General features: G+C 41.0%; 2 protein-coding genes across 2 annotated transcripts; one reads left to right on the top strand and one right to left on the bottom strand.

Annotated features, from left to right (window-relative positions):
* Window positions 1-17,623: 17,623 nt before the first annotated feature.
* On the bottom strand, window positions 17,624-101,157 carry ZPBP (zona pellucida binding protein; the record flags this gene model as incomplete). The annotated part of the gene is made up of 8 exons (XM_082632814.1): window positions 17,624-17,810; window positions 41,983-42,160; window positions 54,288-54,364; window positions 66,845-67,063; window positions 81,267-81,416; window positions 89,017-89,142; window positions 97,148-97,228; window positions 101,031-101,157. 8 exons carry the CDS (start codon window positions 101,155-101,157, stop codon window positions 17,716-17,718), a joined length of 1,053 nt encoding a protein of 350 aa, XP_082488940.1. The 3' UTR covers window positions 17,624-17,715.
* Window positions 101,158-103,985: 2,828 nt separating this feature from the next.
* On the top strand, window positions 103,986-160,107 carry SPMIP7 (sperm microtubule inner protein 7; the record flags this gene model as incomplete). The annotated part of the gene is given in 10 exon segments (XM_082632504.1): window positions 103,986-104,538; window positions 112,698-112,795; window positions 128,074-128,150; window positions 130,466-130,562; window positions 130,564-130,605; window positions 131,445-131,512; window positions 143,843-143,884; window positions 145,484-145,591; window positions 155,116-155,223; window positions 159,984-160,107. Coding segments are annotated over 10 exon segments (1,317 nt in total).
* Between the last annotated feature and the right edge of the window lie 67,388 nt (window positions 160,108-227,495).

Genomic DNA, 227,495 nt, shown 5'->3' with positions numbered 1-227,495 from the left:
GTGGTTGAGAGTCCGCCTGCCGATGCAGGGGACACGGGTTCGTGCCCCGGTCCGGGAAGATCCCACATGCCACGGAGCGGCTGGGCCCGTGAGCCATGGCCACTGAGCCTGTGCGTCCGGAGCCTGTGCTCCACAACAGGAGAGGCCACAACAGTGAGAGGCCCATGTACCACAAAAACAAACAAACAAACAAACAAAAAACCATACCTACTCTTGAAAGGACAGATAATGTTATAGACTAATAAGGGGGGAATGTAAAGGGGATGATTAATTTGGATCTGGAACCAAAATGGAAAGGTTGAAATTTAGACTAATATAGATTTTAAAGTGTGTTAGAAACCTTTAAAATATTGAGGAATATGATTTAAAAGCTAAAAAATTACAGTATATAATGAATCCCTTTCTTAAAAAAATAAAGAAAATACATTTTAAAAAGTAGTCTTTGGGCAAGATAATTTCCCTCAATATATTCCTCAGAACTATCTGTATTTTCCAGCTGGAAGCTTCTTCCCATACATGCGTGCATCTAAACACATGGTTAAACATTTACCCTCTGAATTCACCGAGATCTGAAGTATAAATGTAAATATAAGTAGATCAGATGGAAACAAAACAAGCAAAAGACAAAAGAAGCAATGCATCACTGGGTAGGCATTTCTTTTGGATTATGCTGAATCAATACCATAAAAAATACAGATCTTACAAATAGTGACACTGAAGTAAGAATCAAAGTTTGATGTCCGACATCAAAGAAAGACAGATGGAAGTAGTAAAAGGTGTGTGGAGCAGACTGAGAGAGACGCTACTCAGGACTCTGTCATTCTAATTTGTCTCTGTAAATTCATAAAGTCTACTACCGTTTGCTCATAGCTATAAGTATAAGCATGCATATATACACATATGCATTTAATTGTTATTTATGACTTATTTGAATTAATTTTTAAAAATAATTTTAGATACTGATTCCACAGACCCAGTATTTGAAAATGAAAAAAACAAAAACAAAAACAAATTATTTTAAATGGCGTCATTTACAAATATGTGTGATGTTTTACAAGGTACCAGATGAATATAAAACCATAGGTTTCTGTTCTCATTTTTAACAGACTGTTGCAGGGATTGTATTTACTACATTTATGAATTACACACAGTTTTCCTATAGACTGAGAGTGATGATGTATTTTTAAAGTCCTTTAGTGAAAGCGAGTCTGCCTGTAAGTGTTCATGTCCTGTGCAAGTTTATCAGACAACACTGATTTTATCTACCAAGTGTAACAATGAAGAATTCTCCAACCACCATTTTTCCTACTTATCTGACAGATAGACAATATCATGCTCAGTGTTGAAGATACTTGGGGAATTCCTGTTGGGGAAAAAGAGATGAAACTGACCTAAAGGGAATGCCCATGATGCTTTTACGAACAAGGGCTAGAACATGCTAGTTGGAGGGATGGATCTGGGACCAGCAGAGGATGGTAGGAGTGAAAAGTCATAGGCAAGTGGGTCCCATCCCTGGCCTAGGCCTTATTCCACATCCACAGAATCAAAATCACCAGAAACAAAGGCCAGAGCAGGCTTTGAACATTTATCCTTAATAGATGTTTGCAATCTCTTTGCTTTACGTAACTTAGCAGTTAAGACTCTGGCCATTGGAGGCTGGTTCTAATCCCAGTCCCACCACTTACTGAATGTTGATCAAGTCCATGCTACCTACCTCCAACTCTCACCCTGCTCATCAGTAAAATAGAGACTGTAGTACCAACCCTTAAGATAATTAAATGAGTTAATATTTGTAAAAAACACACAGACTAGATCATATTTATATATTTATATAGCACAAGGTCCGTTAAAAAGTGTTCACTGCTTAATACATTGGAAATATGAGACTATTGAAATTAAGACATTTTGGATAAAATACTTGGAAACAATATGTCCAGTAAGGGGTTAATATCCAAAATATATAAAGAACTTATACAACTCCATATCAAACAAAGAAACAAACAAACAAACAAAAATGGGCAGAAGATTTGAATAGACATTTTTCCAAAGAAGACATACAGATGACCAACAGTCACAGGAAAAGATGCTCAACATCACTAACTGTCAGGGAAATGCAAATCAAAAGCACGGTGAGATATCACCTTACACCTGTCAGAATGGCTACTATGAAAAAGACAACGATTAAGTGTTGGTGATGATGTGGAAAAAAGGGAACCCTCATGTGCTGTTGGTAGGAATGTCAATTGGTTCAGCCACCAGGGAAAACAGTATGGCGTTTCCTCAAAAAACTAAAAATAGAACTACTATATGATTCATCAATCCCACTCCTGGGTATTGATCCAAAGAAATGAAAACACTATATTTAAAAAATATATGCACCCTCATGTTCATTGCATTATTTACAATAGCCAAGATATGCACAGATGAATAAAGAAGATGAGAAATATATGTATGTATGTATATATATATATATATATATATATATATATATATATATATATATTACTCAGACATAAAAAAGAATGAAATTTTGACATTTGCAATAGCATGGATGGACCTAGAGGGTATTATGCTCAGTGAAATAAGTCAGAGAAAGACAAATAATAAGTGAGAGAAAGACAAATACAGTATGCTTTCAATTATATTTGGAATTTAAATGCCAAAATAAATGAACAAACAAAACAGAAACAGACTCACAGAGAGCAACCTTGTGGGTACCAGAGGGGAGAGGGCTGGGGAGGGGTCAGGATAGGTGAAGGGGATTCAGAGACACAAACTACCAGTTAGGAATCTAATCAGTCACAGGGATGTAATTAATGTACAGCACAGGGAATATAGTCAATATTTTATAATAAAACTTTTTTTTGAAGATTCTAATTAAGTAAAAGTGAATGTCTTAATTTAGGACTCATTTTTTCCCTATTCTATGCCTCTCAAATGTTTAAATTTAAAACATATAATATCTTAGTTTTTATCCTATTTATACATGATATCTGCTAGGAAAATGTTTTATAATACTTTAATTATATGTGATGTTGAATTTATATGATTAGGTCCAATGTGTATGTATTGTTTCATGGGTATGTGTGTTGAGCTGATTTATAAAGTAAACTATTTTTTAAGCTGGGTTTTGCACTTCCACACAGAGTTACATTTAAAAGAATACTTTTGAAATAGTTCAGTCTTTTAAAGTAAATTAAACAAGAATAATAACGTGTGCCATTAAAAAAATATTCAAAATGCTATAAATATTTTGAATTATTTAAATATAATCCTTGAGGCTTATTTCAATATATACTATGACTTTCACTTCTTATTTAAATAAAGGACGGACATTACACTGAAGTAGTATCTATAATATAAACTTGCCTCACGGTACAGACTGTGATGACAATACATTTTCATTGTGTTGTTTCTAAAATTAAATGTGGAACTTCCCTGGTGGCACAGTGGTTAAGAACCCGCCTGCCGATGTAGGGGACATGGGTTTGAGCCTTGGACCAGGAAGATCCCATATGCCGCGGAGCAACTAAGCCCGTGTGCCACAACTACTGAGCCTGCACTCTAGGGCCCTCGAGCCACAGCTACTGAGACTGCGTGTCACAACTACTGAAACCCGCGCGCCCAGAGCCCGTGTCCCACAACAAGAGAAGCCACCGCAATGAGAAGCCCACACTGCAATGGAGAGTAGCTTCCACTCACTGCAACTAGAGAAAGCCCATGCACAGCAACAAAGACCCAGTGCAGCCAGAATATATATATATATATATATATATATATGTATATATATATATATATATATATATATATATATATATATAAAATTAAATACAATGCTCATTAAACTATGTAACTAGAAATATGGTCTAACAGTAAGTAAATACCTTAAGTGCAAACTGTCACTAGCGTTTCCTCTGCTGTAGCATGGAGGAAGACTTCTTTAAAAATAAATAAAAACCAAAAATCTTTTTAAAGCTAAGAACTTCACATTCCTGAATTGGCAGATTAGATAATTTATGAAAATCTTCCTGCCAAAAGCAACAAAAGAAGCTAGACAGAATGTATAATTCTTCTTTTGGTATCAAAAGAAACCATGGAATTTTGAAGACAGCTGAATATCATCAATGTGCTGAAGGAAAATAAATGCCAACTTAGAATTTCATATACAGAAACAGTACCCTACAGACTGAAGTATACATAAGTAGTTGCCTTATTAAGATGTAATATTTATTGATGCTTTTATCACTTTACAGGCAAAGCCATAGTACAATTTAACTCCATTTACCTCTTCCTTATGTATATCCATTATTTTAAAGTATTTTAATTCTATGTGTTTTATATCTGACAAGTCTTGACTATTATTTTTCTGATAGTCATTATTCATTTAGCTATATCCCTGTATCTGCTATTTTATTGGTTTTTATTCCTTCTTTCATTTTCATTGCAAATCATATTTCTTCTGCCTGAAGAGTACTTTTTGGTATCTCTTTTAGTGAATTTCTACTGGTGGTGATTATTTTCAGTTTTCGTTTGATTGAAAATATCTTTATGTCAACTGCATTCTTAAAACTATAAGGATATAAAATAGTAAAAAATAAACATTAGATCTTGATAAGAATATATACTATAATTTATAGGGTAGTATTTTTTATATATAACTGGTAAAATGAATAGGAGATAAAATACTCAGAGACATTTTACCAACCTGAATAACTTAATTAACAAAGTTGACCTAGTGGACATGTACATAATTCTTCCTAAAAAAAATTACAGAATACATATTTTTTTACAAGCACATGTGGAAAATTTATAAACAATGACTTTATGCTGAGCCATAAAGAAAGTCTCAACACATTATAAAGAACTGACATCATCCAGATTGTAATTCCTGACAACAGTTCAATTAAACTATAAATCAGTAAGAAGAGCTAAGTAAAAAGCCTCCATATGCAAATTATAATATGCAAATTAATAGAATTCCAAATATCCCAGTGGACAAGTGAGATGTCACAGTGAAAAGTATAAATCTGATGGACTGATCAAGAACAAAAAGAAAGAAAAGGTACAAATAACAAATGTCAGGAATGGAAGAGGCAAAGTCACTTGAGACTTGGAAAATATTAAGGTAATCAAATTATACTTCAGGAGATGTCTGGTTCTGCCAAAATACAGTAGTTCCCTTCCTCGAAGATTCTCCCTCTTTCTACTAAAAGCCCTGGACATCACTCAAAAGAAACAAAAGAAGGCTCTGGAAGTTGCAAAGAAGCAGGGGGTTGCCTAAGTTCCATGGGATTTGGGGAAGACCACTGCAGAGAGTTCTCTGTTTCCTTACTATCTCCCCTAGAAAACACACCCGCCAATAGCACAGACAAAAGTGCTCCAAGCAAGGCCAAAGGATGGGAAAAGGATGACCAAACAACAGAAGACTTTTCTGCCCATTCCTACCCTACCCTGGGCACACACCAGCAGAAAAGTGTACCCCACCCCTGGTTTCAGCAGACTGACGGGGAGCTGGCCTCCCACTCACCCTCCTCCTGCAGAAGCAGGTGGCACTGCTGCCCCCCTGCTGGGTGGTGGGGGTCCACTCCTGCACTTTCTATGCTATGGAGTGGTCCCACCCTTGGTTGGCTACTCTTCTGTGCAGGATTCCATGGCTGGGGCCAGACTGGGAGTGGCACCCTGGGCAGTGGTGCTGACTATGCAGTGGGTGGGTGTACATTCCTGAAAGGATGGACCGTTGGAAGATGAATGTCATCAAGTTGCTACCCAGTTGCTGGTGTCCTTGAGGGGAGCCATACCAGGGACTCAGAGGTGGCATGAGCTGGAAGAGTCTGGGAATGTGGGGGTCCGTGCCATCGGGAGCTCACGTAGCTCCACCTCATTACCCTGGCCATTCTGTCCATGTGTCCATGTGATGAAAGCTGGCAAGTGTCACCTGGCCGGGGCATTTTACCCACTTGCTTGTTCAGGGCCTCTTCCAGGGTACAAGCTTCCTGCTGGATGTTAACATGAGATTCGACGTCCTCATACTTGTGCCTATGCCCCTGTGTCCGTCCACAGGTCCCTGCTCCAGACAGTTTTGTATCCAATCTTCCAAGCTTTTTCCTTCTAGGCCCCTGGCTGCAGCCAGCCTGTGGACCACTGACCAGGAGCAGATAGAGACTGTCCCCTCTCCAGTCTTTCTGCAACCTCTGAAATGGGCAGCCGCTCATAAATTCTGGCTTGCGATCACTGACGGAGCCAGTGCACCCATACATCAAGCTTGGGATTTTCCTCATCCTTGAGTTGGTTGAACTGATGTGAACGTGGGGAAGGGCCCTGGTGCAATGGTTGTGGATAAGATGGGGGTCGGGACGCCAGCTCTTGCAGTGTGCTTGGGCTCGCTGGTCCTGTCTGGACTCAGTACTCAATGGACCACTTCCAGGCAACAATGGACTGCTGCCGGGTCAGCCCAGGTTCAGTGCCCAGTGGGCGGTTCTGGGCCCATGATCACTTGTGCCTAGAGCTAGGCATTCCCTCAGGCTTTATTACTGCATTACTCTCTCTCTCCTCCCTTTAGTCCTGGCCTGCAGAGGAGACCCACCAATGAAGTGCTTCGTGAGGCTGGTACTGCTCAGAGCCTCACGACCCTGATGGCCCTGTGAATGGTGTGCCCTTGAGCCCCCTTGTGGAACACAGTGCTCTGTTGGGATTCTCAGCCTCATGTCAGCTATCAGTTCCTGCCTCCCTACGCCTGCATTCCTTGCTCCATCACTTTCCCGGGGCTGCTCCAGCACTTCCACTCTGCTCAGTGTGGCCCATCACTTTCCCCAGGCCTCTAAGAGCACGCCCGCCCCACCCCCCAGCAGTAAGTTTGCACATAACCTAGGGTCTTTGCCAGGGGAACCCCCCAAAAGTGTCCTGCTCAGTGAACCCTTGCACGGTCCATTTCATATTCCAGTTCCTCTGGCCAAACACCCTCACACTCCAACCTCCTGGTTGCTGCCAGTGCAATGAATGGGGTCTTTCTGTAGCTACAAAGGGGCCCTCTGGCCCGACCCATAGTCTTCAATCATCTGTTTCTCATTATTCCTTTTCAAAGCATCCATTTGACTTAACAGTATTCTGCCAACACAGTTGACCTTGCGGGCATCACTGTCTCATCTTTCAAATCTTCACACCTGCAAGCACATGGCACACAGGTGAGCACCCTCTCTGTCCACTGGCAGCTCAGGGAATAAGTCCCTGAGCCCCACCTTACTGCCTCTGTTCTCCGACTACTCCTGGCTCCTGGCATTCCTTGGGTTAGTTAGGATCTCCTGAGAAACAGCCACAAAAATAAGATTAGATGTGTAACAGATTTATATGGGAAAAATATGTGTGAGAGAAAAAGGGGAGAAAGAGAGAAGAGGCTGAGAGAGCCTGGGGTGAGATGTAGGTTGGACCCCTAGAAGTCAAGGAGGAAGGAGGGGAGGCCTTGGGTGGAGCTGGAGGCTGCAGCGTGGGTCCAAGACAGAGCAGGCTGGGTGATGGGCCGCCCTCAGGCCACAGTCGCCCATCAGGAAACCCTATGTATGCAGATAATGGGCCCGAGCTCTGCGCTCCATGGAGCTCAGTCACTGGGGGACACAGCCTGCAGGAAGCACGGGGCCAGGGCAAACAGCAGGGGATTCAGAGCGCGGCCGTGGGTCCGTAGGTCAGCATCCCTTATGGCAGCAGGTGGGGAAGGCGCGTTGCCACAGCTGTTACACCCGCATCCTGTGCCATCACGAGCCCGTCTATCCTGGGCATTGTGGTCTTCGATTCACTCTGCCACGGGACACCGGGGTGCTCAGACTCGCCACGGAGGACCCCAGCCTTCCTGCCTGTCTCCACAGTGCTGGGGAAACCCAGTCTCCTCTGGAACACTAGAGTCAATCACTCTGACCTTACAGTCAGCTCCCTCTTACGCACTGATTCAAGAGCGTGAGATGCAAGTTCCAGCTCACAGTTTAATAGATGCATTCCTCCCTTGGTAAATACTGCCTCTAAACTAGCAGAGTCCACAACTGCAGAGACCAAAAGCTAATGTTTGCTAGTTGGTCTGTGGCATAATCGTGAGAAGCCATTCCTGTCACCTACCCCCCAACACACACACGATTCGGAGACCCACAGGGTCTTAACTACAGAAGTGACACTACCAGATACTACTTTCATACAGGTAGGGACAGTTCTCCCACCATGCCCTTCTCCAGATAATCACTGTAATTCTATAGGAGTAAAATCAATGAGGAGAGTGTGGCTGTTGCTATTAGCTGGTGATTCAAAGCATAAGTCACACCCAGGAGGACATTACCTGAGCCTCCAGGTGATCCCTTCAGGTGGCACCAGAAGAGTCTTCACCAGACCAACCCACCATCTTGTCACTACAGATGTTTCAAGGTAATGGGGAGCAGGGTGAAACTAGTAAACTGTAAGAGCACAAGTCTACTGTCATGCTTCACCTCTTGTAAAGTAAGTTCCCTGTTCAGTAGCAATGTTGTGAGGACTTATAATCACAGCAATAATGGCATTTGCTATATCTGCAGGTGGTGGTTTTGGCAGAAATACTGGAAAGCAAATCTTCACTCAGTTCCAGTATGAACAAATCACGGCCCCTTTCAGGATGGCCTTGGTCCCATGCTGCTGGACCTGCCATCCAGGTGGTTGGCTGTCTCCCTGGTAAATGCTGCCGTAATGGGGGCTCCTTGTTGGACTCTCCTGTTGGAAGATCGGGCACTCAGAAGAGGCTGCAGGCACGTTGTGTCTTGATATCAGGCAGAGCCTCCATCTTTGTCACCATGGCCACTTGGTTCATGGCAAGGAGAGGCGGACCACTGTCCACACAATGGTCATCTCGTGTATTGGATGGTCAAGGCTCTCTCAGCTGAGTTTCCCTTTAGTGTGCATTCCTCCATGCTCTGTGCTTATTCTGAGAGATGTAGTCACAAACATTTCCTCCTTGTCACCAAATATCCAATCTTGTCCCACTTAACTTTTGTTTACTGCTTCAAAATCCATGCAGCTCCATACTTCTGGTCAACTCTCATTTCTGACCAAGTGGAAAAACAAGGGCACTGCTCCAAGTTCCATCTCTTGAGAAGATTTCCCTTCACTGCTCTTACGGGCCTACCTGTGAGCGTGGCTGTAACTGTCCACTTTGGGATGCTTCCAACATATCTTGAACAGTCAACTTCCCAGGCCTTCAGGACCCGCCCGAGCCCTTCTCATGCACACCCGTCCAGCACTCCCATGGCTGGTGGCGGGAGCAGCTCGTGCAGTGGCCTGCAACAGCTGCAGAGCCATCTCTTGCTCTGAGTCTCATTCAAAACTGGCAGCTTGCCAGGGTACTTAGTAAATTAGCAGGAGAAACACATCAGTAGAAATAAATACTGACTCCAAAATCAAGAGAATTCCCCTCTTCGGCTTTGCAACTCTTTCTTGCTGGAAGAAGCCAGATGAAGAAATTCTTCTACAGTCATGGAAGGAAATCAACATGGGCCAGATCACAAGACCCCTAGAAATGTCACCAAGGTGGCAGGATCCTGAAACCTTGTGGGGCTTGCATCCAACCTTCTGACACGTCTGTGTCTCATAAAGTTGTGTGAAGGATTTGGTAATTCCTGTTTAGCACTGCAGTGAGCACGGTGCCTTTAACACAGTGGGTCAGCCTGGTGCACTGTGGAATGGAAAGGTCAAGTTATCTGCAGACAAGATGATGACAGAGTTGGAATTTGACACAGCCTTGCAGTAGGACAGTAAAAGTGTTATTATTGGCTGGCCAGCTGAAAACAAACTGCTTCTGGTGGACTTTACCTAAAAGTACAAAGATGAGAGCATTCACCAGATCAGCAGCTGTGGACCACGTATCAGGGACTGTTTTAATTTATTCTAGTAAATAAACAACAACTGTAAAGGAAGTTGCAACTGGAATCCCACCTGATGGAGTTGGATGGTCATTCTCCAAGGTCCACCATCTTCTGCCCAGGCCAGAGAGATGCGTGCATGATGATGGGAGAGGAATCACTATCCTTCATCCTCCTAGTCTTTGAAAATGGCATTGATCTCCTAAATCCCTCCAGAAATGCAATGTTGCTTTTGGTTTGTTATTTTCATAGGTGGGGACTCCAATAGCCCCTAGTGGAGTTCTAGGGGCTCCACTAGGTCTTTCCAGTTCCAATAACTCCATAGTTCATGGAACCAACAAGAGGAATTCATCCAGCTGCTATTCCGACTACGCGTGCTGGAACTCGGAATAGTCAGGCAGTGGACCAGGGAGCCCATCTGGCCCATCGTGAGACAGGCCTGACCCCACACTCCTTTACTAGTCCCCACCCTGAGCACGGTGGTATCGTGAGTTCCTGGGAGTAACATCAGTTGAGAGCCAGAGTCGAGTAATCTCCACAATAGCTGGTATGTTTCATTCTCTATTATGCAGCCACCCTTGCAAACGGCTGTGGGTTCCTTCTGGGAAGGCTGGAAAGATGTGCAGCATAAACCCTGGGCCGTGTGGTGGGTCCTTCCTCAAGAGAGCCCCCGTGGGCTGCCTCTGCCCCAAGGTACACATACCTCTGAGTCTGTGAATTGATTCAGTTCTGGAAATTAGCTAAGTCACAATTCTCAACTGCCATGGCTTAGTCAGGCTTCTTTGAGACAGGCCTGGAGCTCTGATAAACCAACCTGAATTTGAATCTCACAGACGGAACTGCCCCCTACCTCCTTCAGTCTGGGCACACCATGAGCAATGTGCCAAGACCCCCGTGGATCTGGTGGTTCTGATCGCTGCTTCAGCCCTGACGCCCACCACCTCTGGCCTCTGCATGGCACTTCTCCTGGATGCCATCAGCCCATGTGATTCACTAGGTCCATCTCAACTCCCATCACTGGACCACAAAGCGCTGCAGGTACAGAGACCTCAAGATGCCAGCATGCTATTCACTAAGAACTCCTCTGAGCCCTGGAAGGGAGAGGCCTCTAGACCCATCAGGGGCCAGAAATAGGGGAGTCTGCATGGAAATCTCGCATAAAACATCCACTCCAGCATTCCAGCCTCCCTAAGCCTTCAGATGCCTTACTCGGCACACCAAGTAATGCCAGGTTGTCAAGTTTATTCAGTGTAAGCTACCCACCGCTGGGTTCAGAGTCCAGTCAATCAGATGAGCAAACTGTTAGTGCGATTCCCAGCTGCTCCAACTCATACACTGAATCCAGGCTCTCTGGCAATGACACCCGTCTCAATACGTTCAGCCCCACCCAGCACGGCATTCCTTCCACTCTGGCTGAGTACACTGAGGACCTATTCCCTGTGCATCGGTTATACACTTCCTATTGCTGAGTAACACATCACCATACGTTTCATGGATGAGGACAACACCCGTTTTCATCCTAGTTTCTGGGGTATGGCTTAGCTAGGCCCTCTGCCTGGGACAGAGCTGTAGGCAGGTGCTGGCTGGGCTGGGCTCCTTTCTGGAGGAGGGTGTCCTCATCCCAGCTCACATGGTTGTTGGCAGAATCCAATTCCTTGCAGTCTTAGAACTAAGGCACTGCTTTCCTGCCAGCTGACAGCCAGGGATTGCCCTCAGCTCTCTGAGCCCACTGCAGGTCCTTGCCACTTGGTCCTCTTACAGGTCCTCTCACGACAATGGCAGCTGTTTCTGTGCCAGTGGAAGGATCTCTTGCTCCAGATCCAGCAAAAAGAAATTCAGTGACTCTCCCATCTTTGACGTCTTCTGTTGTCTAAAATCAAGTCACAGGTTCTAACATGCATTCGAGGGAAGAGGATTATACCAGACATAACTCAACGGGGGGCCCTGATCAGGTGTCTCCAACGTCACCTATGCATGTCCCCAGTAAGCTTCTGCTGTAAACTGGCTACTACAATTCTTCTGATACGTGTAGTAGGTAACACTTGCTAACCAAACACCCTGGGGACTGCCAGGATTCCAGTTAAGGTCTAGGTTCAGAAGCAATGAAAAGTGATAGTTTTGGGGAGGAAACAAGACAACTGTTTTAGGACGACCATTATAGGCTCTTCAGGCAAGGGGAAGTTTAGGCTCCTCAGGGGAGGAAGGGCTGCTCTTACTGACAAACAAATCCCAGTAGAATGTTGGGCTTAATGTGTTTGGCTTCTCTGGGACTTTCACAGGTCCTCACGTCAATTCTTTCCCAACCAGTGCCTGGCCTCTATCATGAGAAACATATTAGGTGGTGAGTTCAAGTAGATTTATCATTCAATCCACCATTGGATTCGAATTTAAGTTTGTTTATCAAAAATCTGTGTGGCCACAGGAAAAGAGAGTTACTTCCATGGCAGTCATAGGAACTTTCTGGGTTTTTTTGAAGGCTTGAACTCATCATTTTCTTTCATCAAATGCAGTTAGAAGCAACCAACTCATCTCAGTCCTTATACTTCACTGCCTTCATTAAAATGTACTATTTCATCTGAGGCCTTGTCTTCCATAGGCACTTGGCCCTGAGTGATGACGTGATAATTTAAATGATGTATCCCCACTGAATGCCAGGAGTTACCACCATCAGTGGAGTCCATCTTGTCTTTACATCAATAAAAGGACAGATCTGTGGAAACTGAGACCCCAGGGGAAGCTCAGCCTCTGGACATCAGGCAGTGGGTGGCATAACTGAGGTCACTGCTGGTCAATGCTGGCAGCAAGTCAGATGCACAGCAGAGGAGAAGTGAGGGCCAGCTGGGGCCTTTGAGGGCACCTGTGCATCTTTTGTCACCAAGCTTAACCATGAGGACACAACAGAACCTAACATAAGAAAACTGTCCTGCCCTTGGATACCCAAATCTGGGCAGCGATAGCTTATGAGTATTCTGGGCCCCTGACTTCCAGAAAGTAGAATAGAATAGAGAAGGAAGATAACCACTGAGGTCAGAACCAGGGACCAATCAAAGAACTCACCCATATTTGACAGCAGGAAGATCTCAGTATATCTTGCCCACCTGGATGGTGACTGGGATGTGTTTCTCTTTACTCCCTTTTCTGAATGGACATTTTAAACTAGTCACTCTCTTCCTTCTCACCCATTTTATATTGGTAGTTTAGAGGCACATCAACTCTAGACCATAGGGACCCTGGACCTGATGCAACCTTCCACACATCACCCATGATTTTGAACTTCAACCTGAATGCACTCACTGGGTGAGAGTTTGAACCTGTATTGTGGGGGAGGGAGAGACAATGAGCATGCGACAATGCAGAGCTTGTTAATATGAAGGGTGTGTATTGATGCAGACTCGTTAAAGGGATTCTCTGTGTCAGATAAAGGCACCGGCCCACTCAACACCATTCCAAGTCCATGTCCACTTTTAACCCCTCTTCTCTATTAATGAGAATCCAAAGTGAATATATCAGTTTTCCACTTACGTGTCCTTGGGACATTGTCCCCTTCAATGTGATGTAAAAGTCTTGTAGAGGGCTTTCCTCTTCATCTTTTTTTCTGAATAGAAGGTCAATCCAATGCCTAGATGCACAACAGCCACCTACAACCATGAAGACAAAAGCTACGTTAAGGAAGGTGGAGCAAACAAGGACAGGTGGCCCAAGGTAAGGACAGCTCTATGGAGACATGGCACCAGCTCTAACCCGACCTTTGCTGGACTCAAGCGAGAGAACGGAAACCACTGCATCAGAGTTCTCTGTAACTGACACACATCTTCACCAGTAATCAGCTCGTAAACTTGGGGAAGTTATACAATTATTGTGACTCGATTTTCTCATATACGAAATGAGAGTAATATACTAGTAAACCACAGAACTGGGTAAATGAAACACGACAATGTACGCAAAGGATTTCACACCGATCTTCTCACATGATAAGCACTTGGTACATACTGCTCGTTAGCACCGGCAGCGGCGTAATTATGAGAGGGAAGCTCAACCTCACCAGTACGCAGAAAACGGAAAGCGTACCGTGGGGACCTACTTCCGTCTGCCAAGAAAGAGTCAAAAAAATGAACTCAGGGAGTTCCGTGGTGGCGCAGTGGGTAGGCCTCCGTGCTTTCACTGCTGGGCCTGGGTTCAAGCCGTGGTAGGGGAACTAAGATCCCACAGGCTGTGTGGTGTGCCCACACCCCCCCCCCCAAAAAAAAAAAAGAATTCAGAGAGGGTGCAGTGAAATGTATACTCTGATACATCACCGGTGGGACTATAAATGGATACAATTCTTAGAAAATAAATTTGGCAAACGGTCCTAAGGATTAGAAATATCCAAACCCAGTAATTCTACTTCTGGGCAGAGAGAAGACTTAAAAATACCACAGAGTATTAAGAAAGAAGATGTTAACTGCAATGCGACATAAAACAGCAAAAGTCTGGAAGCAGTAGAAATGTCCACCAATTAGAAATGATTAACCATACTACAGTAATTTTGCTGAAATGTATCATATGTAATAATCATTCCAATTATGTTAGTGAGGTGTATAAGATGGTATGGAAAATATATATTAAGGGAAATACTGACTGCATATACATGAATAAAACATATAACATGAATTAAAAAATCACACAAAAGTAGGAAATTTACCAAAATGTTAACATTGCTGATATCTGGGTTATGAAACTGTAAGTGGTATTTTCCCCCTACTTCTAATTTCCTCTATTTTACCTATTTCCTGTAATGAACTCTCTACCAATTAGGATGCTTTTAGCTGCAGAAAACCTAACTTGCTTTAATGAAAGGAACTTTCCTATCTCACAGAACTGGGGAGTCCAGGGCAGGTGGGATTCAGACACAATAAGGGTAGTGTTCAGCGTCATCAAGTGCCAGCTCTTTCCATGTCTCCACTCGGGGTCCTCAGCGTGGGCTTCATCCTCAGGGTGTTCACCTCATGGTTTCAACAAAGCGGCAGCCAAAAAAAGTCACGTGCTGACTGGCTAAGAAGGATAGTTCTCTAGAGTAAACAAACTTGGTGCTCTGTTGGGAAGAAGGGGGGCGAATTGATACTGGAGAGTGAGCAACAATGTCTTCCCCAAATGGCTACTCTTGTCATTTGTCAAAGTATGTTTACTGCTTCCAAGATTTTCCAAAGTAATTCATTTCACTGTAGACGACTTGGAAAAGAGAGGGTATCAAAAAAACCTCACATAGGACCCTATCACATAGCATGACCACTACTAACATTTTGGTTCATTTGTTTTAAAACTCTAAACAATACTACATAACATTCTACCATATGGAAACAGCATAATTTATTTAACCATTTCATTCTTGCAGATAATTTCTGTTAATTCCATTTTCATTATTAGTACCACTGGATGGAATATTTCACCTGATCTCTAATTTGCTTCCTTTGGATAGTGTCCTTTAAGTGATATTACTGGACCAAACTTGTTAAGACTCTTTTTACATATTGCCAAATGAATACATATTACACACCTATAATGAGAAAAAAATCTAATTGATAAAATACAAAATGGGAACCATATTTCCCATAAGTTCACAGGTCAATGTAAATGCCAGATTGTGCAATTAAGAAAAAAATGTTTTGTTAAAATTAAGGCATTATATAAATGTAAGATATTATTTTGATATAAACAAAAATAATGAACACCTGTAACTGTCTTATGACAACAATCTCTCTTAGGGATTAGTTTATAGTTTTTATCATACATATTGTCAATTGCTTAAAACTACAGTTATTATTTATACTCACAGGACTTTAATAATCTATTAATTAGTTTAAAAGTTATTAAGCACGTAACTGTGCTTTGAAGATGACTAGGAAACTAGGAATACACTAGTATAATTGAATGTGGAAGACAGACACACAACCAACTAAAATAAATGTGATATGTGGTAAAACAGAGCCAAGAACATTTCATTTTGAGAACCAAGAAAAAGAAGTAATTAACACTTCTCTTTCTTCTCCTAGCTCATCCTCTGCTTAAATTTCTACCAGCTGTTCTTTTTGCCTGGACTTTTAAATCTGACCTGTTCTGCCCCCTGGAATCTGTGTGGCCTCATTTCTGGTCTGCCTTCATAAGCTGAAAGTCCGTGACTGGCTCCACTCATTCTCCTGTCACTTGTCTCTTCTCATTCCAGATCACCCATCTCTTCTGACCTCCAGTGGTGCCTGTCATCACCATGTCACCCCTGTCACTGTCTTCCCAGCTGACCAGCTAGGGGGCTAGTACTGGTCACGCCTCAGAAGGATGTATCAGAAATTAAATTCCTCTGGGCTTTTAAATAATAGGAAGAAAGTAATCCAAACTTAGGGAGTACAAAGGAAAGAATATGTACTCCAATTCATCTTATTATTAAATTAAGAAATTTGGAAAACTTTAGAAGCTTGCACTATTACAGATGGAGACTTAATAGGTCTTTTACTAGTTACAGAAAGCATGTGCAAGAGGAACAATAACTCACCCAAACAGTAAAACGGCAAAAATATGTGACTTAATAGTGAAAAGACGGCTCTTGATAAACCTCTCAAAAATATATGAAAACAATTACGTCATGATTAGGCAAGTCTAAAGGGATTGTTAAAGAAAGAGCAACAGGGCTAACAAAGAAATGTCATTTCCCTTCCCTCTCTTATTTGTGTGAGAATTCCAGAGTAATGTTTATCCACAGGACGACGGAGAAGCTAATGTATTTACTGGACACTCAAAAAGCCATGCAGAGCCTCGGTTTAAGGATATGCCTCTCCTGTCCAGTGTGCTGCACAGCTGTGCCCACATCCAATCTGTGTGCATTTTCCATTTACATATGTTCACGTCTCCAGAAAGGAAATATGAAGAGAAAAACAGGGAACGTTCCAAGAGAGTGTAAAGTGGATACGAATTTAATTAAAATAGTAATTAGAAAACTGAGAAGCTACTAATTTTGTGATTTACTCATGTATTTTCCTGGTAATTAATATTTAAATTTTTGGTAGTTTTTCATATTCAAACACAACATCCCAGGGTGAGAGAGTAAGTATTAGGCAGTCGCAGCAGTGTTATCTATCACAGAACACTGTAATAGTGAAGGAAGTGAAATGACTGCTTGATTTTCACCCCTAGAGGTGCTGCTGGGGAAAGAAACTGCTTAGTTTCTCTTTCTCTCCACATTGTGAAAGCTCAAATGTTAATTTAGGCACATACAATGATTACTCCATTCTAAAATGTCAAAAAGGTAATTTGAGGGACTTTCAACTGAAAAGTTTAAGATCACCACATTGAAGTATATTAAAAACTCAGTGTGTGTTTGGGACTAGGGCTTAAACTAAAGTGGCTAAAAATTGCAATAATAAGACTTGCAGTGACTTTGAGCTATGAAAGGTCAAACTGGAAGGAACAGAATCCCATAAAATTAAAACAAAGGAATGAAACAAGCTGAAATTAAAATGATTGTGGAAGAATATGGTGGCCTGAGATTAGTCAACATATAATAATGATAGAATGGGCTGGTTTTGAAAAATCATAAAAAAATATTTTGGGCTAAACCAATATAGTATATTTGAAACTATTTTAAAAACAGTGATCCAAGAAATATTTTGGAGTCATATGTAGGTCTGGCACTAATGAATAAAGATTACTGGACGTTCTGTATATAAGGCATATGGACATACCGTGTTTCAATTAAAATGATGACACCATATTTTGGTAATATCTAATATATTTAATTTTGGCATAATAGTGATTTACTATATAGTAATATTTCAAAAATATACTTTTGTGTTTAACAAACCACCGAAGAGCTCAAAATAATGGCCTATAAACATGCTTTTGCTCCAAACACCAAGCTGCTATTGCACTGAAGGCAGTGAATTCCATCACGGGAGTTATAAGATCCAGGGCTGCAGATCACTGTGAATAAAAAATAAGTTAATAAGTAACGGTTTCCTAATGCCACGTAAATTAACTTTACATGGAGGATAAATTTTCAAAGAAGAAAGAATTTTTCAAAACAAAAATAATTTGTTTTTAATTGTGGTAAAATGCATATAGCATAAAATTTGCCATTTTAACCATTTTTAAGTGTACAGTTCAGTAGTGTTAAATGTATGCAAATCATTGTACAACTAATCTTTAGGACTTCTGCATCTGGGAAAAACTGCAACTATACCCATTAAACATCTCCTCATTCCCCCTCTCCCAGCTCCTGGCAGCCACCATTCCACAATTTGTTTCTATGAGTTTGACTCCTCTAAATGCCTCATGTAAGTGAAAAGTTTTAAGTTTTCACTCTAATCCAGCTTAAACCAAGACTGTGACCTAAAATAGTTGTACTGACCACACGATGTTGACATCAGAAGGCTGACTGGGCCATCCTGTAAGTTACAGAAGAAGCCACAAGGGGTCAAGAACCAAATGTGACTACCAGATGGTCCATAGTAACCACGATTTAGATGTATAAAGATAGCCCCAAATATGGGAAGGACTTGCAGATCATTTCTAACAATCCTCTGATTTCAAATCCTATTTCTATCATGGGCTAAAGGTGTAATTCTGGAAAAAGTACTTAGCCTAAAACATAACTCAGTTTGGTCATTCCTAACAAAAGGACAATGTATACCATGAATACGTCACCACTACTCCCTCTGTGTGATGGAAAGTAAAGAAAGGCAGGAAGAAACCAAGGTCAAATACATTCTCTGCCATTGATTAACTTTGGGATCCTGGGCAAAGCAGTCAATTCTCTTAGTTCTAGTTTCCTTATTTGTAAAACAGGTACAGTAACAATCAAGTCATAGCATTATTGTGAGGACTGAAACCAGATGACTTAGATGAAAAGGCACCCAGCATGTGATGGGCACTCAATAAATGCTTAACCCTGTGCATTGTGGGGTTGCTGCCTCTACTCACCTCTTCCACTGGGGGCGGGGCGGCATCAACGTCATGGGATGCCATCAGCCCCTAATTAGGTTGGGGTCTCTGACCAACCTATTGCAGATGTGGTCAGCCAAGGGATCACAAAGATGTTAGTAATAGCACATCTAAGGCATGGGTATTATGGGCCATCAAAAAAGATTCTTTATCTAGCACCATGATTTAATAATACATGTCACTAAATGGATCTGGGTCATATTATATTATTTAATTTCTTATTCTTTTTAAAATATATTTTTTCAAATTGGGAAATATCTTAACCGTCACTCAGAAAAAGTATTTTCCATTCTAGGTTCCACAGAGTTCCTCAAGTTTTAACAGACATTTTATTTGGGAATTAATGTTCCAGATGGAAAAAAAATTGGTAAACAAAGTTAAATAGATTGATTTGCTGCAGTAATAAGAAGAGGGTTTAAAGTGAAAATGTATGTGGTAAAATTCTAATGACATAATATTTCTCAAAGGTGTGTGATCATGGTACACTTTCTCTCAAAACACATATTAAGGGGCTCCCCTGGTGGCGCAGTGGTTGAGAATCCACCTGCTAATGCAGGGGACGCGGGTTCGAGCCCTGGTCTGGGAGGATCCCACATGCTGCAGAGCAACTGGGCCCGTGAGCCACAACTACTAAGCCTGCGCGTCTGGAGCCTATGCTCCGCTACAAGAGAGGCCGCGATAGTGAGAGGCCTGCGCACCGCGATGAAGAGTGGCCCCCACTTGCCACAACTAGAGAAAGCCCTCGCACAGAAACGAAGACCCAACACAGCAAAAATAAATTAATTAATAAACTCCTACCCCCAACATCTAAAAAAAAAAAAAAAAAAACACATATTAATATTTCTTGATGCACAAATATGGAAAGATTTAGTGAACGTATTAAAAGTGTCAAATCATTACATATGGAGAAGAGAAACCTTCATTTAGTCTTTACACACAGACTTTATACATGACTGTTACAAACAGAACTGATACTGGCATAAAATCATCTAAATCAAAGTTTAAATAAGTAATGATATTCTAATAAATATTCTTAAAATTTAAAAAACCTTCATAATATAGTACATGTTACACCACAGAGCCCTTATCTGTAGCACTCTCTCCTAGGATATATCCTGAAATATTTTGTTCTCTTTTAAGTGGAATTGTGGGAAAATGCTAAAATGTTATTTAAATTTACAGTATAAAATTAGTGAACTTTTCTTCCAGGTCTGAGTCTCAGTGAGTAGAACATCTCCCAGCTACAGTTATGAGAGCAGCCTGATTAAAACTATTATTTCAATAAGAAGAGAAGGAAGCATTGGTGACTGATCGGTATCGAAATATGAAGAAATAAGTAAATACAGGAAAATATCTTCATGAATTTTGGGTAGGGAATAATTCCTTAAAAAGGGAAGTGACTAGCCATAACAGAAAATAATTGATACATGTGGTATTAAAATTAAGAACTTAAAGTAACAATAGTCAAGCAAGAAAACTAGGAAATAGTTGCAGCTATATAACCAACAGAGGACTACCGTTCAGAAAACACACACAATTCATATAAATCAATGAGAAAAGGACAGAAAATAATAGGAAAAACTTAACCAAGGAGGCAAATTCTTGTGTACTGAAAACTACCAAAAATTGCTGAAAGAAATCAAAGACACAAATGGAAAGACATCCCATGTTCATTTAATATTTAATACTGTTAAGATGTCAGTACTACTAACTATTCATGAAATCTCCATCTATGAAATCTCTAGATTCTATGAAAGTTCTATCAAAATCCCAGTGGTGGCATTTTCAGAGATTAAAAAATCCATCATAAAACTCATTTGAAATCTCAAGGGACTCAGAATAGCCAAAGCAATTTTGTAAAAGAATAACAAAGTTGGACATCTCACACTTGCTGATTTAAGTACTACAAAGCTACAGTAATTTCAGTGGCCTGGTACTGACATAAAGACAAAATTACAGACAAAAAAAAAAAAAATAGAAATAAACTTCCAAATAATTTTTAACAAGGATACCAAGACCATTCAATGAGGAAAGGACAGTCTTTTCAACAAATGGTTGAGCAAACTGGATATCCACTTGAAAATGAATGAGGCTGGACTCACCTTACACCATATATACAAAAATTAACTCAAAATGGATCAAAGACCTAAACATAAGAGCTAAAACCATGAAATTCTTGGAAGAAAACATAGGAAAAAGCTTTATGACATTAGATTTTACAATGATTTTTTTATATGACACTGAAAGCATGAGGACAAAAGACAAATAATTAAATTGGACTACATCAAAATCGAAACTTTTTCTGTACACTTGAACCAAGGAAAGGCCATATGAAGACAAAATGAGAAGGTGGCCCATTATGCCATCTGTAAGCCAAGAGAGAACTCACCAGAAACGAATCACCAGCACCCTGAACTTGGGCTTCCAGCCTCCAGAATTGTGAAAAAAAATTTTGTTTAAGCCATCCAGTATATGGAATTTTGTTATGGCGGCCCACCCTAATACAGTATTTATCCAAAAGAACTAAAAGTAGGATCTCGAAGAGATATCTGCACACCCATGTTCAGTGCAGCATTATCCACAATAGCCAAGAGGTGGAAGCAACCCTATGTCCATTGACAGACGAATGGATAAAGAAAACGTGGCATACACATGTAGACAACGGAAATGTGGTACATTAGTGCTGGGCCGCCTCATGTGATGTTAATGTGGGAATGTGAAATTATAAAAAGTACTGTGGAATGGTATGAAAATGTGTGATGGTCACGTACTACACATGTTGGAGGTGGGAATGTGATACATATACACACATATACACAACAGAATAGTATTTAGCCTGCAAAAGGAAGGAAATTCTGACACATATTACAACATAGATGCCAAGTGAAATAAGCCAATCACAAAACGACAAATGCCACATGATCTCATTTACATGAGGTACCTAGAGTACTCGTCAAATTTACAGGGACAGAAAGAAGAAGAGTGGTTGTCAGGGACTGAAAGGAGGGCAGAATGGGGAGCTAGCGTTTAATAGGTACAGAATTTCAGTTTGGGAAGATGAGAAAGTCCTGGAGATGGATGGTATTGACGCTTACACAACAATATGAATGTGCTTAATGCCACTAATTTGTACCTTGCAATATGCTTAAAAGGTTAAATCTTATGTATATTTTACCATAATAAAAAATGTGATGCATTACATAATCATCAGATTGCAAATATTTAAAGTTTGGTTATGCCAAGAATTGGCATAGATGTAGACAGGATCTGTCCTACATTGCATTGTAAAAGTGTTTTCTAATTTTTTTGTATTAACCCCATCTGACATATTTTAATGAATTGCTCATCTTATGATCCAATATTAGCTAAAGACCTAGGATATACAAACAAAAATATTCACAACACCATTGTTTGTCATAGTCGAAAAACTGAGAAGTAGGAAGCAATTTCAACCAACAATAAAACAGATATATACTCCTTGATATATTCATAAAATAGAATATTATATAGAAAAAAAATTTTTTTTTAAATTGTGTTACAACCACAAAAATGTGCATGAATCTCACAGATACAATTTGCAATACTGTGAATCTGTTAAAATAGCCTATCATTGGACAGATTCTCAGACTGGATTTTTAAAAATCCAACTTTATGCTGCTAATGTAAAAATGTAAATTTTAATCAAATTAATCTATACCTGCACTGCACTCATAAATAAAACCTCAACTACAATTTTATTTTACATAACTTGACAAATCAATCTAAAATGGACAACTTCTAAAGAGAAAAAAGAAGGTGATTTACCCTCTCTATACATCAAGATATTAATTACCACAAACAGTAAAACAAAAAAGAGGACCCTTTAAAAGACATATATATTCGTGTGTATGTACATATATGTGTATATACATACGAATGTAGGTGTGTATATATATGCACCATATATTATAAGTATATATATGTGTACATATACACACACACACACACACAGTATGTACCCTTATTTTATGGACCTGAGAGTAAAGAAACAAAATTTGAAATTAATAAAATAAATTATTAGAGAATTTTTTCCTGGTTGTGAGGCAGGTAAGACTTTTATAAGAGAAAACAAATAGAGAAAATAAGCAATAAGACTTATACAATATTAAACAAAAAATAATGCACCAAAGACAATGTCCACAATGCTAAAAATCAAGTAGCCAAGAATTCTAATTCTAGCTTATATTGAATTAATCAATCTGCAGAAAACACTTATAACATCTGGAAAGAGGAAACATACACTATTTGACAGTCTTGAAGAGGTAGCAAAGACAGCAGGCAAATGGGTAAAAGTATTATCATATATTTCAGCAGTGGGCACCCACCACGCTATGTAGTGCACGGGTGGCTAAAACTGAAGCAAAAATTATGTCTACTTGGTTACAAAAAATGAGAGGACAGACTTCTAGGCCACCAGAAGATATAGAAAGTAATGGGAGAAATTCAAGGAAATAGGTAGAAACAGAAGCAGCAACTCTAAAATCTCACATAAACTCCATGCAGATAACTGGCTGATGTGAGACCTTCACATTAGTCAGTGATATTGCAAGAAGTTCAAAACCAGTAAGAGTTGGAAAGCTGAACAAACTGAGAAGATGGTGCCTACAATGGGAGAGACAGTTTAGATTTTGAATCTAGCATGTTATTAGGCTAAATAATAAACACTCTTCAGAGCAAAAATAAGCCAGAAGACTCTACATAGCACTACCAATAAAGTTTAGGATATAATAAAAATTATTAGATTTTCAAAGACACAGAAAACTAACTCATAGTCAAGAGAAATAAGAGTTTAAAAAAAAAAGAATAGAGTAACATCAGCAAAGATACTGGCAGCTCCAAATGACAGTCCCAACTAAAGAAACATGAAAATAATCAAGCAAAAACTCTCAGAATTAACTTTGAAAGAACTCTAAAAAACAATCAACATATAGGAAATAGTAAAATGGCAGAAATAAGTCCTTTCTTATCAGTAATTACTTTTAATGTAAATGGGTTAAATTCTACAATCAGAAGACAGAAACTGGCAGAATGAATATTTATGATCCAACTATATGCAATCTGGAAGAGACTCACTTTAGACCAAATGAAACAATTAGATTCAAAGTGAAAAAGTGGAAAAAGATATTCCATGGAAACTGTAATGAAAAAAGAGCTGGCACTAATTAAAATTAAATAGACTTTAAGTCAAAAACTGTTATAATAAAAAAAGGAAATTACATATTCCTAAAAGGATCAAATCACTAAGAAGATATAACAATTATAAAAATATACACACCAAACAACAGGTACAGAAAATATATAAAGCAAACACTGGCAGAACAGAGGGAGACATAGCTCTACAGCATTACTTGGAGATTTCATTACCTCTCTTCCAATAATGGATAGAGTTTCTAGACAGAGGATCAATAAGGAAATAGAGGACTTGACAACACTATAAACCAAATAAATTAACAGATGTATATAGAACACTTCACTCATAGCAACAGAATACCCATTTTTATCAAGTACACATGCAATATTTTCTAGGATAGACAATATTTTAGGACACAAGACAATTCTTCATAAATTTAAAAAGAATGATATCATACAAATCACAATAGAATGAAGCTACTGAAGAAATCAGTAACATAAGGAAAAGTGGAATGTTCACAAATATGTGGAAATTAAACAACACATTCTTAAAAGGCCAAGAAGATATCAGAAGGGAAATTGAAAAACATATTGAGATGTATTAGAATGAAAGAATAACACACCGAACCATATGAGATTAAGTGAAAGCAGAGGAACATTTATTAGTAGTAAATGCCTATACTGAAAAAAAAGAAAGATTTTAAATCAATAACATAAATTTACACCTGAAGGGATGAGAAAACAACAAACTAAATCTACAGATAGCAGAAGGAAGAAAAATTTTTTAAAGAGTAAAGTGAATATTAATGACAGAGAGAATTTAAAAAATAGAGAAAAGCAAGGAAAACAGAATTTGATTTTTATAAAGACTAAAAGGATTGACAAACCTTTAGGTAGATTGAGAAAAAGAGAGAAGAGAGAAATTTCCAGAGTCAGAAAGAAAGATGGAACATCACTACCAAACTTACAGAAATAAAAAGGATAAGCCAATTTTAAGAAAAATTATATGCCACCAAATTAGGTAAACCAGAAAAAAAAAGAAAAATACCTGGAAACACACGTGTTACAAAAACTGACTGAAAAGAAATAGAAAACCTGAAGAAATCTATAACAAGTAAAGATATTGAACTAGTAACTGAAAACCTCCAATAATGAAAATCTCAGGGTGAGATGGCTTCACTGGTGAATACTACCAAACAGTTAAAGAATTAAACAAATTCTTCTCAAACTTTCAAAAACAGAAGAGGAGGAAACACTTACTAATCAATCTGTGATATCAGCATTGCCCTGACCTCAAAGCCAGATAGAGTTATTACTAAGACAAGGAAGTAAATATCAATATCTCTAGAATGCAGATGCAAACATCCTCAACAAAATACTAACAAGCAACTTCCAACACTATATTAAAGTATTATTCACCATAATCAAGTGGGATATATCCCAGGAACTGCAAAGGTGGCTAAACATATAAAAACCAATCAAAGTAATATACTATACAAATAGAAGGGGGAAAAAAACCTACATGATCATCTCAATTGATGCAGAAAATGAATTTGACAAAATCCAAAATTTTCATCATAAAAACACTCAACAAACTAGGAACAAAATGAAAAAAAATTCAATCTGATAAAGGGCTTTTATGAAAACCCCAAAGCTAACATCATCTTCAATAGTGAAATACTGAAAGTTTTCCCCCTAAGATCAAGAACAAGGCAAGGATGTCCTAAAGAAAGTTCTAGAGAGAGCAATTAGGCAAGAAAAAGAATAAAAGGCATCTGAATTGTAAAAGAAAAAGTAAACTAATTGTAGATGACATGATTGTGTGTATGTATACCCCCCCACACACACACACACACGGAGAGAGAGAGAGAAACCTGTGAATACTCATATACACACGGTACTAGAGCTAATAAAGGAATTCAGCAAAGTTGCAGGATACAAGACCAACACACAAAGAGCGGTTATGTCTATACACTAGCAGGGAAAAATCCCAAAAGAAAATTAGAGAAGCAATTATATTTACATGATAATCCACAAAAAATCTAGATGTAAATTGAAGCAAGAAGACTGAAGACTTGTAAAATTAAAATTATAAGACATCGCTGTAAGGAATAAAAGAAGACCTACATAAATGGAAACACATCCTGTGTTGGAGAAGTGGAAGACACTATTGTGAAGATGACAATACAAGCCAAAGGAGACTACAGACCAATGTATCCTGTATCAAAACCCCTCAGGCTCGGTTTTGTTTTGTTTTTTTATAACATCTTTATTGGAGTATAATCGCTTTACAGTGGTGTGTTAGTTTCTGCTTTACAACAAAGTGAATCACTTATACATAAAGATATGTTCCCATATCTCTTCCCTCTTGCATTTCGCTCCCTCTCACCCTCCCTATCCCACCCCTCTAGGTGGTCACAAACCACAGAGCTGATCTCCCTGTGCTATGTGGCTGCTTCCCACTAGCTATCTATTTTAGGTTTGGTTTTGAAAAGAGGGAATGATGATCCTCAAATTCACATGGAATTGCAAGGGGCCTAAAATATACAACATAGTTTTGAAAAATACAAACCTAGAGTACTCACACTTCGAAATTTCAAAACTCCCTACAAAGCTACCATAATCAAAACAGTGTAGCACTAGAAAAGGAGAGAAGGTACACTAATGGAATAGAACTGAGAGTCCAGAAACAGCCACAGACATCAGTGGTGAACTGATTTTCAACAAGGATGACAAGATCACGCAAGGGGGAAAGAACAGTCTCTTCAGTGAAAAGTCCTGTGACAACCAGATAGCCACATGACAAGAATATATTTGGACCCCTAACTCATACTGTTTTCTAGAACTTACCTCAAATCATCAATGACCTCTTTGAAAAAAAGGAAAGGGGTAAATTTTTCACAATTTTAGATTCCATAATGGTTTTTTAGAAATGACACCAAAAGTATCAGCAATAAAAAAGAAAATAAACTGAACTTTGTAAAAATATAAAACTTCTGTGCACAAATGGACATTATTAAGAAAGTGAAAAAACTCTCTGAGAATAGATAAATATTTGCCAATCATACATGTGCTAAGGTCTGAGTATAAAGAATATGTAAATAGCCCTTAGAACTCAACAACAAAAAGAAAGAAAACCCAATTTAAAAAATGAAGAGAGGACTTGCCCAGACATTTTTCTGAAGATATACAAGTGGCCACCAAGTACAGGAAAAAATGCTCAACGTCATTAGTCATTTGGGAAATGCAAGTCAATACTGAGACCCTACTTCACACACAAGGATAGCAATAATTTTTTAAAGGAAAATAACAAGTGTTGTTGAGAATAGTTACCCTTGTATATTATTAGTAGCACTGTAAAATTGTGCAGGCACTGTGCTAAATAGTTTGAAAACAGCTCAAGAAAGGTAAACACAGGATTGCCTGTGTATAAAGTATAAACAAACAATGTAATATTATTCAACCATAAAAAGGAATGACATACTGATGCATACTACAATGTGGTTAAATCTTGAAACATCAGGTTAAGTGAAAGAAGCCAGAGAAAAAATGACAAATATTGTATCTTTTCATTTGTATGAAATATCCAGAATAGAGAGAGAAAGCAGACTGGTAGCTGTCAGGGGCTGAAGGTAGAGAAAAATAGGAAGTAACCACTTAATAAGCAAAGAGTTTCTTTTTGAGGTGATTAAAATGTTTGGGAACTAGGTAGAGGTGGTGGTTGCACAGCACCATGTACTAAATGTCACTGAATTATCCACTTTAAAATGTCTTTATGTTATATAAACTTCAACTTGATTAAAAAATGAGTAGAGCTTCATGTGACCCCTGGGCCAATATACATTGGTGTAACATATGTGTAATTGATAACCAAAAAGGGAGGACAGAGAGAGTAATGCTGAAAACAGTAAATGACATATATGACCCCAAAGCCTTGAATTTAGCAAAAGATATAAATGAATAATCCAAAAAACTCTTCAAACACCAACATGAAATGTACAAAACCTCCACCCCTACACACAACATAGTCAAACTGCTATAAATCCCGAGTAAAGATAATCTAAATGCTATGGAGTACAAATGATGACACATTAAATGCAGGGTGCGAGAGGGAAGAAGTATGAGTAGCAGTTCACTTCTCACTAGAGGCAATAACTGCTAGAAGGCAGTGGAACATTATTCAGTGCTAAAAAGAAATACTACTAAGTGAAGGAAGTCAATCTGAAAAGGCTACACACTGTAGGATTCCAACAATGTAACACTCAGGAAAAGGCAAAACTATGGAGACAGTAAAAAGATCAGTGGCTTGGGGATAAAGAAGAATGAATAGGTGGAAAGCAGAGAAAGGTTAGGGTAGTGCAGCCACACTGTATGATACTATAATTGTAAACATATGTCTTTACACATTTGTCCAAAAAACAGAATGTACAACACCATGAGTGAATCCTAATGTAAACCATGGACTTCGGGTGATGATATTTCATTCACTGTAGATTCATCAATGACAACAAATGTATCACTCTGCTGAGGGATGTTGAGCGGTGGAGGTTAAGCATGAGGGGGGCCAGGGGACATATGGAAAATCTCTGTACCTTACATTCAAATTTGCTTTGAACCCAAAACTGCCTAAAAAATAAAGTTTATTTAAAAAACATGAAAGGTAAAAAAAGACATTTGGTAATACAATTTAGAGACACTGTAGACAATAACCCTGCACTACAAGTAAGGCTAATTAAGAAGTTCTTTAGCCTGAAGAGAACAGTGGCCAGATAGAATAAAGGAAATGATTTACCATTTTGCCTGAAACAACCGAAACATAATAACCATAGAAAGACATGGAAAATGGTTTTCAAGAAACTGGACATCAAACCACAAGGGACAGTGATCCCAAGGGACATACAGGAAACAAAATATTGATATATGAGCTCTACAACTGTTGTAGATTATTGCTTTCAGTGAGTTTCTAAATTATGGCAACGGGAACTAAGGTGGAGCTGAGTTCTTCCCTGAACTGAAGAGACAAAGCTGAAGTCCAAGACATTGAATGCAGCTAGTGTTCTTCCTGGGAACCAGAAAGGAGATACTGTGGAGACAGAGAACTCTGGAGATGACTAGAACATCTCACTTGATTGTATAACAGAAATCAGCATATGTGTCTGAAGAAGCTACCTGAATCTGGGGAAAGGACCATCAATTTTGATAACTTTAGAGGAAAGGGTGCTTGGCAATCACTCAGGCTAAAGAACAGTGTCTGTTCCCAATAACCAGAATAGAAAATTCATATTCAAAAGGCATTGGGTGGAGCACTTAGGAAAGTAGTGGAAAATGATTAGCTTTCGACTGAATGCTGAACCAGAAACACCAATCAGATTAGAAAAGCAAGACATGAAATGATCAAATTGTTTTCAATAATGTATTAATTGCATGTGAAAAAAAGAAGACAAAATTCACAGGAATACAAAAATATGCAGTACCAAATAAGGTAAAATCACAATGTTTGGAATCTACACAAAGATTACTAGGCATGAGAAAGAGGCAAGAAAACACATAATAAAAGGAATAATCAAACAATAAAACCAAACTAGAAAACAGGAGGTGAAATACTTGTATACTAAAAACTACAAAACATTGCTGAAAGAAACTACAGGAGACCTAAATAAATAGAAAGTCATTCACTCTGTGGTCATGGTAGGAAGACTTAATATTAAGATGTCAACATTACCCAAAGCAATCTAGATATTCAATGCAATCCCTATGAAAATTCCAACAGCTTTTTTTTTAAAGAAATTGAAAAGCCATTCCTCAATTCATAGTAAATTGCAAGTGGTCCTGAACAGCCAAAATAAAATCTTGAAAAAGAAGAACAAAGCCAGAGGACTCGTATTTCCCAATTTCAAAACATACTACAAAGCTCCAGGAATCAAAACAGACAGACCTACAGACCAATGGAACAGAAATAAACCTATTCATTTATTACCAACTGATTCTTGATAAGGGTGCCAAGTCCATTCAATGTGAAAACAGTAAACTCTTCAACAAATGGTGCTGGGAAAACTGTATTTCCACAAGCAGAAAAATGAAGTTGGATCTCTACCTCACGCTATATACAAATATTAACTATGACTTAAATAAAGAGCTAAAAATTCCTAGAAGAAAACATAGGGCTAAATCTTCATGTCTTCTGGTATGGCAACAAAGTTAAAAAATGGATAGATAAATTGGACTTCATCAAAATTTTAAATTTTGTGCATCAAAAGACATTATCAACAACTTTGTTAAATGGCTAAGCAGAAATGTTAACAGGGTCTATCTCTTTCTGGCACAAGATATAAGCACTAATCATAAGAAAGCTGGAGTGATTATATTAATATCTAACAAAGTAGACTTCAACGCAAGGAATATTATCAGGAATAAAAAGGTGTATCATTACATAATGATGGAGAGTCAAGTCATCAAGAAAAGGAGCAATCCTAAATGTCTATTTACATAATTACTGAGTTTCAAAATACTTGGAAGAAAATAAAGGAGAAACAGTCCAATCCACAATATCAGCTGGGAGCTTCAACATTTCACTCTTACAAATTGATTTAACAAGTGGAAACTAGGACAATAGAAATACAGAAGACAACTTCTACTTAAATGCCAGAATAAACTTATTATTCAAGAAGACATGGAACGGGCTTCCCTGGTGGCGCAGTGGTTCATAGTCCGCCTGCCGATGCAGGGGACACAGGTTCGTGCCCCGGTCTGGGAAGATCCCATATGCCACGGAGCGGCTAGGCCCGTGAGCCATGGCCGCTGGGCCTGAGCGTCCGGAGCCTGTGCTCCTCAATGGGAGAGGCCACAACAGTGAGAGGCCCGCGTACCACAAAAATAAATAAATAAATAAGCACAGTAGAAAATCTTTGTGACCTTAGGGTAGGAAAATGTTTATTAGAACACAAAAACATGTGAACCACAGAATAAAAAAATAATAATAAATTGGATTTCTTCAATGTTTTGCTTTGAAAACAAAAATGTAAGCCACAGTCTGGGAAAATAGTCACAGCACATATATCAGAAAAAAAACTTTTTGTCCATACTAAATTAAGAACTCTTACAACTCAGTGAGACAAACAACGCACTTAAAAAATGGGAAAGATATTTGAACAGATACTGTGCAAAGGAATACCAATATCCAATAGAAACTTGAAAATATTTTTTAAAAAGGAAAATTAAAATTAAAACCACAATGAGATACCACTACACATACACACACTGGAATGGCTAAAATTAAAAAAGAGTGAGCATACTATATGCTTTGGAAAGTATTTAGAACAACTGGAACTCCACAACCTTTCTGGTAGAACATGAAAATTGTACAGCTGCTTTAAAAATAATTTGGCTTTTTTTTTAATAAAGTTAAACATACACTTACCATATGACCCAGCAATCGCAATCATAGGTATTTTCCCAGAAGAACTGAAAACACATGTCCACCCAAAGACTTGTACAGGAATGTTCATAGCAGCTTTATTTGTAATGGCCTAAAACTGGAAACAACCCAGATGTCCATCATCAGGTGAATGGATAAATAAAATGTGGTATATCCATACAATGGACTACTACTCAGCAATAAAGAGGAGCAAACTATTAACACATGAGATAATACTGACGAATCTCAAAATTACGCCAAGTGAAAGAATTCAGACAAAGATTATATATTGCATGATTCCATTTATTAAAAATTATTAAAATGCATGCAAATATATAGTGATGCAGAGCATATCTGCATTTGCTTGGGAATGGATATTGAGGGAGGACTGATTACAAAAAGGCATAAGCAAAATGCAGGGTTACGGCAGAGATCCTCTTCTTGACTGTGGTGATAGTTTCATGGATGTATATGTGTCCAGGTCATTAAACTGTATAATTTCAACATGAGTACTTAATTGTATGTCATTGTTGAGCCCAAACAAAGCAAGTTGTAGAGGTTATTTAAGGCAAGACGCCATTTATTGATTATCATGCAAACCAATACTATTTGTCATTGTTGATTGCCTCAATAAGAATTAAAAGTATAAAATTCGGGATTGGGTTAAAAAATATCCAATTCTGATAATGAATATATCTGAGCAGAAGAGGAAGACAATGGATTGTTGAGGCCTTCACAGGAAGCTTCAGCTGTGTCCTATTTAAATCACTTTAAATCTTAGGATACAAAGCAAGTGACAGAATATGAAATTTGTTTGGAATGGGAGATATGAAAATACTTGTTTATAACATCATTTTCTATATTTCTAGATGTTTGAAATATAACATTATAAAGAAAAATTTTATTTCCAAAGAGCGATAATAAATCAAAGACACACACACATACACACACACATGCATCGTTCCCTGTAAACCAAAACTAAACAAGCTTCAAGGTACAGATAGCTTCAATGAGGTATTGAGGGAAAAATTATATAAATTTTACATAAACCATTCAGAAAAAGCAAGAAGAGGAAATGACTGCAATTCATTTTTAAAACAGCAAGTGCCCTAATAACAAAATTGTATAAATATTTACAAGAAAACTATAGACCAAAGTTCCTTATGGATATAGACACAAGAATCCTTAACTAAATGTTAGCATATAAACCTCAGTGATATGTAGAAATTACAAATGATGATCACATATAGTTTATATTACAGGTCAGTTTATACAAAGTTGGTTTAACTTCTATGTATCGATCAATGCATCATAAAACATGATAAAAGATACAAAACATATGATCATCTCAATGGTGTATACAAGACATGACAAAATTCCATCTCCTTCATGATGAAAAATCAAAATAAATAGAGAATGGAAGGGAATTTCCTTCATCAACCCGATTAATGGCATCTCTTAAAAGCCGCCAGCTAGCATCACAGATAAAGGAGAAAGCCCGTGGGCCCTGACAGTTGAAACAGGAAAAGAATGCCAACTCTCACCACTTTTGGTGAGCACTTTTCTGAACATTCTAGCCAGACTAATGGGGGCGATAAAAAGAAATAAAGAGCATGGAAATGAGAAATAAAGCAGTGAAACTGTCTTTATTCCTATGTGAAATGATTAGGTATGAAGAAAATCCCAAAAATAAAAAATAAATTCTTAGAACTGTAAGTTTTAGCAAGGCCACACAATACAAGGTCAATGTTTCTAGAAGAAAATAGGAAAAATTCTTCATGAATTTGGGGTAAGCAGAAATTTCTTGGATGGACACAATATCTTTGGTTCCTTAAGAAAAAAAATTAAGAAACTTAGTTTTGTCAAAATTAAAACTTCTGTATTTGAAAGACACCATTAAGAAAGTAAAATGAATATATATGGACCTGTTTCCAGAATACATAAATAAACCTTGTAAGTCAATATTTAGAAGAATAATAACCAGAAAAAGGGTAGAGGAAATGATGTGAACAGTTCACAAAAGAACATATGTGAATGCTCACAGAGAACGTGAGAAGATATTTGATATCATTAGCTATAAAGTAAATACAAATTATATCACAAATAAAATAGCACTACACTGATTAAAATTTAAAAGATGGACAATATCAAGACTGCAAGAATGTGAAACAACCAGAAATCTCATACACTGCTTGGTGGACATGCAAAATCATACAACTACTTTGTAAAAGTTTGGGAGTTTCTTAACAGTTAAAAATACTCTACTATATTATCCTAAAACTTAACTCTTATGCATTTACCCAAGAGAAATGAAAACACAGGTCCACAAAAACTTACACAGAAATGTTCATACAAGCTCTATTCACAATAGACAAAAACTAGAAACAACCCAAATGCCTGTCAAAAACTGAATGTATAAATAAACAGTGGTAAATTTAATAAGTAGTTGTGATTGTGAAGTAGCATAAGGGGACAATTCGGGGAATGGAAATTTCTATATCTTCATAGTGGTACTGGTTAAATGGATGAATACACTTGTCAAAACTCACTGAACTGTACAATTAAAATGTGCACATTTAAAAATGAGTGTGTTTATGACACCTTAATAAAGTTGATTTAAAAATTTTCCCCACAAATACTGCATGATCTAAAAGAGTCAAATTCACAGAGGCAGGAAGTAGAATGGTGGTCCTCAGGGGCTGGTGGGAGGGAGAAATGAGGAGATATTACAAAGTTTTAGTTATGCAGGATGAATAAATTCTGGAGAACCAAGTAGAGCAATATGACTCTAATTAACAATATTACATTTCATACTTGAAATCTCGTAAAAGGGTAGATCTTAAATGATCTCACCACACACACACACACACACACACACACTATATATATATATATATATATATATATATTTATGTAACTATGTGAGGTATGGAGCATGATGGATATGTGAATTAGCTTAATTGTGGTGATTATTTCACAATGTATACATATATCAGAACATCAAGTTGTATATCTTAGATACATACAACTTTGTCAATTATACCACAATGAAGATGAAAAACAGACACAGAGATATAACACACTTATGAATATGAAGCCATCTTCTCCCCAAAACATAATCCTATCAGGCTTACTGAAAATGAAAACTGACCAGCTGATTCTAAAATAAATAGGGGAATATAAGGACCTTGTGACAGACTGTATTTCCCAGAGATGGCTAACAATATATCCATCCCATTCTACACATTCTTACAATTGTGACCTTGTTGAGCAGTAGAATCCATCCGGGTCACCTCCTCTGTTCCTAAGTGGAACTTTGTATGACAGAAGTGACACCAGCTGACTTCTGAGGCTAGATCATGGCTTTCTATTGTTGTCTTAGGACATGAGCTTTTAGATTCATTCCACTGCCATACTGTAATGTAACATTGCCCAGTGCTCACACAGGGCCAGTTAATGTGTATAATCCCATGAGTTAGTATGGAAACACTCAAGAATAACAGGCTTACAGCCAGAGTAAACAGAAAATTCTTGCCTCAATAGCAGAGAATGACTAGCCTAGACGGAACATTGGTTCAGCCAAATAAATTAAAAGTAAGACCAGAAATAACCAAACTGTTTCCAAACAATTTTTCTGTGTGTAAGAACAAAACGCAATAATGCAAAAATATAAAAATACAAAAAATATTCAATGCCAAACAACAGAATATTCACAAATATCTGGCATTGAAAAATTACTTGGCATGAGGGAGACAAGACAATATGACTCACGATAAGAAAAAAAGTTAATTACAATCTACCCTGAATATGTGGAGAAGGACATTAAAACAATTAATGTAACCATATTCCCTATGTTCAATTATCTAGTTAGCAATCACAATTACATAAGCCAATTTCTTGCAATAAATCTCTCAGTATACATATATCCTACTGATTCTTTCCTCTGTTGGAACCCTGAATGATAAACCACGACAATGCTAATAAAAAGAAATCTGTAGTTAGCAGTATTAATATTAGACAAAACAGAAGTCAGAGGAAAGATTATTACAAGGAACAAAAAATATCTCATAATGATAGGGGCATGAATATAACCAGAAGGATATAGCATAAAACATGTTTCAGTAAATTAAAAAGTATTCAAATCACACATATTCTCTCTGACAACTGAATTAAATTAAGTTTCAATAAAAGAAAGATCTCAGGGCTTCCCTGGTGGTGCAGTGGTTGAGAGTCCGCCTGCCGATGCAGGGGACACGGGTTCATGCCCTGGACCGGGAAGATCCTACATGCCGTGGAGCGGCTGGGCCTGTGAGCCATGGCCGCTGAGCCTGCGCGTCCGGAGCAACGGGAGAGGCCACAACATTGAGAGGCCCACGTACCAAAAAAAAAAAAAAAAGAGAGAGAAAGAAAGATCTCTGAAAATTCCCATAACATCTGGAAATTAAACACCACAATTCTAAAGAACCAATTGCTTGAAGAAGAAATCCAAAGAGAAATGAACATTATGAAGTGAATGGAAATGAAAATACAACATGTCGAAATTTGAGGGGTGCCACTAAGGCTAGGGAGAAGTTTATATCTTGATGGCCACAAATTATCAAAACATTACACCCCCCCCAAAAAAAACCTGAACAGCCGTATGTATTACAGAAATCGAATTTTTAGCAAAAAAAAAAAAAAAACCTAAAAGACAAAAAACATTTCCCAACAAAGAAAACAAAATAAAAGGTGTACTCTGTCTTTGCCTTGCTGCTTACAGTAAAATGCAGGAGGAAAGAGATAAATTGATGATAGCACTGCTAAGCAAAAAGGAACCATCATCTGGTAATTAGAAACCTATCCAGTTTTCAAAGAATGCTAAAATCAAGAAGTCCACTGTTAAAAAGCAAGATCTAGAGAGTAATGCTATGGCTGGACAAACTTTTGATACCAAGACTACGTATGTGATTCATAGGTCCACTCAACCATCTTGGAAGAAACCTGGAATTGAGATATGGAATTGCAGGAAAGTTCTGTGCCTCCACAAGAGGTGTCCCTCTTGACTAATGATGTGAATACCCATGACATACACAGGAGAACTGCAAGGTTTTTTTTTTTTTTTTTGAGGTATGCGGGCCTCTCACAGCTGTGGCCTCTCCCATTGTGGAGCACAGGCTTCAGATGCGCAGGCTCAGCGGCCATGGCTCACGGGCCTAGCTGCTCCACGGCATGTGGGATCTTCCCGGACCGGGGCACGAACCCATGTCCCCTGCATTGGCAGGCGGACTGTCAACCACTGCGCCACCAGGGAAGCCCACTGCAAGGTTTTTAAGAATGTTTTACAGCAGAAACACTGCTAACTTGGACTAAACGGAACAGAGACAGGATCAAATTAAAGGCATTTTTTAGATTTCCAAAATTCTACAAGCAGGAAATGGGCTGGTAGAATTATCATCTGCAAACATGCACTACCCTTGAATAAAAAAGGAATGACTCCCATGGAAAGGTAATAGGTCCAGAGGCAGACCAAGTCAGACCCACAGGCCTGAAACAGGGGATAATGGTACTTCCATGGACTAGAATGAAGTGCCTGAGAAAATATTTGAAGAGATTATAGTTGAAAACTTCCCTAATATGGGAAAGGAAATAGTTAATCAAGTTCAGGAAGCACAGAGAGTCCCATACAAGATAAATGCAAGGAGAAACATGCCAAGACAACATATTAATTAAACTGTCAAAAATTAAATACAAAGAAAACATATGAAAAGCAGCAAGGGAAAAACAACAAATAACACACAAGGGAATCCCCAAAAGGTTAACAGCTGATCTTTCAGCAGAAACTCTGCAAGCCAGAAGGGACTGGCAGGATATATTTAAAGTGTTGAAGGAGAAAAACGTACAACCAAGATTACTCTACCCAGCAAGGATCTCATTCAGATTTGATGGAGAAATTAAAACCTTTACAGACAAGCAAAAGCTGAGAGAGTTCAGCACCACCAAACCAGCTTTACTACAAATGCTGAAGGATCTTCTCTAGGCAGGAAACACAAGAGAAGGAAAAGACCTACAATGACAAATCCAAAACAATTAAGAAAATGGGAATAGGAACATACATATCGATAATTACCTTAAATGTAAATGGAATAAATGCTCCCACCAAAAGACACAGACTGGCTGAATGGATACAAAAACAAGACCCATATATATGCTGCCTACAAGAGACCCACTACAGACCTACAGACACATACAGACTGAAAGTGAGGGGATGGAAAAAGATATTCCATGCAAATGGAAACCAAAAGAAAGCTGGAGTAGCAATTCTCATATCAGACAAAATAGACTTTAAAATAAAGACTATTAGAAGAGACAAAGAAGGACACTACATAATGATCAAGGGATCGAACCAAGAAGAAGATATAACAATTGTAAATATTTATGCACCCAACATAGGAGAACCTCAATACATAAGGCAAATACTAAAAGCCATAAAAGGGGAAATCGACAGTAAGACATGCATAGTAGGGGACTTTAACACCCCACTTTCACCAATGGACAGATCATCCAAAATGAAAATAAGGAAACACAAGCTTTAAATGATACATTAAACAAGATGGAGTTAATTGATATTTATAGGACATTCCATCCAAAAACAACAGAATACACATTTTTCTCAAATGCTCATGGAACATTCTCCAGGATAGATCATATCTTGGGTCACAAATCAAGCCTTGGTAAATTTAAGAAAATTGAAATTGTATCAAGTATCTTTTCCAACCACAATGCTATGAGACTAGATATCAATTACAGGAAAAGATCTGTAAAAAATACAAACACATGGAGGCTAAACAATACACTAATAACGAAGTGATCACTGAAGAAATCAAAAAGGAAATCAAAAAATACCTAGAAACAAATGACAATGGAGACACGATGACCCAAAACATATGGGATGCAACAAAAGCAGTTCTAAGAGGGAAGTTTAGAGCAATACAATTCCACCTTAAGAAACAGGAAACATCTCGAATAAACAACCTAACCTTGCACCTAAAGCAATTAGAGAAAGAAGAAAAAAAAAAAACTGCAAAGTTAGCAGAAGGAAAGAAATCATAAAGATCAGATCAGAAATAAATGAAAAAGAAATAAAGGAAGCAATAGTAAAGATCAATAAAACTAAAAGCTGGTTCTTTGAGAAGATAAACAAAATTGATAAACCATTAGCCAGACTCATCAAGAAAAAAAGGGAGAAGACTCAAATCAATAGAATTAGAAATGAAAAAGGAGAAGTAACAACTGACACTGCAGAAATACAAAAGATCATGAGAAATTACTACAAGCAACTCTATGCCAATAAAATGGACAACCTGGAAGAAATGGACAAATTCTTAGAAATGCACAACCTGCCGAGACTGAATCAGGAAGAAATAGAAAATATGAACAGGCCAATCACAAGCACTGAAATTGAAATTGTGTTTAAAAATCTTCCAACAAACAAAAGCCCAACACCAGATGGCTTCACAGGCGAATTCTATCAAACATTTAGAGAAGAGCTAACACCTATCTTTCTCAAACTCTTCCAAAATATAGCAGAGGGAGGAACACTCCCAAACTCATTCTACAAGGCCACCATCACCCTGATACCAAAACCAGACAAGGATGTCACAAAGAAAGAAAACTACAGGCCAATATCACTGATGAACATAGATGTAAAAATCCTCAACAAAATACTAGCAAACAGAATCCAACAGCACATTAAAAGGATCATACACCAGGATCAAGTGGGGTTTATTCCAGGAATGCAAGGATTCTTCAATATACGCAAATCAATCAACGTGATACACCATATTAACAAATTGAAGGAGAAAAACCATATGATCATCTCAATAGATGCAGAGAAAGCTTTTGACAAAATTCAACACCCATTTATGATAAAAACCCTGCAGAAAGTAGGTATAGAGGGAACCTTCCTCAACATAATAAAGGGCATATATGACAAACCCACAGCCAACATCGTCCTCAATGGTGAAAAACTGAAAGCATTTCCACTAAGATCAGGAACAACACAAGGTTGCCCACTCTCACCACTCTTATTCAACTTAGTTTTGGAAGTTTTAGCCACAGCCATCAGAGAAGAAAAGGAAATAAAAGGAATCCAAATCGGAACAGAAGAAGTAAAGCTGTCACCGTTTGCAGATGACATGATACTATACATAGAGAATCCTAAAGATGCTACCAGAAAACTACTAGAGCTAATCAATGAATTTGGTAAAGTAGCAGGATACAAAATTAATGCACAGAAATCTCTGGCATTCCTCTATACTAATGATGAAAAATCTGAAAGTGAAATCAAGAAAACACTCCCATTTACCATTGCAACAAAAAGTATAAAATATCTAGGAATAAACCTACCTAAGGAGACAAAAGACCTGTATGCAGAAAATTATAAGACACTGATGAAAGAAGTTAAAGATGATACAAATAGATGGAGAGATATACCATGTTCTTGGATCGGAAGAATCAACATTGTGAAAATTATTCTACTACCCAAAGCAATCTACAGATTCAATGCAATCCTTATCAAACCACCACTGGCATTTTTCACAGAACTAGAACAAAAAATTTCACAATTTGTATGGAAACACAAAAGATCCCGAATAGCCAAAGCAATCTTGAGAACAAAAAATGGAGCTGAAGCAATCAGGCTCCCTCACTTCAGACTATACTACAAAGCTGAGTAACCAAGACAGTATGGTACTGACACAAAAACAGAAATATAGATCAATGGAACAGGATAGAAAGCCCAGAGATAAACCCACGGACATATGGTCACCTTACCTTTGATAAAGGAGGCAGGAATGTACAGTGGAGAAAGGACAGCCTCTTCAATAAGCGGTGCTGGGAAAACTGGACAGGTACATGTAAAAGTATGAGATTAGATCACTCCCTAACACCATACACAAAAATAAGCTCAAAATGGATTAAAGACCTAAATGTAAGGCCAGAAACTATCAAACTCTTAGAGGAAAATATAGGCAGAACACTCCATGACATAAATCACATCAAGATCCTTTTTGACCCACCTCCTAGAGAAATGGAAATTAAAAAAAATTAAAAAATGGGACCTACTGAAACTTCAAAGCTTTTGCACAGCCAAGGAAACCATAAACAAGACCAAAAGACAACCCTCAGAATGGGAGAAAATATTTGCAAATGAAGCAACTGACAAAGGATTAATCTCCAAAATTTACAAGCAGCTCATGCAGCTCAATAACAAAAAAACAACCCAATCCAAAAATGGGCAGAAGACCTAAATAGACATTTCTCCAAAGAAGATATACAGAATGCCAACAAACACATGAAAGAATGCTCAACATCATTAATCATTAGAGGAATCCAAATCAAAACTACAATGAGATATCATCTCACACCAATCAGAATGGTCATCATCAAAAAATCTAGAAACAATAAATGTTCGAGAGGGTGTGGAGAAAAGGGAACACTCTTGCACTGTTGGTGGGAATGTGACTTGATACAGCCACTATGGAGAACAGTACGGAGGTTCCTTAAAAAACTAAAAATAGAGCTACCACATGGCCCAGCAATCCCACTACTGGGCATATACCCTGAGAAAACCATAATTCAAAAGGAGTCATGTACCAAAATGTTCATTGCAGCTCTATTTACAATAGCCAGGAAATGGAAACAACCTAAGTGTCCATCATCAGATGAATGGATAAAGAAGATGTGGCACATATACACAATGGAATATTACTCAGGCATAAAAAGAAACAAAATTGAGCTATTTGTAATGAGGTGGATGGACCTAGCATCTGTCATACAGAGTGAAGTAAGTCAGAAAGAGAAAGACAAATACCGTATGCTGACACATATATATTGAATTTAAGAAAAAAAAATGTCACGAAGAACCTAGGGGTAAGGCAGGAATAAAGACATAGACCTACTAGGGAATGGACTTGAGGATATGGGGAGGGGGAAGGGTAAGCTGTGACAGAGTGAGAGAGAGGCATGGACATATATACACTACCAAACGCAAAATAGATAGCTAGTGGGAAGCAGCCGCATAGCACAGGGAGATCAGCTCGGTGCTTTGTGACCACCTAGAGGGGTGGGATAGGGAGGGTGCGAGGGAGGGAGACGCAAGAGGGAAGAGATATGGGAACATATGTATATTTATAACTGATTCACTTTGTTATAGAGTGGAAACTAGCACACCATTGTAAAGCAGTTATATTCCAATAAAGATGTAAAAAAATTAATAATAAAACACTTCTCAAGTCATATTATCAAAAAAAGAAAAAAAAAGATAAATCACTCTAGTTGTCTCATAACTAGTATTTGTGCTTCCTCCCAGACAACTGCCTAACACCTAAACCCCTCTTCACTCTAGTATTAAAACAAGGCCAGAATTAATTTGGCCTTTTTCTTTTAAATCTTCAGATTGACATAGTGTTTTCAAACACACTACTTCAAACCTAAATGATAGTAAAAATAAGTGAAAGACATTCACTTAGGCATGATGAAGACAGTGAGTTTTCATATGTATAAACCATAAAATCATAGTTCATTACATACCACAGCACTCAGGACATTTTGGGTGTTTCAGGATATTCATTCCATACCCTGGGAAGCAGCGATTAATCCAAACCATTTGGAGAGTACCATCAATGTAGTATATCTCAGGCAACGGCTCTGCACGTCTGCCCTGAACTTCCACTTGTTGATCAAAAAATCTCTCTATGAGATTTTTAGCCTGAAATAGAAATACAGTATGAAAAAATTATCACATAAATGTAATTTTAGAACAAATAAGGACGCTTATGTATTTAGAAGCAGGGGAAACAAATTCTCCAGGTCCTTATTTTTTCTTGAATTCATAGGATATAAATAACACCTGTAAAACTGAAAAGATATCACCTATAAACCTCAAATATTTCTAAATGCACTTCCATATACAACACAAAGAAAATATTTCAATATATAACCAAACTTCTTGGTCCCTTTGGTTTTGAATAATATATGGATGGGCATAAGAGCAAAAACAAGAGAGCTCTTTGAAATTAAATGTACTTTCAGAAGGGTACTCTAACAATTAAATGTTCTTAAAGAAATATACTTTAAGAATCTTTAAGAAGCATATCCTGAGACATCTGCTCCACTCTTTAAATAAAGAAAAATTAGGTTTAAAGATGGCATACAGCACATGTTAAAACTTCTAGCTCTGTTTCAAAAATCAAATTTACAAAATAATTAAGGCCTAATTCTGATCTATAATTAATTACCTTTTTACTTGTAGTAATTATTCTGGCTTGACTCCGAAAAGTAACAAGAGGCTTATACTTTTCAGTGGCTGGCAAGCCTTACCTGGTAAAGCATGAGGTATGGTCATGAGTTCACACCCTCTGCAAGCTAGTTAGCTCTGCTCAGTTCTCCTATGCTCACCTGCACCTCTCAGGTAGTCAGAAGCAGGGGTAAGTGAAATCATGCTCATCTATAACCACTAATGGTGCATCTCAATCTACTCACTTCTCCAGACACCTTACAATTTACATCCCTCTGATGAAAATTTCTATAAATAAATGTAAAAATGTTTTTCAATATACTGCATTCAACTCATTCTATTACTGAATTACTATATTTTTACAGTCTAAATGGTTTTCTTGTACATCTAATAAATTCTGTCAAATTTGCTGCTATTTACAATTTTGGTTAAGGAAGTGCTTATGAATTAATTAGCTACAAATATGGTATCCAATTAACTACATTTAAATGCAAGACTAAAGTAAAAGTATCAGGAGACATGATCAGAATCACTTGGCTTCCTGACACCCTATGCAGGAAAAAAAATGAAAAAAAAAAAAAAAAACAATTAAACTATACCTCTCAAAACCTGACAAGAACAAAAATTATCATGTAAATCAGATTCTTGTTTCCTGTTTTCTTTCTAGGAAGGAGCATGAGGATAAATCTCTTATTTGATAAAAATGGAAAGAAGGTAAGAAATTATTTGAATCATTGACTAATTTTTTTAAAAATAATGAGTATGTTGATGGTTGACATGGGGTTAATTATTTGTACCAAAGAAAGTGTGAAACTGAAGAATTCTCTGCGTTGGGTAAAGATTAAAGATTTTAAAGTAAAAATTTTTGGACAAATTTGGATGACATAAGAAAAAATCATAATTATAGAAATTCTTCATAGATTAATCACCTGGTTTAAGATACAAAGAATTAATTCAACTGAATAAACATCAGATTGCCTGGCCCAAGCTACTCCTCCCTTCACCCACCCCCCGCAAATTTTATAGAATTATTAAGCATATATGGAAGGAATATGTTCTATAATTATTGGTTATTGATTATAAAACTAGAACAAGAAATCATTACCACTTCAACAATAAGCAGTTTGTAAACTATATAAACTTCTGCATGGAGAAGCTGAACGGCTTACTTTAAATACCATAATCTGCTCAACTGATCATGCCACATTAGGTACTGAAAAAGGCGACTAGAAAGGCTTAATATGTGCTCTACATTAGTCCAGCAAGCGATAGGAGTCCTAGGATAGGCAAAAAGTATCATACATTATACACGACCAGAGTTGAATTGGAGCTCCAGTATCCATGAGGCGAGAATTCATTATGTACCAGGTGTTATGGACAATACAGTTTTAAGATAGAGTCCGTTGGAAACCTCTGGTTAACACGTATATTTGGGGAATCTCTTTGGAAAATGACTATAGTCATCAAATGGGGCTGGAATTAAAAAGCCAAAAAAAAAAAACAAACGAAAAAGGAGAGGCTTACAGTATCTTGGATGAAATGGAAAGAATTGTGAATTTGCATAGAAAAGACTGGTGATCTCAGTGCTCAGTGAGCAAATGAGAGGTAGGGTGTCCAGATCTTACAGGACAATGTCCCAATGAAGAACTGTCGAAAAAGTTTAAAACAAAAACACAAAGTTGTCCCTCTGATGGTAGGAACACCAACATGGATGATGTACACTCACTCATATCAGTAAAACAGTCAGAGAACTATGAGATAAAGCTCAGTTTCAAAGCAGAGCCAAAGGGAAGAGGAAGAAAGTAAAGGGTTATATAATAGTTTGAATTCTATGAAAGTTGGAATCTACTCCTAAGAAGCATAATGAATCCAAGAACTTTAGAATAAAGAAAAATTTAACTTTGTAAGGTAGTCTACTTCAGTCCTGAAGCAAAAGACAAAAGAATCGACTCTTCACTCAGCATTGTCACTGAAATGGTAGTTGCTCCACAAGAAATGAAACCTGTATTAAAAAACCAGATTTTTTAGAAGAAAGATTAAAGATAAATTGTAATTTAGGTTTTGAAATTATTACAGATTTAAACTGTCATATTAAAGTTTTTTAAAATAGTATATTTCTAATTGAAAAAAAGAAAGCAGAAAAGATAGGAATGAGAGGAGAGAAATGACATTTAAAAATACAGAAAAAGATTTCACATTTCCAACCATATGGTGCACTAGATAGTCTGAAAAATCACCCTGCTAAAAATCACCTAACTGAACATAACACAGCAAAGATATTGTGTACCTATATTTCAACAATAAGAGAGGAAGAAAAAAGTAGAAAGGAAAAAAGGAAGACAGGGAGAGACAGAAAGAAAGAAAGTTGCTAAAAATGAAAATTACAAAGCTAATATTAGCTGAGCCCCTATTTCATTTCATGTCAATCTGAGTATTCCAGAGTGTTATAATTTAACAAACAAAAGAGCTAAGGAAAAAAGGCTTAAAGCTGTTAAAAACAAACAAAATAAACAACCAAGAAAGACTCTAAGTAAAACAGTGGAGCAGGAAAAGAAATTCAATTACAAAAGGGAAATAACAAGAAAGCCTCTCAATAGGGTAGGGAGGGGCAGCAGGAGGGGGTGATGGAGTGGAGGGATGGGGGAAAGCAAAACTCCTCTGTGAATTCCTACACGATGGTTTGCTTTCAAAGTGGGTGTGGGGTTTTGTTGTACTTTCTGTGTGGTACAAGATCCCCAAGTCAGAAATTGACATAAAAATTTGGCTTTGATTGAGAACAACCATGGAACATTAGGCAAAAGCAAACGTAGTAACTTTACAGAAAAACACACACAACCTAAGCCAAAGGGGCTACATCTACTGATAAAGGACTGACAAACATGTCTTATCAGCCAGAGTTATGAAGCAGAGGATGAACTAAGAAACAACAGTGGGGTCAACAAACTGCCAAATTAGACCATCAAGAAATTCAGATAATGGAGCTCCAGTGACCTAAAATAGCAAAAAATGATATGAAGTATCCTTAGAACACATGAAGACATAAAAGTGGAAATTTATATCACAATAAAAGAGAAAGTATATTTGAAAAATTACCTACTTAAATTACAATAAATGAAGGGAGTAAAAAATGGAGTGAAATTAAAAACTCAGTGGACAGACTGAACATCAGATTAGGCCCTGCTGGAGCTAGAACAATTAAATGCAATAAAGAATTGAAGAAATTATTCAGAATGAAGAACATATTTAAAAAAAGAAAAAAAAGTAAGAGAGAGGTGGAGAAATAAATGAGATAACCTGAAACATACTAAATGGGAGCTCAAGGAAAGCAAATGGGGCAACAGGTAATTTTCAAAGGTGTTCTGGCAGAAAAAATTTCCAGAACTGATCAAAGTAATGAATCCTCAGATTTCAGTGGAACAATAAATATAGGAAGAAGGAAAAATACATTATAAGGAAAGACTGAGAGGCAAGAAGAAATCATAAGCAAAGAAATGGATAAAACTGTGGGTAAATCTAAACAGACACTGACATTCCGAAACAATCTTAATAATAAGTGAAAAATCAAAAAAAAACTAGAATACTAGAAAACAAAACCTTGAAAGATGAAAACAGGTCGTAAGAGTTAAAGGTCTTTAAGGCTTTTGTACTTTTTTGGAAGGTACTATAAACTAAGTAAGTTTTGGTTCTGCTATGAAGAATACGTTAAAATTTGAAACAAATCCAGAAAACGAGTGAAAAAAATATAACAAGAAAAAAGTCAGTTAAAAAAAAGTTTAATCAATCCAAAGATAGGGAAGGAGCAAAACCAGAAGAATAGAAAACCAGGTTAAATGATATATAATAGAATGATAAAATCCCATCCACATAAAGAAGCAGTATGATTTGAAAACAATAAAGCAATGAACAAGACTATAAAACAGTATCATTCTTTAAAAGGCACAATCATCCAAAAGAAAGAATAAAAGGAAAAAGTTACAAGAGATGGGACAAATAGAAAAAAATGGAAAAATGGTGGATTTAAATCCAAATCTTTGATAATTAAATTAAATGTAATTGGTCTAAATATTCTAATTAAGAAGCAGGGATTATTAACTTGATTTGTTAGCTGGATTGTTAACTATATCCAAAAGGACTGCTGTCAGCCACACGGCAGAATAGGAGATGCCAGTCTTCACTGCACAAAAACACTGATTTGACAACGATTCGGGGATCAAAATACTTTTTAAGAACTCCTGAATATAGTAGAAACGTTCCAGCACCACCATGGACCACAAAACCCAAGATCAGACACACTGAAAATGGTAGGAGAAACTGTTTCACTTTGACTGCATCCCACTTTCCCAGGTCACCAAAACTCAGCACCCAGAGAGATCCCTCTAGACCACAACTTCTCCCTCAGGGGAAGGAAAATGCAACGTGAAGGTTTGGCTTTCCCAAGCTTGGGGTCACTTCCCATGCAGACTCCTTCTGGAGGTCTACTTCTCTCTTACTGCACCTAGAACTCTGAGGAAATTAGCGTGGCCGAATCATTTAGAGAAAGCTGAGAACAAAGAAAAGGTGTGGAAACTCATGGCACCTGGCATGTGTGCCCTGACAGCTGGCACACAGATCTAAGCAGGCAGTATGGAAGCCTGCAGCAAGTTAAACTCTGCAAAATTTGGTGAAGGCGCACAACCCTGAGACTGTTACTTCAGGAGAAAGGAAGAGAGATGGAGCTTGCAACCCATGGCTCAGAATCAAGGGCACTGCCCTGGGGAAAAGAGAAAGGTGACTCTTGGGGCACTTGGCATGACTCTGCAGACTACAGTGAAGGAGCAAACTCCAAGATATCCCCTTTAGGAGGGAGGGAGAGAAATGGAAGATGCATAAAAAGCCTTGGCATCTCAGGCACTGCCCTCAGGAAAAAGGAGTGGTTTGCTCTTAGCACCTGATGTGACTCTCATAACCTGACATGGCTCTGCAGGATTGAGAGAAGAAATAATTCTAAGACATCCACCCCAGGAAAAAGCAAGACTTGAGGAGGTGTAGCCATTAGAAAGGTATGAGAGACTCCTAGAAACTCTAGTCTGGTAAAGGTCATTCTCTCCTGAAGCCAGACCATAAAGATTGGAAGAGGAGACTTTTCTTTAAAAGCACAGGCACCAATTCAAGCACACCAGGATCACAAAGAATCAATAAAACATGACACCATAAAAGAACAACAAAAAAAGCTCCAATAACCAGCTACAAAGGCCCAAGTTATGAAGATCTATGAATCGCCTAAAAATAATTCAATATAACCTTAAAGAAACTCAGTAAACTACAAGAAAACACAGACAAAATCAAGAAAACAATGTGCACACGTGCGTGCATGTGCACACACACACACATACATACACACAAAACCCAAGAAGTACAACAAAGAGATACAAACCATAAAAAAGAACCGAACAGAAATTCTAGTTTGAAAAATACAGTGATTGGACTTAAAAATTCAATAGAGCTTCAAAGGTTGACTCAATCAAGCCTAGAAAAGAATCAATGAATTAAAAGACAGATCATTTGTAATTATCCAGTCAGAGAAACAAAAAGAAAAAAAAGAGTGAAGAAATCCTATGATACTTATTTGATATCATTACCTAAATCAATACATGCACTATGGAGTTCCCTTAAGAAGAGAAAGAGAAAGGACTAGAAAGCTTATTTAAAGAAATAATACCAAAGAACGTTCTAAATCTGCAGAGGGAATGGGCATACAGATTCATAAACCTTAAAGAATACCAAATATGTTGTACTAAAGGGAACTACACCAAGAAACATTGTTATTAATTTGACAATATTCACAAAGACAGAACTATGAAAGTGGCTAGAGAAAAGCAATTCATCAAGTAATGGGTACCCCCACACACAAATAATACTATCAGTGATTAGAAGTCAGTGGATGTCTTGGCACAAACCTTTCAGGCTAGGAGAGTACATAATGATACATCCAAAGTGCAGAAACAAAGAAACGAAACTATGAACCAGGAATACTATACCTGTCAAACTGTCCTTTGAAAATGAAGGAAAGATGAAGAGTTTCCCAGAAAAACAAACACTGAAAGAGTTCAACAGCATTAGAAGTCCCAGCATCTCAGTGCTCTGCCCAGGTGAGTGAACTGCCTTACGAGAATTGCTAAAGAGAGTTCATCAAGTGAAATGAAATGAAAGAACACTTAACAGCAACATTAAAAAGTATAAATCTCACAGCAAATACAGACTAAGGTAATACTGTAAGGGGGATACATAAATGACATTTTAAACCAGTATAAAAGTTACAGACAGAAGTATAAAAAATATAAGCATAAAAATCTGTAATTAGATGTACAATACGAAAGATGTAACTTGTGACATCAATAACATACTGTGCAGAGGAGAGTATAAGTACAGACTTTCATATGCAATTCATATGCAATATAGACTTGCATATGATCTAAGTTATCAGCTTAAAGTAGACTGTTATAAGATTTATATGTAAGCTTCATGATAACCAAAAAGAAAATATCTTTAAAAAAGAGAAATGAATCAAAGTGTATCAATGCACAAAAAAGTCAAGTAACAAAGGACGACAGCAACATTGGAGGAAAGGAACAAAAGAACTACAAACATACAGAAAATAATTAACAAAGTGACAATAGTAGGCCCTTACCTATCAATAAAAACTTTAAATGTAAATAGATTAAACTCCCCTGTAAAAAACATGACATGGCTTAATGGACAAAACAAGATCATCCAACTATATGCTGTCTACAAGAGATTAACTGTAGATTTAAGGACACTTATAAGCTGAAAGTGAAACATGGAAAAAGATCCCATGCAGATGCCAACCAAACAGAGCAAGGATGGATGTACATATATCCAAAAAAAATCACCTTGAAATAATAAAAAACTGTAATAAGAAACAAAAAAGGTCATTATTTAATGATTAAGGAATCAATTCAACAGGAAGATAGAGCATATATATACACCCAACATCAGAGTATATAAATATATAAAGCAAACACTGACAGAGCTGAAAGGAAGAATAGACATCAATACAATAATAGTAGGAGATTTCAATACTCCAATTTAAATAGTGGATAGAACATTCAGACAGCAAATCAATAAGGAACTACCAGACTTGAACAACACAACAGACCAAATGAACTTAACAGATCCACAGAATGTTCCATGCAACAGCAAAAGAAAATGGATTCTTCTCAAGTGTATACAAACATTCTCTAGGATGGGTCACAAAACATGTCTTTACGAATAAAAAAATATTAAGCTCACCCCAAGTATATCCTCCAACCACAATGAAGTGGACCTAGAAATCAATAACAGAAGGAAAATGAAACAACTCACAAATATGTGGAATTTAAACAACACATCCTGGGACCACTGAGTCAAAGAAGACAAGAAAATATCATGAGACAAACGTAAACAAAGACACAAAATACTAAATTTATGAGATGCAGAAAAAGCAGTACTATGAGGTAAATTTATAGCAATAAAAGCCTACGTTAGAAAAAAAGAAAAATATCAAATAAACATCCAACATTACACCTCAAGAAACTAGAAAAAGAAAAACAAATTAAACCCAAAGTTAGGTGAAGTAAAGAAGGAATAAACACTACAGCAGAAATAAATGAAGTAGAAAACACAAAAATAGAACAATGATGAAACTAAGAGCTGTTTTTTTAAAGATAAACTAAGAAGACAAACAATGAGCAAGACTAACAAAGAAAAAAAGAAAGAAGACTTAAATAAAATCAGAAAAAATAAAATCAGAAATGAAAGAGGAGAAATTACAACTGATGCCACAGAAAGAGAAAAGATGATTTTCTTTCATAAATATTTTCTTTCATAAATCATAAAAGAGGACTATTATGAAAAACTATATGCCAACAAATTGAATAAGTTAGAATATATGGCAAATTCCTATAAACATACAAAATATAGAGGCTGAATTCAGAAATAAGAAAAAGACAGAAAATATGAACAGACCAATAATAAACAAGAAGACTGAATCAGTTATCAAAAACTTTCTAGCAAGGAAAGCTCCAGGACCAGTTGTCAACATAGATGAATTCTACCATATATTTAAAGAAGAATTAATAACAGAACTTCTTAAACTTCAGTCAAAAAAATAGAAGAGGGAACACTTCCAAACTCATTTTGTGAGGCCAGTACCACTCTGATACCAAAACCAGACAAAGACACCAAAAGAAAATAAAATTTATAAGATCATATACCTGATTAACATACATACAAGAATCCTCAACTAAACACTAGCAAACCAAATTCAACAACATATTAAGAGAATTATACACCATGACCAAGTGGGATGCATCTTTGGGATGCAAGGATGTTTCAACATACACAAATCAATCATTAACAGAAAGAAAAATAAAAATCATATGATTATCACAATAGATGTAGAAAAGTATGATTTCACATCCATTCATAATGAAACTTCTCAATAAAGTCAGAATGTTAGGAACTTGCCAAATATATAATTAAGTCCATATAGAAAAATTCCACAGCTAGCAGCACATTCAAAAGTGAAAAACTGAAAACCTTTTCTCTAAGACCTGTGCAAAGAAAAGATGCCCAGTCTTGCTACTTCTATTCAATATAGTATGAAAGTCCTAAAGAGAGTGATTAGAAAAGAAAAATAAATAAAAATCACCCAAATCTGAAACGAAGAAGTAAAATCATATGTTTTCAGATGAAATGTTCATATATGCAGAAAACCCTAAAGACTCCAAAAAAACTCTTAGAATAAGCAAATTCAGTAAAGCTGCATGATACAAAATCAACATTAAAAAATCGTTGTATTTCTACACACTAGCAAGAAACTATCTAAAAAGGATATCAAGAAAATAATTCCATTTACATGAGCACAAGAAGAATAAAATACTTAGAAGTAAAATTAAGTAGGAAGATGAGAGATGTGTACACTAAAAACTAAAAAACACTGATGAGAGAATTTTTTAAAAATAAATAAATGTAAAGACCCTACATTCAGATGGAAGACTACTGTGAAAGTGTCCAGAATACCTAGAGGGATTTAGACATTGATGGCAATTTGCTTCCAAATCCCAATGGCATTTTTTCCAGAAACAGAAAAAAAAAAAAAAAAAACCCTAAAATTCATCTGGAACTACAAAATATCCCAGACAAAGCAATTTTGAGCAAGATGAACAAAGCTGGAGTCATCACATGTCCTGATTTCAAATTACATTACAAAGCTATATTGATCAAAACCATATGGTATTGGCATAAAAACAGATATATTGTCCAGTGAAACAGAATGGAATATCCAGAAATAAACCCACACATATACTGTCAACTGGTCTTACACAAGAGAGCCAAGAATACACAATGGGGAAAGGATAGTCTCTTCAATAAATGGTGTTGGGCAAACAAATTTTTCAGATGAAAAGAATGCAATCGGACCCTTCTACCTTACACAAAAATCAATTCAAAATATATTAAAGGTTTAAATGTAAGGCATGAAACTGTAAAATATCTGGAAGAAAATATCGAGAAAAAAAGTCTGACACTGGCCTTAGCAATGAAAACTTGGATATGACACCAAAAAACACAGGCAACAAAGGCAAAAACAGACAAATGGGATTACCTCAAACTAAAAAGTTTCTGAACAGAAAGGGAAATGAGCAAGAAAACAACAAGGCAACCTGTGAAATGGGAGTGTATTTGTAAACTTTGTATCAGATAAAGGGTTAATTTCCAAAATATATAAGGAAGACATAAAACTCAATAGCAAAATAATAATAATAATAAATGATCTGAATTTTAAAATAGGCAAAGGAACTGAAGAGACATTTCTCCAGAGAAGACATACAAACAATCAGCAGGTATATGAGAAGATTCTTAACAGAACTAACCATCAGGAAGATGCAATAAAGACCGCAATGCACTATCACATCACACAGGTCAGAATGACAATTATCAGAAAAACAAAAGACAGAAAGTGTTGGCAAGGATATACAGAAAAGGGAATCCTTATACTTTATTGGAATAAATGTAAATTGATGTAGCCACTATGGAAAACAGTATGGAAGGTCCACAAAAAATTAAAAATAGAATTACCATATGAGCTAGCAATTCCATTTCTAGGTATATATCCAAAGTAACTGAAATCAGGATCTCAAAGAGATATCTACACTCCCATGTCCACTATTCACAGTAGCCAAGACAAAAAAGCAACCTAAAAGTCCATCTGTGGTTGAAAGGATATATAAAAAACCGTGGCCTATACATATAATGGAATTTTACACAGCCACAAAAAAGAAGGAATTCTAAGGACATAGTTGAACTCAACACCACCATGAATCACCTGTTGTAACTGATGTCTATAGACTGAGTCATACAACATCAGAACACACATTCTCCTCAAGCTCAAATGGAACATTCACCATGACAGACAATATTCTCCACCACAGCACACACTTTAACAAATTAACAAGAACAGAAATCATACAATGTCTGCTCTCAGATCATAATGTAATTAAATAGAAATCAATGGAGATTAAACAACACACTTCTAACACATGGGTCAAAGAAGATATCTCAAGACATATTAAAAAAAGTATTTTGAAAATTTTAAATTTCAACAAAATATTAACAAAATTTGTGGGGTATACTAATTAATAATTAAAATAGTACTCATGGATTAAGAAACAGAATTAGAAAAATAAGATTGCCTTCTGTACTCAATGCCCTAAAATTTAACTCCTATTTCAAAAGTAAAGGAAAAAATATATCCCTGGGATGAGAGGTAACCCCTACAGAAGTTTTTTAAATGGAAATATCTGGTTATGTATAAATAGATGATTTAAGCTACATTTCAGGAGGCTTTGTGAGTACAAATTAAGAAATCATCCCCCTGTCAATTTCACTAGGCAAAAGTAATGGATACTGACCTATAAATATGCATTACTTATGATTTTAACAGAAACTTTTCACAATCATCAAATGTAAATTACATTGTATTCCAAATATTTTAAAATATTATTTTTAATAAAATGTTCAGGGTCATTGAAGAGTAATCTGAAGTAGGGAAATCTGCCATAAATTTACTGAGCAAGAATAATATGTTAAGTATAATGTAAAAGAGAAAACTAAATTAAATTGCTGCTGGAAGTTACAGCATAATTTTCACCCTAAGCATAGATACAAGATGCTGAGAATAGAGCAACGTGCAAACAGTTAATAAACAGTATAGATCAAATTTATTATTTAGGATTAATAACAGTAACATGGAAAGAATTCTTCTGGATTATTAGTTACAAATTAATTTACAATAGCAAACAAGGCCATATAAATGGGAAAATCCTATTTCCTAATACAATCAGTTACAAAATGCTAAATTTCAAAGCATTTCATAAAAGTATTAACTCCACTAAATCCTTGTCATTTATTATTTGATGTTATTTGATGAAGTTTTATTTTTATTGTTGAATTCCCTAAGTGTGTGTGTTGGGGGGGTTGTGTTCTATAAATAGCTAAGATGCTTACTCACACCCTGGGCATGTTCACCATTTCCTCTTTTTTCTCACCTCGCATAACATACCTTAGATAGTCTTTTGGAAGATTCACAACTATGGTCTGCACATGGTTTGGGTCCTTTTTCAGTGTCTAGAGATGAAACTGAGAAAATATTTTATTTTTTATCATGGGTCTAAACTACTATATCACAATATTTAAATTGGCTTTTGAAATATAAAATAGACCATGTGTCTAATGTTTCTATTCCACTAAAAAATTAAGCGATTTTCCAAATGTTAAATCACTCTTTTCAGCCAAAAACCTAACATAAAAATTTATCTTATATAAATCACAGGAAAACCTATTGCAGTGAACTTAAGAGTATGTGGCAATTGACATGATACAATTTTTAACAATGGAATTATTTTGCCTTTTGTACCATATATATATATATGTATGTATAAATGTGTTTACTCATTCAATATTCTACTTAACTCTACCCATATAATACCCATATAATATAGTGTTAGTCATTTGACTAACTCAATTCTTAATCTCTACAAAGAGATAAATGATTATAACAATACTGATAAGAGAATGAGGTTGGACTACAGTAGTGGCCATGGTAACTAAAATGATGAACATAGTCATATATGCATGCATTCATGTACCTATTTATACAGTAAGTAATTATTGAGAGTCTATTACATACTAAGAGTTATTCTAAGAGTCTGAGACACATAAGTGACCAAAACCTACAAACTCCCTGACTCTTTGGAAATTATATTCTAAAGCAGAAAATGAGAATAAACAACAATACATAAAAACAATAAACAGTCATCATTACAGAAACATATTTTGTGATAAAGTGATAAGTACTAGAAAAGAAAGAGCAAGGAAAGAATCCTATAACCTGCAAAACTGCCCTTCAAGAGTGAGAGAGAAATGAAGACTTTCCTAACTAAACAAGAGCTGAGGGAGTTTGTGACCACCTGACCTGCCCAGCAAGAACTGCTCAGGGAGTCCTGCAGGTGAAGTGAAAGGATACTAGAAGGTAACGTGAAGCTGCATGAAGAGAAATAAAGACCTCAACAAAGGTAAGCACACGGACGACAGAAGCTGCTGTTACTGTCAGATTGGACTGTAACAGCAATTTTTCTATACATGACTTAAGAGTCTAATATACTTAAGAAAAAACAATTGGTCTAAAGGCTAGTATTCCTGTAACTTTGGTTTGTAACTCCACACTTTGTTTTCTATATAAATTAAGAGACTAATTCATTTAAAATAATTATTAGTTTATATTTTGGGGCACACAATTTATAAAGTAGCAAGTTTATGTCATCAACAACTGAAAGAGGTGGGGATACAGCTGTTTAAGGAGAGTTTTCATATGGTGTAGAAGTTAGGTTGGAATAAATTCAGATTAGAGTGTTATAAACTTAGGAATGTGAAATGTAATTCCCGTGGTAACAACAAAGAAAATAACTATAGAATATACACAAAAGGAAATGAAAAAGATTTCAACATTTAACTACAAAAAAGTCAACTACAGAAAAAAGACTATAATGAAAGAAATGAGGAACAAAACTGCTATAAAGCATAAAGAAAACAAATAGCAAAATGACACAGGTAAATTCTGCATTATCAATAATCATTTTAAAAGTAAATGGACTGGGGACTTCCCTGGTAGCGCAGTGGTTAAGAATCTGCCTGCCAATGTAGGGGACATGGGTTCAAGCCCTGGACTGGGAAGATCCTACATTCCGCGGAGCAACTAAGCCTGTGTGCCACAACTACTGAGCCTGTGCTCTAGAGCCCGCGAGCCACAACTACTGAAGCCCGTGCTCCCTAGAGCCCACACGCCACAATTACTGAGCCTGTGTGCTCCAACTACTGAAGCCCGCAAGCCTAGAGCCCATGCTCCACAGCAAGAGAGGCCACCACAGTGAGAAGCCCACACACCCAATGAGTAGTAGCCCCCGCTCGCCACAACTAGAGAAAGCCCGCACGCAGCAATGAAGACCCAACACAGCCAAAAATAAACAAATAAATAAATAAGTGGATTAAATTCTCAAGTCAAAAGAGAGAGATTTGAGAATGAATAAAAAAACATAATCCTACTATGTACTGTCTATAGGAGACTCACTTTAGATACAAAAACAAAAATAGATTGCAAATGAAAGGATGGAAAAAGATATTCCATGCAAATAGTAACCAAAACAGAACAAGAGTTGTTATACTCATAAGAGATAAAATAGACTTAAAATCAAGAATGGGTATAAGAGACAAATAAGGACAATACATACTAATAATAGGTTTAACACAGCAAGAATATGTAATGTAAATATAAACATTTACATACCTAATATCAGACCATGAAAAGTTTTGAAGTAAAAACTAACAGCATTCAAAAGAGAAATATACATTTCTACAATAACATTTGGAGACTTCAATATCTCACAATAGTGGATAGAAGAGTCAGATAGAAGGTAAGTAAGGAAATAGAGGTCTTAAACAACACAGTCATAACCCAGGACTGGATGACTTCAGTGGTGAGTTCTAGCAACAGTTAGAAGAATTAATACCAATCCTCTCAAACACTCCCAAAAAGGTGAAGAGGAGGTAACACTTCTAAACTCATCCTCTGAGGCCAGCGTTACCCAGATACAAAAGCCAGACAAAGACACCATAAGACACTACAGTCCCATATCCTTAATCAACACTGATGAATAACTCAACAAAATACTAACAAACCAAACTCAGGGTCTTACTAACAGGACCATACACCATGCACAAGTGGGGTTGATTGCCAGAATTCAGGGATGGGCCAACATACAACTATGCCATTTCGTCTCAGTAACAGAAGTTGTAGCCAGTGTGTTGTGGCAGGAAAGCGAAATAAGAGGTGTCCAAATTGGAAAAGAAACAGGAAAACTACTTCTGTTCAGAGATGCTACGATCTCATATGCAGACAGTAAGATTCCACAAATAAAACTGTTAACAACTAATAAATAAATTCAGCAAAGTTGCACAATACAAAGTCAACGCAAAAATCAGCTGCGTTTCTATACACTACAATGAAAAGCCTGAAAAGAAAATTATGGGAACAATTCCATTTACAAAGGCATCAAAAAGAATAAAATACTGAGGAATTAACCAATCAATTAACCATTAACTTAGACAATACTCAGGAATGAACTTACAATTAACTTAACCATTGTTAAAAGAAATTAAAGAAGACATAAATAAATAGAAATGCATCCAATGTTCATAGACTGGAAAACAGAACATCGTTAAAATGTCAATACTACACAAAACAATCTATAGACTCAATGCAATCAACAGTAAAATCCCAACTACATTTTCTGCAAAACAGAAAAATCCATGCTAAAATCTCTGTGGAATCACAAGGGACTTTATATAAAATCTTAAAAAAGAATAAAGCTAAAAATCAAAATTCTTGATTTCAAATTTTACTACAAAGCTGCAGTAACCAAAACAGTGTGTTACTGGCATAAAGACAGAAATATTGACTAATTTAACAGACAGCCCAGAAATAAGCCCTCACATATATGGCCAAATGATTTTTGACAACAGTGTCAACACTATTCGATGGGGAAAGGACAGCCTTTTCAATAAATGGTGCTGGGAAAACTGGATATCCACAGGCAAAGGGATGAATTTGGATTCTTACCTAACACCATACATGCAAATTAGCTCAAGATGGATCAAAAACCTAAATGTAAGAAATAAAACTACAAAATTCTTAGAGGAAAACTTATGGCAAAAGCTTCATCGGATTTGGCAATGATTTCTTGCATATGTCACCAAAGGTACAAGAAACAAAAGAAAAAACAGACAAGTGGACTTCATCAAAAAAAATTTTTAAAGTGTGCATCAAAACACAATAGCAATAGAGTTAAAAGGCAACTTACAGAATGTGCGAAAATATCTGCAAGTCACATATCTGATAAGGGATAAATATACAGAATATGTAGAGAACTCCTAAAACTCAAAACCAAAAAAACAAACCACCAGATTAAAAAATGGGCAATGAACAAAAACAACAACAAAGGGGGCAGTGAGGGACTTCCCCGGTGGTCCAGTGGTGAATACTCCGCGCTCCCAGTGCAGGGGGCCTGGGTTCAATCCCTGGTCAGGGAACTAGATCCCACATGCTGTAACCAAGAACCTGCAGGCTGCAACTAAGACCCAGCACAGCCAAATAAATAAATAAATAAATAAATATATGTTTTTTAAAAAATGGGCAATGAATTTGACTAGGAATTTCTCCAAAGAAGAAGTACAAATGGACAATAAGCTCAGGAAAAGATGTTCAACATAACTAATTTTAAGGGAAATGCAAATCAAAACTATAATGAGACACTACCAAACACCCATTAGGATGGTTACTATGAAAACAAAAGAAAATAACTAGTGTTGGTGAGAATGTGGTGAATTGGAACTCTTGTACACTGTTGGTGGAAATGTAAAATGTTGTAGCCACTGTGGAAAAATAGTAGCAGTTCCTCAAAAAATAAAAATAAAAACAGAATTACTATTATGATCTAGCAAATCCACCTTTGAGTATATACCCAAAAGAACTGAACGCAGGGTCTCAAAGAGACATGTGTACACCTATAAGCAGCATTATTCACAATAGTGAACTGAAAACAACACAAGTGGCCATCAATGCATTCACGGAGAAGCAAAATGTTGTATATACACAGAATGAAATATTATTAGTTCTTAAAAAGGAAGAAAATCCTGCCATATGTTACAACATGGATGAACCTTGAGGACATTTTGCTAAGTGAAAACTACTGTATGATTCCCCTTATATGAGATATTTAGTTAAAATCACAGAGATAGAAAGTAGAAGGGTAGATGCTAGGAGCTGCAGGGAAAAGAACAACTTATTCTTTAGTAGAAACAGAATATCAGCTTCCCACAATGAAAGTGTTTTGGAGGTAAATGATGATAACAGTTATATATGAATGTATTTAATATGATGTAACTGTATACTTGAAATGGTTAAGATTAATTTTATGTATGTATATTTTACCACAATAAGAAAATGGAAAAAAATTAAAAATAAAAGAATTAAATCAGACTTCTCCTCAGAAGCCATGCAAGCAAGAGAATAGTGTGAATGATTTTAAACACAGTATTGAAAGAAAAAAACGTCACCAAACTAAAATACTGAATTCCGTGAAATTATTCTTCAAAACTGAAATAAAAACAAAGACTTTCTCAGAAAAACAAAAATTGAGAGAATCTGTCACCAGAAACCCAGACTTATAAGAAACATTAAAAGAAGTTCTTCATAAAGAAGGAAAACAATACGTGTCCACAACTTGGATCTAAATAAAGGAAGGGCACTAGAGAAGGAATAAAAGAAGGTAATAGTAAATCTATTTTTCTTATTCTTAACTGATCTGACAATAGCTTGTTCAAAAGCTTATGGATGGGGGCTTCCCTGGTGGTGCAGTGGTTGAGAGTCCTCCTGCTGATGCAGGGGACACGAGTTTGTGCCCTGGTCTGGGAGGATCCCACAGCCGCAGAGCGGCTGGGCCTGTGAGCCATGGCGGCTGAGCCTGCATGTCCAGAGCCTGTGCTCTGCAACGGGAGAGGCCCACGTACCACAAAAAAAAAAAAAAAAAAAGCTTAAGAATGAGTAAAATAAATTACTGCATTTTTATAAGGGAAGAGAGGACAAATTTGGGAATTCTACTGTAAAGTACTTGTACTACCCATGAAATGGTACAGCATTATTTGAAAGTAGACTTGGATTAGTCATAAAGGTGTACTGCAAACTACAGGGCAAACACTTAAAGTAAAAAACAAATTATAATTGATATTTTAAGAGAAACAAATTGAGTCATGTAAATCCTTGATTAAAACCAGAGAAGGCAAAAAAGTGGAAGAGGAAAAAGAAACAAAGAAAAGGGGCAACAAATACAGAACAGTAACAAATATGGTAAATGTTAATCCAACTCCACCAATAATCATTTTTAAAGTCAATGGTTTAAATTCACCAATTAAAAGACAGAGACTGTCTGAATGAATTTTTAAAGATCTAATTATATCTCATCTACAAGAGACCCACTTTAAACATAAAGATACTGATAGACTAAAAGTAAAGGGGTGGAGAAAAACATACCATACTAACATGAATCAAAAGAAAGCTGGAAAAGCAATATTAACTTTAGACAAAAGACAAACATCTAGACAAAAAATAAAAGAGAAATTAAAGTAGAGGACATTACTATCTATCTTTCATAAATAAAAAGGATTATAAGAACATTATGTACAATAGTATGCTAAAAATTAGATAACCTACATGAAATAGTGGAAAATATAAATTATCTAAACTGACCCAAGAAGAAACACAAAATATGAACAGTAATGTAACAAAGAGATCAAATCAGTAATCAATGATCTTCCAATAAAGAAAACCCTGGACCCAATGGCTTCAGTGGTGAACTCTACCAAACATTAACTATTAAAAGAAATCTTTCTCCATCACTTTCAAAAGAATAGAAGAGGAAGGGACACTTCTTAAAACTCATTTCATGAAGCCAGTAGTATGCTTATACCACGGGCAGACAATAACATCACAAGAAAAGAAAACTCTGGGCTAATATCAATTTGAATGCAAATACTCTCAATAATAGAAGTACAAAATTATTCCAGCAGCATACTAAAAATATATATATACCCTGACCAAGTGGGATATATTGCAGGAGCGCAAGTGTGGTTCACCATGTGGAAATCAAAAATTACAACGCACAACATTCATAGAAGGGAAAAGAAACACATGATCATCTCATTTGATACACAAGAAACATTTGACAAAAGCTAACACCCTTTCATGATTAAAAAAAACACACTCAATAAACTAGAAATTGAAAGTAACTGCTTCACCCTGATAAAGAGCTTTTATGAAAAACCCACACAGCCAATATCAAATAGTGAAACACTTAAACTTTTCCCCTAGGATCAAGAATAATTCAAGGATGTCCACTTTTTCCATTTCTACTAAACAATATATTGACATTCTAGCAAGAGCAATTTGGCACAAACTAGATAGAGAAGAGATAAAAGTTATCCAAATTGGAAAGAAATAAGTCAAACTATTGTTATCCTTAGGTGACATAATCTTCCATGTAGAAAATACTAAAAGTTCCAAGCACCATAAAATAACTCTTAATTAATTAAACCAAGATGTAAGATACACAAAACATCAATGAATTTCTACACACTAGTGATGAACAATGTGAAAAAGAAAATTATTGCACTTACAATAAGACATGTAGTAATTACTTTACCAAGAGGTGTAAGACTTATGCACTGAAAAGAACAAAGCACTGCTGATAGATAAAGAAGTCTGCCGTGTTCTAAATATTTTATGTCCCCCCCCCCCCGAGTTCTTATGTTGAAATGCTAATGCCCAATGTGACGGTATTAGGAGGTGGGGTCTTTAAGAAGTGCTTAGATCATGAGAATAGAGCCTTTATGAATGAGATTGGTGCTCTTACAAAAGAGGCTCCAGAGAAACCCTTAGCTGCTTCTGCTATGTGAGGACATAATGAAAAGTCTGTAACCCTTAAGAGGGCCTCACCAAACATGGTGGCACTGTGACCTCAGAATTACAGCTTCCAGAAATGTGAGAAATAAATTTCCATTGTTTATTAGCTACCTAGTCTATGGTATTAGTTACAGCAGCCCAACAGACTAAGACAAAGTCCTAAATAAAGGGACAGTGATCCTGTGTTCATGGGTTAGGAGACAGTATTGTTCAGGAGGTAACATTAGAGACATTACAGACTCAATGCAAACCCCAATGGCCTTGTTCAACAGGAATGGAAAAGCAGGTGCAAAAAAACATAAGGGATTGCAACTGACTTCAAATAGCCAAAACAATGTTGAAAAGGGGAGAACAAAATTTAAGGACTCCCACTTCCCAATTTCAAATATTACTACAAACAAAGCTACTATCAAAACCTTATGATCAAAACGTTGTGGACTAGCATAAGAACAGGCATACACAGCAATGAAATAGAATTAACAGCCCAGAAATAAATTCACATATCTGTGGCTAAGTAAATTTCAACAAGAGTACCATGACAATTCAAAGAGAAAAGAACAGTCTCTTCAAAATTGGTGTTGGGATAATCATACATCCACACTCAAAAGTATGAGGTTGGATCCATATTTCACAGCATATACAAAAATTAACTCAAAATGAATCTGAGACCTAAATGTAGGTGGTAAACTTAAAAATTCTTAGAAAAAAGCAAAATGAGTACACATCAAGCAAAGAGATCTCAAATAAAAAATATAATATTATACCTCAAGGAATAAGAAAAAGAAAATCACACTAATCCCTACATTAGCAGAAGAAAGGAAATAATACATTAGAGCAGAAACAAATGAAATAGGAAAAAATAGAAATGGTTAACAAAACCAAAACTTGGTTTTTTGAAAAGATAAAACTGACAACTTTAGCTATAATAAGAAAAAAAGAGGACCCAAATACATGAAATTATAAATTAAAGAAGAGACATTACTCTGATAACCAGAAATGCAAAGGAGCCAAACAGACTACTATGAATAACTATACAACAAAAATTGGACAACTGAGAAGAAATTGATAAATTCCTAGAAACATGCAACCTACCAAGACTGGAATCATAAAGAAGTAGAAAATTTGAACAGATCAATAGTGACTAAGGAGATAGAATCATTAACCAAAAATCTCCCCCCAGCCCCACAAAAAATCCCAGAACCAGATGGCTTCACTGATGAATTCTACCAAATATTTAAAGAACTAATGTCAATCTTTCTCAAACTTCCAAAAAACTGAAGAGGAGGTAACATGCTCAAACCATTTTACAAGGCCTGATACCAAAGCCAGATGAGGACACTAATCGAAAAGAAAACTATAGGCCAATATTCCTGATGAATATAGATGGAAAAATCCTCAAAAATCCTCAAAAAATGTTGTTTGAGGAAAAATCCTCAAACAACATGAGCAAGTGGGATTCATCTCTGAGATGCAAGGACAGCTCAACATAGGCAAATCAACAAATGTGATTCATCACATTAACAGAATGAAAAATAAAAACCACATGGTCATCTCAATGTACGCAAAAATGTACCTGACAAAATTCAACTTCCATTCAAAATAAAACTCTCAACAAATTAGGTACAGAATGAATCTACCTTAATATAATAATGGCCATGTATGACAAGTCCACAGCTAACATCATACTCCATATGAAAGGTTGAAAGATTTTCCTCTAAGATCAGGGACAAGGAAAGGATGCCCACTCTCACCACCCCTATGTAACATAGTACTGCAAGTCCTAGCCAGAGCAGTCTGGCAAGACAAAGAAATAAAAGACACCTGAATCAAACAAGGAGAAGTGAAACTAGCTCTGTCTGCATATGATGTAATTTTACATAGAGAAAATACTAAAGACTTCAGGAAAAAACTGTTAGACTTAATAAATGAATTTAGTTAAGTTTCAGGATACAAAACAACATGCAAAACTTGGTATAATTTCTATATAATAACAAATTATCTGAAAAGAAATAAAGAAACAATCTTACTTACAATACTATCAAAAACAAAAAAATACATAGGAGTAAATTTAAACAAGGAGGTAAAAGGTCTGTACACTGAAAATTACAAGACAGTGATGAAAGAAACTGAAGAAGACACAAATAAATGGAGATGCCTCATGTTCATGAATAGAATGAAATTAATATTGTTAAAATATCCATACAACCCAAAGTAACCTCCGGATTCAATGTAATCTTTACTAAGATTCCAATGTATTTTTTACAGAAATAGAAAAAAAAATCCTAAAATTTGTATGGAATCACAAAAGACCCTGAATAAGTTATCAGTGCAGTTCTAAGAAAGAACAAAGCTGGAAGTATCACACTTCTAATTTCAAATTATATTACAAAGGTATAGTAGTCAAAACAATATGGTACTGGCATAAAAACAAACACATAGTCCTATGGAATAGAACTGAAAATCCAGGAAATAAACCTATGCATGTAAGGTCAACTAATATTTGACAAGAAAGCCAAGAATACTCAGTTGAGAACAGACAGTCTCCCCAATAAATGGTACTGGGAAAACTGGACATTCACATGCAAAAGAATGAAACTAGACTCCTATCTCATGCCACTCACAAAAATTAACTCAAAATGGAGTAAAGACTTAAATGTAAAACTTAAACCATAAAACTCCTAGGAGAAAACACAGGGAAAAGCTGGTGCTGGCAATGACTTTATGAATATGACACCAAAGCACAAGCAATGAAAACAAAAGTAAACAAATGGGACTACATACAACTAAAAAAGCTTCTTCACAGCAAAGAAACAATCAACAAACTGAAAAGACAACCTAGAGAATGGTATAAAATATTTGATAACCACATAAATTTGATAAGACAATAATATCCTAAATATATAAGGAACTCATACAATTCAAAAACAAAAAACAAATAATCCAATTAAAAATTGAAAAGGACCTGAATAGACAATTTTTTCTTAGAAAGTTATTCAAATGGCCAACAGGTAAATGAAAAGGTGCTCAACATCACAAATCATCACGGAAATGAAAATTAAAACCATGAGATATCACCCACATCTGTTAGAATGATGATTATCCAAAAGACAAGAGATGAGTGTTAGCAAGGATGTGGAAAAAAGGTAACCCTTATGCTCCTTTAGTGGGAATATGAATTGCTACTATGGAAAATAGTAGGGAGGTTCCTCAAAAGGTAAAAAAAAAAAAAATAGAACTACCATATGATCCAGCAATTCCACTTCTGGATATACATCTGAAGGAAATGAAATCACTATCTCTTAGAGATATCTGTACCCACATGTTCAATGCAGCACCATTTACCATAGCTAAGACATAGAAACAACCTAAGTATCCATCAACAGATGAACGGATAAAGAAAATATGGCACACACACACACACACACACACACACACACAGAGGAATATTCTTCAGCCATAGAAATGAAGGAGATTCTGTCATGTGTAACAACACAGATAAAACTTGAGGGCATTTTGTTAAGTGAAACAAGTCAGAGAAAGACAAATACTGTATGACCTTACTTATATGTGGAATCTACAAAAACTGAACTCAGAAAAAGAGAACAGATTGGTGATTGCCAGGGTCATGGATCGGGGGTGAGGGAAATGAATGAAGGAAGACAAAGGGTACAAATAAATTCAGGATGTAACACAGAGCTTGGTGAATATAGTTAATAATACTGAATTGTATATATTTGAAAGTTGCTAGAAGAGTAGATTTTAAAAGTTCTTACTGCAGAAATAAATAAATTGTAACTATGTGAGAAGACCTATGTGTTTAACCTTATTATGGTAAACATTTTGCAATATACAGATACATCAAAGTGTTGTACACTTTGAACTAACATATTGTTATATGTCAATTATATATCAATAAAACTAGGGAAAAAATCAAAATTGGGCAAAGGACTTGAATGGACTTTTCTCCAAAAAAAATACATGAATGGTCAACAAGAAAAGATGCTCAACATCATGAGTCATTAGAGAAATGCAAATTAAGCCCACAGTGAACTAATTTCTATTGAAAATCATCTCTTTTCTCTTATGGGTTCAAGTACACTTCCAGGTTTTCTCAAGACTATTAAATGCCTATTAATAGCACCTATTCAATACACCAGGTACAAAGACCCCATAACTCTTATGAATGCTAACAGTGGGTCTTTGATGAGCTAAAGAAAGACTCAGCCTATCTTTCATAATTTGCCTCAGGGGCTGGAGAACAACTCTCAAAAGTTTTTCTGGAGAAGAGAAAAGAAGTAAGGAAGGTAAAAGATAGTGAAAATGGGGTTGAACACCTCTTATTCTCTTCTCTGAAAGCTTCGCACCACTCACTTGTATCTAAACATTCAATCCTAGATGGCCAAGAGAGAGGGAATATCAGAGAAATGGGTAAGTGTAATCAAACACTGACAGTAGAGAAATCAAGGACAGAGGGTAAAGAAGAAAGAAAGGAAACAGCAACATACCATTTGAGATGAAAAGTGGAGGGGGTCCTCTTGCCACTGGGACCCATTAAGAACACATGCATGGGTATTCCTAAATGCTCATTCATGAACGGGCCCTTTATAAATCTAAAGTCTTCAGATATTAAGTCCAATTCTTGGTTTTCCAGAATATACTGGGCTTTTGCTCTGCATTGTTAGGAAAAGCAACTAAGCTGTTAGAACAGTCCCTCTGGTCTAAACTGTTAACCTAGCTTATTATATAATTACATGCTTTTACAAATTAAATCTTTGTAGCTAAATATCATGATAGATATTCCTCATACTAAATTCCATTCTATAGTTAAGTATCATAGCAATGTTTATTTGCGAACCCAAACTTTTCATTAAGTACATGAATCAGCAGAAATATATTTGGGGGCTATTAGATCTAAGAAGTGAAAGTAAAGAATATGAAACATTCAGATCTATAGCATTTACATTCTAAAAATGCCACTAGTAACTCACGTCTCTAAGATTAGTTTTGCAGTCTAACTTTGTTTTCTTTAAAGAATTGCATATACTTACCTGAAAATGTAAAAAACAATTCATTTTGCAAACCAGCTCTTTGCATTTTAACACGATGGCATTCAGACTTCAGTAAGAAAACTTGACATGAAAGGTCAAGAACCAATTTGCTTAAAATCTGAAGAAGTTTCTTCTCAAAAGAAACATTATAGATACTATTGCAGGGAGCTGCATGATATCGAGCTGTGAACTGGTAATAATAATGTGGCTCACGATAAGCTGCAAAAAATTAAACAGAGAACAATACAGCAATGGTTATTTAAGCAATTCAAATATATTTCAGCTATTCAAGAGAAATCATTATTTGGAATACATCTGACCCTTGAACAACACAGGGTTAGGGTTAGGAACACCAACCACACCCCCAGTTGAAAATCCACGTATAATTTATAGTCAGCCCTCCTCACCCATGTTCCTCTGAATCCAGGATTCTCCATGTGTGGATGTGGATCCTGTGGTACTGCAGTATTTGCTACTGAAAACATCCATGTATAATGAACCCACACAGTTCAAACCCATGTTGTTCAAAGGTGAACTGTATATGTTTTTATATACAGCCATATATACATATATTTTAATTTAACAAGCACTTATCTAGCAGCTACTAAGTGACAAATGCTGTTATAGGCACTTTAAAAATAGAAACTCATTTAAATCTCCTAAGATTATTAAAGATTGGTATAATCTTCACATCCAGCATGTACTGAGGGATACTATGTCACATGCCTAATGCCTGTGCTATCAAAACTGAGCCTCTAGCTGAGGAGCCAAGCCCAAAGTCTGTGCCCTTAACCACCATGTCATGCTGCCTCAAACTCAGGTATGAGACTTCCCTAAGTTTAAATATACATCTTAGAAGAAAAGAGAGTCATAGAATTGCCAACAATAGGCAAAAAAAAAAAGTATGTTTCTAACTTATCTATAAGCTTTATTGAGTTCAATTACAACACCTGAAACTGAGAATAGTTTTTTTTTCTATCCATTTCAAAATCTCACTGAAATGACACAAGAAATATAAAAATGATAAATCTATGGTACTAGAAATCAGAAAAGTTTACCTTCTGAGACAGGGAGCTCTGTTGCTACTTTTGTTAATCAAGGGGCCTGCTGAGGAGACACTCTCCACTCACACTAAAGTGACAGCCACCACTGTTCACTTTCCTACCTGCTCAGTTAAGCCAAACTTGAGTGCAGAGACCAAGCTACTATAAGCCTTTGTATTCAAGGTTGAGACCAGACAGCTTCTAATTCATTTACAAACATGAATGAAAACCACAGATTCTCCTAACCAAATCTGGGGAATTCCAAAAGCACTAAAGAAAAGCATGAAGGTGGCACAGTGGTTGAGAATCTGCCTGCCAGTGCAGGGGACATGGGTTCGAGCCCTGTTCTGGGAAGATCCCACATGCCATGGAGCAACTAGGCCCGTGAGCCACAACTACTGAGCCTGCGTGTCTGGAGCCTGTGCCCCACAACAAGAGAGGCCATGACAGTGAAAGGCCCGTGCACTGCAATGAAGAGTGGCCCCCGCTTGCCACAACTAGAGAAAGCCCTCCCACGGAAACAAAGACCCAACACAGCCAAAAAATAAATAAATAATTAAAAAAAGAAAAGCATGAAAATGAAAAAGCAAGGGAAAAATAACATAAAAGAAAATTAATGTAGGAAGCATTTAGAAATAAGTTTTTAAAATTCTAACTAGTAAAGATAGAAAATATATCCATAAAACTATTATAAAGCTATTGTAGAAGAGAAGTGATGGTAAATACAAAAAGCATCCTGGAAAAAAATTTTAAATACAAATACTGAAATTTTAAAAATTAATTGAAGTAATAAATGAAAACAAGGTTAAAAATATATGTTTGGAGATGAAGTAATGAAAGTCTCACATAGCATAGATCAAAATTAGAAACAAAATGACAAGAGCAAAGGAAGAGAAAAGGAAGAGAGATCCAGATATCCTATGTCAAAGTGAAGGAGTTCCAGGAGAGAACAGAGCAGACAAACAAGAAGTTAATCAGGGGACAAACAGGGAAAACACTCTGTAACCTGAAGAAAGATTTGTGTCACCACACCAAAAAGGTCCATGGAACTGTGAATAAGCAAACAGAAAAACAATGTCACACTGAGACATAAATCTTAAAAACCTATCAATATCATGCATTTACTGATACATATATTCCCATATGATAAATGACTGATTTATATTGATTACATCATGATTGATCACATCAAAGCTGTGTGACGTGATACATACAAGCACCACGTAGAAGAGTGAACCTTATCAGATGGACCTGGAAGCTGCAGTAAGGCTCACAGCAAGGACTGCAGACAGAGCAAGCACTCCTCTGGTTCATGGGCTAAAAAAGAACTCCTTTTTCCTTCCAGAAATCCGGCATGTATCATGCTATTACCTTTGATACAAAGAAATCTAAACATAAGCCACAATATCTTCAAAATGCCCTCAAAAACTCTATCAAAAGTGTCCTTTTCTGAAGACAGCTTCTTATCTCTGGGAGAAGTACACATTTACACACACAGCAACTCAGGATCCGCTTGTAAATGAGTTATTAACAAGTCGTATAAAAGAGAACACAGCAGGCTGGGGGCTGCCTACAGGATTGGCCCTTGGCTGGTAAGTATGTCCCTAAATGGACAGGCATTGCTCCCCATATGATAAAACTGTTTCCCCACCTGAGGAACTGAACCCTGCACCTCTGGGAGTTTGGGACTTCTGGCGTTGTCAGGCAGAGGGAGCCTTCATGAGGAGCTCCCAATCAGTGCCCGGGTGCTGAGTCGGCACAGGGGTTACTGGATTTTCACCACTAAGGAAAGGAGGCGGCTCCATGCGACCTCACACAGGAAGGATAGTACAGCAGTCCTGTACGTGGATTTCACCTGGCTCTGCCCATGACTTTCCCCCTGCCATTCCTACTGTGTGTCCCTCACCTTAGCCTTGAGTACAACTCTGCTGAGTCCTGCAAGTCCTTGCAGGGAATCCCTGCAACAGTTTAAAAAATAAAATCCTCGTATGAAAATCAGAAGCTTTAAAAGAAAAAAGACATATACGGCTCTAGAAAAATGAGAATGATAAAAAAAATGACATAAACATCTACAGCAGCTGTTCTCAAAAGTTTTGGTCTCCAGATCTCTTTACATTCTTAAAAATCACTAAGGACCACCAAAGAACTTTTATGTAGGTTATATCTACCAGTATTTATGATACAAAAAATTCAAACTGAAAAACTTTTTAAATGTTTATTAATTCATTTTAAAATGATAGAAACTCATCAGGCAGTAACATAAAAAAAACCACTTTTAGGTACAATAACACTTTTCAAAAAGAATCAGTGAGAACAGTAGTATGGTTTTATATTTTGAAAAGCTCTTTAAGGTCTGCTTAATCGGGCTTCCCTGGTGGCGCAGCGGTTGAGAATCCACCTGCCAATGCAGGGGACACGGGTTCGAGCCCTGGTCTGGGAGGATCCCACATGCCGTGGAGTAACTAGGCCCGTGAGCCACAACTACTGAGCCTGCACGTCTGGAGCCTATGCTCCGCAACAATAGAGGCCGTGATAGTGAGAGGCCCGCGCACCGCGATGAAGAGTGGACCCTGCTTGCCACAACTAGAGAAAGCCCTCGCACAAAAACGAAGACCCAACACAGCAAAAATAAATTAATTAATTAATAAACTCCAAAACTCCTACCCCCAACATCTTCTTAAAAAAAAAAAGGTCTGCTTAATAGAAGTCAGCTGGATTGTTATACTTACTTGTGCATTCAATGACATATGATGTGTTGGTTTATTGCCTCATAGAGATATGTAGTTGGTTAGAAAGAAACATTTTAACAGCTTTTTTGCATAATTGTGGAGGACTGTTTAACAGTAGCTTACCCACTGCAACTGTAAATCTCAACACAGTTAAAACAGTAAATAATATCATTGTATAATTACAAAAACAGTTTTCACCTTACTGACCCCTTGAAAGGGACTCAGGGACTCCAAGGAGTCCACAGATTACTATTTGAAAACTACTGATCTATACTCAGAGTTAGAGTATTTGAACTTACTAGAAATTGGCAAGAACACAATAACTTAGTAAAACAGGTAAAAAATATGAATAGAAAATCTCAAAAGGAATAATAAGCACAGAAAAAGATGCTCAGAGATGCTAGTACTAAGGAAAATGCAATCACAACAGGGGCATAACATTTTATATCCCTATACAAATAAAAGAGCAATAACACCTATTTTTGTGAGGGATATAGGTACGAACAAGTTTTCATACATATTATGAAAATTTAAAAATAAAAGATATATATATCTCAAAATATTAAAGAAAGTAATAAATTAAGAATAGGAAATTATAAAACAAAACCCGGTACATATGACTAAAGAACAAGTGGAGATTTTAAAGAAAAAGATCCAACTGGAAATACTGCGGATGGAAAGTATAGTCACTGAAATAGAAAAACAGCACCAAAGTTAAAACAGAAAGTGAATAGACTAGCTAAACTTGCAGACTTCACACCACTGAAGAGAGGTTTGATAAATTGGACAATGGTACCTAAAACACATTTAAAGATGTGTATATGTGAAAGACAAGTGAAAAAATATGGATGATAAATTAAGGAGCCCTAACAGATATGTTTAATTGGTATTCAAGAAATAAATAGTTAAGAGGAAAGGTTTTTAGAGATCATGAAGGAGTCAACACAATCCAAGCTAGAGGGAAACTCCACTCCAGACTGGGGCAGACAAGGGCACAAGGCTCCCTCTCCCCAAGAAGGGACAGGAGATCAGCCTTTCTCATGCAGACCAGAGCTACCTGGTGCTAAAGGGAAGTTGTGGGTGAGTACGGCTGAGAGGTGATGGCTCCCTCCTTCCACCATCCCCACTTTGTGAGGCGAGGCTCTAACCTGGCTACAGCAATTCTGAAAACAATGGGAGCCCATCAGCCTTGTCCAGCTCGTCGTGTGAAGTGTCCACACCCGGAGAAACATGCTGTGGAGACCCGGGGCTGCTGTGGCTACCCCCACCAACAGACGCTAAGTTCCTAAAGCAGTGTGTCACTCACAGAGAAGCACACCACGGTCCCCAGACCCAGCTCCAGAGCGCTGGCTCAGAGAATCTGCCGGGGATGAGCAGCAGGCTGTAGAACAGAGAGCTCAGAATCTCTTCTCAAAGGAACGGACGTCCTTGTGATAAACTGTGGGGAAGCTCAAACCTCAGGGCACTTTCAAAAACACTGGCAATATGGGGAAAGACAACTGGGAGAAGGCAAAACTGTAGGCAGCCTAGTTTGTCAGAGAGCAACACAGGAGGAGTCAGCTGGAAGGAGCAATCCTGAGGTCAGAACAAATCTCAAACAGACCTGGGGAACCCAAACTGAACTGGATTGGTTTTAGAGGAATTTATGACTCAGGGCATTGTTAAAAACAACAGATACATGAAATCTCTATGGGTACACCCAAGGTTCACCTTCCTAGGACAGACTTTGGAGGCCTCACACTATGGTGGTAGGGGGAGTGAACCTCACTGAAATAATCTAGCCAGTTGCTAAACAAATAAACAGGATAAAATTATGACAAATCTGGAGGGTGGGGGAAGGAAATGGACCAGTACCCAGAGTTGCTACAATACATTATCTAAAAAGTCCAGTTTCCAAACAAATTTATGAGACATGCAACGAAACAGGAAGGTATGACCCATACACTGGAAAAAACTAGGAAGCAGAAACTGCCTGTTTAAGACTGACCAGATGTGGTCACTTTGATAGATAAATATTAAAAACTAAAGACTTCAAAGCATTCATATAAATGTGTTAAAATAACAAAAGAAAATCATGATTAATGAAGGGAGGTACTTTAATAATATCAAATAAAAACTATCTATAAAAAATTATAAGAAAAAGAATGAAGGGCTTCCCTGGTGGCGCAGTGGTTGAGAGTCCGCCTGCCGATGCAGGGGACATGGGTTCACGTCCCAGTCTGGGAGGATCCCACATGCCGCGGAGTGGCTGGGCCCGTGAGCCATGGCCGCTGAGCCTGCACGTCCAGAGCCTGTGCTCCGTAACGGGAGAGGCCACAACAGTGAGAGGCCCACGTACCGCAAAAAAAAAAAAAAAAGAATCAAGTGGAAATTCTGCAGGTAAAAAGGAAAAACACTGAAAGGAAAAACACAATAAGAAGCTCAACAGTAGATCTGACCTGACAGAATAAAGAATCAGCTAAAAGTTTTTCAGACTGTTAAAAAGAAAACCACAGGCCCAAAATTATACCACATGTGCTAAACCTCAAGACACCAAAACTACACTTAGTATCTAATTGAATGGCAGTTTGAACCTCTCCCAGAAATGTAATCCTAATCAACCAGCCTGGAATTTTCTAGTCTAACAGTAAAGTAATCTATCACACAGGACTCCTCCAGTCCCCAGAGGAAGAAGAAGCAACCTGCATGATAAAACCAAAACCTCTGCCACTCCCTTCCCCACGCCCTCAAGAAAAGAGGGCCTAGTCTAAAAATAATCCTTTCTTTTCTTTTGCTAATAGCTCCCTTGCTCCATCCTTCTGCCTACAAAAACTCCCATTTCATACAACCCCTCAGAGCCACCTTCTAGTTGCTAGATGGGATGCTCCCCGATTCATGAATTGCCTAATAAAGCTAATTAGATCTTCAAATTTTCTTGAATTTTGTTTTTTAACAAGACTGAAAGAACATGACCTCAGTCAATAATCTGAATCCACACAAAAAAAGAAAGCACTCCAGTAAAGTATGTAATTATATAGACAGAATAAGTGCATATTTCTTCTTTCTTTCCTCTTTACTGATTTAAAAAGCAGTTGTATAAAAGAATTTGTATATGATGTATCACTGGGACCAAACATAAATATATATTTTCCAATAGGAGTACAATGGAGGTGGGTGGGAGCAAAGCTGTACTAGACTAAGGAAATGACTATAGATGGAAACTTGAAAAAAAGGCAAACAATTAAAGAAAATAAAAAATGATAAACAAGAAGGCTAATGTAACAAAATCTATAAATATACACTTGCTTTCCTAATTTCAGCTTCTCTAAAATACATAAAGTTACACAAAATAATAATTATAAAAATGTATTGTTAGTTTTGTAACATTTACAGGTGTAATATGTATACTATTAATACCACAAAAAGCATGGAAAAGGAATAGATCTACATAAGACTAAGGTTTCTATATCTCACCAGAATTAAGTTTGTAAAGATGTCAAGCTGATTCTGATAGGTTAAGATATATGTGGTAACATCTAGAGCAACCAATAAGGAAATGACTCAAAAATATATAGTAAAAAATCATTAAAGTAATTAAAATGCTACATTAGAAAATATTCACTTAATTCACAAGACAATGAGAAATAGAAGAACACACGAGACAGGGAAATATAAAATAAAATGATAGAGTATATCCACTTATATAAATAATAACATTAAATGTGAATGGATTAAATTATCTAATCAAAAGCAGAGACTATGAAATTGGATTTAAAAAGCAATGAACTGGGCCTCCCTGGTGGCGCAGTGGTTGAGAGTCCGCCTGCCGATGCAGGGGATGCGGGTTCGTGCCCCGGTCTGGGAGGATCCCATGTGCCGCGGAGCGGCTGGGCCCGTGAGCCATGGCCGCTGGGCCTGCGCGTCCGGAGCCTGTGCTCCGCGGCGGGGGAGGCCACAGCAGTGAGAGGCCCGCATACCGCAAAAAGAAAAAAAAAAAAAAAGAAAAAAAAAAAAAAAAAAAAAAGCAATGAACTATTTAGTGTCTACATGAGACACATTTTACATGCAAAGATACAAATAGACTGAAAGCGATGGGGTGCAAAATAATACATCCTGTATACAGCAATCACAAGAAAATAGGAATGGCTATTCAATTATCAGGCAAAGTAAACTTTAAAAAAACCAAAAAATGCTACTATAGCTAAAGGGTAACATTTTTATAATAAAAAAAAGACAACCTATCAGGAAGAGAGAACAATTATAAACATACACACACCTAAGAACAAAGCACCAAAATGAAGTAAAAACTGACAGAAATGATAAAAGAAATAACACTGACAGTAGAGATTTGATTATATGATGGTTATATCATTAAATAATGATAAAAACAATTCAAAATATTGCTTGGAGACTTCCAATAATGAATGAAACAACTAGGCAGAAGATCAACAAGGAAACAGAAGACTTGAATAATGCCGAAACCAAATATACCTGAAAGACATCTACATACCTCTCCACCTGGCAGCAGCAGAATATACATTCTTCTCAAGTGCTCTGGCACATTCTCAAGGATGGAGACTATTTTAAGCCACAAATCACAATAAATTTTAAAGGACTGAAATAATACAAAGTATTTTCTCTGACCACAATGTAATAAAATTAGAGTAACAGAAAAATTTGAAAAACTCACAAATGTGTGGAAATTAAACAACATAATTCTAAGTAACCAATGTGTCAAAGAAGAAATCAAAAGAGAAGTTAGAAGAAAGACTTGATATAAATTGAAAAAAAAAACATAACCTATGGAATGCAGCTAAAGCAGTATATTGTGAGAAATTATATATACAAAATTATATATATAAAATATAATGTGATCTCTAATCAATAATTGAAACTTTTACCTTATGACACTAGGGAAGAAAGAGAAAACTAATCTTAAATCAAGCAGAGGGAAAGAAATAATAAAAATTAGAGCAGGAGCTTCCCTGGTGGTGCAGTGGATGAGAGTCCGCCTGCTGATGCAGGGGACATGGGTTCATGACCCAGTCCAGGAAGATCCCACATGCCACGGAGCGGCTGGGCCCGTGAGCCATGGCCGCTGAGCCTGCACTGTGCGTCCGGAGCCTGTGCTCCACAATGGGGGAGGCCACAGCAGTGAGAGGCCCGCGTACCACAAAAAAAAAAAAAAAAAAAAATTAGAGCAGAGATAAATGACATAGAAAATAGAAAAACAATAGAATCAATGAAACAAAAACACAGTTATTTGAAGATATCAACAAAATTTATAAATCTTTAGCTAGAGTGACCAAGAAAAAAGGAGAGGACCCAAATTAACAAAATCATCAATAAAAATGGAGGCAGTATTACCGACCTTACAGAAATAAAAAGAATTACAAAGGGATACTATAAAAACCTGTATGCCAATAAATTAGATAACTTAGATGAAATAGAAAAATCTCTAAAAGACATACACTACTGAAACGGACTCAAGAAAAAATAGACTATATGAATAGAGCTATACCAAGCAAAGAGATTACATTAGTAATCAGAAAAAATAACTATCCAAGAAGAAAAACCCAAGCTCAGATGTTGTCACTCATGAATTCTACCAAACATTTAAAGAAATATTAACAATTCTTAATGAACTCTTCCAAAGTCAGAAGAGAAAGAAAAAATTCCCAAGTCATACTCAGTATTATCATGAAAGCAAAACCAGATAAAAATGATATCACAAGAAAACAGAACTACAGACCAATACCTCATATAAATATAGATGCAAAAATTCTCAACAACGTTCCAGCAAAATGAATCTATCAGTATACAGAAAGCATTATACATCATGACCTAGTGGGATCTTATCCCAGGAACCAAGCTTGGTTCAACACTTGAAAATCAATGAATGCAATATACCATATCAATAAAACACAAAATAAAAAATACATGATTATCTCAATTAATGCAGAAGAAACACTTGACAAAATCCAACATCCTTTAACATTAAAAAATTAAAAATCAACAAACTTGGAATGGAAGGAAACTTCCTCAACCTAATAAAAGGCATCTATGTAAAAACCAATCTAACACCACATTTAATAGTAAAAGACTGGATGAGTCCCCCTAATATTACAAAGAAGGCAAGGATATCTGCTCTCACCATTCTTATTCAACACAGTACCAGAAGCCCTAGTGTCCCCAATAAAAAAAGAAAAACAAGAGGCACATAATTGAAAAGAAAGAAATAAAACTGTCCCTATGTGCATATGACATGACAGTCTCACAAAGAATCTACAAACATTTTTTAAAAATTCTAGATCAAGACATAAATAATAAACCACTTTTTTTTTACAGTATGTATCGTTTTGTTGTGCTCCACATTATTGTGCTTAGCAGATATTGAATTTCTTACAAATTGAAGGTTTGTGGCAACACTGCGCTAAGCAAGTCTGTCAGTGCCATTTTTTTCTTCAGCATTTGCTCACTTTGTGTCTTTGTATCACATTTCTGTATTTTCACAGAATTATAAGTCGAACTTGAATATGTGACTGAATTGCTGCAATCTCATGATAAAACTTGAATAAATGAGGAGTTGCTTCTTATGGATGAGCAAAGAAAGTGTTTTTTTCTTATTTTTTATAAATCGTTTTTCTATATATTAGCAATAAACCTGTGGAATCCAAAATTTGAAATCTAACATCATTTACAGTTGTGCAAAAAAAGCCCAAAATAACATACTTAGGTATACACTTAAGAAAGCATGTATATAGAGATGAAAGAGGGAATTCCCTGGCAGTCCAGTGGTTAGTGCTTCCACTGCAGGGGGCACAGGTTCGATCCCTGGTCAGGGAACTAAGATCTCACATGCCTCACGGCACGGCCAAAAAAAAGACAGAGAGAGATCGCAAACATCCCCCAAATTTATCTATAGATTGAATGCAATTCCCATCAAAATTCCAGCAGCATACACTGTAGATACGTATAGGATTATTCTAAAATGTATAAGGAAAGGGGTGTGCCCTAAAAAAGAAAAACATTTTGATAAAGAATAGTGGAGGGCCTCCCTGGTGGCGCAGTGGTTGAGAGTCCGCCTGCCGATGCAGGGGATACGGGTTCGTGCCCCGGTCTGGGAGGATCCCATATGCCGCGGAGCGGCTGGGCCCGTGAGCCATGGCCGCTGGGCCTGCGCATCCGGAGCCTGTGCTCCGCAACGGGAGAGGCCACAACAGTGAGAGGCCCGCATACCGCAAAAAGAAAAAAAAAAAAAAAAAAAAAAAAAAGAATAGTGGAAGGAATCACTCTACCTGGTACTGAGGGTTTCTACATAGTTACAGTGATCCACACAGTGGCACTGGCAGGGGAACAAACCCCATAGATCAATGGAAGAAATTAGAAAACCCAGAAATAGACCCACACAAATATTCTCAACTTACTGTTGACAAAGGTACAAAAACACTTCAAGAAATCATGCTGGAGCAATTGGAAATCCTAATGAAAATTATTAAACCTCACACCTTACACAAAAATTAACTGATATTGCATCATGTTAAGCAAAACTATCACAAAAAAAAGGAGAAAATCTTTGCCTATGGCTAGGCAAAGAATTCTTCTTCTTCTTTTTTTTTTTTTTTTTTGCAGTACGTGGGCCTGTCACTGCTGTGGCCTCTCCCGTTGCAGAGCACAGGCTCCGGACGTGCAGGCTCAGCGGCCATGGCTCACGGGCCCAGCCACTCCACGTCATGCGGAGGCAAAGAATTCTTTGACTTGACAACAAAAGCATGACTAATAAGCAAATTTGATAAATCAGACTTCATTGAATTAAAAACTCTGGCTCTGTAAAAGTACTGGAAACTATAAGACATTAAGAAAAGAAATTGAAGAAGAAACAAATAAATGGAAAGATATTCTGTGCTCATGGATTGGAAGAATTATTATTGTTAAAATGTTAAATACTACACAGAGCAATCTACAGCTCCAATGCAATCACTATCAAAATTCCAATGGCATTTTTCACAGAAATAAAACTCTCAGAAATTTGTATGGAACCACAAAAGACCACAAACAGCCAAAGCAATCTTGAGAAAAAAGAACAAAGCTGGAGGCATCATGCTCCCTGATTTCAAGCTATATTACAAAGCTACAGTAATTAACACAATGTGGTATTGGCATACAACCAGACACACAGATCAACGTAACATACAGAGAGCCCAGAAATAAACCCATACATATATGGTCAATTAATTTACAACAAAGGAGCCAAAAATATACAATGGGGAATAGACAGTCTCTTCAGTAAATGGTGTTGGGAAAACTGGCCAGCCACATTCAAAAGAATGTAACCACTGTCTTACATCATGCACAAAAATCAACCCAACATTGATTAAAGACTTGAATGTAAGACCCGAAGCCATAAAACTTCTAGCAGAAAACACAGGCAGTAAGCTCTTTGACTTACTGTCTTAGAGATAAATTTTTTAATCCAACACCAAAAGTAAAAGCAACAGAAGCAAAACTTTTGTTCACAGCCCACGCAAATAGCCGAACTCAAAAAACCTCACAATGACCAAAAAATAAACACTAAAGCCATGAAGTACCATTATTAACCTATTACATTGGCAATAATTCAAGATACAGTATACTAAGGGCATTGTAGGTAATGAGGTTCTCGTGTACTGTGGCGGGGATACAAACTGTACACTCTTTGCAAGGCAACTAGCAGAATTATCAAAATAACACTGTGAAAACCCTGTAGAAGCTATTACCTTACAGAATCACCTCAGCAGAATACTAACAATTTAACATCTACAATACAAGAACACTAGTGTGTGTGTGTGTTTACACACAGATCGATGAGCGAGGGACTCCTACACAGAGACACGCACAGAGGGACTCGGGGAGGAGGAGCCTGAAGAACTTGTTTCAAGGCTCCACACACTGCTGTTTGCGGCAGGGAAAATCCGAAACACGCGGAACGATCATCAACTGAGGAATGCGCAAGCAAAATCCGGAATACCATGTGGCACTGGAAAGATGAAAGTGGATCCTCAGAGTGAAACAGAATGACTTGCATGATTTTTCTAAGCACAAAAATAGCAGGTCTCCAAAATCAGTTTATTAAATGATGCGTCATCCTGCTGCCACTGGTATAACAGTGAGGCACAGTAGGACATCAAGAGAGATAAAAATACTGACTCTAGAATGAGAGTCCCTAGATTCAAATCCCTAGATTCAAACCACATTCTAACGAAAATTGCAGTACCTACTGTACGGGTTTGTTGTGAGAATTAAATAAGTTGAATATAAATAAAGCACTTCAAAAAAAAGCCTTGCAAAAATAAGCAATATATGTGTTTTGCTGTTATTATTATAACTACACGTAAAAACACAGCATAAATGCTTGGTGAATATTAGCTATCATTTTCATTACTATAAACCAGCATTCATTTTAGGCACTGTTACACTTGTTAGCTTATGTGAATATACCCCTATGAGAGATTTCAAAGTATATTTGTTATAAACTATATAAACTATACTAAATAACACATATCATATATTACAGGAAAAACTACGTAACAAAAATGAAGTGTGACTGATTACAAAGTTTAAACAAATTATTTGCCTAACAAAGTTAATATAATTTCTCATGAAAATTACATCTTTCTTTGGATATATGGAGCACCGTTTTTTAGTGTTATAAAAATGATCAGTAAACCATTAATAATTCTGCCATTTGTTCTGCATCCCAGCTGTGAAAACAATGCTGCATGAGCTTCCTATTGCTTCCAGTGGTATATTAACTTCTTAAGCCACAAACCTCATGGCTTAAAATAACACAAATGTATTATCTCACAGTTGTGGAGATCAGACGTCCAAAGTGAGTGTTGCAAAGCTGGAATCAAGGTACGTTCGCTCTGGAAGTGCCAGGCTCCAGAGACCTGCCACCTCCTTGGCTTGTGGCGCCTACCCCACCCTCTCCTTTCAGTGCCACGTCTCCTTTATCTGCCTTTGGCTGTCCTGCCTTCCTCTTTAAGGACCCCTGTGACTGCACTGGGCCCACGCTAGTAATTCAGGAGAGTCTCCCCTTCTCAAGATCTTAATTACGCCTGCAAAACCTGCTACTGTAGGGTAACATATTCAGAAGCTCTGGAGGTGAGACACGGACAGCCTTGAGGACCCTGACTGTCTCCATGCGTGGGTCCCAGCCGTGAGATGGAATTTTCACTCAGGCTGTTCTCCTGGCCACTCCATGACCAACTCACCTCTCCAGTCTCAGACCTCAACAGATCAAGCTACTTTTGGAAAGGGGTTGTAATACAGTGGCAATTCATGCTCATGTTCATGGGGATGGCAGTGCACCATCAAGAGGATACTCGGAATTTAAAAGCAGTACGGAGTACAATATCATGTTTATTCTCTGAAAACACGATTTCCATACCACCCCGTTTTTATGCACTGTCTTAAGTTGATCTGTACATGTCAACATTCCCCTGAAGAAAAATGATCTTCCCTTACCCCTAACCCCTTACAAAGCACTTCACAAAATACAGGCAGGCAGAAATTTTTCTTTAATTAAGAGAGACTAAACATAACAAAATCCCTTTAAAACAAACCTGTTAAAATATGTAAATATTTGAAAACATTAAGAAACGTTAAAATACAACCAAAATCCCTTCTTACCATATACAACATATTTCAGTTGGAGATTTTTAACGACTTCTTCCACAGTAGGTTTATACTCCAGAAAACACGTGTAAACCCCACTCATGCTCTCCTCGAAGTTCTGGAATACAAGGCTTCCTGTGGAGGTCACTTGGGCACTGCTGTTTCCTAAGAGAGGAATAAGATACAGTGATCAGTAGCTTAAATTACATGAGATTGAGATAAAATAACGAAATATTTTCTTAACAGAGAAAAACCATCCAAATTTACCTACAGAATCATTGAAGGAGTCGGGGACAAAGTCATTGTGTCTGGTGGTTCTTGACAGTGGGTGCCAGCATGAACTTAGTGTCAGAAGTTCACTAACCAGAGTTCATCAAGCGTGTGGCTGCCTAAGTGGTAAGAGACTAACAATCACACATACATGATGTGCTCCTGATCTGCTTGTCGCTCTGAGGTGGCATCGTCAGTACTCATATACATATAATATAGTACATACTTATATATACTATCAAGTAATTATATTTGTATATATGCATATAAATACTTTACTGATGAGTTATGCTCTCATTAAGCATAAAAAAATGTACATGAAAGGGATAAACAGTGTGTCCAGAACAAAGGCTAACTCAATATAATCACGAACACCTAGGCATTCTGTTGTCATTACACAAGGCACTTGGCAAAATTTGGATTACAACCGTGAGGGTTGCAGGAGAAAGAAAACAGGAGACTGGATCACTTGACACCCGAAGCCGCACAATCAGAACTGCAGTGCTGGGAGTCAGAACTTGGACGTAAGGTCCCTTGTCACTTCAGCATCACTTAAGTACCACACTGGGAGAGAGCCATGTTGTGTAATGGGAAAGAAGTCTGATTTAGAGGGTTAGAACTTGGCTTTGAGGTGTGTCTTTCTTTCTCATAAACTGTGTAACTGGGGATAATCACTTAATCTTTCTGAAGTCTAGCTCCTTCATTTGCACAACAAAGAATCATAATATATGATAATATATCTCATAGAATTGTTTTTGAATAACAAATACAAGGAATGTTAAAGTACTTGAAAAAGCTATAAATCATTAAGCAATTAAAAATGGTTACTCTCAACGTTCATAACCACGGGTTTGCACTAGAAAAAATTATTAGATATTAAAACTCACTCAACAATTTAATAAACTATTCATTAGAATTGAAAATATTATCTTAATAAATACTCATCTTTTTCTATTTTAAGAAAATAATTTATTGCCTATAACTGTCAAGTTGAAATTTATTTTGAAGAAATTCATTGCTTCAAAATAAGACAAAAGATGAATGTTTTTAGTGAAGAAATTTTCATTATTAATTTTTTCACTAACAATTTGTTGAGTTTCTAGCACATGCAAAGCCCTGTTTCGGATACTGAAGGAGAAATGAATAGATGGATATACCCACCCTCAAGGGATTTACATAGAGCATTATGCCTTGAGAACACCCATTTCTATATCCTGGATGAAGCTGAAAAATGTGATATAAATTGAGAATACATTTCTATTGTACTGCCTATTTCTTCATGAATATCTTTTGATGTAAGAGTATATATTTATCATAACATGTCTCTTTTTTTAGAACAGATTAAGAGGTTTTCAAGTGTTTGCTATACATATATTTCAGCAGACACAAACAGATACATCATAGTAATATGATAAAAGGTGCCCACAAATTGTAAAGAAATTTTAGAATATCATGTCAGCAATGAAGCTATGCATTCCCTGGCAAAAATTTGAAATAAAATTTCCCAAACCAGAAGCATTAATAAGTGTATTAATATATATTTGAATGCCTACTACAATGTTAAATATCATGACAGCCAGAAAATCGAGTATCATACAGTTTGTAAGAAAACACTCTCTGGCTACCTTCTTATTTAAAAAAATTTAAAAGTAGCACACTTTGAAAAGATACCCAGATGACTGCATAGCCAAGAGAAGAACCCACTTAACAAATACCACTTAACAAACAGACTTTTACAAAACTAAGTTTAAATGGGAATTTCAGGATGCCAAGGCATATCACTATATACTATATCACTATAAGAACTCATACAACAGCAGACAGTCAATAAATAATTAAACTGAAGTCAGGACTTCTTTCTCTAGAACTCAGCTTGATCATCTAAAAATTCAGAGCTGGATTAGATTTCTAGAAGCACATGCCTTAGAGCTCTAAAATTATATGGCAAAATTTAAGCACCATTTCATTACAACTTATTTTTAAAAACAGGTTTATACTTTTGGTTTCTGCTCAGATATGGAGAGTGACTATAAGAGCAACAACATCATACAACAATAAGGAAAAAGACAGACAAACTGTCAACCAACAAATTTTCTTGAACCCATCAAACAAATGAGGCAGGTAGGGCAACCAGGAACCCTGAAAACCAGGAATGAACAGGGCCTGCAGCTAGAACCTAGACCTAAGCATTTGCTTCAATGGTCTGAGAACATCTGGCTAAAAGTTTTCAGTAAATTGCTAAAAGCCAAGTGTTGTCCAGTGTGAGCATGTGAAGCCTCCGAGGACCACAGATGGGGGCAGGGGGAGTGCAGAGGCACCCTGTTGCACCCTTGCACCCTGTTACAGGCTTTATCTTCATGAAAACCTTTAGGTGTTCAAAGGAAGATCAGGGGAACCCTGAGCAAGATTCCCACAGGGTACTGGCTAGAGGAGGGGGCCGGCACAGGGTACTGGCTAAAGGAGGGGGCCGGCAGCCCTGCCAAAACTCCACCCTTGCCCATTTCCCCTACCTCCTGTTGAGGAGCAATGCTTTAACCTACAAGGGAGAAGAAACAAAAATGGTCACTGAGGGCACTGTGGAAACATGTTACCACTAGGGAAGGAAACAGGAAGAAAAAAAAATCCATTCTTGAGGAAGTCAGCAAGAAGTACTAGGCCAACACTAAAGCCGGCAGACAGGCTGAAGAACTTCTAAAGGCCACACCCACAAGATCCAGTGACACCACACCTGCCAGAGACTAATGCTGAATCAGAACACTAGAGACTGCCCCTCTCTCCCAACTGCCCATCACTAATAAGAGTCTAGCGAAAATGCAGTGAAATCAAGCTAGGAGAGCTGCAAGAAAGATTCTCTCTAGAGAAAGCAAAAAAGGAGAAACCAAAGCCAAAGACGAGACAATGGAGAAAAATAAGTTTTCAGTAACCACAGCAATAACCAATATCAAAGCCAGACAATTCCTGACTAGTTTAACACAAACTCCCAATATTAACGGCTTAATAATATTTTAAAAAGTGTTCATCTCAAATATAAAAATAATTATCTCCATATTTACTATCTTATTCAAGATGTTCTTAAAAAATTAAGAAGCATACAGAAGGGTAAGAAATGGCCCATTTCCAAAATACCAAGCAATGACACAGATGTCAGAAGTATCAGACAGTTCGTTTAAAATAATGATGAATAATGTATTAAATAATTTAATGGAAAATGTAGAAAGCATACAAGACCAGATAGGTGATTTCAGCAGAGTCTGAAACCATAAGAAAAAATCAAATGGAAACGTTAGAACTAAAACCAAACCAAAAAAGTAAAAAAAGAACACAGTAACAGAGATGAAGTCTTCCTTCAATGAGCTCATAAAGAGGCTTGACACAGCTAAGAAAAGAATCCATGACTTGAAGATAAATCAAGAGGAATTTACCCAAAGAGAAAGAGCAACGAAAACAACAAAAGCAAAACACCACCAAGAAGACTGAATCCAAGAGCTATGGAACAAGTTCAAACAGTTACATAAGGGTGACAGAAATCTCAGAAGCAGCAGAGAGACAGGATGAAGCAGAAGGAATGTTGGAAGATATAATGGCTGACAATTTTCAAAAATCAAGGACAAACCAAAACTACAGATCCAAGAAGCTTATAGAACACCAAGCAGAATAATACAAATAACCAAAAAACAATGCATTTAGTACGCAAATCACTGAAAGTGAAACGGAAATAAAAAATCTTGACATTAATCAGAAAAATATGGCACACTGCCTACAGAAGGATAAGGACTGTTTTATAGCAGCCTTCTCAAGAGAAACTATACAAGCAAAAAGAATACAGAATGCCATCTTTGGAATGTTGAAAGAAAAAAAACTGCCAACCCAGAATTCTACAACCAGCAAAAGAAAAAGATAAGCAAACTTTACCCAAAGCAAGCAGAAAGGAAGTAATAAAGTCAGAAATCAGTGAAACTGAAAACAGAAAAATACCAGAGAAAAATAACTCAAAAGCTGGTCCCTTGAAATGACTGATAAAATTGTTAACCCTGTAGCCAGAGAGACCAAAATGAAAGAAAAAAGACACATCCAATACCGTATCATAGAGATCCTGGATATATCAAAAAGATAGCAAGAAAATATCACAAACTATGCACATAAATTCGACAAGTTGAAAAAAATCTAAGTTGGACAAATTCCTTGAAAGACACAAATTACAAAAAGTCACAAAATGGTGAGAAGGGAAAATCCTAGTCCTACCTCATTTAGATTATTATCTGTGAACTCTGAAGCCAGACTTCAAAGGCACTTGACTTCAGGAAAGTACCTTGTTCTCTCAATGCCTCTGTCTTCCACATATAAAAGGGAGAAAATGTATTTACTGCAAAGAGCTGTTGTGAAACTTAAATGATTAGTATATGTAAATTGCTTAGAACAGAATCTGCTACTTGATAAAAGTATACGTGTTGATTATTTTTATAAAATTCAGAATAAAAACACGAAAGTAAAAATATGCTTGCAGAATATATCCATACACGTATATCTATATTTATATATATTTAAATATGTGCATTTACTACATGTATGAATACACACGTACATAGATATATGTATGTATTTGTGCATGTGTATTCATACACATTGTAAATGCATAAAGAAAAGCTAAGGAATAATATTGTAAAAGTTCAGGATAATGTTTACCTAAGAGGGGTTGGGAACAGAAGAATGGGATTTTTCAACGTTAGAAGGTTCAACAGTCATGATAATGGTATGTCTTGGCTTCTATAGCAAGCTCAAGGATGTCTGTTTTATTACGCTTCATAACTTACATATCTTTTATACAGATTTGTATTTATCAGATGCTTCATAATAAAAATATTAAGGTAGAGTAAGATGTAATCTATGACCTCATTTTTTTAAAAAAACATAATAAGGACGCAGTTACAGGGTAAAGCTCAACGTGTGTGTGTGTGTGTGTATGTGTGCACTTATACAGGTTTGTGTGAACACTTAAAAAAGTGGGAAAGTCCACACACCAAAAAGAGTTAATTCATCAGAATGGTATTCGGGTTGAAGTAAGAGGTACAGGGCTTGCTGCAATAAATGCTTTACCTTTGTAAACCAAAAACGTTGGAAGAGAGACGGAAAGAAGAGGGCGGCAGTGGGGGTGAGAGGAAGAGAGCCTTCCAAGTCTAAGACTTCTAGCAAGTCTAAGACTTGGCCTCCACACTGTACAACCATCTAAACAACCTGGATGCTCCTCTCCAAAGGGAGGCACAAGTACGTAACTACATGTTTCTTTGGTTCAACTGTAGGGGAACTATCTTTGGAATATCCATAAAAAATAACAAAAGTACAGTGTAGTTTAACCTAGAGTCCAAAAAGCTTCTCTGTTCTTCAAGCTTTAATAAAATTAGACATTTTCCACGTCTCTCTGCAAGTGACAGTACTGAGCTTTAAAGCTGACAGACAGTGAACTATGATGTGACGCTGCACTGTAAACACAACTGTAATCATGATGTCAGAATACCAGGATTTTCTGAGAATAGTCTTTAGAAATACAAAACCATTGCATCTATATGATTTTATCCGTACCTGGAAACAATTACGTTTTTGAACATCTGTTTTCCATTATGAAAGTGAGTAATATAAAATGTCACTTCTAGTTAAAGGACTCAAAATTCACTTACACATTATACTTTGCAATACAAGCTGCAAGACCTGGCCTGGCATCTCAGAGAAGAGCATGTTTCACATCTTAATTTCCAAATCAAAGGACTAACAAATTACAACACAACAAATCAATACTTCAATGCTTCTATTTTTGAACTCACAGAGTTTTAATAACAAATATATTTGATTTTATTTTCAATATTGGATACCTTTACTCCTGGCCCCCTTCGCTGATTTATATTAACTGCCTAGCCTCTCAGGACCTCTGTCCCTGACCTCTGCTCACCCCCTCCTACACTCTAGTACTGCAGCCAGGCAGAGGTCATGCTGCTCTGTGTACCTCCTGCAAAGCTGGGCACAGTGGCAGCCACCAGGTAGTCACTCACCTAGAGCCGAGTAATTCACTTTGGAAACACACCACCTAACCTAAAGAGTGAAGTATAACTCTTTTAACCTTGAGCTATTTCAGAATCAACATAAATATTATAGCAATGTACAACTTAGATTGTTCAACTATATAAAATATGAATTAAAACATATTAAAAAATAAATATTTCTTATGAATGTTTCTTCAGCAAGTCTTTGTATGAATATACTGCTTTCCTCCATTCAGGTCTACAAAATAAACCTGTAGGTTTTCATCCACAAGCACTATCTCAAAACACCAATAAGGGAGAAAAAGGAGAAGGAAGGAAGGAAGGAACGGAGGGAAGGAGGGAGGAAGGGAGGGAGGGAAGGAAAAGAGAGAGAAAGAAAACATGGTGAATAGAGCAATAAAGAAAAAGCTTCCACAGAAGGTATGCAAAAGGTACTTCCTTGAACGGATATTTAGGATGAAAATTCATTATCTGAATTTTCAGCAAGGCTGAAAACAAAAACAGCTAAGCTAATTGATATTTTTTTAAACTACACTGCAAAAACAAATCAGCTTTTAGCAAATGAGATATCAGAATACAAGTAAGATGGGCATTTCAAAATAACAAAATAAGAAGTTGAATGGAGGAAATGTTGATCAAATCAATCATACGAATAGTAATCTCTATATGGAAAAACGTACCTTAATGAGAATAAGGCCTTGTTTTCTCAAAAATCTGAAAACTGTAAGGCTACTATTCAGATGTATCTCAAGTCCATCTTCTCCTCTGGGTGAGTGCCCGAGTACTAAACTTCCTCTTTTGTAAGCACAGCATCAGTAACATATTATTACACAGCTACCGCCAAACCATGCAGTATATTTAAGAGCATGTTTTTCATACTAAAATACTGAATGTTAAATTTAGTCAGTTTTTTCAAAATGGATATTAATATTTAGGTTAAATTCAAATATAATCCATACTGTCTGGTCAGGATTTTAATCAGAGTGAAATATAAGATAAAAAATACAAAATCATAACTACGAATAAAGTCTCAAGTTGTTCCTATGTGGGGCTGTATAAAACAAACAAAACCAGAGTTTTAAACCTAGAGCTCAAAGTGCTCATTTGTGTTTTTAACAAAAGCCAGAATCATATTTTCTTCTTCATACATACTTTGCTAACAAAAGTCTAACTGAGGTAACCAAAATGACTTTATGAATTTTACAATAAAAAAGGAAAAATTTTTGAAATATGGATACTTAGACAATTCTCCAGTTTAATCATCCAGTGTGTCTCTATCTCAAATTAAGATCCGGAAAAAATGGTCATGCCATCTACATTGTTACATTCTAACTCCAAAAAGAAATTACAAGAAAAAGAAGTGAGCTAATACATAAATGTGTATGAGATACAAATATTCTTTTTGCTCTGAGTACATTTCATACATATCATTTTTAATGATAACAACTGAAACAGAAGCCCACCTGAAATGATTTTTCCTTTCGGTCCATGCCACTGGAATGATGGGTCTATGAGTTCAGAATTCCGCAGTCGTTGGGTTACACATAACACGTGTGGACTCTTTTGATGGAGCATAACATATACTTTCACTGAAAATAAATATTAAAATGTTCCAATAATATTTGATGTTCGTTCATGATCTATATTGGCTTACATTTTTGTAGTCTGGGTTACATGTTTTCAGAAGTTTTCTTTGGATTATTGCTATTGCTTGGTAAGAACTAAATTTCATTGCATTCCATATAACTAACTTTCAAAAACATACACTTATTTGCGTGTGCAAGTGTATCTTAATCTCAGCATTATGCATTAGTCTTTTTATTCAGAGTTCATATACCAACTTACTTTGTTGTCATACAATTATTTTAATTACAAAGTATTAAGATAACTCTACATCTATACTTCATCTGTTTTGCAAAGACACCAAACCTGAAAGAAACTGACAAGATAAATTTGCTTAGATTATGGAACAATACATTAATCACAATGATGTAACACAGTGTACTGAATTTTAAAATTGTAATGTGATTAAAAAATTCACAAATATGTGCTTTGATTTTAATTATTAAGCGTTCTTCCCACTTTCCTTTAAAATTTAGAGCACTGCTCATTAAACAAGCAAAAATAGTATTCTCTAGGAGATACAAAAGGAACACAGTAAAGATTTGTTTTGCATTTACTCATAAGAAAGCTTTTAGAAAAGCTTCTAGAAACTCCTCAGTAATCCCATGGCAACACCTCACTAATCAACCATATACTAAGATTTTTGTGTTCCAGTAAAATAAAAATTGTTTCTATGAGAATCAAAATTCTCCTTAACTTTAAAGAAACTGTCTCTAAACTTTAGCCATACAACATCATGTTTATTGAATGTAGCTTTTAGATAGCTACTCTTACTTAGGTTAAGAAAGTTCTCCTCAATTCTTGGTAATTTGTTTTCCTGGGACACTTGCACCTATATTCATAAATGTAACTGTATATAATTTTCTTACGCTATCCTTTGTCTTTTTCCAATTTCAGTACAAATTTGTTATTTAGTGTTTAGCACTATTAAGTCAGGCATCTAAGATTATAATAGCCACATAAAATGAATTAGGCAGATTTCCTTCTATAAATTTTCTCTGAAAGAATATGTAAAGTGTTTTTGTCCTTGGAAACTATATAGCCTGGTACTTATTTTTTGGCAAGGGAGGAAGTAGCAAAACAAATTTCTGATTAACAATCTGGAGAATTTAATTATTAGTTTACTAAGTAATTTAATTAAGTCTGTTTTAGAAACATATTTTAGTAGAGTTATCCACTGTAAGTTTATTATATAAAATTATTCAGAATACTAAGTTCTGATTTTTAAATCTCACCATATCTTAATTTATTCATAATATTTTTGTACTTTCATTATTCTCTTGTGAAACAATTACCAAAACTCTGTCTACTAATTGCTCCAAAGACAGCTTTTGGTTCCATTCAATCTATTATTATTCTCTGGTCTCCTTCATTAATTTCTCCTCTTATTTTATTTCCTACTCACCTCAGTTTAAATGTTTCTTCTTTTTTCTACTTTTAATGAATGCTTATTGTATTAACGTGTCATTCCTCAGCATGACTTACTGGCTCTTTTATAAGGACACCAGTCATATTGGATTTGGGTCTACCTTAATGACTGCATTTTAACTTGATTACTTCTATAAAGACGCTGTCTCCAAATAAGTTCACTTTCTGGGGAACTAAGGATTAGGACTCAAACATGATTTTAGGGAGAAGGACGATTCAGTCCATCACACTGAGATTCAGTTGTTTTTCTTAACTGAAATGTTAATTCATTTTAAGGATAAATTTAAGCACATCCAATAAAAAGTTAGTTATATACGACTGTTTTATAATTTAGGTTTAAAAGCTGTAGTTTTAAAACAAAAGCTGTGATAAAAGTTGTGATATCAGAGAAAATGGCAGAGTAAAGAACTCCAAAACTCATCCCCTTCATAAAGGTAATAAGAAAATGGCACATATTGTTACAATCAACATTTTCAGAACTCTGGAAATTAATCAAAGACTTACAGCACCCAGGAAAAATGTACTCAGGAAAAACAACTGAATCTCGGTGTCATGGCCTGAATTATGCTTCTCCCTAAAATAATATGTTTAAGTCCTAATTCCCAGTTCCCCAGAAAGTGAACTTATTTGGAGATAGAGTTTTTATAGAAGTAACCAAGTTAAAATGAGGTCATCAGGGTAGGCCCAAATCCAATATGACTGGTGTCCTTATAAAAAGGGGAAATTTGGACACACAGACAAACACAGAGGAAAACAGTGTGAAGAGATATAGGGAGAAGATGGCCATCTCCAAGCCAAGGAAGAAGAACTGGAACGGGTCCTTGCCCTACTGCCCTCAGAAGGACCCACCCAAGCCTCCATGATTGGACTTCTATCCCCCAAGACTGTGAGACAACACATTTCTGTTGTTTAATCTGTCAGGTCCGTGGTACTTTTCTACCGTAGCCCTAGCAAACACACCTGGTAAAAACAGTGAGTTTGTAGTGCTTTAAGTTGCTGTATTCCCATTAGAACCAGCAGCCTGGTAGCCACTAGAGGGGCAGATGGGGTTAGATGGACTTCAGTGCCTCCTTCCCAGAGAATTGTCATTATTTCACCTTTCTGGCAGTGTCCTGGAAGACACCATGCACAAAGCTATCTTTACATGACCTAACTTGGAGCACACCCACTGTAAAAAGCCTTTTCCCCAAGAGTCTTTGTCAAAAACAACTAGAGCTTGCCACTTAACTTTGTAAATGCCTGAAGCAGTGGGAGTAAACATCAGCTTAACCAAAAGCTTAAGAGGAAAAGCTGTGTAATGACATGTCAATGGGAGCTTTGAAAACTTCAGACACGTTCCTAGGAAAATAGAAGGGCATGTGCATGCACAGAGTGGGCCACGTGGCCAAGACTGGACATGCTCAGTAAAGAATGAGAGGCCTTAAAGTTCTCACCTCTGGCTGAAATTGAGCCTCTGTACAGCAGAAAGTGAAGGATATGCTGGAGTTGTCAACTGCCTGGCTAAATGTTTAAGGTAAGCCATGACAAGCTCACAAGGATTCTCAGAAAATATTAGGAGACTAACTGGTTCAGGTGTTTAATGAAATCTCTGTTGAACCATTAACCTAACTAAGCTAACTAAGCAAAGACTTCAGTGGCCACACATGACAAAGAATACAGAATTTAAAGAGAATTAGTTCAGAAAAGTCACTAAACAAATGCTATAGGAATACCTCATTTTACTGTACTTCACTTTACTGTACCTCACAGATTTTGCATTTTTTACCATCAATGGTTTGTAGCAATCCTGAGTTTCAGATGACGGTTAGCACTTTTTAGCAATAAAGTATTTTTTAATTAAGGTACATACATTGGTTTTTAACCAAATGCTATTGCACACTTAATAGACTGCAGTACGATGTAAACATAACTTTTATAGGCACTGGGAAACCAAAAAGATTCATGTGCCTTACTTTATTGTGATACTTGCTTTATTGTGATGGCCTGTAACTGAACTTGCAGTATCTCTGAGTATGCCTGTACAACAAAAAGCAACTACATAAATACCTAGATAAAGGGGGAAGAATCTGATTTCCAGAGTACTACATAATATTCCCTACGAAGTCCAGTTTTCAACCAAAAATATGAGTCATGCAAAAAACCAAGAAAGTATAGTCATAGGCAGCAAAAAAAGCAACCAATAGAAACTGTCCCTGAGGAAAGCCAAATTTTGGAGTTACTGGACAAAGACTTTAAATCAGTTATTTTAAATATGATCAAAGAACATCATGCCTAAAGTACTAAAAGAGTATGAAAATGATGTCTCTCCAAATAGAAACTATCAATAAAGGGATAGAAGTTATAAAAAAAGATCCAAAGAGAAATTCCAGACTAAAAAGTACAATAACAAATGAAAATTCACAGTAAAGAATCAATAGCAGATCTCAACAGACAGAAGAAAGAATCAGCAAACTTTACGTTACATCAATGTGGGATTTATCCAATCTGAGAAAAAGAAAAATAGAAAGATAAGTGAAGATAAATCAATAGTACTCAGAGACCTTTGGGAAACCATCAGGCATGCCAGTAAATGCATAAAAGTCCCATGGAAGAGTGCAGAGAAAGAGCCAGAAAGAATATTTGAAGGAATAATAGCAAAAACTTCCCAAAATTGATGAAAAACATGAATCCACACATCGAGCAAGCCCAATGAACTCAAACCAGGATACATTCAAAGAGATCCACACCTTAGGTACATCATAATCAACTGTGAAAACCCAGAAACAAAGAATCTTGAAAGCAGCAAGACAGAAGCAACTCAATACATGATATGGTCCTCAATAAAATTAGCTTACTTCTCATCAGAAACCATAATGAAATAGAAAGTTTGAATAGACCTAAAACAAGTAAAGTGATTGAATAATAAAAAAAAAAAACTTCCACAAGGAAAAGCCCAGCACCAGTTGAATTCACTTGTGAATACTACCAAACAAGTAGAATTAACAATACTTCACAAACTTCCAAAAAAATGTAAGAGGAGGGAACACACTCCAACTCATTTTATGAAGCCACTATTGCCCTAAAACCAAAATCAAAGACAACACGAGAAATCTACAGACCACTTTTCCTTATGAATATGTACATGATAATCTTCAAAATACTAGCAATCAAATCCAGCAACATGAAAAAGGATTATACATCATAATCAACTCAGATTCATGCCAGAAATGCAGGGCTAGTTCAAAATACAAAAATCAATCAATGTAATACCTTATCATATCCATAGAATAATGGACAAAACCCATTGATCCTCTCAATATATGCAGAAAAATCATTTGACAAAATCCAATACCCTTTCACAATAAAATCACTCAACAAATTCGGAACAGAAGGAACTCTCTTAATCTGATAAAGGGCATCTACAAAAATTCACAGCTAACATAATACTTAATACCAAAAACTGAAATCTTTCCAGGCCCCCAAGGTCAGGAACAAAACAAAGATATCTGTTAACATCAATATTGAACTGGAGGTTCTACCTGGAGCAACTAGCAAGGAAAAATAGGCAGATTGTAAAAGAAGAAATAAAACTACCTCCATTTGCAGATGACATGATATTATATACAGGAAATTTTAAGGAATAATTCCCCCATCCCCCATTTAAAAAATTAGAGCTGTAAGTGATTCGGCAAGATGAAAGGATACAATATCCATTTGCAAATCTCAACTGTATTTCTATACAGTAGCAATGAGCAATCCAAACACTAAACTGATAAAAAACATTCTATTTACAGTAGCATCAAAAAGAATAAAATACTTAGGGATACATTTAACAAAAGTAGTACAAGAAGACTCATACACTGAAAACTGTAAAACATCATTGAAGGAAAATAAAGAACACCTAAATAAATGGAAAGACACTCCATGTTTATGAATTGCAAGACTGTAGAATGTTAAGGTGGTAATACTCCCAAGATTGATCAACAGATTCAATGCAATCCCTATAAAAATCCCAATGGGCTTTTATTCCAAAAATTGCCAAAGCTGATTCTAGAATAACACGAAATTTCAAAGGACCCAGAATAGCCAAAACAATCTTGAAAAAGAGCAAATTTGAAGTACTCACACTTGATAATTTCAAAACTTATTATAAAGCAACAGCAATCAAGACAGTGTGGTACTAGAGTAAGGAAAGACATATATATCAAAGGAATAGAATTTAGAGTCCTTAAAAAAAAACTCATACATCTATGGCAAACTGCTCTTCAACAAGAGCACCAAGACATTCGATAGAGAAGTAAAAGTTTCTTAAACAAATGATGCCGGAACAAGTGGATATCCACAAGCAAAAGAATGAAATTTGATCCCTACTGCATACCATGTGCAAAAATTAATTCAAAATGGATCAAAGATCTAAATATAAGCACTAAAACTATGAAATTCTTTCAAGAAAATGTAGGAGTAACACTTTGTGGCTGCTGATTAAGCAATCACTTCTGATACATGACTCCTAAAGCACCAGTACAAAAGAAAAAATAGAGGGCCTCCCTGGTGGCGCAGTGGTTGGGAGTCCGCCTGCCGATGCAGGGGATACGGGTTCGTGCCCCGGTCTGGGAGGATCCCATATGCCGCGGAGCGGCTGGGCCCGTGAGCCATGGCCGCTGGGCCTGCGCGTCCGGAGCCTGTGCTCCGCAACGGGAGAGGCCACAACAGTGAGAGGCCCGCATACCGCAAAAAAAAAAAAAAAAAAAAAAAAAAAGAAAAAATAGAAATCAGACTTTATCGAAGTTTAAAATGTGTGCTTTAAAGAACACTATCAAGAAATGAAAACACAATCCATAGAATAGAAGAAAATATTTGCAAATCCAACATCTGATAAGGGTCTAGTATCCAGAACATATTAAAAAAAAAAAAACTCTTCCATCTCAGTAATATAAAAGACAGCCAAATTAAAAATTGGGTAAAGGACTTGAACAGGCATTTCTGTAAAGAAGACATCCAAATGGTCAATAAACACATGAAAAGAGGTTCCACATCACTAGTCATTAGGGAAATGCAAATAAAAAGCACAATGAGAATCCACTTCATATACACTAGGATGGCTAAAATTGTAAAAGATGGACAATAATAAATGTTAATATGGATGTTGGGACATTTGAATCCTCATAAATTTCTGGTGGCAAAGTACAATCGCTCAGGTTCTTTGAAAAATTGTTTGGCAGTTCCTCAAAATGTTAAACATAGAGTTACCGTATGTCCCAGCAATTTTACTCCTGGGTATACTGAAAACATATGTTCACACAGAAACTTGTCCAGAAATGTTCATAACAGCACTATTCAAAATAGCTAAAAAGTGGAAACTTCCTAAATATCCATCAATTGATGGATACACAATTGTAGTATATCCATTCAATGGAATATTATTCAGCCATAAAAATGAATGATACATTCTGTAACATAAATGAACCTTGAAAACATCATACAAAGTGAAAGAAGCCACACACAAAACACCACATAGTGTATGATTCCACTTATATGAAATGTCCGGAATGGACAAATTTATGGAGACAGAAAGTAGATTAGTGGTTTCCAGGGGCTGGAGTGTGATTGCTTAATGGGTATGGTGTTTCTTTTTAGAGTGATGAAAATGTTATGGAATTACATAGTGCTGATGGTTTCAGTACCTGGTCAATATACTAAAAACTACTAGATTGTATACTTTGCAGGAGGAATTTTAAAGCATGTGAATTTACCTCAATTAAAAATATATATATACAAAAAAAGTTGTAGATGCTATGCCTCATGTTACTGCTACAAAATCTTATTAACCCAAAATCTTTATGATATACAGATCCCATTTTTAAAAAGTTTTAGCATGAGAACTGCATATGGGGACTTCCCTGGTGGCGTAGTGGTTGGGAGTCCGCCTGCTAATGCAGGGGACACCGGTTCGATCCCTGGTCCAGAAAGATCCCACATGCCGCGGAGCAACTAAGCTTGTGCACCACAACTATTGAGCCTGTGCTCTAGAGCCCGCAAGCCACAACTACTGAGGCTGCGTGCCACAACTACTGAAGCCTGTGTGCCTAGAGCCCATGCTCCCCAAGGGAAGCCACCACAATGAGAAGCCCATGCACCACAACAAAGAGTAGCCCCTTCTCGCCCCAACTAGAGAAAGCCCACGTGCAGCAATGAAGACCCAACGAAGCCAAAATTTAATTAATTAATTAATTAATGTTTTTAAAGTGTTTTTTAAAAAAAGAACTGCATACATTTAATATTAGGTTTAATTATTATACAATACCAAGCAAAAACACTGTAGACAACTTTAATTAGATAGCTTTTAGAAATAATTATTTTTTGCACACTTAAGAAGTTACATCAAACAGAATTAAACTATATGAATCTAACTCTGTAGAAACACCTTTAATCCATTTCCATAGAGGAAAAGGGCCATAGGAAACTAGGATAACTGGGGAACACTAGCCTTTTGCAAAAGATTGATCAAATTTAAACAAATGCCAATTACTTTCTTACAATTACTGAAAATCTATTTATTAATACCTGGAAAATTTGGTGATCCCACTATTTTCATTGAATCTTGGGTCAAGTGACTACCTCTTGGTAATCGAGCCAAATATCCCACTATCAAAAACAAAAAGAACAGAATTAATCAACAATCTGGCTCATTACAAATTTCAAGACATTCGAATAGGATAGTATCGCAGTCTATTTGACGTTTGTTGAAGGGGAGCCATAATTCAATATCCTCTGATATCTGGTATCTCTGTTCCAGCTCTATTCCCTTCATACACTCCAATGAAATTAACATATCCACCGCTTTCCCTATTATGTCTCACCTTCAGCTTTTTCTACATCCACTTAGAATACTCTCAATAAGTCCAAATCCCCACCCTTCAAGACCCAAATCACAAGTCCCTCCTCCCTCAAACCTTGTTTGTCCTCATTTCTTACCTTTTTAGTTCATCATCAGCTACACTCACTTTACATTGTATTACAGTTCTTCATGCACAGATATAATTTTCCTTATTTGACTATAAGCTCAATAGTAGGATCAGTGTTTATGTCAACTTATGGAGAATCGATATCTTTTGACTGCCTTCATCCAATTCCCCTCAATCCCACCTCTGCTAACCACAAATCTGATCTCTTTTTCCATGAGTTTGTTTGTTTTTGAAATAAAATTGTCCCACAACACTTTGTTAGTTCCTGTTATACAACATAGTGCTTTGATGTTTCTATACATTTCGAAATGATCACCACGGTTAGTCTAGTTATGATAAGTCATCATACAAAGACATTACATTGCTATTGACTATGTTCCCCACACTGTACATTTCATACTTGTGACTCATTTATTTTGCAACTGGAAGTTTGTACTGCTTAATCTCCCTCACCTACTTCTTCCGTCCCGTTTGGCAAACACCTGCTTGTTCTCTATCTATAACTCTGTTTATGTTTTGATATGTTTGTTTTTTTAGATTCCATATATAAGTGAAATCATGCGGCATCTGTCCTTCTCTTATTTCACTTAGCATAATACCCTCTAGGTCCATCCATGTTGTCACAGTGGCAAGATTTCATTCTTTTCTTATGGCTGAGTAGGAGTCCACTGCATGTACCTATTATCTTTATTATCCATTCTTCTATTGATGGGCACTTAGGTTGCTCCCATATCTTGGCTACTGTAAATAATGCTACAATGAACACAGGGATGCATATATCTTTTCTAATTAGTGTTTTTGTTTTCTTCAGATAAATCCTAGGAGTGATATTGTTGGATCATATGGTAGCTCTATTTTTAATTTTTTGAGGACCCTCCATACTGTTCTCCATGGTGGCTTCATCAATTTACATTCCCACCAACAGTGCAGGAGGGTTCCCTTTTCTCCACAGCCTCTCCAGCACTTGTTATTTGTTGCCTTTTTGATAATAGCTATTCTAACAGGTGTGAGAATGGTATCTCATTGTGGTTCAGACTTGCATTTCCCTGATGATTAGTGATGTTGAGCATCTTTTTCACGTGCCTATTGGCCATCTGTACGTCTTCCCTTGGAAAAAGGTCTATTCAGATCCTCTGCCCATTTTTTTTATTAGTTTCTGCTTTATAACAAAGTGAATCAGTCATACATATACATCTGTTCCCACATCCCTTCCCTCATGCATCTCCCTCCCTCCCACTCTCCCCATCCCACCCCTCCAGGCGGTCACAAAGCACAGAGCTGATCTCCCTGTGCCCATTTTTTAACTAGACTGTTGTTTTTTGATGTTGAGTTGTATGAGTTTTTTGTATATTTTGGATATTAACCCTTACAGGATATATTCTTTGCAAATATCTTCTCCCCTTCAGTAGGTGGCAGTCAAAACGTACAAACTTCTAGTATTAAGATAAGTACATATTTGGCATGTAATAAACCATATGATAATATAAATTATTATGATAAACATATGATGAATACAATTAACACTGCTGTATGTTACATATGAATTGTTAAGAGTTAATCCTAAGAGTTCTCAACACAGGAAACAATAATTTTTTCTATTTCTTTAATTTTGTACCCATATAAGATGATGGACATTCCCTCAACTTATTGTGATAATCACTTCATGATGTATGTAAATCAAATCCTTATGCTGTACACCTTAAAATTATACAGTGCTGTATGTCACATATACTCCAACAAAACTGGAAGAAAAAAGTATGTTCCTTAAACCTGGAGGACACAGGGATGGGAAGCCGAAGAGGAAGTCAGGGCCAGACTGGGGAGGCCTCTGTAAGCCATGCTTTGACTCTGCAGAAACCAGCAAGCAAATAAAAGATTTAATCAAGAAAAAAATCATCCGTCAAGCACTATACCTTGCACATAGCAAATATTAAATAATAATTTTTAAATAGGATATATTCTGATGTTGTTCAGTTCTCGCTGAACAAGTCAATGTTGATGGACACAGGAGTGTGCACAGACAAGGGGCAGGAGCAGCACAAAAAACGCAATAAAGCTTAGACCCAAATCCTCTGTGTTGTTAAAAGAGAGGAGGCAGAGAACAAAGAAGAGTATGCTATTCAAAATCAGATGACCTGGGGCTTCCCTGGGGGCGCAGTGGTTGAGAGTCCGCCTGCCGATGCAGGGGACGCGGGTTCGTGCCCCGGTCCGGGAAGATCCCACATGCCGCGGAGCGGCTGGGCCCGTGAGCCATGGCCGCCGAGCCTGCGCGTCCGGAGCCTGTGCTCCGCAACGGGAGAGGCCACGACAGTGAGAGGCCCGCGTACCGCCAAAAAAATAACAAACAAAAAAAACAAAGTCAGATAACCTGGATTTAAATCCCAACTCCACTAACTAGTCTTAGGAAAGTCACTTAAAACTCCAGGAGCTTCCGTTTTCTCATCCGCAAAATGAGACTAAATTCCAGATTTAGAGTTTTTGTAGGAACTGAAGGGACTATTGTATAAACTATAAAACGCTACATAAATGTTGCTTCACTATTCATACCTTACATATTAAGATACTGCGTTCTTCGTCTACTTCTTATATCCTCAGGCCTGATCTTGTTCTTGGATCAAAAGACAACACACACACACACACAGAGTCGTACCTAGCATAAGATCACGGGCCGTGGTCAAGAAGCATCCTTCCCCCATGGGGTAATTAACGGCTATCGGCTAGTCTCTACTTAAACTAGAATGACCTTTGGACTTTGGCATATTTTGTAATGTCTCTTCACCCCATTCCTTTCCATTCTCCTCCTATCCCCTGTCTACCTCCGCAGCCCTTCCTCATTCATATTCTTGGAGGGCTTCTTTTTTCATTGCCCCTTTTCTGCACAAATTGTATTTTAAACAAGCCTCGTTTGTGCTTTCTATGATTCAATTCTGGGAGATACTTTATTTCTAAAAAGTCTAAAACTTGAACGCAGCCAAAACCTTTCTAGTTAAATGACGCCCGTTTAATTAAGCACTCCCTTCGGTATCTTAACTCTATTTTGAAAGCATGAGAAAGTACTTCGGATCTCTGAATCAAAAGGAGGAAACAAAAGGCGGCAGCGGAGTATCAAAACTTTAAGTTCCCAGTCGTTCCTGTACTTTATAGCTAAAACCAATAGATGGAGCTCCAGGACCACGGGAAATGAGAAAGCGGCGGGATGTCTACTCATTTCAAAATACACTGAAATCCTGAGCCCCGTACGTCGTGGAAAGCTGGCAAAGGACCCGGGGGCTGATAAGGGGCTTGTTAACAGCCAATTTAATCTCAAGCCTTGAGCTGTGGGTGTTTGAATGACCTCGCCCGTCTAGACGACATCAGTGTGCCCAGTCCTCCTATTAAATTCAAGAGCGGGACCAGTGATAGAGGCTTTCCCAGCAGCGGACGCCCGTGACACACAAAAACCTCCGGGAGCCGCGGTCCGGAGCCGCCCTCCGTCGCCTCACCTGACGCGGGAGCCCGCAGCACCAGCGCGGAGAACACCAGGACCACCGCGGCCCGGGAGAGCGGGGAGCCCGCGGCCCGGGACCGCAGCCAGCCCCGCCGCGCCCGGCCGGGGGCCGAGGCCTCCATCCACCCGCCGCCGCCGCCGCCGCCGCCGCCGGCAGACACTCAGCGTAGAAGGTCGTTAGGCAGCTCGCGCCCACCCGCCCGCCAGCGGACCGGAAGGGGGGCCGGAAAAGGGCCACCACTTCCGGCAGGGCGGGGGCGGGGCTGGACGGGTCGTGGAGGCCTGGGGGGCGCGAAGTCGCCCGCCATCAGGACTCCGCCGTCGCTCAGGCAACCCGGAAAGCATAGGCGACCTGTGGAAAGTTGTGGAGCCGCAGAAGAGTCGCGGGCCGAGGGACGGGCTGGCCGAGTCTGAGCGTTGAGGCCGACTCTGGACCACAGGGCGAGGGTCACGGGAGTGAGGGCTGGTCCAGCCCGAGAGGGCTGCCTGCCTCTCCCGACGTCGGCTGCTGACTACCTACGGATTTATGGGACGCACCTGGGCGATGGATGCAAGGTCCAGCCACCGGGAATGGAAGTGGGCCCTGAGCCCCAGGAAGAGGCTGGGCCGGAAGAACGAGGCAACAGCCTTCGATGGAATGGACCGCATGCAGCGCTCAGCCCGAAAGATGGTCTTTTATCACCTGAGTTCAGGAAGATGCATTAAACCACCCATCCGCCTACGTGGGCGTTTATAGCCAGAACGTGTTAGAATCCTCTGCGTTTCTGCGGTGGGAAGGATTCACTTCACGTGAAGGGAGCTACGATACAAGTAAATCTTATCCAGTTGGTACAAGTACATAGGAGAATGAAGTTTAAGCAACAGAAGACAGAATGCCCAATAACCCTGTGTAATCGGAAGAAATGAGTGGTCCAGGTGGTCTGAAAGCCATCTCTGGGTGTCCTTCTCTCCACACGAGGGTTTTCGAACGGACAGCCTGAGCACCCACCTGAGTCCACCGCCCCGCTTCTTCGGTGGCGTATCTCGAACATCGATGCCTTCAGATGTAGCTTGTTTGTGCCACAGAGCATCGCCCCTTGCTGTCTTTCAGCTGGCCTGCTTTACCAACTATGTCTTCACAGCTAGAATCGTGTCTGTTTTGCCACCATGTTAACCTCAACTCCTGGGATAGTTCCTGGTATAAAGTAAGCATTCAAATAACCATAAGTTATTTTTTTAAAAAAAGAAAAGAACAGAAAACATCTAGCAGAAAGGAAGGAGAGTTTATTTTGGACCAGGACCAGGATGAAGACATATCCAAATGTCTTCCTGGACATATCCAAATGTCCAGGATTATGTAAATATCCAAAGAAGTCCTTGGTTCTTATTAACAAAGGAAATTGAAATTTCTGCTTATTTCTTGAGTTTTCTGGCTATCTTTATGCATGTGCTAATTGGTAAAATGTATCCAGTACAGTTTATTCTACTGAGTAGATTTACTTCTTTAGAAATCCTTTCTAATCTGTATAAAGTCCTGAATTGAGTACAGCCTGTTCAGGCATGTCTTAGTAAAGAGACCTGCATGATTTAGATCCAGCCAGCATTTTGGTCAAGGTCTTGCACTTCCTTTGAGCACACCTAGTAAACAAATTTTCCTGAATAGTGCCCAATAAATCACTATATTTGTCTGGATATATATTCTGCTAAAATTCCTTTTAATTTTTATAAACAAGTCAACCTGCACAACATGATTTTTACCAAATGAACTTTGGACTGTGGACTTGTAGAGAATAAAGGGCAGAGAGGACTGTTCAGACCATGCTAAATCTGGAAATCTCTGCTTTCTGTAATTCAGCAGTCCCTCCTGCCTTGGTCTGCTGTGTAAATTCCTAATATTCAACCTGAGAATAAGAAGTAATATTGGAGATCTTAGTTAATGTATGGTGTGATTCTAAAGATGGAAAGCTGATTGCTGAAAACCAAAAAGAAAGTGGGTCTGTCATTAGTATTTGCACTTTTTACTCCAGTAGGGATGGTGTTAGCTTTTGTGCCCAAATTCTACTGTCTGGAATTCCTTTGATAGCAGTTTTCGTGCAAGACCAAGTTACCTACTTGAAATGAGCTTTTAAATGAACAGTGTATTGATGATGGTTTTTTTTTGCATTGAGCTGATAGCTGCTACTTACTGTAGTTTCCAAAATGAGTTTAAGAACTTCATTGCTCTTACTCTGCCATCATGGTAGCAAAAAGGTAAGTAAGGATAATGTAGGGCACGTAAAAGATGAACCTGTACTTTGACTATAAATTGCAAGTTACTATCCTTAAAAATTAGATACATTGATTTAAGTGTAATGTGATACATGTTCATTTTTTGCACTGCATTTAAATTTACAATTTATATAGGCAGTGTGTTTTGTACTTTTTTATATCTATCAGGTAAATACTTAAAGTATATCAGAGATATGCTTTAAAAATATATTGCCTCTTCATTAACTGTTTTATTTATACCCTTTACTGAATCTCATTTACCCATAAAGTAACAACTTATGGAAAAATTAAAAAATTGCAAATGAGCACAATTTTCCTGAGCATTGCTGAGGAAACTGTCATGGAGATTTTTACTGACAAGTCTGTTTTTGTTTTTCCTAAGAATTAAATTATGATGTATATAATAAATGGTCCAATGTGTTAGAGTTCTAGCTGTTGCCAAGCAACATGGGCTCTGTTTCATTTTGGTTTTTTCTGTTCTGGTCCCTTACTTCCTTTGATGGAGGAAAAATATTTACCTTAAAATTTTTTTAAAAGAAAAAACTCTACTCTATTGACATTGAGAAAGCCAAATCAATAACTATGTTAGGTTAACCAATCCTCAGTGGTTAGAAATATAAGAGTTTTATAGTTAAAGAGAAAGGAGACTTCAGAAGCAATTAATGTACAGTCACCCACAATTTTAAAGAGAAAGGCCGTAGATATGGGTTCACAGCACACACCTGGAAAGATAAGTATCTCTGAAGGATCCTTCCTTTCAAGAACAAAGGCTGTTGAGAATATAGATTACCCACACTATCATGCGCTCTCACGAAAACTGAACATGCCTTTTGTGAAAGGAGTTGAGGACAGACATGACTGTGGCAGAATTGAAAAGAAATGCAACCCGACTTTTCTTAAATTTCACCCTTATCCCCCTTCAGTCCTGCCAGACTATCATTTACACTATCCTTATCCCCCACTGTATGGGCCAGATTATCCATTATTTCCACTTCGGGATGATGTACCCTTAGGTGACACCTGTTCAGGGTTTGTGAGTCCTGGTGGTGATGCTGACTTAAAGCCTGGCATTGGCAGAACCATACCAAGCTTGGTAGATTTCAGTGATGTGAAACCTCAACATCGAGTTCCCAGGCCAGACACAGGACTTCAGACGACATTAAAAAGGAAAAAAGTGTTACTAGAAGAACTAAAACAAGACAGGAGATGGAATTCCAGGGCAGTACCAGACATTTCCATCCGAGCAAGACTTGGAGGTAAATGAAGTGACATGGGCTTTGTAATTTTTAAACTCTCAAATGAGAGAGAAGAGCATGGATCTAAGATTCAGTATCTAGCAGCTCATTTGACATAAAGTTGTAAAAGACCAAATAAGGAATTCTTATTTTTAAATTATGGATTGTAAGGAAAAAGTAATAAGAATGATAAGCCTTTTATAACCCTGTTTGTAAAAAAATAGTTGGTTTTCAAAAAAACACATTCATCAGTATGTGGCCAACACAAAGTATATATCAGATAATTTATTCTAAACACACAGATAACCTAATTTTGCCACAAAGGAATTAATATTTAACTTTGATAATTGTGTATCATGCCTCCCTATCTGTCTCTGTCCTTTGAAAAAATTAATTTGCTGATGATTATCAAAGAGTTAGGTTACAGGAGCTGAAATGCAATGCGAAGGTAGTTGAAAGTAAATTTGGGGGTCTTGTAAGAACAGGAGCTGAAGAGAGGCAACCCCTGCATTAATAACTCCACCACATTCCTAGAGGCAGAATTTGATGAGCACTCACTGACTGCTGCACCTTTTGGTTTCTCTGTAAGAACTCCCAGAGCGTGTCACAAGCCTGGCCCAGAAGTGGTGAGAAACTTCCAGAAGAAAGCCACGGGCAGTGTTCCTGTATGGAATGTGCCTGGTAGGCAGGGAGTGAAAAGAGATTAACATGTTTGAGCATGTGGGAAAGGCAAAGACCAAGTGCTGTATCAAGAGATGCTGAGCTTGCTCTAGCCTTAAGAGGCTGCGCCCTCTTCACCACTCCTCTTCAGTGCCCAGCCACAGACCAGAGGCCTAGGGAGGCTGTGTGGAGGAACAGTGACATCATTCTTTTTTGGAGCAGTGGAAGCTCATGGTTCCTGCCACTCCTCCATGAAGAGAGGCCATAGGCACTTGGGACCAGGAAGAGAGTACGAATCAGGGCAAAGGTAGTAGAAATGCAAAGCCCCACAAAATAATGGTCCCAAGCCACACTCTCCAGATACACACTCTTGAACAAGAAAAGAGCAATTTGATGAGAGAGAAGCATGGGATAAGAACTATGCTTTTAATGTGCACTCTAGTTGTGGCCTCAGTGGGTAGGCTTAGGGAAATTCCTTAGTTTGGAATGTTCATGTAAATATATAAATGAGGTTCAATAACCTATTTTAAGAAATAATTATTTTATAATCCATTTGAAATACCATCTAGGGAAATAAGGTATTACTGAGAAGCAAATGCAATTCACATTGAAGCAACCATTGATGAGTTCAGGCCAGTCTTACAGCCATAGTACAGTTTTCACTGATTCTGAACTAGTGACCAATTTTCTGATCTGTCCAGAAAGGAGCTTGAGCTCAATCTTTTGTTAATGTTTCAATGTACACTAATAGTCGTTATCAAGAACTCTTCTTTAAAGGAATCGAAATCATTTTTCATTGTAGTCCTATATTAGACAAGTATGACACTTTGCTTGTAAGCAGAAAATCCAAACCTAGTGTAATTTTTAAGAACAATATTGATTTGTTTTCGTAAGTTTTCCTAAGAGTGAACTGTCAAAGCATTCCAACAAATTAGAGGCGAAGAAGCTAACTTACGACTGAAATAGGGATAACAGACATTTCACCAACAGTTCAGAACCAAATATAGAGCTCATCTAGCCTCTATTTCACTGCCTAGATCAGTACAGCAGAATGGAGAAAATAGGCTCTAGAGTGAGACTGTCTGTACTCTATTCCTGGCAGGAAATTTACTTGCACCATGACCCAGGACTCATTGCTAATCTCTATGCCTGTGTATCCTTATTTGTAAAGTTCAGATACTAGTTATAATTTATAATAGTGAGGGCTACTTACTGTTATTCATGTAAAAATATCTGACAAAGGAATGAACCAATAACATCTGTTAGATGTTGTAAAGTTAAACAAAGTCATGTTTTAAAGTTAAAGTCCAGAATTTTCAGTTCCTTCATACATAAATTCTCTTATAAAATTGTAGAAATTGAATGAATTAAGATGGGTAAAATACTTAGCAAAATTCGTGGAACCTGGTAAAGCATTTAATTAGTAGTAGCTGTTATGAGCTATTAACAGTTTTAAAGAACAGTACTTGGAGTTCAGGGACTGATTTCAATATAATTTGGCCTATGCTTTCAGTGATTCTGGAAATAATCATTAATTATAAATAATAAATACTTTCAGTTTTTAGCAAACCTAAATACACATAATTTCTCCTACATTCTGATAAAGAAGGATATCTTCTCAGAATTAATTATATCACACACCATTATGCTTTTCAGTGGACTTTCATAAATATCCAAACAAGATCCTGAAAGATTATATTGCTGATTTTTTGTCCTATTTCAACCTTATCTAGACATTTAACTGTGGTCAGTTGTTTTTTGTTCCTAGTTTCATCCTGTCATGGGAGCCTCATCTGAACCTAATTACCTCCAAATACCATCATATTGGGGTAGGAGCTACAACATATGAATTTTAGTGTACACACCCTCAGTAACAACCATCTTAACCATTTTTAAGTGTGTAGTTCATTGGTGTTAAGCACATTGGTGTGCAGCCATCACCACTGTCCATCTCCATAACTCCTTCCATCTTACCAAACTGAAATTCTATATCCATCAGATACTAACTACCTTTCCCTCCCTCCTCTCCACCCCTAGCAATCATTTTACTTTCTTTCTCTATGAATTTGACTACTTTAGCTACCTCATATGAGCAAAATCATACACTATTTGTCTTTTTGTGACTGGCTCGTTTCACTTAGCATAGTGTCCTCATGGACAACAGTGTTCTTGCTGTAGCATATGTCAGAATTCCTTCCTTTTTAAGGCTGAATAATCTTCCATTTTATGTATATACCACGTTTTGTTTATCCTTTCATCCAACAATGGACACTTCGGTTGCTTCACCTTTTGGCTATCGTGAATAATGCCGCTATGAACGTGGGTGTACAGATATCTCTTCAAGATCCCACTTTCTGTTCTTTGGAGTATATACCAAAAGGTGGAATTGCTCAATAGTAATTCTGTGTTTAATGTTTTGAGGAGCCAGCTATTGTTTTCCATAGTGGCTAATCCATTTTACATTGCCACACAATGTATTAATGCACAATTACAATTCCTTACATTCAAGGAATAAACCCCACTTGGTCATGGTGTATAATCCTTTCAAATGTGTGTTAAATTCTGTTTTCTGGTATTTGAGGACTTTCGCATCAGTATTCATCAGGATATTGGTCCATTTCTTCTTGGAGTGTCTTTGTCTGGCTTTGGTATCAGTTGGCCTTATGGAATGAATTTGGAAGTGTTCTCTTCAATTTTTTTGGAAGAGCTTGAAATGGATTAGTGTTAATTCTTTTTTAAATATTTTGTAGAATTTACCAGTGAAGCCATCTGATCTGGAGCTTTTCTTCGTTGGGAGTTTTGATTACTGATTCAATCTCCTTATTAGTTATAGGTCTGTTCATATTTTCTGTTTCTTCATGATTCAGTCTTGGTAGGTTATGTGTTTTTAGGAATTTGTCCATTTCATGTAGGTTATATAATCGTTTGGTGTACAACTGTTCATAGTACTTTCTTATAATCCTTTTTATTTCTGTAAAATTGTTGGTTCAAAACCTCAGGAGTTCCCCAGGTGAAATCCAAAACTGGCCCCTGTACTCACAGGGCAAGGAGAAAGAGGCAGACTCTCCAGATGGGTAGGTGGCAGGTTTAATTACCGAGGAAACTTACTTATGCTTGTCTTAGGTGCCTTAAGTTGAGTAGATCTCCGCACCCACCCTCCAGAATCTTCAAGTTTATGTAGAGGACTTAATAGGGTTCAGTCACATATACTGTTCAGATGGTCTCAACGAAACGTTACTCTCTCAAGGCTGTGTTCCTGAAACAGCTCCTCCTGTGGGAACAGTGGGCAGAACATACATTCATTTCAAGGACAGAGGAGGGGGTGAGGAGCCTCTGATTGCCTGAGTACAGCTCATGGGTCAGTGGGTGGTCACGTCCTCTCAATGACCTCCTCCAGCAAAAATCAGTTGTAATGTCCCTTCTTTCATTTGTGATTTTAGTTACTTGAGCCTTCTTTCTTTTTCTCTGAGTCAATCTAGCTAAATGTTTGTCAATTTTGTTGATCTTTTCAAGAACCAACTCTTGCTTTCATTGATTTTCCCTGTTGTTTTTCTATTCTCTGTTTTGTGTATTTCTGACCTAATCTTTATTATTTTCTTTTTTCTGCTAGCTTTGGGTTTCGTTTGTTCTTTTTCTAGTTTTTTTAAGGTGTAAATTTAGGTGGTTGATTTGAGATCATTCTTCTTTACTACAAGCATTTATACCTATGAGTTTTCCTCTTAGCACTCCTTTTGCTGAACCCCATTACTTATGTTTTTGTTTTCATTTGTCTCAAGATAATTTCTAATTTCCCATGTTATTTCTTCTTTAACCCAATGGTTATTTAGGGGTGTGATGTTTAATTTTCATATATCAGTTTTTAATTTTATTCCAGTCTACTGATTTCTAGTTTCATTCCATTGTGTTCAGAAAGTATTAATATATTTTACATGCTTTCAGTCCTTTTAAATTTACTGAGACTTGCTTTGTCACCTACGATATAGCCTAGAGAATGTTCTATGTGCACCTGAGAAAACTGTGTGTTCCGCCTGGGTATCCTGTTGGTTTGAGTGTCCTGTAAATGTGAGGGCAAATCGTTGTTTATGTCCTCTACTTCCTTGCTGATCTTTGTGTGGTTGTTCTATTCCCTGTTGAAAGTAGGGTCCTAAAGTCTTCCACTGTTATTGCAGGGCCGTTTCTCTCTTCAATTCTGTCAGTATTTGCATCATATATTTTGAAGGTTGGATGTTTGGTTCCTATAAATAAAATAGAGACTAGAAAAACAGCAGAAAAAATAACCTAAACCTAAAGTTGGTTCTTTGAAAATATCAACATAATTAACCTACCTTTTGCTATATTGAGAAAGAAAACTAAGGGAAGACCACTCACAAAGGATATTTTAGATGTTTAAAAAAAAAAAAGCAAACCTGTCTGTAACCATTAGAGGGGAGATAACCCATGAATAAAAAAAAAAATACATAGAATAGTCCTTGAATCTTTTTTCTAAGGTTTTGGCTTCCTTAAAAGCACCTTGTTATGGAAATGTTTTATAATAAAAATAATAAGGCCTATGGGAAAATAGTGTTCATGGTAGACTGCTCCAAATTCATACAGTTTCATGGGTTACACACAAAACCCGTTCACTGTAAAAATACGATCACAGTTTTAAACATGTTAAATCTCTAATAAATGAGGAAATACTTTTGTCAAGGAAATAATACAGTGCTTTCCTTGACAAAAGACTTGATATTTGTTGGGTGGCATGAAAGCAATGAAGTGAGACTGTGGGTTATGAAGGAGAGGTGTGTAATAGCTGTTCCCCAAAGTGGCTTTTGGCAGCTCACCCATTCCTGTGTGTGCCTGCCACTTCTCCTACCATAAAATGAGGTCTGTTTCCTTCTCACATTGACTCTGGGCTTGGACATAGGAGTGGCTTTAGCCAATAAGATATTAGCAAGCATGATGCAAGTGGAGGCCTGGTAAGTACTTGCACATGGAGATTGGTCATTTAGGGATTCTTCCCCTGGAGTTTCAGTCACTATTTTGTGAGGGACCCAACCTAGATCCAGAGGGGAAGAAAAATAAGGCATTGGTCATCAGGCCCAGCTGAGCTCCCAGCTAACAGTCAATACCAACTTGCCAGCCATGTGAGTGAGGTCATTTTGAACATTTTCAGCTATCGGAGCTATGCCTTATGACAGAACAATTCAGAGCCCCAGTAGATGATGAATGGTTGTTTTAAGCTACTAGGTTTGAGGTTATTTTGCAGCACTAGATACTGAAACAAGGTAGAAGAAAGGAGGTCATCATACTTAGATGTAAGCGTAGTGCCCCTGAGGTATATAGTTGTAATTCATTGCCCTGTTTACTTCTACTCTGGCTTAAAGCCAAAATGTTAGTTTTCTTGTTTTTCTACTTTCCTTTTTTTTTTTTTTTCTAAGTAGCTGCTAGAATGGCTTCAAATCAGAGGATACCAAAAAGCACCATATTGCTGCTGATGGCATGAGAATCTACTGGAGGGTTTTCTTTGGCCAGCTGAGTCACAGACAGAAGTATCCTCTTCTCAAAACTGAAATGCTCGTGGAATTCAGCACTGCCTCTTTCACTCTGCCTTGGCCTCTTGCCCCTGCTTCTGTATTCGTTTTCTCTTGCTGCTGTAACAAACTGCCACAAACTTAGCACCTTTAAACAAAGGCCATTTATTACCGACAAGTTTGCGGGTCAAAAACCTGAGCAGGCTTAACTGTGTCCTCTATTTGAGATCCAACTGCCAAAGTCAAGGTGTGCTCTTTGTTCCTATCTGGAGGGTCTGGGGAGAAATCTACTTTGGGGCTCATTCCAACTGGGCAGAAAACAGTCCCTGACATCTGAAGCGCCCGTTTCCTTGCTCTCTGGCAGGAGGGGATGCGCTCCGCTCCTGGAGTCTCCTCACATGGCCTGCTCCATCTTCACAGTCAGCAGTGCTGTGTCAAGGCCTTCTCCCCTGCTACTCTCTCTCACCTACCTTCAGAATCCACAGAGGGTCCCCCGTTCTCCAGCCCTTCACCGCCACTTCTGAGTTTGCACGTTCTGTCCTGCTTGGTCAAATACTGACTGAGTCAACATCATCATTATGAAGATGACATTACTACATTCCTACTATAGGTACTAAAAATGTTACAACGACTAACTGATAATGTTATAAACTGCATGCCAGAAATTTGCCAACTCCTTTAAATACATTAATGGTAGTTTTTACAACTCTGACAGCAATCATTAAAGGTAAGAAAAATAAGACTCAGCGGGGGTCAAATAATTCACGAGGTCACAGTGGCACCTTAGCCAGGAAGTATATACATGATTAAGCCCCAAGTACTGCTGTAGTCTGTTATGGAGCTTCACCAGATTGCTATCCATGGTGACCAGGGTGCTCCTGTGTTATCCCAAATCCCTCTCACAATTCATCTCACCTATGCTTAGATATCTCTGTACTGTCCAGCTCGCTCCCAGTTTTAACATTTTAGTTCATCTTTTGCTAAGTTAGATTAATTCATGGGCAAAGCTAAAAAGTGGAGGACCAAGTTAGAAGACCCCATGCGGTAGGAAAAGGATCTCTATGGTACAACCATTATCTTCACCTACACTAGTCCCCTGTCCAAACCAGAATTATTTGCCAAAGTTATCAGTCTCTCTTATTAAGACGCACCAAGGAGGATAGGTCCAAGGCTTTCATGTCCTGACATTGGCCTACCTCTTTTGTTCATCTTCCACCATTCCCTGGCTGCCATTTCAAGATGTAGCTATACCCAACCTTCAGTAAGAGTTGTGATGTTGCTCTCACAGGGCAAGCCTACCATTGTACATACTGTTCCCCCATCTGGAATGACTTTTCTTCCTCCACTTCCCCTTTGTTATCCAAGTCATACTCAGTTGTCAAGATTAGGTCAGGTCTTATCTTCAGGAAGATGTTCCTAACTCCCTACAATCTGGCTGGATTAGATGTCCCTCCTCTGCACTCCCACAGCACTCAGAGCTCAACAATGATCACAGTCACCACATTATACTGAAATTATCTACTTACATGTCTGTCTTTTCCATTTGTTCATGAACACCTCAAAACCAGGAAACCTGTTTTCCATCTTTATATATTCATCTGCTTTCATTTGTGGTGAGGTAAATATTTGTTGAAGGCAGCTTTTATATATGCCCATCTCTTATCATTAGGTTGAATTATCTACATAGTAAACTCCTTTGTGTCACCACCATCCCCAACCTGTCTGCATGCACATGCACAGATTAATAGTGCCCAAGAGATCTCTTCCAATAATAAATAACAAATAACAAATAATTGTACACTATTTAATTAATCTAACACATAAATTCCAGAGAGCTTCTGTTCTCACTGCTGAGAAAAGTTGTTAGATAATTCATGGAAAAATCAATACCACACAGTTTAGCTTTCTAGTAGGAAGTATTTCTGGTGGAAGAAGAAATTCCTATTGCATTGTGTACATTTGTATTTCGTACGTATGTACCCAAAGCACATACATTTTTGTTTTCAGGTTGGACAAGCCCACTGAGAGTTACTGCCTTACAACCTCATCGTGAAGAATACTCAGCAAATCACCTATATACATTTGATGAGGAAGCAACATGTACCGTAAGGTTTTCTTACTGCATAGCATTATGTAGTATTTGTAATCAATTTATTTCCTTGTCTGTATTTGATATTTTATGCCCTGTAAAAATAGCTACGCATGCTGAGTGAAGTAAGTCAGATAGAGAAAGAGAAATATCATATGATATTGCTTATATACAGAATTTAAAAAATGATACAAATGGACTTATTTACAAAACAGAAACGGACTCACAGACTTAGAGAACAAACTTATGGTTACCAGAGGGGAAGGGTGGGGGGTGGGAAGAATAGTTAGGAAGTTTGGGATTGGCGTGTACACGCTGCTATATTTAAAATAGATAACCAATAAGGACCTACTGTATAGCACAGGGAACTCTGCTCAGTATTATGTTACAACCTAAATGGGAAAAGAATTTGATAAAGAATAGATACATGTATATGTATAACTGAATCACTTTGCTGTACATCTGAAGCTAACACAACATTGCTAATCAACTATACTCCAAATATAAAATAAAAAGTTTAAAAAAAAATAGCTACCATTTATAAAGTACTCTTATGTGCCAGGCACTATGTAGAAGTTCACAGTCATTGTATATTATGCATGTCTGTGCATCCCTACAACAGAACAGTGCTATGGAAGAGGAATGAGTAGTAGATGATGGTAGTGCCCAACACAGGCCCCTCTACTGGCAAGTGCACCCTCCCCAGTGGCAGTGGGCAATGGCCACTACATGTCTGCCAGCTGCCAGCTGGACACTGCACCCTCCCACACTGACCACTCAGGCTTTGGCCAATGACTGACTTCCTTGAAGAAACAGAATAAAGCTAGACTTCAGCTGAAACCACATTCCCACTAGTGTCTTTTCCTTGTCGTATCCTACACTTCACCTAGAGCACTCTCACCATGTATTAATTGAACAACAGTTGTGTTTGAGTCCCTGCTTCTGGACAAGACAGTGTTGTTATCCCCATATTATTTGAGAAATCTGAAGTCCTGTGATGTTAAGCAACTGACTTTTGACCACAAACTATAAACCTAGATATATGTCTGAATCATCCTATGTGGATTAATAGATTCTAAACCCATGATATTTAAATTACTTGAAGACTCCCCAAGGAATACATAGATATGACAAGTGATTAAAAAAAAAAAAAAAACAGGGCTTCCCTGGTGGCGCAGTGGTTGAGAGTCCGCCTGCCAGTGCAGGGGACACGGGTTCGTGCCCCGGTCCGGGAAGATCCCACGTGCCGCGGAGCAGCTGGGCCCGTGAGCCATGGCTGCTGAGCCTGCGCGTCTGGAGCCTGTGCTCCACAACGGGAGAGGCCACAACAGGGAGAGTCCCGCGTACCGATAAATAAATAAATAAATAAATAAATAAAACAAAGCAAAAAACAAAAACCAGTTTTACTGAGGTATGTTTTACACACCATAAAGTTTGCCCATTTGAAGTGTTAATTCAGTGGGGTTTTTTTCTTCTTCTTTTTAGGATGTTCACTGAATTGTACAACCATTGCCACAATCTAATTTTAGAACCCTTTCATCACTCCAAAAAGAAACCCATGCCTATTAGCAGTAAAGATATGGATGCTTTCAAGGAGTCAATTTCCATTTCTGTTACTCTTGTATGTACTCCTTCCTAAAGTTGATATGCCTGATAAATTCTCTGTACTTAGAGATTCAGATTGATTTCTTCTTTTCCCTCTTTCCCCACCTCTCCCTTTGCCTTTTCTAATTTTACCACAAAGAGGAATGGAGCATACCTCCCACAAATCATGTACTAGGGTATATGGCCATGGAATAAAAAGGTCATTCAAAATAAATGTCACCAATGCCTCCTTTACTCAAGATGCCATCCACCCATGCCAGAGCTTCATGTCTTTCCTCGTCTATGCATTTTTCTCTATAAGAAAATTATAGCATTAGAAATAAGGGAGATTTGACCTGTTTTGAGCTATTCTAAATTCAGGTAAAAGGCAGAGTTTGGTTACAAGGGTAAAGAAAATTTGTTAGTTTCACTTATTCCATCTCCAGACTCTTCAAAGAGTCTATTGCTCCTTCTGGTAAGTCCGTGAAAGCAAATGAAAGGGAACATTATAAGAAATTGAAGGCATTAATGCCTTTTTTCTCCATCTAAGTCTACAAGTTTATGGCAAGGCTATATGCTTTACTTAGCTATCTATTGTAGAATTAGAATTCTGAAGTTTGTGCTTGTCCTGCAAATGCTTATAGAGCATACTTATTTAAATTTAAAATAAGCTTAGACTTTTATGACAAAATCTTGATATTTTGCTACCAGTAATGGGAGCTAAGTAACATGGGACAGTACTTCCAATGGAAAAACAACTGGATTAACATTTTTTAATATCAAAATCTAATAAGGTGGAGAGAAATTACTGGGCCAATGAGAGGGTAGAAACTCTAAAATTTAAGCTATCACTTAGGGTCACTTTGGCCTTACAGGAATTTGCTATTCTGGAAAGGGAAACTAAACTTTAACTGAACATTTCCTAGCCTCATGGGTAAAACATCAAAAATTAGAATTGATCTTTGAAAACCACCCACTACACCTGAAGGCTTTCACCTTAGAAGTAAGGGTAGATCAATAGTAAAAAGCCTTGAACAGACTACAGCTGCTTCACAATAAAAGAGAAAACCAAGTCTTGAACTGGTATTAAGGCGATCCTAGATTGCTATCATTCCCAGAATCCAGACACATACAAATAAAACTTCTTTGAAGGATGATAGTATATTAATTACTAAGCCTCAAATTATTTCTGTCAATAACTTTTAAAATATAATGTTTAACACACAATCAACAGTAACCAAACACATAAAGAGAAAGGACACTGTGAATGAGAATCAGCAGAAATGAGAGAAAACAAAGAGAGACAAAAATTGATTCTAGACATTGGAAATATGCATAAAATGTTCAAAAAGAAGAAAAAAAGATAAGCTCGAAATTTTTGTAAATAAGTTAGAAATTAGAAAGTGCAAAATGAGAAAAATGTAGTACCAGAACTGAAAAATACAGTAAGTAAAGAATAAGGTAGATGGGTGCTGTAGCAGATTAGACACAGTTAAAGAGAGAATTGGAGAACTGTAGATAAAAGAGAGGAAAATACTCTTGATGATGCACAAATTTACAAAAAGATGGAAAATACCAAAGGGAAAGTAAAAATCATAGAGGATACAGTGAAAAAGAAAAATATATGTTTATTTGGAATTCTAGATGTGTAAGAGAATGGGATAGAAGCAACATGTGAGGACAATTATCGTATCCACTGCTGTTTATTTATGGAGTTCCCTGCGGCATCCCCTCACATATTCTGTACATTAAGGATTAATTATTAGTAAGCCAATCATGACAGAAGCAGCAGCAGCTGTTGGTCTCAGCCCCAGCACCAACAAAAATGGCAGCAAGAGTCTCAAAAGACAGACAAAGCACAGAAGACACAAAAGTGGAAAGAAGGAAATTTTTGAAAGTTATTTCTTCACGTTGTTTATGGTAATTGCATTGTTTAGAATCTGGGCATCAGTTGTTATCTTTTTTTAGGTCTTGTTGAACATGAAGAAATTCTAGGAAATTGAAACATGATATTGTTGGTGATGGAGGATCTTAATGTGAATGATGCTAAAGTATCAGGACATAAAGAGAGATCTCATTCAATGTTATTAGTCTTGTCAGAAGAATCTAGGAAATATCTAGATTTATTAGTAGAGGTTCCCATTGAATCAGATTCCAAGAGCACTAGAGATGAAGTCAAAGATCAAGTTTAATCACTTCTTTATGAAATAGTACACACAAAACATTCAGAGAACAGAGATAGAAGATGCACCAGCAGAAGAATAGCTACTAGAAAATGAATATTTATTAGGAAATTATGTAGATGATAAATTTGAGGACCTGGAAACTAAAACATTTCATAAAGAAATTGAAGCTACATATCATAGAAATGGCAGCTTACAAGACTAATCAGGAAGTGGAAGAGATTGTGTATTTGAGAAAAATCCAGATTCCAATGGAAGACTGTGCCATGATACCAATGACATGATGAACCAAGATGATGATGAACAATAATATGAACCACCAGAAAATGGGGAGACATAAATTCAGACCCTGCTAGGAAAGATTTAGTTACCTTCTTGAAGAAGAACAATAGGAAATGACAGATTTCAGAATCTTTGCCCCTAAAACTAGAGGAGGACCAATCTTATCCACACATCACTCACCAACTTTATCAATACATTACCCACAGGAAACAGGTAATTGTGACAAATCTTGTAAATTGCTGAAAAGCTCACAATCTAAAATATTTTAAATGAATTGTAGTCAATTGTAACTTAGAATACTTATTAGAAATAAAAAATTGATGTGATTTTGCATTTCTACATGCCTCATTTTTGGCAGTAGAGCCATTGGTTTTATTTGCTTGTTTGCTCCATCTCTCACACAGCTCTTATTCTTACCCATGTTTATGTGTAATCTTCAGAAAAGATGTAGAAATTATATTGATGTAGCAGCAGTTGACTTGTCAAAGATTTCATATTTGTTAGTAGTGCATAACACTAAGAATGTTAGGTTTATTTGGGTGACCTCTATGCGAAACATGGATTTTTATCTGCAAAGGCACTGAAATATTTGCTAATGACTCAGCCTGATAGGAATCATCATAAACTGTGTGCCAATTAACAGGACAATGGGATACCAGGGAATATAGTACATATAGATATACTGGAACTAGATATAGTAGAATAAAACAGCACAATTAATAACTCAACCTAATAGACATACATAAATAAATCTTTTTGCAAGGACCATTTACAAAAATTACCACATACTATGCCATAAAACAGGTCTAAAAATATATCAAATGTTTTAAGTCATACAAAGTATATTCTTTGCCCACAAGACTATTATGACAGGTCAAAACACCCTAGAAAATCATGCATTTGGAAATATAAAAATGTATTTATGAATGAGTGATGGGCCAAAGAAGAAATCATAAAGGAAACTAGAAAATATCTTGAACTGAATAATAAAATATTGTACAACACAAGGAATAGCCAATATCTTACAATAACTATAAATGGACTATAACCTTTAAAAATTGTGAATCACTGTATTGTACACCTGTAGATTATATAATGTTGTACATCAACTGTACTTCAATTTAAAAAATAAAATTGATCATGGGAGGAGTGAGCCTCCAGGGAAGGAAAGGCCAGAAGTGATTCCGCCATGGTTGGGACCAGCCTGGAGCCAGTTAGGGTCCCTGACTGAAGACCCAGCAGGCCAGCTTTGAAGAAAACCTGGAGAGAGGGCAAGTTACAAATCATCCCCAGACTACAGGAGATACAGACATGGCAGAAGGGACTTGGATCCGGTCAGAAGCCAATTTCCCTGTGGTACCGAAGTGGATCCTGATGAATTTACCCTTGCAAGTGAAAAAGATGACGTTACATACAAAACTGGAAGTGCACGAGTAAGAAGAGATTGAATAATAACTCATACATGCCTTTTTGGGCATTTAAGCCCTTAGAAAACCCTCTGCGACCCAGAGACTCACAAAGCGAGAGGAGTTGTCATTCCTCACAGTCTTGGCATTGCTAAAGGCCTCCAGCAGGGGATTGGCATTGATGATTTGATCTTCCAGAGTTCCCTGCAAAGACAAGAGCAGTCCTCACATCTGGGCTTCCTGAGCGCTCTGACAGTCTTGATTCTGACACACCAATCAGACCCACCTGCACTTTGCCAGTTTCATCCGTCTTCTCTCCAGTAACTGCAATTGTTGCAAAGTACTGGGTGACACGCTTCTCTGTGTTCACAGTCTTTCCTGCCCCAGATTCTCCACTGTCAAACAGAAACCAAAGAATAGATCAGAACTACAGCTTACATTGTCAATATCTAAGATAATCACCACAAACCAGAGAAGAAGGAAAAAATCACTTATGTGGTCAGGATGGACTGGTTCTCATGATCTGTGAAAAAGAAATCAAGACCATCAGTTTTTAAAAATAGTACACATCCAATATGAAGATTATCGACTCTGTTCAGATTAAACATAGTTTATGCTTTTTAACATTTTGAAGATGTTGCCTGTGATCTTGGTTTTGTGTGTTGATCCCACACAAAGAGGCAAGAGTACTTGCCTCTTGCAGTAAAATTTGTGAAAATGAGAGACAAAGAATCATCTGTTTCTTCTTAAAATATTATTAATTTTAAAACTTATGGGAAAGTTCAAACATATACAAAGGTAGAGGCAATAATGTAAAGAGCTCCTATGTACCCATCATACAGTTTCAGCAGTTATTATTTGGCCAGTTTTATATAATCTATACTCCCATCCTAAACTCACTCAGTTATTTTAAAGAAAATTCCAGGCATCATATAATTTCATCTGTAACTACTTCAGTAAGAATCATACAATTCTGAAGTTTCATTTAACAGATGAAGAAACAAACCCAGAGAGAAATAAGTGATTTTCTAATAGTTACATAGCCTGTCAAGATATTTAGGTCAATAGTTTATATATTTTTCTGCTACCTGGCCTCCTCCAGGTTCTTCATATTAATTTGACTACTGCTAATTCTAAAAAATGAAGGGATCTGGAATTGTAAATGTTGGTGTTCATTTACTTTTAGTTTTCTTGTATACAAACTTCTAAGGGATAAAAACAAAAATTATCACTAAAAATAATAAAATAATAAAATAAAATAGAATTATTGTAGCAACGTGTGGGAATGCAACTATAACAGTGCCTGGAGGAAAATATATAATCTTAAATGAATATGTTATAACAGAAGAAAACCTGAAAATTTAAGAACTAAGCCAGCATCCATCTCAAAATGAGAAAAAAAAATAGTCAGTTTTTTAAGTTGAATGGAGGATATAATAGAGATAAAATGAGAAATAAGAAAAGAGAAAACAAACATATATTTTAAAAGAACACCAAGGCCACAAGTTGGTTCACTGATAAACAATTGATAAATATCTGCCAATGTCAATCAAGAAGAACAAAAATATATAACTTTGGGGAAGCCAAATATAGTGCTGACCTCATAAAACTGTGCATCCCCACATAGCCTCAAAAACAGTGCAGAATAAGACAAATGACAGTATACAAAAACCTTACCATCACCATAACTAGAAGACAGAGAAATTCTAAATTTCAAATTACTGCAAGTTCAAAAGAAAAGAAAACAGAAAATCCTAACAAGTCATGTCTCAACATCTCAACAGAAACCCTTTTTTGGTAAATGAGGACAGCTTTGGAAAAATTACATGGTAGACAGAAGCCAGCTTAAAATTGGTCAAAACCATGGATAAATAGACAAAGTCTGAGACTAAAAATATAGATAATGTCTAAGTCTAAAGTCTAAGTCTACAGAGAAGGAGTTAAAAGAACATGTGATGAGATGGCAGTTTCTGAAAGGAATCGATTGTATAGGAGAAGAAGTTTAAAAGAAAAAGAAAAGAAGGAAAAGAGGAAAATTTAAGATCCTGAAAGGCAAAAATAATTATTTAATTGGAGATTATACACCCCCTCTGGTAACAGTCAACTAAGATAAGGAAAAAACTTTATTAAAGAAACTGTACTTAGCTACACTGACAGAAGCGGGTACCATTGAACTACAAATATTAACCCACACAAAATTCACAGAATGAATTAAAGAAAACTGTAATAAAACAGAAAACAAGAATCAAAATACTTTAGTGAAGAAAATTCCTCCCCAAATCATCTATAAAAAAAATTGTAATATAACACTCTGAAGTTTATTATATATTTTCAGGCAAGCATTTGAGAATATGAAAATTGCCTGCATAAAGAAATTCAAAGATTTACAAATAAAATTTTAGGTGAAATAAATGAAAGAAAATTCATTTCAAAATTCAGACCTAATTTCTAATTACATGATGCCCAAGGAAACTAAAATTAAATAAGATTTAATTAAAATACAAATTTAATGGGGGACTTTGAAGAAAGGCAGGAAGACCTCCAAGAGAAGAAGAATGAAGAATTAGTTTAAAATATCTGAGTGAAAATGGTTGAAAAGGAAGATAAGCAAAGAAGAAAGAATATATGTATAATTGGAGTCCCTGAAGAAAAACTAATGATAGAATGGAAATAATATGTTAAACCAGGTTTTCTCAGCTTTGGTGCAATGACATTTTGGGCTGGATAATTCTTTGTTGTGGGGGAGATTTTGTGCAGTGTAGGATGATTAGCAGCATTCCTGGCTTCTCCCCACTAAACACCAGTAGCACCTTTCTTGATGAATGAAATTCCCTTCTCAAAATGCTAGAAAATGGACAGCAAAGGAAACCAACAATAGTACAAAGCGAGAAAAAAGATAACAGAAGAAATTAATGAAGTACAGGAGATGGAGTAACATGCACTCAACTATTCTGCCTTAATAATGTAGAAAACTGGACAAATTTTGAGAAATAATGGCTTCCAGACACTAGACAAGAGGCAGTGAAGTACTGAGCTCTCTGAGGAAGGAAGAAGAACATTGTGAACTCCACAGTCATACTGGCTTACTACCCAGAGACAGTTTCTAAACCACAGTCCAGGGAAGGGAAATCCATACAAAGCTTCACACTTTCATGCAGTTGAGGAGACAGAGATTGGTGTTCTGGGGGTGAGGGGCAAGCCAAGCAGAATTTGCAGAGTAGGATACCAGGGAGGAGGGAGCTACAGAGAGGGGGCTCTGGAGATCTGGGAGAGAGAAGGAGCAGATCTTTGAGCACTGATCTGTGCCTCCTTAAAGGGAAACTACCAAAGCTGAGGAAACACCTATTGTAAAGAACTGGCATGATCATTTTCTGAAGCTCAAACAGGGAATGTCCATGTCCCCACAAAGTAGAAGGAAGAAACTTTTTAGTTCATGAGATGTCAGGTGGACACTTTAGAAGGATGTCACCTCTGTAGTCAGGCTTAGTTAGCCCTACTCTAAAGTTTCCTCTGGACTTTAATGAACAAAGCTTAAAAGCAACCCTCAAAAGCACCCAACTGATTGCAAGTACAGAACTTTGTGCTGGAACAGAATCTAACACTATTTAAGTATTAAAATAAGTTCTAGCAACCAATAAACTAACATTCAAAATAAGCAAAACTCAATTAAAAATTATTTTTATGCAAAGGAGAAGAAAAATATTACCCATAGTCAGGAGCAGAAGTAAGTCAGTAATGCCAGACACAGAAGTGACAGACATGAAGAAACAAGCAGACAGGGATATGTTCAAGCAGCTATTACAAATGTGTTCCCTACATTCAGGATGTAGAGGAGACCACAACTATGATGTGGTGGAAAATGGCCCATACAAACAAGACTCAGAAGGACTTCTAGAGAAAAACACCATGTCTAAAATGAAAGATAAATGGATAGCTTCAAGAACAGAGTAGACACTGCAGAATAAAAGGTCAGTGAAATTAAAGACATAGCAGTAGAAACTCGAACATGAAATACAGAGAGAAAATTAACAAATAAAGCATCAGTCAGCTGTGGGACAGTGTCAAGCAGTCTAACATACATGTATTTGGAATTCCAGGGTAAAAAGGAAGGTGGGAAAAAAATATTTGGGGAAATAATGGCCCAAATTTTTCCTAACTGAAGAAAATTATAAATCTTCAGATCCCAAAAATTCAGCAAATGCCAAGCTGAGTAAAGATAAATAAAACCATGCACATCAATCACATTGTGGAAAAACAGTGATAAAGAGAAAATCCTAAAATAGTTAGAGAAAAAAAATATGTACAGAGGAACACATGTAAGAATGACAGTAGGTTTCTTGTCAGAATCTGTGCAAGCCAGAATAAAATGAAGACACATTTGAAATTTTTAAAAAATCAACTGTGAATACTTTAACCAGAAATAACACATTTCAAAAATAAAGTCAAAACACACAAGGACATTTTCAGAAAAACCAAGCTGAGAAAATTCATTGCTAGCAGATGTAAAGGAAGTTCTTCAGATAGAAAAAACTAAAGTATATGGAAATTTGAGTTTCCACAATGAAATGGATTTGAGATCAGCAGAAATGGTAAATATGTGGGTAAAAATAAAATACTATGTTTTGTTTTTAATTTAGTTAAAGTGTACTGACTGTTAAAGAAACAACCATTACAAGTAGTTAGAAGTTATAGCATATGTAGGAGTAAACTGTATAACAGTAATCCAGGGAATGTCAGGATGAAAATGGGGATATGCTGTTGTAATTTTTACACCATTTGTGAAATGGTGTAATATACTGTAAACCCTAGAATTAAAGATGTGTATTGTAAATCCTAGAGTAACCACGATAAAGGAAAGAAAGAGAGAGAGAGAGAGAGAAAGGAAGCAAGGAAGAAGGAAAGAGAGAAAGAAAGCTAATAGGCAGAGATAAAATTAAATTGTAAAGAGGGAAAATATTACCTTAACTAATCCAAAACAAAGTAATGCAAAAGGAAAAGGAGCAGGTGAAACAAATAGTAAATAAAGCTAGATTTTAAAGCTAGATTTAAACCAAATTATGTCAATTGCTATATTGACTCTAACTATATATAATTAAATTTAAAGTCAGCAATATTTATGTTGGATAAAAAAAATTAATACCCAGCTATATTCTGGCTACAAGAAAACCATGTTAAATAGAAATAGATAAAAGTTTAAGATGGGAAAATATATACTGAACAAAAAAGAGTTAAAGAAAACAGAAATATCTGTAATAAAATCAAATGAAGTAGATTTCAGAACAAGAAATTTTACCAGATAGATATTCCATGATGATAAAAGTCAATTTATAAAATGACCTAATAACGCAACTCAAATACATGAAGCAAAAACTGATGGAACTGAAAAGCAGATCCACAATCACTATCAGAGATTTAAACACTCCATTCTTAGTAACTGATAGAAAAGGTAGACAGAAAAAAAAGTGAAGATAAAAGTGAAGATAAAGAAGATATAAAAAGAAGATATAGGGGGCTTCCCTGGTGGCGCAGTGGTTGAGAGTCCGCCTGCCGATGCAGGGGACACGGGTTCGTGCCCTGGTCCGGGAGGATCCCACATGCCGCGGAGCGGCTGGGCCCGTGAGCCATGGCCACTGAGCCTGCACATCCAGAGCCTGTGCTCCGCAACGGGAGAGACCACAACAGTGAGAGGCCCGCGTACCGCAAAAGAAAAAGAAGATATAAAAAAACATTATTGACTGACTTGACCTACTTGGTATAGTCCACACAACAACAGCAGAATAGGAATTCTTTTCAATTCACACAGACGATTCACCAAGGTAAATTGTATTCTGGGACATAAAACAAATCAATAAATTAAAAGAATTGAAATTATACACAGAATATGCTCTGACTGCAAATGAATTAGGGTAAAAATCAGTAATGAAGGGTATCAGGTAAAGACTGAAGATGCACACACATGTTTAGGGTCTAGCAATATAGCACGTGGTTACTACATCATGATAAAGTTAAGTCTACCCCAGCAATGTAAGATTTGCTTAACTTTAGGAAATTGGTGAACATAACTAATTGTATCACAGTAGAAAAGTCATATACTCATCTAAACATAGGCAAAAAAAGAAAAAAGTTTGATGAAAAGAACTGAAAATTATCCTCAAATTAACAATAGATATCTATGAAAAGGTAAATCAAACAATATTTGAACTCTACACATTGGAGTTCCTAGCCAGCCAAATCAAAGAAACATAAAAATAGTATAAAACTTAAAAAGTGTTAAACAAATCTATTATTCTTGATAATATGATTATGCATGTTAAAAATCCAATTAAATCTGCAGTTAACTTACTAAAATTAAAAAATGAGTGTAATAAGGTTTCTAGAAATAAATATTATTATAAAATCATTAATTGTATTCTAAATATCGGTGAGAAGCAGAACATTTTTAAAAATTTTAAGCTATCATTTAAAATTGCATCAAAATTATTAACTATTGAGTAATAAATCTAACGAAATATATTCAAGAAACCTGTGGCAAAACTTGTAAGTGTATTGAGAGACATTTTAAAATACTCAAATATATAGAGAAATATACTATTATCTGGATTGGAAGACTCAACATTTAAAATTTTTTTAGACCTTTCTAAGTTGATTTATAGTTTCAATGCAATTTCAATCAATATACTATCTGTGTATTTGTGGAAAATGAAAATTTCTTTATAAAATGGATACAGAAACCAAAGAATCAGAAATAACCAAGACTATTCTTAGGAATAAGGGAAAAATCAATATTCATTTGTAATAAAAACTCTCAACAAATTAGATTTATTAGGGGACTTCCTCAACCTGATATTTAAGGCATCTGTGATAAACTAAGGCTAAAGTAATGATGAAAGACAATTTTCTTTCTCTAAAATCAGGAACAATACAAAAATGCCTGCTCTTACCACTTTTATTTTCCATCCAATGGAGGTAATGGCTATTGCAGCAGGGTAAGGAAGAGAGATAGAAGTCATAAATATTGGAAAGGAAGAAACAAATCTATCTTTACATAGAGATGACATAATATTTATAGAAAATCCTCAGGAATCTTCAAAACAACTACTAAAGGTAATAGCTGAATTTATTAAAGGTATAGGTTTATTGCTAATATACAAAAAACAGTTGTATTTGTGCATATCAGAAGGCAACAATTGGAAAATGAAATTTCAAAAGATTCTGTTTACAATAGGGCCAAAATCAACATAGAATTTAGTGAAACACATGCACATTCACATTTTCTTCACTGACAACTAGAGTACATTGCTGAATGAAATCAATTAAAGAAGACCTAAATAAATGGAAAGCAAACCAGATTTATGGACTGAAAGACTTATTATTGTTAATATGTTAATGCTTCCCCAGTTGACCTATAGATAGTTTCAGTGCAAACTCCATCAAAATCTTAAGAGGCACTTTTGAAGAAATTGGCAAGCTGATTATAAAATCAATATAAAACAGAAACCTAAGATAGCTAAAACAATTTTGAATAAGAAGAATAAACTTGGAGGATTTATGCCACCTCATTTCAAGTCTTACTATAAAATTACAATAATCAGTACCAAAGGGAAAATTATAGATACAGATTAACGGAACATAAAAGAGAGTCCAGAAGTGGAGCCACCTAATATATTGCCATTTGATTTTTTTAATGTGCCAAAGCATTTTAGTGAAGAAAGGGAAGTCTTAATATATTACTAAAACAACTGGATATCCTATGGGGAAAAAAATCAAGTTTTACTATATTAACATATACAAAAAATTAACCTTAAAATGGATAATAGGCCTCAATATAAAATTAAGAGTGTAAATTTTTTTAAATATTTAGATTTTCAAAATGCATTGTTATGAAAATGAAACAGCAAGCCACACAATGGGAAAATATTCACAATCACATATATGACAAAGGATTTGTATCTATAATGTATAAAAACCTCTTAAAATCAATCAATAACAAGACAAACAACCCAAGTGAAAAGTGAACAAAAGATCTGAACAGACACTTCACAAAAAAAGTAAGAATGGCTAAAAATACATGAAAAGATGTTCAACGTGCTGAGTCATTAGTGAAAAACTGTATATAACTACAATGGCTAAAACTTAAAAGACTGAAAATTCCAGGTGTTGACAAGGATCCAGAACACTGGAACTCTCACACACTGCTGGTGGGATTGTGAAACATTACAGATACTTTGGAAGCTCTTCAACACTTTGTTTAGAAGTTAAACACACACCTATCAAGTGTCCCAGCCATTCTACTCCTAGATATTTACCCAAGACAAATTTAAATGTATGTACACACAATGACTTGAACATAAATATTCAAAGCAGCTTTATTCATAATTGCCAAAATGTGGAAACAAATGTTCACATGCATGTGAAAGTATGAACAAATTGTGGCATAGTCATACAATGGAATAGTATTCAGCAATAAAAATCTACTGATACATGCAACCACATGAATGAATCTCAAAATCATTATACTGAATGAAAGTAGCCAGAAACAAACTATTACATACCAACTGATTCTATTTACATAAAGCTCTAAAAATGCAAACCAATATAGAGTGACAAAAAGCAGATCATTTTTTGCCCTGGCCTAGGAACAGGGGGAGATATGGATGCAAAGGAGCATGAGAAATACTTCTGCAAAATATAAATGCTCTGAATTTTGTCTGTTGTGTTTTCATGGGTATACACAGCTATAATATCTCATCAAATTGTGTGCATTTATCGAATTTAGTTCATTGCAGTATATTATACCTCAATACAGTTTATTTTTTTAATAAAGGATATGATAAACAACTTTATGCCAGTCAATCTGACAACTTAGCTAAGCTGAGAAAATTCCTTGAAGACACAACAAAACTGACATAATAAGAAAGTCTGAGTAGCCCTATATCTATTAAATAGTTTAATTGATTATCAAAACACTTTCTACAGAAAAAACTCCAGGGCTAGATAGTTTTACTGATGGGCAAGATCAGATATTTAAGGAAGAAATAGTATAATTTTACCCCAATAATATATTTGAGGACAAAAGAAGCCTGTCACCAAAATATGAAAAATATATTACAACAAAAATTAGTCTGATATGAAAAGACAAAAAAATCCTTAGCAAAATTTTACTATATTGAATTTGGTAAAATATAAAAAGGATGATACATCACAAGTAAGTGGGGATTATTCCAGGATTGCAAGATTTGTTTAGCATTCAAAAATCAGTGACTGTAATTTACTATATATGTTCTCAAACCACCACAGAGTTAAATTAAAAATAAATAACTATAAGATGTCTAGGAAAGCATCAAATATTTTTAAGTTAAACACTACAATTCTAAATAATCCATGGATCAAAGAAGAAATCACAGGAGAAATTAGAAAATGTTTTAAACTGAATGATAAATTTGAAAATGAAACATATCAAATTTTGTATAAAGGAGTTAAAACTCTGCTAAGAAGAAAAAAATAGTCTTTTGTGTATATATTAGAAAACAAGAAAGGTCTAAAATTAATTACATACATTTCAATCTTAAAAAAATTATTAAGCCAAAAATCAGAAATGAGTAGAATAACATATATTTGTAAATTTTAATTTAATTAGTAGGAGTATACACACACACACACACACAATGTAAATTTCCAAGACAATAGAGGAAAGTAGGAAAGCATTAAATCTGGTGGATCCAAGACGTGCTTTGAAAGAAGAAAAATGCAGAAAGACAGAAAAAGAAAGCATGGTGAATATAAAACATTAGCAATTTTCATTTACATCTAATCTTTTTAAACTTATTCACCCCTTCTAGGATGATGGAGAACCACTTTTACAATCAAACAAGAAATATAATGCAAAAGACTCATTTTACAAGTCCTCTACACAAAAGTAAGCATTTTTCCCCAGTAGAATTTGATTTAAAAATGTATTTCTTTTTTCTTTAATAACACAACTCCTTTGTGTCCACAATATCCTGGATCCTGTGAGGAATTCAAAGACTCTCAGACACAATTCTTTACTTACTTACAGTGATTGCTAAAATAAACAGTTAAAGGAAGAAAACCTATATTTAATAGAAAAATAAAACCAAAACAAAAAGGAAAGGCTCAGAGAGAGAGGACGAGATAAAGATGTCCAGCATCATAGAAAATGAGAGCAGAGAAGTTTGAAGGAGAACTTTTTTACCCAGTCAAAAATCATATAGAGTATCTGTTATGTGTCTATGCCCGCACTCACTCTAAAGGGAGACGGACAATAAGCCACAAACATAATAAGTAAATAGATCATATCTTAGAAGGTGATGAATCAATGAAAAAATCGGAGAGAAAAAATAGAACAGGATAAGAATATCAAGAGTGTCCTGTGTGGAGTAACAGGCTTCCATAATAACTAGGAGGTCTGGGTAGGCCTCCCTGAGCGATGAGATTTGAGCAGGAACTTGGAAGTGGGTGATGTGCAGATATCTGGATTGACTACTTCCCAGTCAAAGGGACCATAGAGCAAAAGCCCTGTGTCAGAGGTGTGATTGAGGTGTCAAGGAAGAGCAAAGGCCAGGGGTCTACAGTGCAGTAAGAGAGGGGTAGCAAAAGAAGAGGTCAGGGTGTGCCCAGGAACCAGATCTTGCTGGGCACTTGAAGAGATTGTAAACAGTAGGGTGTTAGCAGTGAAGTGGCCAGATCAGACTTGTGTATCAAAGTAGTCATGGTGGCTGCTGGGTTCAAGGTGGACTGGGTGAGGGGAGAAGCTGGGAGACCAGGCAGAAGGTTGCTGCTGTCATCTAGATCAGAGATAACGGCATTTTGGAGGAGCGTGGTAGGAAGTTGTAGCAGTTGCTGGCCTCTGGATACATTTTGAGAGCAGAGTCAACACACTTTCCAGACTGGAGATTGTGAGTCTGAAAGAAAGAGGCATGGAGAATGATTCCAAGGTTTAGGGCTCTGCAGCTGAATAGACTGAAGCCATCACTTATCAAGATGAAGGCAGGTGGAGCAGGTTTGGAGGGAAAGATCAGAGGTCAGTTTTAAATGTGCTGAATATAAAGATGCTCATTAGACATTCAAGTGGATGTGTCAAGTAGGCAACGGGGTCTGTGGGTCTGCAGTCTGGGGGAGAGGTCTGGGCTGGAGGAACAAGTCTGGGTGTCATGGCTTATGGGCAGGGATGTCAAGCCCCAACACTGGATGAGCCAGAGGAGAAGAACAGAGCTTGAGTCCTGGCATCTGTACATCAAGAAAGAGGAGAAAAATGGTGGGGGGGGTGCCAGCAAAAGGGACTGAGAGGAGGGAACCAGTGGGGTGTTGGGGGGAGGAAATGCAGAGACCTAGTGCTCGGGTGGCAAACTAAGAAAGTGCTTTAGGGGCAGGGGGGTGAACATCATGTGAATGTTACTGACTCCTCAGTGGCAGGTAATCAAGATCAGAGGTCTAACTTCAACCATCAGTGGCTGAGTGACCTTAAGCAAACAAATTCAGTTTTCTAAGCCATAGCTTATTTATTTGTAAATTAATGTTCTTCTTGCCCTGCTGCAAAGCTCAAATGAAATTTTTTTTTGGTAAAGTGTAAGATGTATATAAGTGTATGCATTAGTTTTCTATTGCTGTGTAACAGATTACCACAATATGGCAGCTGTACATCATGCCCATTTAGTATCTCACGTTTGCATAAGACAGAAGTGCTGGCAAGTCCCCGCTGAGTTCAATGCTCAGGGTTTCTCAGGCTGAAATCAAGATGTCAGCAGTGGCTGAGTCCCAGTCTCCCAGGATCGTTCGGATTGTTGGCAGAATTCAGCTCAGCGCAGCTCTAGGACTCACAGGATGTGTTTAAGGATAACTGAAGTGTGTCTGCTGCTGTTTTCTTGCTTCTTTTTAGGGGTCACCTGTTTAGGTCAGAACCACTTAGGATAATCTGCCTTTTTTTAAATTATTAACTCAAATTCAACTGATTAGGGACCTTAAATATCTGTGCACAATCTCTTTTTGCCATATAAAGTTGCCATATAAACTATCATAGGCGTGATACCCTACCATATACATTTGCTCTGCCCACACTTGAGGGGAGGTGACTACATACAGTATGTACACCAGGGGCAGGAATGTTGGGGGGGCAGTTGAGAATTCTTCCTACAATAGAATATGATATTGTTAAGAACTATGCCAACTGAATATGTATTTTTCATAAAATGTCATTATTTAATAATTTCATAGGGCTTATGAAATGTTTCCTTGGGACGAGATGCTACCACCAAAACTTGATCCAGAAGAAACAACAGTGGAAAAAGCTGCTGACCCTATCTCACAGTGTTTTTACACTGAAAAGATATGAAGGATTGCCAGCAATAACGCAGGTCAGTGATCACCTCTCATAATGAAGTTTTTTAATACATAAAAGTACACAAAACTAAAAAGGAAATCAATTATATTGAAATACAGCTCTAAACATGGAGTCCTAAGAGGTTTGTGAACTACAGGTTAAGAAGCCCACAGTATCTTGAAAAACTTCAGCTTTTACAGAGAAGAAGGATAATTAGAGAGGAAAAGTATAGTTTTAATATAAAATCTCAGCACAGGATTTGTGCACAGAAATTAAAACCAATTAAAGGACCAAAAATGTGCCTGGATTCCTATAACTATGTTTAAGGATCTCTCAACTCCTTTAAAATATTTTTATACCTTGTGAAAATTGGTCTTTCATTACATATTGTTTAGTGTTGAATTATACTTGTATCCAAAGTCCTTCCTGGTGAGATGATGGTCTAAGATGATGGCTCTGGGTGGGGGAGACTAGCCTGGGGCTGTGGAGCATGGGCTAAGGGGGAGCCAAGAAAGCACAGTCTTGGGATGAAAATCCAAACCAGACCTTTCACAAGGGCTTCAGCCCAAAGGAGGTGGCTAACGAGGCAGATTCCAGCTGTGAGAAAACAAACTGACCCTGAGGGTCTTCGAGCAGAGCAGAGACCAGGTGTGGCTCTGGAGCAACCCCCGGAGTGAATAAGGGTGCTCAGGGAGTGCTTTCCATTGGGTGACTGGGGCTCTTGCCTGTGATACGAGAGGACTGAAGCTTGTATACTAGAAATTACAGTAACTTAGAACATATATACTAGAGATTACAGTAATTGGAACTTAAATACTAGAAATTACAGTAACTTGGTTAAATGCTTGTCATTCATTTTGATGGTGATTTTAGATGGTTGGTGGACTATGGGACAGGTTTCAGACAAGATCTTTCTTGGTACCAGTCAAACCAGTCAACTTGTAAGTTTTATCTCCTAATGTTCTCATCAGTAGACCTTTTGCTGTCACATATTTATCATAAGAATCAGAGGCTCTAGCCCATGGGTGAGGGGCATGTCCTCCGGAAAACATCCCAGAGGCCCTAGGACTTCGTCCCTGTGGCTGGAAAGAGAACACAAATCCCAGTTCAGTCACTCAGTGTTGCCAGCTTTCTCTTGTTTTCTCTTAACCCTTCTTAAAATTTAGACTATCAAATATACCACAACCATTTAAAAATAAAGAGTGTTTTATATGTCACTTGATATGAAGAATTATAATGTTGTAAAATGCATGGACTTCAAGGGATTATGAATTATTTTCTGTCAACTTTTGTATCATATAGTTATTTTGAGTTCTATTAATGCTAGAAACAATGATTTATTACTAATTTTTCCACATAGGTAATTTTGTGCATTTAGTCTAAAAAACTTGGTGTTTCTGTCTCTGAAAATGTCACTATTTTGTCTCTTTTTTCTTCTTTTGACCCACAATACAACCATCATCTCTGTTTTTATTTTTTAAATTTATTTTTGAATAATTCCTATATAAAAATGTAAAATAAAAATATGATATAATCTGCGTGTCTACTTCCCAACTATAAAAACAAACCATTACTAACACCACAGAAGCCCCTACATACTTCTCTCTAAGCACATGTGTCTTCCTAAGGGATTGCCATTATTCCGGCTGTGAAGTTTCACATTTTCATGCACCCTTAAAGCATATGTGTTATTCTTAACCAAGATGTGGAATTGTGCTCCATGTTTACAAGTGGTAAATAAGTGTTCCATGTTTATAAGTGGTATCAAACGTATATTCATACAACTTAACATTTTTGTTCAGTACTGTGTTTGTGAGACTCATGCTGGCATCTCTAGGTGTTCATTTTCTCTGACGCATAGTGTTCCATTGAATCGTTATACCACAATTTATTCATCCATTCTCATAACTTAATTTTTTGTCTGATTTCTGTTGGAGTTGGAAACAGTGTCCCCATATCTTTATAAAGTATAAAGCTATTTCTGGGTTTTATATAGACATCCTTACATCTACAATTGCTACATCAAGAGGTGTAAACTTCTTTGTGTTCTAAATATTGCTACGTAATTCTCCAAATGAGTTTTACCAATGGACCAACCATCAGCAATGCTTGAATTCCCACTACTGCACTTTGTGGCCAGCATTTGGAATTTTCAAATTAGAAAAATTCTAATTTTAGAAGCATGAAATTGTACTTCATTATAATTTTAACATTTACCTGGTTACTAATAACAATTTTTTTTTGTAAGTTGTAACTTACTGCATGTTCACATGTATAACTTACTTGTTCATATATTTTGTCTTTTACTGATTGATTGATTATAGAAAATTTTAAGTCTATTATTCTGGATTAAAATCCTTTATTGGTAATATGCATATCTCCTTCTAGGCTGTGACTTTTCTATTTTATAGTGCCCTTTGCTGAACTGAAGTTCAGAATTTTAATATAACTGAATTCATCAATATTTACCTCCATACCTTGTTATATTTGTGGAATTTTTAATAGATCTTTCCCTATCCAGAAGTAAAAAGGATATTATCCTTCATTTACTTTTTTTTCCTAAAAATAATTAAAGTTTTGCTTTTCATATTTATCTCTTTAAAACATTTGAAGTCAATTCTCACTTATGATCTGAGCCAGGGACTCATTTCTCAGCATGACTCGGCAGTTTTTTCTGTCCCAGTTTAGTGAGTAGACTGCTGAGCAGACTAATGAGTGATTTGTAGCCTGCAACCCATTAGTGGAGAGTCACAACCAGCATTTTGTGAAAATTAAATAGAACAGAAAACATAAGAATGAATCACATGGAACTTTAAACAGATATGTGTATTTTGCAACAAATACTGTGGCCAGTTATGAAGAATAGTGTGAGACAGACAGATAATGCATGAGAAGAATGCATGCGTCCACAGTGAGATAATCCCATCTTTTGTTCCCTGGAGTTTCATATGATGTTCTGGTTTGATGATGGTCAATTTGATCATCACTTCAATGGGAGGGTTTTTAATCTTGTACATTTAATTTTATATTTACCTAATCCATCATTAATTGCAAAGCAAAGTATGGGAGATTTTAGGCCTTAGTCAGCAAAATTAGTAAGTTATTAATAAATTTCAGTTATGGAAAAATAATATCAAAGGTGACATTTTTCAAATCTTTAACAACTGTATGTAGCACTTCAATAAAACCAGCATAAATTGCCCTTTAAAGAAGGATTTTTTGGAGGACCTTCAAGATGAGGAGTAAGACTTCCTCCCCGCAAATACATCAAAAATACATCTACACATGGAACAACTCGTACAGAACACCTACTGAACGCCGGCAGAAGACCTCAGACCTCCCAAAAGGCAAGAAACTCCCCACGTACCCTTTTTCTTTTGCCCTACCCACGTACCTGGATAGGACAAAAGAAAAAAGAAAAAACAGAGACAAAAGAATAGGGATGGGACGGGACCTGCACCACTGGGAGGGAGCTGTGAAGGAGGAAAAGCTTCCACACAGTAGGAAGATCCTTCATTGGTAGAGACAGAGGGTGGGTGGCAGGGAGAAGCTTTGGAGCCATGGAGAAGAGCGCAGCAACAGGAGTGCAGAGGGCAAAGTGGAGAGATTCCTGCACAGAGGATCGGTGCTGACAAGCACTCACCAGCCCGAGAGGCTTGTCTGCTCAGCCGCCGGGGTGGGCGGGGCTGGGAGCTGAAGCTCGGACTTCAGAAGTCAGACCCCGGGGAGAGGACTGGGCTTGGCTGAGTGAACACAGCCTGAAAGGCCTAGTGCACCACAGTTGGCCGGGAGGGAGTCTGGGGAAAAGTCTGGAACTGCCTAAGAGTCAAAAGACCATTTTTTCAGGGTGCATGAGGAGAGGGGATTCAGAGCACTGCCTAAACAAGCTCCAGAGACAGGCACAAGCCACGGCTATCAGTGCAGACACCAGAGACGGACATGAAACGCTAAGGCCGCTGCTGCAGCCACCAAGAAGCCTGTGTGAGACCACAGGTCACTGTCCACACCTCCCCTCCCGGGAGCCTGTGCAGCCCACCACTGCCGGGTCCCATAATCCAGGGACAACTTTCCCAGAAGAACACACGGCATGCCTCAGGCTGTTGCAACGTCACACTGGCCTCTGCCACCACAGGCTCGCCCCACATCCACACCCCTCCCTCCCCCTGGCCTGAGTGAGCCAGAGCCTCCTAATCAGCCGCTCCTTTAACCCCCTCCTGTCTGGGCAAAGAAAAGATGCCAGAGGGCAACCTACATGCAGAGGAGGGGCCAAATCCAAAGCTGAACCCCAAGAGCTGTGCGAACAAAGAAGGGAAAGGGAAATCTCTCCCAGCAGCCTCAGGAGCAGTGGATTAAATCTCCACTATCAACTTAAGTTATGCTGCATCTGTGGAATACCTGAATAGACAAAATTGAGGTGGTCGACTTTGGGAGCAAATGTAGACTTGGGGTTTGCTGTCTGAGACTCTTTTGTTTCTGACTTTTATGTTTATCTCAGTATAGTTCCTAGCGCTTGTTATCATTCGTGGATTTTTTTATTGGTTTGGTTGCTCTCTTCATTTATTTAATTACTTTTCAATTTTTTTATTATTTCTTTAATACTTTTTAATATTTTATTTTAATTATTTTATTATTTTTTCTTTCTCTCTTTTTTTTCTCCCTTTTCTTCTGAGCCGTGTGGCTGACAGGGTCTTGGTGATCTGGCTGGCTATCAGACCTGAGCCTCTGAGGTGGGAGAGCCAAGTTCAGGACATTGGACAACCAGAGCCCTCCCAGCCCCATGTAATATCATTCAGTGAGAGCTCTCCCAGAGACCTCCATCTCAATGCTAAGAACCAGTTCCACTCAATCACCAGCAAGCTCCAGTGCTGGACACCCCATGCCAAACAAGTAGCAAGATAGGAACACAACCCCACCCATTAGCATAGAGGCTGCCTAATATCATAATAAATTCACAGACACCCCAAAACACACTACCGGACACAGTTCTGCCCACCAGAAAGACAAGATCCAGCCTCATCCACAAGAACACAGGCACCAGTCCCCTCCACCATGAAGCCTACACAACCCACTGAACCAACCTCACCCACTGGGGGTGGACACCAAAAACAACGGGAACTATGAACCTGCAGCCTGCAAAAAGGAGACCCCAACCACAGTAAGTTAAGCCAAATGAGAAGGCAGAGAACTACACAGCAGATAAAGGAGCCAAGTAAAAACCCACCAGACCAAACAAATGAAGAGGAAATAGGTAGTCTACCTGAAAAAGAATTCAGAGTGATGATAGTAAAGATGTTCCAAAATCCTGGAAATAGAATGGAGAAAATACAAGAAACGTTTAACAAGGACCTAGAAGAACCAAAGAGCAAACAAATAATTATGAACAACACAATAAATGAAATTAAAAATTCTCTAGAAGGAATCAATAGCAAAATAACTGAGGTAGAAGAACTGATAAGTGACCTGGAAAATAAAATGGTGGAAATAACTACCTCAGAGCAGAATAAAGAAAAAAGAATGAAAATAATTGAGGACAGTCTCAGAGACCTCTGGGACAACATTAAACACACCAACATTCCAATTATAGGGTCCCAGAAGAACAAGAGAAAAAGAAATACACTGAGAAAATATTTGAAGGAATTGTAGTTGAAAGCTTCCCTAATATGGGAAAAGAAATAGTCTATCAAGTCCAGTAAGCATAGAGAGTCCCATACAGGGTAAATCCAAAGAGAAACATGCCAAAACACATATTAATCAAACTATCAAAAAGTAAATACACAGAAAAAATATTAAAAGCAGCAAGGGAAAAACAGCAAATAACATACAAGGGAATCACCATAAGGTTAACAGCTGATCTTTCAGCAGAAACTCTGCAAGCCAGAAGGGAGTGGCAGAACATACTTAAAGTGATGAAAGGGGAAAACCTACAACCAAGATTACCCAGCAAGGATCTCATTCAGATTTGACAGAGAAATTAAAACCTTTAAAGACAGTTCTCTTTACAGTAAAGAGAATTCAACACCACCAAACCAGATTTACAACAAATGCTAAGGGAACTTCTCTAGGCAGGAAACACAAGAGAAGGAAAAGTCCTACAAAAACAAACCCAAAACAATAAAAAAAATGGTAAAAGGAACATACATACCAATAATTACCTTAAATGTAAATGGATTAAATGCTCCAAATAAAAGACAAAGACTGGCTGAATGGATACAAAAACAAGACCCATATATATGCTGTCTACAAGAGACCCACTTCAGACCTAGGGATGCATACAGACCGAAAGTGAGGGGATGGAAAAAAATATTCCATGCACATGGAAATCAAAAGAAATCTGGAGTAGCAATACTTATATCAGACAAAATAGACTTTAAAATAAAGACTATTAGAAGAGACAAAGAAGGACACTACATAATGATCAAGCGATCAATCCAAGAAGAAGATATAACAATTGTAAATATTTATGCACCCAACATAGGAGAACCTCAATACATAAGCCAAATGCTAACAGCTGTAAAAGGGGAAATCAACAGTAACACAATAATAGTAGGGGGCTTTAACACCCTACTTTCACCACTGGACAGATCCTCCAAAATGAAAATAAATAAGGAAACATAAGCTTTAAATGACACATTAAACAAGATGGACTTAAGTAATATTTATAGGACATTCCATCCAAAATCAACAGAATACACTTTATTCTCAAATGCTCATGGAGCATTCTGAAGGATAGATCATATCTTGGGTCACAAATCAAGCCTTGGTAAATTTAAGAAAATGAATATTTATCAGGTATCTTTTCTTACCACAACACTATGAGACTAGATATCAATTACAGAAAAAAACTAAAAAGTACAAACACATGGGGAGCTAAACAATACGCTACTGAATAACCAAGAGATCACTAAGGAAATCAAAGAGGAAATAAAAAACTACATAGAAACAACTGACAATCAGAACACAGCAACCCAAAACCTATGGGATGCAGCAAAAAGCAGCTCTAAGAGGGAAGTTTATAGCAATAAAATGCTCCCTCAAGAAACAAGACACATCTCAAATAAACAACCTAACCTTACACCTAAAGCAACTAGAGAAAGAAAAAAAAAACAAAAACAAAAACCCAAAGTTAACAGTAGGAAAGAAATCATAAAGATCAGATCAGAAAGATATGAAAAACAAATGAGTGAAACAATAGTAAAGATCAATAAAACTAAAAGTGGTTCTTTGAGAAGATAAACAAAATTGATAAACCATTAGCCAGACTTATCAAGAAAAAAAGAGAGAAGACTCAAATCAATAGAATTAGAAATGAAAAAGGAGAAGTAACAACTGACACTGCAGAAGTACAGGGATCATGAGAGATTACTACAAGCAACTCTGCCAATAAAATGGACAACCTGGAAGAAACGAGCAAATTCTTAGAGAAACACAACCTTCTAAGACTGAACCAGGAAGAAATAGAAAATATGAACTGACCAATCACAAGCACTGTAATTGAGGCTGTGATTTAAAATCTTCCAACAAACAAAAGCCCAAGACCAGATGGCTTCACAGGTGAATTCTATCAAACATTTAGAGAAGATCTAACACCTATCCTTCTCAAACTCTTCCCAAATATAACAGAGGGAGGAACACTCCCAAGCTCATTCTACGAGGCCACCATCACCCTGATACCAAAACTAGAAAAAGATGTCACAAAAAAAGAAAACTACAGGCCAGTAATACTGATGAACATAAATGCAAATGTCCTCAACAAAATACTAGCAAACAGAATCCAACAGCACATTAAAAGGATCATACACCATGATCAAGTGGAGTTTATCCCAGGAATGCAAGGATTCTTCAATATACACAAATCAATTAATATGATACACCATACTAACAAATTGAAGGAGAAAAACCATATGATCATCTCAACAGATGCAGAAAAAGCTTTTGACAAAATTCAACACCCATTAATGATAAAACCCTCCAGAAAGTAGGCACAGAGGGAACTTACCTCAACATAATAAAGGCCATATATGACAAACCCACAGCCAACATTGCTCTCAATGGTGAACAACTGAAACCATTTCCACGAAGATCAGGAACAAGACAAGGTTGTACATTCTCACTGCTATTATTCAACTTAGTTTTGGAAGTTTTAGCCACAGCAATCAGAGAAGAAAAAGAAATAAATGGAATCCAAGTTGGGAAACTAGAAGAAAATTGTCACTGTTTGCAGATGACGTGTTACTATATGTACAGAATCCTAAAGATGCTACCAGAAAACTACTAGAGCTAATCAATGAATTTGGTAAAGTAGTAGGATACAAAATTAATGCACAGAAATCTCTTGCATTCCTATACATTAATGATGAAAAATCTGAAAGAGAAATTAAGGAAACACTCCCATTTACCATTGCAACAAAAATACCTAGGAATAAACCTACCTAAGGAGAAAAAAAGACCTCTATGCAGAAAACTATAAGACACTAATGAAAGAAATTAAAGATGATACAAACAGATGGAAAGATATAGCATGTTCTTGGATTGGAAGAATCAACATTGTGAAAATGACAATGCTACCCAAAACAATTTACAGATTCAATGTAATCCTTATCAAACTACCACTGGCATTTTTCACAGAACTAGAACAAAAAATTTCACAATTTGTATGGAAACACGAAAGACCCTGAATAGCCAAAGCAATCTTGAGAAAGAAAAACGGAGCTGGAGGAATCAGGCTCCCTGACTTCAGACTATACTACAAAGCTACAGTAATCAAGACAGTATGGTACTGGCACAAAAACAGAAAGATAGATCAATGGAAAAAGACAGAAAGCCCAGAGATAAACCCATGCACATATGGTCACCTTATCTTTGACAAAGGAGGCAGGAATGTACAGTGGAGAAAAGACAGCCTCTTCAATAAGTGGTGCTGGGAAAACTGGGCAGCTACATGTAAAAGAATTAAATCAGAACACTCCCTAACACCATAAAGAAAAATGAATTCAAAATGGATTAACGACATTAATGTAAGGCCAGACACTATAAAACCCTTAGAAGAAAACATAGGCAGAACACTCTATGACATAAATCACAGCAAGATCCTTTTTGACTCACCTCCTAGAGTACGGGAAATTGAAACAAACAAATGGGACCTAATGAAACTTCAAAGCTTTTGCACAGCAAAAGAAACCATAAAGAAGACGAAATGACAACCCTCAGAATTGGAGAAAATATTTGCAAATGAAGCAACTGACAAAGGATTAATCTCCAAAATATACAAGCAGCTCATGAAGCTCAATAACAAAAGAACAAAGAACTCAATCCAAAAATGGGCAGAAAACCTCAATAGACATTTCTACAAAGAAGATATACAGATTGCCAACAAACACATGAAAGGATGCTCATCACTAATCATTAGAGAAATGCAAATCAAAACTACAATGATGTATCACCTCACACCAGTCAGAATGGCCATCATCAAAAAAATCTACAAACAATAAATGCTGGAGATGGTGTGGAGTAAAAGGAACCCTCTTGCACTGTTGGTGGGAATGTAAATTGACACAGCCACTCTGGAGAACAGTATGGAGGTTCCTTTAAAAACTCAAAATACAACTACCATACTACCCAGCAATCCCACTACTGGGCATATACTCTGAGAAAACCATAATTCAAAAAGAGTCATGTACCACAATGTTCACTGCAGCTCTATTTACAATAGCCAGGACCATGGAAGCAACCTAAGTGTCCATTAACAGATGAATGGAGAAAGAAGATGTGGCACATATATACAATGGAATATTACTCAGCCATAAAAAGAAACGAAATTGAATTATTTGTTGTGAGGTGGATGGACCTAGAATCTCTCACACAGAGTGAAGTAAGTCAGGAAGAGAAAAACAAATACCGTATGCTAACACATATATATGGAATCTTAAAAAAAATGGTTCTAAGGAACCTAGGGGCAGCAGATGTAGAGAATGGACTTGAGGACACGGGGAGGGGGAAGGGTAAGCTGGGATGAAGTGAGAGAGTGGCATGGACATATATACACTACCAAACGTAAAATAGATAGCTAGTGGGAAGCAGCTGCATAGTACAGGGAGGTCAGCTCGGTGCTTTGTGACCACCTAGAGGGGTGGGATAGGGAGGGTGGGAGGGAGATGCAAGAGGGAGGGGATATGGGGATATATGTATACGTATAGCTGATTCACTTTGTTATACAGCAGAAACTAACACAACATTGTAAAGCATTTATACTCCAATAAAGATGTTAAAAAAGAAGGATTTTTTTAATTATTAGAATAAAAAAGTATAGGGAAGTAGAAATATGCAAAATCATAATCAAGTTTAAATGCTGAATCTGGAATTGCCAGTAATGACAGTATTGAGAGAAATACTGAGTCGTGTCAGCAAACTGATTTTATTGAGCCATATTCTAAAAACAGTATGTAAAGTTTTGATAAAGATTATTTAAAAGATGATTTAACCAAGGGTATAAAAAAACCCAATGAAAATAATAGATTCCAATGTATAAACTGAATGGTAATAATTTAAATCAAAGATTAAAACATTCAAAATATAAGTTCCTTATAAACACGGCAAGCTGAAATTGTTGATAATCCAATTCAAATATCTTTTAAATGAATAAAGATGTAAATTGCTGGTGCTAACTCTTACTATTACGTGAGTGCTAATAAAAAAACTTTATTAGTGAGAATTCCCTGGCAGTCCAGTGGTTAGGACTCGACCTAACCACTGCCATAGTGGTTAGGTTAGGCCATTTCACTGCCATGGGCCCAGGTTCAATCTCCGGTTGAGGAACTAAGATTCCATGAGCCACGTGTCACAGCCAAAAACAAAAAATAAGAAAAGAAAAACTTTATTAGTATCTTTCTATTTACATGTCATGTGGTAAAATAGCAACTAGCTCACCCAGTTTCTATGCATCCATTGCATTTATTGTTTTAATGATGAATCATCTACTGAACTAAAAGCTGTAAGTCCTAGTCAGTTCTGCCACATCTCAGAACTCCTGAGGGATCCACTCACCTTGGAGCCTTCCTCTAGTAAATGCTGTTCCCATTAGCAAGAAAAACCTATAAGTGAATGCTCATAACAGTTCTAATCATAATCTTCAAAACCTAGAATCAACCAAGATTGCTTTCAACAGGTGAATGGAAAAGCATGTATTGGATAAAGATACTAGAATAGAGCTACACAATGGAATACTGTTCAGCAATGAAAAAGAACAAACGCAACACGCAACAATATGGACGAATCTTAAAAGCGTTTTACTCAATGAAAGCAGCCGGATCCAAAGGATCTCATATTGCATTATTCCTTTTATATGACATTCTAGAAAAGGCAAAACTACAAGGGTGGGAGTAGATAAGTGGCTACCAGGATTTGGGGGAGGAGGACAGAGTTGAAGACAAAGAGCCTGTAAACAAACATTAGGGTGATGGAACAGTTCTATATGGTTCTGTGGTGCTGGCCACATGACTGTATTTGTCAAACCCATAGAACTGTATGTACACCCTGGAGAACAAACTGTACTGAATGCAAAGTAAAAACTAGAGAAAGAGAGAGAAATATATACCAGGATGGTGGGAAAATCCAGGATGGAATTCAGAAGGTAACAAGTGAATCTGTATTACAAACAAATGACATAACTACATTTAAGTGGATGGGGGAAAACAGGAGTGATCCTAAATTTGGACCTTCATAAACTTGGAAATAGTATTTTGACACAGAACTGTAAGGCTAATGACAAAAAGAACTGTATATAAGTATTATCTATACTCTACTTGGTAAACGTGTTTCTCACCAAGAAACAGGTTGGCAATTCTAAACTTCTTACATGTATACTCCATGTAAGAAAATGTAGTGTGACTTGTGCCTTTTTGTCACATTTTGTTACACGTGACAAAAAGTAAATCTTTGGTAGATGGTGAGAGGCAGGTCTCACACTGTCAAAGAAGGAAACAGTAAATAAGGGAGAAAAGGCTGACAATGAGCCCTGTGGTGCTGATTAGACTTGGGGACATCCCACGAACTCAGGTTTACAGGAACACTTCGTTTTGTTGTGCTTCACAGATTCTGTGTTTTTTACAAATGGAAGGTTTGTGGCAACCCTGCCTCAAGCAAGTTGATCGGGGCCATTTTTCCAACAGCATTTGCTCACTTTGCACCTCTGTGTCACATTTTGGTAATTCCCCCAATATTTCAAACTTTTTCATTATTATTATATTTGTAATGGTGGTCTGTGATCAGTGATCTTTAATGTTACTAGTGTAACAAGATTTCAGCTTGCTGAAAACTTAGATGATGGGTAGCATTTTTTAGCAGTCAAGTATTTTTAAATAAAGGTATGGACATTGTTAGACATAATGCCATTGTACACTTAATAGACTACAGTTTAGTATAAACATAATTTTTATATGCACTGGGAAATCAAAAAATTTGTGTTACTCGCTTTACTGTGGTATTCACTTTTATTGCCGTGATCTGGAACCGAACCCATAATATCTCTGAGGTATCCCTTTATTTATATATATATGCATGCAGAAAGTAAATACAGAAATATATGTAGGTATATGGATACACACGGGTTCAAATACACCCGGATATTCCTAGCTCTGTCCACTGGGAGGGCCTAGAAGCAGGGACACACAAGCAGCCAGAAGCATGTCTAGCTCCAAAATGTTGGTTTAAAATGCCACTCTCCAATAAAAGACATTGTGAGATCCTTGGGAAAATGTCTGATTCTAGGGTTGGAGCAGGGAAAGTACACAATAAACCCAAGCTCCTCTAAGCGCCCTAAATAACTGCAATCTTGTGTACGTCACTGAACTCCTTTGGGCCACAGTCGCTTCCTCTCCACCATGGAGAGTTACACTAGATGGTCAGTAAGAGCCAGTCAAATGTGGACCTTCTGTGTGTCTAAGAAAATGAGAGGTCAGCTTTGCCAAATATGACATGTCTAACCATTGAGGACAAAAACAGCAAAGAAAAACCCGGGAGAAGAGGCTTTGGAGCTAAATCATAGGCGTCAACAAGGACTTATGTGTCCTTGGCTGTTTGGAGTCAATTTGTTCTGTGCTTGATTTTCATCACTTAAAAACTACATCTTTAAATCTTTTCTGCTTAAAATTACAAACTGTTGGAAGCCCATTCCTATGGGATATCTCTGAAGACTTTTTTAATAAGAGAAATACTCTAATCATTTGATGTTTATTAATGTCAATAACCCAGTTGCCCATGTTTTCTCTTTTTCTAAGTGTGAGTCCAAGTTCCAGAAGCAAATACATTCCTCTCTCTACGTAAGTAATGTTTCTTAATGTTTTAAATATTACCAGATTTACATCTAAATTGTAGTTGCTTTCAGCTCACTCATGTTTGTAATTCACTTTTTAAAACAGCTTACGCTTTCTAACAGATTTCTAATGTTTGCCTAGCATGATGCCTGTCAGAAGTTTCACCGAAAATGTGTTAAAGATTTTAATAATAGAAAGAAAGGGGGAGCAGTATCTTCGGTTTTCCCAAATTGGTTTGTGTGTGTGTGTGTGTGTGTGTGTCATTCTTTTTTTTTTCTTTCTTTCTTTCTTTTTTATTAGTTTCTGCTTTATAACAAAGTGAATCAGTTATACATATATATCTGTTCCCACATCCCTTCCCTCATGCATCTCCCTCCCTCCCACCCTCCCCATCCCACCCCTCCAGGCGGTCACAAAGCACCGAGCTGATCTCCCTGTGCTCTGCGGCTGCTTCCCACTATCTATCTACCTTACTTTTGGTAGTGTATATATGTCCATGCCTCTCTTTCGCTTTGTCACAGCTTATCCAATTGGTTATTTTATGAAATAAAATACCTTGGATGCTACTAATATTGGGTGTTGTCAACAAGAAAGGCTTTTACACTTGATGTGGAAGCCGCAATGTGCTCACCAAAGCTAAGGGCAGGAAATGTGATCTCTTGCTTTTCTATTTAAATGTGGCTCTCCGTGGGCGGCACAGATGCGCGTCATGGCCCTTTGGGGTCTTCTCTGCTTTATATGGAGAAAAATCTTGTGCTTTAGTCAGCTTGGGTTACTGTCACAACATAGCACAGACTGGTGGCTTGTCAACAACAGACGTTTATTTCCCACAGTGCTGGAGGCTGGAAGTTAGGGACGGCCAAGGGGTCACAGACTTGTGTCCACGCATGGTTCAGGGGCAAGGAGCTCGTGGTGTCCCTTTTATAAGAACACTAATGACCCAAGTACCTCCCACCTCCTGATGCCATCACCTTTGGATGTTAGGAATTCAACGTATGAATTTTGGGGGGACATAAACATTCAGATCACAGTACCTTGGAACAAAGTAAATCCAAGAAAACACAGGAATCTGGTCCTTTCATCTCTACCCTCCCCCCTCATTACTCCAGCCTCTCCTGTCCCACAGTAGAATTGACTCACCTTCCTACCAGTGGCCCCAGAAGTGCCTGCGGGACACCCTCTCACTGCTGTGGACTAATTGGACCTCCTCGCAGGCCCCGAAGGCACTTCGCCAGTTGTCCACAATCCCAGGCACCTGCCCCGTTTCTGTCCCCACAGGAGGCCCCTCAGCTATGGCGACACCCATCTCTGCCTTGCCCCGGCTGCCCCCAAGCTCCAGGGAGGAGTTGGCTCAGGGCTGCAGAAGCAGCTGCTTCTTTGCTCAAGAACACAAACCAGCTGTTGCTTTCACTCTGGCCCAAATTGAAGATCAACTCTTACTCTAAAAGAGAGAAAGTCTCCTTACTTTATTTTTTTTTAAGGCAAATTGTTCCATCACCGTGGTTAATTTTTTGCATTTTGAATTTTGATCTATTTTGGCAAGATTTCCTTTGCAACTTAGGATATGTCCATCTATTTTTTCTATGTTTCTTTTCATCCTAACAGTGGTTGCGTGCATTCTACAAATGCTGATGACATGGACAACCCCCGTGGAGACATCACATCTCTCGCCAAGCCTCGCAGCTCTGAAATTCTTTATACGAGCTCAAGTTGGTGAGTGCCACTTATGATTATTCCCCTCACTTTATTATTCAGGAGGAAACATGGTCATGGGCTTTGCAATGAATGGAGCAATTAAAAAACGGCCCTGGATAAACAACAAGGTCCTACTGTACAGCACAGGGAACTATATTCAATCTCCCAGGAAAAACCATAAAGGAAAAGAATCTGAAAAAGAATGTATATGTGTATAACTGAGTCACTTTGCTGTACAGCAGAAATTAACATAACATTGTAAATCAACTATACTTCAATAAAAAAAAAAAAAAAAAAAAAACAGCCTGGTGCTGCTCACAGCTTAAGAGGAAAGATACCTGTTTCTTGAAAGGACTGTAGTTTCTCACAAAGGAGATTATAGTTTTGAGCACTGACTAACCTGGGCGCCTACATATATATGTAATATATCTTTACATGCTATGTTTTATGAATATATTATATATATTATATATACAAAAAGTATGTATATATTCACTTTCACCAGTGGAAATACTGAGCCTCAGAAATTACTTCCCTAGGATTCACAGGATACACTACAGGAAGCTGACGTTCTGTGTCTTTTTTTTTTTTTTTTTTTAATTTTTACTGGAGTATAATTGATTTGCAATGTTGTTAGTTTCAGGTGTACAGCAAAGTGAATCGGTTATACATACACATATATTCACTCTTTTTAAGATTCTTTTCCCATATAGGTCATTACAGAGTATTGAGTAGAGTTCCCTGTGCTATACATCAGCTTCTTATTAGTTATCTATTTTATACATAGTAGTATGTATATGTCAATCCCGATCTCCCAATTTATCCCTCCCCCCTTACCCCTGGTAACCATAAGTTTGTTTTCTACCTCTGTGACTCTATTTCTGTTTTGTAAATAAGTTCATTTGTACCTTTTTTTTTTGGTTCCACATATAAGTGATATCATATGATATGTCTTTGTCTGTCTGACTTACTTCACTTAGCATGGTCATCTCTAGGTCCATCCATGCTGCTGCAAAGGGCATGATTTCATTCCTTTTTGTGGCCGAGTAATATTCTGTGGTATATACGCACCACATCTTCTTCATTACGCCACTGAGCTGCTACACATCATGGCTGTTACCCCATCAGTTTCTGTGGTGACTGAAAACCTTGCAGGAGGTGTCCTGCAAGCCTATAGTGTGAATCACGACAGTATTTTAAATGTTAGCTGCTTTCTATTTTTTTTAAACATCAGTTGTGCCCATGAGACGAAATAGCTAAATTTCACATTGGCTGTCCTTCAGACCTATTCTACACCCTATAATAATTTTGAATTTTCCTGTGTTATATATTCTGACTCTAATTCCTTTGACTAGTTGGCCAAACTAAAATATGTTTCAAAACTAACTTTGGTTTTAAAATATAGTTCTGTAACTTATTGCATTGAAGAATTAAATGAGTTGATCTATTTCAACCAAAAACAAAAAAGAAAGAAAAAAGAGGAGAGAATACATAAAATATTCCATGTACTGTGACAAAGACTTAGCCCTCATGTAGCTTGCAAACCTTCAGGGCTGGTGAGCTCTGCACACCAACAATGATAATATAGAGCAGCATGGAGTGAGTCTCCTGAGCAGTGAGCTTAGTGCTTCAGGCTCCGGACGCGCAGGCTCAGCGGCCATGGGTCACGGGCCTAGCCGCTCCGCGGCATGTGGGATCCTCCCAGACCGGGGCACGAACCCGTGTCCCCTGCATCGGCAGGCGGACTCTCAACCACTGCGCCACCAGGGAAGCCCAGTGCTTTTGATCTCAGTTGTACAGAGAGGTCACTTTCACCCACAAGACTTGAAGGCTGTGATGTTTTAGCTGAGTCCTGAGGAAGGGTTCGTTGGTTATGATTCTTCCATAATTTCTGCAAGGAAATTATTGCTATTAAACGTGGCAATTCTAAAACATTTTCAAGAAAGAATATGAGGATAAACCCAACTGAAAATATCCTACTGGCATAAAATTTTATTTCTCCTTTGAAATGTACATATGAATTTTGGAATGTTTTATGAAACATTCTTGCTAAAGAATAAAATGTATTCTTCTGGGTCATTCTTCAAGGATAGTAAAGAGAAGTCTGGCAGAATTTTAGAAATTTGATGTAGAACATACCATTTAACTTGGGTAAATTTGGGAGCATGCCATTCTACCTCATCTTGCTGTTAATTAGTGTTTTTAAGGAAAGGAAATTGAATAGATTATGTAAAAGAATTGGACATTAACTGTACTTCCCCAAATTGGCCACTAGAGGGCCTCCAAGGTTGCAAAGTTTCTTCTTTGGATGAGGTTTCATAATTTAACAGAATGTTAACCTTTTAACACAAAGAAAGGTTTTCCATTTTTATTATGAGGTATTGATACAAAATGTATAGTGTCATATGTAACATATAAAGCAAAGTAACAAGGAAATGCCTGTGCATCCCGGGCCTAGCTAAGGACATAGTATTGTATCTTTTAAGCCACCTGTTTATTCCTCCCAACCTCATCTCCTCGGTCTCCTTCCCCAACCCACAAGTCATCACATCAGACTTCGTGCTTATCCTTTGCTTGCTTTGCTTGATAGTTTGGCTACATATACTTGAATCTCTAAACAAAATGTTATGTCCTTTCCACAGTACCACACTGAGCAAAGTATAGAAGAATGCATACAACATGACATCATTTACATAAGGTCCAAAACCCAGAAACACGTAAACTTACTTTGTGCCCAGTAGAGTACCATCCTATCCAAAAGCAAACATGACTCTTCCTTTGTTTCCTCATCTTTAACTTTCTTAAAGGGAAATATATTTATGAGATCATCTTTAAGGCTCTTATAACCCATGACAATTAGGACAGGAGCTGTACCTGCCCCCACTCCTTCAGTGGAAACCGCATTTCAGACACAGTCAAGGCTACTGCCCCTTGGGTTCAGGTGGTTGGAATCACCAATTTCCCCAAAGGGTAAATGTTTTCAAATTTTCCTCATTCGTTGATTTTGTATTCTGGCCACCATCTCGTTTGACATGCCCAATGTATTGGTGGTGATTATACTAATAGTTTTAAAAATAACTTTTAAAATTGTAGAACTGAATCTGATCATTATAGAAAAAAGTACAGGAAAAATTAATAACAATAAAAATATAGCTAAACTTTTACACAGAAACATAGGCATTATTAGTATTTTGACATATTTCCATCTGTCATCGTGAATCTTGTATCTGTATATTTATATAGCTATGATCATACTACATATATAATTTTTACTACCTTAGCATTGCACCACCATCATGGGTACCTGTTATTATGAACTCATCATGACTTTTTATTTGTGTAGATGTGCTGTCATTGACTAGTTCACTTAGGCTACATATGCAAATTCTTTCCATTTTTTGCTATGATAAATAATGCTGTCAATCACTCTTTAAGTGAATCTTCTTCTAATTTGGAGTTATTTACTTAAGGGAGACTCCTTGAAATGGATTATGAGGTCAAAATATATAAACATCCTTAAGCATGTTGCAAAATCCTTTCCTGGAAGTATTATAAAATTTACAGTGGAACCAGAGTTTATGTCCCATGTGTATGCACACACACCTTCAATGCTAGCCTTAAAGCTCACCAGATAGCATATTCTTTTCCTTCCAAATGTGTTTATTATAAAAGCAATTCAAATATGTTTGTCAAAAGTGGAATACCTCTTTCATTTTCAGGGCCAGTATTGAAAAGTGATATATGTTTTAGACTTTCCCGCCAAATGTGCATGAATTCCTGCCTGTAGGTAGCTGCATGTTGCTGTGTGTGCATGCGAGTGTGGGGCAGTGTTGTATTGACAGGTGCAATGGACATTTTCCCAGGCTCTATGCAGGGCTATGAAAATCTTTTTTAATGGCTGTGTGATATTCCACTACAAGCTATATCATAGTTTATATAGGCCAAGTAGTTACTAAAATCTTTCCTATTGTTAAAAAAATACAGAAATAAACATCCTCCACATATATCTTTGCACAGTTTTATGCATCCATTTCTGTAGAACAAATCCTTAAAAGCAGAATTATTGCATGAGTTTTCTCATTAAAATTAATAAAATATTTTCTGATTTGGTAGTGATGGGCCAGTTATTAAAAGATATTTAGTTAAGGAACTCAAGACATTAATTCAGTTTCCAGTGAGGTTCCTAACTTCTAACTTGGACCTAGTTTAGGAACTAGAATCCACAATATCCGTTGGCTTCAACAGTTCTTGAAGCTCAGGCACTGAGTAGGAATTACAAAAAAAAAAAAAGGTAAAAAGTCAATCCTCACTTACAATCTGTGTCAAGCAAACAAGGTAAGGTTAACGTAGGGATTCCCCCCCCCATCTTTTTCCCAATCTGTTTTTGCATCCTACTCTTAAATACTAGAGCCATATTCTTTGCAAGAGCTTATTATATAATGAGATGGAAGAGAAGTTTGTTTTCAGTTAGTAATTATTTTGTGGCCCACCTTGTTTCAAAATGCCTGACATTCAGGAGTCATCAGTGCGAAGTGCCTGACTATAGAATGATGTGTAACAGCAGATCTGTGCAGACTCGGGATCTAAAAGCATGGAACCTTGCCCTTTCCTAAGAAAAGGGAGAGGGTTTTTCTTTGGCCATGGACCACATGGGCTCTCATGTATGTGCATCTCAGCTGGTCCAGCCCCTCCCTTTACCAACGAGGACGCTGGGGCTTGAGCAGCAAAGAGGCACGTCCAGGTGACGGAGCAGAGGCTGCACCCTCCGACCCCATACCCGGTGCTTTCCAGACGCTGTTTGCCGTTTGGTTTCCCAAACCAGCCTGGCGCCTCCACCGTGCTGTCTTCCACTAAATCACAATATTTTATTTCAGGACTTCACCCAGTTTCGTATTCACTGTGCCTTTACCTCTGTCGTCTCTCTGATGAAGCATCTGCAAATAATGAGTAATTGTCCAAAGTGACCTCCAGGCACCCCTGGGCCAAGGCCTGAGATGGAAGAGGGGCCGCCCTGCCCGTCCCCGGGTGTGCTGCACCTTTAACAAACTCTGACCACAAGGCAGGTTCAAGACGGGCTATGAATAGCAGTTCCTTACACTAGCCCACACTTCTGCCTTTTCTGAGAACTTTCACATCGACTCTCTCATTTGTTTTTCAAAGCAGTGTGATGAAGCCAGAGGTGCGGGAATAGGTTCTCTCCCCACTTTACAGATGAGGAGGCTGAGGCAGACTAAATTATGTAAGAGCCCCAGGTACTCATTCCATGAGCGGTTAGGAGACCAGCCCCTCAGTCCCCGGGGCAGCCTCTGGCCAGTGAGTGCTTCCTGGACGTCAGCCCTGCTCTGATGGGGCTGTCGGCTCCTTTCTGTGTCCCCTCCCAGATGCAAGAGGTGAAGGTTCCCTGAGAACAGAGGGAGAAAAACATCCTCTAGAGCCTGATGATGCTAGGAGTGAAACTAATTCCTGAGCAGGTCCTGGGGATCTCACCACATCTTACCACATTCAGGGAGGCACAGCCCAGTGGCCAAAATGACTCCGGTCTTATTTAGATTTCTCACAGAACGATCAGCAAAACCAACCACAGTTCCCAGGCCCTCCTTCCCCTCAGCCTTCCCAGGCCTGCCTCCTTCTCTGTCCACACGTGCACTAGGCCAGCGCTTGGCTCAACTAACCCGCCCCCCCGCCCCCTGCAAGGGAGCTGCACATCCCCCCACCCCTGACTTGGGCAGAGGTGGCTCAGAAAGCTCCCATCCTGTGTCCAGGACCACAGGGCTGACGGGGGCAGCCCTGAAGGCCGATGCCAGCCCTGGGACACTCTGAGCCCACGCCTCCCTCTGTGTCCCTCTCACACCCTCCGCCTCTCACTGTGTGTCAGCGATCTTTGCCCCACTTGGGTTCTGTAAACCTCTAGCCATGCGTTTAACAACTTTACTCTTTAACGTGAAAGCTGTCAGGCGTCAGGCCTGTTTGAGTCCTGCTCGATCTGTACCTGGCACAGAATAGCTCTGGATGAACAAGGGCCCAAGTGACTTGAACGTGCACTACACCCACACCCTGAACGACACCGACCACCCTGACCCAGAACAGCTCTCCCGGCGCGGCTGGCAGTCTGGGTGTCAGGGCCTTCTGGGTCGGGTCAGTCCCACCACCTGCCAGCTCGGTTGTCTCTGGGCACAGGACTTAGACTTTTTCTGAGGCCCCAGTGCCCACATCTATGAAATGGGCATGATACCAGGACCAGCGACCCAGAGTGTTGGGAGATTAAATCAGTCAACTCATGTTAAGTGCCATAAAGGGCGCACACTCAGTGAGGATTCGTCAGGCCTGTGGTACAGAGAAAGAACGTGTGCACGCTGGAATTCTCATCCGCGTATGCATGACCTACAGTCTACACATAACATGATTTTCTCCATGTTTTCTTTATTTTCTATTTAGCTTTTCATTACACACCATCTGGGCTCCCTCCTTCTAACTGAAGTTCCTTATATTTCTCAAGTTATTTAATTGCTATTTTATTATGCTTTGCTGAGCAAAACCAATTAGCTGTGAACTTAGGCGACAATTTATTCAAATTTACCCATTAGTGAACCAACTCTAGGCTTATTGTGGGAATTGGGCACCAAAGAAGGTGTTCAAAAGACTAGCAGCTATGGAGCAAAGGCAAACATGAAGACTTCGCTTATCTTTAAATGGTTTCCTGTTTCTCTCGCTTTCCTTAAATGGGGGAGTGGGTCTGAACGTACAACTGCTCTGGAAATTCTCTTAGAGCCTGGACATTTCAGCGTCTTTAACATCTTTGTTTCTTCCATCTGAAAAACCGTGTCACCCATCAGCCGCAGGTCTGCAGAGTGTCCCCCAGAGACTATTCTCCTCTTGATATAAGGTCAACATGTTGCACTTAAGATGGAAAAAAGTCCCCCTGTGATGTCCCTGCCAAAGGGTTAAATGGAATAGATTTTAGAAGCAGCGTGGGTGAGGACTTTCGTTTTCAAATATGTGGCAGTTTATTATGCAACTGAATTCATTTCTCAGGCCTAAGCAGCTTATCTTTAATTCAGTCCACTAGTGCATGGGTGTTATTTTTAGATATGATGTAATATAATATCATTATTATAACGTAATGTATAATACCATTTAACATCAATAACCTGTATGCCACAAGGCACATAGAGTGGGGTGATGTTTGATATCAAGCCCTTCTTGTGATTGACACATCACTGGCTTCCACCTTTGACTTCTTAACTGCTCTGATGGAAGGTTATGACTTCAGAGGCGTTTTCATTCTGCAGGTGTTTTAGGGGCCGTGGAAAAAGCCTCTCACGCAAAGGAAGGGGATTTCCTTGGTAACATGCATGGAAGCTTTAATGAATGTTTGGGGAGAGACACGACACATGAATGGTTTTGGCCCATTTTTTGTTACCTCTGTGACATACAGCTGCAATTCTTTAAGAAAATTCCAAGAAACCCTGAAGGGTCCTGCCCAGAATTGGACAACAGTGGTTTACTCACCCAGGTCCCTGCAACAAGCCTGAAACAGAGACTTCCAAACCTGGCTGCCCACGGGAGTTATCTGGAGAGATTAAAAACCCCAATTCTCAGGTTACACCGCTTGCCAATTAAATCAGAATGTCTGGGGGTAGGAGTAAGGCATCAGTACCTTTGAAAAATCCCCATGAGTTGTCAGGGCGCAGCAGCGTTTGGAAACCACTGTCTGTCTTCCCCTCTCTCAAGCTGCCTGTCCTGGACAAACTGCATTCTTCACCCGCCAGGCTCCTATTTTGTATGGTTCTTATTTCTTTAAAATCTTATATGCTCAATTAATTGAGCACCTACTAAGTGCTAAAGACTTGCCAGTTGCTTTCACCTTCACTGAATCCCTTTGACCCCCAGGGCCCTGGGAGGCCCCCTGCACTCTCGGGCTGCAGCTGACCGAGACGAGGACAAGGCAGGCCTGGCTCCCTGATTTCCCTGGCCTCACAGGGTCCATTAACTTGCGCTGCTTGCTCTGCTGTTGCCCTTGATGGGCTCACCCTTCACTTTGTCTGCATCGGGGTCCCCTCTTTTATTGCCTGCAAGCCAGCTAGTCATAGACTGAGGCGCTTGGAAGAGACACAGGACTTTACTGGTGCAACTCCTGCCTGATACGTCATTTCCCGTAACGTGCTGATGCCAGGGCCACATCATCCGTGCCCAGAAGGACACCAGAGGACCTGCCTGCCCGCAGACACAAGTAGAATCTGGCCTCCCTCCTGCCCATGCCCTTGAGCTTGGTACCGTCACCCCTATCGTAGCTGAGGCCCAGATGTGAGCCCCCGCCCCTGAGCCCACCCCGTTCATTGCCCTGCCCCCCACTGTCTGCCCGTCCCTGGCTCTGGACGGAGCACCCTCCCTGAAGCTCCGTATTTTGAAAATTCCTCCTGCGGTCAGTGCTGCTTGGAGGTTTCCTTGGCTTATCGGATGTGTGGAAAGCGTGGGACGAAACCAGGAGGCCCTCAGAGGGGCCGTCCCTCCGCCTTCCACGGGGGCTCGGTCCCTGCTGCTCTTTGCCTTGCGTCTGGGCCTCCATCGAGGATAAGGACCCTCGCCAGAGGGATGTCACGCTCCCGAGGAGGGGCCATGGAGTGGCCGGGGCGAGCTGAGCCCTGGCCCTCTCCTTGCCATGGCACCAAGAGGACCCTGAGAGCTGAACTTCACCGAGATGGGTGTTGTTTGAGGGAGCCTTGTGATTTGCAGAGAGTGTGTTCTTGATCTTTGAAAATACTCTCAACCTCGCATTCTTCCTCGCACCTGAGGGCGAGGCTGCATGTCTTAAGCAGCACTCGGACTGGGCCCACCTCTTGCTCAGGAAATAATCCATGGAAAGGGTTTTATATGCTGTAAAAATGGCAAAAACAGTGCTTATTATTCACACTTCTCTGAATTACCCATTAAAATATTTCTTTGGGATGTTTGCTTGCCTTTCTAGAGAGGGATTTTATACCCACGCTGAAAAACCCTGCCAGACCTTCTTGTGCTTTTCTTTTACTCTCTCGCTCTCTGGAGGGGAAAAGGACCAGGTAAGCAGAGGAGTAAGTGGAATTGGGTTAAATTTGTGCGATTTCGGGAAATTATATGAAATCAGTACTTTTAACGGTGGCAAGAAATAAATATTATTTAAAAATCACAGCTGTGACTGATATTGGAGGTGGTGTCACAGAGCTCCGTGTGGGACCCAGGTCCACTCTTTGGTAAGGAAAACCCGTCCGCCTTCATTAGAAAACAGAGCTCAACTGTGAATCATGTATGTAAAACACATGCAAATTGAAACAGTAGAAAAACATAGACCCGAAGTAAGTTTCTTTAGTCCTAGAGCAGGGCTGTCATCTGCACATCTCTGCCCCCTGCCTGCACGCTTTCCTGTCTGGCAGCCAGATTTCCAGCCCTGACGTGGGACAAAGCCTTTAGACTGCATCCCCCTTTGTGTTTTCATAGTTGGGTGCTGGTGACCGTGACTATTTCACAGATTGTTCTTTGCCTTTCCTTTCTTGCCCTCTTTCCTTTAGCTCTGCAAATATTCCAGGACACACTGGTAAGGTTCATTTCACAGCCACCCACCCAGCAAATTTTGATCATCCATCAACGACCCCTTCGCCAGATTCAGGAGTGCACCAGTAAGCATGAGTCCTATTACTCAGTGTGCTCAGATACGCGGTGGGGAGGTGGCCTAATGATGATTAGCCCATTAAAGAGCAATTCAGTACTAAGAGTAGTAAATTTACATTGTTTAAAAAATAGGGTGTCGAGTCCAAAAAGACAGCAGAGTTCATTCCCCACTGTTGTTGCTCAAAGGAGCATATGAAGGTATTTAATGCATCTTAGGTGGACAGCATCTTCGCCTCTTGGGCTCAGCTCTGCATACACATCACCCTTCTGCATTATCCTCAGAACATGCACGGAACACACTGCACGAGACACGTATTCGCTTCTTGTGAATAGCCACCTTACTTTTCACGAAAGACAACATTCGGTTGAAAGCCATATATATGTTTAAACACTGTTTGGCCAATTGAAAACAGGAGGCATCTGATGGGAGTTTAGCGCAGACCCCGTGTGTTGAAGCTGCCAGTGAGAAGCAGCCCATTCTTGCTCATTACACCTCAAATTTGAGAGCATCTTATGGACGTCCTGGCCTTGCACATAAGAGAACACAGCTCTGAACATGCAAATGCGGGGTCCAGAGGCCGGCCCCGTGCCCGTAAATAAGCTCTAGTGGTGGGTCGGTGGGTGTGCATCTGGGAGGGGGACCGATGCAGCCCCCCCGCCTCCATTGGTGCCTTTTCTCCTTTTCGGTGGAGAATCCACTCATTCCTGAAACATTCTTTGAGCACCCACCCTGGGCCAGGCACTGCTGAAGGCTCTGTGCTCACCAGCTTGAGCAGGAAAGCTCCAGGCTCTCAGGAACCTACGTTCTGGTGTGAAAGACAGAAGCAAAGAGGCATACAAGTATCTGAAGAAATGAATTAAAACGATTTTGGACAGAGACACATGCTGTGCAGAAGAAAAGGCAGGGTGACGTCGGAGAGGGAGCCTGGGCAGGGACCCAGGAAGCTGGGCGGTCAGGGGGGCTGATGGGTGCTGACCTTCAGGCAGAGCCCGAGCTCCTGCCTTGATGGGCTTCCTGATCATCCCGAGAGGCTGAATATGGCGGGGCCTCGTGGACCTCGGCCCACGGTTCATACATCAGTTCACTAGTCGTACACTCGTATGCGTGTGGTTCATTCATATGTTCTTTCTTTGTGTCAACAAATGTTTACAGTGCCAGGAATTCACAAGAGTTAGACCCAGTTTGCAAGGGGCTCCCAGTCTAGCGGTGAGCGAGGGATAAACAGTTACCCTGGAGGATGCCCAGGGTCTTCATAGTGATAGTCACTTAACAGCTGAGGGCTTCTGGGTCGCTGCCCTGTAAGGACTGACTGGTCTCATCAACCCTGTGACCCTGTGAGGAAGGTCTCTTGTCTTCCCATTTGACAGGTAAGGAAACCGAGGCTCCAGGCCAGCAGGGCATCTGTGTGGGTGCAGCGAAGACTTCACGGAGGGAGGAGGTGGTCCACGCCGTGATTCTTGGGGCAGTGGGCTTCGTCTCACAGACACTCGAGGGCAGGCCTCTGCCTGCCCCAGGCAGCCCTCATCGCGCAGCCGTGGGGTCTTAGGGAGGCAGCTCTCAGGCCACCGCCCGCCACCGTGTGAACTGTGTGTAGAGAGCCGCGTGGTAAGGGCAGTGACCGCAGGGCGACGGGGCGCGTCGTCAACTGAGCTTAGCTCGGACAGTTTGACAACTGGCCGGCATCTCTGGGCCACCCAGTGGGAAACATTTTCAAGAAGGTCATTGGCTTTCTAGCCTGGTGTTTTGCATTCAATCCGTTTTCTCTCAAGACACATTGTCAAACGTCACACAAATTCCAAAGGAAGGACTGGTAGAAATTTAGACACAGTGTTTTACTTCCTCTGAAGAACCTAGAGAAACAACGTGAAAATTAAATGCATCCTTATATCTGTCGTTTAGACTTATTGCCCAGAAAAGCTAGGATAACGCCCTGCGTCTGGGCAATTCACGATCGAGGAGAGACCAAACTCGAGGATACTTTTTCTGGCAAATGCAGCCGGTTCTCACCCGTCGCCGTTTCTGTCCACAGCCCATCTTCTCACCCCAAATCTCTCAGACCTCGTCCCCAACAGCCTCATGGTCTGGCGTGTTTCTGCAGCCACGTGAGCTAGCTGTCCAAAGTCCCTAATATATTTCAGAGGAATCTTTATTCCTACGTGGGAAACTAGCCTCCACCGTTACTACTCCTGTTCCTATTGTGATCACTGTTGCTACTTGAGAAAAGAGCCTGAGTCTTTAGGCCCTTTGTGGTAATAGCCACAGCAGCAGATTCAGGCTGGTTGCTGACCCCTGGCAGCCCCGCACTCACCCCACACATACTGCACACACGGCTGTCACCTGCCGTCCCAGAGTGGGGACCAAGGACCCGTGGAGCTGTCTTCTCTGGAGTTCTCATTCTCAGGGTGCACACCGGCTCTGGAAACACAGACCGTGGCAGCAATACAGCCACATAGTGGGTGACACGAAATGACAGACTCGTGTTGGGCTGGGAGCCCAGATCACCCCTGTGTCCCCCCAGACAAGGGCTCCTGGCGTGGCAGCAAGGCTCTGCGGTGAGAAAGCACAGGGGCCACGTAGATTTCGGAAAGCACTCTGCTGACACAGGCTAGTGGCCTGCAGCAGGGCGGCCAGTGGTCTGCACCTGTCCTGGCCCCCGTGATCAGAAAAAGTCGGGTCTCTGAGGTTCTCCATGGTGAACTAGCGCTTCTGATTTTTTGTGACCCTACACTTAACGTGTTTTTGTTGTGGTCGTTGTTTTCTCTTCGCTAACATTTTCCAGCGGCCGTGAGAGTCTAAGTCTCCATCTGATGGATATCATGAGGACTTAGTGAGCCGACTGCCTCCGGGTCCTCTTTGTTTCTCCTGCTGTTCCCGAGAAGCCGCCTGCCCAGGGCCTGCCCTGGGTGCCCCCCTCGCGGCTGTCCTTCCATGGAAAGCTGGCTCCACCCCGCGGTGTCAGCAGCGCTCCACCTTCCCCCGCAGAGGGCCGTCCTGCTGCTCCCCAGGCCCCCCGCCTACCTGCTCCGGCGGACCACCACCCCCGTGTCTTCTCCCCACTTCAGAATCGCTACGCCCACCACTACTTCCGTTTCCTTTCCTCCCGGAAAAACGAGCTCCCACTTGCCTCAAAGGTTCTTCCTTCCCTGTGAGCTCCAGCTCCCCGTCAACCCTGTTCCCTCGCTGCCGGCTGGCCAGGGCCAGGGCCTCCCTCCTGGAGCATCAGACCTTCCCCCCGAGCAGCGCCCCTGTCCCCCCTCGCTGCTCCACGCCCTCCCAGCCCTCACCCTCCTCCGGCTCACGGCTCTCCTCTCGCAGTCACATGAAGAGCCCCCACAGGACAACCGAGGGAGGGACCGAGGGCCCCTCTTCCCACCCAGGGCAAGAACGGCGCGCTTGCGGGGGAGTGTGTGGCCGATGGGCCGCGGTGGTGGTTTGGGGTTGAGTGGCTTAGGCCTTGAATGTCAATGCCAAGGGAGGGAGGGCCGTGCGGTCCCCATAACACACGCTGAGGGTGGTGTGCAGGACGCCAGCAGTACCCCAGGATGGGTATTACTGAGAGGAGGCGCGAAGGAGCAAGGAAGGGATTGTGGGACAGGGGTTCAAGGTGGGGAGACGGGGGGCAGGAGATGAGTCAGAGGGATGCTGTGAGTCTCCAGGCCTGGAGGTAGGGTGTCCGCTCCTGTCTCCATCACAGCTCAGTGTTTCCTGTGCATCCCTCACACCAGAATTCAACCTTCACAGAAGCAGGAGTTCTCATTTCAACAGCCTTTTTTCACAACATAAGAAAAACATATTGTTACTTCATGATAATCACAGCGTAAAAACAGGGTGCTTGAGATTCATTTGCCGTGGCCTCTGGAACTTCTGCCACATACGAGCATCGCGGTGTGTGTGTGTGTGATTCAAGTAGCAGCAAATTCATGGAAGAATTGCTACAGGCTGTGTGCAGTTGTTCAAGAGAGATGGCGTGCCCCAGGTCCATGCTGAGGTGGACGCCTCTGGGCACAAAAGGTGTTTGGAAAGCGTCATTTACATACATAGTAGTCTACATTTTCACGGTTATTTCCTTGCTTTTAATTCTCACCAGAAACTTGGTAGGGCATCATTTCCATTGGAGAGATGAGCAGACTAAGGTGTGGGTTGAGAGCAGCGTGAGGGAGCCACCAGGTTACCCCACCTGCAGGGCGAAGCCGGCTCTCAGCCCTGCACGGGGCCCCTCCCAGCCCTGCCCGCATGCTCCCTGCCCTCCCACCTTCCTGTCTCCCTGAACTCTGGCCTTTGCACCGGCTGGCCTTTACCGTGACCCTCCTGATTCCTCCCTGACATAGACACTGGGTAGATGTCCTTCCCCGACCCAGAAAGGTGACTCTGCTCTGGGTGCCCTTCCACCCTGCGCCCACCCCCACGGAGGCTTCGTGTGGTCGCCCTGGGTTATTCAGCTGCCACTCTGCAGCCCCACCTCCTTTTGTCTGTATTTTCTGTGTTCTTAGCACCTACTGTAACTCTAGGCACAAAGTAGATTTTCAGTCAATGAAACTGATGGCAATAGAATGCATAGAATGCAGTCAATGAACTGAATGCAAATAAATGAAATAAAGGAAACAATACACACAAGGACTAACCATTTTCTTTTCTGTGCTTCTCCTCTCTCTCTCTCCCCGCCCCCCGCACCCCGCCCCGACATGTGTATCATTAGTTGCAGGATAGATGAGGTTATATGCTTTTATTTTATTTTATGTGTCTTTTTTCCCCTCCATTCTGTTACAGCATCTTACGGAGAGAAATGGCAGTTGACCTCTTCCGTCACCAGGGGCCACTGTCTAGAATGGTCACAACTGTGAAACCCTCCAACCCCTTCAATAAGAAGGAAAAGGAAACTGTAGGCTACTGAAAGGGACCTGCCCTGAGTGACACCTGAGCCTTGGGGAGGTGCCATGCACAGTACAATGGGGAAATAAAAGAAATCAAATAAAGCATGTTCCCAGTGTGTCTGTACAAGTTGGACAAGGTTTGGTGGTGCCACCATTCCAGGATGGCAGCCAAGGCCTTCTGGAAGCCCCCAGCAGCAGAGGTGTTACTTTAGAATATTCCTCTTTAGAGTTGGAATGCCAGGCTACCTAGAGGTCTGGGGTTCATCTGGGGAATTATAACTGTGGAGCCTAGATCACAGATTCTATGATCACAGATTATCCAGTCCAAGGCCCGTATGCTGTCGATGAGAAAACTGAATATGAAGAGAGAAAGGGGCATTCTTTTCACACAGAGTGTATCGCATGGGGACAGCGCCTGTGATACAGAAGACAAAAGCCGGCCTTTGCCTGGCTCCAGTGTTTCTCTTTCTGAGAGACAAGAGCACCCCAGGCTCCATGAGGGTCTGAGGCAGGAGTGACCACACATAACCGCATTAGGGTCAGCGTGTGGCCTGGCTGCGCCGTCACCAAGTGGAGTTCCAGCTCCAGAATCTCTCAGGCATGGATGCGGGCTGTGTGGGATCCCTCCGTCCTCCCACATGTGGTTATGTTCGTATCCACACATCTGTAGATCCCGTTAGCTTGCATAAACCTTAGCACATTTGATCCACAACCCCACAGCAGGCATTTTTCAAATCTCTTGCTATTTTATGAATAAGCAGACTGAGACTAGGATAAGGGAAATACTGATTGAAGGTCACACACTCATAATTAGCAGAATTAGAACTAGAACCCAGACTTTCCGGATTTAGAACCTTGGCCACTCCATTTCCCGGCATACCGAATAACCTTCCCTGAGTTATAAAAAAACAAACAAACAGAGACAGAATGACTTCTCCTTCTTCCAAGAGAATCAGAATGAGATAGGGATCCCACAGAACTCCAAAGAGACGTGTAAATCATCTGGGGTACTTTGGCCCTGCTTTCCCATTGGAAGGGCAAAATCAGCTGTTTTGTCTTGGGAATCATCTGTTGCCTGAGCTGACACCTCTACAGACCAAGACGCTGACTGCAGACCCACCCTGCACACTGCCTTTCTGCCAGGATGCACAGGAAGGCAGGCGTCCACCCTCCATCTATCCTGCAGAGCTGACTTGCCTTCACAGAAAAGGAATGGCTTCACCTGAACCCGATCGTGCAGTGTAATTATTTTCAGAAAGAGCAATTCTATCAAAAAATCGGACTAAAACAAAAATCTTCATCTCTGCAAGATTGTCACCCAAACACAGATGGGAAGGATGAGCCCTGTCCAGGGGGTAGATGAATTCAGGGACCTGAAATCACATTTTGCGGTAAACATCCCCGGCAGGTCACTTTGTCAGGAGGAGTTGTTGCTCCAAATCCAAGGCACCTGTTTATCATTCTGGGCCTTTCTATGGCAGGGCACCAGCGGCACCCGATCCTAACACCCTGCAGCCTGTGATAACTGTTTCCTTCCTCCACAGTGAAGATCCCTGGGTACCCATCAGAGCACTGAGCACCTCCAAGGCTGCTTCTAGAAGGATGCTGGCCTTGTCTGCAGCATCCCTGGACCACATCCAGAAAAGAGATGGCAGCCCTTCATTTTCACAACAACTGGCTCAGACTTTTCACCTGTGAAGCTCAAATGCAAACCCTGCTCACCAGAGATCCAGAGTCCAAGGCCAACATAGCAACACGAGTGTCCCTGGCCCTTAACCTCCGAGTGCAAGTTGTATGGCTTGGGTTTCCATGGTCAGCAGTTCAACTGAAAACCATAAAAATCAAGGAAGATAGCTTCAGGGATGTGCATCTGCTCTTCAAGTTCTGAATTCTGGTCTTGGATTGCTCTGATGCCTGCCCTCCGTCCTGTCGCCAAGCCCAGTCTTCCCTACAGTGTTACTGCCTCAGCTTTCATTTATCACCAGGGATGACACAGACACAGGGAACCTCTGCAGCTTTTGTAAAACATAGGTGGAAGAGAGTGTCGGAAATTATTAAAGAGTTCACTTGGAAGAGAAAATGCACACGAGTGAACTTATTCTAGCAAATAAATATATTGCAACGTAATATTGTAAAAACATTACACAAGTGTACCACTATGAAAAATAAGACACTCATGGGAGAACACAAGAGAGAATCTAGAAATGGACATATAAAGAAATCGTTTTAAACCCCTGAGCCCAGGACAGGTTTTTTTCAATAGATGATATAGTGACAACTATTTGGAAACAAAACAGAAAGGAAGATCCAGGTCTCACGCATAGAACAAAAAGAAAACTGCTCCTGGAATACAGCTTTAAATGGATAACAGGTGACCTCGAAATACAGGAGAACTGGTTTATAACATGTGGATAATGGAAAATTTTTCCAAAGAGGCCGCTGAAGCCAGAAATCATGAAGAAAAACATAACTACTTTTAATATTAAAAAATACAGCCAAAAAATTTTAAGACAAACCTGTTGGGAAAATATGTCAGACAGAAGATTCATATCCTCATTCTAAAAACAGCCAATGATAAAAAAAATATTATACCAATAGAAATAAGACAAGGGATATTAAAAAATACATTCAAACAAGAAATATAAGTGGCCAACAAATAAATGTTGGAGTATTAGAGAAATAACTGTAGTATTTCTCTTTTCACCCGTGGTCGGCGCTCGTGGGAAGAGATCCGTATCTTTACCTTCCACTAGTCGGTCTTGACATTGCTAACGCCTTTCCAGAGGGCACTTGGCAAAATGTTTCAAGAGCTTTTCCAAGTGGCATAAGTTCAGACTTAGCAATTTCACTTTTAGGATTTTGTCAAGCAAATAATTTCACCAGTGAGCAAATATATTTTACAAAGGAGTTGAAGGTACAGCATTTCATAACTGAGAAATTAGAAATAACTCAATGCTCATCAAGAGAGAATTTAATAAACTGCTGTCCATGAACATACCAAAATATAATACATGCATTAAAAGATGATGGGGCTCTCTATGTATTTATTATCATGGAAAGATATATATGCAATTATTGGTAAGTGGAAAAAGCAGAATTTACAACAGTATATTTAATTATCTTAATTTTATATATGAACATATAGAATAATGTGGGAAAATGTAAAAAAGAAGTTAATAGTTTTAATTCTGTATTTTATACTGCTACTGGAGTAGACATGTATTTCTTTAAAGTTGGAAAATTTGAAAAGTCATATAAAGACAATATCCTTAAAACTTCAAAACCCCTTATAAAGGAAACTACCCCCAAAATTTCTTTTATAAATTGAGTACCAGGAAAACGTTTGTCCCTCTTGAAAAACTGGTGTCTGAGAATGAGGATTATGTAAGCCATCCGCCTCAATCTTTTCTAAAATTTGATGACTTGTAATATATACAGGAGTGAAATTACACTTCCTGTAAATGGAAAATGCTAAAATGGGAAGTGCTTCCATTTCCCCATGCCTGCCAGGAAGCTCAAAGTGTATTAAGTAAAGAAATTAGCTTAGAAACCCGAACAGACCTGAAGCAGGCGCCCGGTTCAACATGGGTGCTCCACAGGCCTCTGGAGGCCTCTGGCACATGCCCAAGTCGGGGACCACTGATTCTGCGGGGCAGTGTACTTGCTTTCCCCTCCTTTCACATGGTTTCAGATTTTTCTGTTTCTACTGTAAGAGCCTTGTACTCTTAGGAGATGCCTTCACCCTTGGGGAAACTGATAAGATACAGGTTACATTAAATTTTTAATGTTTCCCCATTAGTGTTTCATGCAAAATAATGGAGCACTGGCTAAGGAAGGAAAAACCCAAGCCAGGACTGAGTGGTAAAAACTGTCCCAATTGTCTTTTGTTGGGGGCAACCTCCAGCCCTGCTGGTCCTGCCTGAATCAGGTTGGCAGCGGGAGAGGGTCAAATCACCCAGCAGCAGGAATAACCTGATGACCCAGGACTATTTTCTAATAAATGAGACTATTCTACGGTAGGCCCATTTGCTCCCCTTAGTCTAGGGTAGACTGGATTGTTTTAATCTCCGGGAATCAAAGAGTTCTGCTCTGTGATCTATAAACTGCTAAAATATAAAAGGCAAAGAAGAAAATACAAAATAACTACAATTAACTGAGGAGCAGGTATGTTTCTCTGCAAAATACATTTTCAGGATTGATTTTTTTAAACATCTGCTTTGAAGACAGAGTTTTCTATCACTATTCTCATTTAAAGCCTGGGAGGCAAGGAGGCATCCTGGCTACAAGCGTGGGTTTCAGGATCAGCCTGAATGGGATCTAAACCCCGCACTGTCCTGGTGAGCTGCTTCACGGCTCTGAGCCACACTTCGCAGAGGGAAAGAACATAATATATTTCCATAGTCATAGGAATATAGAAATAGTGCTATGATTACAGTCACAAACATGGGCATGACGATAGCCACAACTCTACCGAAAACCTCGTTTCCTGAGAGAGCGTGGAAGGTGGCTACCCTTGTCTGGTGCACATTCGTCGTTCAGCAAATATCCCAAGAAGAAACAATGTGTGAGATGCCCGGGGTTCAGGAGTTGTGGGTCCTCATCCAGCGTTCATGCTGGTGAACAAACAGGAGCCGTAGAAAATGTAAAAACACGTTGATTGTGCCAAGGAGGCTACAGACAATAGCAATGTGCTCATCTCTCAGCTCACACATGTACACAGATTATATGGGGATAGATGTATATGTACAGCTGATTCACTTTGTTATACAGCAGAAACTAACACACACAGTATAAAGCAATTATCCTCCAATAAAGATGTTAAAAAAATAAAATAAACATAAATCCTTAGTGCCGTAAATTGAGCAATCTTTCTTCAAAAAACTACGCTGCATTTTTCAAAGTAAAAATATTTCCTATCGTAAGATAGGTGTACTTGTATATACGCATACACACAAATACACTTAATGGATCATCCAGTGGAACTGATTATATATCTTTGCCATAAAAGACCTTGGTTTACCCGAATTAATGCTGTTCTGGAAAATGGGAATAAATTATATTGGCTTTGGGGAAGGGTGGTAACAACTGCGAATCCGTAAGAGTACTGGGCATCCAGTAGGCGCACAATATCTTTTTTATAAACTTTCGTGAAAAGGCGATATCTGGACGCCCTGATTTTTGGTGTTTTTTTCTGACTTTGAGTCACAATCAGTCCTTGTGTGTTCTATCCAAATGGTTCATACACTGCACTGTGGTTTTATCTGATGCGCTGGTATTTTCTTATTTTGGTTGGTTCTGAATACACTCACAATTACTGTCATCAAGGCAGTTCCCATCTCACCCCCCTACAATGTAGGTTCCTCACACCCCGGTGCAAATTGACATGAAAGGCCACTCCTGCACAGCATTCATGCTGATGGCAGGTGCACAGGAAGAGCACCGCCCTCACAGGGCACTCACCCAGCGTGGGTTTCCAGGCAAACCCCACTGCTGCAAGCTTGTAAACTGCAATGCAAACAGCTTTACACCTTGCATTCCCACTTTGGAAATAAAGTGCTAACGTGTTGCATAAATCGATTTTTCCAGTGCTGGCTGACCGCTTTTATGTGTCTTCTGTGGGCAGGGCCAGGAGGTGGCAGACAGAGCAGACTTGGCAATGTGCCCTGGTTTGGGTGGGTGGGGGGTTGGTGGGGAGGAGGGCAGGCAGGTGCGGGTCCCAGGGGGCTGTTGGGTGTTGGCGGGGAGACCCCTGGGGATCTGTGCCAAGCACAACCCTGGGCTCCCAGGCAGGATTGTGAGTGTCAGGGCAGGTCTGGGGGGCAGTGGGTGGCAGGGTTGATGTGCACGATCGAAGCGGAGTCTAGGAGAGACCCACTCAGATAGCTGGATGGGGAGACCTGAACAGCAACCCCGTGGTCTAATTTTGGTAGATCTGATATTTCAAACCCATCTCAGCAGCATTTAACGGTTTAGGGACCCCCTCTCTATCCTCAACTAGTTTCCTAAGAGGACAAATGCAGCAGCAAGTCTTCCCTGAGAAGGTCACTGAAAGTCACAGTGTTTTGAGCAGGGTGTCCTGCGGGGGGGTCCTTACTGAGATGTCTGCAAGCCCACTGCAGACCCTAGTCCAACACGGAAGCTAGACCAAGACCCCGAGGTCACCGTCATCTTGGACACTGCAGTGGAGGACTCTGGATTCTAGAGACATTGTGGCCGTTGGGTCCCCTCCACTCCTGTGACTTGGGTTCCACTTACAGGGACTCATGTCCCCCTCAGCTGAGCTCTGCTGGTGGCATGGACACAGTGGCTCAACCGCCTGGACCCAACAGTAAGGGGGTTCACGCAAACTAAATCCAGGTCTCAAGGGCAGGTTCAGCCCTAGGAGGTGCCAACGGCCGTGACCAACACTGATGCAGAAGGAGGGGCTTGTGGCTGCGCCCTGGGGGCACAGCTGCCAGTGCATTCTGACCCACGTCTTCTCTCCCACACATTCTGTCATCCAGGTACTGACCAAATGTGTAATCCTTTAAAAACTCAAGTAAGTTCCCTAAGATGTAACATGGAACTGGTGTATAAAGCACTGCAACACATCAAAAGATGGATGGATCTGAATCATGCCTGCAAAATATTGGAATCTATCTATCTATCTATCTATCTATCTATCATCTATCTATATCTATCTATCATATATCTATCTATCTCTCGATCTATGTATCTGTCTGATAACATCTGTCTATAATTATTCTATTTGAACTTTTCAAGTCCCTTTGAGTTTCTTTTCCCTTTGGGAAAAGAGTTCTCTCTCCTAATTTGTTTATCAAACTAAGGTCAGTAATATGCACTTTAGGTTATCGGTGTTCTTGTTTTTGCTATTTAAAAGAATATGTCTCAACTGCCATCTCGTAAAGGTCACAGAAATCTTAATGTACTTCTAAAACCAGGGGACCAAAAAGCTCAGCTTTCAACACATGTTAAATTGGGGTGATGCAAATTGCAGAAAATCAGTGGCCTGTGTCTCTCTAAGAATTATTTAATGATGAACTTACCAGCTGAAAAATAAAAGGGTCTCTCTGGAGTCAGCAGGGAAATTCACAAGGGGCTTTCAAAGAGGCCTTTCGAAAACAGCAGGAGGACAAGGAAGTAGGTCTACACGCCCTGAATGATCGGGATCTGACCCAAGACACTGTGGGGACAGAGGAAACCAGGTCCCCAGAGGGACGTATGTGTCTCTGTGTCTGTGTGTCTGTGTGCAGAGGAAGGCCCTGCAGGGTGCACGGCGGGATGGTGGCTGTTGGGATGTTCCTGAGGGGCCTTCTGGTGGAAAACACTCCTCTACGTGTGACTCCTTTCAGCTGACTCAGATGGGGCTCCTGGTCACCCGAGGAGGTCTGGCCACTGCCTGTTTGGGGCACAGAACATTGGAGGTGCCCTCTGGCCTCTGTAGCTGGAGGCAGGGATCTTCAGAGGCCGATGAGGGAGGCTCTGCGTGGCCTGCGAGTGGCACAGCCGGGTGCCAGGCTGCCCCTCAAGAAGGCCCCCTGGGGCTCAGGGGTGGAGGCCACCATGCCGGGGAGGTGACAGTGCCTGATATTTCTGCAAAGCCCAGGGATCTTTGCAGAACCTGTACCCTATTCTGCTGAAAAGGTGAGGTTAGTGAAGGCGGGGTACAGGGTTTGTGTTGGCTGCACTTTGTTCACCGTTCCTTTGAATTCTTCATTGTTTGCCCTCTGGGTGCCTGGAGTGGGCGCCTGAGAGAAGGTGCTTTTCTTCAGGAAGCCTCAACCCCCTTCGATCACAGTGACCGCACCCTTTCCTTCCCCACAGGCCCCACCAAGAGGTAACACTATGCATCAGAAGCACCTCTTGTGAGCGACTTTTCACTTCCTGTCTGAGAAGAAAGCAGCGGGTCTGAACTGGAGGGGGTCCAGGAGAAGCAGGAGGACAGAACTTCCCTGGGGTCCCGAGCAGAGACTCCATCCTGGGTACAAGGGTGGGGACCCCAGGTTTCCAACTCAGCTCCTCCTGGGGCCCCTGAATGTGAGAGCAGGGCTTTTGCTTCCTCTTGGTCAAAGTTTTCTCCTAAATCTGAATGCTGATTTTTCTAACTTTCTAAGTTGACATGGGTATCCCGTGAAGACCTATCCCCTTGCGGGGGCAGTGGGCTCCATGAGCCCCTCCCTCATAGCTGACTCACTGGCCCAGGTCAAAGTCTGCATTTCCCCAGAGCAGGCAGGGCGGGTGGGGGGGAGCGGTAAGACTGCACAGCACCTGCCTTGATTTGTCATAAGAAATTTATGTCCTCATAGGAAAATGCAGGCTGGTTGAGGGTGTTAAAGGAGAGAACATACGTAAGTAACTGGTGCATTAGAGACATTAAATAATATTAACTATTATTATTATTATTAAAAATAACGCTCCTCTGAAACAGACCGTGGCTTCCCTTCTTGGAGTGGATGCACTGTTCACGTAACAACCAGCCCTTCTCCCACCACTAACCATGTCCTCTGTTCTCTGACCCTGCTCGGTCTCTGCAATCCCAGCGAGCTGGTGATTCCACGACTCACCACGTGCTGAAGCCGGAAGCTGAGAGTCACCCGACATCCAGTCTGGATTCTACTTTCTCTCTCTTTGGCTACAGCTCTCAAATAAGCTGTCTTATTTCTGTCTGCTCATATTGCCTTACTTAGGTTTTGTATGTATTGTAATATATTATAGCAATTATCTCATTGTCTTGATAGGATCTGTTTATGTATTTTCCTTTTCCATTCCTTGAAGTCTGGAACTGTGTTTTATTTATCTAGGTATCAACCAGGTCCTATACCTAGCCAGGTGCTTATTAGATACTTTAAAATATCTGCGTAATAGTGGATGGATAGATGGGTGGATGGATGCATGGATGCATGGATGGATGAATGATGGATAGTTGGGTGGATGGATACATGGATGGATGGATGAACACATGGATGCATGGACACATGGATGTATGGCCAGGCACACGAATGGATGGATGGGTAATTCTTCACCCCGGACTCTGAGCAGTCCCCTCAGCAGAAAATGAGTTTGAACCTACAACTCATAAACCTGAGTGTCAGGAATTCCCTGTACTTTTTCTTCCCCAGCTGTACTCCCACTCCCTCCCTCATTTTGTTCCCTGTGTTTCCTCCCTCAGACCAGTTCCCTTCATCTTGTGCTAAGGTCAACATCCCTCCTATTCTTGTCTTCCTCTTCCCTCTGCTCTCTCAGTCCCCACCTCATTGCTCACAGTTTGAACCTGCAGCTCTGTCTGCATTCCCATTGGCCAGCACACGGAGAAGCATCTAATCTCTGCTTAGTGCTGAGAAGAAATATCTGCATTTCTCCCTTCCCAGCTGGAGAAACCTGAGCTTAGGAAATCACATGCTAACTTGTGTGTGTGTGTGTGTGTGTGTGTGTGCGTGCAAATCTGTGCACACTTTTACTGGGAGAGCATCTGGGACACAGAACATGTTAAGTTCTTCTACTTTAGCTTAAGAATCTTCATTAACAACAAGACCATATAACACTAAGGGCTAAATTACATGGTGCAGACTATACACATGTTAGAGCCTCAGAGCAAAGAAAGAAACTTTCAGGTCAGGGAAATTGGCACTGACCTTTAAGATGTGGAACTGGAGTGAAAACTTGAATGGAAATAGAAAGGGATCTCGAAAGTCAATTTTTAAAGGTTTTTTTTTATCCAGTACAGTCTCACGAATTTGGACCCAATCATCAGGATCCTTAAATAATCTTATTATGCTTTCCCTGAATTTGGCAAGTGAAGATGTAAAGGACACTATAAAAGGAATGCTGAATGTGGATTGGAGACCCCACCTCACCTCGATTTAAGTAAGAGGGGAGGAGCAGGCAGAAGAGAAGGTAGCAGAAGAGTGAAAGCGCTGCTAGCCCTCCCGAGCCGGGTCAGAGTAAGACGCCATTTAATCACCCCAAATACGCTACGGGGGGGGTACTATTTCTTGCATGTTACAGGTGAGGAATTGAATTCAGACTCGTACCAAAAGCTATGCCCGGCTTCGTGGCTGAACGAGGGATTTCGCTGGTGTCTGGCTTCCTCGAAACGCTTGGCCTCTCTAGGTCTGCTCCTTCCAAACCCCTCAGACCACTGATATTCTGATTGCAGCTTATCACGAATTATATTTAATCAAGGACCCCTCATTCTAACTGCTATGGAAGGAGAAAAAACTATTTGTTTGCAAATACCTGTAATTCAGGTTTTACCTGCCAGATGGCACGGCCAAATTCCTTCAGAAAAGGAACATCTTACTCTACGTGTATGTTCCATTCCAGAAAAAGTGACTGTCCTCAGCCTGCTTCTCTGGGCATGAGATCCATCTGCCTGGATGTAGACACATCCACAATCGTTTTTGTATCAAGCCCCATGTACCTCTCAGCCTTTAGCAGGGATCTGAGTGTGCTGTGCCAACTGCTCTGTTTCCTCAGTTAAGGAACCTCAGAGTAGGGGTCTCCCTCCAGCATGCTAGGTTCTGGGGGTTATGGAATGTGGTCCAGCTGCAGGGATAAACAGCGTGAGGTGAGGCAAGGTCCCAGGTGCAGTAGGTGTAGCTAGGGAGCTCTTAGAGAGGAATGGAAAACAGATGATTCTTCCTGGGGTCCATGACCCTAGGACCTCATTAAAGGAAGGGGAGGGGAGACCCTTCTAGGCAACAGGGGAGCCAGAACAGAGGAGGAAAGTACATGGCACTCTGGAGAGATCTGAGCGGACATCGTCCATCCTGTGGGCTGGCGGGTCTCAAACATTTGATCTCAGGGCTCCTTGACACTCTTAAAAGTGATGAAAGTCACCAAGGGCATTTGCTCATCTGGATTATGTCATTCGTATTTACTGTATTCGAAATGAAAACTGATCAATTTTAAAATTTTTATTAATTCATTTTAAAACCATAATAACAAAGCCATTACACGTTACCGCAAACTACTTTTTATGAAAAATAACTACATTTTGCAAAACAACAAAAAATTAAATGAGCCTCATCGTTTTAATTTTTGCAAATCTCTTTGGTGTCTGGCTTACTGGAAGACAGCTGGACTCTTGTGTCTGCTTCTGTGTTGCAATCTGTGGCAACAGGTGTTTTTGAAGTATATATAAAAAAGTGAAGCCTCACATAGATCATTGATAAGGAGAGGCATGTCTTAACAGACTTTTTAGACAATTGGAGCTATTCTGCTTTGATTCTATATTAAAAATCAACAAGAGATAGTTTCTTCAAGTTTAGTTGCAATATGGAAATTGAACCATGTTCGTGGTTTGTGGCTGAGGTCCACTCCCCAAAATTTCTGTTCCAGTATGTTTACGGTAAGGATGGACAATGGGGAGCTTCCCCCTAGAGTTAGGGTGGGAAGGGAGGCAATGGGGTTCTGCAACACTGCCTTCCAGCTGTTCAAAGACTGGTCCATCAAATACGAAGAGTGGAAGCTCATTCCACCAGCCTCCCTGCCTTCTGGGCCAGGTGTGTGTGTGTGTGGTTACTGGAGAAGGGCCCTGGCTTCCCCAGGACCCCTCACCACTAAGAGCAGAGGCAGCAAGAACAGACACAGTCCCCCCTGTGTCCTCATAAGGCTCCAGCCCCACCTGTGGGTTCCAGCCTGCTCACAACCATTCTTTCTGATGACCTGCTGGCAGGCTTGGGGCTCCAGCCTCAGATGGAGGAGAGCCTGGTGCAGTCTGCTCAGCCAGCCCCTTTCTGTACTGAGTTCATTGAAAATGTTGTGTGTGTGTGTGTGTGTGTGTACATATACATCTGTATATCAACACCAGTATATATACAAACACATACACCCACGCATATACTTATGTGCCACTGGTTCTGCTTTTCTGATTTGTGAACTGAAAAAAAAATAAACAACCTAAAAGTTGAGGATTATGTATTATTTGGCAGACAAAACTGAGGACTTAAGCCTGGGACGTAGCCTCTCAGATGGCTCTGAGGGACTGCTCCAAACCGGTAAGGGGAACCCAGGATATTCAGGAGATTTGCAACAAAAACCAGGTAGTAGGAACATCAAAAGATTATTGTTAATTAAAGAAAACCAGACATCTCAAGTTAAGGAATTTAGGGCTTTTCTATGTATGGGAAGACGCCAGAGTCTGGGCTTACTGAAGTCATCCCTTTGATGTGCACCTCAGCTACCTGGGGCCAGCACGCTGCTTTTCTGCATCCTGGATCCCCTCAGGGTACGGAGTTTGGGGCCGCTGTAGTGGCTAAGAGCTTGGCAGTGGGCAGTTGGCAGCCTGTTTTCTCCATCCTGAGTCCCCTCAGGGGTCACTGTTGGGGCAGCTGTCATGTGATGGCTTGATGGCTGCAGAATCATTTGTCTACTGATATGGCAGCAACATTTCTCATTCACAAGGCCTTCATCATCCCATGTTTGATATTTCTGTAACAGCCTCCAGTGTCTTGTCTCACCCTCCCTCCCTCATTCTATCCTTTTAAATCCATCTTCCTCAGGATCGTCCTAGGACAGCTCGGAAACACACATCTGTTTATTTCAACTTTTTGCTAAGAGTCCTTCTACCTTCAGAACAAATCCCAACAAACCCCAGAAAGAATCCTCAGCCCTTAGCAGGGCTGTCCAGGTCTTACACAGCATGGACCCTACCTTTCTTTCCAAGACCATCTTCTGCTTGCCTCCACCCATCCCACGTGGCCACCACGAGGTGGCCAGTTTTGTTTTACACCTTCTTACAAACTCTCTTGCCTTTGCCTGGAAGGTCTGCGTTTCCCACCAACTTCCTCACCCCAAATGTAAACATTAGATAGTAATATTCCAGTGGGAGTTAATTACTAACCCCCTGGGGAGATTAATTACTCCTTCATCATTTTATTGTACTTTGTACATATATCTATTTACTTGTAAACTGTTTCATAATTGTTTATCTATATGACTGTTTGTCCTATAATGCCAGCAACTATGTCTTGTAAGGGTAGAAACATTGCCTAGAGTATACTGAGAACTCAACAGATGTTGGAAGAGGTAAACCGAGGTTCATGTCTGTGAAAGACCACGTATCCATTTACACCTCCACCGTCTTATCTAACATGACTCCTAAGATGTTGAGGATAAGAGGGGAAAATTGCAAACTCATTCACTTTGATTTCTCACTATTTTAGGAAGCACTTACTAAAAACCTACCATAGCCCAGGAAAAAAAGTATCCTGTATATCCTGCATGCAGATACACATGAGACTTGGCATATACTGTGGCTAAAAAGAACTCTGCCCTAGGACCACACGTGCAGGTGTGTGGAGAAGACTTTTCCTGGAGTGGAAGACAACTGTGGACTGATTCACCTGCGAAGCCTGCTAGTAGAGAGGCATCTTGCAGGGTGGTTGTGAAATCCCTCAGGCAGTGGGTTTCTGCTGAAGCTTATTTAGAATAAAATAGAGGAAGTTTACTTTTGAGTCCGTCAGAGAGAGCTGGTCAGGTAGGAGAGGAAGCAATCAAGGTATAAAGCATTTGGCTCTGATGCCATCCACCGATGGTGAAATTTGACTGGATGACTTGATCCATCTGTATGCCTCAATTTCTCCTACCACAAGTGTCCTTTTCTCACATCCAGGTCATTGGCTGGTTCAGGTGGGAGAATTTGCCACGAAACCTTCTCATATCCCTTCCCTATGAAGCTGATTTTCTGCTATTTTAACTCAAATAAAATGTTCCCATCTGTTCATTAGCTGGAAACTTACTCCCTTGATTTCATGTCCTGGGCAAGATCTCTTCCTAACATCCCGATTGTTCCTGAGTTCATTTTGAAGCCCGGTTTGTGCTTTTCTGCCTTTAATTTTACTTACAGAACAGTTGGGTACTTTGTGTGAATGGCCATCCTGTCAAAATGTTTTTTACAGACAATTAAAGTATTAAAACGAAGGTAAATAGCCCATAATTATTTAGGCAAAAGTATTTGATATAATAATCATACTTTTTTTTTTACGATGGCCTTGGAAATTCTTAAATCTTGTCATTTGGTCTGTAAGGAGTTGCAGGAGCAGAAATGACATAGAAAAGATGCTGGAGACAGTGGCCTCTGCTTCTGATCAGCTGCATGATGTCATCAGGCAGGTCATGCGGCAACCTTGGGTCCCAGGTGTTCCCCTGTAAATTAAAGGGTAGATTTCAAGGATTTCTAAGTTCTTGCCCACCTCACTCTTCGGGATGTCATGAGTAGCTAGAACCTTCTGACAATATAGGCTAACTATGAAGTACCTATGAGGATTGTATGGGCTACTTCAGGTGCTTGTTGGGTTTATATGGCCACTTAGACCTCTGGGTCCTCTTTTGATTTTTCATTTACTTCCCAGACAGAATCACAGAGGCGGGGTTCACACAAAGTGCATTGATTACAGAGCTGGTCCCCGCAGTTGTGCTAACCTGGGACTTCAGTTCCCATGTTCTTGGGGTGTAGGTCACAATCTTAAGGGTCTTGGGTGCCTAAGCCTCACCCAATACCATCCCTGGGTGGGGAGTTGGAGGGGGTGGGATGGCAGAGAGAAGAGGGACCAAAGAGCATTCCATTATCTTCTGTTAGGATAACTCAACTTGCTCTCAAGATCCCTGACCAGGCCTGGAGCCCAGCTTGGTCAAGGCCGTCCAGTCAGAGTGTGGTGTTTGGTGGACTTCAGAGCCCCTGTTACTCCAGGCCCATCTGCCCTTGGTGCAGACCAGACCTCTGATCCAGTCTGCCTGCGCCATCTTTCCTGGGGACCAAGGCTGGTCCAAGGACCTGTCATCGATGGCACAGGGTCCATGGGGTTCATAGCAGTCATGATATGACCACATCACCTGTCCGAACGTGCTCCTACTTCTTTTCAGTTCCCAACTCTCAGTCTTCTTCCTGTTTAGGTCCCGCTCCAACACTTTGAGCAATATGTATTAATTCTCTCCAGTTTCCAGAACCTTGGCTTGGATTTACTGGGTCTCATCACCCATTGCAGACCTCCTGGGAGAGGGGACTGTCCCTCGTGCCCCAAACTGGTCAATGGTGGTGGGAGTGTTCAACCAGCAGAGACGCCAATGAAGGAGCAAAATTCTGGTCTAAGGGCAAGGCATTCACTCAATTAGACTGAGGTACAAACTCAACGTGCATTATCCCTGTAGAGATTTGTACTCAGTTGAGAAACATTTGCTCAGTTAGGTGTTGGTGGACTGAAATATGGCAGGATGAGATTGTCTTTGTCTTTCAGGATGTCCTTCTCAGCTTTAACCTTCCCTTCCCTTTTTGTTAACTTGTTAACAAAATAAAAAACTTGTTAGCATAAAAGTTATGCTATGAGAGAAGCTGGATCCTTGCCTTACATCATATTAAAAATTTCCTCAAAATGGATCAAACACCTAAATATAAGATCTAAAACTAGAAAACTTTTAGAAGAAAACACAGAGGAAATGCTTCATGATGTTGGATTTGGCAATGACTTCTTGGATTTAACACCAGAATCATAGTCAACAAAAATAAAACTGGGTAAATTGGACTATGACAACACTAAAAACTCCTGTACATCAAAAGACATGATCAACAGAGGGAAAAGGCAACCTATAGAATAAGAAAAGATATTTGCAAATTATAAATCTCATGAGAGGTTAATATCCAGATTATAAAAGTAACTCTTACAGCTTAACAACAAAAAAATAAATAACTCAATTAGAAAGTGAACAAAGGACTTGAATAGACATTTCTCCAAATTAGATGCACAAATTGTCAACAAGCACGTGAAAACATGCTCAATGTCACTAACCCTTAGGGAAATACAAATCAAAACCACAGTGAGATGTTACCACACACCCACTTGGATGACTAATGTCAAAAAAAAAAAAAAGGAAAAGAAAAAGAAAATGCCAAGGGTTGGTGAGGGTGTTGGGAAATTAGAACTCTTGTGCACTGTTAGTAAGAATGGAAATTGGTGCAGTCACTATGGAAAACAGTATGGAGGTTCCTCAAAAAATTAAAAATATGATTCAGCAATTCTGCTTCTGGTATAAATCCAGAAGAATTGAGAATGGGTCTCAGAGTGATACTTGCATGCCCATGTTTGTGTCAAGACTGTTCACAATGACCAAAAAGTGGAAACAACCCAAGTGTCTACCCAAGGATGAATGGAGAACAGAACGAGGTCTGTACATAGAATAAAATATTATCCAGCCTTAAAAAGGAAGCAAATTCTGACACATGCTACAACACGAATGGGCCTTGAGGACACTGTGTGCAGTGAAATAAGCCAGCCCCCCGAGACACACAGAGACACACACACACAACAAATACTCTGTGATTCCATTATATGAGCTGTGTAGAGAAGAAAAATTCAGAGATACAGAAAGTCGAATGGTGGTTGCCAGGGGCTGGGTGGGGCAGGGAAGAGAAGGGGGTTGTTTAATGGGAACAGAGTGTCACTTGCGCAAGGTGACAAATTCTGGTGATTGCCCGACAATGGGAATGTACTTAACCCGAACGGCACGCGTAAAAACGGTTGCGATGATACATTTTGTTATCTGTATTCTAACACAATAAAAAAAAAAAAAAAAAAAACCTTATGCTGTGAGAAATGACCAGTGTTGCCAACAGGAAGAAAGACGGGCGAAGACTAAGAGAGAGGAATCAGCAGGTGCCCCAAGAAGCCCAGTCTGGAGGGAAAGCAGCTCGCTCAATCCAACTGGTGCATAAATATTTTGCACCATCCCATGGATACCCTGTGTATGCTTGGTCACCTGAGAGTAAGGTGATATTCTTGGGTGTTGGTTTATACCAGGACAGGCTTGCAGACCACCGTGGGCATAAACAGAGAATAAACATATGCCCTGTGCCTTTCGGTAGCTAACTACCAGGGGAGACAGACTCGTATCCAATTAGCCGGCGCTATAATTTCACTGGTGCTCTTAAGGAAATATAAAGAAAGTGTCATAAAAGCAGCTCCTTTTCCCTGAGCATATCAGAGAAGCCATCAGAGGAAACGTGGCCTTCAGGAGGAGCAGGGGTCTTCCGGATTAAGGAAGGAGCTGACCGTGTGCAGGGTCCAGGCGACAGCACAATAGCCTACTCCGCGTGGCTGGAGCAGGCTCTGGAAACCCAGGAGCCTTGGCAGGTGATTAGGACAGAGGCTACAGGACAGGAAAGGCTGGCGGCAGTGACCTTCGGAGCTGGACAGGCCCGGCCTCCCTGCCTGACACCACCGGCCGCCCAAGAAAGGCTGCCCTGTCCTCAGCGTTCCCCTCGGGAGGTGCCGTGCACGTCCCTGACAAATGCGATGCATTTGGGCATAACCCAGATTCTCAAGGGCGTCGAAATGGAGGAAAACTGAGGTTTCACAGTGAGAATTCATTACCCCTAGTTTTCACTCAAGACTGGCCAATTCCAATTCCCCACACCTGTCATTCAGCCATCGTTTTAAAGCACCTACTATCTGTCAGCGTTTGCATTAGGTCCTGGGAATACAATGAAAACCAAAACATGTTCCCTGCCCTCACAGAGGGCGGGAGAGAACAGGAAGATGGACACGCAGTTTTCCACGAAGCCAGGAGAAGCGTGGTTGTTGTCAGAAGTCACGCTCGGGTTGGTACATGCCCAGCACACGCCAGCCCAGCGCTGCCGGGATGCCCCCATAAACCAGAGAGGTTGCGCCGCCGTGAGAAATCCCATTTTACAGATCAGAAAACCGAGACCTGGAGAAGTTCAGTCATTCGGGAGAAATGGTGCGAAGCCCAGAGCAGAGCGGCGGTGGGACCAGCAGTCTGTCATCACAGAGGGGCCAGGACGTCCTTTGAAATGAGCGGGCAAAAGGACAAGCCCAGACCAAGACACGTCTGGGGCTGGTGGCAGGGACAGTACCTTGGAGATGGGAGCTAACTTGTCCAGGGCCTTGAACTCCAAGCCATGTGGTTTTCATTATGCCCGGAGATCGGGCAGCTTTCCTTGGGATTCCATGGGGATTCTGCTTTTGCTTTAGACTTATGTGATGTGATAGCCGTGCAGTTATATACCCTGAGCGCCTTCACACATGGCTGGGCTTTGCACCAGCAGATTAGCAACCTGGTTGCCACGACGCCATCAGAGAGTTCAGCCCTGAACCAAAGGCTGTCTCTGTCCGAGTCAGCTTCTGAGGGATCCAGACCAGAGAGCTCGGGTCTGGAGGCAGCGTGAGCCCCAGAGGCACCCGCCGGCCACTGCAGACCCTGTGGGTTCCAGCTCAGAACAGCCACTTGGACCCCAGGGATGCCGGGGTCAAAGGCAAAGCACACACGGGGCCCAGCAGTGCGGCATTTGTCAGACTTTCCAGGAAAGGAATCCTGTCAACTTTACCAAGTTCCTCCTCTCTCCAGACACTTCCATCAGAAATGCATTTTTGTGTATAATAAATTGCTTCTCCTTGGCGAAAAATCATTTCTCGCTGTTATCTCTGTGATCGGTAACTTCTGGTGTCCTTTAATGGACTTGCCTTGATCATACGGCTAAGTCATTAAAGGCTTAGTGCCCGGCACAATGGTATCTTATGTAGAGTGGTCCGTGAGAGCTTTTGAGAGGCTTACCGGCCGCGGCCTTAATTTTATTCATTCGTCTTAATTTTTTGTAATCATTTTTTGTAAAGAGGGTATAGTGTCAGGCTTGCTTCCCTGCCTCTGACAGATCCAATCTAGCAGATAATTACCATAAGGAAATTGATGCTTTAGTGTGCGGGAGAGAATTTAATTCACTCAGACACCCTACAGAACAATGCATTCCACAAGATATGAGGACTTAAGTTTTTAAGAAATTAAATTTTACTATTAACATGATTACTTATGTTGAACATCATTAACTAGCTTTTTTAACTGTTTGAAATAATTACGAGCTCACTTGCTGTGTCTCAAATCCAGAGGCTGCATTAAATACGGGATAAGGATCCATGAAATGCAAAGAAAATCCCGACCTCTTTTCTTTCTCTCCAGTCTTCCAAAATCTCCTCTTTAACCCCCACGGAGGAGGGCTGAGAATATGCTCTCTTTGAAAAATATATATTCTTTTCTGCATGAAGTTTTAATGCATACTTTAATAGAAGTATTACAGTAACAGGTCTGGCCTGGGGCAAGGTTATTAGCGTAAAGGGTTGGAAGAAACAGAAAAGCATCTGGGGATGGAGTGGCCATGGTTATGCACGCACTTTGCAGAGCAAGCGTGTACTGCAGACATGAACCATTTACAGTATTTCCTGTTTTTCTTTTTTTTTTTTTTTTTTGAGACCTGAAGAAAACAACAACAATCCCAAGTGCAAGCTCAGGACCACCAGAAAGTCGAGACACAAAGGCAGGATGTAAAATAACCTCCTTGGCATAAGCCGGTGAGAAGCAGTGTCCCAGGCCCCGAAGAGAGGCCTGGGTAGAGACTTTCTTGTCACTGAGTCTAAACCTTTTTTAACTAGATTCCCAAGAGTTCCTCAATCCTTTCCTAAACGTGAAGTGAAACACTTGACAGGAAATTTCTGGACGAAGCCAGCCCAGAAGTTCCCTTTATCCAGCACCTCTGCCTGCTCACATTTCCTCTCAGGAGAAACTTACAGAGAAGCCTGTCCTGCGCTGTGTCCCAGACAGACCCTGTGACCGTTTGGGTAACAGCAGGGGATTGCCCAAGGGTCCCAACCGAAAAGTCCCCCTGCCCCTGGGCTGAGGAACCTGGCTGGCCTCTGCGATGGTCCTGCCGTAGCAGCTTCTGGGATGCACACTTGCGGCCCCAGCTGTCTCGGCGGCATCCCTCCCGGGTTTCCGGGTGGATGTGTAGGTTCCAGATACGTCGATTCCTGGAAATGATGTTTCACCAGGACTATCAGGGCCCCCGAGATGGAGGGCCATTCCATAAGCCGGGAAAATGAGTGCCAAGGTTTAAAACCATATTCATCAGATATGAGAAGGGTGCGTCCTGTCCTTACCTCTCCCTGCTCATTGCTCCATCATTTGAGACCTTAAATATCACTTTAACAACATATTTGCGCTCTGTGTCTGTATTTTTAAGCTATAAGAGACAAAAAGGGAAGCAAAAATGCAGGCAATACAAAACTGTAACACGGTGGTCTCTGTCTGAAATAGTCAAGTGGTAAGGGAGGCCTGGGGTCCATCAGCCACATTATCCCATTCATCTTTTACAACCATTCCAAGAAGTATATCTATATATAGCTTATACATATAGTTAGAAAATATGAGAAAGTTGGGACTTAGGTTACATGTGTCCAAACATATACAGCTGCCATTACAACTAATAATACTAGTTAATAATTTCAGACACCTCAGTCTGTGCCAAGCCTGGTTCTAAGCATCTCACTTATAGTGACAGCCTTTACACACACACACACACGCACACACACACGGTACTATCATTACTCCCTTTTACAGTTGGGGAAACCTGCATGCAGAGAGTTAAGGAACACATTCATGACATCAGTTAACAAGTGGCCAAGCTGGGATTTGAACCCAAGATTATGAATTGGAGTCCATGATCTTAACCATGAGGCTACGCTCAGGGGAAAGCCTAGATCCATCTCCATGGCACCAAAGGCCATGTCAGCCATCGGCATCACTATTATAATCAGAGTTCTACCATTTCTTCACTCCCCCCATCAGCCAGCATTTCTTCCCAGTCGTTCACTGACACCTGTTCCCTGCTGGACGGCCAGGCAGGGAGGATGCCAGAGGAAAACGCTCACCCCTCTGCATCTGCACAGAGACATGTGTATCACATGAACCCACAGTGAAACGTTTAGCCTCTCAGATGACTGTGTTTGTCGTGGAGGATGTGACTGAGGCCCCCAAGGCCAGGCGGCTCCTCATCCAGCTCCCCGCCTCGCCCTCCCCCGCCCCGACCGCACACGCTTCCTCTTTCCCCCGGGGCAGCTCTTCCCAGAGTGCAGGCTCCTGACTTCTGCCTCGTGGAAATGCACATCGCCAGGCAGTGCAGGTTCACCAGTTCGTGGCTGGATTCAGTCTGGAGGCTGGTACGCCGCCCTTGAATTCCCTAGTTGTCTGGAAAGCTCTGTTCTGCCCTCTGAGTCACCATAGCATCCAGAGAGGGCAGGCTGCCGTTCCTGACCTGGATCTCTAGCAGCTGGTCTGGCTTCCCAGCTGTGCGGAGGCGTGTCTGCTGATGTCTGCGTGTCTCCTCTGCTCGGGATCCACCCTGAAGGAGGGGCCGAGCCCATGGAGGGGGCCTCAGGGATGCACCAGGCAGGGACCAGACACAAGAGACTTGCACCCATGCTCAAAAAAATGTCGCAGGGCAGCACAAAAGCCATCCCCGTGATGTAACAGGTACATCAGGAGAAAGGGAGGGCTGGAGAAAGGGCTTCATTTAGGGCCTAAGTTTGCCCACCCCACTCCACCCCCCAACACCTGTGGCTTCCGAAATGTTCCATCGTGGGACTTGGTGGGCAGCAAATGGAAGCCATCTCTAAGTCCAGAATCGCCAGTGAGAAGTTTTTAGGAATTTAGGAGCTAACAAGGCTCCAGGAAGCTTCCAGCATGCGATAACCAGGACCCGCCCGGACTGACATGACAACGCTTCCTTCTCTTATCGAGCTCATTCACGGATGACCACTTCCATGACATTAAGTTCCAGGAGGTGAAGGGTCCTGTCTCGTCCGTCACTCTGGTCCTAACGCCCGGCACAGACCCTGGCACGTGGTGGAGCCAAGTGACTGTGGAAACACTATTGTTTGGGGGTTTTCCTGTTGATCAGTTTTCCACCCTTGTTGCTCATCCTATGACCCGTGGAACTTTTTCTTTTTATTGAACTATAGTTGATTTACAATATTGTGTTAATTTCAGGTGTACAGCAAAGTGATTCAGTTACACATATACATATATCTATTCTGTTTCAGATTATTTTCCCATGTAGGTTATTACAGAGTATTGAGCAGAATTCCCTGTGCTACACAGTAGGTCCTATTTGGTTATCTATTTTATATACAGTAGTGTGTATCTATTAATCCTATACTCCTAATTTATCCCTCCCCCAACCTTTCCCCTTTGGCAACCTCAAGTCTGTTCTCTATGCCTGTGAGTCTCTTTTCCTTTTGGAAATAAATTCATTTGTGTCATATTTTAGATTCCACATGTAAGCGGTATCATATTGTATTTGTCTTTCTCTGTCTGACTTACTTCACTTAATATGATCATCTCTAGGTCCATCCATGTTTCTGCAAATGGCATTATTTCATTTTTAACAGCTGAGTAGTATTCCATCGTATATGAATACCACATCATATTTATCCATTCATATGTTGATGGACACTTAGGTTGCTTCCATGTCCTGGCTATTGTAAATAATGCTGCTATGAGCATAGGGGTGCAAGTATCTTTTCAAATTAGAGTTTTGTCTGAATATATGCCCGGGAATGGAATCACTGGATCATATGGCAACTCTATTTTTAGTTTTTTGAGGAACCTCCATATTGTTCTCCATAGTGGCTGCACCAACTTACATTTCCACCAGCAGTGTAGGAGGGTTCCCTTTTCTCCACACACTCTCCAGCATTTGTTATTTGTACACTTTTTGATGACGGCCATTCTGACCAGTGTCAGGTGGTACCTCATTGTGGTTTTGAACCTGTGGAACTTTTTAAGGACTTAACTTAATCAGAAGCTAAGAAGGTGTGGTCTGGAACAGATGTATTTGCTGGAACTTCTGAGGAAACTGATACTCACAGATTTTGACCCCAAGCACCCAGCTAGTAACTGCCAGGGCTGGTCTGCTATCCCAGGTTTGCTGCCTGTACATCCTCGCACACCCGACTCCACGCATCCCCTCAGTCCTCAGACTCCGACAGGTCCTGGTGCAGTACCGTCAGTGGGCACTGTCCACGGCGAGCTGGCCCCAGGTTGACACATACCTCAACAAACCGAAAACTTCTGTCACAGAGGAACTTCCTTTTCAGTTGGGGGAGGGGGGGTGTTAATTCTTAAAATTGGTTTGCATTTCACAGTCAGAGATACTATCCAAGCGCTATAAATCATAATCTTTTCCACTCATTAAAAACTAGACGGTTTGTCTTCCTTTGGGCTCATTTGTCCTTTTCTAGAGGGGAAGACTGGATTGCAATCTTGGGGGGACTTGGCCAAACTCCACCACATTCTCTACGAAGCCCAGTTTTACGAGGGACCCCCATCCCCTCCCGCGCCTCCCGTGGACTCTGCTCTAGCAGCACACGGTCACATTCGGAGGCAAAGGGACCAGAAGAGATAGAGCTTCACACCTCGTGCTCCTGTGGCCCTTCCGCTCCGAGGCGGGGATTTCAACTCTTCTCAACTCTGAGCTATGCTAACTAACCTTCTTCAGACAAAGTCCCTTTCTTGCCTGAGTGGGTCCCTTTCTGCTGCTTACCACACAGACCATGACACCCAGTTACCACAGCCCTCCCAGGCGCTCGCCCACTTTCTGACCAAGTACTGATGCTTCTACCCGTGAAACAGCCTCAGAGTCCCCTCCTGCCCCACCTGGACCCTCGCAGCAGCCCCGCGCTCGGAGCACAGCCCTGGTCCCCACGTCCAGGTGCATGGCCTGCAGCCCACTCCCCTCATCCCACACACAGCCACGTGGTCGTCCTAACCCGGACACTGGATGGCCCTACCTCGGGGGCCCCCGCCTCCTTCAAGGGCCCCCCATCAACAGCTGGACGGACCCCCTGGCTGTGCAGAGCCACAAGGCCCTCTGTGACCTGACGCTACCTCCTGTTCGCCACTTCCTCTTCTCTCCCTGTGTCCCTGCCCCACCCGTCAGCAGGAAGTTTGCTTCAGTAACACTGCATGGGTTTCCCAGAACATGAGATGACCTTGGCCTCTGGGCTTCGGCGCGTACTGTTTCTTCAGCTGGGAAGCGTCCTCTCTTCTTGTTCACTTGGCAAGTTCTCGCTCAAGCTGGGAGATTCTGTCTGTCCTACCCTCACGGTGGAGACTTGTGGGGTGGTCGAAAGCTCATGCTCTGTGGCCAGGCTAAAGAGACGTGCATCCCGATCCTGTCACCTGATGGCCACATCACCTCAAGAAAGTCATTTTTACCTCTCTAGACCTCAGTTTCCCCACATGTAAAACCCTCTTTCATAGGGTTCACTGTGGGGATTGGTCCAGGTTGAGCATGTTGACACCGGGCACAGAGGCTCAGGAAAGCTAAATATTGTCGCCACAGTCAGCGCCTTGTACCACTGTATTGTTTACACCTGCATTTCTGCACTAAACTGTGGACAACCCCTTCCTATCAGAGGCAAGGTCTTTCCTGTACGTGTACACAGTGTTCAGAGCCCTGGCACGTAACATGCTCTGGATAAATGTGTTGGTTCGATGCCTAGCTGCAGCAAGGCTTGGCTGATGCCGAGAGGTTTTGAATGCACTTCTCACCTTGATAAACCAGAAGAAGAAGCCCCTCATGGGGAGAGTGTGAGGCACCCACTTATCATGGTCTTTGCTGTCAGTAGAGACCTGCGAAAACACCGTCAACGGAAGACAAGCCCAGACATTTTAGTTCTCAGTAATGCTTTGGAAGATTTGCCCTTGAGAGTTGAGGGCAGAGGTGGGACCCACCACATCCCCGATGACTGAGGAAACACCGGGGAGTCCGTTCAGGGAAACGGTCACGGTGGTGGGCTTTGGGCCCTGGGGTGAAGGGTGCCTGAGGCAAAGGGAACTGAAAAGGGCAGAGGTTTGTGACAGAACAGAGCCAGCTGAAATCATTTTTTTTCTTCTGGAAATGTGTGGCGCGTCCTACATCAGAGTTTGGGCCAGTGTGATCATTAGCAGTTTGGGCCAAAGCGTCAGATGAAATTTCAGCTCCATCCCTTAATAGGTACCTTACCTGTGAATTTGGGGACTTTTTAACATCTTCAAACCTCCGTGTCCTCATAACATAAAGTGGAACAGTCATACGTACGCCATGGGGCTGCTGGGAAGATTGATGTTCTACTGCATGAGAAAGATTTTGTGGCATTCCTGTCCTATACAGAAAGTGCAAATGATGATTGCGATGATTATGCATCCTAAGACACTTTCTGTAGCTTGATATATATTCTAGATCCAATGGGGATCTCCAAGCAGCTTGGGGAAAGAAAAGAAATATAACTTCTGGAGAAGAGCTGCAAAGATTATAATCTATGTGAGAAACAGGAACTATGTATTGAGTCCTTATTCTGTTCCAGGCAGGATGCTAGGCACCTCATGTTTTGTCTCATTTCCTCAACATCCGAGGGTTACACACCAAAGTATTTGCAAGGCTCCTTCTTCTTCCAGAAATTCTCAGGATGGAGACCCCAGACGGTGCAACCAATCAGAGCAGACGTGCATCTGTATTTGAACATCTCTGTACATTGATCAGCAATAACGGGGTTAATGATGCTCTTAGGCAAAGAGTCTCAATTATGTTTCAGCATTAACACCCATTAAGATGAATGACAATGCATTATAAGTAGTGTTTCCATTTGAAATTGAAATTGTATCAATTAGCCTTTAAACTAGCCCAAATAAATTCCGTTTGGTAGCTCAAAAATGATTCAAATGCCATGATTTTGAATAAGAGGTTTTTAAAAAGATTTTTATTCTCTTCTAAAGATTCGTACTAATAATCATCATATCCGTGTCTATGATCTCTTAAGAGAGGAGAAGAACAGGGACCAGCAGCTGGTAAATCATCCCAGCTGATGAGGGGTGAGTAGCAATTATAAGAACGGTGATTTCCCAAGGGGGAAAAGAAGCCAGAGGAGCGAGGTCCCTCCACGCTGCTGCCGCTGGAGAGACGTCTTAAAAGCTGGGAAGAAGGTGGTCCAGATATTTAACGGGTCCTGTGATGCCACAGACTCTCACAGATGGCTTGGCTCCAACCTCCAGTGGGTCCTCCACCCCAGCCACCACATAGCAGGGCCGTGGCCCAGAACCTAGAAGGATATTCCTCTTCTCAGTTCCCATCTGGCTCTCCTGCAGCTTCCCCTCTGACGACGCACACACTTGCCTCCTATCTGAGCGTAGGCGCCACGGAAGGCATCGGCCGGACTCTGCTCATCTCTCCAGCCCCCCCATCTCCCTTTACCTGGCAGACGCGTGCTAACAACACATGCCCAGGTAAACAGACACCCATCCTTTTAGACAGTGGACCAGCTCACTGATGTGCACACACGTTTGCTGTCTGCCTCTTGACGAAACTCCCAAACTGTTTCTCTGCCAAAGTTCAGACTAGACCTTCCCCGTCTGCATTCAAGGCCAGAGGTGGACATGGGCAAGATGCAGCGAACACCCGGGGCTGCCGCCCGACCGTCATGGGACCAGGCGTAGGGCGGGGCTGGCCCTGGATCAAAGGGTCCCAAAGAGAAAACGCTCAAGAAACGCCAGCCCTTGCCCCCTGCGTGCTGCAGGGGTGCGGTGCCCACGGGCTCCCGTGGTTGGGAGCCCAGCTTCTCCTTCTGGTGCCTGAGCAGCTGGAGGAGGGGGGCAATGCCCTTCCTTGTCTTCTTTGTTGCTGCCCTCGGCACAGCTCACCTGACCCAGAGCACAGCTGGGCGGCGGGACCAACACAGCCATACGCAGAGGCGCCCACGTGTCCTGGCCACGTGCTGAGCCCAGGGTGTCCTGCTGGTGACATCATCATATCACCCTCCTGCAGCCCTCAGTCACCAGGCTGGCCACCCTGCTGACGGTGACACTAAATTCCTCTCTGTGGGCCCAGAGCCCTGGGTGACCGGCAGTGTTTGAGGACAGACGTGCCATTCTGCTCCCTTGGTCCACGTGTCCTGCCCCCTTCTACACACACACACACACACACACATACACACATTTTGTTTTTCGAGAATGTTGACTACAAGGTTTTTATTAGAGATTAACAAGCCAGAGTGTCATGGTTGAAGTATTACCGCATAAGGCACTGAATGACCATGTCCCGTCTGACAGGAGCTGGTTCTGTTTCCTGAAATTTTTTTTAAATTAAAGTATAGTTGATTTACAATGTTTCAGGTGTACAGCAGAGTGGTTCAGTTATTTGAATATATATATATATATCTATTCTTTTTCAGATCCTTTTCCCTTGTAGGTTATTACAGAACATGGAGTAGAACTCCCTGTGCTCTACAGGAGGTCCTTGTTGGTTCTCTATCTTATATACAGTTGTGTGTATCTGTTGATCCCAAACTCCTACTTTATCTCTCCCTCCCCCTTTAGTAAGCTTGTTTTCTATGTCTGTGAGTCTATTTCTCTTTTGTAAATAAGCTCATTTGTATCATATTTTTAAATTTTTAAATTTTAAATTTCACATGTAAGTGTGATATCCTGTGATATTTGTCTTTCTCTGTCTGACTTACTTCACTTCATCTGATAATCTCCAGGTCCATCCATGTTGCTGCAAATGGCATTACTTCATTCTTTTTTTTTTTTTTTTTTTTTTTTTTTTTTGCTGTACGCGGGCCTCTCACTGCTGTGGCCTCTCCCGTTGCGGAGCACAGGCTCCGGACACACAGGCTCCGCGGCCATGGCTCGCGGGCCCAGCCGCTCCGCGGCATGTGGGATCTTCCGGGATCGGGGCACGAACCCGTGTCCCCTGCATCGGCAGGCGGACTCTCAACCACTGCGCCACCAGGGAAGCCCACTTCATTCTTTTTTATGGCTGAGTAATATTCCATTGCATACATGCACCACATCTTTTTTATCCATACACACATTTTTACATGTGGCTCCCAGAGTCTCAGACCTCCGAAGCCACCATTAGGGAAGGACACCCCATCTAAGCTGTCGTGTTTTCTTCCCTGGAAGGTGCTGGGAGGTGGCCATGGAGCACAATTTGCCTCCATGTTGTGAAACTGTTTACACTTTTGTAAAACTGTCTGACATTTGAGCCTCCACAAGTCCTTTGCTTCTCAAATGAGTTATGGAAGATTAAACAGTCCTAAGCAATTTGCTTTTCAGGACAGGACTGAGTCTTGCTTTAAGACAGTTGCTGCCTTTCTCCCTGGACCTCTCGTCTCTCTCGGGAGCCTGGGTGCCAGGCTGGACTCTCAGCTCTAACATGCCCTGGTTTGTCCTTGAGCATGTTTTTAAACTGAAGTATAGCTGATTTACAATATTATAGTAGTTTCAGGTATACAACATAGTGATTCAATATTTTTATAGACTATACTCCATTTAAAGTCATTACAAATCAATGGCTACATTTCCCTGTGTTGTACAATACATCCTTGTTGCTTATCTATTTTATACATAGTAGTTTGTACCTCTTAATCCCATACTCATAAGGTGTCCCTCTCCCTTCCCCTTTGGTAACTATGTTTGTTTTCTATGTCTGTGACTCTCTTTCTGTTTTTAATCTTTGAAAGGCTTGTTTACTTTGTCTGTAAAATGGGTGCAGTCATTATACCCATCTGGAAAATAAGATGATCCAGGAAAATAGAAGTCCTCAATAAATGTAAGTGAATATTTTATGACAGTGATGGTTGTGTCAGTCCCATGGCCATGGTAGCTATAGCCCAGAGGCAGCCATACCTGGATGATGGGTTAGAACCAGAGAACCCTGTGCCCACACGGTTACCGGTTATACGACCTGAACAAATAACTTCTTCCCCAAAATGAGGGGTAATGTCCCTCGAATGTCTTCCATCCCCCTCTCTCTCCAAAGGCGAGGTGGAATTGGGTCTTATCAGGTTGGCTGTTAGCTGCATGCATCTGGGTAAGACTCCACCTCTGGGGGCCCAGGTTTGTTTATAAAGTAGGGTCAGTGATTCCATCACAGTCAGGGCTGCTGTGGAGCTAACACACTCTCTGGCACACGTGTCTGGCACGAAGCAGATGCTCAGGAAAGAGACATGCTACACCAACTGGGAGTGCCCACAAAATCAGTCGTGAAACCTGTGAAACGTCTTCATGGCTCTATTTGTTCTGTGATGACATAAATATAAGACCTCTGGTCCAGAAGCAAAATGGAAAGAAAGAAGAACTATAAGTGCCCCCTCTTGGCGGGAGAGACCTAAGCCCCTACTATCTCTCTTCCCAGCCCCGCACCCCTGCCACTGCAAAGCGCAAGGGTGGCTTAATGGACCTCATGCTGGGGAACCCAGATGAATTTTATTTGCAGAGAAGGCTCAGTAATGTCCAGGAAAGCACATGCATATGCATCCACATTGTATCATCACGTGAACTTGTGGAAAGCCGAAGCGGTTAGTAAAAGCGGCATGGACATATAGACACTACCAAACGTAAACTAGATAGCTAGTGGGAAGCAGCCGCAGAGCACAGGGAGATCAGCTCGGTGCTTTGTGACCACCTAGAGGGGTGGGATAGGGAGGGTGGGAGGGAGGGAGATGCAAGAGGGAGGAGATATGGGGATATATGTATATGTACAGCTGATTCACTTTGTTATACAGCAGAAACTAACACACCATTGTAAAGCAATTATACTCCAATAAAGATGTTAAAAAAATAAATAAAAGCAAAGAAGAACTCTGGAATTGTCCTCCCCCACTTAACAGCTGCGTAGCCCTTCAGGGCCTCCGTTTCTTCCTTGGTAAATGGCACTCTCAGCAAATACTAGCTCATGGAACTCCAGAAGGATCAGGTGAGATGGCGTGTGCAGAGGTACTTTGTAAACTGTAAAGCCCTGTGCAAATGTGACACAGTGTTACTGGTCCAACCAGGAAAAGACTGTTGGAGATTTCCTGGGCTAGTTGCCCTTAGCTGTCCTACAGCCAGGAGGAAGCTACCCTCTTTTGTAAATTTTATACCTAGTTGATTGACGATGTTGCGGAAGCTTCCCTCCTGTAGAACAGAGGGTCCCGATTGTGTGCCCGCGCCCCTGACGGGTACGCACAGGCTCTGACTCCCGCCTGTAAGCCGGGCTGTGTCCACACGTGGTGGGTCCAGGCTCCCATCCCTCGGCCGCCTGCCTTTTCCTCCCGCCACTGCCCTGAAGCCGGCTGTCCCCGGGGGTTGCTGACGGCTCTGCCGCAGCTGTACAGAGGACCTGTGTCTTCCAGCCGTGTCCTCCTCAGATGCAGGTGCTGCAATCCGACCCAACTAGTGCTGTGAGGAGTGAGTGCGCCAGAGGCGCCCACTGCTCCCCGGGAGTGGAGCCAGAGGACAGACGCCCCTCCTCTGTGACTCCAGGGGCAATTCTGGGGTGCGTCCCACGGCCCCTGAAGGGCCCCGCCCCGGTGGGGTCCAGCGCCCCAACAGGGCCTTTATCTCCTCTCCTTATCCCCACCCCTCATCCTAGGGACCACCTCCTACACACCAGCCCTTGCTTCCTTGTCCTTTCTTCCAGGAACCCAGGCTTCACCTCTTAGCCAGTGGGCTGCCCCCAAGGATGATCTGGCAGCCCTCCCCCCATTTTCATGGCGCCGCTGGGTCCCCATGAGCTTAATAGGGCCAGGGTTTGATGGAGCTTCCAAATGACACGCTGAGTTCCCAGGCTCAGAAAGGACCAGAATTTGGCCGAAGCTTTTCCACACTTGTCCCCACGGTGGAGGCTGTGGTCTGGCGGAAAGAGCAAAGCTTAGGAGTCAGAAAGTGAGGCTGGGAAACCAGCTCCATCAGTGACTTCTGGGTGAATCTGGGCAGGACACTTAAAGCTCCCTCAGCCTCACTGTCCCCACCTTTGAAGTTGGGGTAATAACCCCACCTCACTACACACCCGGTGACAGTTACACTAGATGATGGGGTGTCACCTGAAGATTGGTGACTCTGATGGTGGTGATGGGCATCAATGTGCTGCCTGGCGCTTTCTGAGTCTGCGTTCTCCACATAAGGAAGGAGAGACTCTCTCTCTATGTACTCCTTTTCCCTTGCTATTTTAAGGCAGTAATAAAAACTTCTGACCCCAAAACATTCTTGCTGAATTTGTCTCTTCTCCTCTCTTCCCCCGAGCCTTAATTGACCCTTTATTACTCTCTTGCTCATTCGTTTTCCATTTCCAATATAGTTCCAGGCGGGTAACTCTAAAGCTACTGCGTGAACCTGTCTAACCATAAATACAACTTGACAAACTATTCCCAAGCAGCCGGTAACATGAGAAGGGAGGCCACAGTCGCTTCTCGTCTCATTGAGCCTCACACGTCCTTTCAACACACACGGCAGACCCCAGGGAAATGATATGATTTTGCTTAGACTTCAGACCATAAAAACTGATCCTCAACCTGGGCACCGACTTTCAGACCTGTCTCTTCTCTCTGCTGCTAGAAAAGTCACGGCCATTATGAGAAGGATGCTGCAGGCCCAGGACAAAGAACCCGGCAACCCACGTCTGCACACAATGTTGTTTGCACCCAGAGATGAATGGGGACTTGGTTTCTCATTATCAGGCCACCGAGCTGAATGGGGGAGGGGGTGTCATCAGGGGAAAGAGATGTAGGCATACAGTTTAAATAATTTTTATTGGAGTCGAGTTGATTCACAATATTGTGTTACTTTCTGCTGTACAGCAAAGTGAATCAGTTATACATACACATATATCCACTCTTTTTTAGATTCTTTTCCCATATAGGCCATTACAGGGTATTGAGTAGAGTTCCCTGTGCTATACATCAGGTTCTTATTAGTTATCTATTTTATATATAGTAGTGTGTCTATGTCAACCCCAATCTTCCAATTTATCCCTCCCCCCTTACCCCCGGTAACCATAAGTTTGTTTTCTACATCTGTGATTCTATTTCTGTTTTGTAAATAAGTTCATTTGTACCATTTTTTTAAGACTCCACATACGTAGAATCTACGTAACGAGAGTATTTAATCCTCGCTTAAGGGGCTTCCCCGGTGGCGCAGTGGTTGAGAGTCCGCCTGCCGATGCAGGGGACGCGGGTTCATGCCCCGGTCCGGGAAGATCCCACATGCCGCGGAGCGGCTGGGCCCGTGAACCATGGCCACTGAGCCTGCGCATCTGGAGCCTATGCTCTGCAACGGGGAGAGGCCCGTGTACTGCAAAAAAAAATATTTTTAAATCCTCGCTTAAAATTTTAGGATACCCACAGATAATTCCTTCACATGATATATAGAAAATGTAAGACTATTGACTTTCCATCACTCTTCCTATAGGTTGTGAGTGACAATGATCCGTTAGGTGTGTCTGAAGAAGCCAAGCTACGTTTACCTCCCGGAGTAGAAAACACTTTTCTTTCTTGCTATCTGTAGGTGACCTGACTCATCAGCGTGGGGTACAAATTCAATCACATTTTTTTCTTATTAGTTGCTTGAGCCTCCACCTGCCCTTATTAGCAAAAATGTCTGTATTTCCCTTCTGAGGCTGAGGTGGTCCAAGGAAACAGTTCTGAGTCCACTTCCAGGCAGAGGGACGGAGCAGGGGACACCGGCCAGGTCTGCTCACCTGTCACCACTTCCTGCTGGGCACCCGTTCTGCCAGTCTGACGCCCACTGTCCGCTCTGCACTGCTGCCTGGGCTGCCCCAGGCCCCGGCACGGGGCTGCCCTGCCTGGAGCCCGGGGTCACCCCCCGTGTTCATCTGCCCCATCCAGGACAGCTTGCCTTCACCCCCAGTCACAGGGCAGCCATCCAAGCAGCCGGCCTGGCTGTGCCCAGTCCCATCTCGGCCCCTGACCTCCTGCTGAGCTGGATCCTTTGCTGGCGGAGGATCTTAGTTAAAACCCCAGTCAGAGGGGCCTGGGGTCCTCATCCCTTCCCTTCCAAAGGCTTTGGGCTCTTTACCTACATTGGTCCACCCCCTTTCCCCGGGGCTCTGAACCCCTATGGAGGGGATGGTGTCTCAAGTCAAATAAAAATTCACTCTCTCTTCTGCCTCTGAGAGATTTTGCTCCAAAGCCTCCTATTTAACAGACATCCTTTCCAAGGTGGATTTCTGCTTCTGCCACACAAAGCTGTGGTTGAACTAATTGAGTAAATAAAGTTTAAAAACCGGGTATTCATTGTTTACACACTAGTACCTCTGATGTGTGAGAGAAAGGTTGGCTTTCTTGAGTCTCTTACTGGCTCCCCCAGGCCTCTCCAACTCTAGCCAACTCTGTTGTCATCCCACACTCTTGCTGTAACGTTCCTGACGTCACCCTACATGGAGTCCCGTGAACTTCACCTGCATGGAGGGGCACTCGCCCTGCTTCCCTGACCACCCGTCACTGCTTGTGGTCTTGCGGAGAGAAACCCTAAATATGACTCTTCATTTGTTCAGTGCGTCACATGTAAGCCAGGCTGCGGCGTGGGGCTCATCAGGGAAGGAGGAAAGACGCAGAGCAGGGGCAGGGGGCGGGGATGGGACCGCAGCCTGGTCATGACTGTCCTTCCCCAGCGTCTAGGCTGTCAAAATGCACGAACCGCTCAGAGAGCAGCCTCCAGCCTCAGGCAACAGGACATCACAGGGTAGCCCACGCTTTAGCCAAAGGGTCAGAGACAAATCCTGTGAAGGGGAACAGTTTCTCACACTGCCCTGGAACACCCTCCCCTTTCCCCCACAGCTACCGAAATCCTCTCCATTCTTCTAACACCTGTTCAAATGCCAAGTCCCAGAAAAAGCTTCCACCGATTTCCACAACTTGGGCCGTCGTTACTGGGACAGCGAGGCATCTCGCACTCCATCATCTCGGGATGCATAACAGACAGCGAAGACTGGGGCCTAAACAACATGCACTCATTTCTCCTGGTTCTGGATGCTGGACGTCCAAGGTCAGGGTGGCAGGAAGATTTCATGTTTGTTGGGGAGCTGCTTCCTCGTTCATGGATGGCTGTCTTCTTGCTGTGCCCTCATGTGGCAGGACGAGAGCTAGAGAGCTCCCTGGGGTCTCTTTGTAAGGGTGCTAATCCCATTACGGGGGCTCCACCCTGGTGACCTAATTACCTCCCAAAGGCCCCACCTCCTAACTGCTACGTCATGAGGTTAGGATTTCAATATATGAATTCTGGAAGGGGCTGGGCATGAACACTCAGCCCATAACACGCACCAAAGGAGTCACACAGATAGTAGAGCTAGAGCCAAAGGAGACAATGACAAGTGTTGGCGAGGATGGAGGGGAGCTGGAACCACCGTTCACCACGGGTGGGGAGGCCGAGCGGTGCAGCCACTTTGGAAAACAGTCCGGCGGCTCCTCAAGCGGTTCAGCACAGAGCTGTCATGTGACCCAGAAATTCTGCACCCAGGCACTGAGCCAAGAGAAATGAAAATGTGTGTCCCGCCAAGGCTGGCACACGGACATTCAGAGCAGCACTATTCACAATAGCCCAAAAGTGTAAACCACTCACACGCCCATCACCTGAGGCCTGGATAAACAAACGATGGGAAATCAATACAACAGGATATTGTTTGGCAATAAAAGAGATGAAGTGGCGATGCCGGCACGACGTGGAAGAACCTCAGAAACGTGATGCTAAGCGAAAGAAGCCAGACACGAAAGTCCACATATTATATGATTCTATATATATATATATTTTTTTGCGGTACGCGGGCCTCTCACTGTTGTGGCCTCTCCCGTGGCGGAGCACAGGCTCTGGACACGCAGGCTTAGCGGCCATGGCTCACGGGCCCAGCCGCTCCGTGGCATGTGGGATCCTCCCAGACCGGGGCACAAACCCATGTCCCCTGCATCGGCAGGCGGACTCTCAACCACTGCACCACCAGGGAAGCCCTATATGATTCTATTTTTATTAAACATGCAGAATAGGCAAATCTATAGAGACATAAAGTAGATTATTGGTTGCCAGGGGCTCAAGGAGGAGAGCTGGGGTGAGAGGGTATGGTCATTACTATGGTACAAAGTTTCTTTTGGGGGTGATGAAATATTTTTAACTTTGATCCTGGTGATAGTTTCACATTTCTGTGAATATACTAAAAAAAACACCAACCTGTACAATTTCAACAGGTGAATTCTCAGGTATGGGATGGTATCTGAATAGAACTGCTACAAATTGAAGTACAGAAGAAAAGAAAGAGAGAAGCATGATACTTATTTATGGCCTGAGCAACAGGGCAGGTCTCTTTATTGAGACAGGAAGACCCATTTAATGGCAGTGAGAGCTAAGAGCTCGGCCATGACCCTGACAAGATGGAGAAACACACTTGCACAGACGCTCCAAGCGTATGGTTGGAGGTGAGAGTCTGGATTTTCAGGGAGAGGCCTGACCAGCAGAAACAGAATTGGGGTAATAAGCACAAGCATGGTGTTTGAATCCACAGAACTGGAAGAGGTTCAGGTGAGGGCAGGTGAAGAAGAGAGTGGTCTGGATCAGAGCCATTGGGCCCAGCAATGTTTCAACACCAAGCAGAGAGACTGGAAAGGAGGCTGAGATAAGAGGGGGAGCATGGGCTGAGGGTCCCCAGAGGCCTGCAGGAGAAGCAGATGTAAGAAGGAAACGGTGCTGAATACCGTCAAGAGGTCGAATTAGCCAGGATCTAAATGTGCCCTTTGGGTTGGGCCTGGAGTTCCTCGGTGCCCGGCAAGAGCCATAGCGGGTGGAGGGCTGGAACAGAGAGTGCAAAGCACAGCAGTGCTGGGTGACTGGGAACCTCCCTGCAGGGAGCATTCTTGGACAACTGAGAGGAAAAGGGTCCAGGGGCTGGAGGGGGATAGGAGGCCAAAAGTGGGACTTTCGTTCCTTCTTCTTTTAAGACGTGAGATCCTAAAACATGCATGTATGTGCATGTCCATGATTTAACAGAAGGGCAGTCTTGGGGCAGGATTTCTTCTTTCTTCCTCAGGGGATCTCGGTCTTTGCTCTGAAGACCTTCAACTAATTAGACAAGACCCACCCACATATGGAGTACAATCTGCTTTACTCAATATCCGCTGATTTAAACGTTTATCTCACCTAAACAAACAAACAAATACCCTTCACAGCAACATCCACAGTGGTTGTTTGGCCAAAAGCTGCCTAAGGAGCCTAACCAAGTTGACACATAAAAATAACCATCACACCACATGAAGATGTAGAAACTCACTCTGAGTGATTAACAGGGGTGGACCTGTCAGTTGGCTGAGCCATGCTGCTAATATTTAATACAAGGTAGATTCCAACCCCAGACAATCTCCAGGGCCCTGGCTGGCCCTTCCCCTTTCCCTGGGGTCTTCAGCTGCAAACCTCCACCTCTCTGCTCTCAGGGCTCCCCTCGGGCCTCAGGGGGATCTCTGTGTTTCTGGTTCACATTGATGTTCACAGGATGTGCTCTTAAGCTTGCTTATTCACCAGCATTATATGTGAATATACCTTAGACTTAGGACACCTTGACTTTCAATCTACAATAAATTTCCTCTAGAACTGCATCAAAATGAGAGAATGTAAGTGTCACCTGACCACCCCTGCCTTTCCCATCATCCTCCCAGCCAGGGCCAAGGCAGCCCCGCCCTTCAAGCAGCCCCCTGGGGAGCCCTCACTTCCCCAGATCCATCCTGATGGGGGCTGTCAGCTCCTGTCACCCCTCCAGGTTTCTGGAAATCTCCAGCCTGCTTACAATGAGATCACTGTCAGAGCTTATCCCTTTTAGCCTCAAATCACAGCTAAACTTGAGACTGTCATCTCTAATGACTCTCCCCATGTTCGAGGCCAACATACGGGATTATGGTGTAGAAAGGAGAACTTGAAGCCGTGTCAGCTGGTCCTGCTCCTGGCATCACTCAGCCTCATCAACCTGCCGCCCCTCCTGGTTCCAGTGCAGCTGCCATGTCACTGGGCCTCCCCCGTCTTCCTCAGGACGCCCCCCAAACTCCAGCTCCATCTTCGCCCCCATCCACAGTCATAGAACAAGGTGGGGGGAACAGATGTCTTCTGATCATCAGCCCGTCACCTGGGCAGAAAAGCCCTCTGCCTCCAGGAAAATAGATGCCTCTCACTACATGTGGATTGTCTTCTTCAGAAGCAACTATACAACAGAAAAGAGCATCAAATTACTCTGCACCCAAGAACAGAGGACGAACCTCACCCCCCCCAGACTGATTCAGACCCCAGAGACTGATCCCCACGTGAAAATAGCTTATTTGTCTCTGACCCGGTCAGATGACAAGGCCTGTGGGCTGTGCTCTGCAAACGCAGGAGAAGCTGGGACCTGGGAACCAGGCTGCAGGAAGCTCGTAGCCGGGGCAGGAGGTAGGGAGGCTCCCAGGGGCCTGGCCTCCGTGAGTCACACATCAAGCCAGACCCAGGTAGGTGACGGAGCCGAGTTGCTCTGACTCACCGCCACCCCCCGTGGACACAGGGCTCCTCCTGCCCTGCTGGGTGGGCGTATGGAAATGGGCCATGACTAATGGGGGGCTGCCACCAGCCTGAGTGCCGAGTTTTCCAGAGATAAGTGATGTTCTGATTCTAATTTCTTTTCGACCTCAAAATGTTGCTGGATATGTAAATGCAGTTTGAAAACCTTACACGTAATTTCCAAGTTGCTGAGAACATATTTGAATCACAGATTAAGAAAGCAAGACGGCAAGTGTCTCTTGTGTCTTTATAATAACGAGTATCTGGACTCACAGACACAGAAAACAAACCTATGGTTACGGGGGGAGGTGGGGGACGGATAAACTGGGACACTGGGATTGGCGTATACACACTGTTGTATACAAAATAGATAATAAGGACTTACTGTGTAGCACAGGGAACTCTACTCAGTACTCTGTACTGACCTATATGGGAAAAGAATCTAAAAAAGATTAGATATATGCATATGTATAACTGACTCACTTTGCTATACACCCAAAACTAACACAACATTGTAAATCAAATATATTCCAATTAAAAAAAAACCAACGTTTTCCCTATTTCCTTTTTCAAAGGAAGAGAATTGGATGACTCTGCCATGGAACACAGTTCATAATTATTAAAATTGATTTTAAGGAAGAAAAAATGAGCTGGAATTTTCTCTCCCGATCTTCCACTCTTAATGAGCAGCCGTGAGCAAATGTAACTACAAGTTTGCCACCGGTAAAGCTATGTCTGTAGGACATCGTTTTCCAGGATAAAATGATGAATGCCCTGTTCAAGTCTGTTAATTGCCAGGCATCTCTTCACAATGGACATCAAGTGGAAAGACAGTAGTCTGGGTCCTGATCCTTCTTTGCTCAACTGTCTGTTCTAAACGGGCAGGAACCCACCTGTGATTCGCTGAACATGGTAAACATGCACAAGGGTTGATTATGCAAATGAATGAGTAGTGGCTGATTTTACACTGGGTGATGTGCACTTTTTTGCATCTGTTTTATGAAGGAATGTCAAGCTCGATTTCTCAAGGGCCATAAGGTCTTCAGTCTGGTCCACTGCAAGTGTGCTGTAGGAGCCCCCACCTTAGCCAGAGGGAGCCCCTCCTCACTCTGTATGGCCCACTTCTCTCTTCCATCCTTTGCCTCCCCTGTTCCCCCAGCCCTGAATCTCAACCATTCGAACCTTAATCTCTAAAGGTTACTCATTTTCTGCTTCAAGTTCACATATTCTTTCCCCTGAGATTTGCATAGACATTTTCCTTTCCTTGTTTGGGCTGTAACTCATGTCATCCTCCACTGAACTCCCAAACGTGTCATCATCGTGCTGGGCATTTTGTGCATGTGATTTCTTTCAGGTGAAATGAGACAAGTGGGCAGCTCACAGGGGTGTACATGCGGAAGCTCTGGGGCATGTGCTGGGGGAATTGGAGAGAGAGTGGGAGATCCTGTGGATCTCTGATGGACCCTTTGGGCAGGGCCTCAAAAGGTTGGAAGGATGTGGACCTGTGAGGGAAGAGCATGAGGCAAGGGAGAGGGGTGGGGGTGGGGCTGGCCTGTCCAGGTGTGGAGAGCAGCAGGTGTGGCCACAGGAGGAGAGGAGGGAAGCCCATGGGGGCTGGAGTTTGAACCTAAAGCCACATGGATGCTTTCTGCTGGATGGGGGAATTTCAGTGTTCACCTCCTAGAGTAAGAGGTCCAACCTTTCTTTTGAAACACAGGGGTAATGAGAAAAGTGTCATCTGTGGAACCACATGTGTTCAGGTTTGTTGACTGTTTATTAGCTGAGGGATGTTGGACAAATTCACTTACCTTATTTGCATCCTCAGGTCTTCTGGGTCTTCTGGGGTGAGATGGAGGTAGGAACACGCATTTCACGGGGTGACATGTGCGTGAAATGGGATGACACAGACTAGTACCAACAGGATGCCCAGTAAATCTCCCTGCCCAGCCTGGCCTACGTCCCCAGGCTGTGCTGCCTGATACCGAATTGCAGTGAAGAAAGAATGTGAGGTTTAGCCCAGATAAGCCAGTATAGGGTGACCAGATGTCACTTTTGAGGTTTTTTAACTGAGTGGAACTTTTGATGCAGGAAAACAAGGTAAAAATTTCCCAAGGGGTTTCTACAAGATTTCCAGCACTTCCTAAATTAGCCCCAACCAGTAAAACCACGAGCGAAGACCTCCTGGCAGGGCCCGCATGGCCATTTCCAGTCCCAACCGAAAGCAGGAAGCCTTGAGACAAGTCATAACTCAACTCTTCAGTTGGCTTCCAAAATTATCCACGTTCAGATCCCTGGGCATTTATGCCAAAGATCAGGAGGTATTCTGATTTTATCTGTTCCAGATTATCGACTCATTTTTGACCAAACCAATTGCAGATTCACTTCTAGCTACTGGAAATATTTTTACATCTTCCTCATTATTGACACACGCTAAGCACGGATCTCTCCCCGATGAGCAGTTCCCTGCAGCTGGCAGGAGCCCCTCTAAGCCGGAGCTCATGTGCTGTGAACCTGGGAAGGGGGTGAAAGAAAACCCTGCCCTTTGGGTTCAGACCCCCTGAGTGCCATTCCCAGCCTCGTCACTTATTCGCTGAGTGACCTTAAGCAAACTGTTTAAATTTGCTGTCTGGGCTTCCTATTCTATAAAACAAAGAAGCTCCACATCCATTAGGACGACTACTATTAAAAAAGAAAGTGTTAGAGAGGAGGTGGGGGATGTGGAGAGATTGGAAACGTTTCATTGCTGGTGGGGATGGAAAATGGTGCAGCCACTGTGGGAACCAGTACGGCAGTTCCTCAGAAATTTGAACAGATAATCAGGGACAATCAGGACTAACCACATCTGGATATATTCTCCAAAGAATTGGAAGGACTATCTCAAAAATTATTTGTATACCATGTTCATAGCAGCATTATTCACAATAGCCAAAAGGTAGAAACAACCCAAGTGATGGATGAATAGATAAACAAATGTGGTATGTATATATATACATATATATATACAACAAAATATATCCAGCCTTAAAAAGGAAGGAAATTCTGACACATGCTACAACATGGCTGGGCTTTGAGGACATTATGCTCAGTGAAGTGTCTGTTGCAAAAAGACAAATACTGTAAGGTTACATAATATGAAGCACTTAGTGAAACTCATAGAGACAGAAAGGAGAATTGGGGGTGCGAGGGGCTGTGGGAAGGATAAGGGATGGGGCATCGGTGTTTAATGGGGACAAAGTTTCAGTTTCGGTGAAAGTCCTGGAGACAACGATGGTGATGGTTGCACAACAATGTGAGTGTATTTAATGTCATGGAAATGTACATAGTAGGGAGGTTCCTTAAAAAACTAAAAATAGAGCTACCATATGGTCCTGCAATCCTACTTCTTGGCATATATCTGGAGAAAACCATAATTCAAAAAGATACATGCACCCCGATGTTCATAGCAGCACTATTCACAATAGCCAAGACATGGAAGCAACCTAAATGTCCACCAACAGATGGATGGATAAAGAAGATGTGGTACATATATACAATGGAATATTACTCAGCCATAAAAAAGAACGAAATAATGCCATTTGCAGCAACATGGATGGACCTGGAGATTATCATGCTAAGTGAAGTAGGTCAGAAAGAGAAAGACAAATACCATATGATATCATTTGTATGTGGAATCTAAAAATAAAGTACAAATGAACTTATTTATGAAACAGAAACAGACTCACAGACATAGGAAACAAACTGATGGTTACAAAGGGGGAAGGGGGAAGGATAAATTAGGAGTTGCGATGAACAGATACACACACTATATACAAAATAAATAAACTACAAGGTCCTACTGTACAGCACAGAGAACTCTCCTCAATATCTTGTAATAACCCATAAGGGAAAAGAATCTGAAAAAACTATAACTGAATCACTCGCCTATAACCCTGAAACAAACATGACAGCATAAATCAACTATACTTCAAAAAAATAAAAGAAGTTTTAAAAATGTTAAATAGTAATTTTATGTTATATGTATGTTAACACAACATTTTTAAACGGAGAAGCTCCTTTTTTCATGAACGGTGTTTAGTCATTACGGTTCTTCTTTATCAGAAATCCTGTCCTAATTCACGCTTAGATTCCAGGCAAAGCACACTCATCCATACAGGTGGTCACAGGACGTGCTACCCACTGACTTGACAGATTTCAGCACATAGAAAGCTCTGGCTCTGTCTTTAGGGTGAGGACCTTCCCTGGCAGGTGTTCAGCTGTAGTGGTCCAGTGCCCGATGGTCCTTCCAGCCTCTGGACACCTGGACATGCAGGTGTGAGGAAAACTCAGGCCTGCAGCCCAGATGGTGATGCCAGGACAGGCTGGCCTCCTCCCTTTTCCTCAGCTATATTCCTGTATTGTGCTACTCTCTCTCTCTTTTTCTGCTCTTCTTGGCTTTACATGAATGATTCTCCCTCCTGCAACTCTTTGATCAAAGATCAGCGAGCCAGATGGGAATGTCTCCATCTTTATCAAATACGTTTAGTGAAGACGGAGGCCGTAGAACGGCTGGGTAGCCATGGTGCCAGCGGACGAAAGGGTTGTCCCGGGAGAGGAAACACCCTTTTGAGTAAAGACTAGAGATTATAGACTTGTCAGAGCACTGATCCTAAGTCAATGACTCCATTTCTCTTTGGAAAACGTTAATTAAATCCTTCTGAGACTGGCAGAGAGTAATAGACGTTTAGAAAATGGTGGACACGTTTCGTTATGTCACTTTGGGGAATGGGATGAAATCAAGTGACATATGTTTTCTTTGAATTATCAGATAATTCCTCCACTCCGGTTCATCTTCCATGAGCCTTTTCATTTTCTACCTTCTTAGGAAGCCTTTGCGTGGTAACTCTGCAGAGTCACAAGCCACTACGCCATTTGTTACTAGGGCAGAGATGATCCAGCTTCCTGCAAGTACCTTGGAACGTGGTTGCCAGTATTTCCCTCCTCTGAAGCGGTGGGCATGGCAGTGTCACTGATGCTGTATGAACCCTGGGGTCGGCGTGAACCCCAGCGACCCCCTCCTGCATTCCCACCCGTGTCCTCTTTCCCCCCCTTGCAGCAGGCAGGGGTGCTTGTGTGATCCACGGCATAAAGTAAAGGTATGGGGCTTCTGAGATTAAGGTAGGAAAGGCTCTGACTTCCCTTCCTCCTCACTCTTTCTGCCCTCTTCCTCCCCGACCCCGTGATGGATGGAATCCTCCCGCCACTAGCCTCGTGCTTAGACGTGGATGCTTCAGCCTCTTCCAATGACTGCATCCCTGGCCAACAAATTCACTGCTATTTTAAGACTCCCTCAGATGTCTTTAAGTTGCCAAATTTGGGGACAGCGTTTTACCCAGCAGCAGGTGAGTAATACCAACACCATCAATGTTGTGCGCCCTCACATCTCAGGTTGTGCAGCTTCTTGCAGAAGAGCAGCAGTGTGGGTCTCCATCGTGAGCGTTGTTGACTCGCCATAGTTCTTAGTTCCCGTTCAGTAAAGCCCATAGAAACCCAAGCCCATCCCTTTTTCTCTGGTGTCCTGGAGGTTCCTGTGTCTTCCCTTGACTCCCCAGTGGCCTCTGTCCTGTGACCAGATGAGTTGAGTCCGTGCTACAGACCCAGACGGGAGCCTCTGTTTCCAACACCTGACATGCTGTCTGACCCCATCTCTGTGGTTTGGGCAGGTGAGTGAAACGGGGCGAGCGTGGCCTGCGGGCCACGTAGACATGATGCAAACGTTAGTTCTGCCACTTAATGGCTTTGCACCATCTCTGGGAGGCTCAGTTTCCTTATCTGTAAATGGACAAATAAGAACCTTGCAGGGTCGTCATGAAGATGGAACAAGATGATGCAGGGAGTCTCCGGGGTGAAGGACGTGGTGTTGCGATTTACTGATGCATAACCAACCACCCCAAAACTCAGTGGCTTCAAACACCGATGAGTAAGATCCCTGAGGGCCGCGAGGATAGGCTGCGGCTCTGGCCGACTGGCCTCAGCTCATCCACGCAGCTCCATTCAGCTTCAAGGTCAGCGGGGCTGAGGTCACATGTTGGGCAGTTGATCTTGGCCTCTGTTCTTCTCGTGTGACCGCTCCGTCTCCAGAAGACAACGCAGGTGTCCCTACTCGGTGGTCTCAGGGCAGAGTTTCAAGAGATCAAAAGCAAACCCAGTGGATCTCCCAAGGGTTAGACCCTGAACTTGCACAATCCCATTTCCATTCATTTATTATCAACTATACCAATACAGGTCACAGCTCCAGATAGCAGGGGTGGGAAATCCACACCACTTCTGGATGGAAGAGCCACAAAATCACATTGTCATGGGACACACGTGCACTTTGGAAGGAATCTCTGCCCGTATTCTGCAAGCTACCACGAACGTGTAGGAATCTGTATCTGTATGACTCGTTGCCCCCGGGGTTCCCAGAGCAGCCATTAGAATCAAGTTCTGGAGTCTGGGTGACCTCAGTTCGCTTCCCCACTTGGAAGGGTTCTCTGTGTGGCCTCAGGACAGTTACTCAGCCCCTCTAAGGTTTACTTTCTTTACCTGCGTTTTTTTTTTTCATGCCTCCACTTTCTTCAACCCTTGTACTTTCACCTTTAATGGTATCGTCACACTCGGTCTTCAAAAATTAAAACAGAAGAGATAGGAATGGTGATGCCCACAAACGCTTCCTGAACCTCGGGCCCAGGTCCCCACGTGTCCCCCTCAGCCTCAGCAGGGCCCCGTGTGCGCAGCCCCCTCCGAACCACACGGGATCGCTCCAGGGGCACCACCTGCCTAGACCCAAGGGAGCAGGGTGATGAACTGCTTTCCATCTTTCGTTTCCTCAGCCTCAACCTGTAGCATCATTCCTGCTGCTTTTATGGTAAGGGGGGAAATGTCCAGCAAGGAGAAGCAAGTCCGGATACAAGAACCAGAGCGACAGGATAGGAGAGCAGGGGTCTTATCTCCTGTTTCTGTTGTATCTCACTTCCTAACACTCAACAGAAAAAATGACCCATTCATTATCCCTGGACTTGAGCAATCCAGAAACATCCTCCTCTCCTCACTGGGGATGAGGGAGGCGGATGGAAAACTCAGGAGGACCTGGGAGCATTCCTGTGCTGTGGGCCACCTCCCAAGGACGGGGCAGAGAACCTTTTCCTTCATTCATTCATTTAACAAACTCGGAGCACCTATGGCAGCCTGGGTGTTGCTTTATGTACAGACACCCCCGTCCGGGAGGAGCCCCCCAACTCCGCTTTACCATCCTCTCAAAGAGCATCGGACAGCCTGCCTTGTGACGCATGCAGTTGTCTGCTCATCTCCCTCAGGACAGAGACCACCCAGGGCTCACTGTGCCTTCTCCCCCAGGGTCCCCAGGGAGCAGACAGGGGACCCCCAGCCTAGCACCCCCCTGCTCCAGCTTATTTCAGATCCTCAAAGAGGCCCCTCTCCCTCCTGCCTGGAAACTTTGAGCCTCTTTGCCTTCTGTCGGGGGGTGTTCCTCTCTCCCTGATGACCGCACTGACTCTCCTCCATCCTTCAGCTCTCTGGACAGAGGTCCCCTCCTCAGGGGGAGCCTGGCAGAGCCCAGGCCAGGGGAGCTCCTTTGCTCTGTCCTGTCATGTGTGAGGTAGCGTTCTCCGAGTAAGCATACACTCATCATGGGATATTTTGGTTAGTCTTCACCTCTGTCTTTGAGAACAGAAACTGTGGACGTTTCATCTCAGTGTCTTACCCCTGCCCCTGGCATAGTCCTTGGCAGTGGACTCTCAATTATTATCTGATGAATAAGTGAATGAATGAACGAACCTCCCTTGGTGGTCTTCAGAGATAACCCCTGAGCCTGCAGGTGACCAAGCAGGGTCCCAGGCAAAGCCCGCACCTGGGAGCAGGGTCCTTCCCAAGAGGCTGGGTCCACCTTCATCTCCTCCTCTTTCACGTCCTCAACCTGGAGCCTCGTGTCTTCACCTCTGTTCTGAGAGTCCCTCCTGTTATTTCTCCAAGAAAGACTGGGAGATACTCCTGTGAACCTTCTGCTGGCCACTCAAACCCCAGATCCAGGCCCCATCCACGCCTTGTTACAATTCAGAGACAGACAAGACGGAAAAGGCTTAGCATAACACACAATTCTAAGTCGGGATTCTTGGGCATCTTCAAAGGCCACCCGGTTGCGAGGCGCTGGTGAGGACACAAGAGCATCAGGAAAGCTGTGTCAGAGGCAGGAGTGTGTCCTGGTAAAGAGGCATCCCCGCCCGGCAGACGCACAGACACAGCTTCCCACTGGCTGCTCATCTGGACAGCCTGCCCAGGCTGCCAGCAAGGCCTGGCTCTTAGGGGAACTTGATCCCATGTTCGAGGGGCCAGGTCATCGTTGCAAGGACCAGAGGACCAGGACACACAGTTACCATCCGTTGGGACACTGGTCCCGGTGAGGAGATGCTGACAGAGCCCCAGAGTGGAGCAGCCGGTGGTCAGATCTTCCTTGTTTCATGAACAATTAGAGTCACAAGGAAACTTAAACCAGCCAGAATGTGGCTGGTCAGGCCTGGCATCTTTTTTTTTTCTTTTAACATCTTTATTGGAGTATAAATGCTTTACAATGGTGTGTTAGTTTCTGCTTTATAACAAAGTGAATCAGCTATACATATACATATATCCCCATATCTCCTCCCTCTTGCATTTCCCTCCCTCCCACCCTCCCTATCCCACCCCTCTAGGTGGTCACAAAGCACTGAGCTGATCTCCCTGTGCTATGTGGCTGCTTCCCACTAGCTATCTGTTTTACATTTGGTAGTGTATATATGTCCATGCCACTCTCTCACTTTGTCCCAGCTTACCCTTCCCCCTCCCCGTATCCTCAAGTCCATTCTCTAGTAGGTCTGCGTCTTTATTCCCATCCTGCCCCTAGGTTCTTCATGACCTTTTTTTCCCTTAGATTCCATATATATGTGTTAGCATACGGTATTTGTTTTTCTCTTTCTGACTTACTTCACTCTGTATGACAGACTCTAGGTCCACCCACCTCACTACAAATAACTCAATTTCGTTCCTTTTTATGGCTGAGCGATATTCCATTGTATATATGTGCCACATCATCTGTCGATGGACACGTAGGTTGCTTCCATGTCCTGGCTATTGTAAATACTGGGCATAGACCCTGAGAGAACCAGAATTCAAACAGAGTCGTGCACCAAAGGGCCTGGCATCTTAACAGACATTGTACAATGGCTCTGCTTGGGCCTAAGTGCACTCACTGCTGCTGAGGGCCTGGAGCTGAGCTCAGGGCAGACCACACTGCCACTCCTGCAGGTCTCCAGGCACAGACGGCCCGACAGGTGCTGCTGGCGCCTTGAAATCCAGGCTGCTCCTCCCACGGGAGCTGCCTTTGTGAGAAGCGCATGTCTGGGTCACGGTGGGAAGTGGGAGAGAAAAAAGTACAGGAAGGAAATTCTCTCTCTCTCCCCCTAGAGGAATCCTCCTTCCCCTAGGACTGGGGAAGGATCGGGAATTGCACCAACCTAAAGATCAGAAATGCCTTTCGTAGCTGAACCTGCAGGTGGGGCACCTGGCCAGCAGGTGGCAGTAATGATGGGTCCTGGCACCCACCAATCAGAACGGGCTCCCAGCTCTGGGTGAGAAACAGGCCAACTCTGTGGGTGACGCCCCTGTCCCCCAGTCAGCTGGGCGACAATTCAGCATCTTCTCTCGGGCAGGGGCTGTCACTCTGCCACCTCAGCTCCCAGCGTCGCATTTGGGGAGCAGGACCCGCCCCGCAGTCGGCCAGGCCGGGGGTCTGCAGGGGCTGCCCTCCGCCCTCCCCCAGGCTGAGGGGGAAGTGATTCCAGGGGGAGGAGCGGCCTGTTCCAGAAGCCAAGGGGTGGGGGCCTGCAGCCTGAGGTTGTGCAGGTGGGAGAGGGGACGTCTAATAAAACGCGGGGGGTGGGGGGGGCAGCTGGGTCCTTCCCTCGCGGGGCCGCACGACAGCAGAGTCCATCTGTGTAACGGGTCACCTGGGCTTGGGAATCCCTCCTGGAATGAGCGGCTGGACCAGGACTTCAGGTGGGGAGGCAACAGAGGAGGGGGCGGGCCTGGGGGAGTCCGCCCAGCCTCCCAACCCCCAAGTCTAAGCCGGGGTCCCTGCGGACCCCACAGCGTCCTCTGTCATCTCTCTTCCCTCACGTCAGCGTCACTGGCACCACCACATAACTTGTCTGTCTGTCCCCTGGATGACGCTGGGCACTCTGGAAACTGCTAGAAAGATGCTTCTGCGCTTGTGTCTCCATGTGTCTCAGTGTCCACACACAGCGGGTGCTCGGGAGACGGTGCAGCAGCAGGCGAGGGACGGAGCTGTCCAGTGCAGGCAGGGGGGATGGTGCCTTCCCGGCAGCTACACCAAGGCGGAAGGCACGAGGGGAGAGCAGGAGCCCTCCCGTACACCTTGGGTCGCGGCCCCATGGCTGGTTTTGCCCACGATGGTCGGGAGGACGTCCAGAGCTAAGGGGGGAGGCCTGGGCACCAGCCCGGGGGGCTCAGGGGAAGCCGATGTTGGAAAAGTGGTGTGTTGGTTGTCACCTCAAGCTCATCCACTCAGCACTGCCTGGGCTGAGGGCTGGGGTACAGGTGGCGGCCCAGGGACCACGTCTCCCATGGGGATCTCAGCCTAGAGCCAGAGGAGCAGGGAGAGATACAGTCAACGCAGTTATTTCCCCCCCAGTGGACCCTGGTAGCTGCTGGGGGGCTGGCGGTGGCCAGTGTAGCCTCCTTGAGGAAGGGACTTGAATAAGACCTGAGCCTTGGAGCCCCCATTCCAGTCACGAAGGGAGCAGCGGGGCTGGGGAGGAAGCGGAGGATGCGCAGCCGGCAGACACCTCCATGGGGACGTCCAGGCCAGGAAAGGAGGCGGGTCTTCCTCTGAGAACGGGGAAGGGGTTTGTAGGGGGGGGCGACAGAGTCCAGTGGTGGGTACAGCTGTCTCTCTGGTCTCTGTGTGAAAAGAGATTAGAGGGCAAGCATGCACGTGAGGCCATAGCCCTGGTCCAGGGAGATGGGGCAGGAGTTTGCAGACAGGGTGAAGAGAAGCGTGTAGGTGCAGGATGTGGTCAGAAGTGAAGGTGAAGCTGTGAAAACCTGCTGATGGAGCAGGTGTGTCAGGGCAGAGAAGGGGGGACAGTGAAAAGGGAGCTGGATGAAATGCCCTTGAAAGTTCGACCGTGTGACATTGAGGCCACACGGCTGGAGACGGTGGTGTGACGTCGTGAGGTTTCTGGTGAAAGCCACCTTTCAGTTGATGGAGGATTGAGTGGGAGTATCGATGCTCACTTGGGTACCAAATAATGAGGGGGAGGTTGGATGCTCACTTGGGTACCAAATAATGGATGCGATGATGGATGCTCACTTGGGTACCAAATAATGGATGCGATGATGGATGCTCACTTGGGTACCAAATGAGGGATGGGAGGTTGGATGCTCACTTGGGTACCAAATAATAGCGGGGGGGGGACTTAGGTGCTCACTTAGGGGCCACCTGGCACCTCTCCTGCTGGTGCGCATGGCAGGCCCACACTGCCTCGCCATTGGTCCTGCCCTTGTTCCTCATCACAGACGCACACTCCTCCCCAGGCTGGCCTCTCGGTCCAGTTCATTTGCCCTAAGAAGCCCTGCTTTCCCCATTGCCCGCCGCCTTTCTCCAGCTTGCCTGTGTTCTTTTGTTTCTTTATGGTCTTAGCACTGATTAGAGCGAGGCCTCCCGCCTCTTTATTAGCTGCAAAGAGCGTCCACATGTCCGGAGAGCTTTCTGACAAGAGCAGATGGAAAGAGGCCATAACTGAAATCACAGAATGGTCTTGTCTGATCAGAAGTTGTTCTCTCTTCTTTCTTCAAGAAGAGAGACAAGGCATGGAGGACCGAAGCCACTTCTGTTAAGAGACCCCAGACTTTCATCGCGGCACCGTACCACGGCTGAGGTGTCCCACCTCGACGGACAATGGGCAGGGCTTATTTTAGGTTTCTCTGAAGAAACTGTCCTCCTCAAGTGTGAGGATCTATTTTTCAGGAATAAAATATTTTCAAACATTTTCACAGAACCTTAGAAAGGCTTTAAAACAGAAAACTAAGGAGGCTTCCTGCCAAGGGGAGAACATAAATCCATAAAGCCAGATCTTTGTTTTCGTCACAAAAATATTTTTTCCCAAAGCATAATAGGTTGTTGCTTTTTTAGATGTCAGCACTAATTTGACTATTATAAACTAATAGGCAGGTATTTTTCAAATGAGAAAACTGAAGTGTTTGTCCAAGAGCACACGGCTTTCCAAGGGTGGATTTCAGGCTGGAGGGGGTATTTCCCACCCGACCCATGTGACAGCCAGCATGGAATCTCGAATCAGGCAGAAGAGCCACAGGGCAATGGGCACATTCACAACGCCTGCTGGAATGAATGTTTTCCTTCAGAAGACATAGATTTTGAAAATCTTTACTGCAAAGTCTGATGGCTGTAACTTTATGTCTTTTCAGTGAGACCACAGGACAGGCCAGCAGTCTCAGGACTCAAACAGAAGCATCTCTTTGCTGGGAAAGTCACGACCACGTGCGGGACCCCCAGCGCCGTGTGCCTGGCTGGGGTTAGCAGGTCACTGGACCTGCCGGGGACGCCACAGAATCTCCTGTCCCTCCCTGCCTTGTCCCTGCCCGGAGTCTGCTGGCTGGACTTTCTCCTCTGTGGTTCCTTTGAGCGTAACTCAGACAATTCCACACCTTAGACCCCCTGCCACCCCTACAGACCCTACAGGCTCTTTCCCTTTCTGGAAGGAGGTCGGAGATGGAGGAGACTCCACTCGTGCTTCTTCAGATTCGGACGTGAGGCCTGGGATGTGAACTGAGTTGCGGCCTGGGCGCTGCCCTCTTGTTAACGGGAGATGCTACCAAAAATACCTCCATCTGTCACACTGGACATGGAAGTAGCAGGTAAATGAAATGGTTCTCCAGATAGCAGAGGAGGTTGGTCCAGAGACCTTGCCTGCATTCCAGCAGCTCTGCTGGGAGGAGCATCGCAGTCCGTACTTACAGGGCTCCTGCTCTGGGCAGTTACCTTATTTCTCTTCCACGGTGCCCTGTGAAATAAATACCGTCTGGGTAATGCTTTCACAGGTGGAAACAAACACCCAGAGAAGTTGTCTGCCCTAAGTCACACAGAACACGCTGGAGGTGGGGTCAGGGGCTTTGGGCCTCCAGACCACATATTCCTAACCATGTCCTTCTGCTGATCCACGTGGAATGTTCCCTGAACGCCTGCTAGGCATTGCACCAGCCACTAGGTCACTGAGTTAGCAGGTGGCGACCGTGGCTTTCGCCGGACTCGCCCACCAGCGAGTGATTTCACTGGGTCTAATCGGAGTGTGTGCAAACCGACCAGGGAACTTCGCAAATCTCTCCTTATCTGGGCGGTCTCGGCTGTGCAATAACCGTGTGCCCAGCACAGGCCTGGAGGACAATCGGTGGCTTCGCTGAGCAGCCCTTGTGCAACCAGCTGCATCCAGAACCCTCTTACCCAAGACCACTGCCAAGGGCGGAGTGTGAGAGCTGGAAGGCCGTGGGGCCTCAGCCTGGGTATGGGAGGCAACGGATGGAGACAGAAGTTCCCCCTCTCTTCCTGCTGCCGTCACGGGTGGGCTGGGCGTGGTCAGCACCGGGCCTCGGTTTCTCCTCTTTAATGTGTCATGATAAATGCCTGCCTATCCTCCTTCATAAGGCAGTACCAAATGAGCAGAGGTTATTCAACAGGTGCAAAAGAATGGAATTTTACTCATACCAGCGTGTCTGTCTGTCTCTCTGGGTCACAACTACAAAATGTGGGACAGCACAACCCTGGGGGGCCAGAGCCAGGTACCTGCTGCCCACGGGCATCAGGGTCACCTCCCACCTCTTCATCTTCTCAGTTTCATTTCATGCCATCCATCCCTTTTGTCCCCCCGAGGCCCCTTGTAATCTCATATCTTGTGTCCTTAGAAAGGATGCACACGTATTATAATAAATACCTCTTGTGACTTAGGTTTTGAGTATTGGTAGCAGCTTTTTGGTGAAAGGAAAATGACAATACCCACATCACAGGGTGCGGTGGAGAGCCAGTAACGTTGTAGATCAGAAAAAAACAGATTGTAAAGGAGCAGACACATTGATGAATTGTACGAATTGTATTTAGCCACAAAAGTTTTTAAAAGTTGATCTGTTTGCTATTTGTTAGGTGCTAGTCATGTTTTGGGGAACGGACACAGGTTAATAGTTTTTAATATAAAAGTCTCTATTTCATAGTATTAAATCTCTATCTCACAGTACTAAAACATGACTTGTTTTAACGTTTATCAAAGAAAATTGCAAACATAAACTGCGATGTCTGGTTAAGGATGAGTAGAATTAACACAATGAGTAATTACGATTGTGCAGCTTCTGTGAGTGACGTAAGGGGTGCCCATCGGGTATGTGGGATGAGAGAGCGGTGAGCTCTCTGCCGGGCTGCAGGGGGGACTTGAATGTGCTCGTTTCCTCCACGCCCCACGTGTCTGCCTGCGTAGTCCTGAGCACTGCTGGCTGGTGCAGTCAAACACGTACCGTGGGCTGACGAACACCATGCCGTCCATTCTTTCATTCATTCGTGTGGTAACCATCACTAAATACCTGACAAGTGGCAAACACCGTGCTTGAAACTGAAGGTTTTCGTAAATGACTCAGCACAGGTCCTGCACTAACAGCCTGTCTGACGTGGAAAGTGGGGCCTCTACGCGGCCACAGCAATCACATGGATGCGCGTGGCAGCCCCTAGGAGGCAGGGGAGCCACTGAGACCAGAGCCGGGTCATTTTTCCTGCTTTCCTCTTCCAGGGTCCTCGCTGGCAGGAGCCTTCCCTCTGGGGCAGACGCGGCCCAAGGCAGCTACACGAAAGGAGAGACGTGAGGTCAGCCAGGTGTGTTCTGACCCCGTTCAGAGGTCCCGGCAGCTGAGCACAGAAGCTGACTGGTGCCAGGAGGCGTCCACTGATGCACACGTCTGGGCTCCGAGGGACTGTGAGACCCGTCACCTGCCCTCCCAGGGCCTGGGTCGCCTCCCAGGCTGTGGAAAGTTGAGCCGGGCCAGCAAGGCCATTTGCCCAGGGCCCAGCAGTCAACAGAGCCTATGCCCGCCTTCCTGTGTCCCCTCCTTTGCCCCTCCTCACCCAGGCCTGCCCTCCTGCTGCCCTGTCCTTGGTCCTGCATCGTAGGATACTCTAGGCCACAGTTCACACTGGATGCATTTCCACATTCTTGGTCCTGGTTAGGATGCATTCGGGATGCGGGAGGAGAGGCGGGCAGAGTTGACCAGGTCAGGAAGACATGGCTCCGTCCCTGAGGCCACGATATATTGGGTGAGGAATGCAGGTGCACCGGGAGATGGTACCAGTAAACCGAGGAAGTGTGCCGATGGGGCGTCCGGCGTCGGGGGCGCTGGGCTGAAGAGCTGGGCGGTGAGGCCGGGGTGGGGACTTTGGCGGGTGCCCTCCAGTCAGAGCGAGGTCGAGGCAGAGGGAGCCCTGTGCCCCTCCAAGGGGAGCATATGGGCCAGACCACGGCACAGGGTGATGATGCCAGGCCCCCCGGCAAATAGGACCGAGGTAGGCAAGTGACTCAGGTGAATCCCCTGCTACGTTCTTCCAGCCTCAGTCCAGCTGCTTCCCTGGGCGCTGAGAGCAGGAGGGCCTCTGTGTGGCCACTGGACAGGCTCAGGCCACCAGGGCTCGGCCGGGCAGCGACTCTGGGCCAGCCTGGAAGCAGCAGCATGATGCACAGGGTGGCGGGCCAAGGGCAGGGGAGGGGAGGGGCGCCGGGCAGGCAGAGGACACCGGGAGGATCTACCCGGCGGGTGGGGAGGACGAGCTCTGCCCCGGGCGCCCCTCGTCCGTGCCCCTCCTCCCTCCCCCCCACCCCCCCCCGCTCCTGGGCTCCAGAACAGCACTTATCTCTAAATCAGGCACGCACGCGGCCAGGACGCGTATCTTCAGGGGGCCTCCAGAGAGTTGGAAACCACATCCGTACCTTGGCTTCTACACGAGAGGAACTGCCCCGTGCTGGAGAGCCCCTGGGCTCCGCCAGCTGCCTCTGCTTCCTCCCAACAGCCGCTGCCCTGCCCGCTGGGATGGGGTCTCCTCCCCGCTGGAGAGCGCGGCCGGCTGCTATTCTTGGCTTTTCCACTTGTGCACGCTCTGCGCCCCTGCACTCGGCCCACACACGCTCAGCACCCCCCTCCGCAGGCACACACACACACAAGCACCGGGCCTGTCCCTGCCCGTTGGTCACACAGCGTATGGTGGCGCTCGGGGCTGGATGATGCCTGAGAGCGGGCCTTGGCCCCAGCCCCGGTGGTGGCGGGGAGGTGCTGGCTTCATCTGGGCCGGGGCGGGGGGGATGGGGGCAACTCCCCAGGCCCCTCCCACTGACCCTTGCTCCCGTCCATCCCCCTTTCCAGCACGCACTTCTGTGGATCCCTCGCACGAGGTGCCTTTGCTTTGCTGGCACTGAGCCCAGAAAGGACAGGAGCGTGAGGTCAGACCCCAGGGTCTGCGGGGGTGAGGCCTCCGTTTCCCCTTCTGTAAAGCAGGGAGCACTTTCACTGCCTGGGCTGGGGGAGGGGACGCAGCTGCTCACCTGTGCTCTTCAGGAGGCAGGTCAGGCCCATCCCACCGAGGCCTAAGGTTCCCCAGGGGAAGGAGGCCCACAGAGCACAGGCAGGCCAGGCCCAGCAGCTTGGAAGTGGAGTCCAAGAGGGAAAACTCTTATGTCTGGAAGGAACATGCTGTCGAGTGGGCAGGCGCTCCAGTGCTCATCGCGCCGTTTCTGCAGGGACCGTCCAGGCTCCTGTGGTAGTGGGCCGGCTGCCCAGTGTCTGCAAAGCAGCAGCCCCTGCTGTCCTGGAGATTCTTGGTGACAGTGCAGAGCAACAGAGAATCACCCGTGGACCCGCTCCCAGACCTGGTCTGAGGGCGTCTGGCTTCCTTCCTCAGGCCTCTGCTGCCCCCTGGGAAGCTGGAGAACCCCACCGTTCCCAGAGCAGCGTGGAGAGGTCCCCCAGATCTCCCAGGCACTCAGCTCACGCTGGGCGTGGATTGGTAGCTGTAGCTGGGAAGGTCCTCACAGCAGAGTCACATCTGCAGCAAAGACGGGACAAGAGAGGGTCTGCTGGCTGCAGGCTGGCCTTGCCCGGCACGGCTCTTCTGAATGTGTGTCTCTCTCCCCCTTATCTTTTTCTCTTAAGGCCTGTCCTTTCCTAGATGTCAGAAGTCACAAAATTCCCCTTATCTTTCCCTGTGTTTCCCCAGTTTTCCCACCTGCCCCTCTGAGATAATCTGTAGAAGATGTAGCACGGCGACAGGCACAGAGCAGCCGGTCGAGCAACACCCGTCAGCCCATCCCCTCTGTCCCGCCATGACCTCATGAGGCTCAACACCGGCCCGGACCTCTTGGGGCCTTCAGATCAACAGTCAAAATGAAGGGATGTGAATGTGCATCATTTAATTTATAAAACTGCAACCAAGTTCCGTGTGACCCAAAACTCAAGAATTCACTCATCTGGATGAGGTCTACCTGGTGGTATGGATAGATGGATATCCCTTCAGCACTCAGCAGCAGACTCAGGTCCCAGAGCAGGGCGGCGAAGTCAGACGTCCATCTGGGTCTGGGTGCTGCGGCATCCAGGGGTGGAGGACCAGACACACGGTGTGCCGGGTGCCAGCTCTGCAGGGTCGCGGGTGCCAGCAGGAGGGGGGGCACGCAGCTGGGTGTCCTGGGGCTCGTGGCCCTGCTTCAGGATTTAGGCTCCATCATGATCCTGCAGGTTCCGCCTGGGGGGGCCCCGCTCAGCAGGGTTCAAACTAAGGAAGACGAAGTTCGATTTGGACCCAAAGGCAGAGCAAGAATCCGGGAGAAGGAACTGGAGCCGAAGGGAGCAGCTCGGGGTCATTTCAAAGCCCCACGTGAGGAGTCCTGGGTCCTCAGGGACCACTGCTTGCCTCCCCGCTTTCCAGGTGTCCCTGCCAAGCCCCCTTCAACCACAGGTGAGAGTTCGGAACCCACACGTCCGATCGCAGCATCAGTTTGCAGGTGGAGTCAACAGAGTCTTGGGGTGGCTGGATTTAAGAATATTCTGCCCCTGAGGTGAAGAGAAAGAGAAGTCCCAGGTAAGCAGCAGTGTGTGCACGTGTGTGAGAGGGAGAGAGGTGGGGGGAGCGCTGAGACACCTTCCTATCGGTTCAGAGAGAGGCGTCTGTGTACGTGTCATAAACCTTCTTGTGTCACCTCCGCTCCCCAGAGGCGACCTTTGGTTCTGGCCATCAGCCCGTCCACCTAACATTCCCCCAACAGCCCTCCCTCAAGCAGTGTTCTCACTACCATCTCAGGCATCATGGGAGAGTGTGCAGGCCTCACATCCAGAAACCGCGGGTCCCCACCCCGGCTCAGCCAAAGATGCTCCAAGTGACACTGGGCAAACAAACCACTTCCCACTTTGGCCCAAGCTTCCCCTTCTCTGACATGAGGGTTGGGCATGGATCACACCTCGGGCCCGATTCAGCCCTTAGGTCCCCACAGCTCTGTACTAAAGAGCCCAGGCCTGAGCTCTGATTTCTTGGGGTTGGTTGCCACTTGGAGTTTTCACTCTAACCATGTTTACCATGCTTTGGGGCCCTTTGATTTTGGACCAGATCACAGCTTTTTCCAAGCATGGGTCATGCACCTGGCCCCCTGGGCTGTGCATTGCAAAATTCCAGACGTTACCCATTTCATAGGCCCCTCTGTGAATGGTAGCTCCACTGGGTGTCCTAGTGGCCTCACTTCCATGTCCCCACTGTGCACGTCACTTGACAACAGCCATGAGAGCCGAGGAGGGGCTAGCTGGATGTGCAAGGTCAGGGTTCATACGGTACCACCCACCCAATGGGGTGGGTCAGGACAGTTGTCCCAACGTATCTCCTGACTGTACAGTCATGGACTTTCCATCCTGGAGTGTTCTGAAGCTGAGAAGTCAGAGGTGGTCTCCGGTGGTCTGTGACACCAGCTGGCGTGGATTCTATGATAATGGTCACTCAGGGTGGAGACCTCGTGGGAATCTGGCCTTGCAGTGATGCCGCCCCTCTGATGTGCTGGGGAAAGCACTCATTGAGCTGAATTTCTCACCGGAAATCCTACCACCCGTTAGCTGGCTGGGATATCCAGGAAAACAAGCCAGAGATGATGGTTAAACGGTCCCAAGCATTTCAGGGAACTGAGTGAAAACATTTGTACAGAGTTCTCTCTACTCATGTTGCCTGTTTGAAGCCCGAGTCCATTAAGACTTGAATGCAATGAATCCCCTGCGACTTCCTCGGGCCATCAGAACACACGGCATTTCAGAAGCGCAGAAACACACAAGTCAGCTTGGATCCGTTAAGTTGCTTTCCTATCTGAGAGAACATTGTGGGGATATCTGACCAGCGTTTTATTGGTAACGATAACAACAACTGGGCAAATCTCTTTGCTCATTTCACCGATTGATATTAGAGACAATGTTTAAATGCCCGAGAGAAGAACCATCTGTGAAGATGAATTGGGAGGGCTATGATGCAAACTCCCTTATCGAGGTTGCATTGTGTGCTTGGCATCTATTTCATTATCTCCCATTTCCTACTTATAATGTAATGACCAGCCTTTTCCTGTTGCCCAAGGGTAGCAATTTCCACTTTAGACAACACATTTCTTACATATACTTTGGTAATCGCGGACACCTTGATGTTCTCTATACAAGAGTGTCCTGCCCTTCTTTGGAGCAGAAATGTCAGACTCTCTTCTCTTCTTTGCAGGCAGGAAACCAGTGACCAAAGCTCTAATCAAAAATCTGAGATTGCACAGCTCTCATGGTGATGAAATTGGAGTCGTCTTTAAAGGCTAGAAAGGAGCCATTCTGAGGGTGCCACCGGGTCACCCAGCCTTTGGGAAAATGTGGGCCAGCAACCAACTTCTCAGAGGGCCAGACCACCAGGAGGAGGGAACGTGCTCCTGAAATAAACAGGAACCTCATTCAGTTTAGAAACAAGACTTTCTCACTATATCCAAACAGCAGCCTTGCTAGGGTGAAAGAAAGGTATTGCCTGCCCTCCCTGGATGATGTCACAAAGGTGAGGTATCTCTTCACAGTGTCCATAGGTGGTGAGAGTCTAAGCCAGGTGTGCTCAGAACTCCCAGGCCCAGGAAGAGCCCAGGTGTTGGGAGCTGTGATCCCGGGACCAGAGGAAGGGTGAGCACCATCTGAGAAAGGGAGCTGTGACCAAACCAAGGGCATAGTTGGAGCCTGAGAAGACTGAATGCTTTTGAAAAAGCCCTCAAAACAGCTGTCCCATATCCTGCTTGTGAGATCATCCAGGTAGAGAGGCCAGAGATTGGCTGGACTTAGATGGGCCTGAAAGGAAAGGGTTAGGTTGGAGGAGGAGGATTGAAGGTGACAGATACTCTCCAAGTCACTGAGCACTCATGCCCTCCATCCTCAGAGGAGCCAGGGAAGCAAGGAGAATTCTCACTCTATAGACATAAAACTAGGCTCAGAAAGGTGAAGGAATTTTCCCAAGGTCATGAAGCTGACAATGGAGGAAACCGAGATAACCACTCAGGAGAGGGAGGCTTCAAGGTCCACGGTTTTACCACTAGGGGTTCATCACTCAATGTCCACAGACAAGCAGCACCTGGATCACTGGAATGCTTGTTAGAAATGCAGACCCTTGAGCCCGGCCTCAAACCTTAGCATCAGAGTCTGCATTCTATCGAGATTCTCAGGTGACGAATCTGCCTTCCTGTGGTTTGTCCTCTAGTCCTTTAGGGTCAAGTCTCAGCATCCAAGCCAGGTGGTGGCATGTTCCCAGGTCAGGAAGGGGCTGTGGAATCTCTGGAGAAGGAGTCCTATGAGGCAGAATAAGAAAAGTCACCCTGAGAAAGTAATGTTCTAATGTGATAATAAAATGCAGACAGAAAGTGATGATAAAGTGAGAGTTCATGAAAGACAGGAAGATCAGTAGATGTTGCCTCTGTCATTGATTTTGAGTTTACAACTCTTTGTCCATCTCTGCATCCAACCATTCATCCAAATTATTGAGGATAAGGTTATGTCATGACGTTAACTTATTTTGGCCAGCTTGGTCAATACAGAGGAGTTAAAGTAGCATGTCTTCAGACTTAAGCTGAGCTTCCAAGTTTAAATTATCAGAATTCTCACCTAATGGAGATGACCACACTGCAGTAGTCTTTAGGAGATGGGGTATCTCTTAAATCAAAGAGAGAGCAAGACCATGCAGAAATCAGATGAAGAGGCAGTGGTCCAACCAATGGTAGCACCATGCCTGAGAAAAGGGTACCAGATGGTTTAGAAAAGAGAGACGGGGGACGATGTGAGTGAGTGCTTGCCAACAGTGCCCAGAGAAAAAGGACTGGGCAGATATTAGCATTTAAGAGACCTGAGTAGTACCAGGAATGGTCCTGTGGGGTTTCCCAGGGTCCTCAAATGTCATCCATTATCCTGTGCCCTTAATCATATCCTGATGGTTATTGATTTGGAAGTGGTGCCATAGGTAGCACGTATGAGCATCATTAGAAAGGAATACAGTTGACCCTTGAACAACACGGGGGTTAGGGGGTTCGACTACATTTTCCGTGTAGTCAAAAATCCCCATATAACTTTACAGTTGACCCTCTGTACCCACAGTCCTGCACCTATGGATTGAGCCAACCACAGATCACGTGGCACTGTAGTATTTATCAGGAAACATTCGTGTGTAAGTGGACCCGTGCAGTTCAAACCCATGTTGTTCAAGGGTCAGCTGTACTTCATGTTGGAAGTTAACAAAATAACTATAGTTTGGCATCTTGTGAGCTGCCATGAACTCATGAATATCATGAATTCTTTTCTGAGATTGTGGTCACTTCAAGATGCGCTGACAAAATTGATCCCCTCCAACCTGAAAGCTCTGAGGCCTTTACCCTGGACCTGGGCAGGAGGCTTCCTTTGCTGTAACCTCACTGCCCCATATCTGTCCCACAACTTTAAAAACACTTATTTGAATAGTCACCTGTACCCAAATGTCCCCTCTCTATCCCATCCTTAGGTCCTGAATCAGTTTTGATGAAGATGCTCAGTACTTAAAGCTCTGCAGCCATCTCCTTCTCCTCACTCAAACAGGTAGAATTTAATACCATCACTGTCCTCACTGGGCTGAATGGGGAGCTCCTGTTCAGGTCCTCAGTTGCTGGTCCCTGCCCTGTGCGCACCCCAGGCTGTGGACAATGACTTTGATCCCTTTTGCAGTCCCATCCAGCCCTCTGAACCCCTTGTTCATGGCACAGCTCATGCCTTTGGAGTTTGAAGCCTGGTCTCTGAAAACCTCACAAGGTGGCTAGGACCTAGTCTTTGGAAACCAATTTTCCAAATGCTTTCCCCCCACGTGGCATCATGTACCTGAAATGCTGAAAGTCTACACTCCATTTCCCACTGGGGTCCTATCACCTCCTACCTATCCCAATCCCATTCTTAGAGCTGACAGTGTTTCTTGACCCCTGACTGAGATGTGCCCCTTGGATACTCTTGTCCACCTTCCCTTACCCCAGACAGTATTCTCAGCCCCGTGGGTTCCTCTAAGTCTTGTTTGCTTGCCCTGGCTGGCAGACTAAGCACTACCTAGACCCACCTCTGTACCTCCCTACATGGCTGAAGATGGAGTTCCTTCTATAAAATTCACCTAATTTCAAGATAGAGGTACTCAAAGAAGCCACCAGAGTGAAGGAGGTGAATTAGTGACAAATTCACATAGAAAAGTTTAACACACGTCATGACGATGAATTAGGAAAGAGGTAGAAGAGTACCTCCAAATAGAGGAAGTGGGGTAACACTGGCAGGGACTAGGCAATCACCAAGCTCAGCAGGAAATGGAAAGGAGACTAGTTTGTGGGGAGGCACCCGGATGGAAAGTGGGCAGGGGTGTGGCTGCCTGGAGTGGTGAGGCTCTCCCTGGGAGCTTGGGGCCCTTCCCTCAGTGGGAGCAGTAGTGGAGGAACACTTCTAGTTCTGTGCTGAAGTATCAGCAATGAACAATCGTTTGTAGCTTATAAGAAGAAAATTAAACAGCCAAGGTTAAGATTTCAGACCTCAAATCTATGTCAGAACTATTATGCAAATGCAAAACAACCTAAGATGAGAAATTGATTTCCACGCACTGTTTCACTTTTTAACCCAGTGCAACAATTTCAACTACAGACTTAAGCCAACCAGATCATCTCTGTGAACCATCTCATAATTCCCACTAAATGTTCAAAAGTAGAATTACATTTAATCATATATACACAGAGATACAAGTATATATAATACATATATGTATGTGTATATACGGACACAATTTGTTAGGGAGAAATTAAGTGACTAATGCCATGTGGTTACAACCTTGAAAATGTTTGCAGTACTAGAATGTTGCTTCCCAGTCACTAATTCCAATTAATGTAGTGATTAGAAGGAATCCTAACATTACTGGAATCTGACTTCAGCCAAACACAATGAGAGAGGCTCATGTTGTTTTTAATAGGATTTTAATAGATAATACCTCAAATATAAAGAAACAAAGGGGTTGGAAAAAGTCCATTCAAAGGCACATTATATGCTTGATACCAGATCCTGCACAGATACAAAGCCTAGTTCCACTCTCTCTAGGCAATTCAAAAATTAACTATGTAAATGGGATAAAATGGATTAAGAAAGCCTTAATGTAAGTGTCAAAGATAGAGATAAAATGCAATATACCCTTTCTTGCACATTCTGCACTGTCTTGTCATTTGAAGAAATTTCCCTAGTTGGTTAGGATCTTTGGAACACTTGTAATCTTCCCCTGCTCCTTACCTTCCATAAATTCTAAAATCCCTATTGTCACGAGAAAAAGAAAACAGACCAATATCTTCTATAAATGTAGACGCTGGGACTTCCCTTGTGGTCCAGTGGTTAAGACTTCACCTTCCAATGCGGGGGGTGCTCGTTCGATCCCTGGTGGGAGAGCTAAGATCCCACATGTCTTGCGGCCAAAAAGCCAAAAAACATAAAACAGAAGCAATATTGTAACAAATTCAATAAAGACTTTAAAAATGGTCCACATCAAAAAAAATCTTAAAAAATAAATATAGATGCAAAAACTGTCAACAAAATACTAGCAAACAAAATCTAGCAACATATTAAATGAATTATAAAACGTGTATAAACACAAAGTAAGATTTACCCCGGGAATTCAAGGTTGGTTTAATATCTGAAAATCAATTAATGTAATACAACATATCGATTAATAAAAAGAAAAAAAATGTATGATCAGCTAAATTGATGCAGAAAAATCATTTGCAGAAAAATCCCCTTCATGATCTTAAAAAACACTCAAAAAAACTAAGAATAAATGGTGCAATCATCTGCTAGGGCTGCCATAACAAAATATCATGAACTGGGTGACAAACAATAGAAATGTATTTTCACAGTTCTTGAGACGAGAAGTCCAAGATAAAGTTATCATCAGAGTTGGTTTCTGGTGAGACCTCTCCTTCTAGCTTGCAGATAGTGGCCTTCTTGCTGCATCCTCACATGACCTTTCCTCTGTGTGTGCAGAGAGAGAGAGAGAGAGAGAGAGAGAGAATAATGGTGTCTCTCCTCTTCTTATAAGAACATGAGTCCTATAAAATTAGGACCCCACACTTATGGCTTCATTTAAACCTAATTATCTCCTTAAAGGCCCTATCTCGAATGTAGTCTCCTTGAGGGTTGTTATGGCTTCAACTTATGAATTTAGGATGGACACAATTCAGTCCATAACAAATGGGAATGCCTTGTACCTAATAAAAGGTATCTATGAGAAACCCACAACTAACATCTTAGTAGGAAAAGACTGAATGCTTTTTCCCTGATATCAGGAACAGGACAAGGGTTTCCACTTTTACTGCTTTTATTCATCATCATACTGGAGGTTCTAGCTACAGCAATCATGTAAGAAAAGGAAATAAAACACATTCATATTCTAAAGGAAGAAGTAAGTATTTGCAGGTGTTATGATTTTGTATATAGCATATCCTAAAGAAGCCACCAAAAAGTATTCGAGTTAAGAAATGAGTCCAGCAAGTTTGCAGGGAACAATATCAATATGTAAAAATCAGTCGTAAGCTATCAACGAACAATGCAAAAATGAAATTAGAAGAACAATTTCATTTATGATAGCATCCAAAAGAATAACATACTTAAGAATAAATTTAACCAAGGAGAGGCAACACTTGTACACTGATAACTACAAAACACTGCTGAAAGAAATTAAGGAGACATACATAAATGGAAAGACATACCATGTTAATGGATTGGAGAGTTTAATATTATTGACATGGTAACACTTCCCAAAGTGATCTACAGATTAAATGCAATCCCTATCAAAATCCCAACAGTCTTTTTTACAGAAATGGAAAAGTCATTCCTAAATTCCATATACAATTGCAAGAGACCTTGAATGCCAAAACAATCTTGATAACATTTGGAGCATTCATGCTTCTAATCTTCAAAGCTTACTGCAAATCTACCACTTCAGTGGTATTGGCATAAGGGTAGACGTATAGATCAATGGATAGAATTGGGAGTCCAGAGATCAAGCTGTATATCTATGGTTAACTGAGTTTTAATTAGGGTGCTAAAACCTTTCAATCAATAAAGAACTGTCTTTCACAAGTGGTATTGGTACAATTGGATATCCAATATGCAAAAGAATGAAACTGTAGCCTTACCTCACAAAATATACAAATATTAACTCAAAATTTATCAATGACCTAAATACAAGGACTAAAATATTACAACTATTTGTAGAAAACATAGGAGTAAATATTCATGGCCAAGGATTTGGCCGATTTCTTAGATATGACATCAAAAGCACAAGCAACAAACAGACACATTGGGTTTCATTAAAAAGTTAAAACTTTCGTGCATCAAAGGATACTATCAAAAGACGAAGTGTTTGCTTATCATTTCCAACTTCTCTACTTCTTAAATATCTAAAGATATTTAGATATTCTGACTAAGCCTAACCAGGGATTTCAACTTTTATGCTAGGTAAGTTAAAGAAATAAATTATTTCACTTTGTATTGGCTGTTTACTCTTGCTGCAGCATTAGGCTATTTTTCTAAGAATTTGGAACATGTTACGTCATTGGAACTACTTCATGGTGAGAAATATTTATTTTGTTGGAAATGTGTTAGTTTAGAGAATTAAATGGGAATTATGGAAGGAAAAAAAAGAGGGGAAAAGCACTCACAGAATGGGAAAAAATATTTACATCTTATATCTGATGAGGGTCTGTTACCTAAATTACATAAAGAACTCTTACAACGTAACAACAAAAAGGCAAACACCCCAATTTAAAAATACACAAAGGGGCTTCCCTGGTGGCGGAGTGGTTGAGAGTCCACCTGCCGATGCAGGGGACACGGGTTTGTGCCCCGGTCTGGGAAGTTCCCACAGACCACGGAGCAGCTGGGACCGTGAGCCATGGCCGCTGAGCCTGTGCGTCCGGAGCCTGTGCTCCGCAACGGGAGAGGCCACAACAGTGAGAGGCCTGCGTACTGCAAAAAATAAATAAATAAATAAATAAATAGATAAAATAAAAATGCACCAAGGATTTGAATAGACATTTCTCCAAAGACGATATACAAAGGGCCAACAAGCACATGAAAAGATGCTCAATATCATTAGTCATCAGGGAAACTGAATTCTAAACCACAAGGAGGTAGTACTTCACACTCACTGGGATGGTCGTAATAGAAAAAGTGGAAAATAACAAGCGTCAGTGAAGATATGGAAAAATTGGAAACTCACACACTGTTGGTGGGAATGTAAAATGGTATAATTGCTGTGGAAAACAGTTTGGCTGCTCCTCAATAACTTAAATATAGAATTATCATATGACCCAGTAATTCCACTCCTAAGTATATACCCCAAAAAATTTAAAACATGTGGGAAAACAAAGCCTATACATGAATATTCATAGCAGCACTATTCATGATAGCCAAACAGTGGAAATAACCCAAATGTCCACCAACGGTTGAGTAGATAAATAAAATGTGGCCTCTCCACACAGCAGGGAATAGGAGTGACTTCTTAATGCGTACAGGTTTCCATTTGGGGTGACCAAAAATTTCTGAACTAAAGGGTAGTGATATTTTTTATATGCTACTATTTTTAAAAAGTGTTATAACCAATATTGTGTCATGCTTTCAACTTCACAAGATGTTTGCACATGACAAACATTTTGGAATTCAAAGAAGTAGTATCATTGTCATTTTATAAAAGAGAAAAGACACAAGGGCAGGGTCTTCCTTAGGCCCTAAACCTCTGCCTGAAACTGGGCTCCCTTTTCTTTATCTGCTTAATGGCTTAATGACAATACCTAACCCAGAGTATTAGTATGAGAATTAAAATACACAGCACGTGTAAAACACTCAGCACAGTGACTGGCAGGTAAAGATCTCTCGAAACTATATGCTGTTACAAAAATCCATGCATATGTTGGTGTATGTTAGTCAATAAATGGCTTTAAGAAAAGAGTTGAAAACTATGATAAACCATGATAAAAATAATGGTTTGAGCCTCTGATGCAACGAACTTACAAACACAGAATTTCTCCCTAAAACAGATTTCTAGGCACAGTGTCATCAGCATGAAAAAAAAAAAAAAGAATTAGAAAGAAGCTGCATTCCATGGTCCAAGACTCTCAAAAGGATGTGTGCTCAAGGAGACCCGAGCAATGCTCAGAAACACTCAGGGATCCAGCTCGGGTTGGAATTTTCAAAGAATAGGCACAAGGTGGAAAGAACACACAATCCAGGCCCAAAGTATGAGCTGATGCTCGGTCGTCAGAATGCAGTGAGACTTCTGGAAAACTGACCACAGCAAAGCTCGCTCTTTAGGCTCTGCTCAGAGGAAGAGATGTGAGGGAGGAGTGGCCAGGGCTGGTGGTGGAAAGTGTGGGGAATTCCTGACAAAAGGAAAATGAAGCCCAAGAGGAATGGGGAAATGAGAGCCACAGGCTGTGCTGAATCAGTGCAAGGCCAAGAAAATTACATCCCAGGCAACGGTGCGAACTTCAAGTGAGCTGACTCAGTAATATGCAGACAGACCCGGGATCAAATTCCTGTTCTGCCTGTTTCACTCTGGACTCATCTTTTTCTCTCCGTCAGCTCCATCTGTTCATCTACAGGATGAGAATGGTAGTATTAGGTTGAAACATATTAAAAAGTCAATACTGGACCTTTTTTACCTCCAAAATTGACAATTTAATACAATTCAATCTAATAGCTGATTTGCATATGTGTTAAAGATGATGAGATTAGATAACATATAATTTCACTAGGGTTGGTTCACAGTACAGGTTAGCTCTGGTTCACCTATAATGGAAGATGTGCCAGACAGCTGGACGTGGGAAAGTACCAGAAAACATCCTGATTTTACACAACTAGAATATTCACACTTTAAAATTTTGAATATGCTAAATAAATCACTTAAATTGCCTAACAACAATAATGTTATAATGTTCAAGGCACTTTTTTTTAAACCACTGTCTTATTTTGATTCTTATGATAATCTTTTGAGCTGTATGGTTAATATCGGTCCCCTCACCACACCTCCAGAAAGTGAGTGATTGGTCTAAAGACAGTCCATACATGATAGAGATGAGACTCCCAGCAGAGGCTTTAATTTCAAATTCAGGGCTCCTTTCACTACACCATACCCCCTTCTATATTTGCAAGCAAATACTCCCAGAAATGTCTCTTCAGCTCTAAAGCAAAGCAATCCCTTGGCCTTGAGGTTCTCCATCCCGGAGTCCTTGGAAGAGGGAGGTCTGGTTACCTGGTAACCAGGTGGGTGAAGCTGGGATTCTCCTTCCTCTCTTAAATGGGTGGTAAGTACCAAAAATTTTCTGTTTGGAGCTAAGCTTTCCCATCTGGGGGCGACTCTTTCAGGACAGCTAACCCATCTGAGCTGCTATTAATACAGAGGAACGCTTTGCGTCATTATCTAGTGGAGGGAACCAGGATTTGGGTTTCAAGCTGAGAGTTCTTAGAATTAAATTTTCTATTTTCAACTAAAGGTCACCTTCCCCATTTTCTTCGTTCTATTATAGATTGTAACACTTCCTGACTGACTCGGTTTAAAAATTGGGAGAGAGGAGGAAAAGTTCACGTATTTATTTATTTGGCCACTCAGCTTGCAGGATCTTAGGTCCCCGACCAGGGATTGAACCCTCACCCTCGGCAGTGAGCCTAACCACTGGACCACCAGGGAATTCCCAAATTCACGTGTTTGAGTGTGTAAACTGGGCAGTGAGGGTAAGTGTGGAGTAATTACCGTTAGCATCAAAATCAAGGTATCTTTCTTGTCTTGCTGCTTGTCTGAAATAATCTCATTACAATTCACAGGCAGAAGAGTAAGCACCTTGGTGCACAGCCCGTTGTGTCCCTGCCCTCCTGCCCCACAATGAGTGAGGCTGTTGTGAATGTCGCTGGTGTCCTGGGATCACTTTCCAAACACCTCGAGCTTCCCTGGAGGGCCTGGAACTCTGCTCTCCATCACGTGCCTGCTTCAGTGGATGAGAGACAGGACAGCACGCATTTCACCAGTTCTCTTTGGCGAGGGCTAATTGTTGGAAACTTCTTCCATTTGTTCACATCAAAGAAGAAAATAACAAAATGCCACCCACTAATGCCGCCTTTAAGGTGTTACCTCCTCCTCATCCAATCTCGTCTCCGGCGAGGACCCCATATTGTACTTTAATCTGCATTTGTAGTTAAAGAGAATTTCATCCTTATCTTGTTAAATATAGTTCATTTTAAATTTCCACTAAAATTGCTCTTCTTGTTAAAATGAGAAAAGCAATACAAACCCTTTCCAGTGAAGTGTTCCTCTTTTCTCTAGATCTTCAGCAGTATTTTAGGGTTTAAAGGAAGCAAGTCTCGTCCTAAAATGTAAATATAGATCTCCCATTGGCTCCAGACATGGCTTTGCCTTGTGGCTGAATTTTGCAAACGGAGAGGAACAGAATGGCCATTCTGCATTACTCAAGTTCTCAAATGACTCTGTTAAATGTTCAATCATTCATATTCATAGTCAAGACAGGGCTTACCATGAGGGAAATGTACTCTACTTTCTATTTTCTTCATTCCAGGA

Source organism: Mesoplodon mirus (assembly GCF_964341445.2).
Source record: "Mesoplodon mirus genome assembly, chromosome: 9".
NCBI lineage: Eukaryota > Metazoa > Chordata > Mammalia > Artiodactyla > Ziphiidae > Mesoplodon > Mesoplodon mirus.
Note: the sequence above shows the minus strand (reverse complement) of the source record. Positions and strands in the feature narration are given on the sequence as shown.